Source organism: Drosophila hydei, unplaced genomic scaffold (genome assembly GCF_003285905.1).
Source record: "Drosophila hydei strain 15085-1641.00,03,60 unplaced genomic scaffold, DhydRS2 tig00008134-arrow-pilon, whole genome shotgun sequence".
In the NCBI taxonomy this organism is placed as follows: Eukaryota; Metazoa; Arthropoda; class Insecta; order Diptera; family Drosophilidae; genus Drosophila; species Drosophila hydei.
The window spans coordinates 809,083-1,052,875 of NW_022045843.1; the positions used below are offsets into that span (position 1 = coordinate 809,083).

The following is a 243,793-nucleotide window of genomic DNA, read 5'->3' on the forward strand; positions in this document are numbered from 1 at the left end:
GGTGGCTTTTGGATGCCTTTCGTTACTCGACGTAAGCGCAACGCAATTAACAAGGAATTCGTTTTTAGTTATCTTTTCATACTCGAACTTTTTGATATCAGTGAATATTCAGTAAAAAAAATAACCTTAGGACACGGAACCACTGCCCTGCCTACTACTTGAAAACGCTGACCATTTTGGCAGATTGAGAAGTGTCAGCGTTTTAGTTTTTAAGGCTAATTTTGGCTTAAAAAAGACTCTCTTCAATCAAATTCTTACAAAATATTTTGCTAATAATATGATAAATTAAAAAAAAAAACAACAAACGTACATAAGGAAAGCCTTAAAAAATTTTCCACATGCTCACAAAATTTAAAACGACAAAGCGATGCAGATTTGTTCGCAGCATGACGCCAATGTGTGTGCAACAATTAGTAGGCAGTGGTCTGAAGAGGTGGCTGTCCTTCCAAGCTGGTTTGGTCTGATCTGGGTCCAGAGACGGCGCCAGTGCGGATTCTAGTTACTCGTTACAGTTAAGATTAGTTTGTAGTTGCTGCAATCCAAACATGTTCATCCACACAGACACAACAAAGTGAAATATTGTTACATTCTGAATTGCAAATTCAAAGTGAGCATTTTACACAATGGACACAAATGACGCTCCAAAAAAGTTAGATATTCGCAGAGTATTATCAGGAGTACTCTTATCACACACAACCGATAAAACGTGAAATAATAATTTAACACAATAATTGGTGAAGGTCCCCAATCGTCTTACATGCAGACATTACACAGTTGATATTAATTTAAAAGGCTTTAATTTTTGGGATTCTTTTGTTCAAGCTATCCCCAAAGCTTGAGTCTTACGACAATCTCCGACACTCAAAATCACAAGCATGTATAACGAAATTAATCTATGTATCTAAATCGAATAAAAAAAAATGTATTTTTACCAAAGATGATCCGAGGAATTTCTGTTCGCATAAGGACATATTTGAGCTAGACGACGCAGCATTGGTCAAGGTTAAAGCTTTCATGTTAAACGAATTCATAAGATGAAAGCCATAACTTGCAAAGGTGTCCAGTGAGCCAACCCGCCGTCAGAGCGTCAAGTGGGAGGCTCGTAAATTTTCAACGAAATTGCTTTATGGCTTAAACACACCTGCGTTCTTGCCAGCAACCACGCCCTTAGGAACAAAATCTCGCAGCGCACATCATGACACTTAACCCACCGCAAGCGAGAGCTAAGAAATTTTATTCATGTTCATAGTGGGTGCAATTGCATGGGTAATTACAGGTGCTTCTGCAAAAAGCCCTAACAAGGCTAATTTAAAGATACTTGGAAGTCCGTATTCCTTATCTGTTTTCATGTATATATTGTGGTTACCTGTAGACATATCCAGAAGCATAAAGATATCGGATCGGCTGTCATATAGACTAATGCTTCCAAAATGCTTGGGGTTGAGGCCGAGTCGGGCTGCTGCTGCTGCTGCTGCTGTTGCTGTTGATAAAGATTATTGGATAACGCTTAGCCAGCAATTTTCGTTTCTGTCATAAGAAGAGAGTTTGAACCATGGTTAAAGAGATAGTACAGGCCAACAACAACAAGAAGCCGCTACCGTCGATTAGACGAGCAGAATTGTGTAGAATAGAGATATATGCGCAGAGGATACATAAAGCAGAAGCAGATGTTACAGGTGCAAATAGAGAGATACAGAGAGAGAGAGAGAGAGAGAGAGAGAGAGCAGCAACAACATCTACTTATAATCAAAAGTTTATTTAAGTGTGACTTGTTTGTGAAAGCTCTGATGACAATGTTCATGTGTGTGTGTGTGCGCGTGTGTGTGAGTGAGTGCTTTCTTAATAGACCGTCATGGGTAGTGAACCGAACTGCAGCTATGTATGGATGGCTTCCTGTGACATGGCATCCGAATCGTTTGCCTCGTCTCGTTAGGGTCCATAACTGTGGCATATTCAATGCTCACGGTTGCGTGCCTCTCGGCATACGCTGCGCATAGGATGCGAGGGGCGGAGTGCGCTCGTGCCCAACATCAAACGCTTTTCACACTTAATTGGGCATAAAATTAAATCAGAATTGATTAAAACACTTCAATGACAACGAAAAGCAACATCAGCAACAGAAACAGCCGCTCCAACTCTGAAACGGCAACGGCAACAGCAACAGCTTTGACATATCCCTGCCTCCTATTTTCTTATTCGCTCCAAGTACATAGAAAGTTTTCTGGTTTTGGGTTTCCCAGCTGACGCATCGCTATCGACCCGAGTCTATACTAACTTTAGCCTACTACCAGCCCGAAGCCTTTCGGCCCCGTCGACTAGGCGACCTGCAGTGGGTATTAATTGCTGCCCCCCGTGGCCTGGCCAAAGTTTAGAAAATTCAATTTCCGTTTTCAAGCACTCGGCACAAACAAATTACGCGACTGGGCCTGAAAACAACTTTATATATTACCATTTAATGTGCCGTCAATTAACTCGGCCCTGCTATGATTATCATCAGCGGACTCGAGACATGTTTTATTCCATTATAATTTATGCCAATAAATCTCAAAGCATGCCAATTTGCATGCGCAAGCAAGATGGGATGAGCTGGCGAAACTGGCTGAGAAATCAATTTAATGCCAGGCCATGAGGAACAGAGCAGCGGACTGAATATATTATGTAAAGCAAGCAAAGTCTTAATTGTGATGGCAAATATTGGTTAGTTTGTGTCGTTGTCTCAGCTGGTTATAAGTTTTCACCTTTCCAGACAAATCCTGGCTGAGTTCAGGTGGGGCTAGGGAGCTATCGTCAGCCTGTGCTGCAGCCGTCAATCAAATAAATCAAAGGAACTGCCAATTGGCAGTGACGCAGCCATTTGAAGCTGTTCCCGACGCACCGGAACAGGATCAAAGTTAACTGTCAACGCTTTGTGCGCGCAGTTCGTATTTACCCTTCGCAAAGGAGACAATTTAAGTTTTTTTCTCAGACAGGCACTGTATTACAGGTGCTAAATTCTTGATGTTATTTGATCAGTTTCCCTTTTGCCACAGCCGCTTTGATTAAGTGCGGGACGCGTCTAATGGTTATGGATGGCATATGAGCAGCAGAGGCATCCAGCTGACTGTGCGCCGCAAGCAAAGGTTATTGAAGTAAGCGCCGTAGCACTTATTGGCGCTTATTTAGGGCAGGTGTCAAAGGTGATTGTCGCTGTCTGTCGATTTATAAAATATGCATAATAAATTTGCCTGACAAGCGAATGGCGCTGGGGACAGATTTATGGCGCGGCGCTAAGCAATTGATGGTTTGCTGGCAGCTATTGAGGTGTTGTCGCATTGATTGTCGTTGCAATTAGCTTAATTAAAATTCAGGCTCATCAATTAAATCAATTTACCTCAGTTGCTAATCAGATTTTTCCATGCGGTGCCACAGAAATACGAAAAGAAAGAACGAACTCCAACCTTGAGCAGGCGCCTTCGCACAAGTAATTACAATCAGGTTGGGGCTTGCGCCGCCTCCAACAAGCGAATAGACCAAAATGCCAAATTCCAAACTCATTTGCCGCAAAAGGCTGTCTGTCATCTAAGCCAATTGCAGGGCGCACGTGACAGGAACCACAAGAGATTCGACTACAAATATTCATGCTTTACAGTTTTAGTCGGAATTCCATTCGGATAAATGAATATAAATACAAGTGCTGCGCATATACCAAATAAATAATTTGTCGGGCTTAATCTAATCAAGGCCTTAAGTCAATTTCAAGATGAAGGTGAGCATTTCCAATTTCGATTTTACTATGCGCTAAACTTGCTATAAAAAGAGGCGAAGCGAGGTCTAAGGACAGCTTAATATATAAATATTTCTAAAGATTACATTATAAGAAATTAGCGAATATACTGTCTCTCAGATACAATATCTTTTGGATTGGCATTACCTTGTAGTTACTTGAGTTTATTCAGCTGCTGTTTTTAGACCTTGCCAAATAAGCAATTTGCTTAAGCATTGAACTCGATTATCTCCGTTTGAAAGGCCAAAAGTTAGCTCATCAATTATTTATGTTCTTGATTAATGCGTTTACCCTTTTAGGTAACACTTAAGGGGCGTGTGCCACAGCAGCTTGAAGTATTTGAGCAGTCATTCAGTTATTTCCCCTTGTTTTTGCAATTGTCAATAAAATGTGTTTATCAACATGGGCCGCTCCAACAAGTCGACTTTAATTGGAGTATGAATGAAATGTTTGCATGAGCTGAACTTAAATGACAGCAGCTGGTGCAAAATGTGCCGCAGAAAGAACTTTAAACTGACATTTTTTGAGCACAGACTGCAAACTGTAGTAAAATGTTGCTCAAGCTAAACACGAGCTGAACTTTTAGTGCCACGACACAAACGGAAAAGAAAACATGAAGTCATTTTGATTTTTGCATACTTTGTGCGCTGCTCGGGACGTGACTTGAAACAGAGAATATATTGACAGTATATATACATTAACATACATACACACACGTACATATATACATATATTTAAATACACTCTGTATATGAGAATGTTTCAAACATGTATCGCATTTTTTCATTTCCTGTTCCTGCTGTGCCGGAATATTGTGTTTGCCCTGGGGCCAGGTGAAAAACTTTAATGGGAGCAACTTAACATATGCTCGCCAACTTGTGCTCATCTCTCAGTGACTCTCAGCCATTGTTAGTTGTGCGCAATAACCTCTATAATTGAGTCGCAAAAACCAAAACTGTCGCTGCAAAGTGCCCCCGCCCAGGCTGGCGCTTTCAAGTGGTTTGTCCTATTAGAATGCATGAGTTTTTGATGGCGTGGCAAGCAATTCTCATTACTTCTCATTAAAATTCATTAACATGTTATGTCTGACGTTTAATATTCACCTGTTCACCTGTTCGCCTGTTCACCTGCTCACCGTTTGCTCGACAGCTCAGCTGGAGTGCCTGCCCCAGTGCCCCCAGTGCCTCTTCACCTTATTATTTGGCTCGACGATTCAATTAAGTCTAATGGTAAAATGTTGTTAAGCAATTAAATTGCTTTTGTTTTTACCGTTGTTTCGCTCTTGATATAAAAACGCAGTATCCCCATCTTTCCCACTTAATAAAAGGCCGACTGGAATCAAATTACAGCAGGTATTAAAATCAGTAAAAACTTTTGCGCTACGAAGCGGCTGAACTAGTTTATCCCGAAATTAACTTTTATGTATTCCAATTACAACTTTTCATTTCAGATTATTTACATTTTTTTTATTTTCGAAATTTCTGCTTAACTTCAACCTGAAGCAAAGCAGCAATTGTTAATAGTCATTTATATGAATATATTAAATATAAATATAATAATTATTTATATATATATTACAGCTTCTGTTACTTGTAATATTAGCTTTTCTAACTTTCTCTACATATTTTTTTGGATTGACGCCTATCTGAAGCATCGATCTAGATATGAGCTCTAAATCTTAGCAGCTCGCAGGATAAGCTCCAATTAGTCGTGGCCAATCAGAAAAATATGTCCCCTAACATTCACAATCTTTGACTATTGTCACAAAGATCTTTCTCCACGGATCAACCTCTAAGTTATAGACCTCTTTAAAATACAAAGCCCCTTTAAATATCGTTTCAAGCGGCGCTTGACTTCTTCGCCTTGGCAGCACTTTAAAAAATCGATTCTTAAATGACTTAAACTACTTTTAAGTCTAGAAGGAGCATTAATATTAATCAATATATTAACAAATGTTATAATATTAACAGTCTTGTGCTTTCTGTGCTGCTTTGCTTAATTACAGCTTCGGATCTGGTGGATCTTGTGTGAGGCATTCCCAGCTTGGAGAATGTTATGAGATTATATATATGAAGCCGATTTAGTGTGTTATGCTTTAAGCGGAGCTACATGCCACAATACCTACTAAGTAAGCGAGATTAAAATTTTAGTACTCACATGATGAGTGAGGCCATTGATGTGGTTGCCATCAGCGACTGATTCTCTGAGTCTTGCTGCTGCTACTCCTCGTCCTTCGTCGGCCTGTGCAGTTGGCTTGGCGTGTGGATGCGGGTGCGGGTGCTGATGCTGAGGGCGTGGTCCAGTGAGCGGGCTAGTGGGCGGCAGCTGTTGGGCGCTGGTCGAATATCTGCCGCTGCCGCTGGAAGTGGAGGGCAATGGTGAGGCGGGCGGAGTGGGTTGCGGCTGTGAAATGGAGGGGCCCGTTCTGTTGCGTAAACGGGCCAAAGCACTCCGTAAACCCTCCGTATTGTCTTTGTCGGGCCCCTTTCCAAATGAAATGCATCCGCAGAGCACTGTGAGCCGCGCACCTTGCTGCGTTGCGGCGCTCAGCTGCAATTGCGGACGAGCTGATGTATTTCCCAAACTATGTAAACTTTCCTTATCCAATATCGACTGGCAATCAATCAATCAGTTCGTCTTGCCATGGAAAGTTAGTAAAACTTTTTCAATTTAAAACAATATTAGTTAATTACTTTCTACACTATCCTCACAACCCAAAATTGATGTGATACCACAAAGTTGTGCATCAATCAACGCACAAGCACACGCACAGCAGCCTGTATACGCTGTGTATAAATCTCTTTCGGTATTCAGCGCGACTGTGTAGCGAGTTGAGTGCAGTTTATGAGTATCAGTTGGATCGAGCTGTAATAAGGAAAAGAGTTCGATTAGCCTTAAAGCAAATATGTAAAAAAATCAATTAGGTAAAAGTCAAGGCGAAAATACAAATTACAAAGTTTGCGCTAATGAAATGAACAAATTGAACCGACGGCAGTTTCATAGCCATTCACTAACAATTACACAATTACACAATTGCACAATTTCAACAATATAGAACAGAGCTTAGCAAGTGACAGAGAACAATGAGAAAAGTTGCAATTAAATTTGCGGCTGCCCCAAATAATGCAGTCCAAACAAAGTTGCTGCTCCATTCCAAAGGTTGCATTGCGGCCCAATCTGTATGTATGTACGTAGTCTAGCATGAATGAAGTGCGCAGGCCACAGGACACAGGACACAGACAGAGGACGGGCAGAGAAGCATAATTTGCAAGCAGCAATTAAAAGCACGCCTGTCGTACGTCCTTTGGCTCGTGACTCGTACCCCTGGCAGCTGGCGTTGCTATTTTTGTTGAGACCCAAGGATTTGTGCAATGTAACAAACTGCTTTTGTAGAGACACGCAAAATGATGATGCCAACAACACGTTGAACACGAGATACCCTAGAAAACTGCAAATGCATATACATAGTTATGTCTGCTTGCCTTTGTGACATACTTGGGCGAACTAATCAAATTTGTATGGCTTAAAAATCTGCTGGGAATTGGCGTCGTCGGTATCCTCTTCTCGGCATGAAATATGTAAGGTGACAGCTGTTGCCTTCCATACAGCCGCAGGCAAACGCAAACAAGCTTGACAAATGCCTCATATGCATACAAGGCATACCTGAAACACATCCCACTCAGTACTTTCTCACACACACACATAGAGAGAGGGAAGCACAACTGTCGCACACACACACAGCGCTCTGGGTTTTACGACACTTTTTGTGTGCCTGGGGCTAGGCAAGCAATAAAAACAGTTGCATGTTTTGTCTGTCTGCCGTGGGATGCTCTTATTACCGGCTCTTTTAACTGAGCACCTGAACACATTGCCAGTTTGACTGTGGAAACAGTTACGAACTTAGATAAGTTACCCTATTTTACTTTCAATATATCAATTTAAGCTTTTGCCCAATTGTTTGATTACGATTTATTACTGGCTTATAGAATATTTGGCATTTCAATTGGCCACGGCCAACGGGCTTGGGTATTTGGCATTGACCTGAGCCACGTTGAATAAGGACAGGCTTTTGCAAATTTGTTTGAGCATTTGATGTGTCCAGGAGCAAGCAGAAGCAAAGTGAAATTAAATTATTTTGTGGCTATTTTCTAAAATCTTTTTTTTTTGCCAATTCATCACGGCTTCTTTCTGTGTGTGTGTGAGGGGTAAGGGCTGTTAATGTTTGGGGGCGTGCTTGCTCGTTTGAAAAGCAATTTAGTCGCATTGTTGTCGCCGCTTGCTACGCAGCAATTATTTTCTCATATTACGTATACGCCGTGCGTGCCCTATGCGCTGTTTACAGATTTACGAGTATCCACGCCCATTATACAACCATTTTCTATTACTGCGCGTGTTTTTTTCTTTTTTTTGTTGTTGTTTCGTTTGTTGTCCCATCTTCCCAAGTGACTTTCTGTTTTTAAGCCCAAGAAGCCAAAATGTTCGCTTGGCCAGCAGTATTAACATTATTCTTGGCGAAAAATCTACGAGTTTACTCACGCTCTCTGCGGCTGCAGCAAACTGCGCGTTAAAATTAACTTGGGGCAAACACTGAGGCCAGATTCTTAAGTGATATGGTGGCAAATTTGTAACGCCTCAATGGCCACCCCCAGCCACCCACAAAGTGCCGGCTCCTGCTTCCTTGGCTCTTGATTATGCGTAATTTTATATTTCTATTAGGACGCACAGCCAAACGCGCAGCCAGCCATGAAAATTTGCAAGCAATTTATGGTATTACAATTATTTGAAATATTCTTAACTTTTCATAAGATTCCCAAAAAAAAACAACTTCGTTCTTCCAATTGAATTAAGTTCACGTGTCAAATCAATCTAGATAACAAAATATGATAAAAGTCATTTCATGCAGAAATTGGCTTCGCCTTGACAAAGTTCTGAGGGTAAGAAATGTTTCCCAGAACTCAGTCAAAAGGGAAACCCGCAAGTTTCTGTATTCCTCCTTAAGTTATTACCTATTTTAATGAATATAAATTTAAATATTAATTTTATATTGCAATGGATAAACTTGTCTTGGTTTTGAAGCTAATTACAGGCTGAAAATAAAAATTTCCTTGTACAGAAAATTGAGTTAAATTGTTATAAAATTTACATAAATACACCTTAATTGAGTAGGTGGAGAGGTACATTTTATTTCACACGTGTGCTCCTTTTTAATCACTCAATCAGGCACACACACGCAGCCAGACCGCAGGCGGCTGCCTGATGGGAGTTACATATAATAACAATAATCATCATCGACGGTTTGTCATCGTCAAGGCTATGCATTGGCAGCAGCCAAGCGTCGATAATTTCGTATTCATTTCACACTCATTGGGACATCGATTATTATTATGATTTTGATTATTGTTACTTACAGCTGGTCACAATGCAGGTGATTGATGTTTGCCTCATTAGGGCAACCATTTGTTAAGAAACAAATCTATTCTCCCAGCTCAACTCATACGTAGAGTTTTAAGTTCTCATTGCCTTTACCTTAACATACGTGCAACATGCCTGAGGCGCAAGGTGCGCCCGGAAGCCACATCAAAGCTCATAAATCACAAATAGAGCTGCGACAGCATGAAAGCCCAGGAACATTCCTTCCTTTAATTTTGTTCTTTATCCTTGAAGTGAGGCAAAAAAGTTCGTTAGCTATGAAATAGGCTTACATGAAAGCATTTTTAAGTCAATTCTGAATGGAATTAAATTCACTTTTATGAATTTTATGGGATAAATCCAAACAGCCTAAGGCTGGCTTCAATTTGCAATGTTTTTTTAATTTTTGGAAAATAATTAAAAATATCTGTCTTTAATTAAAGGTAAATAGAATATGTGTTCAACAGCTCTAGGTATACGAAACAAATAAATCGTAGACCCAACTTCGCCTAGGGTATACTTAAATAAATGAATGCTTTTGTGACACACTTTTCAAGTAATCGAATGGAATTTAGTTGGTCGGGCACTCCCCGAAGTTACATATGCTACAAGTCGCACGCCCATTAAATTAATAGGCGTGGCACACACCACACTGTGTGTGTGTGTGTGTATTGAAAGCAAACCGCTCGGTCGCATTTTGTGCAAAATTGAGTTTGCACAATAATTCAATTTGGCAAGCACATAAATTTTAGATATGGCGTTAAAAGGATTTCAATACACTTTCACACACGCATACACGCACACACTCACACGCTAAGACTATTAGCTCGCACGCTTTTGAGGTCTGTGGGAAATGGTCTGCGAGTTGGCGAACTGATTTAGCCAAGCATAAAGTTCAATTGGTGGCAGGCATCAAATTTCCAAGCGGCCCCTCGAATCTATTGCCAAAATATGAACTATGATAAAAGCCATGCACACACGCACACGTACACATAAAATTGCCAACATGCCCCATGGGTGTTGAAGCTAGCTTCTAATAGGCACTTAATTAGCTGAATATTACGTATACGCCTCTATGCACATATCTGCTGACTTTAAGCTAAAACTTTAACTATAATTTAACGCAAGCTCTGGGATATGACAGGTGCTTCTGCCTAAGACTCTTAGGCACAGTCTGCACTTTGAAAAAGCAAAGTTTCAAGGACTAAGCCACAGTGCCATCTGCTGCTAGTCAGCACTTGTAATTCATGTTATTGTTGTTGGCTGTTCCAGTTCAATGAATAGGTCATATCAATATCTGAATTCGCAAAGTCATTCAGACTGCAAATGACAACTGAAATGCGATACAAAAGAAGTTTCTCTCAGACATGTGTGGACAGGGAGCGGCTGTGAGAGAGAGAGAGAGACACGGGGTAGACTAATGCTCATACAGAGTCCCATTCCGACACGTTGCATAAATACTTGGGCGTTCCTCTATTGTGAATGACTTGCCTTAGCGTCTTAGTTCTCGGTATAAAGGCAAAAACAGTGTAGCCTAACAATTCCAATAAGCTACTGTACCGATCTGGGGTTGGGGGCTGAAGGGCCAAATACCAACGACGCACAAATTGAATGTGGCTGTCAATCAAAAGTGCTTGTTGGCCTTTCATGGCTTAGATAAAAACGTTTTTACCTTGCGGCTTATGCTGAGTTTTTATATTCGATGAACCGAATGCCTATGGTTCCTTTTTTTTCGTTCCGAGAAAAGCCTATGACGACTCAATCTGAAACGATGGCTACGTTGGAGGTCAGTTTGTCAGTTAAGCAGGGCCATTAAGCAACATTGATGCGCAGTTTATGGTAGTCATATGACTCGATTGCGCTGCTCCTTTGATGTGGCACGGGCAAACGAGGACACTTTAGCTGCGTTTGTTGTGCGATAGTATAAATGCAACTGCAGTTAAGCGCCGCTGGGCCAGCTGAAGAGTTTAATGCATGTTCCATTATCATAAACCGAAATGCAGCTTTCCAAAAAGAAAGAAAAGAAACGAAGAGAAACTTGAATCCCCCTATCCAAACACATTCGAATGGCGTCTGAACAATGATGCCGCGACAGCACGCAAAATGAAATAAGCTCGCGGCGAGAACATTCATGGCGACTTGGCCAAAAATTATTATTCTTATTCCCCTCATACTGCGGGCTTATGCCAACTTATGCGTTTGCATTGCCAAGCCAAAATAGTGTCAGTCATTGCCCTCGCATGGCTCCATTCACTGCCAGCAGTCAGCAGTCAGCAGCCCGAAGTGCAATGGTCTAGCAACTGCAACTGCCTCACGCTCTGCTGCCCTTGTTGCCGGAGTCTTTGACTTCGCGGTTCGCTGTGCTGCTATGCAATATTTATATATTTCTTTTTGTATTTTTATTTATATATATGAAAAATTGCTCGCGTTTGCCAGAGGTTGACTAATATCTGCCGCTGGATGTCCTATTCTGTTTTATTTATATTACATTTATTTATGTTTCTGTTTATTGGCTGAAGAGCATAACAGATAAAAAAGCAAGCACAAAGGAATGAATTGTTAATAAAAGTAAAATTAAGTGGATACTTAGACTTAATAGCAAGTCTGTATAACAACATTTCATAGATACTTAACTACAATGTTAATATAACTTTTATATCAGCATCTCGGAGTCATGAGAAGCGCATAGGAAGGCCGTTGTCAAGTAGACATCTCCTTATACAACATTCACAGCCAGACTCCGGCTTAATCAGTAGATAAATATATATTTCCATCGATATTCATAATGGCAAATTGAACGCGCATGTAAGGAAAAATGAAACATAAATCGCTGCTAATTACAGTTTAAAAGAAAATCCCGGAGATTAAACATTAAAAATCGCTGCCTCCTTGCGTTGTTGGCCGTTTACCTGGTCCGTTGGACTGGTAATTAATTAAACGCCTCAGCTTAGTGGAAACGGCAAACAATGGCAGAGAGAAGGCAACCGAAAGAGAAAAGCGCAAACTGAATGCAGCGTTGCGTTTGTGTTTCATTTTGCCGCTTTTCTCTTTTTGTTTTTTGGTACTCAGCTGAGAAAATGAAATTTTCCTTAAATAGCAGCAATTGCAATAAAGATCCTTCTGGGCGTAACAATTAATTTGAAAACTGGACGCAATGCAATTAAATGTTGCCTCATTGCCCATTGCCGGAGAGTTTTAATTAAAGGGTCAAACCGATGCCACGCACAGCCATGGGATCCGTGGCATCCATGGCAATTGGAGAGTCTGTCAAAATTATTCTGGCAATCAGGCTAATCCTGTTGGCCTAGATTAGGGCAAATCCGTGCCAATTACCGGGGCAACTGATGCATAGCTGAAGCTCCCGATTGATGTGCCCTGATTGATGTGCACCTGCTAGGCGTCACATATCTACTCATAAATCAGTGCTAAATCTGCGATTGCTTCACATGAGTTCATTAAAAAGCAATGGCACCCGCTGCCACCCACAGTCTACAGTCCACATGAATGCTTCGGCGGGCCCATACCACGGTGCGTATACGTATTACTGATGGTTGATGCTCAAAACCGACAGCTGCGTTCGACTTTGAGTACACGCACAAGCTGCTTACTGACGCATTAAATACCCTCACATTCGCGATTGAATTTCGCATAACCCTTACGCAAACGCTTTTCATTTTTCTCGGAATCACTAATATGTAAAAATAACTCAGGCGTACGGAAAGCCTTTTTCAAAAATCATTTTCTGCTGTCTGGTGACAAAAGATGCGTGCGCCACATCTATCAGGATATTCAAATTTAATCAGGTTGCCTGCTAAGTTAGAACGCGACTAATGAATGCCAAAGTAAACAGGCGCCACAGTAATTAATTGTAGAGAGTTTTTGTTGAACTTGGCAGCCCGAACAAATATCAAAAATGTCCTCAAAGCAATAGGAAAGTCCACACAAATTAAAATGCCTGTCACAACAGTGGGAGAAAAATCTGTGGGTTTTTCCAAGCCTTGAATGAAAAATTTGTTGCGACTTTTTGTTCTATGTTCTTTTGCCAAAATCTTTCTTCGTATTTACTTTCGCTTCCCTATTTTGTTAGCCGCATTTGTGTCATTGTGTCCGGCCGTACACAGTGACCACAAAACTCCGATGTGGGACGTGTATTTGTGTGTTTGTGCTTTCGTTGTTATTTGTTATGGTTCTCGACAAAAGGCGCACTTGCCATGCCCAAGATTCTATGCCACGTATTTAGAATGACGCACATATGAGTAAGTATGCCATAGATAACATATGGTTATAATCACGTATAATACCATTATATTGTGATGATAATGCGCTTGGTCAACGACCTGCTTGATGCCGGCTTTAATTGGCAAACAGCGGGCTCATCGCAATGGAATGCTATCAATGATATCATCATACTCATCGAATGCACAGCATGTGAATGGTCTATAACAACAAATGTGCCAAGTATTCCATGATTAAGGACATTAGGCGCGCTCAAATGAAACCTTATTAAATACCCTTACGTTATCGCGTCACAAATCAAATCGCATTACCCCGCACAGCAATTTAATTTCACGTTCGTAACAAGTTTCCAAAAAAACACTTATTGTTGCATTACTATTATTGTACCTTGGATAAAAGGAAAAGTAATTCTCGAAACTGGTAAATAAAAGCGATAATTATGTGAGGCCATATCAAATTTATATGACTAGGAGCTAGCTACTCTCAAATACCCGCCGCCGTTACTAGGTATAAATGTCAGTAAGTAAGCCACCACAGAAAAAAGAAAAAACAATAAAGAAAAGGAAACGCCGACGGAAACGCATGAAATAGGAACAAAAAGAAAATACGAATATAATACAACAGGAAAACAATACGTGCGGGGGACCCTCGCCCTAGCCGTAGTGTTTAGTGTTTAGCAAAGACAACAACCGGGACTCACATGTTTTAGCGGGCGCATAAAAGTATGCTACACTGCGGAGATAGGAGCATGTCGGGCATTAATCGAGTTCGGGATTGATTAGTTATCTCGTATTTGCGGCTACTCTGGCAGCGGCTACAACACAACTCAATTGTGGATTTGGAGAATTTAGATGTGGTTTATAAAAATTATATAATTTCTTTTAGCTAGGCCGCCGCATCACTTTGCGGCCTATGCTACGGCAATAAACACAAACTAGCACAAGAGGACGCACTACTCTCGGAGACACACACGCACTCGTAGCTGCCTTACTTTGGTTGTATAGGGAATTGGCGTTTCAGTAGCACATTTTTCATACGTTGCGTTGCCAGAACTTGATGAGCTGCTCAGACGAGACGACCAAAAGCTACGACCGTTCAACTACGACTAACTGAACTGAATATCAAATGAAACTGCCGAGCCACGCATATCCAAGCATGAGTATAAGCGTATATGTATGTATGTGTGTGTGGGTGTGTGTGTGTGTGTGTGTTTGTGTGTGTGCTGGCAACGAGCAATGGCGAAGCATGCGACACAGCAGCAGGCAGCGGAAAAACAGCGCGAATTTGAGTGGAAAGCCCAGCAGGATAGAAAAGCACAAGCAAAGCAGCTGACACATATTTTTGGGCTTTGTTTTGGTTGTGCCCAGGCGTCGCATGGGATAGCTGGTGCTGGTGCTACTGCTGCTGCTACTGCGGCGGCTGCTTGCCGGCATTTTTCAACCTTTCTCTCTCTCACTCTCTATCAGGCAAATGGAGAGGCAGCGCCTGCGCGTATTGTGCCAAAGCATTTCGAATTCAAACAGAGGCCTGCATAAATAAAAAATATTTTAATAAAAAGTCTTGACTGAACAATCTGGGCTTTGCTTGATGACCCATCATCAGGCTGTCGACAGTTGGGCCGTGGCTTGGCGCTTTGCTCATCAGAGTTATTCACATATTTATTAACGCAGATATTCATTTTATCGATTTCATTTTGACCAATATTCGGATGAACGTTTTGTTTACGAATTTGTGGGCCACAAGACATGAATGAATGAATATATGAAGCACACACACACATACACACACGCGCACAAACATAAATAGAGAGTAAAATAGTACAGCTACAACTAACCAACACTGCAATTGTGTATGTATGTGTGTGTGTGTGTCTGTGTGTCTTCTTTTCACTGAGGTTGAATGACACTAGCAAGTGGATCGACACCCGCCCGCCCTCAATTTGCGAGTTGCTGGTTCGACGTTTTCTGTCCTCAATTCCAAGCGGGACGCCATACTTGTGTGTGTGTGTGTGTGCGTAGGCGCGTCCTAGGCCTCTGTCAAGTGCGTGTCCACCGACAGCATCAGTTCGTATTTGCACGGGGAGTCAGAAGGGCGTGACACAGTTCCGTGGAATGCAAGAAAATTAGTGCAATTCCTAGTAGAGGGCAGCAACGTGCGTGGGTATACGTAATATTTTTATATGCAAATGTTCTCGGTGTGCAATTAAGCAAGGTGACAATGAAAACAAACTTGTTATATTAATATAGTCATAAGTTTGCCAATTAGACTTATGTTTTTTGATAAGCAACAAGTTCTCAAAACTAGAGAAAGCATTTCTGTTTAATTATAAAGCCAAAAAGTATGCAAAAATATTTTGTGGCATTTTATTTATGTTTTTAATTGTGTTTAGTAATTTAAGAGAATTATTTTTAAATTAGGAGTTTGAAAGTATGCTGCATAAATTGCTGAGGTAAGAACAGCTAGAATATTACAAATTCTATTTATGTAGTAATTAAAGATTTTATTTCGGGTCATTGCAATCTATTTTTAAATCTATTTATTCAAATTCCAAAAATAAAACATATTTGAATTTAAATTGAGTATGAAGGAGGCCAGAGCATGGGACTGGCTGGAGTCTAACTGGAAGAAGTCGGCTTGAATGGGAAGCTTTTAGATTATGAATTTAATTTTGCATATATTTTATATTTTCATTTTTTATTTGATTTATTTATTTTTGTTTATATTATATACATTTATTTTTAAAGCGGTAAAGTCGACTGCAGTTTGTTGTAGCTCAAATGTGCTAGTCTTAAGTACCGTAGCATACTTTTATAAATTAAATTTCTTATTTATAAATTTAGCATCATATTTGCGTGTCTCTAATTTCGTGGCCAAACGTACTCAGAGCTCATCGATGTCTCATTGAATATTAAACAAATCGTATTATTTATTTAGGCATATGTACATTTGAGAAGTAAACACGTACAATATGGGCTGCCAGCCGCTAAGTGGATTGCACAGATATTCGAGTCAAGGGAGTAATTAAAGAAGTGTCGCCTTCTCATTTCATGCGTAGTCAAGTGATGGCTTGGCTTGACGCTTAAACAGAGACTTTGATATGCTGATGGGATTAGTCGAGGGCGCACTTTGGAGCCACAAGCAGCGGTGGCAGTCAATATACATTTTAAGCGTTCCAGTGGACGAGTTACAATGTGCAGTGAAGCACAGGATAAAGTTGCCAAGGTACAAATTATAAACAATCAAAACTTTTGCTGGTAATCCCAATGTTCGTGCAGGACGTGCCACAGCATAGGTCATGGCATTGTAGTTACACAACTTAGTCTCACTCTGACGTGCTGCATCGCAATATGCGATACGCACTTGTGTGCTCCAACTAATGACTGAACGGGCTGGACTTTTAATCTACTAAAGTCCGAAAACAAAACTCTGCCATGAGCAAACATATTACATTGTTTTTTCAAACAGTTTATCCCAAAAAGAGATGGAAAAAAGATAGCTTAAAGTATGAATACCAACTCAAAATGGCCCGGGTACATATCTGAATTGGAGTTTGCTATTGCAATAAATCACGTTTAATAAATATGCCAAGGCTTTCGATTCTCGAGCTTCATGGAGGCCCATATGCTGCACTGTGTAGCGCAGCACAGCTGTGTCTTTTAGGGAACCAAAGACCATTCAGATAAGATAAGCGTATATCGGTATCGACTGCAAAACTTGTCAAAGCAGTTCCCTAGGTTCAGTCGTTGCCCAAACGTTACGAGTGGTAGATCGTCAGTCCGTCAATCAGTGGCGAGCCTCTAAACAAGTCGAACGGTTCGTTCTGGTTCGCGCTTCGAGCAGTTCGCACTGCACACAAAGAGAGCGAGAGAACGGAATAGCAAGAGAGAGCGAGAGCATAGGTCGCTTGTGTATATAATATATTTACTTGTGTATAGAGAAACGCTCGTTGGGACCGGTTGAAGAAGCAAACAGCACAGATCAAATGAGCAGTGAAAAGAAATTGCGTCGACGCGTCATAACGCCGACAACAGACGCCAGCAATGCAGACCCATTGCTGACAGGGCGACAGTTGCATCTGGAAGACGACGAGGTGAGCTGGACTCAGGGGTGGCCCTTCAAATAGTACAAGTGTCGAAAGAATGTGCTCAAATGTACATTTAAGTGTTTTGTAGATACCTATTGATAAGATTAGCTAATTCGGGTGGTGCAATGTGAAAGAGTTCTGTGTCTCGATTACTTATCAGACAGTTGCCATTTTAGCCGTCGCATTTCTGTGGCAGGAGCAACTCCCATTGCCATTTCGGGGTTGAGAAACAGTCGTATACCCTTCATTTGGGCTTATCGCGGTAATAATTTCGGTGGCAACAGCTGCACAGAGGACCGGCGCAGCTATGTGGACCGGCGATAAGATAAAGTCATGATGGATTAAATCGAACTATTAACACATTATATGCGACCCAAAGAGTGTTCAATATGCTTTAATTAAAAACTGATTCACCTAGTCATATCTTGAACAAACATCACGAACCACCCAAAAAGCCCGCAACCACTTCAACCACTAACCCATTACTGCCGATTTTTTTACTCGCCAACAGCAGGCCAACTGCTGCGAACGAGCTTTTGTCAGCCGTGAGAAAATCAAATGGTATTGGGCGCCCGCGTTCATCGGCTTCTGGCTGCTTATCTATTGTGCCATATCAATACCGGCCTCCAATCATCTGCCCCGCCCGCTCAGCATAAAAGATGAGGCCAAGAACCCGGAACGCTTCATCGCCGAGCGCGCCGAGTTGAACCTGCAGCGTCTGGTGGCACTGGGACCACGCGTGGTGGGCAGCCGCGAAAATGAAATGGGATCCGTTCAGGTGATCACGTCCACCATGCAAAAGGTGCGCGCCGAGCTGGGCGCTGTCCATGACATCGAGGTGGATGTGCAAGTGGCCTCCGGCAGCTACATCCACTGGAATGCAGTTAACATGTACCAGAGCATACAGAACTTTGTGGTGAAGATCAGTCCCAAGGGCTCGAATAGCACCACCTACGTACTGATAAATAGCCACTACGACTCGGTGCCAGCGGGCCCGGGCGCTGGCGATGATGGCTCCATGGTGGCCATCATGTTGGAGACTCTGCGTGTCCTTGCCAAATCAAAGTATGCTCTCAAACATCCGGCTGTCTTCCTGTTCAATGGCGCCGAGGAGAACCCGCTGCAGGCGTCTCACGCCTTCATCACGCAGCACAAATGGGCCAAGAACTGCAAGTGGGTGATCAAGGCTTATTCCTCATCTGAAGTGGCTCTAAATCCTATTTCGTTTCATTGACAGAGCGCTGATCAACCTGGACTCGGCTGGCAATGGTGGTCGTGAGATTCTCTTCCAGTCCGGTCCCAATCATCCCTGGCTTATGAAGAGCTATCGCCGCGCCATCAAGCATCCCTATGCCTCGACCATGGCCGAGGAGATGTTCCAGCACAACTTCATACCCTCCGACACGGACTTTCGCATATTCCGCGATCATGGCGCAGTGCCCGGCCTGGACATGGCTTACCAGCACAACGGCTACGTCTATCACACCCGGTTCGATCGCGCTGAGATCATTCCACGTGGCAGCTTCCAAAACACCGGTGACAATCTCCTGGCTCTGATCCGTGAGATATCCAGTGCACCGGAGCTTGAGGATACTTCGGTAATATCTAAAGCATCTATTTTAAATGCAAGCTGGAATCATCTTGAGTCTCTACTCAGAAACACGCCGAGGGACACACCGTTTACTATGATGTGATGGGCTGGTTCTTGGTCTTTTATACCGAAACGGAGGGCATTATTCTCAATGTGGTTGTATCCATTGGCGCAATTGTGGCCTGTGCCGTTGCCATCAAGCTCATGGCCAACAACTCGGGCCTCAAGCTCAGCAAACTGCTCAAGCGCACCCTGCACACGTTTGCTGCGCTCATCCTGGGCGTGATAGCGGGCGCTATTCTGCCCATTATCATTGCTGTGTTCATGGACCTAGTGCATATACCGCTCTCCTGGTTCACACAGAACTGGCTGGTCCTGGGACTGTACTTCTGTCCCTTCTTCTTCGGCTTGGGCATTGTGCCTGCTCTCTACTTCCACTACACCTCGACCGTGAGTACAGTGGATGATTGATTGATTGTAAATTGTGACTCACACGCTGTTTTCTAGGATCGCCTACCGATCGGACAACGTGTCCAGCTGCTGATGCATTGTCATTGCCTCTTCGTGGCGCTGCTCACGCTGATACTGACCATCTGCAGCATACGCTCTGCATTCGTCCTAATGTTGACTTGTTTGTTCTACACAGTGGGCGTCGTCTTCAATCTGGCTACCAATCTGCACAGCCGCAGTAAGTTAAATCAGTTAGTGGCTCGATGGGCTTGGGCGTAATTCTTGCTCTCTTTTCATTTTTGCAGACGTTGCCTGGATCATTCCGCACATTGTGTGCTATGTGCCTCCCTTTTTGTTCTTTGTTTACTTCTCGCACAGCTTCTTGGCCACCTTTATTCCCATGTTCGGTCGCTTCGGCGACTCGCTGAACCCGGACCTGATTTTAGCTGTCTTCAGCGTTGCAGTGGGCCTGCTTGTAGCTGGTTTCATAGTGCCCATGCTTCACATGTTCCGCAAATCGAAGACCATTATCTGTAGCCTGCTGGGCATCACCTTGCTGTGCATTATCATTGCTGCTACTCCCTTGGGCTTCCCCTACAGGCCAGAGACAAGTGTGCAACGCTTCTCAGTATTGGTGAGTTGGATACAGCGATATCCTAGAAGGAACTTCGAAATCAATTTGTCATATCCCTACAGCACGCCAAGCGTACCTTCCACGATGAGCATAACAATGTTCGCCGCTCCGAAACTGGTTACTTCATCATGCCACAAGACAGACGCACCTACTCCGTGAAAAGTAGGTATTCTATTGATAGAAGAGCTCTTACAATATCTGAAGAATTTGACTCTTGCAGACAAGGTTATAAACATGACTATGGCCAGATCTGTGAAAGACGAGTGCAAAAAGGAAACCCTCTGCGGCTATCCAATGTACAACATGCGCTGGCACAAGACCAGGTAAGAGTCAAAGCCTTAAACTCAGCCAATTCCACATGAACTCATTTAATCATTAAAGAGAACATGGTTTGTGGATACCCGCATCGGAACCTGTACTGGGCCCACTGCCAGCTGCTAAGGTTGTTTCCAAGAAGCAGCTGACTGCTAATAAAATGCGTTTTGAAATGGAACTCACTGGCCCAGATCATATGGGCATCTACATACAGCCACAGAATGGCGCCCGAGTTGTTGGCTGGTCTTTCCACCAAGCACCCCTGCGTCTCAACTTTAAGCCACCATACTACATCTACTTTTCGTATGGCGTCAACAGTGACGCACTGAAATTCTGGGTGGAGCTTGAGGTCAGTTTATGCTCTGTGCTCTTCTCGCAACTCGCTCTCAAATTTATCATATTTATACTTTGCAGAAACCCAATGGCGATTGGAGGACACCTACATTCGAACTAGGCCTGCATGGCCATTGGAATCACCACAAGGAACTGCACACAGCAGACTTCAAGAAGTTCCTCGATAGCTTTCCCAGCTATGTGGACGCAACGCCCTGGCCGGCGTCCTATGAGACGTGGTTATACTAAACATATTTGAGCTGTTCTATACAATATCTATATATATATATATGTAATAGTATTAAACTTAATATGTATATTGTACGTAATGCAGGTAAAAAGCGAAACATGAAATATGCTTAAGCAATAAATGACAAAGCCAAACAGGAAATTAGATAAGGTGTCTGTCCGTTAGTCTGGCTAATTAATGTGACTATCACTGTCTAAGAATGGTATATTCTACAGTTCGGGGTATATGGATTCCTTGGATGTGATAGCCAACTAGAAATATGTATATGGCATGACTAACAAAATCAAGCGGCAACCGAATTTGAAGATATTCAGACGTATTGCTGCTACCTCATAGTGCCGTCATTTAGATATGGCCTGAGTTATAAATGTTTTTTGCTGCCGGGTTAAGCACTGATTAGACGCTTAGCTAGAACTACATTCTTGTGCACAGGTGTGAACGAGTATATTAGTTTATTAGTATGCAATCTGAGTGCAGTTTCTGATAAGAACAAATATTTTAATTTCAATTGCTTTTACTTAATAATTCACTTTGCTGATTCTGCACTTGATGCCTATTTTCACTTTTCACATTTCCTATTATATCGTCGATAGTATTAGTGAAATTATGAAATACTTCGTCAATTAGGTCCAGACGGTAATGTAGTCTGCAAAAAGTCAAGAAATATAATAAAAACTCAGTCAAATAAATACCTTTCAATACATATTTATCTCGAACTCAACTTCCGTATACTCTCTGATGAGCTGCCTATAATGGCCATCAAAAATATTAAATAATTAAAAAGTTAATTAAAATATGTCTCGATTAAAACTCACAATTGGCGTAATCCTTTTAAATTGAGCTTATTGCTTGAATCCTGTTTTTTACCCAACTGTGGATATTCGGCAGGCTTACAAATACCACAGCTAATCCGATAAAGTTGCTTTCTTAAATAGTATAATAAGAAAGAGGGCTTGAAGGCGACCATCTCTGTGGCTGTTTGGTAGGCCATGATAATAACGACCATGAACATATTCTACAAAAATCATTTAGCATTAGCTGGCAATGCGAGACTAAATTACTTACGAATACAATTAGGTATAGGAATATCACGTAAGTCACAAAGTATATGGGAGCCAGTACTGGAAACTCCTGCTCCAGTTCGAAGTAGTTGAAATCGTAAACCACAATGCGCACCATTGTTAAGAGGGAATTTCCGAGGTCTTTAAAGTTGCCATTATCAAGGCCAAACAGGAAGAAGCCAAGGAGTCCATAGCCCAAAAATGCCACGGAGAGCATGATGAAAAATGCACTCAAATCGGCTAAAGCCTAAAGCGGATTAAATGCTTAACATTCAATTAGCTGCAGATTATAATTTAGCCCTTACCATTTTCGTAGCGCTGGCAAGAGTTCTTAGGATGCGCAGACAGTCCATGTACACCAGCAGGCAATTCCAGGAGAAAAAGACCAAGAGTCCGATTAGGATCTGCTGAGCCGAAAATACATTGAACAGGTAATCCGTTGGAACATAAGAGACATTTTTCGAATTAACTGCAATGTGAAATATTACGGCATAATACATCGACAGTAAATGTAGATAAATCAACGCATAACAAATCTGTTTGAAAAAAATAGTTGCTATTGGTTAGCAGATACATAGATATATGTGCGGAAATTGGTCTGAAATGAACTTACGAAAATACTAGGTAAAAATAGATATGTTGAAAACTTGGTAAAATAACGCCTAAAGCCGATGCGAACAAATTTTTTGATCTCAATATAGGTATAGTATAAATTAATTATATAGATTGTAATGGCGCATTTTATTGCGATGCCATCGCTCATCATTAGATTTGTGTGGCATGACTGCGACTTGTACTTTTTATTTAGAAGGCCTGTCGGCATAATCTCGAACGTTAATCTGCAGTTTGTAGGTCGTTATCAACATTATGATTAGCTACTGGATAGCAAATGGAAATACTTAGTGGACAGTATTAGGTCCAAACTCAAATTGATCATATTCAGCTCAAGCAGGACAACACGCGAAGCACGATCTAGCCATTTAATTTTTCTCAAATGGCGAATGATCGCGAGACTCGTGTCCCCCCTGTATGATAATAATTTCACATAGCCTCCGGTTGGATAGGTCAGTAGAGTTCCTTTGATGGGATTGGTCTGCAGTTCCTTCATTGTATAAAACTTGGTGCTGTGCGTTAATGGGAAATTTATAATCTGGACTTCTGCAACTATCCGAAAGCTTTACCCCTTATAGACCGGCTCAGTGAACTCAGCTGCCATCGTGTAGGGCGCATAACATTCGTTGAAGTATCGCGTGAGTGAGCGGTGCACGTGGCAGGTGCCCTCTTTGACACGCACCTGTCGGAGCCTCGGCGATCCGAGCAGTAGATTTTCATTGAGTACTAAGCGATTACTCAAGATCGGCCATTTGTTAATTATGCCACGAGCATTAGGAGCAGATTGATTGTATACGTCGCCATGAAGCATGGGAATGACTACAAACTCCAAATATTCCCAGAAGTCTGAAATTGTAACGACGTCATGGAAAGCTATGTGGCCTCCATCCTCCATATGGCCCGGCGTTTCAAATAAATTCCGGATACCCCGGATAAAATAAAATTGTTGTTGCGCTACCAAAACGTTGCCTACCGTCGATAAGCATGCCAAGAAAATGACAAATAAAATCAGATGAATCAGTGTATATCGGGTGCTCTGCTCAGTCGAGTACTGAAAGTCGCCGTAGCTAGGTCGGTATCGTCCTGAATCTGTCATTTTCCCCTTAAACACTCGAAAAGTTTATCAATTTTGAGCTTGATATGACTTCGACAGTTCGTTCAATGCTATTTATATGGATGATGTTCAGCTGGTTCAGCTGAATTTTGTTTTACTAATTTGGACTAAGTATTTTCTGTTGTTTTTCTTTTCTTTCTCTAAATAATGTTTTTTCCTTTTTAAGCTAATGATTATCGAGCATTATAAATATTTATTTTCCTTTAGTTTAGTTCGGCAATAAGATATATGCCGACATAAAGCTTAATCTAGCCGCTGGTCATCAAACCATAAACCCCCCAAAATTGCCCTATGTTATCGCCAAATCGTAATCTACAAGACATTATCGGCGATAAGCCCCCAACTTACTGAAAGAGAGTCGAAATGTTTGCTTTGAATTCCATTAATTGTGTCAGTTTTCCAACTCATGTGTTACGCTGCGGTTCAAACTCTTCTGTTTAGTGCCAAAAATAATAATAAATCTCATCTAGTAAAAGGTAATTTTTTAACTTTCATTTCAATGGCCGAATAAAGTGGAAGTTTCAGTGGAAGAGACGGAACTAATAATTTCCGCGAATCTCAAGCCTTCCAAGGAAAGCTCTTAAGAAAAACCTAATTGAAAATAATTCTCAAGTCTAAGTCTTACTAATAATAATTCTTTTGAATAATAAGTCTTTTACGAAAGGCCAGTTTAATGGGAAAGCTATCAAAATGATTAGCAGTTAACAGAATAGTTTGAAGGGCTTTCGGACATTCGTATTATTATTATGGTCTAATTACAAGTCTTTCGTAGATGTCCTTTTCCAGCGTTGACTTAACATCTGGCAGCAAAAAAAGAAGCGATAAGTGGCCTTGGTATGGGGCGCCCATCTTTTGCGTTATCTGGTTCACACTGTTCTATGTGTCCGCCATTCCAAGCTTTTTCTCATATCCAAAGATGATTTATGTCCGGGATGCAGCCAATCATCCGAACGAGTTTATTGGCGAGCGTGCCAAGATTCAGCTGGCCGAGTACTCAGCGATTGGCAACAAGATGACTGGATCGATAAATAACGAGGTGCACGTCGTTAATTTTGTGAAGCGGGAGGTGGAAAAGATTGTGGAGCAGTCGCGCAGAGATCTATATGACATCGACTTGGAGGTGCAGTACTCTTCGGGCGCCTTCTATCTGTGGGATGCGGCCACCAGCTATGACAATGTGTCCAACGTAGTGGTACGGATCTCACGAAAGGATAGTCCCAGCGACAACTATTTGTTGGTTAACTCACACTACGACTCGGAGGTGAAGACGCCGGCTGCTGGTGACGACGGCATCATGGTGGTTATCATGCTGGAAACTCTGCGCGTCATCGCACAGTCTGAGCGTCCGCTGGCTCATCCCGTCGTCTTTCTCTTCAATGGCGCTGAGGAGGCCAACATGCTAGGTGCCCATGGCTTCATCACAAAGCACAAATGGGCCAAAAACTGCAAGTGCGTAGACTCCGTCTCTTCAATTAAATACTCCTGGATTAACTAAGTGATCTCTTTTAGGGCGCTTATCAACTTGGACTCGACGGGATCAGGCGGTCGTGAGGTTTTGTTTCAAACGGGTCCCAATCATCCCTGGCTGATGACCTACTACAAGAAGTATGCACCACATCCCTTCTCCATAACCCTCGCCGAAGAGCTCTTTCAAAATAACTTTATACCCTCCGACACGGACTTTCGTATATTTCGCGATTTTGGCAACGTGCCCGGTCTGGACATGGCGCATGCTCTCAATGGATATGTTTACCATACCAAATATGATAACTTCAAGAATCTGGCGCGCGGCACCTATCAGTCCACAGGCGACAATGTGTTGGCATTGACCTGGGCACTAGCCAATGCACCGGAGCTCGATGACACAGCTGCCCACGAAGAAGGACACGCTGTCTTCTTCGACTATCTCGGCTGGTTCATTGTCGTCTATACCGAATCGGCCAGTATTGCCATCAATATTGTTGTGTCCCTGGCTGCTCTGGGCTGCATTGGACTCTCCGTCTATTTCATGACCAAGGACAACGTAGTGGACACGCCCAAAGCTGTGGCCTTGCGCTTCGGCATCATTTGCCTCGTGCAGCTGGGAGCAGTGGTGATTGCTTGGGGACTGACCCTGCTCGTGGCCGTCTTCATACGTGCTGTTGGCCTGGGTGAGTCGTGGTACTATGGCATTTGGATGACTTTCGGCTTGTACTTCTGCCCCATGTTCCTGGGATTGGGCCTGCTGCCCGCCTACTACATAGGCTGGACCAAACGGAAGTCATACATGAAGCTCAATCAGACCATTGCCTGCTTCATGCATGCCCACTGCATTTTGATTGTCTTCATTTGCCTTCTCCTGACTGGGCTGAGCATACGTTCCGCCTTCTTTCCCATGATTGGCTTGTTCTTCTACACAGTCTCGATGATTGTGCAGTTTATCCTCAGACTGACCATCAAGAGTAAGTGATATATATATATATATATTTTGTAAGTTTACCCATTGATGAATTCTTCTCTTCAGAGAGCTTCTTTATGACTGTTCATATGTTGTGCCAGCTGTTGCCCTTCTTCTTCTACACCTATTTGATGTATGTGTTTCTGCTGGTATTTGTGCCTATGCAGGGACGCGATGGCCCCGACAGCAAGCCAGATATGCTGATCGCAGCCTTCATTGCCTTAATGACAATGCATTTTGCTGGATTCATAGTATGCTTAAAGGTGTTTTCTAGTTGAACCGATAGATTAATTTTACCCCTATCCTCTCTTCAGGTACCAATTTTACAAAAATTCCACAAATCGAAGACTTTCATCTCAATGTTTGGTGTCTTAATCATCATATTTATTATATTAGCCGCGACACCAGCGGGTTTTCCTTTCAAGAAGGATGTTGCCTCGCAGCGTTACTATGTCCTGGTAAGTTTCTTTAGCTCGACTCGCAAAGTTCTTAGTTTTAACTCCAAGTGTCTTTCAGCACACTCAGCGCACATTGCACAGTTTTGATGACACTATCACACAGGAGAATGGCTTCTATATACAGCCCGTGGATACTCGATACTCCGAGCTGTACGATACAACGCTTAAGAATGTGGAGCCCGAGATCTGGCTCAAGAATAACTGTGCCAATGAGCCCTACTGTGGTCTACCGCTTTATAGTGGACGTTGGCTCAACTGGAAGTAGGTCTCAATTCATTTATATTTGCAATATTCTTGTCTACATGAAATCCGTCTTCCAGGGATTCCGCACGCTGGATTTATAGTGCTGCTCCAGTGTTTCCCGTTACCACAGAGCTCGCCGAAATATCAAGGCAATCCATAAGCTTGAACAAAAAGCGATTCGAGTTCAGCCTCAAGGCTGGCGATCGCATTGTTATGTACGTTGATCCTATGGAAAAAGTGAAGATAACCAACTGGTCCTTTGACGAGACCCTCTTGGTGGATGGCCATACTGCTCCCTATTTCATATACCATGTCTCCTCCATGGTCACGGAGCCATTCAACTTCTGGCTGGAGTTGGAGCACGATGCAGCCAACACAGCTGGGCCATACTTCAAGCTGGCAGTGAGCGTTCATTTCCTCTATCATCCGGAACATTACACGCCCGAGTTCCGGGAGTTCCTTAGCACTTTTCCCGATTGGACATACACGACCGACTGGTTCGCTTCGTATGAGAGTTGGATCTTTTAAAGAAACGACTGGCGATTAGTTGAACTGAGCTCTGTGACTTAATTAATTATTTAAAATATATTTAAATACAATTTTAATCTTATTTCCGATAGATAGAGCACAAAAACGGGAGATAACTTTAATTAGGTTCTAAATTTATAATTTAAATACAACTTTTTGCTCGTTGGACGTTCGCTTGTGCCTAGAGTATGGATGAATGCGAAAACTTAACAACAGTTCAGAATTTCCGAACTATAAGTAGTGAGTGAATATCAGATATTTCTGCTGCTCTTAGAGTTGCCAGCTGTTGTAGGAGCCGATCCATGAGTTGACATGCGCCCAGGGCGGAAACCTGGCCAAAAACTCTCGAAAGTCCTTGTCTATAAACATATCGTCGTGTATTCTATGACCCATGATGGCGATTCTGAACGTAGCGCCAGACCAATCCACACTATCGTGCTGTTAACAAGTAGTAAAGTCAGATTTAACTCCTTTCAAAAGGCAATTCCACAAAAACTTACCTCAAATTCCAAATTGAAGCGCAGGGGTGTCGGATCCAATGCATAAGACCAATAGACGTAGTGGGGCGGCTGCAGGGACTTCTCCAACGGCTCCTTGGTGAAGGTCCAGTCCACTAGCTTCGCATCATCCATGGGGTCGATGAATATGCTCAAGTGATCCGGCCCAGCAACCTCTAGAGTGAATATTATGTTCGTTCTCGAGGTGCTCTCTTTGTTTATTATGCGCAATGTGGGCAGATAGTCTTTGTTTGGCTCGGGACCTGGCACCCAATAGCTATTATCTCTGTAAGCAGCGCAAGAGTAATTACTTATTATGATCTGGTTGGGCAATCTCTGATGCTTACACTGCCTTCACCCAACGTGAGCTGTAAATGGGAAAGCCACACATAATTTCCGTGTCGCATGTGCTACGATCTGCCTTTGTCAAGTTGGTTCCATCGAAGAGGAGGCTGTCCACCGATTTGGGATGCCGATCCACGGGCATCACATAGTAACCAGAATCGGTGTGGTTAACAGAAAGCGCGGCGTCTCCATTGTGGAAGGTGCGGGTCGTATGCTGTATGAGGAATAAATAAATTAGAATATATTAATTAAATAAATTACGACCAAGCCATGTTCAATGTGCATTACCACAGCGAAGAATCGCTGAGCGGCTGTCTTCTCCACATATGGGAAAGCTGCAGGCGTGGCAGCCAGAATAATGAAGAGCAGCGTACAGAAGCCAAAGAGTGAGATGATAGTCTTTGATTTACGGAACAGGCATAGTAGGGGTATTATAAAGGGAGACAGCAGCAAGCAGAACAGCGCCGTATAGCCCCCGATGAGTATTTCCGGATTCGAGCCGCTCTCGCGTCCCTGCATCGGCACAAACACAACGTAAAAGGCATAGCAGCAATAGGTGTAAAACATGAAGGGCAGCAGCTGACAGAGACAGTGAGGAATTAGCCACAGGAAATCTATAAAAGTAAACAATTTTAAGTATTTAAATATGATTTCTTAATAATTAATTAACTCACTTGTTTTATGTGCACACGTGGCCATATTGAGCAGAACTGAGAGCGTGTAGAAGCCGATGCAAATGAGCAGAATGAAGGCGGATCGTATATTAAAGGATATCATTATGATTGTGATGAGTGTCAAGATTAGGCAATGCGAGTGCATCAGCAGCTGAATGCCATATCCAAGTGGAAGACCGTGCTGTGAATTGAGTAAATAGTTAATAAGAAGAGCTTGAAACTGAATGGCCTAAGAAACTCACCTCCTTGGTGCGACTAAAGTAAATGGCAGGTAGTATGCCAAGACCAAAGAACATGGGGCAAAAGTACAAGCCGAAGATCATCCACGTCTGCGAGAACCAGGCCATAGAAAGACCCACGGCATCCAGAAAGAGGGCTATACAAATAACCAGGCCCACGCTCAAGAGAACACCACACAGCTGTAGCGCCGCCAGGATGCCAAACTTGGCAAAGATGCGCCGTCTGAACATGCCCGTATTGCTGGCCATACTCCAGATATAGACGACAATCGTAACGAGCACCAGGACACAGACGCAAATGTTGATAATGACGCCAACGTAGTCCGGATAGTAGATAAAGAACCAGCCCAACACATCGAAGAATATCATGTGACCCTCAGCATATTTCTGAGTAAAATATGTTTGATCATTAAACTAAAACTAGACAAGGTCCAAGACTCACCGCTGGATCTTCCAATTCGGGTGCACTGGCCAGGGCTTTGATCAGGCCCAATAAATTATCTCCGGTCAGCTGATAGGTGCGTCGGGGTATTAAATTAAAGCGATCGTACTTCGTATGATAAACATAGCCATTCAATATTTGTGCCATGTCGAGACCTGTAAGAAGACTTATGAGATTTCATCGAGAAATTATAAGTTGCAGTTTTACCTGGAATCTTTCCATAGTCACGGAATATGCGATAGTCCGTCTCTGAGGGTATGAAGCCGTTCTGAAACAGCTCCTCGCCTATGGTCGAGGCGAATGGATGTGCAATGTTTTTGCCATAATACTGAATGGGGTTGAAGTAGTTAAAGATGATCAGAGGCAAAGTTTATTGTTAAGAACCAACCTTCATTAGCCAGGGATGATCGGGTCCAGACTGGAAGAGTATCTCACGGCCGCCACTGCCAGCTGAATCCAGGTTGACCACAGCGCTGTAAGCGTTTTGATGATAATATAACTAAAGTAAGAAACTATTTGCCGCTGGCCAACTTACCGCACATTTTGTGCCCAGGGATGCTGCGTAATGAATGCGTGTGAGCCCTGGAGCGGATTCTCCTCGGCGCCATTGAACAGAAAGATGAGCGTGTTGGTGAGTGGCGTTTCGTACTTGGTTATAACGCGCAGCACCTCCAGCATGATGACGCACATCATGCCAGCGTCACCCGCACCAGAACTGCTTGGCACCGAGTCGAAGTGGCTGTTGATCAGCAGGGCCGCCTCAGTGGTTGGATTCTTGGGCGACAGCTTAACAACCACATTCTGCACGCTCTGATACACGTTCACCATGGACCAGAGCAAGTAGTTGCCGGATGCTATTTGCACGTCCTTCTCAATGTCATATAAATCGTTGCGGGCGCCTTCAATTATGTCGTTGATCTCGCTGAGCAGGAACTGGACGGCGACCTGCTCATTGGCCGCACTGCCAACAACCTTGGGTCCAATCTTCGATAGCCGGAGCAGAGTGCCCTCCGCACGCTCGCCAATAAACTGACCCGGCTCTTGCAGCTCGTCCTGCACCGTCTTCAGCGGCGGCATACTGTGGAAACTGGGCACCACCACCAAATAATACAGCAGGAACCAGAAGGCCACAAAGAGCGGTGCCCAGTACCAGCCAATTTTACTGCGATTGTAGATGATTTTCATGTTCTCATATTTGGAGTTCATCTTGCAGCTGAAATGAATAATGACTAATGAATAATGAATATCGAGTGAGTGTGCAAAATGGCGCTACCCCATCGCACCATCGGCTATGCAATTGACTTAATTGATTGTCCAGTGATGACGCCTAAATATGAACCCGTCACAGTCAGGCATCGGGAAGTCACTTTGGCCACAATCAGCGATTAAATAGTTGGGATTTGTCGGACCACCCACTTGAATACCCGAAAATCTATAGACACGGTAATCGGTTGACTTGAACAGGCGATGTCTGCGGCTCTCAAGTGGACTCCACTCGAAACAGGCCGAGTGACACCTTTGTGATAAATTGGGCGAATCAATCAAAAGTACTCAAAATCCATTGACTCATTGGAATGGAAACAACCGTCAGATAGCCAAATGAGTTCGTAACTAATATCATATTGGGAAATCGTTAACATGTGTTCGGAGTTGGCGAGAACCTCTTCCTATCTGAGCGAAAATTCATTGAAGTGATAAGGCAACACAATCAGGACTAGCGTCATTTTCTTTCTGCAAACCTAATCTTTTGGGAGATTTTGTCATCGATTGTTTTAGTTCTGTAACAAGCATCAAGCTGAGCATAGCGGCCACATGTGTTGCCCCAAAAATATTCTGCTTTTCCATGTGGCGTTTAGCTCGTAAACAGGAAAAAAGCTAATGAAAACAATAAATGTTGAGCAAATATTCGTTTCTGAAATGATTCTAGACATAAGAAGCAACCGTAAATTAACCGGGACATTTTGTAAATTTTGATTTCGTTTTTATTTATAGCGAACTGAGCGCATAATATTTAGCTTTAATGATCTGCTATATGTCGTTTCTTTGACTTATCTGTGTGTAGCTGAGCATTTGACGACGCTGCAGATAGATTGAATCTCGAATACCCTATAAAAGTAGGCCAAAATTGATGCCTTGGCACACAAATTCACGTGAATCTCAGTTAAGTTTAGGCGTCAAAAGCTCTAAGCTCTGCGCTAGGCAAGTTAACAAAAGCTTTCACCTCTAGCTTTTCCATAATACCTCTGTCTATGCAGAGTTCCCTCCTAGAAAGCCTCTGAAGTGCAGCCCGTGCTAAACCAAATTGAATGTGACGCATAGCTAAAAAAATACTACAAAATTTGTATACAAAGAATTCTGCCAAATGGCTGCAGTTCGCTTAGCCTATAAACAGAAAAGTGTTGGATGCTCTCATTTCTTTTCTTTTTTTATTGAGGGAGAGAGAGAGTGAAGAGGCAGTTTGTGCTTGTGGCTGACGATTAAAGTGCAGGCAAAATGCAATTGGGGTCCCTGCGACAGCGACCCATTTATAGAAATGCGCCTCATGACCCTCAGGGGCCAACTGCGCTGCGCCGATTAAGTGCGGCCGTCAGACCGAAACGCAGCAAAGGCAACAACAAATTCGCATCGCAGACGGAGACGGAGAGGGAACGGGAGCGGGATGAATGTGTAAGTGGAGCACACTCAATGCACAGTGCACGCAGCTCATCGTGATGCGGTGCTGGGACGTGTGGTTAATCAATTTAGCAAGCAAGTGGATTAATCAGCTACTGTTTCAGTTTCAGTTTCAGTTTCAATTTCAATTTGAGTTTCGGTCTTAGTGTCGGTTGTTTGTTGTTAATTCATATGCTTTACACACATCTTTGTGTGGTCACGCCCACAGAGTTGAATCGAAATAAACAAAGCATAACACGCATCGGAGCCAACGAGTCATGCAAATGACTTGTGTGGGGGAGGCTAAAGAAAATTCTATTTAAAGGCTATCTAAATGGGAAGAAAATCCAAACAATCGGCGAGGCGACGGCAATCAACTGTGACAACAACAGCCGCAGCAGCAACAGCAACAGCAACAACGTTTATTTGGGTTTTCTCGAAGATAGAGAAACGAAGCGGAAGAGGCAATCCCATCTATAGTAACTGACAGATACAGATACAGATACAGCTACATGCTGCAAGCTAAATGTGCGACATGTGCCGCAAGGGCCGCAACATAAGAAGTCAATAACCTGCCTCTTGACGCTCTGCAACAGCGTCTGCAACTTGCCACACAAACACCAGCGCGAGCAGACAGACGCAAAGGAAGTTGCGGTCGTGTTTATTGTTGTTGAAAGAAAGCAGCCAACTGCCAACACAAGAAGCCAAACAAAATGTTTGAATACACTCACACTCACACTCGCACTTGCACTCGCACTTAACTGTTGCCAATGAACGATCCTTTTCTTATTTCTTTCCTATTTAATGATTTACACTCACAATTATTTATGCTGATTAACACTTGATGAAAATTGACGCGAATATTTGTATTCGATTTTTGTATTGTTTTTTTTTTCTATATGCTTATATAAAATGCTGAAAGGCGGCCAACGTCAGAGGCAGCAACATGTGCCATCAGCTGACACGAGAACACACACAACAACCACAACTGTCGCCTTCGACGGTCGCCGCACGTCTGGCCGGGCACAGAGCCGCGCAGCAGGAGACGCAGAAGGAGAGAGCGCGTCAGAGAGACAGCCCAGTGGCAAAGAGCAAGAGATCACCGCGCATTCCACATATAAGAGCAAATGAGAACTTGTTGTGCTCATCGAACTCACTTGATGATGGTGTTGTCGTTGTCGTTGTCGTTGTCATCGTCGTTGTCGTTGTTCAGGTTGTTTTTGTCGTTGCTGCAGCTCGACATAATGTTCAATACAGAATACTAGGTGAACTGTTCGAAATCCCAATCCTATCCAGGCACTGGTTAATCAAACTTCTGTTATGCGTATCGCCCGTTCGCATACTAAATAGTTAGCTCACGATTAGCAGCAATTATATATACATGATTCCCCAATTTATGGATTTTTAGTGCCTGAACCTCAAGAGCTGCTCGTGGGCTTATGATAAGCTCACTGAATTAGACACATTATCGACTTAATCGTTGCGAGGGCAATTTCAATTGCTCTTTACAATATCTCAATTACCACTCATAAACCACAAATAAGTTTTCATTTTCTGGAAATCGAATGATTCCCTAAATAATACTTGATTTTTCATAGAATCAACTCAGGTTTATAACTCTTTGTTGAGTATTTAAATACATGATCGATAGCCTCTATCCAGCCTCATTATTGAATTTAGCATTTGCTTACATAGGATTCTATTAGCATTATACAACTCATTTATATTATTTTATTATTATTGAAGTTTTCTTTGAGAAGGCGCCTTCCACACCTCGCCTTTTTAGCAGCGGATCGAGCTCAAAGGTAGGAATTGTTTATCATTGTGTAGGAAGCGACGCGCGAATCCATATCGATACGAATACGATGGATATTGGCAGCAATTCGCAGAGCGATAAGGCTGTGACTTCACAAATAATTAGCTATAATTACGGCTATAATTGATAATTGCTTGGCGATAAGTTCTCAAAAGCTAGTGGATTAGGACTCAAGCTCTTAAGTTCTCAGTCTATTTGATTTCTATGCTTTGTGCAATTCAGGCAAAGCTGAGCACAGATTTTTCATGCGGTAGCCACACACTCACGCTTATAAGTATGCGCACAGGCTTCAGTGCAAAACAAATGAATAATAAATATTTTAATGAAATAAAATTTAAATGTATAAATAACGCAGTATTACTAGATGCGTCATCTGACTACAAATTTTGAAATTTGTTTTCATATGTTTACTGGAATCGCACATAATCGCAATTATCGTGTGCTATAAAAATATATATACAATGGCATATACCTCGGCTATGGGTTCGTATATAAGTATGTGTATATATTGTGCCAATCGGCAGTAATTCAGATTATGGCAATCTTATACTTGCGACCTTGAGAAACGTAAGATGAGAACTCGCCAACAAGCGAATTTTTGCAATAAGATTCGTGACATTGTGGGAATTGAAGAAATTTGAGTGTGCGCTGGGGAATATATTTTTTTTTTTTTTGAAATTCTAATTCTACAAAGTTTGTGGAAATATTTACACTGCCTTTGTGTATGCTTGCTTGTGCAACATTTGCTCATTTCTTTTCTCTAACTTTAGCCCATGCACATGCTCAGTGGATTCGGTATTTACATTTCAATCAAGGACTGTAGAAATTTGAGAAAATAAATCGATATTGAGACTATTCAAACTGCATAAAAGTAGATTTTTACTTTTGCTTTAGTTCTTATAGTATATATAGTATAAATTTGATTATGGCAGCTTAAAGCAGATGCCTAGTCATGCATTAAATCACTCTGACTTGCTACAATTAGAGATGGCATATATAGAGCCTAAAGAGCTTTTTCCATCTTGAGTTGTTAAGTCAATCTTTTTTTAGAAGATGTTCGATAAGCTGCCAAAGGCACTGCTACAATTTCTAACAAATTGGGATTTATTTGAATATTCTAAAAATGAAGCTGCGCTGCTGCCACTTGTCGCTGTTGTCGCGCAGTCGAGCGCGAAAATAGTATTTGACATAATTTCGGATAGTTCGGACGAGTCAATTTCCCAGCGTTGAATGCATTCAAGCATAACTTAGTCGACACACACACACACACAGTCACACATACATATATGGGCTGGCTGGCAAACAAAACGATTCGTATAATGAAAACAATTTGTTAATCAAGCGAAATCAAAGTAATTCGCTGCGCCGCCCAGTTCCAAAATCCGAGCCCAACGCGAGAATTTGCCAATGCGCCAAGCGGAGGGAAAACAAAAGAATGGAATGACACATAAACTCAAATGGAATCAACGGCAAAACAGCGCAAAAATTAATTAGTCAAGTCTATAGAGGAACATGCATTACAAAATCAGAGGCCAGAGACAAGTGCCATAGGCAGCCAGGCACAACCGCCTATTGACTATCTCTATGCCAGTGAATGTATCTGGGCTCGGGACTGGATCGATGCTGGTTAGTTAGTCAGTTAGTCAGTGAGTGGGTGAGGCATCGTAATGACGCTTACTGAGGGCCTGGAGCAGAGCTAGTGAAAAGTATTTATTGACTGTGACACTCTAACGATGCCATTCGGTTATTAGATAGATAAACTGGGTACAGTGCAAACACTTCTAAGGTGCCACGCCGCCAGCAACAGCGCGAAAAAGTATTTCGCACCCAAACAGAATATCATATTTCTTCGTCATAAAGATAAAACCCGTTAAGAAACAAAAACACACTGAAAAAAATAAAAACAGTGCAAAAACACAACAAGACGTAATCGTAACACACTATGGACTACTACACAGGTGCCTCTTTACTACCGTAACAACAGCAACAACAACAACGGCGATAATAACATCCATTAAGACAAAAATCATGCCGAATTCGCTGCTCGAGTCGAGGCAACAATAATTGCGCGTGTTTATCGTATCAGCATTAGATATTGAGTGCCTAACGATAACTTTGACGTTGGCCATTTCCAGGTGCTTCAGTAAACACCTTTGCGCTCATACATATTTTAAGAACGCCGTGCAATTCGCATTCGCTTCATTTGTGCAATTCCAGCGACGGCTGAAAGACGTCAACGATCCACCAAATCGTCTAGCCGATCCAGTGCTGTGCAGTGTTCAAGTACTCAAAGGATAAATACCAGTGATAATCGAGTATCTCTATATATTCCAGTTTCAAAACATTTTACAATGACTGTACGTATTGAAAGCTATTGAGAGCAGTTAAATCATATTTGATAATTACATTTTCTGGAACTTAAAATTTAATTGAAATCTCTAAAGAAACACGTCTTTAAGCTACTTAAATATTTATAAAATTAAGTGTGAATGTAAATGTTGTCTGATATTAAATTAAATAATTTGTGAAGATTTTTAGAAAGCTTTAAATATTTTTAGTAATTTTAAGATTTAGTTGAAGTGTTCTTAAACTTTTATTTATTATTGAATTGAAGAAAATCTAAATTTCCACCTTTTAATGAGAGTTTAAACGATTTGCCAATGGAGACAGCTATCCATGGACGATTTCAGTTCTTGGACAATTGAGCAAAAATGATTCAAGCCTCGATTATTGCTTAATCTAATGAATGCCATATTCTTAAATTCAGTTGAAACTGGGTAAGCTATATAGTATGTGTAGGAAGAGTTAGCTTATTATATTTCTACACAATGCCCTGCATTTGACGCTGCAGAACTGATGCTATGGAAAATTTTTAATTGAATAACAATAGTGTCAATTGTCCGAGCTTATTAGTGTTAAAAACATGAATATGATACAAACTTGTGTATATGAGTAAGAGTAAGCTTTCTAGGCTTATTAGAGTTCAATTGGTTTTCATACATCAGGGGAATTGTATTCCCATAATATGTTTATACCTAAGCAGAACTTAATTCCATGTTTGATGTCACTTATCTAAGATATGCTCTAATGACTTTAGAAATATTTTAAGAATTATAAACGAAATATTAAGTATTTTTAAATACATTTTAATTCTGAGACTACCGTCAGCAAACTGAAATATTCCAAGCTATGTTTAATGACTAAATCATATTTTAATGGTGATAAAAATTGATTGAATTGTCGGCTGACATTTTTTCGATAGTATAATTTTATAATAGATAAAGTTACTAAATTAAGAATTGCGATGCCTAATTATTTGTAATCTAAGGCAGGTTAAGCGATCAATTCTTAATCAGTTAACTCAAGTGATAGGCACGTTTCGGACGTGTGCTAGATCTTAACTTATCGCAATGGACAAAGTGAAGTCTACTGCTGCCATCAAGCACTGCGGCTAATCGGTTTTTTATTAGATAAGTCCAATTACTTTTGCTATAGGCGGAAGATCAAAGCAGCCGCTCGTTTTGCAAATTGTTGTTGCACTTTGTGGAGAATGTTTGGCGATTTTCGAAACCTAATCAATTTATTGCAGCAATTTAATTATAATCGCACAAGTGCGATGAAACGCTGTCCACACGCCCACATGAATCACAGATAGCAATTGGGACATATTCGATTTCAAAGTCAGGCATTCGTTTCATTTGTTTTCAGTTGAAATCCAACATTTGCACAACAGAACAGCTTATCAAGAAGCAAGCCAATAAAACAATAAGAGTTCAATTGGCTACCCAGGGGGCAAATAAATTGGCTTGTTGCCATAGCCAATTCACAAGGAATGCAATCCAAATGATAAACGTGCCAGGCAAACACTAAAGTTCGATCATTATTTCGATTAGCCCTGACATTGGTAGTGGGCGCGGCTGAACTCTCGTTCCCAGCACTTGTTCTACGATTAGATAGCGACTAGCTGTCCACTGGCTATAAATAGTATTTGAAGCTACTAATTAAGCACTTTCAGTTCAATAATAATCGGTCAAATAATTAAATCTCTTTCATTTTGGTGCAGTTCAACTCCAAGTACCACATCGATGTGGACTTTGAGGTGCCCAAGAAGCTGCAATGGTACTATGCGCCAGCCTTCTTCGGCTTCTGGTTTATCATCTATCTGTCGTTGGTCAACACCCAGATCAATCACATGCCCAAGCCGCTGGCCCGCACCGATGAGGCTGCCCATCCACGAGACTTCATTGCACAGCGCGCCGAGGATACCCTCATTGAGTTGACTCGCATCGGGCCACGCGTGGTGGGCAGTGTGGCCAACGAGGTAACCACCGTGCAGTTTATCAGGGATGAAGTGGACAAGGTGCAGGCGCAGGCGCTCGATCGCTTTGAGATCGAGATCGATGTACAGCAGGCAAGCGGTGCTTATATGCACTGGGTCATGGTTAACATGTACCAAGGCATACAGAACGTGGTCGTCAAGCTGAGCGAGAAGGGCAACACGAACGAGAACTATCTGCTGATCAATAGCCACTACGACTCAGTGCCCGGCAGTCCGGGTGCTGGCGATGATGGCTCCATGGTTGCGACCATGCTAGAAGTGATGCGCGTCATTGCCAAAACAGATGAGCCGCTGGCCCATCCCATTGTCTTTCTGTTCAATGGAGCCGAGGAGAATCCACTGCAGGCGTCACACGCCTTCATAACGCAGCACAAATGGGCCAAGAACTGCAAGTGAGTGAACATTAATTGTGCACTAATTTGAATATCTATTAATGTTTACGGTTTACGCAGAGCTCTGATTAATCTGGATTCGGCAGGCAGCGGTGGGCGAGAGATTCTGTTTCAGTCTGGGCCCAATCATCCCTGGCTCATGAAATACTATCGCAAGGTGCCGCATCCCTTTGCAAACACTCTGGCCGAGGAGATATTCCACGCTGGTTTGATACCATCAGACACAGATTTTCGCATCTTTCGCGATTATGGAGGTGTGCCCGGCCTGGACATGGCGTACATCTTCAATGGCTATGTTTATCACACCAAATTCGATCGAGTCAATGTTTTTCCGCGTGCCTCCTTTCAACACACCGGTGATAATTTGTTGGCCCTGGCCAGGGCTCTGGCAAATGCTCCAGAATTGGATGACACTGCGGTAAGTGGCCTTGAAAGGAAGCGGCTTTTTGCCTTTCTATTTTATGATCCAAACTTTCCAAATTTTCAGGCTCACGCCGAAGGTCACAATGTGTTCTATGATTTCCTGGGCTGGTTTATAATTTTCTACACGGCAACCACAAACATAATTATTAACATGATTGTCGGCGCGATTGCGCTCCTGGCGATCGGCATTTCCGTGTACTTTATGTCCGTGCGATCTGGCTGCAGCATTCAGGGCGTCTTGGTACGCTTCGGTATTGTCTTGGGCATACAGCTGGTCTCTCTAGGCCTGGCCTTAGGACTGGCTCTACTCGTGGCTGTTTTCATGGACGGTGTGAATCGATCACTCAGCTGGTTTACACAGATGTGGCTAATAATCGGTCTATACGTGTTTCCAATCATCTTTGGCATGAGCATTCTGCCCGCCTTCTATCTCGAGAAGACCAAAAAGGACCCGCTCAGTCTGGGCTTTCGCGTGCAGCTCTTCATGCACTCTCACTGCGTTTGCCTGGTTCTGCTGATAATCGTGCTGACAGCCCTCAGCATTCGATCGGCCTATTTTATTATGCTGTGCGTGCTCTTCGATATTGTGGCTCTGGTTGTGAACCTGGTTACCAAATGGCATCGCAAAGGTATTTAAGCCAGTTGACTCAACTATTCAAGTATTCTTACCATTCTTTATGTAGCCTATTGGTTTGCCATTGCTGTCATGGTCTGTCAGATACTACCCTTCACATACTTCACCTACATCTGCACAGTGGCCCTAAAGACACTGATACCAATGCGAGGACGCTCTGGCGGAACAGCTAATCCCGATATATCCATAGCTCTCATGATGTGGCTGTTTTCGGTTATGTTTGCCGGCTTTATTGTAAGTACTTAACATCTAACTGTCTTTACGATCTATATCGATCTTGGATATTGGACACAGGTGCCGCTGATTATGTTCTTCCGCAAGACGAGAACAATTGTCCTCTGCTTCTTGGCGGGCACAATTCTGTTCATCATCATTGCAGTAACTGATGCAGGCTTTCCATACAAGCCCAAGACGTCTGTGCAGCGTTACGCAATGATTGTAAGTTGAGCCATAAGGAGAGATTAGTACACAATTTGAAGGGTATACTAAGTTATTTCATTGTTGTAGCATGCACATCGCATTTTGCATAATGCTGATGGCTCCACACGCATTGATGAGAGCGGCCTTTATGTCTATCCCCAGGATCGACGCTTCAATATAGCTGAAGGTTTGTCTCTGAGCAGTTCGTGTAATATTCAAAATCGTTATATTCTCTCTTAATATTCAGATGAAATTAAGACGATTGGAAATCCACATAAGGTCAGCGAATTTTGCGATGAGGAAATGTTCTGCGGCATGCCCTTATACAATCACCGTTGGCACAGCGCACGCGAATATAGTCTTTGGGTACCGGTAAAGGAGCAGCCGGCGATACCGGCACCTTATCCTAGTCTGATTTTACAGGAAACAACAGAGCTGGACAACTCGATGCAAAGGCGGTTTAACTTTTCCTTGGCAGGTCCCGATCATATGACCATCTTTGTGAATGTCAAGAACAGTGCCAAGCTGCTGGACTGGTCCTTCAATGAGACGCTCATTAATAATAATGAGCCACCCCCATATTTTGTATATTTCTCTTATGGTCTAGATAATAGTGCGCTTGAGTTCACCATCGACGTTGAGGTTCGTCAGGCTTTAACTAACTGCTTCGAACAATAATTGAGCCTTCATATAATTTGCAGAAGAGTACGTCAACGTTTGACACGCCCACCTTGGAAATAGGCATCGGTGGGCATTGGGTGCACCATGAAATCCAAAGATCTCAAGGGCTGGGCGCACACCTCGACAGCTTTCCCTCGTACGCCTACATTCAGGCCTGGGTAGGCACCTACGAGAGTTGGTACTTCTAACTGCGCCATCAACAGAGATTTTAATAGATATCGATATTCATTTACTAATTATAGTCCTTAAGATGTTGAACTATTGTTGAACCAATACCCAATTAATTTAATGTACATTGATAGAATCTGATAAATATGTATATCTCGTAACATGATTTACGAATGTGTTGTAGCATAAGGCATCTGTGAAGGCAGCCCATAATTATTATTAGCTTTTAAGTAATTTAATAATACATAAATAAATCATTCCATTTCAGTTGCTATGAATAATTGTTATGTCTATGAACAATAGATGATATATTGGCTACATTTCTTATCTATTTCCAAATTCCGAAGTATTATAGCAGATCGTGTAATAAATATTGTGTATCAGAAATATATATATTTTATTATTATTATTTATATATGATATATAACTATAAATATATTTTGTTTTATTTTATTTTATTACTAGGAGGCGTCTTCGAGAATAATTATTGAGAATATATAATATAATATTTATATTAAAATATATGTAACAGACAGAAAGAAGCTTATCCTGTCTGTAAATTTGACAAACACTGTAGCTAATAAAGCAAGCAGAAGAGCTTCAAAAGAGTAGCAGAAGAGAGGTGCAAATGTATGCAGCAGCATTCGTTTCTTGCTTACATTTGAGAAGAGTAGGCTTGACAAAGCAGTAGACAGATTCTCCCATTGGTCGCTCAACGATCGAGTGAAAAAACTAGCTGAGCTCGATTTTGAGCGGGAGTCTCGGGCCTATATAAGGGCAAGCCGGCTGTTGCGCTTCTTCAGTCGCATCCCCGATCTGCTGGTGATCAGTCGTGCAGTGCAGTGCTCCTCTTCTTCGTCTGAGTGTGTGGTAAGTATTTAAATAGTTAATAATACGTTAAGCATATTTTAAGCAAATCTGTATTAGTTATAATAGTTTTAAGCGAAATTGTATTAATTATAATAATAATTTTAAGCAAAATTGTATTAGTTATAATAATAATGTTAACCAAAATTGTATTAGTTTTAATAATAATTTTAAGCATTTGTTTTAATGATAATTATAAAAAAATAATTAATGGTAATTTTGTTAATCATCATTAACTTATTAGTTATTAATAAATTGTCATGTGTTAATTATATATAAGTTAATGCTTTTAATATATATATATATATATATATATATATATATATATATATATATATATATATATATATATATATATATATATATATATATATATATATTGTTAATATAAGAGGTAATGTGTATGTTGTTAATGTTAATGCTCATGTTAATATTAATATTATTATTAATGTTGCTGTTAATGTTAATGTTACGGATTATTATGTAATTATGGTGCACTATATTTACCTACATGTAAAATTACCACTATATACTATAGTCTGCAGATATTAAATATCTCTTTAATATTATTCCAGACTGTTTTCGATAAGTAATTTGTATTTTGATAATAAAGAGTTCCACACGGAAAGACGTCAACGTAATATAGTAAGAAAAATATATTGATCGATCAATACGTACGAGTTTAATCAGTAAATAATGAAGCGTGTTCCATTATAATAAATTCATAAATCTATTGTAAATTGTTAATAAAGTATTTTTTTATAAACTCAAGCAGCTTTCATCGAAACAGGTGCATGAGGCACTTTTCGAAGACTGCTAATAAAACTGCTTTATAAACAAGGCGCTTTTCGAAACTAGAGATATCACAAAATAGTATAATGCTGATTCAGCGCTGATATCGGTAATTTATATCGTAGACGGTTCATTAAATTTGAGGCAAGTGCCGCAAATAATAAGAGAGCTCCTCTTAGCCAATAAAATAGACTGTTGACAGCAAGAGGGCTGACACAAAAGTTATGGAGACTTGCCAGAGGTATGCTCTACTGTTGTATTTATAAGTTAATTAAGATGTAGGTTCCACTTTAGATAAAGGCATAAATGTTTTACTTGTTGGGAAAGACAAGAGTAAAGTAATAAATAGACAAAAAAGCGTAGGTAAAAGCTGTGTATTCTATGTCTCTACATGGGGTAAAATGTAGTTAATATTAATAATATCTTCTGGTATCAAAACTGCCGTACTTTGTAACTACCCTCGCTAAATTTTTTATCAAACAATCAAATTATATGATTTTATTATTACTGAATTCTGTTATTCTTTCATATCAAAGTTATGTTGGACTTAATTGCTATAAAACAGCCGAACAGCCAAAGTTTGAAGTAGTTCACAATTGGCCACCATTGGACTCACCAGAAAAATTACACATTAAAAAAGGATGTGTGACAAGGAGAAACTCGTAAATACAATTGGATAAATAAATTAATTTTCAACTTTTATATTTGAAATATATCCAATAGATTTGCAATGAGTCTGGCAACAGATTTGAGCATAAGCCCAAGTGCGGAACTAAGAATGAGGACAGCGCAAAGTTACCCTGGTATTATGCAGGTGGATTTATACTGTTCTGGGGACTACTCTTTTTCGCCGTAGTTATACCCTATTTATATCGGTTGCCTACGGCGCTAACGATGGAGGACGTGAAAAGCCACGAGTTCATTGCGGAGCGGGCCTATAAAAATCTCTATTACCTGTCAAATATCGGTACGAAAATGGTAGGCTCAAAGAAAAATGAGATTGATACTGTACAGTACCTCCTTAAGGAGCTCAACCAAATCAAGCAAGACTCGCTTAAGGATTATTTTGACATTGAAATCGACTTATCGGAAGTGTCCGGCCAATTTAAATATGAGGATTTGATTATCGTGTATCAACAAGTGCAAAATATTGTTGTAAAAATTACTTCGAAGAACAGCACTAGCGATGCCTATCTACTGGTCAACAGCCACTTTGACTCGAAGCCAGAAACGCCGTCTGCCGGAGATGCCGGCTTCATGATAGTCACAATGCTGGAGGTTCTGCGAACCATGGCTGCTACTGAGCAGAGCTTTCAGCACCCGATCGTCTTCTTGTTCAATGGGGCTGAAGAAAGCTCTATGCTGGCCTCCCATGGTTTCATCAACCAACACAAATGGGCTCCCAACATTAAGTGAGTAATATCTTATATAATTTCTTTCTTACTTCATGCATAGCTTGACCAAAACATTTGCAGAGCTGTTGTAAATCTCGATGCGGCTGGAAGTGGTGGACGAGAACTTCTTGCACAGACTGGCCCAAATTATTCTTGGCTTGTGGACGTAAGTTGAGCGTTGAAAAGACTTTTATATATTTTTTTTAATTCCTCTTTCATATGCAGTATTATAATAAATATGCCAAGCATCCATTTGGCACAACATTGAACGAGGAAATCTATCAGACTGGAGCTCTGCCTTCTGATTCAGACTTCACTATTTTTAAAGATCACATACCAGGTATGTATACAGCTTTTGCATCGAAAATCCAACATAGAGGACTGTAACTGTGTGTGCTTATAGGTTTAGACCTTGCTCAGGCTATCAATGGCTTTATATACCACACTAAGTATGATTTGATCGATGTTATTCCTCAAGAGTCCTTGCAAAATACCGGCGACAATGTGCTCGGTATAGTTCGAGCATTATCGAATGCAACTGAATTGGAGGACATGGAGGTAAGTCCATCACACTGAAAATGTTATTCTATTTATTCTTAGCATCCAAATTGACAGGCCCACAGAACTGGACAAGCTGTCTACTACGACTTCCTGGGACTCTTTTTCATAACTTATACAGCGGACACGGGATCAGTTATAAACTTTACCGTCGCCGGCGCTACCCTTCTGTTTGTTTTCATCTCAATGTGGCGGATGGCAGCTGTATCCAACGTCTCGATATGCCACGTGATACGATGGTTTATATTGGTGCTTATCATCCAGTCGATTTGCTTTGTACTTGGACTGGTTCTTCCCATAGTAGTAGCATTTGTAATGGACAAAATGGGATTATCGCTGACGTTCTTTAGCACGCCGATTCTTATGATCGGGCTATATGTCTGTCCCTCACTTATTGGCCTTAGTTTGCCTCTTACTGTCTACTACAGTATCCAGTGCCACGTTAGTATCTCCTCTGTTAACTTGGTTGACAAACATTCTTTTACCGATTTTTCATTTTCAGAATAAAATTTCATGTGGTTACCATCTACAGCTAGCATTGCATGCTCAGGCCGTCATATTGGCCGTTCTAATCATTTGCCTCACATCATTTGGCTTGCGTTCCACATACATCCTAATGATACCCCTTCTTTTCTATGTGATACCGTTGGTATTGAACTTATTGATTACTCTGCACGATCGTGGCTATGCTTGGACTGGTCTGCTAAAGATCTGCCAGATAGTTCCATTCGTCTACAGCAGTTATATTTTTTATCTGTTCATTGTGGTGCTCGTGCCAATGACTGGGCGTTCTGGCAGCGCATCTAATAAGGATGCATTCGTTGCCGCTCTCTGCGCATTGGGAACGATTCTATCATTGGGTTTCCTGGTCAGTTTACTTTTCAATTCAACTTTTTATTTTAATCCTAATACTTTAATTATTCAGGTCCCACTAATCAATACATTGCGACGACCCAGTTTGGTCATCTTCACTCTGATTGCAATTACATTCATTTCCATTTACTTAGCGAGTAGCACGCAACTTGGATTCCCCTATCGAGCGAAAACTAACGGACAAAGAATTGCATATCTGGTAGGTTTCACATATAACCTACTTAATCTAATTTCATCCATAAAACAATGAATTGCAGCAAGTTCGAAACAAGTTCTACGAGTTTGATGGCACTCTTAGTAAGGATGAGTCGGGCTACTTGTTTAGTTTCCAGGATCGACGGAAAGAAAGTCTACTTCTGGGCACAAATGTTGACTTGACAGGATTAACTAGCATAAAGTCGAGGTGCGACAAGCACATGATGTGTGGCATGCCGCTGTACGATTTCCGATACGTTCAGAATCGGCTGCAGAGCAAATGGTTGCCACGCTCAGAGCCCATCGAGCCCCCGGGAACAGCTTCGTTGAAAATGTTAAACAAGACCTATCTGAATTCAACCACTGTGCGGTTCGACTTTTCTTTAACGGGCCCTCCTCAAATGAGCCTATTCTTTGAGCCCAACGAAGATGTGACAATTAGCAATTGGTCATTTCTGGAGAGCTATCTACAGAAGCCGCCACCATTTCCTTTGTCCTATCATATTTTCATCAACTATGGCATTGGCAACTCGCCATTAAAGTTTTTCGTGGATTTAACGGTAAGTTCAAATGCGAATCTGAAAAGTGAAGTATTCTATGAATTATATTTCACGTTGTTCTTTGTAGAAGCAAAATGGTAACTTAAAAGTATCGCTCCTTCAAGTGGGTGTATCGGCGCACTTCGTCGGAGCTAAGGGAGATGCCTCAAGTGAGAAGTTAGCAGCTTCATTCCCATCCTATTCAATTGTGGCTACCTGGCCATCCTTATACCAGAGATATATATTTTAAAGTTACCAAATTATGTTAGCCTAAGGTTAAGTTAATTTAAAAAAACGAACAACTATTTGATAATCGCTTTAGGGACTAATAAATTATTTTCTTAACAGACGCGAGATGCACTGAATGGGGAAGTTATACGTTATTTATAAAATATTTAATAAATATTTTTGTAAATTAAAGAAAATATATATACATTATATATACTGAATTATAAAAATTATAAAATTTTTTATAAAATATTTAATAAATATTTTTGTAAAGTCAAAGAAAATATATATATTATATATCGTATTCAGGGAGAATGTTGAGATTCATTCACTAAAATTATTATACATGTAAGTCAAAAAAGCATTCGAAGTGAATTTCACAAAGAAAACGAGTAAAAATATTTGAAGCTCTGAATAAAATTGTTTTTATACTATACTTCCTTGACTGATTTTGCCAAAAGAATTAAAAAAAAATGCTAGGAAATTTATTTATATTTGTTTTATGGTGCAATTTTTTTTATAGACTTACGTAGCTTGGCGTTATAACTGAGTTCTTGGAAACCAAATCCATAAATTCCATGATATCATGATAACACGACGATTTCCAATATTTTGTCATTATACTACATGGTAAGTGTACAGATATCTTTGACTTCTTTTCAATGTCCAATCCTTGAATTCTGGCTGTTGTATGGGATTTCGAAGCACTCTATCGTGGCGATCAATATTAGATATTGAACGGTTCATCATGTCGTTGGCTTAGGGAATGTCAGACACGTGTTAATTAGTTTTTGTTAAGTTACTGTTGACTTTCGGTGCGTGTCAAACTGACAAAAATGATACATCCATGGGAAAACAATGTTAAAAACGGTACTATTGAGTTAGTCTATTGATCTTCCAAAAATTTAAGGCATTTAACTATTTTTGCACCGCCAAGAAGATTTAACAAAAATTCATTATAAATTTAATGCTAATTTTTCACTGATTTCTATTTTTTTCTAGTTCACAAAGTTTTAATGCCTCCTTTCTCTTCGAGTGCCAGTCACAGAATACTAGCTCAGTAAGTAGCTCAGCAGTTCTTCTACAGTATTTATTCTTCTAAGAGTGGAGATTTTAACACTCTGTCACAAAAGATACGCATATTAAAGAACAGCCAATGCTCCCGTGTATCACCTTTCAGGGCACCATTACACTACATATTTTCGATATTAACTGTTATCGCATAATAAAATCGTTTCATATACATGAACAAGCTATTAACTCATAAATCTATTACCCTAATAAATATGAGTACGTCGATAAGCTTCAAGTTTCTAGTCGAGGTTTCAGGTTTTGTTTCCATATCCTCACATCAAAGCACACGAAAACATTCTTTATCTTGAAAACTTGTGATATCTAAATGCAAAATTACAAACTGAAATAAGCTAAGTTATAAAAATACCATATGAGAATACAATAGTATATGTGATGAGATATCACACGTACTTCAAGCGTGTATTGATTACTAAATGCATGGATGTATGAACATATGGTTCTCGTCATCTCTCTCACCCTGAACTCTAGTTATTAAAAAGGTTCATATCTATACTTTTCCTATATCTAACTCATTATCTTGAACATTTTCAAATTAAAGCAGTTTCAATTTATGATTTAATTGACCACATATAAGTCATTAGATTGGCATAATAGAATTTTTAGAGCGTAGTTTTACAATCCGCATGATTTCCGTTGCTTTTGAATATCAGTGCTCTAGCCGGGAGTGCCAAACTAGGAGATACCCTGCGTGCATATTATGCAGGAATATATAGCTAAATTTTAAAGTCTTTGGCTTTAGTAGTTGACGAGATCGGTGATCAAGGATAGATACTTTCTTTATAGGATATGCCACTCCTTGATCTGCCTGTAATATACATTATCACCAAGGTATAATACCCTGTATTGCCATTGTGGTTGGGTTCGGGGTATAAAAACGGTTTACAGTGCACTTTGCCTCGCAGTTTGATTTTAATTCGGCAGACGAGTAGTCATATTCCAAAATGGCAGACAAGGAGAGTCTTGTAAGATCCACAAAGACTTGTAATCAATTCTACTTGACTCAATTGCTTCATTATTCGCTCTGCGTAGCTCTCAAACGGTTCTATCGAAGCATCTGGTTATGTGGTCAAAAATAAGGGCAATTCTAAGCTGCCATGCACCTTTGGAGCCGGTTTTATACTGTTCTGGACGCTTCTCTTCTTTGCCGTTGTGATTCCATTTTTCTATCGCTTGCCCACGGCTCTGACAATGGAGGATGCCAAGAAAAATGAATTCATTGCTGAGCGTGCGTACAAGGATCTGTATGCTCTATCTGATATTGGCAATAAGTTGACTGGCAGCAAGGAAAATGAGGTGGATGCAGTTAATTTCATACTCAGCAAGTTGGCAGCAATTAAGGACGATATGCTAAGCGAATACTTCGATATGGAAATCGACTTATCGCAGGCTTCCGGCGCTTTCGGCTCTGGTACTACGCTTAATCTTTACCAAGGTGTTCAGAACATCGCTGTGAAGCTAACGCCCAAGCAGAGCACGAGCCAGTCATATCTGGTCGTCAACAGCCATTTCGACTCCAAGCCGGCTACTGCGTCTGCGGGTGATGCTGGCTTTATGGTTACTGTTATGTTGGAGGTCCTGCGTGTCATTGCAACAACAAAACAGCACTTCGAGCATCCAATTGTTTTTTTGTTCAACGGAGCTGAAGAAATTGGTCTGCTAGCCTCACATGGCTTTGTAACTCAGCACAAATGGGCCCCAAACTGCAAGTAAGATAAAAAGTTTAATAAGAATATATATGAGTAAGACATTGTGGCCTCTTCAGAGCTCTTATTAATCTTGACGCTGCGGGGAGTGGTGGTCGGGAAATTCTCTTTCAAACTGGGCCAAACCATCCGTGGCTTGTAAAGGTGAGAGCCCTCAAGAGTACCCGCTGTTAAAATTATTCAGAGTTTAATTATTTATTCTTAGTACTACAAAAAATATGCCAAACATCCTTTTGGTACCACGTTTGCAGAGGAAATTTTTCAAGCAGGCATCATCCCATCAGACACAGACTTTCGACAGTTCAGAACGTATGGCAAAATACCAGGTGAGCCTATTTGACCTTCTAATCACAAAGAAACTGTGCAGCATAAATTACTCAAAACAGGCCTGGATATGGGTCAATGTATCAATGGATTTATCTACCATACCAAATATGACCTTATCGATGTGATTCCTCGTGAATCCTTCCAGAACACAGGCGACAATGTGCTCAGCCTGGTTAGGGGATTGGCCAATGCAACTGAGCTCTATGACATTCAGGTGAATCTCAATTTAGAAGAGCTTTGAATATAGTTTTAATAATTTTCACACAGGCACATGAGGCTGGACACACTGTCTTCTTCGATTTCCTGGGACTTTATTTCATTTACTATTCAGAGTCGACGGGAATATTGATGAACTACGTCATTTCTGTAGCTGCATTGACTTTCATTTTCATTTCAATGCAGCGCATGACTGCCGGCTGCAAGGTCTCATTTTCACACGTCGTATGCTGGTTTATCTTGGTGCTCATCGTGCAGGTTGTGTGTTTTGTACTCGGACTGGCACTTCCTTTGATAGTTGCAAATGTATTTGATGATTGGGGACTATCGCTGGCATATTACAGCACTCCGCTGCTAGTAGTCGGTCTATACGTGATTCCCTCACTAATTGGCCTCAGTTTACCGCTTACCATCTACTATGCGGTGCAACGCAACGTGAGTCCATTATCTGTTAGTCTTGCAACTTTTCTAATCAGTTTTCCATCCACAGCATAAAATATCAACTGCCTACCATGTCCAATTAGCATTGCATGCGCAGGCCGTTCTCCTCACTCTTCTGACCGTAGGTCTTACAGCGTACGGCCTGCGTTCAACATATATTGTCGCGATTCCACTGGCCTTTTACGTGTTATCGTTGGGCTTTAACTTATTAACAACTCTGCACGATCGCGGCTATGCCTGGACGGGTGTCCTCAAAATAAGCCAAATAATTCCGTTCTTGTATAGCAGCTACGTCGTATACTTATTCATCGTCATACTGACACCAATGGGTGCACGTGCAGGCAGCGCCACTAATCGGGACTTGTACATTGCTGTCTTAGCAGGAATAGGAACTGTGCTTTCGTTTGGTTTCCTGGTATGTTGGCCAAATGAGTCGATTAATATTTACTGACACTCATTGTTTTAAGGTTCCACTAATCAATACCTTCCGACGGCCCAGCTTTGTCATATTCACACTGATCGGAATTACAGCTCTATCCATATTATTGGCTAGCAGCACACAACTGGGATTCCCGTATCGACCAAAGACTAACGGACAACGTGTTGCCTATCTGGTCGGTATCCTTACGGCTTGCTTGCTAATCTCTCTAATACAGTTAATTTCAGCAAGTGCGAAACATGTTTTACGAGTTCGATGGAACTCTTAGCAAGGACGAGTCGGGCTATCTGTTTAGTTTCCAGGATAGGCGAGAAGAAACCCCCTTCTTGGGACAAGTGAATCTGACTGGACTGGTCAGCCTGAAACCGAACTGCGAACGCCACATGCTGTGTGGCATGCCATTATATGAGTTTAGATACGTTGAAAATCGGCTGCAGAGCAAATGGTTACCTCGCTCCCAGCCAGTTGTACCACCCGAACCAACCACATTAAGTGTGCTAAACAAAACAATTGTGAACAGCACAACTGTCCGGTTTGAGTTCAGCTTGGCAGGACCGACGTTCATGAATTTGTTTATCCAACCTTATGAAGATGTGACCTTAACTGACTGGTCATTTCCGAGCAGCATCAATGTAGAACCAACTTCGACTCTGCCATATATTATATATATTGTGATGGGCGTTGATAGGTCTCCTTTGCTCTTCAACCTGGAGTTTTCGGTAAGACATATGCGAGTGAACCGATTTCCAAATTAAAAATGTAATCTTTCAGAAACCAAATGGCAACTTCAATGTACCCTTATTCCAACTGGGAGTCTCTGGACATTATATTCAGAATGAAGGCGATGCCGAAAGTGTTAAGTTCGCATCCTCATTTCCCTCATATTCCATTTTGGCTCAATGGCCAGCAGTGTACCTGAGATACATTTTTTAAAGACCCTGTTAAAATCGAAACTATTTGGATTTAAGATTTCTATTATTTTGTAAATCTAATTCGGAATAAATACAATTAATATTTATAACTTTTTAATTACTAATCTTAAGTAATGCGATGATCTAGGCTCAAATAAACATAAAAGAGCATGTCAATGTCCCAAATTTATATATATAAAAGCTAATGCACCCGCATAGCCCCACTTTCCAGCATAGCATCATTACACTACATATTTTCGATATCAATTGTTATCGCATAATAAAATCATTTCATATACATGATTAAGCTATTAACTCATAAATCTATTAGCCAAATATAAATGAGTGTTTCGATAAGCTTCAAGTTGCCAGTTGAGCTTTCAGGTATTGTTCGTATGAAAACACTTAACACTTAAACTCAATGCAGCTATCCAGTGTGATTGTTTTATATATATTTCAATTATCAATATATATATATTTGAGAAAACAAAGATATTTAATAGTTACTCAAATGTAAAATAAATATAAATTTCAAACATTTATTATAATTATCTTTGTTACCTTTGATTTTCCATTAATGTGTCAGCCACGCCCCCATTAGCTTGCTATATACATTTCCACTCACAATTTATACACCGAACTCTCATTTTGAAACTGTTTGGGGGCATAACAAGCGAATCTGCTTTAATAACTGTCACTCCCCTACCCAACTGCTTGTTGAATTATATTATTTGTTGAATTATATTATACACATTACATTTCAAGACTCCCTCATGCATTTGCTCTCGCTATTTCATATCGGCTTTGAGGTAGTTTAAAGAGGCCTTCTCTAACGTAGTGAGCTATTTAAATTCCATTTTCACTATTTATAATTCTGTAACGAATTATATTCGTTAATCATATCTTTACTTGTCGTTGTCTAAGTTGAGCTGCCTATCTTCAGCAATTCAATCATTTCTATTGTATTAGATTTACAATTACTTTTTGTCCACACATAGATTGACATAAAAGTAAATTTTTATATTGCATACTTTTTTCAGCTTTCTTAATAATAAACTCTTTTAGGTAATAAAGGCAACGAAACCAATCGAACTGTTGAGCAGTACATAAATCAACGGGAAAGCAGTTGAAATATATACAAATGCTGCAATCTATAGACTACTTATATTCAAAATTAATATATATCGTCGTAAACAATTTTCAATTTATATTTATAACAAGTGCTCAACAGCAAATATATTGATAAAAATAAAATGGGGTGCTTAAACAGTTGTTAGTTCCTATTTAAACTTGATCATGCTGAAACAAATTTTTAAATTCGGAACAGTAAAAATGTATATAAACAAATATATAAATATAAAAGTTATAAACAAAGATCTAATTGCCTTAAAAATATTTAAAGTAAAGTTATGCCCTCCTTACTATTCAACGTTTTTCTTTGAGCAACCCTCGCAGTACCAATCGACAGTCTACCTCATTGGTTTATAGGTATTATATTTCAGAAAATTGTTTTAAATGATAATGTTTTTGCACACTTAAAAAGTCAAGACATACTTTAGCTTAACAGTTAGCAATTGGCAGTCATCGGAGATGGGACACCATGGCTGACAGGGAGAAACTAGTAAGCAAAACAATATTAAGCTAAAAACTATACATAAAGTCACAATTATCTGTTACTATTTAGATATTGGATAAATCTGGCGAAGCCCCAGAAAATGTGCTCAAAAGAAAGGATGGCTCAGGGCTACCCTGGTACTTTGCAAGTGGATTTCTGCTATTTTGGGGACTTCTGTTCTTTGCCATAGTAATTCCATTTTTCTATCGCTTACCCACGGCTCTGACAATGGACGACGCTAACAACAATGAATTCATAGCTCAGCGTGCATACAAACAGTTGTACACATTGTCTAATATAGGTTTCAAAATGCTTGGAAGTAAGGGAAATGAAGTTGAGGCTGTGCAGTTCCTGCTGAAGGAACTAAGGCAAATTAAGGAAGATGCGCTGAAAGATTATTTCGATATTGAAATCGATCTATCACAGGCTTCTGGAACGTTCGCCTTAAAGCATTCACTCAGGGTCTACCAAGGAGTTCAAAATATTGCTGTCAAAATAACGCCCAAAAACAGCACGAGTGAGTCCTATCTGCTTGTCAATAGTCACTTCGACTCCAAGCCAGCATCTCCGTCTGCCGGCGATGCGGGATTCATGATAGTCACGATGTTGGAAGTTCTGCGTGTTATTGCCACAACAAAACAGACAATTCAACATCCAATCGTGTTTCTATTCAATGGAGCTGAGGAAGGTGCACTCGAAGGCTCCCATGGCTTTATAACTCAGCACAAGTGGGCTTCAAACTGCAAGTGAGACTTACAAATAATAAGAATAGCTTAGAAGTTATTTAGCCTAATCTTAGAGCCGTCGTTAATCTTGATGCTGGCGGTAGTGGAGGACGAGAAGTGCTATTTCAAAGTGGACCCAACCACCCATGGCTTGTAAACGTAAGTTGAAGTCATGAAAAATATCTTCAATTTTTTTTGGATAACAATTCGATTTCACAGTACTATAAAAAATATATCAAATATCCCTTCGCTACTACTATGGCTGAGGAAGGTTTCCAATCAGGCACGATTCCATCGGATACAGACTTTCGACAATTCAACAAATATGGTGATCTACCAGGTACGAGCAACGGCTGTATCTGATAGATTATTTTGCTATATCAATAAACTACTTATTAGGTTTGGATATGGCCCAATGTGTAAATGGATTCATATATCATACAAAGTACGATGTAATTGACATAATTCCGCCTGAGTCTCTGCAAAACACTGGCGACAATATTCTCAGTTTAGTGCGCGGATTGGCCAATGCAACAGAATTACATGACACAGAGGTAAAGCTAGAAGCAACATAGTTTCAAATAGTATTACTTTTATTGCACCTTTTTCATAGGCACACAAGACTGGCCATGCAGTCTTCTTCGATTTTCTGGGACTTTACTTCATCCATTATTCGGAGACTACGGGCATATTTGTGAACCTAGGAGTATCTGCAGCTGCCTTGATTTTTGTTTTCCTATCGATGTGGCGCATGGCTGCAGTTTCCCATCAATCAGTTTTGAACGTAGTGCACAGCTTCATTTTAGTTTTTGTCGTCCAGATTATATGCAGCTTTCTCGGACTGGCACTTCCATTAATTGTTGCACATGTGATGGATAATTTGGGTCTATCGCTTGCCTACTATAGCTGCCCATTGCTGCTGATCGGCTTATATGTGTGCCCCTCCCTTATCGGCCTCAGCCTACCCACTACCATCTACTTTACATTCCGACGCGACGTAAGGCTATGAATGTGAACTAAAAACATTTTGTAATGCCAGTTTTTTTATTAGGATAAAATATCAGCATCCTATCATCTGCTACTGGCATTACATGCTCAGGCTGTTATCCTATCAATTTTAGCTATTGTTCTTACAGCATACGGATTACGAACTGCATATATTCTGGTGATTCCAATAATGTTTTATGTGTTAGCCTTGGCCTTGAATTTGTTAACTACTCTGCACGATCGAGGCTTTGCATGGACAGGTCTGCTTAAGGCAAGCCAGATAATTCCATTCCTCTACAGCAGTTACGTCTTTTATTTTTTTATTGTGGTGCTAACTCCAATGGGTGGACGATCATTTAGTTCATCGAATCCGGATATAACTATTGCTCTTTTGTCAGCAGCCGGAACGATACTTTCATTTGGTTTTTTGGTAATGTGAATATGAGTTAATGAGTTACTGATGCCAAACTACAATTGGGTATTATTTCCAGGTTCCACTAATCAACACTTTTCGACGACCCAGCTTTGTGGTGCTCACTCTGATAACTATCTCTGCTCTCGCCATGTACTTGGCCAGTAGCACTCAGATTGGATTTCCCTATCGACCAAAAACCCATGGCCTGCGAGTGGCATATTTGGTGGGTAACCAACGGAATTTACTATCATATTATATTTTACTATAAAAACTCCCATTTCAGCAAGTACGCAATGTGTTCTACGAGTACGATGGAACTCTGATTAGAGATGAGTCTGGATATTTGTTTAACTTTCAGGATCGGCTCAAGGAAAAGCCACTCCTAGGTACAAACGTTAATTTGACTGGCTTGATTAGTCTTAAATCGAAATGCGAGCAGCATATGATGTGCGGCATGCCATTGTATGACTCGACGTATGTCCTGAATCGACTTCAAGCCAAATGGTTGCCGCGCCTCGAACCTGTCGAGCCACCCGCTCCAACAGAATTAAGATTACTAAACAAAACCCTTCTAAATACAACAACTGTCCGGTTTGAGTTTAGTTTAACGGGTCCTCCTCAAATGAAACTCTTTATTCAGCCGTACGAAGATGTTTTACTAAGCAACTGGTCCTTCTTGCAAGCCTATCTCGAGACACCATTGACACCGCCCTTGCCATACTTTATCTCTTTTAGCTATGGCATAGACAAATCCCCATTAAAATTCTTTTTGGAACTCACGGTAAGATACAATATGAATGGCCAAGCATTTAGTTAAGATCTTCTTTTTCATTTTGTAGAAGCCCAACGGAGACTTTGATGTCCCTTTATTCCAACTGGGGGTGTCTGGACATTATATCGGCCACGCAGGTGATGCCCACAGCGTAAAGTTCGCATCTTCATTCCCTTCGTTTGCAATCCTCGAACAATGGCCCGCACTTTATCAACGATTCATCTTTTAAATTTAAATCAATCTAGTTAAATGTGAAGACACCGAACTTTATAAATCAATTTAGCTTGAAATATATTCAAATGTAAAAGATTTTTATATTGATTTGGATTTTAAGTAAGATAACATCGGGAAATTTTTTCGTGTTACAAAATCAGAGAAATATATTATTAATTTAGAAAAGGGGTAAAATATGATTGTCTATTGCTTTTAATTTGTATAATTCTTGACGAATTGTTAGATCTTAGTGGTTTTAGAAAAGGAAACCGAAGGGCTTGTAGATATATATATATATATATATATATATATATATATATATATATATATATATATATATATATATATATATATATATATATATATATATATATAAATATACATTACGATGATTATAGTAAAAGCCAATTATAAAGTATAAATATTAATAGATCCATTAAGTATTCTTTTAATAAATTTTTCCAATTCTGTTAAATAGAAAAGTATACTTTTCGGAGTAATTTTATTTCACTCCAATCGGAAAGATAAAATTGCTATTAGCACATTTAGACTTAAGGTGTATATTTAAAGATAAAGTAATTTGCTTAATCGACTCAGCTCATGAAACTCAGTGTGTTAAGAGTCTACAAATACTTGGAGAAGAATGGGATGGGCGCCAAGAAACAGTTAAGAACTTAGCAAATTTAATGGATTATGTATGAGAAGCTTGTGCACAATATTCCCAACTACTTTTACTATTTCTACTACCTCTTTTTAATCGATATTCATTTACTTGAGCAGAATTAAGTATAATAAGTGATCGATAATTTATAAATAAGAAAAAATCATATTTAAATAAGTATATACATATATATATAGACTAGCAATCAAATCCGATATATAATATAAATTCTGTATTGGGCTATAAACGTGTTCTTCAGTCTGCGATCCACTTAGAGCAAAATTATAATACTCTGATAAGATGATAAGTATTGATAAGTGGAACGACAGGTGCAATGAACTGAATATTTAAGTCTGGGCACGCTTAGATACAGCGATATGATTGGCAATTAGCTGCATAATTAAAAATATATATTGACTTTATCTTCATATCAAGATAAAATTATTATATTACACTTTTACACTGCTCAACAAAATATACATTTTTTATGATCAGTAGTAACTGTGTAGTAATATAGTTCTAGACTGCTCTGAGTCTATAAAGGATATTTTAAATTTCTGGATTTTACTTAACCAAATTTCTTTATGGGAAATTCATGTTTTGATTTGAATCAAATGAATTCATTACTTCGAATCTAAACAACAACAACTTTAAGATAGCTATAATTTCACCCGAGTGTCTAAATCGTTGTTGTTCAGTGCAATGATATGCTGATATCAAATTATATCCAATAATAATTTGATATCAGCATATCATTAAAGAGGCGCGATTTGAACATAATAAACATATTATATATGGGCACAGATAAAAGCAGAGTAATCTATTGATGAATAAGTATATTGTAAAATATAAAATGGGCACTTCAACAAGTTTGCGAGACTTTGTTGAGTTTTATTCCAGGCTAAATTAAAATATATTAAGATTTTCATAATTTAACAAACTATTAATACTTGCTTTCAGTAAATCAGTTTTTGCAGAGATTCCAATTTATTTGTTACTCTTATGCACTTTATCTAAACCTGTATTACCAATTCTGATTGATTTGATTTGTTTTAAAATATATATAGTCTGTGACTAGCAGCCACCTTGAGGACTTCCCAATTCTTTGTCAAGACCTCATATCTTCGGCTTGTATGAAGTAAAAATAACCATACCTGAAAACAATTTTACATTTTATTCTTAATAGTATTAATTAAATTAATTAAAATTAAATTAATTAAAATTTTTCAAACTACCCTTAAGCAGGTGATAATTATTATTAACACATAATATTATATGATTTGATTGTCACTCTTTCGCACAATCTTAGAGACCCGAAAATTTGTCCCAAACAATTAAAGCAATCAATGAATTGGCACTATAAATTATATCTTTTTAAATTGCTCTTTTAAAATTATGAATTTGATTACTTTTCTGACAACTATAAAAGCAGCCACCATTTGCTTAAGCCGCATAGTTCTCTTTTGGAAGTTCTAGGAATCAGATCAACAGATAGGAACTTCGTAAAGGAGCATTATGAGTGACAAGGACAAGTTGGTAAGAGACTAATGACATACGCAGAGTTTCAATTTCTTCAAGCTAAATTATTAATATTAAATAGATATTGGCAGAATCTGCCGAAGCTCTAAAAAATGTGGACAAAACGGAGTCCAATTCAAAAGTACCATGGTATTTTGCAAGTGGCTTCCTGCTGTTCTGGGGACTCCTCTTCTTTGCTGTGGTTCTACCTTTTTTCAATAAGCTACCTACGCCCCTAACAATGGAGGATGCAAAGAAAAATGTATTCATATCTGAACGGGCCTACAACAACCTGTACACTCTATCCAATATCGGCAACAAATTGATTGGCAGCAAGGAAAATGAGGTGGATGCAGTCAATTTCATTCTAAGTGATCTTGCACAGATCAAGGAAGCTCTCCTCGAAGACTTTTTCGATATGGAAATTGATGTGTCACAAGTCTCTGGGGCATTCCCGTACAAAACTATGCTAAACATGTACCAAGGCGTTCAAAATATTGCTGTTAAGCTATCGCCCAAAGCAAGCAGCAGTGAGACCTATCTCCTCGTCAACAGTCACTTCGACTCGAAGCCATACACTGCATCTGCGGGTGATGCGGGCTTTATGATTGTCACGATGTTAGAAGTTCTGCGTGTGATTGCAACCACTCCACAGGCTCTAGAGCATCCGATTGTCTTCTTGTTTAACGGAGCTGAAGAATCCGCGATGCAAGCATCTCATGGTTTTATAATGCAGCACAAATGGGCGGCAAAATGCAGGTGAGAAATTTAAGTTACCCACTCAACAAGAAGAACATATCTAACAAAAGACCGTTTCATCATAGAGCCGTCGTTAATCTTGATGCTGCTGGTAGTGGAGGTCGGGAAGTCCTATTCCAAACTGGCCCCAGCCATCCATGGCTAGTCAATGTAAGTTTTTCTAATAAAATTATAGCTGAAAGTCATTCAAAGCTCTTATACCCTTCCACAGTACTATAAAAACTATGTCAAACATCCATTTGCAACGACCATGGCTGAGGAAATCTTCCAATCAGGAATCATTCCATCCGATACAGATTTCCGACAGTTTAATATATATGGAAATATCCCCGGTAAGGCACTTTATCTAATTTGTTATCCTCAAATAACAATTATGCGGAATATTTTAAAGGGTTGGACATGGCTCAAATTTCTAATGGGTTTGTCTACCACACCAAATACGACCTTATCGACGTGATTCCTCGTGGAGCCTTCCAGAACACCGGCGACAATGTCCTTAGCCTGGTCCGTGGACTGGCTAATGCTACTGAATTGCACGATACGGATGTAAGCGATTGAGCTACGGTTTCTTGGATCAAAAGTGTGCTTAAGTTCTTGCAAATTTCTTTATAGGCATATAAGACTGGCCATGCAGTCTTCTTCGATTTCTTGGGTCTCTACTTCGTCCATTATCCGGAAGCTACGGGAAAATCCATAAATATTGCTGTTGCCGCAGCTGTCCTAGTTTTCGTTTTCATTTCGATGTGGCGCATGTCTGCTGTGTCCAATGTCTCCATATGCCATGTGGTGCGCTGGTTTATATTGGTGCTTATCATCCAGATAATTTCCTTTGTACTTGGACTGGTACTTCCTGCTGTAGTTGCCTATGGAATGGATACCTTGGGACTATCGCTGACCTATTACAGCACTCCGTTGTTGGTGATCGGTCTTTACGTGTGCCCCTCACTAATCGGCCTCAGCTTGCCAATCACCTTGTACTATTCTTTGCAGCGCAACGTGAGTGCATTAACCCATCTTCTCTTAATTGTAAGCGTTTTATTATCAATTTTCCATCCGCAGGATAAGATATCAAATGCTTACCATCTCCAATTGGCATTGCACTGTCAAGCCCTGATCCTTGCCCTTTTAGCCGTTGGTCTTACACTCTATGGCTTGCGATCCGCCTACATCTTCGTAATTCCACTGGCTTTCTATATGCTGTCCTTAGGCATTAACTTATTGACTACTCTGCATGATCGCGGCTATGCCTGGGCGGGTGTTCTTAAAGTCAGCCAGGTGATTCCTTTCCTATATAGCAGCTACCTGATTTATACATTCGTGGTAGTACTGACACCAATGGGTGCACGTGCAGGCAGTGCCTCGAATCGGGACTTGTACATTGCCGTCTTAGCAGCCGTAGGAACAGTTCTCTCCTTTGGGTTCTTGGTAAGTGTGAAAAGACATATTTTCCCCAGTTAACGTTAATAACGTTGCTTATTCAAACAGGTCCCACTTATCAATGCTTTCCGCAAGCCCTGTTTCGTGGTACTCTCTCTGTGCGTAGTCACTGCCATTGCTTTGTATTTGGCCAGTAGCACACAAATCGGATTCCCGTATCGACCAAAGACCAATGGCCAGCGAGTTGCATATTTGGTGAGAGTCCTATATAGCTTACTGACTTCTAGTGTATAATCCAAGATATTATTTTGACCATTTCAGCAAGTGCGCAACAAGTTCTACGAGTACGATGGTACACTCAGTAAGGATCAGTCTGGATACTTGTTCAATTTCCAGGACAGGCGAGAAGAAAAACCACTTTTGGGCACGAAGGTCAATCTGACTGGATTGGAGAGTATCTTGACGAGTTGCGAGACCTACATGATGTGTGGCATGCCTTTGTATGATTACCGCTTTGTTCAGAATAGACTTCAGAGCAAATGGCTGCAACGAACTGAAGATGTTGAAATACCAGAGGAAACCACGTTGACGAAAATATCTAAAACAACGATTAACGAAACAACTGTTCGCCTTGAATTCAACCTAACGGGACCTACTCACATGAGCTTATTCATTAAAGCCTATGAAGACGTGACGATAAGTGCCTGGTCGTTCCTACCAAGCTATCTGGCGCAGCCACCTGCAGCTCCGCTACCCTATCATATATACTTCACTAACGGTATTGATAGATCTCCATTGAGTTTCTATGTGGAACTTACGGTAAGATGCAATGCACACAGAATCCCATTGTAATTGAACTAAATTCGTTTATTTCTATCATCTGCAGAAAACCGACGGCGATTTTGATGTACCAGTGCTGCAACTTGGAGTCTCCGGACATTACATACAAAGTCCCGGAGACGCTCAAGCAGTAAAGTTTGCTTCTTCATTCCCCTCCTTTGCTATATTGGCACAGTGGCCGGCACTATATAAACGTTACATATTTTAAATAGAACATTTCTGAAAAAGCTACATTCAAAATAATTATGTTGAATAAAAGAATGCAGGCAAATATGAACTGATGTTTGAGGTGCTTATTGGAATGGTCGGTGTTATTTGACTATTGTTTTTGGTAATGTAAACATTCTACTTGTTAAGCAAATTCCGCTAGGAATAGGCAAGGCAATTAAATATAAACGGTTCGAACATGCAATACCACAACTAGAGAAGAGTAAATAGTATAAACATTGGCCACAGCAGGCAGTCGAGCTACCCGAGCGAGCGAAGACCTTTGAATAATCAGTTCTCGTGTGTGCCCTTACGCAACGCGTCGAATCACATTCTGCGAATACTCAGATGAGCATAGCACAATTTAAATTATAGAGAGCATCTATGCTAAGCATTTGAGATAAGATGTGCTTCCGTGCTGCCTTGTCTATTCTATGCGAACTGAGAGATCAGTTAATTTGTGCGAGTCTTGATGAGATGTTGCGCGCTATTCGACGTCGCATTGACTCATGTCAAAACAAGGTGCGGTTATATGTATATAATTCAAGTGACTACGATTCATAGATAGTAAATATCCATCGAGATGACTGATTAATTGCTGGTTGCCTATCAACTCTTGTGATAAGAAATTCTAGTAAAGTCAATGAAATTATCATTGCGCTAATTTGTTTTATCGGTAATTAAATGTAAGGCGACGCTCCATTTTTAATCAGCGTTAACTTATTGCTGAGCCACAAAAACTATATATATATATACTTTGGCGTACGCGTGCTGGAATGTTTATTTATGTTCGCAAAGTTTTTCAAACACACTTTATAAATAAGCAAAGCTATTTATTTACTCTTTTTTTGGATATGGAAGAACGCCCTTGAACCATTGGAATAATAGCTGGAGGAACCATCTATGTAGATACCTAAAATAAAAGCAATTAACAATGGGAATCTATAGAATTTTATGGAATGCACAGTTCATAAATTATAAATTACGATGTGATATGATAATCAGAAATTATCTAGCACTATTGGTGTTGATCTCTTGAGGTTTTGGAAAAGGCATCTTGAAGTAGTTCTCAGAAAATAATTGCAAACATTTCAGTAGTAGCATTTCCTTTTCATATCCACTTCACATTCATAATAGATTGCAGATGAGCCTGATGAAGCCGCCGACACAGTAACGAAAAATGATGTTGGACCCAAAATACCTTGGTACTTTGCGAATGGGTTTCTACTGTTCTGGGCACTGCTCTTTTTCGCCATCGTAATTCCATTTTTCTATCGGTTACCAACGGCGCTAACAGACGAAGATGCCAGCAGGAATGAATTTATTGCGGAACGTGCCTACAAAAATCTCTACACTCTGTCTAATATTGGCACCAAATTGACTGGCAGCAAAGAAAACGAGATCGAAGCAGTAAATTTCATTCTTAATGAGTTGAAAAAAATTGAGGAAAATCTACAGGAAGACCTTTTCGAAATGGAAACTGATGTATCGCAAGCAGCCGGCTCTTTTCCATATAGTACCATGCTCAACGTGTACCAAGGCGTTCAAAACATTGCTGTGAAATTAACGCCAAAGAATAGCACTAGCCAAACCTACCTCCTCGTCAATAGTCACTTCGATTCCAAGCCATTCACTCCGTCTGCCGGCGACGCAGGATTTATGATTGTCACAATGTTGGAAGTTTTGCGTGTTATTGCCACAACAAAACAGCAATTTGAGCATCCGATCGTATTTCTATTTAATGGAGCCGAAGAAGGCATGATGCAGGCATCTCATGGCTTTGTGACTCAACACAAATGGGCTCCATTCTGCAAGTAAGTCTTTCCCTAAAGATTTTATAAACTTTATAATTTGAACGCAAGGACTTTGATCCAAGAGCCGTCGTTAATCTTGATGCTGGTGGCAGTGGAGGTCGGGAAATTCTCTTCCAAAGTGGTCCCAATAATCCATGGCTTGTAAATGTGAGATATTTGAAAAGCAACTGCTGTCGAATTTCTAACTAATTGTGTAAATTATTTTAAGTATTACAAAAAATACGTCAAGCATCCGTTCGCAACAACCATGGCTGAGGAAATTTTTCAATCAGGAATTATTCCATCCGATACCGATTTTCGGCAGTTCAATAAGTATGGTAACATCCCAGGTAAGTTTCAGGCAGTTTTATTTGAAATCAAGCTATTGATCGATTTGAAATAGGATTGGACTTGGCGCAATGCATTAATGGTTATGTCTACCATACCAAATACGATCTTATCGATGTGATTCCTCGTGGCTCCTTGCAAAATACCGGCGATAATGTGCTTAGTCTGGTTCGAGGACTGGCTAACGCAACTGAATTAAATAATAAGGTAAACTTATTGACAAGTGTTGTTCTATTTAATTTTATCTCTGCTCATCTCATAGGCCGACAACACTGGTCACGCAGTCTTCTTCGATTTCCTTGGCCTATACTTCATACATTATTCAGATACTACAGGAATATGGTTGAACTTATGTGTTGCCATAGCTACCCTTATATTGATTTTCGTTTCAATATGGCGCATGTCGAAGGTCTCTTACGAATCCATTTCCTCTGTGACGCGCTGGTTTTCACTGATCCTGCTCGTCCAGCTTTTATCCTTTGTTTTCGGACTAGCATTTCCTGCAATAGTGGCATGGTTTATGGACAGTGTGGGGCAATCGCTGACCTACTTTAGCTCCCCGATGCTGATCGTTGGGTTATATGTGTGTCCCTCACTGATTGGCCTAGCTTTGCCTATAACAATCCACTACAATATTCAACGCAATGTAAGTTTACAATCTCAAGTGGAAAGTTAATCAATGTTTCACAATCTATTTCAATTTTCTAGGATAAGATCTCACTCGCTTATCATCTTCAACTGGCATTGCACAGCCATGCCGCCATCCTGGCTCTTCTGGTTATTTTCTTGACAGCGTTCGGAATACGATCAACGTATATTTTTGTAATTCCACTGATCTTCTACTCACTATCCCTTGTGCTTAACCTATTGACTACGCTACACGATCGTGGCTACGCCTGGATGGGCATCCTTAAAGCGGGACAGCTCATTCCTTTCATATGTAGCAGCTACACCTTTTATATATTTATTGTTGTTCTGACACCAATGGGTGGCCGTTCAGGTAGTGCCTCTAATCGCGACGTATTAATTTCTCTGTTGACAGCAATTGGAACGATTTTATCGTTTGGCTTCTTGGTAAATACAGTCATTCACTTGTTATCTTTAAGGTATGAAATAACACATTTGATTGTAGCTCCCGCTCATCAATAACTTCCGTCGGCCCAGCTTTATAATACTCACCCTTCTGGGAGTCACAGTTCTGACTATGTTCTTAGCCAGCTTCACACAAATCGGCTTCCCTTATCGACCAAAGACCAACGGGCATCGAGTTGCATATCTGGTGAGTATTCTGAATAGATTGCATAGTATTTATTCCAATATGTTTCTTTTCCCATATCAGCAAGTGCGCAACATGTTCTATGAGTACGATGGCACACTCGGTAGGGACGAGTCGGGCTATTTGTTTAGTTTTCAGGATCGCCGTGAAGAGAAACCATTGTTGGGTACAAAGGTTAATCTAACTGGGTTGGTTAGCATTAAATCAAGATGCAAGGCCGAAATGATGTGTGGCATGCCGCTGTACGATTACCGATTCACCAAGAGTAGACTTCAAAGCAAGTGGCTACCGCGTTCTGAACCAATTGTTCCGCCAGGCATAAGTACATTGGACATGCTGAATAAAACCGTGCTCAATGCTACGAATGTTCGCTTTGAATTTAACTTGACTGGACCCTCTCACATGAGTTTGTTTATCCAACCCTATGAAAATGTGAAGATAAGCAACTGGTCTTTTCTACCCAGCTATCTTGATACGCCTTTGCCATATCATATCTATTTAACATATGGCATTGACAGCTCTCCGTACAATTTCTTTGTGGAAGCTGAGGTAAGAGAAATTATATGAAGATTTGCTTATGCTGATATATTATTTATATATTTGCAGAGTTTGCACGGCGATTTGGGATTTCCCTTATTTCAACTAGGAGTATCTGCGCACTTTATTGGAAATGAAGGAGACGCCCAAAGCGTGAAGTTCGCATCTTCTTTTCCGTCCTATTCTATTCTGGCCGAGTGGCCTGCAATATATAAGCATTATGTGTTCTAAATATATATGTGTGAATTGCCATAACAAAAAATCAATACAGTGAAAGTTGTATTAAAAAAAAAATAAGTTTTTATGTTAAAATAATAAAATTGCACTTGATGAACAACCCTTTCAGCAAATCTTTCCAATTTAAAGCGAAACTGACTGCAACAAGTTGGCATATTGTTTTGATTTTATATATTATATTTTAAGATCCCGAACAGCTAGATACAGCTAGTACAGATAAATCAATAGTTTTCGGCATGCCAAAGGTTATTATCCTGATCAAATACAACTACGCTTCATAGAGTCTAAGATGGCTACTTCCGCATGTTACATACTTTCGAATAAAAACAGTATACCCTATTAAATATTTTCAAATAGGTAAACAGAACGTCTAATTTTTATTACCCACGAATTGACATCATAAATATTATTATTTAAATGGTTTTATCAGACTTTTACCTTCAAGATAACGCAATGTCACATCTATAAATGGCTTCAACGACCGACTAAAGTGCTTAGTTCTCACTTGTGGAACGATCCGCAAAGATATACTTGCGAATCAGAATGGGGCACGCGGAAAATCTGGTAAGAGCCAAAAAGTGTTTCTTATTAGCTCATACAACTAAAATCTCCATTTAAAATAAAGCTACTTCAAGAACTCGATGAGCAATGTGGGGGCGGCAAAGTGTGGGTCAGCAGGAAATCTGCACCCAAGATACCTTGGTACTTTGCGACTGGTTTCTTAGTGTTTTGGGGTCTACTCTTTTTTGCCGTAGTGATTCCATTTTATAATCGGTTACCCACGGCTTTAACACTGGAGGACGCAAATGAAAATGTCTTCATTGCCGAACGAGCGTACAGAAATCTGTATACCCTATCGAATATTGGTTACAAATTGACGGGCAGCAAAGAAAACGAGATCGAAGCAGTACAATTTATTCTCAACGAGCTTGCACAAATCAAAGAAGCTTCCCTCAAGGACTTTTTTGATATGGAAATAGATTTATCACAGGCGTCAGGGTCTTACCCATATAAAACTGTGCTTAACGTGTATCAAGGCGTTCAAAACATTGCTGTTAAGCTCACTCCAAAGAATAGCACCAGCCAAACCTACCTCCTCGTCAACAGTCACTTTGACTCCAAGCCATTCACTCCGTCTGCAGGTGATGCAGGATTCATGATTGTCACAATGTTGGAAGTTCTGCGTGTTATTGCCACAACAAAACAGCAATTTGAGCATCCGATCGTATTTCTATTTAATGGAGCCGAAGAAGGTGATATGCAGGCATCTCACGGATTTATTACTCAACACAAATGGGCTCCATTGTGCAAGTAAGCTATGTCAAGTTAACAGTTTTGTAACAGAGTGTCAATTTTAAGATCTTAGGGCTGTTCTTAATCTGGAAGGTGTTGGTGGCGGAGCTCGAGAAATTCTATTTCAAAGTGGACCCAATCATTCATGGCTTTTAAAAGTAAGTTTCTGAAAACAAATTCACATCGAAGTTGCTGTAACCTCTTCTTACCTCTTAACAGTACTACAAAAAATACATTAAATATCCATTTGCTACGACTTTGGCTGAGGAAATCTTCCAATCAGGCATCATACCATCGGATTCAGACTTCACGCAGTTTAAAAAATATGCCAAAATTCCGGGTGAGTACCAATTGAGAAAGGCACTAGAGAAATAATATGCTAAATTCTATCATTAATCATAGGTTTGGATATGGCTCAAATTAATAATGGATACGTCTACCATACAAAATATGACGTCATTGATGTGATCCCTCGCGAAGCTTTGCAGAACTCGGGAGATAATATACTCAGCTTGGTACAAGGTTTGGCTAATGCTGAAGAATTACATGATACAGAGGTATTTTTCCGATAATCTTACGTTGACATGAATGTTGAATGTAAACTTCTGATTTTCCACTTTATAGGCACACACGAATGGACACGCTGTCTTCTTCGATTTCCTAGGTCTCTACTTCATCCATTACTCACAGACCACAGGGATATGGTTAAACTATGGCGTTGCTGCTGCTGCCTTTATTTTTATTTTCATTTCAATGTGGCGCATGGCAGCTGTTTCCCATGTCTCCTTTTGCCACGTTGCTTGCTGGTTCACATTGGTCCTTATCGTACAGGTTATTTCCTTTGTACTCGGACTCGCCTTTCCCTTTATTGTTTCAAATGTAATGGATAACTTGGGACTATCGTTACCATACTATAGTTCGCCGATATTAGTCATCGGCCTCTATGTTTGCCCCTCACTAATTGGCCTTAGTTTGCCAATCACAATCTATTATGCAGTACAAGGGAACGTAAGTTATTAACTCATTATTCTTTTCCGTAAACTAACTCAGTTTTCATTTCTCAGAAAAAAATCTCTACCGGCTTTCATGTTCAACTGGCATTACATGGTCAAGGCGTCATCCTGGCTTTTCTAGTCACTTGTCTCACAGTATTTGGAGTGCGTTCAACATATATTCTTTTAATTCCACTGATTTTCTACGTGCTATCCTTGGCCTTCAACTTATTGACTACTCTGCACGATCGAGGCTATGCCTGGACAGGTCTACTGAAGGCCAGCCAGATAATTCCTTTCCTTCACAGCAGCTATATCATTTATGTTCTGATTGTGATCCTTACTCCGATTTGTGCTCGTTCCGGTAGCGCTTCCAATAGGGACTTGTACATTGCTGGCTTGGCAGCGGCAGGCACGGTTCTTTCGTTTGGTTTCCTGGTAAATTATCCAACCGCCTTTTCATATGTAGAGTCCTTAAACTGAACTTAATTACAGGTGCCTCTTATCAATACCTTCCGACGTCCCAGCCTTGTGGTGCTCTCTCTGTTGGCAATCACAGCCCTCTCCATGTACCTAGCCAGTAGCACACAAATTGGATTCCCATTCCGACCAAAGACCAGCGGACAGCGTGTTGCCTATTTGGTAAGGACAATATATAGACTACAGATATTTGGTCCAGAATATCTTCACAAACGTTTACTTATTATATTCAGCAAGTACGCAATATGTTCTATGAGTATGATGGAACTCTCAGCAAGGACGAGTCTGGATACTTGTTTAATTTCCAAGATCGACGCGAAGAGACAACGTTCTTAGATGCGAAAGTCAATCTGACGGGGCTGGTCAGCATTAAGTTGAAGTGCGACAAGTATATGATGTGTGGCATGCCTTTGTATGACTATCGCTATGTTCAGAATCGACTTCAGAGCAAGTGGCTGCCCCGTTCAAAGTCAATCGAGCCACCAGCAGCAACAAAATTGGAGTTGATAAGCAAAACCACTCTGAGTGCTACGACTGTTCGTTTTGAGTTCAACTTGACAGGACCTTCCCATATGAGTTTGTTTATCCAAGCCTACGAAGACGTTGAGTTAAGCAACTGGTCGTTCCTACGTAGTTATCTGGACGATCCACCAGCATATCCACTATCATATCATATATATTTCACATACGGCATTGACAGCTCTCCTCTTAACTTCTTTTTGGAGTTCTCGGTAAGTTCGCCCTTTTTTATTTCAGTTTTCTTTAACTCAATTGAATTTTACACTTACAGAAGGCGGATGGAGATTTCGATGTGCCCATATTCCAGCTGGGAGTTTCGGGCCATTATATTGAACTAGAGGGTGACGCTGAAAGCTTGGATTTCGCATCCACTTTCCCATCCTTTGGAATTCTAGCCACGTGGCCTGTGCTATACCAACGATATATTTTTTAACAATGCTTAGTAAATAAATAAAAATACTTTTACAAAACGATACATTATTCTAAGGATGTTTTATTCCAACTCGCATCGAAAAACGTGATATTTGTAGTATGATTACAATTCATTATAAAAAAATAAAAACAAGCAAATAGTCGAAGTGGATTGGAATTGGTAACTCGCACACGTTATCTTCAGAGCACAACAGAATTATATCATTCGATATTTATTGATAGCGACACATCATTAAATAATAAATATAAATTCGAGTGCTCACAATAATCATTTCATAATCAAACGAACATAAACATAAAATTACGTAATAAATCGAATAATGTCAAGATATGAATATATTATATTTTCAATTACACAAAACTAGACATTGTCCTTACTAAAATTTGTGGGCAGAGACCTAAAAATAAAAAGAAATAAAAATAATTCAAATTTAATAATAATATAGTTTTATATAATAGTCAATAATATAGTTTCATAGTCTTTATAAAAAAAAATAAAAGAAATTTATTATCATTAAAAAATATTAATATATAATATTTATTTTTAGTCTTCCATTCTATTTGCTAGAAAGCAGAGTATCTCCAAGTCGATGTGGCTGTTAAACAAGCTCATATCTTCATATCTTCGATAAGATTTTTGCCAACTACATCATATAAAAGGTCTTTCCATATCCGACTTACTCTTTAGTTCTTATTTGGATAGCTTGAGTTCACTTCAGCAATGACTCCGAAGGTTTGTCAGAAATATTATGGTTCTCTTTGATTATTCCATTTTAAGATATCTAGCGAATCTGCTTTCGCAAATATAGTCAAAATGAAGACGAACTTTAAAGTGCCTTGGTACTTTGCATGTGGATTTGTGCTGTTTTGGAGTCTTCTCTTCTTCGCCGTTGTAATCCCTCTATTCTATCGGCTACCCACGGCTCTGACCAAGGAGGATGTAAGCAGAAATGTATTTATTGCGGAGCGTGCATACAAGGACCTCTTTACGTTGTCAAATATTGGTAACAAAATGGTTGGCAGTAAAGAAAATGAAGTTGAGGCTGTAGAGTTCCTACTGCAAGAACTCAACCAAGTAAAAGCAGAATCACTAAAGGAATTCTTCGACATAGAAATCGACTTATCACAGAGTTCAGGCATGTTTTCAAGGAATGGTGCGCTAACTGTATATCAAGGCCTTCAGAATATTGCCGTAAAGCTCTCGCCCAAGAGCAGTACGAGTAAGTCCTACCTTCTAGTCAATAGTCACTTCGATACTCAGCCAGGTGCTGGTGCGGGTGATGCCGGCTTTATGATAGTCACGATGTTGGAAGTCTTCCGGGTTATAGCAACCACAAAAGAGTCCTTTGAGCATCCCATTGTCTTTCTTTTCAATGGAGCTGAAGAAAGCGGCCTGCAAGCCTCACACGCATTCATAACTCAACACAAATGGGCCCCATTCTGCAAGTAAGCTTCGGACTAATGAAATAAAATGTGTTCAACCAAATCATTACATTCCTAGAGTTGTCGTGAACCTTGATGCTGCTGGTAGTGGAGGTCGCGAAATTCTATTCCAGACTGGTCCCAACCACCCATGGCTGGTGCAAGTAACGTATTTCAAGCTTAATCACTGTCAAAAATCTTTTAAAATACTCCCATTATTTTCAGTACTATAAAAAGTATATTAAACACCCACTCGCTACGACTTTGGCTGAGGAAATCTTTCAATTAGGAATCATTCCATCCGATACTGATTTTCGACAATTTACAACTTTTGGAAACATTCCAGGTGAGTAGAGTTATATAGGGGAACTTGTCAACTATAAAAAATATTCATGAGGATTATTAATACAGGTTTGGACATGGCTCAGTGTATTAATGGGTTTGTCTACCATACCAAATACGATCTTATCGATGTGATTCCCCGTGAGTCTCTGCAGAATACCGGAGATAATCTTCTTAGCCTGGTTCGAGGTTTGGCCAATGCAACCGAGCTACATAATACAGAAGTAAATTTGACCTGTGCAACAACGTTTTATGATCTCAAGTTATATTCATCTCATAGGCACACACGAATGGACACGCTGTCTTCTTCGATTTCCTAGGTCTCTACTTCATCCATTACTCACAGACCACAGGAATATGGTTAAACTATGGCGTGGCTGCTGCTGCCTTTATTTTTATTTTCATTTCAATGTGGCGCATGGCAGCTGTTTCCCATGTCTCCTTTTGCCACGTTGCTTGCTGGTTCACATTGGTCCTTATCGTACAGGTTATTTCCTTTGTACTCGGACTCGCCTTTCCCTTTATTGTTTCAAATGTAATGGATAACTTGGGACTATCGTTACCATACTATAGTTCGCCGATATTAGTCATCGGCCTCTATGTTTGCCCCTCACTAATTGGCCTTAGTTTGCCCATCATAATCTACTACAGTCTACAAGGCAATGTGAGTCAATTTTTACGTATCCTGTACTTTTCTAATACATTTCACATTTACAGAAAATTATCTCCACCAGCTATCATATGCAACTGGCATTACATGGTCAGGCATTCATTCTGGCACTTCTAATCTTCTGCCTTACAGTTTTTGGATTGCGTTCAACATATATTTTTATAATTCCACTAATTTTCTATGTGTTATCCTTGGCGATTAACTTATTGACTACTTTACATGATCGTGGCTATGCCTGGATTGGCCTTCATAAGTTGGGCCAAGCAATTCCTTTCCTATATAGCAGCTACCTCTTTTATATATTCGTTGTGGTATTGACACCAATGGGTGGTCGTGCGGGCAGTGGTTCCAATCGGGACTCGTATATTGCTGTGCTGGCAGCAGCAGGAACAATTCTTTCGTTTAGTTTCTTGGTAACTTTTCTCATTAATATCATTTTATTCTCAGTCTTGTAATCGATCTCATCTACAGATCCCGCTTATCAACACTTTCCGTCGACCCAGTTGTGTGGTGATCTGTCTAGTGGTAATCACAGCCTTTTCCATGTACTTGGCCAGTAGCATGCAAATTGGATTCCCGTATCGACCAAGGACCAACGTACAGCGTCTTGAATATCTTGTAAGTTTCCACAGAGTTAACTGTGTTTTAAAAGCTATAATCACGACTGACATTTCAGCAAGTTCGAAACAAGTTCTATGAATACGATGGAACTCTGAGTAAAGACGAGTCTGGATACCTGTTCAATTTTGAAGATCGACTTGTAGAAAAGCCACTCTTAAACACAAACGTCAATCTGACGGGCTTGGTCAGCCTCAAAACCAATTGCGACACCCACATGTATTGCGGAATGCCTTTGTATGACTTACGTTTCGTTCGGAATCAAATGTACAACAAATGGTTGGCGCGATCTGAGCCCATCGAGCCGCCAGCCCCAACGAAATTGGAAGTTCTCAGTAAAGTTGTGCTGAACTCAACCACGGTCCGCTTCGAGTTCAGCTTGACGGGACCTTCCAAAATGAGACTGTTCATTCAGACCTATGAAGATGTCACCATAAGTGATTGGTCATTCCTGCGCAGTCATCTTGAGGATGCAGAAACGAATTCTGGTCCACACTTCATATTCCTTGCCTACGGCATCGATAGCACGCCATACAGCTTATATTTGGAATGTTCGGTAAGATTAAATACGAATATCTACATATTTTGAAAGTCTTTTAAATACTTTATATCAAAATCCATAGAAACCGAATGGCAATTTCAATGTCCCATTGGTTCAGATCGGAGTGTCGGGTCATTACATTGGAGATACGAGCGATAAAATAAATGAGAAGTTTGCATCTACATTCCCATCCTTTACAGCGCTGGACACCTGGCCCGTGTTATACCAACGCTATATATTGTAGCTTTAACCAATCAATTCAATTGAGTTTATTAATCTAATTAAAGCATTATCAAAAAAATATTTATATGGAAAATAAATGAAAGCAGTCTGTTTCCATTCCAGAGTTTATTGATTTATTAACAAATTAAGCGCGACCATTTAATGATTTTATTAACCTATTTTTAAGCAAAGTAGTACCAGTAAAGAGCATGCTTCTTCGATAATGATTGAATTGACCTCATAAAAATTATTATTTAAATGGATTTTTTACAATATATTTCAGATAATACTATTTCACTCTTATAAATACCCACAGCTATTTCTTGACTAATTCAGTTCTCAACCCAAGGCCTAACGATTCACTTCAGCAGAGGAAACAAAATGGAGGACAAGGAGAAACTGGTAACGATTCCAAGCAGTTTCGTCCCTTAAAATTCTATTTAAAACGTCTTCCCCAAACTAAAGCTGCTTACCGAATCCAAAAAGGCTGGCGGCCAAGTGTTGATCGGCAGGAAGTCCACATCCAAAATACCTTGGTACTTAGCAACTGGATTTATACTGTTCTGGGGACTCCTTTTCTTTGGCGTAGTGATTCCATTTTATAAGCGGTTACCCACGGCTCTAACACTGGAAGACGCAAATGAAAATGTCTTCATTGCCGAACGAGCGTACAAAAATCTGTATACCCTATCGAATATTGGTTACAAATTGACGGGCAGCAAAGAAAATGAGATCGAAGCAGTACAATTTATTCTCAACGAGCTTGCACAAATCAAAGAAGCTTCCCTCAAGGACTTTTTTGATATGGAAATAGATTTATCACAGGCGTCAGGGTCTTACCCATATAAAACTGTGCTTAACGTGTATCAAGGCGTTCAAAACATTGCTGTCAAACTAATTCCTAAGAATTATACTACTGAGACGTACCTTCTCGTCAACAGTCACTTTGACTCCAAGCCATTCACTCCGTCTGCAGGTGATGCAGGATTTATGATTGTCACGATGTTAGAAGTTCTGCGTGTGATTGCAACGACAAAACAAACCTTTCAGCATCCGATTGTCTTCTTGTTTAACGGAGCTGAAGAGGGCATGATGCAAGCATCTCACGGATTTATTACTCAACACAAATGGGCTCCATTGTGCAAGTAAGCGTTGTCACTTAAACATTTTTGCAACCGAATGCCAATTTTAAAATTTAAATCTTAGAGCTGTTGTTAACCTTGATGCTGGTGGTAGTGGAGGTAGAGAAATTCTATTTCAAAGTGGACCCAATCATTCATGGCTTTTAAAAGTAAGTTTCTGAAAACAAATTCACATCGAAGTTGCTGTAACCTCTTCTTACCTCTTAACAGTACTACAAAAAATACATTAAATATCCATTTGCTACGACTTTTGCTGAGGAAATCTTCCAATCAGGCATCATACCATCGGATTCAGACTTTACTCAATTTAAGAAATACGGCAAGGTTCCTGGTGAGTATTATCTCTATATCCCTATAAATATGTTGTGATAAATAAAATCATTAATCATAGGCTTGGACATGGTTCAACTTAATAATGGATACATTTACCATACCAAGTATGACATGATCAATATAATTCCTCGCGAATCCTTGCAGAATACGGGGGACAATGTGCTTAGCATAGTTCGAGGTCTGGCTAACGCGACAGAATTGCACGATACAAAGGTATTCTTCCAATAAGTTTGCGGGTTGATAATATACATCTGATTTTCATTTCATTTACTAGGCGCACATGGACGAGACCTCTGTATTTTTCGATTTCCTGGGTCTCCGCTTCATCTATTACTCAGAGACCACTGGAATATGTTTAAACTTTGGCGTTTCAGCTGTTGCCTTTATTCTAATTTTCATTTCAATGTGGCGCATGACAGCTGTTTCCCATGTTTCCTTTTACCACGTTGCTTGCTGGTTCACATTAGTCCTTATCATCCAAATTATTGCCTTTGTTCTGGGACTTGTCCTTCCTCTAATTGTTGCATATGTGCTCGATAGTTTTGGACTATCGTTAACTCACTATAGTTCCCCGACTTTGTTAATAGGGCTCTATGTTTGCCCCTCACTAATTGGCCTTAGTTTACCAATCACAATCTACTATACTTTACAAGGCAACGTAAGTTATTAATTCAGCATTCTGTTCTGTTAATAATGTTATTTTCTTATAGAAGAAGATCCCAACTGCTTACCATCTCCAACTGGCGTTACATGGTCAAAGCATCATCCTTGCTCTTCTAGTTATTTGCCTTACAATATTTGGACTGCGTTCAACATATATTCTTTTAATTCCACTGATTTTCTACGTGCTATCCTTGGCCTTTAACTTATTGACTACTCTGCACGATCGAGGCTATGCCTGGACGGGTCTACTTAAAGCCAGCCAGATAATTCCTTTCCTTCACAGCAGCTATATCATTTATGTTTTGATTGTATTTGTTACTCCGATATCTGCTCGTTCAGGTAGCGCTTCCAATAGGGACTTGTACATTGCTGGCTTGGCAGCGGCAGGCACGGTTCTTTCGTTTGGTTTCCTGGTAAATTATCCAACCGCCTTTTCATATGTAGAGTCCTTAAACTGAACTTAATTACAGGTGCCTCTTATCAATACCTTCCGACGTCCCAGCCTTGTGGTGCTCTCTCTGTTGGCAATCACAGCCCTCTCCATGTACCTAGCCAGTAGCACACAAATTGGATTCCCATTCCGACCAAAGACCAGCGGACAGCGTGTTGCCTATTTGGTAAGGACAATATATAGACTACAGATATTTGGTCCAGAATATCTTCACAAACGTTTACTTATTATATTCAGCAAGTACGCAATATGTTCTATGAGTATGATGGAACTCTCAGCAAGGACGAGTCTGGATACTTGTTTAATTTCCAAGATCGACGCGAAGAGACAACGTTCTTAGATGCGAAAGTCAATCTGACGGGGCTGGTCAGCATTAAGTCGAAGTGCGACAAGTATATGATGTGTGGCATGCCTTTGTATGACTATCGCTATGTTCAGAATCGACTTCAGAGCAAGTGGCTGCCCCGTTCAAAGTCAATCGAGCCACCAGCAGCAACAAAATTGGAGTTGATAAGCAAAACCACTCTGAGTGCTACGACTGTTCGTTTTGAGTTCAACTTGACAGGACCTTCCCATATGAGTTTGTTTATCCAAGCCTACGAAGACGTTGAGTTAAGCAACTGGTCGTTCCTACGTAGATATCTGGACGATCCACCAGCATATCCACTATCATATCATATATATTTCACATACGGCATTGACAGCTCTCCTCTTAACTTCTTTTTGGAGTTTTCGGTAAGTTCGCCATTTTTTATTTCGGTTTTCTTTAATGCTATTTTTTCTTACACTTACAGAAGGCGGATGGAAATTTCAATGTGCCCATGTTCCAGATGGGAGTTTCGGGCCATTATATTGAACTAGAGGGTGACGCTGAAAGCTTGGAGTTCGCATCCACATTCCCATCCTTTGGAATTCTAGCCACGTGGCCTGTGCTATACCAACGATATATTTTTTAAAAATATTTTGTAAACATCTATCTACAAATAAATGTCTTGCAGTAAATAATTACAGAAATTCAAATGATTTACGCAGTTTCTTTTGTGAACAATTTGCTTAATGTCAAATAGAGATGATTGCCATAACATTGGTAAATTATAATAATTTGTTTTTGTATTTTTTATCATGAATCATATGGCGATATATGTGTAAAATATATACAGTTCGGGACATATTAAGATATCTACATATGTGTACATATGATCATACATACATATGATATGATATATGATCATGATATTATCGTCCATATAGTCTATACATTATCTTATACATAACATGCATGGCCTGATCGATTTTTGGGAATTGATTCTTATCGTTCACATCTTATCTTCGACATATAATAATTGATTTATATTATACAATAGACGCTTCCAATTGATATCGAGATATCATTAATTTACGCTGACAAAAAATCATTTCAAAAGACTATATTTAAAAATATGTTGCCAAGCTGTATATCTAGTAAATCCTTTCCTAAATAATAATTTGTATAGACTACAATTGCCCAAGGGATAAAGAAGTTCGATTTTCTTAGTTCACAAATTGCTGTACGACTAATTTCAAATTGTCAAAGGTTGTGATTTACCCTCATTAGCTCTTGCATCAATATATGTTTTATGATTCAATAAACGATTTCTTCTTCTACCCTACCAAAGTCAACCAGTCAAGAAAGGAATTATACATAGTCTTGGCTATAGTATATGTTCCCAAGCAATTGAAAATCAATCGACTTCAGAACAACTTTGTTAAGAAACCGATTCTGGCTCTTAGATTTTATAGTCTACATAATTTGATTTTATATTAAAAAAAAAAACTCTTCAGCTCTGAATGCAGAGTACTTCAAAGTCCACAAAGTTTGATTACTATATTCTACTTTATTGGTTTTAAAACAATAAGTTTACAATTTCGTGTTCATGATAAGATTTTGCTGAACTATAAAAGCCATCTGCGATTTCTACAAACTCTTTAGTACAAAACTTTGACTTCACATTAGCAGATAATCAAGGAACTCCATGGCTGACAAGGAGAAACTAGTAAGAAATCTCTAGTAAAAATCATTTGAATTTCTATTATATCAAGTCTACGCCTTATAAAGATATTGGCGGATTCTGTCGAAGATCCTAGCAAAGCAGTCAGAAGCAAAATCGAGTCAAACAAGTCAAAGCTACCATGGTATTTTGCAAGTGGCTTCCTGCTGTTCTGGGGACTGCTCTTTTTCGCTGTGGTAATACCTCGCTTCTATAAGCTGCCCACAGCTTTAACAATGGAGGACGCAAGTAGGAATGTATTCATAGCAGAACGTGCCTACAAAAATCTGTACACACTGTCCAATATTGGCACCAAGTTGGCAGGCAGTTGGGAAAACGAGGTTGAAGCAGTCAGCTTTATTGTAAAAGATCTGGAACAAATCAAAGCAGATCTCCTGGAGGACTATTTCGATATGGAAATCGATGTGTCACAGGTATCGGGAGCATTTCCATATAAAACTGTATTGAACATGTACCAAGGCGTTCAAAATATTGCTGTCAAATTATCGCCGAAAGGAAGTACCAGTGAGACGTATCTCCTTGTCAACAGCCACTTCGACTCGAAGCCATTTACTCCGTCAGCAGGTGATGCGGGCTTTATGGTTGTCACGATGTTGGAAGTCTTGCGTGTGCTCGCTACAACGAAGCAGACCTTTGAACATCCGATTGTCTTCTTGTTTAATGGAGCCGAAGAAGGTTCTATGCAAGCATCGCATGGCTTTATCACTCAACACAAATGGGCGCCGTACTGCAAGTAAGCTTGTTTTGCTCTGTTTTCAGAAGAGTTTCTAATGTATCAATCTTAGAGCTGTCGTCAACCTTGATGCTGGTGGGAGCGGAGGACGGGAGATTCTCTTTCAGAGTGGTCCCAACCACGCATGGATTGTGAATGTAAGTTATTTACAGACTAAACTAACCCGAACTCATTAAAACTTCCCATAGTATTACAAAAACTATGTGAAATATCCTTTTGCAACGACCATGGCTGAGGAAGTTTTCCAATTAGGCATTGTCCCGTCAGACACAGACTTCCGACAGTTTAACCTATATGGCAATATTCCTGGTATGTTGTTGATGAATGCTGATTATATGAGCGTTGGATATATTTATTGTTGTATATAGGATTGGACTTGGGGCAGTGTATTAATGGATATTTATATCATACAAAGTACGATACGATCGATGCGATTCCTCGGGAATCCTTGCAGAACACAGGCGATAACGTCCTCAGTGTGGTGCGAGGCTTGGCAAATGCAACAGAATTGGCTGATATAAGAGTAAGCGCAGAATATTATATCTGGCATGGCAATTGTATTCTCAATATCAATATTCACTTGACAGGCTCATAGGACCGGACATGCTGTCTTCTTCGACTTCCTTGGATTCTACTTCATCCATTACTCAGAGACAACGGGAGCATATTTGAACTTGAGCGTTGCTGGAGTTGCCTTAATTCTTATTTTCATTTCAATGTGGCGCATCACAGCTGTGTCCAACGTTTCCATATTCCATTTGACTTGCTGGTTCATATTGGTCTTCACCGTTCAGCTTATTTCCGTAGTTCTCGGACTTGTCCTTCCAGCTGTGGTGGCATCTGTGTTTGACTCTATGGGATTGTCGCTGACCTACTATAGCAGCCCAATGCTGATTATTGGCCTTTATGTGTGCCCCTCACTAATTGGCCTCAGTCTGCCCACGACAATTTATCATATATTACAACGAAACGTAAGTTGACTTATCGGAATTATGTTAATATCAAATATTTTCTAGTCCATTTTCTATACGCAGGATAAAATATCAAATGCGTTCCACCTTCAACTGTCCCTACATGCACAAGCCACTATCCTAGCTGTATTAACCATCGGTCTCACACTGTTTGGCCTGCGTTCAACATATATTTTCATGATTCCACTCATTTTCTACGCCGTGTCCTTGGCCTTTAACTTGTTGACAACTCTGCACGACCGCGGCTATGCCTGGACGGGCGTCCTTAAAGTTAGCCAGATAATTCCTTTCCTGTACAGCAGCTACATCGTTTATACATTCATTGTCATCCTGACACCTATGGGAGCACGTTCAGGTAGTGCCAGTAATCGGGACTTGTATATTGCTCTATTGGCAGCATTAGGAACGGTTCTATCATTCGGTTTTTTGGTAAGTTTCCCCATTAAGTCTTCTCATTCAGAGTTTCACTTGATATTTTTACAGGTTCCGCTCATTAATAGTTTCCGACGACCCAGCCTTGTGGTGCTCTCTCTGTTGGCAATCACAGCTGTCACCATATACTTGGCCAGTAGCACTCAGCTTGGATTCCCGTATCGCCCGAAGACAAGCGGCCAGCGAGTGGCTTATCTGGTGAGTTTTCTTGCTAGAACAAACGGTTTCAAAATGTTATCCAAGGGATTCCTTTAACTTTTCAGCAAGTGCGAAACAAGTTCTACGAGTACGATGGAACTCTGAGCAAGGACGAGTCTGGATACTTCTTTAATTTCCAGGATCGACGTAACGAAAAGCCGCTTTTGGGCACAAAGGTCAATCTGACTGGACTGGTTAGCATTAAACCGAACTGCGATGAGCACATGATGTGTGGCATGCCTCTGTATGACTATCGCTTTGTTCAGAACCGACTACAGAGCAAATGGCTGCCTCGAGCTAATCCCATCGAACTATCTGAATCAAATACAGAATTGGAATTGGTATCAAAAACCGAAGTAAATGCTACAACTGTGCGCTTTGTGTTCAAAGTTTCAGGTCCTTCCCATATGAGTTTGTTTATCCAGCCTTATGAAGACGTGAAGATTGTCAACTGGTCACTTTCACTTGATTATCTTAAGAATCCCCCAGCGCATCCGCTCTCGTTTCATATATATTTTACGCATGGCATTGATAGCTCTCCGTGGACCTTTTGCATGGAAATATCGGTAAGAGAAATTGTTTTTAGTTTCCATCAAAGACTAAAATACTCAATTTTTTAATTAGAAACTTGATGGGGATTTTAATGTACCTTTGTTTCAACTGGGCGTCTCTGCCCATTACATTGGAGATAAAGGAGATGCTGAGAGTGAGAAGTTCGCCTCATCATTCCCTTCCTACTCTATTCTAGCCACTTGGCCTGTACTCTACCAGCGATTTATTTTTTAATCCTGAGAAAACAATAAAATCTTTTCAAATTTGCAACGGAAATTTAGTTTCGAATAGTAAATCTTTTCATGAATTATAAATAGATACGTGTCATGTTTAATGCATTAGAAAGTAGCATATGAATATATGTATTATATTTTCTAATTGCCAATATTTAAATCTACATATATTTAAATCAAACGCGGTCTGCAACTAAACGATATTAATGTAAATGCGTAATCGATAGCCAGACACTCATCAACACAAGTTGTAACGATAGTCCACTGTTATTGACATTCATCTAGTAAAAATTACTCATTTGGCGTTGTTAGCAGCTCTATGTAAGCAGAACTACTACACTGTTAACTTAACATACTTATTTAATTGACAACGGCGCTACACATATAAAAGCTGGCTTCATTGCGCGCGTAATTTTTAAAACAGCGAAATGAAGGAAATCTTACAAAGAATGAATACGAAATCAATCTAAATGTATTTCACACAGAAAACACTTGTTATTACTTAATACATGTTCAATATATATTGAAAAGCTTTTGATTTTGAGTATATGCGCACAATCTTATCGCTTAAGTGCGCTATTAACTCAAGTTACGGTAAATACTTATGACTGTGGATAAGCAAACAAGCCGCAAGTACTACAGGCTTTAGATATATTCGATATTGTTTTGATTTGGCTGCAGTGCACCGATATAAGCAATTGGGTATTGCACAGAGCCTCTTAGTCATCGAAAACACATTGTTTTTGATTACTGATGGTTATTCCGCCAATTTGAATTAAAATTATATTTATCAAAGACATATATAATAAGTACATACCTTATGGGCCAGTTAGGTTTGTTTATCGTAATCATAAACAAATGGTGTGCCACATATAATTTAGATATAAAGGCTGCCTCTTGACCATTCTCTAATGCATTACAAAGGCTGAGCATTTTTGTTTTTGTTGGATATTATCTTTATTGACTTCAAAGTGCAAATCAGTGCTAATAAAATCCAGGCACTGCTCAACCAAGCCATTCAATATTTGTTCATTCAGTTGGAATTTTGTGGCGCGCCAGTTTAGAAGCGCTAAGAAAATGTCGCAAATGGAAGAGGACAAAGAAGTAAGTGAAAAAGGAGCAAGGATATAAGATAAGGAATAATATAGACTATTATGAATCAGAGCGCTGCTGCATTGGACATTGCACTCGTTGGCATTTTAAAAAGTTCAAAGAGTCTGAGAGCCAAGGTGCCCTGGTACTATGCACCCGCCTTTCTGCTGCTCTGGGTCGCGCTCTTCTTTGCAGTGGTTGTTCCGCTGTTCAATCGGCTGCCAGAGAGCGTCACGATTGCCCAGGAATCGCAGAAGCCTAACGAATTTGTGGCCGAACGCGCACAACTTCTACTACTGAGCTTTGATAGCATCGGGCCCAAGGTCGTGGGCAGCATTGCCAACGAGGAGCGCACGGTCCGCTTTCTGCTCGACGAGGTGGAAAATGTGCGCGCAGCTATGAGAGCGGATCTCTACGAACTGGAGGTGGATGTGCAGCAGTCATCCGGTGCGTATATGCATTGGAATATGGTGAACATGTACCAAGGCGTGCAGAATGTGGTTGTCAAACTGAGCACGCGTCGCTCGGCCAGCGAGTCCTATTTGCTGCTCAACAGTCACTTCGACTCGAAGCCCGGCAGTCCCGGCTCTGGCGACGATGGCACCATGGTCATTGTCATGCTGGAGGTGCTGCGGCAAATGGCCATCTCAGAGCATCCCTTCGAGCATCCCATTGTCTTCTTGTTCAATGGCGCCGAAGAGAATCCTTTGCAGGCCTCGCACGGCTTCATCACTCAGCACAAATGGGCCAAGAACTGCAAGTAAGAGAACTGAGTGTAATGTAGCTATAGCTATTGAAAGTTACTTAATGATATATATTTCTATGATATCAGAGCGCTTATTAATCTGGAGGTAGCTGGCAGCGGCGGTCGAGATCTTCTCTTCCAGGGTGGACCCAATCATCCCTGGCTAATGCGGGTATGTTGAATATCTGTTTGTTGTTGTTGTAACCTTATCTTCAGATTTAGTTTATTATTTATGGCACGTGTCGGCAAGCAGTTAGATGTTTATCACGGCGTATACTAATAAAACTAACTATCCACTTTTTGATTGCACGCTATAAATTAACTTTGGTTGTTGACAATCGATTTCCGCATTTCATGGCATTTGACGAACCTCGTTCCGCTCGGAGCAGTATTATAAAGACAATGCCAAACATCCTTTTGCCACCACCATGGCCGAGGAGATCTTTCAGGCTGGCATACTGCCCTCGGATACAGACTTTCGCATATTCCGTGATTACGGCCAGGTGCCAGGTGAGATAGGGGTGTCTTCCATTCATTTATATACTTATCCAATGTGCGCTTTTCAGGCCTCGATATGGCGCAGATCAGCAATGGCTATGTCTACCATACGGAGTTCGACAACTTTGCGGCTGTGCCACGCGCATCGTTGCAGAGCTCGGGCGAGAATGCTTTGGCTCTGGTGCGCGCCTTTGCCAATGCCAGTGAAATGTACGATACGGAGGTGAGCTAGAGTGGGAGTTGGTCTTGAGCAGCGCCATTAATACCCAACAATTTTCCATTGCAGGCACACAGTCAAGGAAAGTCGGTCTTCTTTGACTTTCTTGGCCTGTTCTTTGTCGTCTACTCGGCCACAACGGGCATCATTCTGAATTGTTGCATTGCGGCTGTGAGTCTGTTGCTCGTTTGCATCTCGCTGTGGCGCATGGCACGCGTCTCCGAGCTGTCCCTCTGCCAGATCTCGCTTTTGTTTGCCATCATTCTGGGTCTGCACGTGCTGGGTGTTCTGCTCAGTGTGGGGCTGCCTTTGCTGATAGCTGTTCTATTCGATGCCGGCGACGGGTCATTGACCTACTTCACGCACACCTGGCTGATGATAGGGCTCTACATTTGTCCGGCTATTATTGGACTGAGTCTGCCCACAACACTCTACTATAGTTGGAGGAAGAATGTAAACAAATCACTCAACTGAAGACTTGAGTCTCATGACTAAAGCTAGGCCTCTTTTGTTTGCAGCTTAAGATCAGCCACGCCTACCATTTGCATATGAGCCTGCACGCCCACTGTGTGGTGCTGGCCCTAATAGCCATCATACTGAGCGCAGTTAGTCTGCGTACACCCTACCTCTGTATGATATCTATACTCTTTTATTCCGCTGCGCTGCTCGTCAATCTGCTGAGCCGCTTGCACGATCGAGGTGAGCTGCGAGTATTTGAATAATATCGGATGATTTGCTAACTATTGAGCTCTTCCAATTTAAGGCTATTATTGGGTGCTCATCACTCAGGTGTTCCAGCTGATACCGTTCTTCTACTTCTGCTACCTGTTCCACATGTTTCTGGTCATATTCATACCCATGATGGGTCGCAATGGCAGCTCTATAAATCCCGATCTCTTAGTAGCTTTGCTGTGCACACTCGGCACATTCTTTGCAATGGGATTTGTGGTGAGTGGAGCTCAGTAGCTCATCCGAATGCAACTTCTAAACTCCTTTTACCCTAAACTAGTCGCCACTTATCAACATGTTTCGCTGGTCAAAATTCATCATGGTCGGACTGGGCATAGTCACCTTTATATTCAGCATGATAGCCATTTCGGATGCTGGCTTTCCCTACCGGCCCAAGACAAGTGTGATGCGTGTGAATTTTCTGGTAGGTCGGATGTGTATATATTCTATATAGATACATAAACATATTTATAAATTGACAGCATGTGCGACGCATCTTCTACGAATATGATGGCAGCGTTAGCCTCAACGATTCGGGCTATTATTTTGACTTCCAGGACAGGCGTCTCAACTATCCGCTCGAGTACACTTCGGTTGACTTGACGGGTCTGACCAGCATCAAAGAGCACTGTAATACGGAACTGATGTGTGGCGTGCCCTGCTTCAACCATCGCTGGTGCAAGGCGCGCGCCACAGGCAACTGGTTGGCGCGCGAGCAGGAGGTGATCATACCTGGCAACTCCTCCTTGTTGCTGCTGAGCAAAACCCTTTTGCCAACAGGCAACACGATGCGCTATGAATTCGAGCTGAGCGGACCACCACACATGGGCTTATTTATAGAGCCACAAGCAGGCGTAACTGTGGAGGACTGGTCCTTTATAAGAAATCCGCTAGACGAGCCCGAAAAGTACACGCGACCCTATCAGATATTCTTCTCCTATGGCAAGGACAATTCACCCTTAAGATTCCACATCGATTTCGCTGTGAGCTATGCAATTTCCTTTAATATTGACTTGAATGCAATTTACATTTTCCCTTTTAGTTTCCCGCTGGAAATGTCGATGTTCCCATCTTTCAATTGGGCGTTGCGTGGCATTACCTGAGCTACGACTATGAAAGAGATGTGGCGGGAATGCAGTTTATAGCCGACTTTCCAGACTTTGTGCATGTGATGGAGTGGCCAACGCTCTATAAGCGTTACATATACTAAGCTAACTTTATATAACTTTATATAACTAATAATAAGTCTTGTGCTAATAACAAACTAAAAAATCAAAATATGTCATAAGATTTGGTAGTCTATAAAAATTCAATTGGCATAGTCTCTATAATAGTCGACCTTTGATAAAGCTTCGAGGCGTATACCAAAACCTAATTACGTTTGGTATCAACCTCTGCTAGATGCCAAGTAGTTGCATCAATAAATCTACCTTATTAAGTACACAACTTAATGAGAACTCAAAAAAGCTGCAGAAGTCAGTCTGAACCTGAAACGTATCAAGCAATTGCATGTTTATTTGAACTAGATCATAAATATATATATCATATATCGAATATCAGCATTAACTGCCAAAGCGAAACAAATTTAGATACGAAACCACAGTTGAGATTTGATAAGAGCTCCACTCAGTGGGTCATGGAAAACGAATAAAAAACTCTCTGTCAGATAGGAAGCCTTGGAAAGCAGAATGATTATAAATTATACTATACATATATTAGAGCTCTTGATAGTAGGAATTGTTTTTTTTTTTTAAATACGGTAGAGGAAATTATCGTTGATGTTAAATTTTAAACGAAAGTTAACGATCATGGATAATATCAGCTTTGACCTAGCTGAGAAAGATAATCCCAGGAAAAAGATGCCCTGGTATCATGCATTCAGCTTCCTTTTTCTATGGGCCGCACTATTCTTTGCTGTGGTCTTTCCGCTCTACAACGTTTTGCCCATTTCGGTGAATATTGATGAAGAGATTTTCAAGCCAGGTCAGTTTGTCGCGGAGCGTGCCCAGCACCTCTTACTGGAACTGGATCGTCTGGGACCGAAAATCATCGGCGATGTGGTGAACGAGAAGACAATGATTGATTTCTTGCTCAGGGAAATGGACATCGTACATAGAGTAATGCGTCACGATCTCTACGACTTGGAGGTAGATGTCCAACAGGTGTCTGGCTCTTATCTGCATTTGGAGATAGTCCGAATGTATCAGGCAGTGCAAAATGTGGTCGTCAAGCTGAGCTCAAAGAAATCCAACAGCACATCCTATCTGCTCGTCAACAGTCACTACGATACCAAGCCAGGTAGTGTGGGTAAGTTGTCGAGCCACGCGGTTGCCTCTGAGCCAAATGTCTAAGCTTTCGTTTGATACAGGTGTGGGGGATGCTGGTTCCATGGTCGTTACTATGCTGGAGGTGCTGCGCCAACTGGCCACATCTAGCGATCCGTTCGAGCATCCAATTGTTTTTCTCTTCAATGGTGCTGAAGAGAGCTCACTGCAAGGAGCGCACGGGTTCATCACTCAGCACAGATGGTCCCCCAGCTGCAAGTGAGTGGAGCGCGCGATCTGTGCGAGCAATATTTAACTCTTATTTCTAGGGCATTCATTAATCTGGATTCTGTTGGTTCTGGTGGGCGTGAGATACTCTTTCGAGGTGGTCCGAACCATCGGTGGCTAATGAGCGTGAGTAGCGAATGTTAACAATGCTTCAACAGCTGGGCATATGTCGTACGAAGCTTACGTTGCACGCTTATCAGATCCGCGTTATAATTTTTATATCCAAATATCACTTTGGCATATCTTATCAGCTTCATAACTAATTTACGTGTTTGCAGCACTACAAAGCCGCCGCAAAGCATCCGTTTGCAACAACAATGGCTGAGGAAATATTCCAGACTGGCGTTATAAAGTCCAATACGGACTTTAAAATCTTTCGTGATTTTGGTCGTCTGCCTGGTGAGCGAACACGCACACACACACACACATACTCACACACCAATACAAGCATCTTTCATTCAACAGGTCTGGATATGGTGATTCAGTACAATGGCTATGTTTATCACACAAAATACGATCGTTTCGAGTTCATAACCCGAGAGTCACTGCAAAACACAGGCGACAATGTGCTCTCCCTGGTCAAAAGCCTAAGCAATTCAAAAGAGATGCAGTTCACCCAGGTAATAAAGCTAAAATATTGGTAAAGCCCTTACCTTGTCTTCCCGTAGCAGACACAGTCAAACGGGGAGTCGGTTTACTTTGATTTCTTGGGTCTGTTTTTCGTCACCTATCCGGAGTACGTAGCCATGGTGGTGAACACAATCGTTTGCGGCGGTGGCATTGTCCTATTGTATATTTCTTTATGGTACGTGTCGAAGAAACTTGATTATCAAGTTGCCGCCGTGGCCGTTGAGTTCGGCAGTCTGTTTCTATTGGAGTTGGTTTCGATTTTCCTGGCTGTGGGCTTGCCAATGCTAATGGCGATATTCTATGATGCGGGCAATCGCACGATGACCTACTTTACCAACAGTTGGCTGGTAGTCGGGCTCTTCATCATTCCATCGGTAATCGGTCTGGTATTGCCACTAACGCTCTACCTCGTCATCAATCGTAGCGTGAGTTATAAAAGCGTGAAGTTAAGCGATTCTCTGGCTAACCCTTGTCCCGCTTGCAGGATAAGATACCACACAGCTATCGTTTGCAAATGGCCAACCACGCCCATTGTCTATTCATTGCTCTGTTGTGCATTATTTTAACCATTTTCAGTGTTCGCAGCGCTTACATCTTGATGATCTCTGTGCTCTTCTATGTGGCAGCATTGAGCATCAATTTGATCACCAAGCTGCATGATCGCGGTACATGATTATCCCTAATTCGTCTAATGAACTGCTTAAGCTTATTCAGTTTTCTATAGGTTACTTTTGGTCGCTTGTGCTATGCACCTGTCAACTTATACCTTTCCTTTACTTCAGCTATTTGTTTTACGCATTTCTTATCATCGCCATTCCAATGACAGGCCGCAATGGTACCGAGACGAATCCGGATGTGGTAATTGCCTTCCTGTGTGCTTTGGGCACGATAATGGCACTGGCTTTCTTGGTAAGCGCCGAAATATGGATATGGATATGGATGGGAACAAGCTGCGATCTCAATACGCTTTATTTTTTTTAGGTGCCACTCATCAATGTGTTCCGTTATCCTATTATAATAATAGGGGGCTTGACGTGCATAACCTTTATATTTTGCATGATATCTGTTTCGGAGATGGGTTTCCCCTATCGCCCTAGAACGAATGTGATGCGCGTTAACTTTTTAGTAAACTAACTTCACATATAGCTATGAACATGGCATTTCAGAGATTTTTGTTTTTGCAGCAAGTGCATCGGAAGTTCTTTAAGTACAATGGCTCCGTCAGTGAAGAGGATTCCGGTTACTACATCGCCCTTCAGGACCGTCGTAGGGAACAGCCGCTGCGCGAGAAGCTAGACTTAACTGGCCTTTTGCACATAGAAAACATCTGCGACAATCTAATGAATTGCGGTGTCCCCAGCTTCGGTCAAGGCTGGAGCGGCGGCCGTTGGCTGCCACGCAAGGCACCCGTCACAGTGCCCGGAGTCACCACACTTGAACTACTAAGCAAGACAATACTGGAGAGCAACTATTCGATTCGATATTATTTCAAGCTAACAGGGCCCGCCCACATGACCATATTTGTGAATCCCTTGGATGGCGTCAGATTGGTAGACTGGTCATTTCTGCGAGGAGTCCCGGATTGCCCGGCCAAATGCAAGCCGCCGTATCAGATTTACTTCTCCTGGGGCGCCGACAGCTCGCCCATTAATTTTTATCTGGAATTCACGGTGCGTATTGCCAGGTCTAACATTAAGTGTGCTATGTTGGCTAACGTTTTCATTGCAGAAGACGAGTGGCAAATTCAAGGAACCTGTATTTGAGATTGGTATCTCGGGACATTATCGAAGCTACGTCCACAAGCGGGACTCGCAAAGCGCTCGATTTATAAAACAATTTCCAGATTTTGTACACACCATGGAATGGCCGGCCTCCTATGATAGTTATATCTTTTAAAGTTAGTGATTTTTAATTTAGGAATAATAGCAAAATATATGTAAATATGTAAACACCAAGGGAATGCAAGCCAAGTGTCTTTACTTCTGTACTCCTCCTGCTGGCCGACTGCATTCAGCTTCTGTTTGGCGCCAAACAAAAGGCCCCAATTTGGTCTATATAAAACAGTCGTTGTGCATTTCAAAACGTATTCGAAATAAATATTTAAGTTTGCATAGAATGCGTAGCTTCAGCGGGGGCAAACATTTGTGCAAACAGAAGCGAACAGACTGTTGTAATAGCTGCCGTTGATGTTCGACTCTTCCGTTTGACGATGCGTATAAAAGATGCGTATTGATGCAGTGGAAGGTACAGTTGAATTGTAGCAACAATTTGGTCAACAACGAAAGAAAGCTCATAGCACAAAACACAGAAAATGAAGTTCGCTTTGGTTCTATTCGTGGCCTGTGCGTTTATTGTAACGGTGAAAGCGCAAGTGTCCGCTGGATTGGGTACGGGAACGGGTACGGGAACGGGAACGGGAGCAGGAACAGGTTCTTACAGTCCTTCCACTTATGACTACTACGGGTATAGCTATCCATCAACATACGATTCCTATCCATCTTACTATTATTACTACGATGAAGTGACAACCACGAAGCCATTTAAGCAGCAGTTCCTATCTCTGCTCTTCAACAAGAAGAATGGGTAATCAATCAGTGAGAGTTCTGCTCGACAACGACGCCGCCCCAAGCCCGCAACAGCCAGAAAATATTGTTACATTAGAATGTGAAAATATAAAACATAATTAAACTTAAATTAAACAAAAAAACAAAAAACAAAAACAAAACAAAACTCAATATCAATTATTTCATTCAGCTCTAAAGTTGGTCTTGGGCCGTGTAAATGGCATTTTCACAAGTCTTGCCCAAGCATGATCCACACCAATGAGGGCTCATTAACGCCTTTGGTCAAAACTGAGCACGACTCGCACAGCTAGCACAGACTGCCGCCTCCAACAAAGGTCACGCGGACCGACAGCTAGACATGATCATGGTCAGGTGGTGTGGCAACAATGTGTAGTATAAGTATAATGATACTCGTCTAATGCTATTCGTATAATGATGATGTTGCCGCCTTCGCTGCATCTGCATCTGGTGAATGCGGGCGGATGGGAGGCTGCATTAACTGCCATTGCGCAATTTGATTTCTTGTGGCACATCAGAATATGTAGGCAAAGCCAAAGGCGAAATCTTTACAAATGTAGCTGACAAATTGATTTGAAATGCGAGACGTGTTCTTTGAATGCCACGATGCAAGTTTATTTCACGATAAACATACTCAATCAAAAACTGACCAGAATATTTTCATGCTCCACTCACCCTGTACAGTAAAACGTCGCACAAGACAGTTTCTAACAGAATCACAAATATATCAAATATTATGCAGTCTTTTTTGAATATTTTTATAAGCAATAAAATATTATTTTAAGCTATTTAAAAATATAAAAAGAAATTGTAACTATACCTCTTCTACAGTATAGTCTCGACAGAAGTTTTTATTGAGGCGCCTCGTCAAGTCAATGGGCTGCAAGCAATTAACCGACAAATTGCAGACTTAACAGCAACACGCGAACAATGCACTTGAAGAAGTCGGCAAAGATAAAATCAGATGCGGCCAGGCTGTGTGTGAGTTTGGCTTCTGATCTGTGCATCTGCCAAATGCTAAACACCCACCAATGGCCAGGCCGAAGCCGGAGCTAGACTCGCTCTGCTGCCAGCGTTGCAGCGTTGCAGCGTTGCAAGAGGCAGCTGTAAAGTTCAAGCACTCAGCATTCGGTTCGATTACTCAAACAATTCAAGATGCAAGATTTTGCTATAAATATTCAAGCCTTTGGCAAATCTGGCCACAGTTGCGCATCGCGACGCTGACAGTTGCCAGTTGCCAATCGCCAATTCAGAGCCCAGCATAGGATTAAAGCCCAACTAATGCAATACATTGTAAGTAGCAAAGCTCTGGTTCAGTTTCGTTCAGTGATCTCGACTTGTGCTCTGTTAGCTGCTGACTATTGCAGCTGTGCTGCTGTGCAAAACACATGCACGACCCCAAGGACCTGCCACGGAGCCAATCAAGATCATTCGCCAGGAACAGGAGGTGAACTTCGATGGCTCCTACAAATACGCCTATGAGACGGAGAACGGCATCAATGTGGAGGAGGAGGGCTATCTCAAGAATGCTGGCACCGACAATGCAGGACCGGTGAGTTGGTCGATTGAAGACCCCGCAGTCATTTGGCATTTGCATCTGTAGCTCCCTCACGAACTTGCACCGAGAGGCTGATAAATTGTTCAGGTCTTGTAATTGTTTTGTTTTCTGCTCTTTTCGCTTTCTGCTTCGCTTTGCTGCGCTGGACTAAAGGTCGCACAGGGCTTCTTTTCCTATACTGCGCCAGATGGCACACCCATACGGATCACCTATGTAGCGGATGAGAACGGCTTCCAGCCGCAGGGAGATCATCTGCCAACGGCACCGCCCATACCACCAGCCATACAGAGGGCCTTGGATTACATAGCCACAGCACCACCGCCACCGGCTGACCAGCAGAGCGCCTACACTGCACGCAGAGGCTAACTTCCCAGTACAAGAGAAGCATAGAGAGCAAGAGAGAGAGACAAAGCTTTTGTAAGGGACAGAGACAACGTGAAACTGTTTGCTAAACAAAATTGTTAAGCCATTCTATCAAAAAACCTTTTCGCACTTGTAAATAAATATGCAAAAATATAAAAAAAATTGTTCCATATAAATATTGAAGTTTCAGATCTAAGAAATATCTACCAAGTTGGCAAGTTCATAGCTGCTATTTCAGTTAGACGTCTCGTTTTGCTCGAAATTGTGACTCATCTATACAACATTTTAGTTAATCGATTTGGTTTATTATGAAAATAAATTTTCTTAGCAGCGTAACAGCTGTATTAAGTGCTGATCAATTAATATACATATTATATACAAAACAATTTATATCCAACTACAATTATCTTGAACAGCAGCTCTTATACTTTGCTATCATTTTGTTTAAGCATGAACGCCCACCTCCTGACGCCATTCAGCTCCAGACTGCGGTATACCTTTGAGGAATTTTCAACTATTTCCAATGTCAATTCGATTTGGTATAGAGTCTTACAAACTCTTGGAAAACATAGCAGCAGACAACAGTTGTCATAGAAGAATTTGAAATAAAGGGCGTCGCATAAAGTTTTATATCTCTATATATATAACTATATGAGTTAAAATATGAAGTGAAAAATTTAAATATTAAAAAAAAAACAACGCAATCAAAGCAACAAAATTTTGTTTGCGATGTATATAATATATTATAATATTTATTTATTTTTTATTTATTTTTTTACGACTCTAGCGAATGTTGTTTTAAAAAGCTGGCTATTGGGCCTGTGAACTAGTTAATCTTACAGTTTATATATATTATGTAAGATATTTGTCAAACGAACCAGCCGGCTTCAGTCAACTGTTAATACATAGTAAGGGCGACTATAGCCTTTAGAGCATTAACATTTCATTATTTTTTCAATATATTTACACTATACAAATGTAAAATGTATTGAGCGCATAAAAATTTGTTTATGCTGATGTCATCTGTTTGTGAATTCATTTAGATTTTCATCAACGCTCAGCATACTTTCAGGCATTCGAGTAAAGTTGCCAAGCAACTGGTTTTTCTGGTGCTCAACAAATTCAATTTTTAGTTCTTTTGTGCTGTTGGTCCACATGACAGCAATTAAGACCAATGTTCGACTAAATTAGATGAAGTCAAAAGAAATGTCAGCGTTTCCGTGACAACGAAGTCGATCGTAAAATTAATTCAAGAATCATCCATAAGAAAAATAGCTCATCCGCCTTGTCGATGCTTGTTGGCGCAGCTGCTTTCCAGAAAATATATAGTAAACGCCTCGTAAATCACAACTGTTAATGGATCTAGTTTTGAGCGCTTTGCAAATGTTGTCCGTTGAGATCCACGCTAGCTAGTTGGCCATAGCACACATCGAGCGAGTGGATCATCCGTGGGCCAGTGGGCGTTGCGAATTGCTCATATATAAAGCTCGGGCCGTGGCTAAAACAGCTCATTGTTGATTAAACATGCTGCGTCTAACGGTAAGTGGAGTCAAGTTGAGTTGAGCTGATGCTAGAAACGCATCCATCTCATGTCTGTCACAACTACAGATTTGGCTATTCATCTGCGCTGCTGTAGCGCTGGCCCAGAACGATGGCCGCTATCGTCCTGCCCCCAAGCCCGTATCCACTCTGAACACCCGAATTGTTGCCAATGCGGGTCGCTATCAGAGCAGCAACGATGGCCGCTATGTTCCCAGCAACGATGGCAGATATCGCGGTGGCAACGATGGACGCTACGGCGGCAACAGCGACGGACGTTATGTCCATGTGGACAACAAATACCAGCACGATAATCGTCCTGGTGGCGACTACTCCGGCAGCAACGATCCTTATCGAGGTGACAAGGACAAGTTTGGTGCTGGCGGTGGTGCTGGTCGTGGTGGTGGAGGCGGTGGTGGTGGAGGTGCTGCTGGCGCCAATGCAGCCAATGGAGCTGGTGCAACAACTGCTGCATACAAGCCCCGTCCAACTGTCTCCGTGCCACGGCCCGTGGCTGTTGTCGATCAGCGTCCCAATCTGCCACAAGGACGCGGCACTGGCATCGGCAAGAATGGCTGGTTGATTCTGCGTCAAGAAGGCACCGTGGAAACCGATGGCTACAACTATCTGTAAGTGTACGCATGTCCTTAGAGTGCTATGATATGAATATTTCCATTGGGCTTTGCGTTAGCTACGAGACAGAGAATGGCATTCTCGGCGAAGAGAGTGGACGTATTGAGAAGCAAACCGAAGGCGATGCCATACGCTCCAAGGGCTACTACGAGTACACCGGAGACGACGGCCTACTCTACCGCGTCGACTACGTGGCCGATGAGAATGGCTTTGTGCCCACCGGCGAACACATTCCCAAAGTACCAGAGCACATACCCAAGCTCTTGGCTTATCTGCAGGCTCAAGGCGCCTTGTAAGAATGCATATTCATTTTTTCGTGTTATTTCGGTTGTCAGGAAATAAAAGTTTCTCTAAAACTCCCAAAGAAATGTTTATTAAATCGCAAGAGCAAAGAAGTTGATGCGTCTCACATACAATCTTCAAATATATATATAAACAAATAAATATATATAAAATATATAAAATATAATTTGAGTTTAATAAGAATTCTTCAACATTATTTCAAGGCTTTATATTTCAAATATAATTCATATTTATTCTTCATATTTCATTTAGTTAAGATTCGGAAGAATCTGTCGTTGAATATACTCCAGCACTTCATTAATAGTTGATTGCACTTTTTGGGGCTGCAAATGAGACACAACACAAATATATATATTTCACAGACTTTTCTCAAACTATTCAAACTTACATCCTTTTCTGCATTAATCTTTGGCTGTGCGTACTCTTCTTGATAGCTCTGCTGCTGCTGCTGCTCACAGTTGTGTTCCACTGGCTGCGGCTGTTCATACTCATAGTTGCCTGCTGGCTGGGACTGAGATTGATCTGTATCCCAGAGCCTGTTCTCGTTCACATAGCTGAACTGTCGCTGATCCTCGGTTGTGCCATCGCCGTCTCGTACCCATTCAAATTGAATTATTTGCCAGCCGGTGCCATTGTAGTTGAAGTCGATCATGAAGCGTAGATGATCACGCGGTCCCAAAGCAAAGTTTTCCTCAGCCTCCTGTACGCTGGCGGCCAGCTGCTGCTCAGCCTGCCGAAAGATGCCACGCAGATCACTTGCATAGGGCTGACCGCTGTCTCCATAGCCGCCATCATATGGCCTGGGATCGTGTCGATACTTGCCGCTGTTATCCGGCTGATACCAACCAACGGCGCCGTGGCCATAGTGACCCCTGCCTGAAGCCGTGGGCAACGGCGGCGTCTCATCTGCAGATCCTGGTGCTGCCCCCAAGTGCAACAGCAGATAGGCAACAAGCAAAGCTGTGTACATCTCAAACAGTTGAATGCGTTTAAATCTAGATAATCCAATCACTGCCCAGGTTAGTTTCAGCTTCAGGTCGCAATTGCGCCGGGCGTCACCTGGCAGCTAATTAATTGTCAGGTTTTATGTAGAAGATGCAGGCGTATAATTATTTAATTGCCTAGTTTATTCGGTAGTCGCTGCACACGCCACTCGGCTAGGCTAATTGAAATTCTTTGCATACTAACAAGCCATAAAGTGGCTAACTAACCCAATCTAACTAACCCAACTCGTTTGCATTGCCAGCCCCCCAATTGCCCCCCAATTGCGTCTGACCTTTTGATCGTCAGCGAAAATATCTCAAAACGGAAACCAGTGGACAGATGTCACACAGTCATACGTGGTAGTCTGATGAGTCGTCATCATGTTTCTCCGTTAGAAATTGAAAATATCTCTGATGAGGTAAGAGTAAAGGAAAAAATGTTAAAAAGAATAATATAATTAAGCTATAAATCCTATTCTGATGCCCAAACTCAAATACCTCTAACTCACGCTTATCTATAAACAACTTTTTCTTCTATATATATATATGTATATATATATATATATATATCAACATCAATAAAACGCATTTTACACGAATACCACACCCAATAAGCATTTCTAATCGTCTTATCTTTGTAAATGTCGGAAGCTCTGTAGACGCCTGAGTTGAGTTTTTGTGCTTGGTGGCAATTTGCAAAATTATTTCAATGGATTTGATAGGATCAGAGTTAATTAGTGTCGTTTAAATCAAATTTAACGCTCATAATAAACAATAAAACGATCGTTTGCCTTAATGGGCGCTCATAACGATCAATCAAAATGGGCGCTTGGCACTCATCAATCATTCAGCCAGTCTTGAAATGGGCATTAAAAACATGTTGAAAGCAAATCGAAATGTGTTTGGGGTAGGTACAAAGAATAGTTAAGACGTGTATGTGTGTGCGTGAAATTGAAAGTGAAAACCGCCCACAACGAGCAGAACTGATCGGAAAGCGGAACTTTGCCAAGAAACTTTAACCTTTTGCCTTGCCGACGGTCATAGTTCAAATTTGGAGTTTGTTATCAAACTCTTAGCATTTAACCTCTTACCTTGCAAATACGAATAAGAATAAAAAACTTGCCTTAATATATAATCAATAAAAAAAAATTATAAAAAACAAAAACAAAACCTTGAAATATTTTTAATATGACGTCCAAAGCTGATAAACCCGCCCTATAAAAACAATCAAATGTAATCTGGGCTTTTATCGGCTCGTAAAACTGCGACAGTTTTTTAGCTATACGACTTTTTCCAATGCTGGTCTACAAAATTATTGATATATATTGCTTAATGTGCTAAGCTCAAAATGATTTTGTTTTAATTGCAGCAAGATTGAAACATGCTGCGAATATTATATACTCTTGAGGGGGTAGATAGAAGTGGCAATAAGCCAGGATTTCATAAGATATCAGGTAAGGAGAACTATATATAAATAAAATATATAAAAAATTATTAGGGAATACTTCATATATATATTGAACAATAATAGAATGTGATTACTGAGAAATGCAAAATGAGTATGAAACGCGACGATGTATCAAAGAATTATTTATAAAATAATTATTAATATATAATTAAATAAATATAATACCTCTATAACTACAGTAGAAACAACTAGAAGACTATATGAAATATTCGTTCTTTTAGGAGAGACAGACTTGAATGCAAGCAGACCAGCAAGCTTATTAACTACCCATATATATCAGGTCAGTTGCTTATACCAATCATATATATAAATACCTATAAACATATGTAGCATTTGGTATGACTTTATTATAATGCTTTCTAAGAGTAAGGGTAAAGCACGCCAGTTAGATTAACAACCTGTTGTTTAATTGTTGTTTATGCAAATTTTCGCGCGAAATCTTTTGTCAAATACTAAATTATTTTGTATCACGTATGCAGATATATCTAGATAGATATACTTATATATAAGATAAAAATATATATAACCACCGCATGTAAATCTGTTGGGTTTTGGCTGCGGCAAACCAGCAATGCGTAATTTGGGGTTTGTAGCTCGTAATTAATTCATTTCAAATTCTTCAGCTCCCAGTGCTGGTCACACCTGCTGCTGCAGCTCCCTCCCTGCAGCACACAGCAGTTAGGGTGACAAATTCTAACAAATGAATCGCTTGCCGAATTTAAGATCTGTGCGACAGGAGCAAGATTATTTAATTGCATTTTTGCGGTGGCGCCTATGGGCCTAGACGATACTATATATACTTTTATTTTTGGCGTCACGAAATTTTGCGTTGATCGTAAAAAAAGCTACAGCCTTGAACTTAGCTTTACATGCAATTGAAATTCCTTTAAGCTGAGTAAAACAACTCCAAGATAAAGCAGCAAAATTCATTTCTCTTTCACACGAGCCGCGAATTTATTTAGATGGTAATTTCAACGTTTATTCCTCTCATGAAACGAGCAGTTGAAATAAATCATTAATTAATATTCAATTTATTTAGCACCTGCTGATAAGACCAAAGCTGAAATCTCTACAAAATTTACGAGTCTAACTGCAGCGTATCGGATTGAATCAACTCTGCGATGCGGTGCTTTGAACTGTGCGTTATTGTCTATAGCCTCCACAGATATATACCTAATATACTATATAAATATATATATATATATATATATATATATATAGAGAGAGAGAGAGAGAGAATGAGGAGCCTTTTGTTAATTAAGTCTCACAGTTTGTCTGGCAATTTGTTATTTTGTTGCAAATGCAGTTCGTATAACGCCTCTGGCATTATTTGCAATGTGTTTTGTATTTTCCAAATTAATTTGTTAGCAAGAACAAATGTAAGCAACAAGCAGCCACAAATCATGTGTCTTAATTGATTCCATTAAACGTACACACACCGACTGCTACTCAAAAGTCATCCATCTATTGGGGCTCTCTGGGCTGCTGCTACCAATTCGCGCAGCGGTTGCCAAACCCGCTTTGAAGCTGGCAATATTTATAGGCATTGCCCGAGCCAGAATCTCTAAAAAAATTTTGGAATATATAGAGCGAGTGATAATTAAGCAAACTTAATTGAACTCCAAACCGGCTCGAACATACACACACAAATCCCAATGACACTCTTACTGGATGCAATGAATTCGAAAAAAACCCACGCCCAGAGTAATGGCAATTTATGGCCCAAAACTCAATGCTCAGCACTCACCTTATAAAGATTTCAATTGCTACACAAATGCCGTCTGACGGCCACAGAGCAGGTGAAAATACGTGTTTATCATAAGTGTTTGGCGAGGTGTCAAAAATGGGAATCAGAATTGTTCCATTCGTACATCAAACACAAAAAGGAACTTTAAATTTAAAAAATGATAACTAAATCAAAAATATTTTTTCATTTATTATAAATTTCAGATAACAAGTAATCAAGTTAAACTATTATATTTTTATTTTCTTTAATATATGAGGCAGCAAAGCACATCGAAATATTTATTCCCATAATTTGCTGGGAAGTATAATCTACTTTTCCATTTTAATAACAAATTTCCAAATTAATAATTTTCATTTTAATATTGTTTTGGTAAATGTTTCCAATTAGACTTTAAGCCACCAAAAAATATAAAATTTGTTTTGAACAAAAGTGTTTTTAATTTGCGTTTGATTTCACTGTTCTTTTTGCTGGTTTGGCAGCTTGAACAGCATGTATAAAACGTACCGACTCTAAGATACTCTGCAACTCTTTTAATTGCTGATAAACACACAAGAGTCTGCTGACCTACAAAAGAATTAATATTCACAATTTGACACTTTAATTTCTGTTGTTTTTTAAGTTGCTTTCTTTAAGATTAAAAGCACAACATTTTTGAATACAGTTGGTGACTTAACTGATTAAAAATATAAACATAAGTCAGAGCAAGAACAAAAATAAACGACAATGGAATAATACAAAATATATCCGACCGGACGTTTAGTGATTCAGTGTAAGAATCGTAATGCTAAACCTCGCATAGCCAACAGCTATATAGTTCGTGTTCGGCCCTCTTGCTGAATACTCGTAGTATTTATACCTAAACGAATACGAATCAAGTGCCGTCATATCAGCATAACAAACACAACATAATAATATGTTCACACTGATATCGGTTTTCACTGCACTTGCAGTTATGTGCAGCAGTTGCGCGGCCGACGTGATACTCTACTGCTACGAGTGCTACGAGAGCCCCGGGCTGAACTCGCTTAGCCCACTTCCGGTGTGCTCGAAGCTAAGAAATACGCCCGAGTACAAAACACCCTGTCCCAATTCAACAATGTGCCAAAAGACGGTGAACACGATATATCTACAGAATGGTACGAAATGGTCAATCGAGCATCGCGGCTGTGCTAACCAAGTTAACATAGAAACCAAACTGGTCAATAGACACTTTGAGGAGTTCGTTGTCATAGATGAACCCTACAAAGAGGGCTGCACCGAGTTTGAGTCCTACAATATGCTGACATCCACGATCGAGCATTGCTTTTGCCGCACAAAATTGTGTAATTCGGCGACTTATCGTGACCTTAGCGCGACGACTTTGATCACATATGCTATGTTCCTGTTAAGCAAGCTACGATAGCTGAGAGCAACTAAGCTTTGTCAGCTTAAATGCAAAAGATTATTAGTGTAACAGAAAAATGTAGTTAAGAATCTTTAAGAACTTCATTTTATAGATAATAAAATCAATTCCGTTTCCAAGCCAAATCTATTAATGCTAATATAACAGTAAATAGCTTTAAGAAGCTTAAAGCTTAAAACGAATACGAGACTGTAATATATGTGACATTTGTTTATAAGTTAGAAATTGTGAAATGCTTTTAGCCGAATAATGAATCAAGGTCAATGCCAAGTCTGAATCAGCGAGTTGGCATATAAAGTCAAAGCCTGCAAAGGCCGCATTCCCTATGCGCAGTCAGCCAATTGGACTTGCAATTGATTAAAAGCAGGCATATTAAAATATTTATCAAGTATTTGTGATTTTTATGAATGCCATAATTATACTCAGTATGATTCAAGTGTCAAAAAACCGCAACAACAGCAGCCGCAGCAGCAGCCACGCGACGTGATTCACAGTGCGCGGGATTTGGGGATTTGGCACTTGGTGTTCGGGTACGGAATGGAACGCATCGGAACATATCGGTTGGGATCGATTTGACTTGGCTTTCGGGTTCAGTGTACGACCTTTGCAGTGCAGTGACGCCTCTGACGCCGTCGCCCACCTTTTCAGGATTGGCGCTGTGGCTGTTTAATCACTGTTTATGTTTATTGTTGCAATTAATCCGCATAATAAAAGATATGCTTAGCAACAGTTTGGGATAGGTTGGCCGCTGAGACCCTATCAAAACACCGTTAAGCTAAGCTAAGGACACATACCACACCGTCCCGTCGGCCGGTCGATGTCAGTGTTTGCGTACGCAATTAAAATCACTTTTGTCAACATTTTTCTTCAACGTCTGTTGCTCATTTTGATTTCAATTCCGGTTATATATTCTCATATCCATATGCTGCGTTACCAAGCCCCATGCCCTATCCCCTCAAGCCCCAGCCCCAACCGTACTCGTCGCCAACTTGAGCGAAATTAATGCATTTCGCATTGCGGCAGGCGTGCGCAGTGCCTGAATGTTGTTTTTGTTGCTTTTATTGTTGTAATGTTTCCGTTGTTTTTTGTTAATTTATGATTTCATTACGGCACTTTTATGGCGCTTCCGAGTGCCTCAGGTAGTTGGTTTGGATACGATCAGCCAAGACGATGTTGTCATCAGCCCAAGTCCCAACTTTGGGACTGCATCAACTGCAATAATGTGATAAACAATATATGCAAGTCCCGCTTCGTTTAATCAAGAGCAGCGCATACTGATGAACTGCAAAATATCCTATGAAACCTATTTTAATTACATATCAATGATCATTACTATCATATGAATAACAATTATATAATAATAATGATGATTAATATAGATTATAATAATAATGAAATTGAATGATAAAAGTAATGTTAACGATAATAATAATGACAAAGATGAGACTTATAATAATAATAATGATAATGTGAATGATATAAATGAAAATGATAATAGTAATAGTAATGATAACAATAATTTTATGATTATAGTTATAATAATAGTTATGATAATAATGATTGTGAAAAAGAAAGATTTTGATAGTAATATTCATGGACTTCCACAGAGTCACTAATATAAAATAAAGTCAAGCAATGCGAAACAAATTTTAAATATCAAATTTGTATTTATTTTAAGAACTGGGATCTCTGACTTCAAAAACCTGTTTAATAAGTTGCTGTGATATATATAAGAGATTTAGATATTTCATTAGATTATTTATCCAAAAATGCATAATTCAAAACATAAATTTGCAGCTGTTAACAAGATATGGCAATATATTGTAATATAATTCACGCTGAATGAATGAGCATTCATTGTCTTCAACAATGTGTTAATGCATTTAATAAGACGCACAAAATAATGGCAAAGTTTTACAGAGTAAATAGCACACATATATATATATATAAAAACATATATATTTTCAATTTCTTCTTCTTTTGGTGAATCTGACCTTTGTTTATCAGCAATAAAATTAATTTTGATAATGATTCGCTGCTGGTGCTACTCACAGAATATTCGGAAGAAACCGAATGACGTTTCTGGTGCGGGGAAATTTAGGCGCAATAAAATGCGTCATTTTGCGGCTTGGAATCCTTGATTAATTCTTAGATGAACTGTAAAATGGCCGAGCGAGCCGTAAGCGGCTTATGCATAATTGATGAATGCCAAAGGTGCATTCGCATTGAGTGTAATAAATTGGGCGAATTATTTAATTGAATTAATTCGTAATTACAATTATTAGCAAATGAGTAGCAGTTTAATAAAGCGCACAGTTAATTTCAACAAATGCCAAAAATAACCGAAAAGCAACTTTAACAAAATAACAAAATTTAACAAAATTCATTTCGACAAAAACAGTAAAAACAATATACAAATTAATAACAACAGCAACAACAACAGCAACAAGAAGAACCCGTCATGTGTCTAAATTAAAAGGGAGAGCAGCTCAAGACGTCGCTGTTATTGAACTGAACTGAGATGAACTGCGTGAGCAAAAGCAAAGTTATCTGTAGCTCTGTCTTTATCTGTATCGGCGGCTGCGTCTGCTTCTGCGTCGGCGTCCGCTCTCAAATCGAGAGGAGCAAATGAGGCTAACTACCTCTCCCAGACAAGCGAGAATTTTAGGCGCGGCTGTGAGAATCAGATGGCGAGATGCGCTCGCACCGCACTTGGCACATTTCTATATAAATCCGTTGTAGCTCAGCGAAACACAAACATTCCTGTTGCAGCAGCAGTCGCGTCAAGCACACCAGGACTAACAGAGGATAATCGTCAAGGATCCAAACACTTCTGCCGAGAAAACTATAAATTTCAATTCGTAAAATGTTCGCGAAATCCGTGCTAAGCGTTTGTGTGATTGTGGTGAGTAGTTGTGCGAAGAGGACGATTCAAGTCAGTCCCAAATATTAGCATCAGTGAGTGATACATGAAATGGATACGAGCTGGATGATATAATGTAGCCGCAGATCAAGCATACGCCACTGGGGCGCCAAACTCAATTAGTATACCCAGCCTGTATACTATGTAGAGAGCTGGCTATAAATATTCTGAAGTTCGTGCCAAGTCAGTTAAAGCTCGAGCTCAGGGCTATGCAGGCGTTGCTTTGATTTGCAGCCGAGTCAAAGTCAAATCTTCCACGGCCTTATTAATGGCATTTGGAAATATCATAAAACACTTCATAAACAAAAATCACATAACGTTTTGTCAGTTTCTACGTGTGCTCGTTGGCATTTATTGTGTCAATTTGGTATCTTGTTGTTGTTTTCTTACCTTTTTCGCCTCCGGCCGGCTAATTGAACTGTGAATAAGAACTGGGAGTTGCCGCGTTCGTTTATTATGCCAAATTCCTTAGCTCATAAAAAATAAGAAACCAAATTGTTTATTTACAGGGCCTTGTTGCAGTCAGCAGCAGCAAACCCGCTGATAATAATGGCAAGTATACGGTTTCAACCGAAAAATCTAACGACGGCCAATATCGTGCTCAAGATGATGGGCGGTATCATCCGAGTTCGGCTGAAGAAGGTATTTCAAGGCACTTGATAATTTGATACCACAAACTGTTGCATGACGTCCAGCCACCGCAATGCATGCTGAAGCCACCTGCACTAACAACAACAACCCACACAGCAACAACAACAACAACTAACACTTAACAATAACACATACTTATCTATATATATATTGTCCTCACTGATAACCCAATTGCGTTAATGAATTCGAGATAATAACAAAGTTCAAGCTCAAGCCACAAATTCGTCTGGTTTCGGTAAACAATAAGCTTTCAAAATTTACAATCTTTGGCTGCAACAACTTGAGCTGACTTTAATCCATTATATTATATACTTCTAGCACAAACTTGTGTACATATAAATTAACATTTAATTTCTTATAGGAAAAGGTGGTGATCCAGGTTCTTTAGGTAAACATAAGAAGCATTTTTTGAAGAAAGCATTTTGTTTTCTTCTCTAATGAATGACACACTCATCAAAGACACAATTAATGTTACAGTATTTTATCAAAATTCTTCTTGAATTTGTCATAATCATAAGCAAGCGTGGAAGAAGCACTGTAAAGCACTTCCTTGCTAAGCTGCGTTCTTGCTTTATCAATTGTATAAACAACAAACACTAAATCATAAAAAATTTTTTAATTATTCTGACATTAATTTTATAGTTTAAGCAATATAAAAATATTGTATAAATATTTGTAGATTATATACTATCCATAGAATTCAATGATCTTCTAAACGAAGTACAAGTTCACAAGCAAACACACTCACAGACTCACACACAATCAGAAGCTTTAATTCGACACTAATTTCTAAGATTATCTGGTTTTTTGTTTCACCCTGATCAGGTCGTTATCATCACATGGTGCAGCCATATCAGCATGTGAGCGATAACCGTGAACTTGGTGTTTATCATCATATTCCTTACCCATACGATGGTGGCTATGGACCATATTCGGGTCTCAATCGCCCCTATGTGCACGATGCCAGACCTTACAAGTAAGTCGAATGCTCAAGTACATAAATCACACTTCTAATACTCTGTCTTTCCTTCTCTTTTCTCTAGCCACGATCTGTACACAGTAAGTAAAGCTGAGTTTAAAGTACCCGAAATTCGCTTGGAATACGGCTTTCCCGAACATGCACCACAAATCGAATACTAAAGCTAATATCCAATACCACAAACAAAGCAACAAACAAAAAGTCAAATTAAAAAAACAGTATTCATGATCAGTTTTACAAACGAGATACCCCCGCGCTCCTAAACAGTCCGTACCCCAACGCTTTCATAACTCAAACACAGCATAACACACCAAGAAGCCATTTACTCAAAAGTTACCCGTCAAACGACTCCCGTTTCCTGCAACTCCCACTGCGCTGCATGAACTCCACCAACTGCATGAACCCTACGCATACACACAATCCACACCACACCACACACCACACAACACAACACACACTTTGATGCGCTCGTTACTCTAACACGTACCATACAAAAACACAGTCGACAACAACAACCACGACGAAGAAGCCGACCACAACAACACCACGCACCACAACAACAACGACAACAACCACAACCACGCCTCGCCCCATACTCTTCAACTACGACGACGAGGGCGGCCATAAGATTCTGCATCAGGAAGAGATCCGCAAGAAGGACAAATACGATCATGCGTAAGTTCCAGCGGCTCGCCCAAGTAAACATCAACCGTTTACCCTGCTCCATTCTTCTGCTTCCAGTTTCCTGACCGAGAACGGAATCTATGGCGAGGAGCAAGCGAAGTTACATCATGGCGGCGGCACCCATGCCAAGGGCGTCTACGAATACACCGGTGATGATGGCAAGCTTTATCGTGTTAACTACGCATCAAATGATCGAGGATTCATGCCTGAGGGTGATCACATTCCGACTCCGCCACCAATTCCAGAGGCCATTGCCCGTGCCCTGAAGTATGTGGAGGAGCAGCACAAGGCTAACGGCAACCAGCCACTGTTCGATCATCGCGGCTTCCGTATCAACCACATGACCAAGGAGATCAAGGCTCAACTTAAGGCCATCCATCTGGATCAAATGCCCAAGGAGCTGAGCGATCAGATTCGCATGCTGGAGCACGAGGTCGAGTTGGCCGAGGAGGAGGAGGCGCGCGAGCTCGAAGAGCTGCGCAGGAAGCACTAACTCCGCTTCGAAGTGAGCTCCCCACATTGCTGTGTTCTCATCTAAAGCCATAGGGATTGTGTTGTGCCCAGCACTTTCTGAAATCCCCCCGCCCCAAAACCCCCTAAACCATATAAACGTCCCGCCCATTCCCATGCATTTGCCGCCAGCAGCTGGCAAAACTATAACAAGCCATCGAAAAACTGAAAAAAAAATCTAAGGAAAATCCATAAAAAAAACAGAATTGTACACAAAAGGATTTGGTACTCGTATAGCTACGCCTACATATGTTAATATTGTATTTATTTATCGATAAATTGTGTTATGAATTTAAAAACAATGATTTGTATATATTTGTAATAAACACAAAAAAATCATTATTTGTTACCCAAATGCAAGAGTTTAATATTTAATGAATAGTTTTTAACTTATAAAATAATGAATGAATGAATAATGAATGAAAAAATATTCATTATATATGACCTATATTTCGCATACGAAGGTCAAAAATTCAATTGATAATAAAACCCATCGGCACTTGAGGAATAAATGCGGGCTGACTAATGAGTTTATTGAACCCAAAACTAATTTTAATACTTTTTTTGGTAAGCGTCTGAAGTTGAGAACAAAATGATAATTACTATTAAATTATTATACCGTTAGGCGAACACACTTTTACCCAAAATTTGTATGTGCGAAAACAAAATGCGCACATTGAAAATAAATTGTTTAATTAAATATATATTTCAATAAGTGTCGTTGGCCAGACGAATTTTATTTTGCTTTCCATTTACATACATTTCATTAATGTGTTTTGTATAAATAAGTAGTAAGTAAAAATCTGAGTTAATAAACTCTCACTTATCTTTTCATATATTTGAAGCACACTTTTGAGCTTAGCTCTTAAATGCGTTTGTTGAGCTTTGATGTTCGATCGAAGAGCTTTTTGCAAATCAAACAAAAACAAATCTGAGTTTCAAAAAGTCAAACAATAAATACCCCAGTGAATGCATACTGATCACTGGTATAGGAGTTATTTAATGTATATAAAACTAGGCTTTAGCTTGTAGTAACTAAAGTATATAATAGTTTGGTTTGACATTTTATTATTTTAAAATAAAAATAGGAAATAATGAAACAATGCAGCTCATTTAATATTCAACTTGTAATATTTTAATAATACAACTTTTGACATAATCGTCATGCTCTCTGCTAGAGCATATAGCCAAATTAATTCAATTGCCTCAATTCAAAGCTGGCCAATAAAAAGTCGTCTATCAGCCGCCATTTTGTCTGAATTGTGTAGACACAGATAAGATTTATGCATAGTTTTTTATACAATCGGAATAAATTTGAATGTTAGGCAATTTGCTTGAAGTGAGTTTGTATATTGCGTAATATTGTAGATTGTAGATTGCGTAATTTTAAAATATTCTAAAAGTTCTGAAACTATATAGAATAAAACATTTTTGAGCATATGAATATTGTGTTCCGAAATGATTTTCCTACCCAAAATGAATAACATTCTTTAAAAATTTCTTGTTATTAAAGCGTTTTCCTTTTATTAGAACTACTTTATATATAAACTAGAATATTTTAGTGCCTTGTGTAGACAACGCCAGCCGGCGGCTGTTGGTTGGCATAAAGAGCAGCATTTGGACCATCATCTGCAAGCCAAACCATATTAATATTGATATTAATATACCTTGTCATATACAAATACTCACAGGTAATAATTGGGTGAAAGCCGTTGGCATCCGCCACATATTTGACTCCGACGCGCAGACCTTCGGGCGATATGTAGGAGTAGGCGCCCTCCACTTGCTCCTCCTGCAGGCCATTGCCAATGTAGACGGGCGTGGCTCGCTCTTCTCCGTGAATTCCGTTCTCGGTTTCATAGCTGTAGACATAGGAGCCAGCGCCAGTGTTGGGATCATTCGACTCCTCAATGGTGCGTGCCAGAGCGCTGGCAATATACGGATTGTATTTCTTATAGAAGTGGTCGTAGTAGCGTCGCTGATTATATAAATTGCGGTTCTTGTAGTACAACTCCCTATACTGGGGATTGTTCAGGTAAGGATTGTACTGACGTTGTGCATTGCAAGCGACCAAGGCGAGGGCTAGCACCAAAAGGCAACAGGTCTGTAAGAAAAATATATTTAATGAGATCACTTTGAAATCTTTTATTCTTGGTTCGAGTTGATTTAAGTTTCATTTACGAATTTCAAAGACATGTTAGATACACCAAAAGGCCTGCTACTTCAGCGTTGATCTATAAAATCAAACTGTAACGGAGAAGAGCTCGACAGCAACATTTATAACAATGTGTGCCCCCGTTTGGCAATATCATCAAATTTGCGACCATAAAATCATTAAATTCGGTCAACGCTCAGCGAATGAAATCCAATCTCAGCAGAAGCAAATATTTCTGTTTTGTCGGGCTTGCTAATTTCCGCTTAGAATTTTGATTGTTATTTAAATTGGGATGCTAAAACACAAAACGTATACCCTGTAGTTGGCATACAAGTTAATTAGTTAAGACTGCTGAGAGCAGATGCTTTGATAAGCCTCTTAAAGGAAATTAGAATCTTTAATTAAATATTGTATATCTCTTCAATACAGAGTATCTCAAAGTATATAAGTATTTAAAGTACAAAATTTAGAGCAGTTTGGCTGAATTTCGGCAGGAAATCGATTAAACCAGATGTCAGAGCCACGCGCGAAATTAAAATTTTTAGGCAGAAATCCAGGGGGGTAAGTTATTCCGCTGCTTAGTAAAGATAAATATGAATCTGAAATTTAGCATATAAATAAGTAAGCTACTGATTAGGCAGCTATCTTATTAAATTGCAAATTTAATAATTCGAAATTTGAGAAGATGCTTAATTAAAATTGTGAATTTGAATTGAGAATTTTTTGGATTGAAGTGTGAATACATAAATATGCCAGGATAACTAGTATCCAGTTAAAAAATATATAAAAATTGAATGAAATATTTTTATATGTTTAAATATAATGTAGAGCAGTTAACTTATAGTATATATTGATTTTCCGTTTTCAATGGGTTCCTTTGCCATAAGAGAAAAAGGTGAATAAGCAAATACAAAATACAAAATGTGTTTAAGTATAACAAATTAAATATCTCTACAACATCACACAGCTGTTTTCAATAAATTCATCTCTTTGAAAATAATCCAAACGAAGTGAATGAAGATGTTACCATCCGAACTGAATACCAAATTAACTACTGTAGCTGATATCATAAGAAAGATTAAAGCAAATTACATTGATAAATTACTAATGAATGCCTTTAAATTGCCATGAAAATAACACTCAATGAATGAGTTGGTTAGTGAATGAATGAATAGCTACAAAGTGGAGTGGCATGAAGGGGGCACGGAGCTCGTGTTGGCATCGTTGGCCTTCACATTTTACATGAGGCTGCAACAATAGGTGCCACAGCTATTGCAACAGCACTGAGCTCTGAGATGTTGATATGCTGATGCATCGCGACCCAGAAGCAAACTTATCAAAACTGTGACAAATATAGAATACGCACCCTCTTACACCTCAGAAAGTACTATAAAAGTACTATAAAATGAGCTAAGAAAAGATATCATCTAATATAGGCCGCATGGACCTTTGCTTATCTCAAATGTGAACACCATTTGTCAGGCTTTGGTAATTTTACGGTCTTTATTCGAAACTCGATTTGTGGGCAAGGCGGAATGTGTTAAACAGATTAGCCAATGCTTTGATAAAAACAAACAAAGAGTTTTATTAGCCCATTTACATAAACGAGTCGTTGAAATATATTTTTTAATTAATTGGCTTGAATTTATGTATGATTTTTAGAGGCATTTCTGAATATTCAGTCAATACTTATGCATTCTACCCATTCGATATAGCCGTCCGAATGAAAGAGATTCATTTTATCGTGACACAAGGCATATAGGTATATAAATTATCGAAATTGAATTAACTTATGCAAATTTGAACTAATTCAGACAACTGAATGAACATCGATTTTTACTTAAGAAATTGAACTATATTAAGGATGTTGTCTAAAGTAAAATTATATATACAATTAAGGAAACTTAGAATAAAATTTGGTATCTGATAATGTAAAGAAATATAAAAAAAATGTGTTTAAAGTTAATATTTATCTTTTGTTTATATAATAAAAAATAAGCCAGGACTATAGCGCTATAGTCGGTTCCTTTCTACAGACCATCGGATTATACCTCTATGACTGTTTTACCTCAAACAGCCAGATCAAATTTGCATATTAAAGTACGAACGTATAAAGTCAACTCCCCTCGACTATTATATTTTCACTCGCATTATAATGGGCAGTCGGAGCACAGACAATTTGATTAAGTATATCTCTGGCTAGCTGGGCCTCTGCTTGGGCAGACAAATAGAGAAGGCTAAGCGAGTTGAAGAATTGCCCGTCTTTGGTCATTTTACAGACAACATATTAAACCCTGTAATATATTTGACATGATGTTGGTCAGCGACCTCACTTTGCCGCACTGCCTTCTATACATTATTGCAGGGAGTAACTCGGTAGGAAAAATTATTGATATATAATAGTTATATACTATTTCAAACTAAATGCTGTATAATAGCTCTTTAAACAGCTGCCTTGACATTTCAATCAATTTGCATTAAAAACACATTATTTAAAGAAAAAAGTGGCATTCGCCTCTGGCGGAGCACCTCAAGAAGCATGAGACGGATTAGCATCAATTTGCCATCAGGGTCATCTTGATATAGAGTTGTTACACTTATATCCGCACGCTGAGCTCTGTGGAAGCTGTCCCTTGACCATGAAATCCCCACCGCATACACGGAGCTACGACTGGTTCTTGAAGCTGATCTAACTTTTTTAATCTACAGTAGCTTAAGATTCTTGATCTGACCTAAGCCACTGACATTTAAACAACTGGTTCGACAGCATCAACATTGATTTGCTTCAGTAGAGAAAAGGCTAAAGTATTATTCTATGAAATTATCATTTATATTGTTATTTTTTATATAAGAAAATTATATTTGTAATCAACTTTTTACTATAAGCAAATGTTCCATAATTCTTCATATCTTATTGAGTATGAATAAGACATGAAAATAAAATGAATATAATTTTTTAATCTTAAAGAATGCATGGGAAATCCATTATTGCAGGCGTCTTAATTATACATAATATAATTACTATAATTTAATCAATGAGTAAGTTTTTATTTTGTTTTAATATGTAAATTTTGTTATTTCGACTTTAAAAATTAAACAAATTTTATTGTGTATATTACGAATTGTTTCGTATGCCATAAAATTTCCATATATGTATGAGTTCTGAGCAATAAATAATTTGATGAGCATCCGGGGGAGGAGGAGCAGTGGGGGTGACACTAGCCGTTGCGCTTGTGGCCTTCACATTTCGCGTGCGGCTTGACAGAATTTCAACCAAGTCAAATTGTGTGCAACAATAGCTGAGATTGCAACACTACAGCACAACACAGCTCAACACAGCCCAGCACAGTAGCTAACTAAAATTCAAATAATATATACCCAACTCACAAGTAATTACAATAAAGTTTCCCATAGACTCAAATATTGAATATTTAATCAATAAGAGGAACTAAACACGTGCCAACCAATTTAAATATTTAAATATTTTGTTATATATTATTAGACCTAAAATCCACATAATTCCAATTACAGCCATACGAGTTAACACCTATATTTAATTGATATAAAGAATCGAATTGTGCATTAAAACACAATAAACGATTCAAATTATTCAACACAATAAAATTGTATTGTCCACAAATCGATATCCGAGCCAACTGATATTGATATATTAGATATTCTGCATAATTATCACTAATTGCCATTAAGTATTCCACCCACACTCTTATAGACACAGCCCACTCAAAGTGCTGAGTTCCACTGACATATAACATTTATGGGTTAATTTGCATAACGAAGACTCACCTTCGCCTTCAGCGTGGCATCTGTAGATGCACAGACGGATTAACATCAATACGAAGAATAAGAGGCGGGCTTTTTTTAATGCCAGCCCAAAGTGCACTGTGTGCATACTTTAGCATAATTAAGAGCCAATCTGTTCTAGAGTGGTTTCACTTGCAAGTTCAATATCTTTCATTGAGACCCAGTTCTGGTTCAAACTGACCAAAGTGTGAAGCTTGGACCAGCTCCTTGACAATGAAATATTCCCACTATTTACTACAGTTCGACTGCTCTGCTTAGCTGCACCGTATGAGCTGACCAGATCAGAGCACACTTTAACGTAACGAAGCTCAGCTCAACTGTGTGCAGTAGCTAGAGATTCTCGGCATGACCAAAACCACTGACATTTAAGCGCGGTAACTGGTTCGACTACTGGCGCGGCATCTGCTATTTGCAATTATTTATTTATGCCTGCATTGACATTAGCATTAGCATGGCTGCAGCCAAGTGGTCAGAGATGGGCGCCAAAAACTATGCCGGCCATGTCCAGCCGTTTAGGTCTAGACGAAGTCGAGCCACGCCAGTTTGGGACTCTTACGCAATGGATTATCAATAGTTGTAATATTTTTTCTGAACCACAGAGTGGTTAGGGGCAGAGGGGTGCTCTAAGAGCTATAACAAATTGCGTTTGACGCCATAAAAAAGACGACACGACCTTCAAGGCCAACCAGACGTAGCCATAAAACGCTGCACAGCGCGTGTCAAAGTCAGTGGATGAAGATGGAGCTGCAGTTGCAGCTGGAGATGAGGCATCTGTTCTATGCTTTATGGCCAGCCGGCCAACTGACATTTTGCGGCAAATGCTGCTTGGATAGCTAATTAGAGAAGTCATGCGTAATAATTCAAGGTTCATATTTGTCGAAAAATTTACATTTTATAGTATTAAACACATTTTTTTTTGTCAGTTCGCAATTTTAAAATCAAAAGACTTAAGCAACGAACTTGCTAGCTGAGAATGTTTTTACGATGCAAGCAGCAGCTAAATGGGAAGATGTTGTTATTGCGTAATTTAAAATAAACCCATTAAAAAAATACTATAATAAATATTAAAATTAATGCAGTTGAATGTCTTCATAATTATAAAGCGCTGCCTAACACTAGTCAGCGGGCAATAACAATAGACCAGACCCCAAAAACTAGAAGGCAGCAACTTTTTCAAAGCTTCCACTAACTGGCAATTGTTTTGCTGATTGCCACAGTCTGAACAGCAATAGCAACAAACACTACTTGGAATACAATATGGCAACAATCTTTGGGACAATCTTGTCACGAAATTCTGTCGCCGTCTGCGCTTGTGTCCCCATCTGCCTGCCCCAGCGCCAAGTCGACCCAAGCTATTCATTAGACGCGCCTACACTTTGGCAGCAGCGGCGGCGGCGGTGTCGGTGGCGGCGTCGGCCTCTTCGCGTTTAGCAATTTTTGGCATTTTGACCCCAGCACAATACACAGACGTGCACCAAGGCAGACAAACGACATGCCCTGAGCTCAAATTTGGGCGCACCGTGGAAAACATTTGCATTAATGTGTAAAAAGATATTTGACTTAAAGCTCAAGGAATATATTTAAAATACCATTTACCAAGCCTGGTAATTGACTTCCCTTTAACTGACTACTATAATAATAATTATATCTGCAGTAAACCGTTCTCATTAAAAGCCAGCTAAAATACTTTAAGACCTTCTTTAGTTGAGCCAAATATTTCTGCAAAACAACAAACCTGTTTTAGGCTAAAGCGATTAATATCCGGAAGACAATTTAACTTTAATTAAGTCAAACCATAACTAACTTGGGCACCAAACGTAGCCAACTTTATTCGAAAGTTGTATTTAATAACATTAACTAGCTCAACTCTAATTGAGAACCCTTCAACAAGCATCATATATGTAAAAAATCAGTGTCTATAATAAATTCCATAGGCGAAGTTTTAATCGCCAAAAACTCTTGTTTGTCCACTGTGCGCAGGCGCTGTCGCCACTGCCTGACTTTGATTGTATTCGCCGATTATTGGCCACGTATGCAATTTTTTCGCCTTCCCAAAAAACATAAAATAACCTAAATTTCATCTCTGCAACCAGCTCTAGGTGAGCTGGCAATGCCGCGAGGGCGATGTCGTCGATTAGTGGGCTATTTTATAGTTTCCGCCACTGTGTGACGCACCTGCCGCTGACAAACGAGCTCGAATATTTGCTGTTATCTCAGATATCTCTGGTGCAGCTATTTGCCTATTATGCCACTGACCAAAGGGCGCACTGCTGATGTAACTGTAACTGCGCTGACGAGTGGATATCAATGCAAAATTATTTATCCGCAGTTGCATAAAAATTGTTTTGCATTTGATTCTCAATTGCACAGAACAGCTGAGACGCGCAGGCCAGAGGCGTGTGCCCAAAGGGGGCGCCAGCGGGCACAGCATTTTTCATTCACCTGTGCTGCGCTTGCGATTTTCCACCGCAAATGTTGCCGTTGCCATTGCAGCTGCTGCGGCTGCTCTTTTCAAACAACGCCAGCTTCGACTGCGCCGCTAACGCTGGCAGCAACAACGACAACTACGACGAATCTTTACTTTAGTTTTTTATATATATTTTTTTCATTTTTTTTCTCTTTTTTTTTGCATCTTGCATGTGCGACGCTTTGCCCGCTGAATTTGCAGCTTCGTCGCAGTCGTCGTCGTCTTTGGGCTTTTCGTATAAATAGACTCAGCTGCCGGCACTTGGGCATCATTAAAAAATCTTTTGTTCAATTAACAACAAGTGTGAAGTGTGGTGTGCCGATCGCTGAAAAGGATAAGCCCAACTTTGGATTACATTACCGAATCACATAATTGCAATAAAACATGAAGAACGTAAGTCTGATTGGGTGCACTAGGCAAAGGAAACTAAAGGAACATTTAAGAACAACATAGTAACGTTAAAGTATCTGTGCAAAAAACTGTGACTTGAGCTTGATCATCATGAATTAAAGTCCTTCAAGTAGCTGAGGATCAAAGCAAAACCTACAAAGAATCCTTTTGTAAGGCTAAAAAATTTACAATATTAGTTTGACTACTTAAAATGTTATTCTTAAGCGTTAAACTTCTGAAACAACAAGTCAATCAAGACACATGTCTTATTTTAGCTAGCAAGAACTTAGCCCAGCCTGAATAATTAAAATAGCTCTAATATGTGCTCATTCAACTGAATCCATTTCTTCTAACGATTATCCACTTGAAAATCAAAAGACTTTGACAACAAACTGTCTAGCTGAGATATTTTTAATAATTCAATGAAAAAATAATATAAATATGAAAATCAATGCAATAAAGCGCAGTATATGTAAGTGAAAATGACATTCACTGTCAGAAAAATCTTTAGCTGAAACCAGCTTATATCAGCACATAAAGAAGCCAACAAATTTGCGATTGTTGAATTTCGAAATATGCCAAAATAAAAGAGACCCTTCAATGCGTAAAATTACCATTTACAACTTAGTCGTAAATCAATCAGCATAAAAATTTAAAGCCCAAAAAAGGTATAAAAATATCTGGAGGCAGAAGGTCGCAGCGCCACAGTTTAAAGTGTTGTTTCCGCGTTGGTTTATTTACCAATTGTTATAGCCATTTGGCTAGCAAATGGGCAAAAAGTCGATGCCAAGCCCGGCCGAAATGGCAACAGCAATTAATGAATGCTGGAGACGAAGCAACCACTTAAAAGGCTCGAGCACGATGCCAAACCAAGCCAAATAACATGCAGTCGGCATGCAATGCAAAGGTCAGACAACGGCAAAGCATCCACACCAACTGTGCAACTGGACAAGCAGAGGTTGAGACTGAAGCTGGCGCTGACGCTGGCGTTCAGGCATGGGCAGGGACTGAAGTTGTAGCTGAGAGACATTTGGTTAACAAAGTGCTGGCGACGAATGTTACGCTCAGTTGGCAGCTGTCTATCTGGCTAAAAGCCCAAACTAAACTGAAACATAAAACACGTAATCCACTCGTCCATTGGCAATTGCTTAAGCGCTCAGAGCCCAGACTGTACTTAACCCAAGACTGAGCCGGAGACGAGCGTCTAAGTCGCTGCCTTTAGGCTTTGTTGCAACACGAGCGCAAAACATATAAACACCCAACTAGCGACAGCATTAAAAATATTTAGAAGAAACAGGCATAGAGCAGCGGCAGAACAGCAGCTTTTTCAGCAGATTTCCAGCATTAACGGCTTTAAGATGAATTCACGCATACATTTATAATAGGTTACCCATATGTTTTCGGTCACGCACGATTCATTCAGTCGCAGCTCTCTAATCTCCACGCCCCACAATTTTCCATGCACTCGTGAGATAATTACTTTAAACACATACGAAAACAAGCTGAAAATGTTATGTGTAAAATATTTAATTGGCGTCTAGTTATTGGACGACCTTAAGAAATCTGTGGCAAATTGACATATGTCTATCCGCCCGACAGTCCGACCAACTATCTGTCTGTCTTTCAATAAACATTATTTATAAGTGAGAACAATGTAAACAAGAGTCATAAATCAAACAACTATGCGAAACGATGCGCCAAGTTTCAACACAAATAACAAAATAACACAAAAATTTACATAAGCAATAAAAAAATAAAACAAAACAGACGAAAAACTGGAGAAAAACAACAGCTCACGATTTCTTCAAATCGAGTCTAGTGTAATTGCGCTCGTTATGTATAAACAATTGCCAATTTACAATTAACGTAAATTGAATTAATTTCCGTTCTTAACCCATTTGCAGTTTGCCCTTTGCCTGTCCGCTGCTGCGCTGCTCTGCCTGGTACACGCTGCACCCAAGCCCCAGGGTGGCGAGCCAATTGCGATTATAAGCCAAGAATCTAATATCGAGCCGGATGGTGCCTACAATTATGCGTAAGTATAAGCCTGTTGAGTAAAAAAATGGAACTAGTTATGAACTGGTTAGGCTTAGCCAAGTTCACAAACGGAACTAACTAGCACTGCAAAAGTGTTGCATACCTTTAGGCTTTATGAAAGTTAACAGAAGCATTGCTTTGACTGTTGTTAAAATGGCTTTCGAGATTATTATAGCCGGGTCAGCAAACTTAAATGGATTATCAAGAGAAATCATTTAAGTATTACAGCTATAACTTATATTATCAACATATGATAGATTAGCATCATTACAAATCGCAATCAATTCCTACTATATAATTTTTTCTATAATTTTTCATTTAATTAATTTTAATTTAAAGATTATTTTTTAAACTAATTTCAATAGCAATTTCAATCTTTCATGTGCTCCACAAAACATCTAATATTTATATTATTAACACCAAAAGTATAGCAACATTTAGATCGTTGTAGACTTTGGTTCTCCAGCCTAATCCAATCATAAATACGTAAAAAATATGTAAATTTTATATGAATTTATTAACATTATAACAGCTATTAACAAGTTGAATGTTAATAACAACATAAATAAATAATTAAATGACTAGTCAGGCGCCTCAGATACAAATGAACAATGTCACAAAAGAAGACACAACAAATCAGAAAAAAGAACGCAGAATTAATACTCTTTCAATACAGAAATAAATTAGTCTTAGCTCTAAACAGATTAGGCTAAAAAAGTTGATCTCTTACCGGTCTGATTAATCAGTTGATCTGTGGCCAAAGACCAGTTTTCATAGGCAAATACTTTGTTGACCTACAAATTTGATTTTCTTGCTTTACTTATTTAGCAATAAAATTATAAAAATTCAAGCAAGAGTATTCATTGAAATTTTTCACAGCTTTCAAGGTGAATTTTGTTTATATTGCAATTGCTAAAAAATTAATAATACAAAGAGAATAAAACTAACGAATTTCTGAAAATTTTCAGCTACGAAACAGCTAATGGAATCAAGGCGGAGGAAACTGGAACCGTGAAGAAGGCCACATCTGCGGATTCTACGGATGTGATCATTGTCAAAGGTTCCGTGTCCTATACTTCACCTGAGGGAGAGGTGATTACGCTCAACTATGCGGCCGATGATGAGAATGGCTTCCAGCCACAGGGCTCGCATTTGCCCACTCCTCCACCAATCCCACCAGCGATCCAGAAGGCGCTCGACTATCTGCTCAGCCTGCCCCCATCGCAGCGTCGTCGTTAAGATGCATCTGGAGTTTATATAGAACAAATATTGACCACGCTAACGTTACTCTGATACTCTACACCCAATGAAGCAATTTGCTGCTAACCCGTATATCATCAATCAATCAATACCTTAATACGAACACCAACATCGAGCAGCTGACTGAAGAACACAACCTGCACACCTGCACACACACACACAAACACAAACACTCACACACATATATGTACTCAAACACCCAAATATGTTATATATTTTTTGTTTTGATTTCTGAACTTTTTCTTAATACCTTATCCGATTTCTTTTATTCTTTTTCGTCTTTAAACTTATACTGTGCTTAAGATCTTTTAGTCGCCGGAACTTTGCCATTTTCGGACTCATGTGATATCATCGATTTACTAATGAAATCAAGAAGAAAATGTAAAAAAAACGTGAACGATCAAGAAATAATGAATGCATTACGCTATAATAATCCAATTATTGTGCACAGCAATTCTTGTGTAAATAGTCTATATAACTATAATCTTTTGCATGTAATACGAGTATAAGCGATATGGATGACGAAGATGTACTTACTTATACAGATACTTATGCATACATTTATATGAATTGTTGGTTTTTTGTACATGTCGAATGATATGAGACAAACTCAAATATCTTTAGCCTTAGCTGCAAATAAAGAATTAAAGATTCTTAAAAAAAAACACATTAACAGGTTTTTCTTTTGATGGGAACCAAATTCATAAGCCGGAAACTGTTTAGCTGTGACATATCACCTAATTAATCTTGTCTTTATGAGACTTTCAATCATAATAAGTAAAGCACTTGCTTCAGAACATATTTTTAAAAATAGCATATGAAAACTATTCGATTTCAAGGCAATGCTGACAAATTTGTTGTATGCAAATTTACTGAATACTTGGTCGGGCTATATATATATATAAATGGATATTAATTCTGTCCAAAAATGTGGTCAAGTTAGTTCCAAAAAGAACCAGAATCCGATGCTGACGCTGATGACAGCTATTATATAGACAGATGTGCACATAATCTTGATCAAAACAGAAAAAAACGAACTGCACATACCCTTTCGTGGGGCCTTAGCTCAATTTCGAATACTAACTAAAACAATTATCACATCTCTTAAAATGGAGCAATAGTCTCGATGCCTTTTAAAAGGTACGCATGCCCATAGATGTCATGCCCATCGTCAGATTTGCTAGCGCCAAGCATCTGCACCAAATTTCACACTCATTCTGAAAAAGGCCAGATAGAAACCAAACAAGTTCAATATTATTTATAGCTGCAACTTTAATTATATGTTAAATAGTTGAGTACGGGTATTTTATGAATCTTGTCCCACTATAAAAGTCTGTTTGTTTAGCAGTGGAAATGTCAGTCGGCCCGAGACATTTGCACAGCGTGGATATTTTAATTCTGGAATAGGCGAAACAACAAATCGATAAAAAGAAACACAAAAATGAAACTAATCCTAATTTGCGCTCTATTTGTGGCTGTGGCGTATGCAGAAGATAAAGTTGATTTCATCTCAAACGAGTCGAATGTGGAATACAATGGCAAATTCTACTACCTGTAAGTCTAGCTTTGGATCTTGGCCTGCGATAAGTTTTAACGTGTTCCATTCAAAAGATATGAACTACTCAACGGTTCGAAAGCTACACAAAAGGGCGAACTGAAACAGATCGGAAAGGATCAGTACGGCGAGGCCGTCCAAGGATATTTCTCATACCCCAGCGATGATGGCAAGGTATACTCCATATCTTACACAGCCGATGAGAACGGCTATCGGCCAGTCGGCGATCATTTGCCCACACCGCCGCCCACGCCCGAGTCAGTGCTGAAAACCCTCAAATATATTGCCGAGCATCCCTATAAGCCCAGCGAGAAAAAGCACTAGCGCACAGACTGCTGCTCAAACATATATATGTGATCTTTAATGTAAAGTCAACAACAACTGTGAACCAAAAGAACTGAACAAGTCAAGTTAAAGTTATTTGTTTTATCAAAATATACACACAACTAGAAAATTGAAACAACAAAAAGTGTAACTAACAATTTCCTTGAAGAAGCCTAAGACCAACTCTCAAGATATACCTGAGTTATTGAGCAGAGAAAAAGAAAGAATTTTTTGTGGTTGTTTTCACGCACGTTGATTACTTTCTCGACAGTGCGAAATGGTATTCAAATACGCAAACGTGTTTTGAATAATTAAATTCTTCCGTTGCGTAACTTCTGCCTTAGGTGCCCCGCCCAAAAATGTTAAGCGAGATTCAGATCTGTAAACTTGGTCGAGCTGTGTATTTGTTAGGCGTGAACTGCCATATGCGAAATATATGTTAAATTTGCCTTGGTTAGCAGTTTTGCTCGATTGCAATTCTGCAGCTGCCAAAAGCCAAAGATTCGACTTGTTAAACTCATCGTAATTAAGTTCTAATTGGCAAATACGCGATACGCTAGGAGTGGGCCGAAGACAAGACCTATTAGTTAAAGCGTGTCTGGGGCAAATGTTTGTCTAAGCAATTTCTTATTTCCATGAAAGACTTCGAATGCTGCTAAGAATTTTGTATTTCAGCTGAATGTTGTGTAACACAAGCAGAAATCGAAAGTGTTAATTCGAAGTGAATTCATTGTATTAGAAAACAGCTGTTAAATTGAATGTTATAAAAAGAGAGAGACAGGGAAATATTGAGAGAGGGAGGAGAGTTACAATACTTTTCTAATGCCTTCCTTCGCTACATACCCTTTCAGAAGTTCTGGTCACAGTTCAAGTTCATTGACCCATTGTTAGTATTCATTGCGTATACGTAATAAGCAACTTTATCATTTCTCTTACAATACTCGTACTCTACATTTTTTATTGCCCCTTTGTTTGCGATCACCGTTAGCCCGTCCGCGTATTTATGAGTGCTCTAATGTTTTCGGCAAATTGTTTCCATAATTGAAACGTGTCTTGCATAATAGATAAGCCTAGCTTTTGGCATTTGTCCAAATGTGAATTTGATTAGATCAATAGTAATGTGAAGGAACGCAGTTAAACACTGATCCATTGATAACAGTCGTCGTTATACTAACTTAATTCCTTTGTGAGCAAGTTGCTTCCCAGCTCCGTTGGCACTTCCCCCACATCCTCAATGTTTCAACGGAACTTACAGCAGTTGAGTAAGAATTATATTCAGCGCAGGCAAATCACGTAGCTGCCAACTCGGCCTGGCAATGCCATCAACATCGTCTTGGAGACAGCGACCGGAGACATGTCACAGCTGAGCTGTCGTAGACCCAGCTTCGGGTATCACCCGCTGACATCGTCGTTTCATCTTCATCTCTTTGGCGGTGCGGCGATGTTTACTCATCGGCCAGACGCGCGAAATGGACAATATAAAAAACCTCAAACGATGGCCACACCAAAAACAAAACAAAACAAAACAAAGTACTTGAGCAGATAGTGATCGACTACAAAATACCCAGAAAGCAAAAAAATTTTATAAAATTTGACTGAATATTAACACATAGTGAAGTTGACCAAATTGCAGTTGATATTCAAATTGTTCAGCTAAACAAAAGTCTTTAGTAGCAAGACTTGATCTGACAAGCAAATTTAGCAGAAATAAGGCTTAAGACTTTTAGACTTCTTAGCAATGTACTCACGCCCTCTCTCTCTCTGTTAGATTATAGGGTATTCGGAATGAGACGAAGAAGCGCCCGCTCATAATTTGTTTTTTATGGTGAAGTACGAGTACGAGTACTTGACGCTCTCTGCTGCTTATCTAGTGCGCCCATCGTAATCGTTAGCTGTGGCAACCGAAGCTGGCGCGGTGCGTGCGAGTGCGAATCAGGTGCTCGCCCTCGTCAACGAGATGGTATATAAAGGCCAAGCGGCAGCTGGGTAGTCAACAGTTGTGCATTAACTCTCTGCAATTGGATAACCCCTTAGACAATTCTAAACGCAACAGAATGTACAAATTCGTGTTTGTCTTGTGCTCAGCTGTGCTGTTGACCTATGTCTTGGCCCGTCCGCAGGATGCGCGCGCTGCTAGCTCGATAACAACAACAACAACACCGGCCAGCATCATCCAGCAGGATACTGTAAACAATGCCGACGGCAGCTTCAACAGCAGGTGAGTTGGAAATATCCTAAACGCGCAAGGACTCGCAACTAAGTCACACTTTCCGTTCAGTTATGAGACATCGAATGGCATCCGAGTGGAGAACATTGGCTACCTGAAGAAGATCATCATACCCAAGACGGAGACCAGCGATGGTCAAGTGATCGATGAGCACGAAGAGCTCGTCCTGGTCCAAACCGGCTCCTACAGCTACAGCGATCCCGAGGGCAACATCATCACGCTGCGCTATGTGGCCGACGAGAATGGCTTCCAGCCAGAAGGCGATCATCTGCCAGTTGCGCCGCAATAGTTGCGAATGTGTAATTAAGTAGTTAGCATTAAGTATGTATGCATATCTTATATAAAGTATAAAGTATTACGTACTGGATATAGCACAGCACTGCCCTATGCCATACGATGGGTCTGCAATAATTCAGTTCTTATGTCACTTTGGCAATGACATTCACACTCACACACTCAGACACTCCCACACAGCTGAATACCCGAATAAAAGACCGCAACGAAGAAGTAATAAATAAATGAATAAATATTGAACAATTAAGTTTGTGTCTCATTGCCACTTATCCAAGTATTCATATGCTCACTGCACAGCACTCACTTATGAGTGTTCGAGTGTTGCTTCTCAGCCTCGTGGTGCTTACAAAATTACCAAACTGCCCTTCACGCCGACTTGCGGTGAGTCTGCTGCTGCTGATGCTGCCGCCTCTGCTGATGATGATCAGCTTCCATATTGTTTACACACACAAGCCAGTTGAAGCCGACGCCAAAAACCGAATCAATATGAAAACCAATTTAATCTAAATGCTCTAATCGCTGCGCAACCGCAGTTACTAGCATTGATATGATCGATCCCCTCAGATTTGTTTGCGCATCAGTTTCGTTTGGCTAATGTCCACAAGTCGCAATCGGTGCAAACAACTCAGCATTACGAGGTGTTTGCAGTTATATCATATTTTGGGACTGACATAACATAAGATTAAGTATATAAAATAGAGATGTTGGCCTATTTATACCTATGTCACACTTCTGTCATAGATAAATGTGGCTTATATAGACGTGTTAGATGTTTCGAATATTTATGCTTTTCTTAAGTTTACTAACCTCTTTCTGCTCAACATTTTGAACTATCAACACAACTGCATAAGCACACCTCGCAAAATATGTACACAAATAAGCATTTAAAAATGAATATCCATTTAATGACTCAATCGTTCCGATAATTAAACGTCCAAATCACTTTATTATCGGAAAAGTCCAATGCCAAACTGTTGATCAGTTTAGGTTCAGTTGGTGTTGAAGATGCAAACAGTCAACGGGATGTTGAGATTCAGCTTACTTATGGCCAGCATGCTGAGTCTTTCCCTCACATCACATATCTTACCGGTAAGCAACATGACAGTGATCGAAAAAGAGGCAGAGCGAAGTGTATAGACCGTCTTGTATTTGTTCAGCACATGGGCTACTTTGTTGTCATTCAGCAACTGGAGTGTGTGGGCAATCCAAAGTACATTAGGCAAGCGGAGTGTAGTGTGGTGCCACCACGGAATAGAAGCACCAACGCAGCTCTGACGCTGGTGCAGGAGATCACTAGCCTAACTGGCACTTTGAAGGTATCCATACCAAAGAGGAATAAAATGCACAAGATATTCGAGGTTTCATTTGAGTTGTGCAAGCTGCTGCGAGAGCAGAAGAGGAAGACTCTAATAGAGCTGCTCAGCACCATGACCTGCTTGGGCAATCGAACCATCCAATGTCCCATACACACGGTAAGTGGAAGAGCTCATATATATTATGGAGGACATCTACTTAACCGATTTCTATTCCTCCTCAAGGGCTATTACAGTGCGCGCAATGTGACAATCGTGGAGTCGCTGCCGCCCGTGCTTTCTGAATCCGATTTTCTAATACGCCTCAATTGGTTTTTGCCCAGAGTGGCATCGGTCATGAATATCACAGCCGTGGGTCGCTTATACGAAATTTCCAAAGAGCGCGCTCGAAAGAAGAAGTATTTATAAGCAAGTAAATCAAATATTTACAACATATTAAACTGCCCGAAAGTATGCTACGACTACATTTTGTGTTATGCCCATAAAAAATAGAAGCATACATAGTTATGCTGAACTAAAAAACGTACCAAAAAATAATATAAATACATAGATAAATCTGAGAGAAATCGAAAATAAATAAGCTATTATTGCGTATGATAAGTTGTTTTGTTTTATCGTTCTCGTTTCACACCATTGCATACTATTATAAGAGCAATTTGGCCAATAGAAGGTTAAACATGCCATGAGCTGCTGTTTTAGTTTAGGCCTTATCCATTTCGTAGCAGGCCAACAACATGTATCGAACGATAGGCTTAATTATTTTAGGCCTCGCATTAAATCCCAACTCAGCCAAGGTAGGCAGCCAAAATGTATGTATTTAATGCTATTCCCAACTGTTTTTGTCCTTTACAGGATCGAAATTTAAGGCTACGCTGGAGCACTTTCGAGTGTCAGGTGAACGTCGACTTCATATCCGAATACAAATGCCATGTAGTGCAACCGCGGCGTTCAGCGCTCAATGTGGAGCTCAATTTGCTGCAAGATCTGAAATCTGTAAAAGTCAATTCTATAATATCCACAAAGTATACGACATTTGCTATTTATCAAAAGTTATTTGAGAACACTGTGGATGCTTGTCGTGCCATGTCTCGAGCGTCGGAGAAGGGCATCATTTCAAATTTCTATCGCTCCATAATTAAGTCCACCAATCAGCCCAATAAATGTCCAGTGAAGAAGGTAATAATAATAATAATAATAATAATAATAATAATAATCTTACAAAATATGAATTTTTATATACATCTGTATTTCAGGGCTCACTTTACTATCATAATATAAGCGTGGAAGAGGTAATACCAAGCTTTGTGCCCGTCAGCCACCTAATGGCCCAGGTGAAATTCTTTAGTCAGAACGTGTGCTATTTGAATATCACGCTCATAGGAACTGTGTCCAAAAACTAAATATTATAAAGCAATAATCGATTATTGAGCTGCACATATTTAATGTCAAGTTAAGCTTTATCAAACAATATAAATCACTCCACCCTAACTGAGTTATTAGTCAGCTATATTTCTATACAATTATATATATTTATTCGTGGTTTCAATCGCGAGTGCGTTATTAACAATTAGCCAGGCCAGTAATTAGCATAGCATGGGAAAAGTATTTACTCTCGTACTGCTGCTTTCAACGGCTAGTCTAGCAGCCAAGGTATTCTCACTAATCACTCAAAGGAGGTTCAATAAAAAACAGTAGCCTCTTCTTCTTCAGCGTGTCGTTATCCAGTGGAGTAGTTTTGATTGCATTGGGAATCCGGACATTGTACCATTCCACAGATGCTTCATTGTGAATCCAGCGAAGACTATAATTACGGGCGAAATTGAATATAATCGGGCATTTCAACAGTACAGTGCCAACCTCGTACTATATTTGCCGCGCCCCCCATTCAAAGAGTTCTACAAGGCCGCCGAGCTGACCTTGGATATCTGTCAGTTCTTTGCGGGAGCCTATAAGAATAACCTGGTTAAAGTCGCCTACAATAGCATGCTGAAGCACAGCAATATGCCCAAGAAATGTCCACAGCCAAAGGTAAGTCATCGTAAGGACACCTTTGAAACCCTTTTATATCAAACAAAAATTTTCAGGGATTTTACTACTATCCCAACATGAGCATAGGAGACAATCTACAACCTTTCCTGCCAAAGTACGAATTTAAAGTGCAATTGGACTTTTTTCTACCCAATTTGCCGATCTTCAATATATCTCTAAGTGGACGTTTGACAGATTTTCCAGTGCACAGAGCTAAAAAATCGTGGAAGCAATAGACCATGATGTTTTTTCTTTTATATTGATATTTGTTAATATAAACCATTTTGAACATTTGAATTAGTTGTTCAGTCTCTAGATATCTCTATCTAGATATGGTTTGCGTTCGTGTGGACAGATGTAGACACAGACCGATATACTTTTCTCACATCGTGAAAGAGTATAAAAATAGAAGGAAAGACCACATACATTTTAATGGCATATGCATACAATTTTAAAGTTAATTGTTTAAAAATGTTAATTATAATTGAGAAATCGGGGCATGAAATAGATTCAAATTATATGTTGATACCGAAACCATTTTCAGATGCATTAAATTTATTTAGTCATTATAGAAGAGCCAGACGATTCGCTAGCCAAATGTATAAGTTATATATTTTGGCAATACTCTGGCCTATAGCCGATGCAGCCAACAAGGTGAGTGCTTATAATTGATATATAAAGCGTAAACCTATCTTTAATTACATATGTATCAAACTCTCCAACAGCCCAACCATCTGATTGTGACTTGGGAATCATTTAATTGTGACGTAAATCACGATTTAATTGGGTTCTACAGATGCTTCATTGTTGAACCGGCAAAAACCCTTTTAACGAGCGAAGTTCAATATAATCGAGATTTTGCTAAAATTAATGCTAGCCTTGCGGTATATTTTCGACAAGCTCAGTCGAAGGAATTTCGCAGAGTATTGAGCTTAACTTACGATATATGTCAACTCAACAACAAAACAACTATACACAAGCTCGCGAATATTGTCTACAATACCATGATAAAGAACAGCAATTATCCACGGAAGTGTCCTCAACTGAAGGTTTGTCTGACTCAGTCTCTATCTCTCTCTCTATTAATATATGTATCTATCCATTTACCTTTAATAATTTACAGGGCTTCTATTTCTATCGCAATATTAACTTGGGTGAAAATATTCCGCTTTTTTTTCCAACTGGTGATTTTAAGGCACAATTGAATTTTTTTATGTTTGACTTAACAATGATAAATATTTCAGTAAGCGGTACTGCGACACGCAAATAAGCTAATAAATGTATTCAGACAAGTATCTGATAGATCAATAATAATTATAATATATAATATACTAATATTATAAAAGCCTGAAAGAGTTAATGCCAAGCTCTGATCTGGGTCAGCTTCTGTAGTCAGAATCAATGTTATTTAAATGTTATATAATGGATAATTTAATGCCAAGCAATTTTAGTTTTTTCTTAAACAGCAAAGCGGACATTAGAAAAAGATCTACGTTTGCAATATATTGCGCTTATTACAAATTTAATTGCATACAAAATGTTTGAATATAATTGAGTAATCACAGCTTGGAATAGATTCAAATTAGGTGTGAATACCGAGACCATTTACAGATGCATTAAATATATTTAGTTGCTATAGAAGCGTCAGCCGACTCGCTGGCCAAATGGATAAATTATATATTTTAGCAATGCTATGGGCTATAGCTGCTAAAGCAGCCAACAAGGTGCGTACCTATAATCGGTATAAAAGTGTCTTTAATTATATATATATCGAACTATCCTACAGCCGGAGCATTTGACTGTGACTTGGGAGTCGTTTAATTGTGACGTAAATCGCAATATTATCGAGTCCTATAGATGCTTCATTGTTGATTCCGAGAAATCTCTATTAACTGCCGAATTTAATTATATTCAATCGTTCTCACGTCTTAATATTAGCTTTGCAGTGTACTTTCGACGAGCTCAGTCGACGGAGTTTCGCAGAATTTTAGGTTTGTCATTGGATGGTTGTCAACTGAACACTAATACATTGCTTCACAAAATCGCCAATATTGCCTATAAGAGTGTTATAAAGAACAGCAACTATCCACGAAAGTGTCCTTTGCCCAAAGTAAGTCGCTATCTTTTTCTGTATCTCTGTATATATTAATATATATATTGTATAATTTTCAGGGCTTCTATTTCTATCGCAACGTTAACTTGGGTGAAAATATTCCTCTTTTCTTCCCAACTGTAAGTTTTAAGGCCCAATTGAATTTTTTTACGCTCGACCTAAAAATTTTGAATATTTCGGTAAGCGGAAATATTACACGCAAATAACCCGATAAATACTAATGACCCAGGTGAACTTCTTTAATCAGCATCATTGCTATTCAAATATTACGCTCAACGCGACTGTATCAAAAACTAAATATTACAAAAACAATGGATTATTGAGCTGCGCACATTTAATGTCAATAAAGTTTAGGTTTATCTTAAAATGGAAATCATTGTACATTAACTTAATGCTTAAAAAACAATATAGTCGGCAATTAACCAGGCCAGTAATTAGTATAGTATGGATATAATATTTACTCTAGTTTTTTTGCTTCCAACTAAGAGCCGAGGTATTCTCTCATAAATCAGAAATCATAAATTTGACATGATATGTGTCTGAAATGCACAAGAAATGCCCACAACCAAAACTCAGTCATCCTAAAGAAACTTTTAAATCCTATATATATATATGGATGCATCAAAAAACTTAAGTCGAGTTAACCACTTAAATTATGTTTTTTTTCTTTAATTGCAAACAATTCTGAATTAGAAGCTATTAAAGCATAAAAAGCATAAATGCTTTATTTTATTAAAAGCATTTTAATTAAAGATAGAGTCCTGTATTAGGAAAAATCATCGCACGCAGCTAAAAATTTGCGATTTAATTGCTGCAATAAAGCTTTAAATATAATTAGGAAATTAAAATTTGGAATAGATAAAGTTAATTTATGTAGCAAGCCAATAGATATTTAAAAATAATTATTAAAAACAATTGGCTGAGTATTCAATTAGATATATTCAAATGGATATATTTTATTATATATTGGCAGTGATATGGCCTGTAGCTGCTCTAACCAGCAAGGTGCGTGCTTTTGATCGGCTTAGAGGTGTAAAAGTATCCTTCATTCAAATATATCCAACAGCAAAACCATTTGATTGTGACTTGGAAGTCATTCAATTGTGACGTAAATAGCAATATCGTTGTGTTCCATAGATGCTTCATTGTTGATTCGGACAAAACTCGTTTGACAGCCGAATTCAAATATAACCAAGATTTAGCTAATATCAATGCCAGCCTTGCAGTATATCATCCACGGGCGAGGTCGAAGGAACTTCGTAGAGTATTTGGTGCATCTTTTGATTTCTGTCTGCTCAGCAACAACACAATGTTTCACTCAATCGTGAATATTGCATACAAAAGTATAATAAGGGACAGTAATTTTTCAGGAAAGTGTCCTCAGCTCAAGGTAAGTCTCTCTTTCTCTTTATCATCTCTTCATTTAAGTATTTAAAAAATCTATTTCATAATTTTCAGGGCTTGTACTTCTTTCGCAATATTAACGTAGGTGAAAATATTCCACTCTTTTTTCCAACTGGTGATTTAAAGGTGCAATTGATTTTTTTTACGCGCGACTTAACATTCTTAAATATTTCGGTTAGCGGAGCTCTGACACGCAGATAAAAATAAAATAAATATATTATGTATTCATGTTAAAAGTGAAGTTAAAAGAGGAAGAACTGCTGAAGTCTGTTCAGATATGGACGGTCAATAAACTGAAGAGCTTCAAGTTGCGACATCTACAATTTATTCTGAATTTAGAATTCGCAATCGGAATCGGATCGAGAAGAATTTCTTTGAACAGGAATAATGGAATGCTTGTTAGAATTGGCAATTAGCAAGCGGGTATACGTGGCCTGTCTATCAAGTGGCGATGATTACGCTGATCAGCAGACATCTCCATCCATTACTAGAGCATTATTTACGATTCAAGCTCAAGATGCCAGCCACTGACAACAAATTTCACAACATCATGACACTTGAAATTGCCGCAAAATTTATTGCCTCGCCGCTTGCCTCCCTGCGAACTTTTTTGTAAACCAGTCTTCGGTCTTCAGTCTGCGGTCTTCGGTCTTCGGTCTGCAATCTTCAGTCTCTGCGCTCAGGCTTAAATGTCAAATGGCGCACGAGCTAAGAACACAATTCCCAACAAGAGATGCAACCTACACCAAATGCTAGCTGGAGAATGCAGCAGCCAAGCGTTTGACATTTTCAATGGTCAGCAAAAAAGCATAAGACCAGCTAAAGCGGTTAGTGGTGGCTGCTGGACGTGTAAGTGTAAGTGTAAGTGGGTCAGTGTGGATGTAGCTCTGGAGCTAACCTTGCCAGCTTTCGTTTTCATTGAGTGGGAAAAATTACACAATTGCCTCTGCTCGGTGACTCATCGGGCACTCCAACAACTGGTAACTGGTCCCAGACTACACCAGTTTAATCCAACGGAGCTGAGGCTTTTGGCTTGGGTGGGCAGTAAACAGTTGGCAGTAGAAGAGGTGCGGCTGCGCAGGCGGCCAAGCCAGGCCCAAAATGTTTGTTGTTTTGTTTTTTTTTTTTTTGTATGGCAAACGGCAACACTTGACCAGTTTTTACACATGCTCAGTCTTCCTCTAACTCTCGCTATTCACCTCTCACTCACTCTCTGTGTCTCTCGTCGACCGGCAACGCGGTTGTTCAACTCTTCGCATTGTGTTGCAAGTGATTCTTGCATCTTTGAAACCAAATTTATTTGCATTTTTTCTCCTTTTGTTCCATTCCAACAGAAATTGGCTAGTAATCGCGGTAATCGCTTTTGCATGATATTATCGTCAGAGATTGACCCATTTTCCACAACTAATTAACATTTGCCAAGATCCATTACCCATTGCCGTTTTGAACTCAATTATCGTCTTGCCTCATCAGCAGCTTCGCTAGCCAAACAAACGAAAAGACAAACAAAAACCAAACCCGATCCACAGCAACACAAGTATTACAACAATTTTCAGTTTCAGTCTATGCCACATATATTGTATGTCACTGTCCTCTATGCCAAGTTGCCTCCCTGCCCGGAATTCCCCCAACACCGGCCGACAGGCGCTGTCGCTATTACAAGAATTTAAAAGCTAACAGCAGTAACATCTTCTCCACTACTACAAAGCCAACATAAATATGGAGAGCAATAGAGCAAGAGACAGAGTGAGAGAGAGCGCGCGCGCTCGCGCAAGCAAAACTCTCAACCGTAAAACTGGCTGAGAGAGTGGGAGAGCATTTTTCAGGGTTCGGCTGCATTTTGGCGAAGACAACAACGTCGTTGTCGAAGCTTGCAGAAAAAACTCGTTCTGGCTTATTTCTAAATAACGGCATTACGAAGATGAACGACCGGACAGACGCAGACAATCCGCACACTTTTGCCGTGCCCATTACCATATCCAGTATGCATAAGTATTATGTGAAATCCAACGATAAACTCTCCATCGAGAGACTACTAAAATTTGTATATATTATGGATATGAGATGAGATCGTTAGCTCCAATTATCTGTAATAATATATTATTTATGTTTAACGATTGACACTAATATTTATAGTTCCTTAGCTTAAAAAGTAAAAGTATTCTACATCTCAAATCAAATATATTCGAGCTGTTCGTAAAAACTAACTAGCAACGAGACTGGCTGGCTGAAAGAGCAGCAACAGCAACTGCATCTGCAGCTATGGCAATTGCAACTATTGTCAATGTAGCTCTACCTGTAGCTGTGCTGTAACTGTATCTGTAACTCTATCGCTTTTTATGCGTCTCTCTGGGCTCCAGCTGCGAGCGCAGGAGACTCTGACAAAAGTCGCGGCTATATAAAGCACTTAAATAGGGCCGCCGCAGCACAGTTCGCATCGTTGCAGCTTTCACTTGCCAACCGCACGGTCGCCGCAGCAAAACGCGCATTTGCAACTGCAACTTAGTGTCAATGCACAGTATCTAACAGTCACCAACAAAATCCTTGCAAGTGAATCGTCAACTAAACAATCAAAATGAAAGTGTTTGTAAGTTCATCTCTTAGTGGATCAACAAATAGTTATTTTTGCATGGGTCTGTGGTATGCGGTTTGTGTTTTTGTGATGTTTAGTAGAAGCTAAAAACAATTAATAATAATAATTAAAAGCAAAAAAATAGTTATTGTTCTAAGAATACCCCCAGAGAGAAATTAACGAGCTGCTGAAAAAACGATAAAAGATAAAAAATAAATAAATTAATGTAACTATTAGTGTAACTATAAAATTTGTATACTTTATATAAATTTATAAAGATAAACAAAGAGATTGAATGGCAAAATTAAGTTTTAAATAATAAATAAAATTGTTTGAACTAATTTTTATACTTAGTGAAATTTTTAAGAATACAAAGAAAAACTTATGAAAAATTGTATTAATAATATATATAATAAAAAAAATATTCAAGATATTTTATTGCTTTTCTAAATGTATGAAAGCTTGCAAATAAGTTAGAATAAAATTAAAAAATTATTTGGTAATTTTCTTATCGAATTTTTTAGGTATTAATTATCCACCAAATAATAATAAAATATTAATAACATAAGTTGTTATTAATTAATTTATTTTTATATTTATTTATATATTTATTATTTCTTTTGATCATATATTTATTTATTTATCTAATTATTGCTACAGTGTCCTAGATTTAACAGAAATATTATTAAAAATAATAACCTAAATTTAATTAAAAAATTTAATGTAGTTTCAATCCTAATATATATTCTCTGAGACTCAAATTAATACCAGCTTCAATTTCTTTTCAATTGAAATTAGATCCTTATTACGCTGTTTGCCCTTACGTGCCATGCGCAGCATCAGCACCAGCACCAGCATCAACATCATGCACACCTCAATGCGAACAACATACCACGCGATGAGAAAGCGGACCATCGTCATGAGGATCCACGCGAGACAAGCACCTGGATACCCATACTGAAGTACAACAAGGAGCAGAGCGAGGATGGCAGCTACAAGACCGAATACGAAACCGGCAACAACATTGTGCACGAGGAGACGGGCTTCCTAAAGGACTTTGATACCAATCCCAATGGCGTTCTAGTGCAACACGGCCAATACTCCTACCAATCGCCTGAGGGCACCGTCGTCAATGTGCAGTACACGGCCGACGAGAACGGCTTCCGTGCCACTGGCGATCATATACCCACGCCGCCAGCCATACCAGAGGAGATACAAAAGGGTCTGGATCAGATCTACGCTGGCATTAAGCTGCAGCAGGAGCGCCTGGAGCAGCGTGCCAAGAGCGATCCCAGCTTTGCCAAGAAGCTAGAGGAGCGACGCTTGGCCAATCAGAATGGCCAGTACATTGGCTTGCTGGAAAATCAGTAGAGAGTCGGCGCAACACAACCCAAAACCTCTCAACCAGATAACGTGCTGCATTTTTGATATTTTTCAAAATTTTTACCACTCGCCTCCTTTAATGACCATAACCAACCGAAAGACTGTGATTTCTGCTACAAATTCTATAAAAAATTAATGAATAACACTTTGCTAACAGCCACAGCACAGATATTTATGTTAACGATCGTGAAAGTTTTGTTGAATAAAAGAAAATAATCACAATAAAAGCGGAAAAATAAAATTTCCATCATGCCAGCCAAACACACACGCGACCCCAAGCAAACATTATTCAACGATTTTCCATTTCCATATTATAGCCACACACACACAGTATGCACAGAGCTCCATAATGTTCACAAAACGTGACAATGCGCAATGGGTTTTTCTATTTATTTCGGTTTCTGTTGGCTGTTTTTATTATGATTATTTTATTTGTGTTTTCACAGCTTAAATTACCTCATAAGTCCGTTTGTTGATCCCATTCCATGGTGCATAATTTTTTGTATAAATATTCAATATTTTCCGTTTCCATCAGAGCCATTTTCCATATGCCTTACTTTGTGCATGAGGCACAGGCAAAGTCGCAGACTTTTGACAGTCCCGTCAGACCAGGTGTTGCATAATTTTGGCAGCTTTTCTTTTGACGCTTTGACTTGGTTTCGATTTTTGCAAGTGGTTTCGACTTGAAGTCACTCGAGTGCTGCTTCAGTGGGCTCCATTCCAAGAAAAAAATAAAAAAGAAACTGTGACTGGAAAATCTGAATCATGAGATTCACATGTGAAACTTATGAAACTTTGATGTGAACACGAAAGAAACTACGAAAAAAGTTTCAATTGGTAAGCAAATCTCAATAGTTGAGAGCTTTGCACGAGCAGATACTACTTAAGTCTGCGAAAAATGCGAAATGAGTTTGAATTCGTTTAATGGTATAATGAGTAAATTAAAAATAAATTGAAATTTAAAATTTGATAATCAAACACAAAAAAGTAAAATTCAGTCTATAGATTTTAGATATCGTATAGACAGAGAGATATTAATAATAAAAACTTTAAAATCCTTTAATATTTCGATGCCTCAACATTATAATGACACATGTATAAAATGAGTTTGAATTCGTTTAATAAAGTAATGAGAAAATTAAAGAAAAATTGAAATTTGATAATAAAATAAAGTAAATGAAAATATAGTTTTCATATCTATACACTATTGAGCTTAAATATTAATAATAAAAACTCTAAAACTATATGAGCTGGCGCGTTATGATGTCTTGATGCCATAACATTATAATGAGCTGATATACTTCGCTCACCTCCAACCAGAGTACTTCAACTAAAAGAAAGTCATTGAAATCGAAATATCTTATTCGACTTAAAGGCAAACTCCATTGAAATCTCTTCACACTTTTCGGCCTACAACTGTTTTACCGTTGAACCAATCAATTTGGTGAAAAGTTGGCCCCCAGCGTTAGACGTCAACTTTGGAGATATTTTACGAATAGTTCGCAGACGAACAAACGGTGCCAAAAATCAGCAAGAAAACTTTTTAGTAGCACAAACGACTTGTTGGCAAGTAATTTGCATAAATCTTAGCATATGCGAAGCTCTATATATATCTATATACCTATGCTTGTACGCTTGTTTGGGTGTCTATCTAGAACCCTCGTCATTGACTGCTGCGCGGCCCGCTGCATTTTCACCGACCACAACGAAAGAATGTTTATTCGCCATTAAATTTTAACGCTCTTGCGCATAATTAAGCGAAAACTGAACAAAAGAAAAAATTTCTATAGCTATGATTGAGAATGTTTCTCTGGCCGTGTTGGTGCTGGCAGCCCAAGCGGCCGCAAATTGATTTGGCCAACGTCAGTTGCCGTTTAGAAGCCGCCGTGTTTAGACCGCAAAACGTGCAAAAGAAGCAGCCAAACAAAACGCGCAGAGAACTAGGAAAATAGTAAAGTAAAAAATAAAAACAGAAATCTGAAATCTGAAATCAACATCAACAAAGTGCGAATATCGATGGGCAAGTGGAATTGAGAGACGATAACCAACTTCAACAATGAGTTGTTGCCGTTGTTTCGTGTGCCAGCAACAACAAAGCTTAACAATAAAACTAAGCTAACTGTGAATTGAAGATACAAATCAAAAACCAACAACAACAACAACAGCAACAATATCCACTTAAGAAGTGGCACATCATTTCAGTAAATAGAAAACGAAACCGAAACGAACTGAAACCGTTCGAACTGTTGGCTCTTAGTCCAGTTTAACTATGGCCAGCAAACAGTTGTCTCTTCGAATTCTGTGTCTTTTGCTCACGTTCTGCTGTCAGCAGATCCTCGGCCAGGACGACCCGGATGCCCAGCAATTGCAAGCACTTAGACCACGAGGTCGCATACGCATTGCGGATATGCAAATGCCGCAGGCACCACCACCACCAGCACCGCCCATGCTTGGCCACGGCCCAATCAACTGGCCTGGCTATGGTCCAGCTGTGCCCAATGCTATGCCAGCGCCTGGGGCAATGCCCATGCCGGCCAGCTCCACGGTGCACACGCATATTCCGCTTCTGCGTGAGCAGCTGGAAAGCAATACGCCAAGCGAGGGGCGTATACAAGATGCCGTGGTGTACGGCAACTGGAAGGCGGAGCATCCACAGATACCTGACGTCGGCGAGGAGCCACCTAAGCAACGCAAATATGGGCGACTCGAGGCCATGCTAATGGGCATGCCAGCTGAAGGTGAGCTTAAAACTTCAAGTTAATGTTGCTCAAGTGAGCTTAATGTCTAGATTAAGTCAAGCTAATTAAACTTCATTCAGACTAAATTACGTTCATCAAAACTTTAAGCCCACAAAGCTGTAATCCACTGTAAAAGTTACTCACTCAGCTGTTTATGCTTGTTGTAGCTAGCGAAAGGCGTGACTCATCCAGCGAGGAGCTGCCACCGGACACAGAGAGACGCACTGCAGCTGTTGGCTATCAGAATCCATATGCACGTCCTGATAGCTTCGAGCGTTCGCAGGAATCACGCGGTCGCTGGCGCATACCGTCGTCCAATATACCGTCTCAGCTGCAGCCACAGCCGCAGCCGCAGCCGCAGCCACAGCCATCACCGATTGAGGTGGTGCGCATGAATGCAACGGATCCTTTGATGCGAGCCATGGCCAAGCAAATCAACGAGTCCATTGAGACAACGACATCCATACACAAGCGACAGCATGTCCAAACCACCGAGGACAACTGGATGCCACTGCCCTATCCATATCCTACGCGAAGTTTTGAGAGCACGCAGCCAGTGCCCAGAGTGGGCCCAGCAGTAAGCAGCACAGCAGGGCCCACGCAGAGCTCTAGCCTTGCCACGGAGTCCACCACAGTGGCGCTCAATTGGCCCACAGACTTTCTAGATGCCACGCCCAGCAGCACAGAGCGCATTTACACGGATGCCAGCAGCAGCAGCAGCATCGATCGAATCGATCACGTTGACAACATCGATCGCTTTGACGATGACCTCGATGACTATAAATACTACGAGGAAAGTCTAAACTCTGCCCAGATGCACAGCGAGCTAAGCGTGCCAGAGACGCTGTTGCCACAGCTGCCACTCAACATAACGCGCGTGGGCATTCCCTACGAGGAACGCAACTCAGCCGAGGAGCCGACTATCTGTGTGCCACTCACCGTATCGGAGACAGCCACGGAGAGCACGACTGCCGTGCTAGTAGAAGTCGAGCGCGTCTACTGCTTCCCGCTGCCTAAAGTTGAGATAAAAACAGGTAAAGTTCGACAGCAACTCGTGCCACAGCCAGCGGAGCACGAGCATGCCAATGTCTCATCTATGGACATGGATCAGCCGCAGCCAGAGCTAACTGCAGCTGCCAGTCATCCGACCAGCTGTGCATTGCTCCTCATCATCTGGAGCTGCATCTTGGTTCATTTATAGTCTACTTAACGCGATGTCCAATCGCTGCATATACACTCAGGGCCTATTTGTAATTAGAAATTCGAAAAATATTTATTTACACCATTAAAGCTGAACCAAACCCATTTAATTTATCAATCTTTTTCTCGGAGCAACTTACCAATGGCGCTCTGGAGTAACTTAAGTGAGAAGCCAAGCAGCTGCTTCTAGTTGACAACCACCTGTCCAGCCGAAGGCTGTTTTGAGCTGATCTTCGCTTCATTAAGACAAATTATTTTGCTTAAGCTTTCAGATTATTGTGAATTATTTAAGCAATCGGAGTCATACTTTGACACCCTCCAAATGCGTACAACAGGTTCACAGATGCTTCCAAAAGCTGTGCCTTTTTTATATAAGCACTAAGCTCATATACTCTTTAATATCTATAAGATACGAATATCTATTAGATACTAACACTTAAAAAAATATAAAATATTGAAGCATACTTTTTGGAAACACATTTAGCGATTATTAATTCATATGTTTGGGCAAGCAACGAATCGAATATTATATTTTCAAGTTTCTCTCCAACCAAAGTCCAGGAACTTAAATTACAAATTAAAGAATAGTCAGATAGGGTCACATATTTTTAAATAATTTAATTGTTATCGTGGCTTTGCAGCCAGCAAGAGATGCGCTGATACCTTATATAGGGGTAGGTTGTACCTTATAACATTCATTTTGACACACATAAGATGAGTTTAGGATGCACGAACGCCTATTCTCATATCTACAATAGTGTTTAGAAATCTCTTACAATAATTTAAATAATTGCAACTAAACTAATAAAACATTTCTTATCGATCTACGCTTGACTGAGTGAGTTGCTCCTTCACCGCTCGTCGGAGCACTTTGCCGCTGGCTGTTTGGGGCAACTCGCTGGCAAAGTAGACGCCTCCATGCAGCTGCTTGTAGTTAGCCACCAAGCGCTTGGCCACATGCTGTTTGATCTGGTCTGCGCTCAAGGTGCTGCCAGGCCGTTTAATTACCATGGCAGCAGGTGCATCTCCGTACTTCTCGTCATAGATGCCCACTACACACACCTCATTGACATCGGGCAGCTCAGCAATAGCGGCTTCAATGTCGCTGGGCCCATATTGCATGCCTAAGCATTTGTACACCTCCTTCTTGCGGTCTACAATGTACAGATTGTTGTGCTCATCAAAGTATCCCAGATCGCCTGTATGGAACCAGCCCAGAGAGTCTTGCATGCGCTGCGTTTCCAGCGGATTGCCGTAGTATCCGTTCCATTTTCGGCCGTGGTTTACATAGACCTCTCCAACTTTCTCGTAGCCAAGATTCTTACCGTTCTCATCGACAATGCGCATCTTAATGCCCGAATTGAGCTTGCCAACTGTGTTGCCGAATTTCTCATTATAGGCGCCGGCACACACTCCTCCAAATTCTGTAGTGCCATATCCGAAATATATAACTCCTGTTTTAATTAGCTTTTGCAACTTGCCCAGTGTCACGGGAGGTATCCAACCGCCCCCGATTGCCACTATATACACGCTAGCTAGTCGTTCCGGTGTGGCCTGGGGGCAAGAGACTAGCTCGCTGGCATGACGCGGTGCACAGCTGATGAAATTGATCTTGTATTTGGCCACGAGCTCTAAAATATACTCCGCACTGTAAGGCTTGTCGGGTATGATGCGCGTACATCCATCGCCCACGCTATACAGAAAGTTGAGCAGACCTGAATACCAGTCCAAACTAGAGCCACAGTAGATTACCGTCTCGGTATTAACGAATCTGGAAGGAATATATCCCATGTAATCTGAACTAAATTGAGAATATATTAATATTTACGGAATGCCAACTAATAGCATGTAGTTGCCCAGGCACACAGCCTTGGGTTTGCCTGTCGTACCAGAGGAACATAAAATGGCCACAGTCTGTTCCCCGCCCAAGAGCAAAGGTTGAGGTCTGTAATAAATTCAGAGAGATGGTCAATGTCTATAGATAGATCTGTAGATAAAATCTGAACTTACTGATAAAATATTTCAGTGTTAGTTGGCGAAAGTAGTTCCTCAACATGTGTAACCCCCTCCACTTTGCCAATCACCGTTATAATCTCAGGTGACCATGCAGCGCTCGCAGTCTTCAGCTTCTCTACGTCAGCGGCATCGCAGAAGAATAGTTTTGGCTTTGTTATCGCCAGGACGTGTGTGAGAGTCTCCACATCCAAGATGGGATTAACGGCGTGAAAGGGCGTGGCATTGAAGAGACAGGCTACAGCCACTGGAGTAACGTATGTGCTGTTCTTGGCTGAAATGCAGATGACATCATCGTGGCGTAATCCGCGTTTCTTGAAATTCTGCGCAAGTCTCACGGACCAATTGAATATATCCCGATTTGTCGCAGTTATTCCATCCTGCAGGCTGATCTACATAAAGAAATAAATAGTTTATATAAGTTCTATATGTATTTGCTATTCCGCTTACCTGGCAGATATTAGTGGGATTATTTCTGAGTTGATTGTGAATTATTCGACCAACTGAACAATCAAAGTCGTACATGGGCGAAGGTTTCGCGCCACTCCAGATGTGTTCAACTGGATCGTAATGGGTTTTAAAGAAATCCTCCATTTTATTAGTTCTTTATTAGGTCCGATTGCTTTAAGTTTCAATCACAAAATAACTTATTCGCGGAAGAACCCTCAATTATATAGTAAAAATTGTCTTTTATCAGTAACTGCTGAGCTCACGGTGATTGGCTAGGAAAGCAGGACCATAAACGTCATCTGCCTTAATCAGTCTTAATCAATTGAAATCATATTGAAAATTTACGCAACACTTATCTGACTCGTAGTCCAACTCTTATCAGCTTTACCTGTATTTCTCTTTAACCATTATCATTAAAACGAGCTTCCAGAAATGCGTTAAAAAACTTTAATTGATGGCATATAACGCGAAATCAGATCTGATTTTAATAATCTGGTAATAAACTGTTGGTAGTTGAATGGAAAATTGTGATATTTGATTATTAATATTTATTTATTTCAATTTATGAAATATTTCCTGGCCTTGGCCAGCTATCAGAAAAGGTGAATATAAGCTATAGATGAAATTATCATTCAAGATTTTCAATTTCTTTTCAATGTTGAGTAATAAAATAATTATGTCATATAAAAAGTGATTTGTGGAGAGCTGAGTCAACCGAAGCTCGACAATATAATCAATATCAATGAAGACTTAAGTGCCGTAAGAAATGCTTCCTCATTGGCACGTGCTTCAACTTTATCAAATGAAGTTCATATTATTAACTTATATAAAAGCGTATCAAGATAAGAAAGGTTGAAAAAATCAACATTGTAGCTTTGCTTAATCGGAAACTTTTTGTTCTTTTTTTAGTTATTTTAGGAATCAATACTGTCGAAATCAACGAGAACAATTGGGTCTGACTTTATTTTAGTAACATGTGATCTGAGTCAGCTACCCCTTAGATTGGACTATCTCAAACCTCGAAATCCTGAAGTGCTTAAGTGTGTACGGCAAAAGCTTATAAAATCATATCTGTTTATTTTAGCATTAAACTTATGGCTAAATAGCACTTTAGCCAATAGAGTTAGGGTCTTCGTGTAAAATATGTAATTGAAAGTCTGTTTATTTTATTCTTGTGAAGCGCCTTATCAGCGATCTCAAGTAGTCCGTCTTATAAGGTAAAGTACATAATTCAAGTGGAATATTTGTTCTTTGGCTCAGTTGGGCTGGGCCAGAAACACCTCCTTAGCGGTCTTGCGCATCGTCTTGCCGTTCACATTGGCGGGCAGCTTATCGACGAAGCGCACGCCGGCACGCAGCTGCTTCTGCATGCCAGTCAGGCGCTTGGCCACATGGTCAACCACCTCCTTGGCGCTTATTTCGCAGCCTTTGCGCTTGACTACCAAGGCGCCAGCCGCGTCGCCTTCGCGCTCATCGTAGATGCCAACAACACAAACATCCTGCACCTGCTGCAGCTCTGCAATCGTACTCTCGATTTCGGTGGGCCAGTAGTGCAGTCCCTGGTACTTAAGGATCTCCTTTTTACGATCGACGATGTACAGGTAATTCTGTTCGTCAAAGTAGCCCAGGTCGCCGGTATGGAACCAGCCCTCAAAGTCCTGCATGCGTCGCGTTTCCACGGGATTGCCATAGTAACCGCTCCAGGCCTGTCCCGTGTGCACATAGATTTCTCCGACCTGATTGTAACCCAGGCTCTTGCCCTCTTCGTCGACAATTCGGATCTTAATGCCTGGCAAGAGTCTGCCCGCTGATGCAGTATTACTAATGCCAATGTTCACTGTGATGGCACCTATCTCGGTCATGCCGTAGCCCGAATTAAACATGGCTGACTTACATATCTCCTGAGCACGCTGCAGTGTGGCCAAGGACACCAAGCCACCCCCATAATTTAGCATACGCAATGGCACAAGCGCTTCTGCTGTGGCATTTGGACACGTGACCAGGGCAGACAAATGCCTCGGCGGCACCACGGCATAGTTGATCTTGTACTTCTTGACCAATTCGACAAAATAGGTGGGTTCAAAGGGTCGGTTAGTTATGATGCGCGTACTGCCAAACACAGTGCTGAACACGAAGGCCAACAGACCAGTTAGCCAATCCAGAGAGCTGGCCACAAAGATGACCGATTCACTAGTTACGAGCCTGCACATTTAAATTTAATTAGAATTCGAAATTCCAGATGCAAACAACTCTCAGCTTACAAGCTCTCCTGTATGAGTATACCATTCGAAATGCAAACGGCTTTGGGCAAGCCTGTGGTGCCAGAGGAGCATAAAATGGCCACCGTTTGATCTCCGCCGGTCTTAAGAGGCTCCGGTCTACACAGAAGTCGATAGATTTAATAAGCGAATCGATATTCAATATTCCCTCACTTACTGATAGAACATTTCAGTGGTAGTTGGATCCAGCAGGTTCTCTATCTTGGGCACACCCTCAATCGGATCGCTCAAGGTGTATATCTCAGGATGCCAGCTTAAGGTGGCCGCGCGAATTTTTTGATAATCCAAACCATCGCAGAATATGAGCATCGGCTTAGTTATTGCATACACATAGCTAATGGTGGCTAAATTAATTAAATTAAATTCGATTCGATTCGATTCGATTCGATTAAATGGGGCAGTCCAAATGACACTCGATCAAATGAGTAACCAACCTTCGTCGAGCAGTGGATTCACAGAGTGAAAGGGTGTTCCATTCATTAGGCAAGCCACACCCAAGGGCATCACATAGGTGGTATTTTTCGCAGCGATGCCAATTACATCCTTGTGGTTGAGGCCACGGTTTTTCAGATACTGTGCAATGCGTACGGCCCAGGTGATGCCCTGTGCATTGGTCACTGTTACGCCATCAATATCGTTAATCTGCACATTGTAATAACTGTGGTGAGCTCTCAACTCGTCGCACTAATTTCAATTAGACCCACCTGGCACACATTTTTTGGCCAATTCTTCATGGTATTGAATATGACTTTGCCCACAGATATATCATAGTTATAGATAGAGCTCCGCTTGGCTCCACACCACGTATTATCCTTCTCATTGTAGGTTGTAGGTATTGCTGCCATACTGATACCTCGCACTAGACCCACTTATATGTAAGTTACCGAGTCGTATGGCCCAACTATTTATATCGTCCACGGCGTTCACATGTTAAAGTAGTTTTCTATAAACATCCGTTAAGTGGATCTGTAATCTGTAAGTGAGCACCACCTGTTGTATCTAATCAGCGCCGAATGGCTTAACAAATGATAATGTATCTGAAAACGTTTAAAGTACATCAATCCAAATAGCCAATTGTCTACTTACCGCTATTCAAATAACTTCAAAACAGAAATGCATTCATTCATGCACACTTCTTGCTCATTAATCGCTTGGAAAGGGATCAAATCGCATATTCATATTTTTGGGAAACACCCATGGGACAATCAAAATTTAATATGGTAGCCATAAAAATCGAAGCTGACAATAAATTATGGCATTGTGCATTTATAGATGACCCATTGTATTGGCTAGATAAAGATAGTCAGGTGTATAAATGGATGAAGCTCCCGCTGATTTATAAACGAGGTACTTAATACTTTAGATTGGAATTTCCATTGATATTACTTGACTTTGAACTGCATAGATAAGATAGAGTGCTCTATAACTAACAGGAAACTTTCAAACATATGTATGTAGTCCCTGTCTATGTTGTCTATATCTCTGTAGTGGACAATTAATGTTCATGTTCCATTAAAAAAACAATAAATACATTTTCTAAACACATCTTTAAATTTAAACTAATGGCGGCTTTTTAAATTTCAAATTCATATAACAGCCCTGTCTTGTTACATTTGATCTTTAAAAATCAATATGGCAACGCTGACAACAGCTGATTTCTTATCTACGGCTAGTTTATGGGCGGGATCAGCGTGCTTATTGCCAAGTGTGTGTTATTCTTGTTAACTGCCCAAGAAGAGAGTATCCCCTTCAAAAAATCAATAGAATGGAAATGGAAGTAAATAAGATTATGCCCTATGGTAAGTATCCTTCTATACATAATTCACAGACTGTTATTAATCTGTTTACACGTTATCAGATGCATCCGTGCTCAAGGTAAACTTTTCACTGCCCGAAATCAATAAAAATGCATCAAACTTATCACAAAACTCCAGTGTGACGGGTTACTATGAAGTCGCTTGGGCTCTGAAGGCCTTAACGCTAACGGACTTGACCACCTTGGCTGGAGATGATACTGCCTCCAATGTGAGGCGGCTTTGTGTGCGGGCAAGTTTGCCCTTTGAACCTCAACTTCTTGAGAAATCTATTGAGGATAGTTTGCTGTCAGATATTCATTGTGCTGCTGTTTGCGTCTATCCCGCCCGTGTGGCAGATGCGTATCAGGCGCTAAAGCAGTATGGCAAATTGAATGACATATCAATAGCTGCAGTGGCCACTGGTTTCCCTACCGGCCAATATAGTTTGAAGTCGCGTCTGGAGGAAATAAGCTACGCTATTGAATCTGGTGCTACTGAGATTGATATCGTTATCAATCGACAGCTGGCACTGGTAGGCGACTGGGAAGGCGTGTACAATGAGGTAGTCCAGATGCGGAAGGCCTGTGGCAATCGTGCACATTTAAAGACCATCTTGGCCATTGGTGAACTAGGCTCCATGGAAAATGTATGTTTCTTCCATAGCATCCTTTAAACCCGATTTGATGTATCTACTTTTTTGCAGGTATACAAAGCATCGATGGTGTGCATGCTGGCGGGAGCGGATTTCATCAAGACATCCACTGGCAAAGAGGCGGTGAATGCTACACTGCCTGTTGGTCTAGTCATGATATATGCCATTCAGAAATTCAAGCGTCTCACTGGTCAAATTGTCGGCCTGAAGCCAGCGGGCGGTGTGAGAACTGTGCGAGACGCAATCGCCTGGATGACGCTAATCAAAAATACTCTTGGCATGAACTGGCTGAAGCCCGAACTATTCCGATTCGGCGCTTCAGGCCTGCTCGATGATATTGAAAAAGTTGTACGTGAAGGCATCGCTAAGCACGTATAAACTGATTTAGGAGACTCTGATTGCCACACAAAGCATTCCTACCTGTTGCTAGGATGTAATACAAACTGAAGCTTTACACGTAATTATAAATCAACTAAACACTTTGTTTGGTCTACTGAGCATTTATCCCCGCTGTTGAGCAATATGTAACATATATAAATATATTTTTGTATTTTTGTAACCGACTACAATTAAATAACAGTTGTCCTGGCCGCAGTGCATCGCTAAGGATGCTGATTCACAGTTCCAGCTGGCTTGTAGTTGTATGTGAGCTGGGCAGGCGCGGCCATAAGATCATCCTCGGCTAGCTGTTCGCCATGCTGCACCAACTCGGCGGGCACAGCGCTCGACTCCTGATGCGGTTGATTGCCAGGCGTCTTCACGTGCATATCAACAGCAAAGAAAGAGTCATCAAAGTTGATGCGATTGCGCTCATCCTGCTCCAAATAGAGAGCCTTGGGTGGAGCGCCGCCCATTGCCTTCTCGTATGAATTGAGCCACTTAAGGTTAATGTGCTTGGAGGCCGCATTGAACTTTTTCGGCGTCTTCTTTGGCTTGTCGGCGTAATAATTCCGCTCCTGTTGCAATCGTTGCGGTGGTGGTGCAATTTTCTCCATGTGTCGGCTCTTGGCGTCAAGCTTTGGATCCACGTAATCGTAGAGTGGCAAGTAGAAGTTGTACGGTTGATCTGTGGGCGGCAACATGTACTGCTGTGGCTGCACCTGCATCTCAATCTGGGGTTCCAACTGGCTACCAGCCGATGCAGAATCTTCGACCTGGGCTACCGGACCAAATATTTCCCCAGCGCGCCGGAGTAAGTTCTCCAACCGTTCAATTGTTATGATTTGCGGATGCAACAGCTGCACATCATCCTGCAGCTGTACACGACGCTGCGCTATTGATGTCGTGGGCGTGGCAGCCACACTTGAGCAAAATGCCCACAACAGCAACTAAAGGGGAGATATGAGTGTTTTAGGCAACAGATCTTACGGCTGCAACTCCAGACACACTCACAATCAATGACCCATTCGACATGGCGAGTTTTGTTGATCTTTTATAGCTTAGCTATTATTAGTCCATATACGTTGGTGGAGCTGCTGCCGTCACTTGTCGTTGCAAAGATCGCACAATGAGTAAGGCGGCCTGGACACAGCGAATTCATTTATACTCCACACACTGCAATCATTTTCCATTTTCCCAGTCTTAAAACGGAAGCTCTCGGAAGTCTCCACAATCAACAATAGCAACAACTTCACTCCAGGCACAGTTAGCTGGAAAACAAGTTTTCCCAGTGCAAAAGAAATAAATATATAACGAGACAACTGCACACACACACGCCCGGCTGCATAATAATGTTAATGTAACAACCCAAGCGGCGAACAGGCTGAAGTTGAACAAACTGGATGTGAGTTTGTCACTGGTAATGAGTTCGTTGCAACCAGCGGCAACGAGCGAAATTGCGTCAAATGGTCAAGTAATCGCTGCAAAATTGTCCAATCCCAAAGAAAAGTCGGCCGCTTGCACCAAGTGCATTGACACTAAAAGCGGCAAGCGTTATGACAAAAACAATGAAGCTACTTAGGTAGCCGAAATGACAATACTCTTGCAAGTGCAAGTTAATTAAAACTTGAAATAAGTTAAAAGTTAATCAAAATATCTTCCACATTCTTTACATAGCTAAATCTAATCAAAAACATACTTACATAGAATTTCGCATTGAAATTCAGCTTATTGAATATTATAAATTCTGGACAATTTCTGAATTGTTCAAGTTTGTACAAATTAGTAGTTTTTAAATATCATCAAAGCATAAACAAATGTATGATACCCTTTAATGTAAGTGTACAAAATTGTCGTTCACATAATTTCCGCAGCGTGAGATGTGAACTCGTTTCGATTGTTACAACGAGAGCCAACACACATTTGTTATATTTTCTATCTTGCCAGCCGTAAAAGTGCAAGTTCAAAGATACAGGAAATACTAGACCGGTGGCAATAGCAACAAAAAAGCATTAACAAATTGTAACGATTATATCTTGTTCATTGACTCTATATTAGAAAAACAACTATATAATTTCTGCACGGTTCGTATGAGGGATCATGTTTGCTGTAACTCGGGCAAACCTTTTATGATAATATCCAGTGCTTCCAGGTCTTTGTTTACAGTTTCCTTTAGCACCTCCATGGCGTGCTGCTGCATGGTCATTATGGTTCGCATCTCATCCTCAGCGCTTTTTTCTAGTGCATATTCGGGCAGGCCATTGCTAGCAAATTGGCTGCGCTGCATTCGAATCTGGGAGAGTAGCTCACTTAGGCGTCCCTTAAACTGAGTGGGTGCAGAAACGACAGCCTGCATATTCTGCAGCTTAGTGCGCAGTGCCTCCTCCTCAGGCGTTAACGTGGTGCCCACCTTGCGAGTACATTCTTGTTTCACAACGATCTGAGACATAAATATTTAAATAATATAGAAGAGACCGAAAGTGATTTCAGATTAATTCGTTTACCCTAAGTATGCGATGGCTCATTTCGGCCAACTTGCGTTTGTGCTCCATTATCCTAGCTGTTGCCGAGGCATGGCGTCGCCGTAGTTCCTGCAACTCACCTTCCACCTTCTTCATGTAGAGCGCATGGGTCTCGGTCTCCTGTTCCTGGCATTTGACACGCCATTTCAAATCGTTGAAACCAATCATGGGCACAGGTATAAATTGACTGTCATCTGGGTTGTCTAAATTGGCCTGGCGCCACATGCGTGGATCAACGCTGCGCGGAGGGTTCTCTAAATACTCTTTCAGCTGATCGTCATCAGGCAGTGTAAGTGCCAAAGCTTCTATCAAGCCCAGATTCGTCAACTGTGCTTTCACTGCTGCCTGGCCTAAATAACTGGCCAATTCAGTGGCAAGTATCCGCTTGCTATCATTAGGACCGTGCGTCATCTGCACTTTCTCCTCCACATAGATAACCATTTGACACTTCTTGTTTTCCAACTCTTTAAGAACGTCGATGTGTACCATTAGATTTGGCTTGCTTCCCATTAGACTGTGCAATGTTTGTACAATCTGTTGCTGTTGCGCCCTAGAAACGCGATAGTATTCAAATTAATAAAAGTCAAATAAAGATGGACAGTTAAACACTCACTTAATCGTTGCTAAATCCCGATCAAAGTTGAGTGCGACTAGTCCCAGCTTGTTGTCCTTGCCAGGCATGCGACTGTAGCCAATGGCTTTGAAACGACATAAGTAATTCTCCTGCGTAATGTCAACGGGTGCAGCACTTTGAGAATAAAATAGTTTTCCAGTACCCCACATAGCCTGTAGATAGTTCCACTTGGCTACAATATTATCACGCTCATCGCCAAAGATAGAGACATTTAAAATGGACTGAGCAAACGCTTCATCCGACGAAATTGGCACAGGCTGCTGCTGTGGCTGCCCCAACATAAAGTTTGTACCGCCAAAGCCTCCAAAGCCGGGAGTCACTGTCGGCGCAGCTGGCTTACCAAATGCTGCAAGAATAATTAATATAATTAATATTTTAAATCTATAGGCGGAACTTGGGCAGTTTACCTGATCCAAAAGTGCTACCACCAAATGCTGACGGCTGGCTGGCACCAAAGCCACCGAAAGCTGGTGCCGTTGTTGTTGTTGCTCCGAATCCCGCGAATCCACTAGCAGGCGCGTTGCTCGATGTTGGCAGCTGTCCGAAACCACTAAATGCAGGTGGTGCCGCACTTATCGCGGGTGTTGCAAATAAACTAGGCTGATTTGTCGGTGCTGCTGCGCCAAAACCACCAAATCCACCACCCAATGTACCAGTCGGTGCACTAGTCGGGGCACCGAAAGCTGTGGGTGCGGCACCAAACGCAGACGTTGACATATTGCTTCCAAAAGCCGGTGCCGCAGCTCCGGTTGTCGCACCAAATGATGAACCAAACATGCCGCCCGCTGTCCACAGAAGAGATAAGTATAACATAAAGGGGTCAGTGTTTGAAATGTTTTGTTGCTGGTCCAGCTCCCGCGTACATATCTTATCAGTTCGAGAGGCGTGTTTAGTGAGAGTTAGGTCTTAGTATACTGTAGAAGCTGGACAGCAGCGGATGTGTTTGATTTCCTACTATGCCATTCATTATCTTTATAGTAGTTTTTCTGCTGGCTTGCGCTGCCTATGTCGGCTATGTTATTCACAAAAAGGAGTAAGTTATCAAATAAAATATAAGTATTTTCACTGATGTCGGTATACCTAATTACTATTTAAATATTTCAGAATTAATCCAAAGGAAATACGTTTGAAAAATTTACAGGATGCAAAGAAGTTGCTTACCCTGCCTTCAACTGCTAACCCTCAACGCTATTTGGCGAAAAGGGCTTGACCGGCAATACATTCAAATACCGCATGCCCTTTTCGTGCCTTTCCCACCTGAAGAATGAAATGAGAAATCTACTTACGTTTAGCCGGCGTGCTTGTCGCACCCAGCGATGTGTTGCCACCAAAGAATGACATGAGGACTATAATTCAGCGCTTCCTAAATTGGTTGTATTCCTCGCTTAAGTTTAAACAGAAAATATTTGCTTTTTAATTAAAAACTTGGTAAAAACAAAACTAAAAACGAGTAATTTTGGCGCTATCAACACGCACAATAATGCTATGTTGGGAATGAGAATATTTCGATAACATATTCATCAAATAATCGATAGCTTTCACAAATAAAATAGTATAAACGATATGTTTATCAGGTAGAACAATGGTTACGATAGTCAAGAATCATGTCTAGAGCTTGTGACGTCATAAATAATGATTTTCATAAAAATATATATTATTTTCGGGTACCTTTTACTGTCAGTAACAAAAATTGATTTAATTTGCAGCTCTTTATTTCAAAAACTAACTTGACAGTTTTTTACAATACGTATTCAAGCCTTGTGTATACACCACTTTTTTGTTTGTGACGTATTAGATTCATAAACAAGCAATCTTCTCAATTCGATAATTTGCCGCTAATGACTGCATTAGTATTTATCTTCTTATTTGTAAAAGAAATAAATTTAAATAAAATCAAACAAAATGAGCAAGTATACCTCAAAGTATCTGGAAGATAAGCTAAAAGAAAAATTAGACGCTACGTATGTGCATGTTACAGACGAATCGGACGGATGTGGTGGAAAATTTAGTGCTGTCATCGTCTCTAAAGCATTTGAGGGAAAAGCACTCCTTCAAAAGCACAGATTGTAATTTGTTCTACATTTAAATATTAAAATATATAAAATAACTAATAATAACGTAACTTAATTTAATTTAAGAGTTAACACAACGCTCGCCGAAGAACTTAAGGAAATACACGCTTTCTCGCAAAAATCATACACACCAGCCGAGTGGGAGAAAGTGCAACAGCAATAGCAAGAGCAGCAGCAACCGTAACCTGTTGCTTCACTGTGGAGCCTAAAACCTGTACATGCATGTGTGTATGTGTCTACAGATGTATGTGATTTAACCAGCCAACGTCAGACGAAATCCAACCAGTCGAAACCAAAAACAGTTGAACAAAGAAAGTGAAAGGGAAACAGCCGATGAACGGAGTAACAATAAACACGCAAAATTTCGCGTAACATTACATAAAATCTGAAGCAAACATACATAATATAAATAAAGCGAGAACCTGATCTCCAGTGACCCTTGTTGCCGCCATCTTGCATGAACTCGAGGGCACCATTAGAAATTCAAATATCTAAAAGAGACCTATTTGCATTTCAACAGAAACAATGACGAAGTTCCAGGTTCACTCTCCTGGCAAAGTGATTCTACATGGAGAGCATGCTGTTGTTTATCAAAAGCCCGCATTGGCTGCAGTCGTGGGCCTGGGCACCAAGCTCCAACTGCGCACGCAGGCGGGCAGCCAGGTGGCAAGTTTTCAGCTGGAGGCTCTCAACTGCACAGTAGAAATAGAATTGAGTGAATTCAATGCCTTTCTGGGTAAATTTCGCACCAAATATCCTGGCGACAAGCTGGAGAACACCGCTAAGCTATTGGAAGAGGTGCGCGCTGAGGTGGCCAAGCAGCTGGAACGTAGCGTGGGCAGCACTCCCAAACAGCACACACAACGCGCTTTCGTTTCAATATACTACCTTCTGGCAGGCGCTGTGCTCACGTCACCCAATCAACCCACGCTAACACTTTCAACTGGTTTCCAGGTGCAAGTGGATTCAGAGCTTAACGTGGGTGCCGGTCTGGGTAGCTCTGCATCCTATGGCGCTGCCTTGGCAACTGCTTTTCTGATTTTGGCTGGTCATTTCGACGAAACAAGCTATTTGCAAGACAGGAATTTAGCCTTGATTTCGCACTGGGCATTCGAATCAGAGCGCGTTAATCACGGTTCGCCCTCCGGTGTGGATAACACAGTGTGCACCTATGGAGGAATTCTTCGCTTCGTCAAAGGCCAAGGCTTTCAATCGCTGCGCATACAGAAACCGCTTAACATTTTACTGGTGGATAGCCGGGTGAGCCGCAGCACCGCTGATATTGTCGCGAAGGTGCGTCACTTGGCCGAAGAGTTCCCGCTGTTAATCGAAGCCATTTGGCAGGCTTGTGACCAGCTTGTGAATTCCGCGGTGCCTCTGTACGAAAGCTTTGGAAATGCTCAGGACGACAGCCAAAAGTTCGAGAAACTGGAACGTCTCTTTCAAATAAACAACGATCTGTTAAAAGCAATTGGCGTCACACATCCGAAACTAGAGCAAATTTTTACGATTGCCTTCAAGCGTGGGTTCTTCTCCAAGTTGACGGGCGCCGGTGCTGGTGGCTATGCTATTATTTTGCTGCCCGAGAAATACGAAGCCAACGAAGTGTACTGGAAACTGAAGGAGGAGTTAGAAGCAGCTGGCTTTGGTGTTCATGTCACTACAGCTGGTGGCGATGGCTTGCGAGTGAGCTCCCTGGAAGATTGATAGCGCCTTCACTTAAAACTGTATTTTATTCTAGATGTATGTGTTTGAGGTTTTGTTATTACTTAAAATAAACTACATATTTTATACGCCAAATACGCAGCTGATTAGCGCTGACTTCTATCTCTTGTCTTGTAAGCAATTCCGCGGTTCTTCATGTCGCGAATGGTCGACTGTGGCAGAGTACCCGATACGGAAATTGCATAGATGCCACGCGTAAAACGTGCTGTGCAGGTAAGAAAAATATATATATTGATATCGTGGTTACACGTTCAATTGTGTTTGCTTACCAAGTCGTTGCCATTTTGCTACCCAGGAGTCTGTGGGCGTTGTCAGAGCGATGATGCCATCAAAATTGTTGCTTGTGTGATCGTACACATTGTCCTTGTTATTCTTCATACGCAGAAACTCTTCACAGTTTTCACAGCCATCAGTCTCGAATTGATCGAAAGTCTACAGAAAAAAGAGCGCCCAAACTAAAATCTGTACGCTTGTACGACTCGAATTTCTAATACCTACCTTTACAAGGGAGCATACTAGACAGGCGCGTAGCCCGCGCAGATCTTTAGGTATAGCATCAAAGGACATTTCAAAACTTAACAGCAAAAATGGAGCCGGTATTTAATTATTTTTTGTTAGCTCAGCAAGAAATTCAGCTATTCATAAACATACAACGAAAGACTAGTGATGGGCGATGATTTCGATCCATCGATAGGACTCGATCGAAAACTATCGTTTCATTAACAAGAGCTCTATAATTCAGTACCTGGTGAAAGCATACCCGGTAGCCAATTTATAGCATTACTTGGCGAAAATGATTTGAAATAGAGCAAATTATATAACATAGGATAAAAATCAGCTAAGAAAATGTTGTTTTGTTGTATGATGAAAATTGTATATTTCACATATCGGTTCATAAATAAATAATTTATTATTTTTGTTTTTTAAATATTTTCAATACTTTAAATTATGTACAAAATTCATCTCCCAAAGCTCTATATTATTTTTTGTTTCTTTTTTAGCTGTCCCATACAATATACTTAAAAAATTGCAGAATATGATATCAGTTGTTGTTAGACGTTATAGCATTACGTACAAAAATAAATCAATGGAACTCGTTCCTGTTTACCAAAAAATAAATATTATAAAAAACAAAATAATACTTTTATAGATGGGTAATTCGAAGTAGATTAAGTTTGTTTTGTTAATTGTTGAATTTTTATTGGGTCCAATAAAAAATAATCTTCGACAAGTTTCGAGGCATTTTCGTCAAGTGTGGAGCATTCACGTTAAAAGCTGATTTGCTGATTTTGTCGTCGTTTAACTGTGAATGTCATAATAAAACTTAAGAATTGCACGACAATTGGTATTTTGTTATTTTGCGTTGCCGGCAATAGAATTAAGTTATAAACTCTCTAAACCAATTTACCTGCACTACAAGTGTTCAAGTCTAAACAAGGATGTCGACATCGACGACTACTACATCGAGCCCAACGGACAGTTCTAATGGCTCTCTAGCAATTTCATATGGTGCTGTGCCCGTGGTACCAGGGGCAAATACGCAGAAACCCTTTACGCTCTCTGAACGTCTGAATTTCGAGATATACCGTTACTCAAGTTGTTCGCCAAACTATTTGCCTGAGTAAGTCATAGGCTTTGGCCCTTCAACTGTAAATGCAAACATTCAAATGTATTGATGTTGGCAAACGTGAGTGAATATATATACGTATACATATACACGTGCATGTGTATGTAGATGCATAAAAGAAGCGTCCCGCCCATATCATGTCAAAGTTGCATTTCGTAATTGTTGTCAACTGCGCAGCTGTCGCTGCTGTCAATTTTGTGGGTATTTTTACAGTTTGTTTTCATTTTCGGATTTCAGAAACGTTCTCGTCGACTGCCCAAACGACCAAACCTCTCGCTGGTCCGCGTACACAAACAGCCCACCACAGTTTCTCACATTGAAGCTCCGACGACCCGCCATTGTTCAAAAGATCAAATTTGGTAAATTTGAGAAATCGCACGTATGCAACATAAAGAAGTTTCGCGTGTTTGGTGGATTGGAAGATGAGCACATGGTGCTGTTGCTAGAAGCGTAAGTATCTATGAACACTATAAATATAAAATCTAAAGTAAAATCGTTTATTTGCAGGGGTCTTAAAAATGATAATATACCTGAAGTATTCAATTTGCGCTGCATGACTGAGGATGGCGCAGAGAATCTACCCATTCTCTATCTGAAAATAGTGCCATTGTTGTCTTGGGGACCATCATTCAATTTCAGTATCTGGTACATCGAACTTCATGGCCAGGATGATCCCATGTATACGTGCGCACGGATGAAGAGCTATAATACTTTGCGTGAAAATGAGATTATAAAACTGTGCCTCAAGCACTTCCGTCAGCAGGGTTATATGAAAGCTTTTGGGGCGTTGCAGGAACAAACAAACGTGCGCCTAGAGCATCCACTTATTAGTGAATTGCATAAATACCTGGTTATTATAATTAATTATTTTTCAATATGTATAACTTTATTAATACTCTCTTACCACAGGTGGTGCAAGGCGACTTTGAACAAGCGGAGCGCTTCATTGCAAAATGTATTGAAGACGGATTAATGGATGAGTATTTAAATAAGCAAGACTACAAGCACGACTGGCAAATGAAGTACACTCAAAGCGAGATAAAGCCTGGCAACCGTGGTGGCCATCAGCTTGTGGTCGATGCCAAAAAGCGTCTAATATATTTGTATGGTGGTTGGGATGGCTACCAGGATCTTAGCGACTTGTGGGTGTACAACATAGAACTCGACGAATGGACACTGCTTTGCGAGCGGTCGGAATTGTCCAATGGACCCACTCCGCGCTCCTGTCACAAATTGATTTTTGATCCCATCAGCGAAAATATATTTATGCTAGGCCGCTATTTGGATAACTCAATACGCACCAGTGATTACATCAAGAGTGATTTTTACTTGTACGACACCCGTGCCCGCAATTGGATGCAAATCTGTGATGACACCAGCCAAGTCGGTGGCCCCCAGCTTGTGTACGATCACCAAATGTGCATCGATGCCGATAAGCGTACAATTTATGTGTTTGGGGGCAAGATACTGACGCCGCGCAGCCCGACGTCTTCGACTGAGCCAGAATACTCTGGTCTATTTTCTTATCATATTGCGACAAACACTTGGACGCAGATACTCGTAGATTGTCATCATGCAAGTGCCTCTCAAGCGGATGTTATGTCAATTAAATCACGCATAACCCACTGCATGGTGTTTCATAATGTAACTAAACACAATAGGTATTTTATGTATATCTAAAATATTTGTGATTTGCAGAAACAACGAAAGCTTTACATTTACGGCGGTCAGCGTGGGAAAGAGGATCTCGATGAGCTGCTTACTTACGATGTGGATTCACAGTCGATTTCACTGATAAACAAGGAGCATTCGCATCTCGGCACTAACACCAGTACTGAGGCCAAATTTGAACCATCATCAGGTTACACATTGCGCGCGACCATTGATTGTGATCGCGATGAAATTTATGTATTCTCGGTATGATAAGGTATTTTGCCATTGTCAATTCCTATAATTTATATTGTTTATTCCTTAGAGCCTTAACAAGGTTAAGGACAGGCGCGATGTGCATCATGTAGATGCATCAAATTCATTTTGGGTTTATTCATTGCGCACTCATAAATGGTCACGTATCTATTACTGCCGACATAATGCTCAGGACGTAAACTCCATTAACAAGGCCAACTTTTTGGGTGCCAGCAAAGGTGACGATGTCCTGGAGCCATGCCCACGATATGCTCATCAGTTAGTCTACGATGAGCTAGCAAAGACACATTATCTCTTTGGTGGTAATCCAGGCATATTTCAGTACCAGCAACTGCGATTGGATGACTTCTGGTTACTGCAGTTAGAAAAGTAATCACCATATATTTGCTTTTATACTGCAAAAATACTAAATGATCTTCGTTTTACAGGCCAAAACGTGATGAGATATTGAAACATTGTCGCTATTTGGTGCGTAAGCTGCGTTATGAGGAAATGGCACGATCAGATCCAATAAAAGCAATGGAATATCTTAGACATCACATCTCTGACGTTATAGATCACACTGATACTGAGCAGTTGAACAATGTATTCACAGTTGAATAATCATTTAGACATTTTAACAATTTACATTATTGCAGTTTCACAAGCTGGCTTCCCTTCTCTTCAAGCCGCACGACAACAGCCAAGACTCTTTGAGTCCCAGAGCAACACCAGAGCCGTGTACTGAGACCGAAGGGTTTGATACAGAAGCAGCTAGCTCTAAAAGTAAGATATTAATTTATTTCTTGATAAACTTTAGTAACTCACACTAAAACTATTTCAGTTGAAATGACGGCAAATGTTGGATTAGGTGCCGCTGAAAATATATCATTAGAGTCAAATGAAAGCTTGGCGACCTCCGGCATATCTGAGACTGTATCCAGTCCCAGTGGTTCGTCGTGCACAAAACGTGCGCGCACCGAAGCCTCCTGTGAACTGCAAAACCGCCGCGCATACCTTTTCAATAAGTTGGTGCAGCTTATGCCGGCAAGCATGGTGCAGCCAGAGCGAAACCTTAGCGATTTTGTGATCATTTAAAGGATTCTTCAACTTGCAATCAGTGCCAAAATAACATACAGACGTTTCGATATTTTATTCTCTATTGAGTTTTTATGTTTATTATTATTTAAAATGTTATGCAATTGTCTCGAACTCTGGATGTGCATGTGATACTCAAAGCGTGTTAGCTATCGTTTTGTTTTTTCAAATGTTAAGTTTTTTTTGGCCACTGCTCAAAGCATTGCCACATATTTAATTCAATTTTTTATCATAGAACACAAAAACTATGTCATTGTGATAATTAATTTTTATAATACGAAAAGGAAACGGAAACGGTTTTATGTATTAGTCGAGCTACACGAATATGTGAAAACTGTTAAATTTAAACTTTAGCTTAGATATAAAAGATAAGTTTGAAATAAACAATTTTACACCTACTCTAAGGATAATTGGAATTTATTTAACATTAGATAAAGCAAAACAAACTCGAAATTATATAGTTGAGAAGACAAAGTGTTGTTTAAGATTGATGTCATTGACATCTAAGTAATCCCTCGTCATCCGTTCAACAAATCAAAAGCATTTAACCCAAATTGAATTCCTTAAGTGCATTTTGCATAATTGTATCTTTGACAGCGCAGAACACAAGTTTGATGTTTTCGGTATCTGTTTGTCAATATAAAATAGACAATAGTTAATAGTATAGGTCAATAAGATCTGCAATTCATATCAAATTAGATTATTAATAGAGTAGAGCTTAACCTGTGGCTGTTGTGAAATGCGAATAACATTGACGCTCTGGATCCGGATTGCAAGCCAAGTATTTTTTCAACACAAACTGCTTGGCCGCTGCGTGATCCTGCTTTGGACCTTCATACATAAATTTTAAAATTCATATCAAAATATAGATACAAATTTACACATTGACTCACCATCATACTCAGTGAAATAGTCCCCCATATGCGAGTACATAATTTTCTCCTCGAACAAATCCTTCTTGTTCATAAATAGAATAATAGATGAATTCTGGAACCACGGGTATGTGATTATGGTTCTAAACAAAGCTTTCGATTCTTCCATGCGATTCTGAATACAAAATATTGAGAAACATTGTACATTAAAATTATATTTTCATGACTTAAACGCACCTCATTATCAGATTCAAACAAGATCTGGTCATATTCAGAAAGCGCCACCAAAAATATGATTGAGGTCACATTCTCAAAGCAATGAATCCACTTTCTTCTCTCCGAACGCTGACCTCCAACATCCACCATTCTGTAATTGATTTCAAGAAGTACAATTTATATCATATGTTATTTGTGATCCACATCGCAGAGGGAAACCTGAAAACGATGCCATCCAAATCAAATGGATATTCCAGTATTCCAGTTGTGGGCACACGAGCACGCAGAATATCCTGTTCAGTAGGCAAATAATCAGCTTGTTCAATACGCTCCAAGTCGCTCAAATAGCTGTGTGGAAAAGATGGATAATATTTCATATGAATTAACGGATACAGCTGGACTCACTATTTAGCTGAATCTGTTAATTGATATTCTCTTCGGCGATCGTAGCACTCCTGTATGCCAGCATCTTCCCAAAGACCATGGAGAGCTTTCAAAAATGGATCCTCCAATCGTGTAACAGCTTCGTAGTCAATGCTCATCACCAGCTCACCATATTCCTATGCACAAGCAAATACTTAAAATATAAATATCTGAGTTATATTTTGTGCTTACGCGAATCTCCGCCCCTCCATATTCTATTTTGAGCAGATCCATGGCTTTGATCATCGACTGCATTGCCATGAATATATTTTGGAACACCAACTTAATGTAGCCGCGTTTGTCATCGTCAGAGTAGCCGCTGCCGTGAATAATTCGCATTTGCTTGATAAAAGTGGATTTCCCAGATTCACCAGTACCTGAAAAATATCAATAAAACAATGTTTAAAACAAAGGCATTTCTACCAATAGATAAGCAATATATAGTACCCTTTGCCAAAAAAAAAAAACACAAATTAAAGCATCTTGCCAAAGATGCCTAATGTTACCATTTTCATTGCATACTTCTAAGAGCACTCATTGACGGCAGCTGAAAATTTGCACTGCATACTTCGGGGGCCGAATTAGAAATTTCGATTTCGTCGAAAATCACATACTTTTATTGTACTGTGTTAGTTAAAGAATTTCTTATTTACATAAAAATCATCCACATAAGGCTTATAATAATTAAGTTTTTATGAAAATTTATCCATGGCTCAACAGACCTCTGTGAAAGAAATACGATAATAAAAGTTAGACCGGACAACGCCTAGTATTACCCACAAGTATTAACGTACATTTATATACAAGTATATTTTAAGCAACCCTCCCTTCAAGGCGCATCCGCATGGCTTCGTTGGGTAGACGAAGAATTTGAATGCATAATGGGCTCAACTTTTTTAAATGTTAATTTTTCTTGTATCTTCTGTGATGTCGTTCAACTATAAAACTCACCCAGTAGGAGCAGTTTAAGTTCACGGCGAGCATCTTTCTTGTCACGGCGCAGTTGTTTTTCAATTTCCTGATTGATACGTTTCTGTTCCTTGGCCTCTTCCGATAAGCAGCACTCCATTGTGAAGAATCTTTTCTACGTTTCGTGATGTGCGCAAATCCTTTTGTTTAGTTACTTTTACTTATTATCCAGTGTTGCTCAGTTAACCGAAATTTTTACTCTTGTTAAGTATGGTTGGACAGAGGAATAATTATTTTAAGATAAATTTTTCGAAAGTTGTTCGCTCGACAAGAGTCCGAAACGTTGTGTATTCTGTTTGCAGTGAACATATAATATTTGGCCGACAGTTGAATCGGCTGATGAAGGTGCTGGCCGTGGCTTTGACACTGGTGGCAAAGCGCATGCACTGCAACCACTACACAGGTTTATAGGCATCGACATTGAGCCGATCCACAGTTCGTGCAGCAGGTGAAAACAGATTCAGGAAACGCTGCCCATGCCCAAGTTCATAGCAAGAAAGCTGATTTTGGTAACTATACGGCTTCTTAGCTTGGTCTAGCGGAAGACCCCACACACTTCCGCCCTTAAACAGTATATTGAGAAATACAGCAGACATGAACTATATAGGAATAGACCAGTAGTTGTGATTAGTCTAGGCTTGATGCGTTTTCATATTGATTTGTTGCTATATATTTTCAATAAAAGTTTTATATAGTTAACAATAATGACTAGAGTTTTGTGATCTTAACTAGTTCAGGGAATAGTTAAGTTATTTTATTTATTTACCCACATTGACCCTCTACTATCTTCTTGGTCCACTCTAATGTGTCATACTCGAGTCTGTCTGTTTTGGTAATATGCTGCTGATTTTAGTCTACCACTGAGGGCTTGTTAATCCAATTGTAACTGTATACGAGTATATAGCAGCTAACACACACACATACGTCCAGTTGCAAACCTCAGCCAAGTTTAAATATATCTGCTGTAAATCGCGACAGAATTTATTTTTACAAGAAAAATCACATTTTATTTTTAATATATTTTTATTTATATTATATTGTTTTTTTTTTTTAATATATATATATATTTAGGTGTACATAGATACTTTTTCATTTGTTGGTTTTTCTTTGTTTTTTTTTGGTTTTTGTTTTTAATTATCTAAAAAATTTCTTAGTTACCATTGCCACCTCAATACAATCAATTCTTTGTCTAGTACTTGTATCTTTTTTTAATATGATTTCTATGACAAATGTGTAGAAACAACAAACATACACACACACACACTAGTACACACACACACTCGCGCAATTTTCATTGAGTGCAAATCCCACACTTTGTTGTTGTGTAAATTTCCATAAAAAAGTCAATCAATTCAAATGCTACAAGTTAAAAATCTTACACTCAATGAACAGGTTGAATATACATCTGACTGCGCGAATGCATGTGTGTGAATACAGGCGTGTATGCCTGTGTGTGTTTGTGTGTGTATGTTTGTACGTACTTAATTAAGGACGTGCGTTTGCCTCAAGACTTAAGCTAAGCATGCAGTTTTTATGTGGGTGGGGGAGAGAGGGAAAGGGGGGTTAGCTTCTCGATTTATATGTATGTATGTACTTATGTTTACATGTATGTAGAAATATGTACGTTAAAAATATTTCTCATTCATCAAAATCATCAGCGTCACAAGTAAACTGACCAACCAACCTCCAAATCCCATTTACATTATAAAGTTTTTGAAGTAGCCTAAAGACGTGGAATATTATAATCATATTTTCTTTTTCATTTTTTTTTTGTTTTTTTTTTACGTTTTTTTCTTTTTCAATATATTATGCATTTTGTTTTAGCCTAGTTTTACATAATTTCAACGTCAAAGGGAGAGACTTCATATTCTTGTTCTTGTTCTTGTTATTATTATGTATTGAATTAGTTTAGTAGCTTTTCAAGCATTTTATGAAATACGGTCTCTATATTCCATATGCATATATAAGTACGACTACCCAGCGAAAGTAACCAATATATATCGAGGTGCCCAACAACTCAAATTCCATACGTAAGTACGTTAGTTAGTAAATGTTTCTAAGCTAAACCCCATTTTAAATTAGATTCTTGTTGGTTTTTGCCTCTCGAATGCTCTTCGATTCGTTCGAAATTTCATTTTTTAGTGATTTTTCTGCTTTTTTTTTAGTTTACACAAGATTACAAACATATACCATTGAAATGTTTTCAAATGCTCGTATGTTCCGTTTGCCTGCAGTTCTTGAATTTTGTATATAAAAATACAAAATACTTGTACATACTTCAACATACATACGTATGTATATTAATCATATACTTAAGTATATTTTTCATTATTTATCAATTTATATCAAATTCTTGCTCATTTATTATATAGCTTCATTTTGAGCTTGAGTTAAGCTAAATATTTACATACAAACTGCAAAACCTTTCACTTAACTTAAAATTCACGTTTAAAAAATCAAAAAAAAAAAAAAAATACCCAAACATCAATCAATGGATCACATACAAATGTTTCATCTGAAAAGTTATAAACAAAAGACGAAAAATACACATGACAAATTATATAACCAATTCCCAAACATAAAAAACTTTTCTTAAATATATATATATGTATATATACATATATTGTATTTTTGTATATGTGTTTTTCCATATACATAAATTTAACTTTTATGTTTCTGCCAGGGTCTTCTTCATGGATTTAATGAGCACTAGAAGGCACAAAACGCTAACTAAACCAAATTGTTTTTATGTATGTTTATTTACTGTTTGTTTTCTTCTTCTTTCCTTTTCCTTTTCGTTAATTTAGTTTTTATTATAAATATATGTGCTATGTTCATATGTTAATGTAGACTACACATACATATGCAATGCGATAAAAATTACGAATTTGTTTTTTTTTTGTTTTTGCCAAAACTGAAAAGTTCTCGTTGAAACCGCCAAATGTTATTTTTTTTGTTTATGTTCTTCTAACCGAAATTTTATACAATATTATGTAACACAAAGGAGTAAGAGGAACTCAATATTATGGAGCTATAGTAATGCTATGGCATGGTATGTTCCTCAAAGAAGGATATACAGCTTGTTCTCTAAGGATTCGCCTGCGAAATGAATGTGTGGTCAATGTCAACCAAAATACTGGAGACTTTTCTCTGCTCACCGATGCAATTTATTGGACGGAAAACTATATAAGTATGTGAGTGTATGTATGTATGCGTGTTTGTGTGTGTATGTAATGCTAATACAAAAAGTACAGCTCCTCGGCTGGAACCGTTGTAAAACTTGTTGGCTGTCTACTCCTTTGAAGGAGTCGCATCATTTTATATAAGAACTAAACTGTTTGAATTTCCTTTTTCTTTCTTTCGTTTGGTTCTGTTGCGAGTCATCCTGACCTTGTACAGCACAAAGCATCTGTAGGATTCCTACTATAAATATTTCTCTGCCGTCTTTTCGTGACATTAATGACTTCGCTTTATTCATTCTCTTCTTCTTTCGGGCTTATAATTTCGGCTAGCCGAGCATTTTTCTTCCAATGTATTCTTCTTCTTGTAAACAACGAAAAATTCGGTACGCATGTTTTTTTGCTTTTTTTGTTGTTTTTTTGCCTTATATAAATACACATTTATTGACTTAATCAAGCTTTTTAAAAGCTAATCAATTCATCAATTTATTAATTGTAAAAATTTTGTTATTCATTTCATTTACTACATCTTCGGTTTACGTGGATTAAAGCTTTATACAACACACTGTTGAATCTTACTTAAAATCTAGATGCGTATTATAATTATAACGGCGGAGTTGTACGGTTTTTAATGTTAAATGGTTATTCTGATGCCGATTACACTAACGTGTGTATGTAAATGAGGTTACGAAAAATGTGTTATATGAATGTCTCTATAATCCTATGTATATAAGTATTTCAATTAGGAAAGTTGCTTCTTTTTTTTTGAGTGTTCATTATAGCAAATCTGTGAGTGTGCGTGTGTGTGAGTGTGTTGAGATACACAGAAAAGGAAGATTTGCACTGTCGAAAACAGCCGAAAGATATTAGACATAGTTATTGTAATCGAAAGAATCGAAATTATTTACCTTTCTCTGCGTTTCTCGTTTGCCCTCGCCCCAACGCTTGACCGATTAAAGTTCAAGTGGCAAACCAAAAAAAAAGCTTGCTCTCTATAAAACAATTCAAAATATATAAATCTATGAAAAGCATAGTTTGATTCATATTTATTTTACATATACATGTATGTAGGTGTGTGTGTGTATGTGTGTGTGCGTGATTTCATTTACTTTTCGACCACATATACATAGAGTAAAATTGTGTTTATTTGGATTTTTACATAAATAGTTTTGTTTTGTTGTTGGTGTTTGTTTATTCATCTTTTCATTTTCATTTTTACTTTCTTTTTCTTACTCTTTCTTCCCTTGCTGCTTTTCGGTAAATGTGCGCTTCGTTTTGTTACTTTACTAACATTCTATAGCTGTAGATTAAATTAAACTAAAATTTAAAAACAAAAACAAAACATTGTCTATAACATAAGCAAAACAGACTAACAAAATAATAATTAATATATATAAGTAGTTATATTAAGAATATTATGCGACATAAATCAAGCTACAATTCTTTCAAAACTTATTCTCCTCTCAAATGATACAATTTGTTAACAATTTAAATTATGATCATAATTTGTTGATTTCTTTTTAGTATATATATATATATATATATTTTTTTTTTGTTTTCTTTTTTCAGTTTATGGAAAATTTGTTGATGGCATCAAGATTAGCTGCATCTGATAGTAGGTTCTTACGTAGTTGTATGTATGTATAACATATAGGCATTAATTAGTTGTAATATTGGTGATTATGACTGTTGTTTCTCTTTTTGTTGTTACTGGTTAAGCTGCAGGTATGAAAACGTGTTAATTAATTAATTATAGTTAGCTGTAATCTGGTTGCTATTTGCACAATACAAATGCGTTCATCAATTTGTTGTTGTTTAGTATTTCATTATTACACTAGACGGTAGTACTTAAACATCACGTTGATAATCGTTTCCCTATTTTGTGTACATATATGTGTGTGCGTGTCTGTGTATTAGTTGTAGGATTTGTAATTTACATTTGAATGATTCTTTCTCGCAATACAAATTAATAAATTTATTAAACATTACATAGTTGTCTATGTTTCTTTGCGTGTATGTATGCATGTATGTATGTTTTTATGTATGTAATGTATATATACACATATTATGGGCTCGTATTTATGTATATAAATATTTCAGTAAACAATAGTTGCAATTTTACTCTTGTAGCTTAATAAAAATACAGTATTATATCTGCGACATCTTTGTTGTTCTTGTTGTTGTTGTTGTTTTTCTTCATTTTTGTTAAGTTAGTTTACAGGATTTGTTGTGATCTTTAAAGTTGTTATTATTATGAGAAACTTCTAACATTTATTGTTTATGAAAAATTACTATCTGTTTATAAGTTACAATTTGTTGTTGTTTGTTTGTTTTTCAGTAAAATGTTTATGCTTCAGTACGACAAAAATTGTTTCCATTTGTTGTTCCTTTTAAGCGTTTGATTAAATTAAAGTTAATTGTGTTATCATTTTTTCCCTCATTTTTCTATCAATTTTATTACAAAAGTTCTATAATAATGAATTTTAAATATTATTATTACATTACTCGTACTTTCTTCTTTTTGTTTTACTTTATAATTCCACACAAATTAAAATGTATACAGCGATCGCATTATCATCATGATCATCATCACCATCATCATCATAAATTATTATACTTTTTTTTTATCAGTTTTTGTATAATTTATGCTACAGTTTTTCCGCTGATTTTACAATTTAAGAAACTTGTGTTTTGGGTCTAATTTATGCTTAATCTTCGGCAAACATTATTAGTTATTTTTTTCTTTCTTTCTTTGTTTTATTTTGTTTTTTTTTTTTTGCTTTTTGTTGTTTTGTTTTTATTAATATGCGAAAAAGGAATTATGAATGTTTATATATTTTTATATATATGCATATATATAAGTATATATATATGTACATACATATACGTTTTGTATATATATGTATAATAAAAATCACAAAAATAGTTTTCTGATCCAAATCCAGTTTAGACCAAATTGTATTCCTTAAGATTGGATTGCAGAATCGTGTCCTTTACAGCTGCAAACACAAACCTTATATTTTCAGTATCTAAAGAAGAGAAGAGAAGTCATTATTAATTTTACAATTTTTAAGGTGAATGATCAAATCAAATATGTTATTATCCTTGTAACCGTTACCAGACTTTTGCATGCATTTCAGATTGGCCTTAAAACAGCTCGAAAAAATAATTAAAAATAAAATTAAAATAAAACAAAGACTTGCCATTTACTCTATATTTTAATTTAAAAACTAAAAATAAAGCATACAGATACTAAGCCATGAAATAGATTTATGTATTCGTAAATAGGTTAGCATCCCAAACGATATTCCATTACAATTAGGAGTAATAATTGCGTCGTTTAACTTAAGAGAACGCTCGAAAGTGTTGTGTGCATAATAAAATCTTTCACAGCGCTGAACACGACGTAGACGTTTTTCGTATCTAAAATATCTCAGTTATTTAGTAACTATTTTCAATTGCCATTAATATAGAAGCACTGACTAGCGACCAAGGCAGCAGAAGCAAGTATGTTCCAAGACTTAACCTGAGCTATTTACAATTGCTAAATTTCAGCAGAAAGCATTCAGGCTATTTACATGTGCACCAAAGAAGCATTACTTACCTGTAGCACAGGTGAAATGAGAATAGATAATCTTTTCGGAATCTGGATTTAAGTCTACAAACATGCGCAGTATGAATTCACGGGCTGCTATTGCATCTCGCTGTGGACCTGTTACCAATTTAAAGAAATTTAAAGGGTTAAGTTACCAGCTAGCACAACTACGAGTCTAGCGTTAGCTATACTTCTGAAGGGATTGGTTGTAAGAAGCAGCAGTAATCGATAACTCACCATCGTATTCAGGAAAATAGTCCACCAAATGCGAATACATAATTTTCTCCTCTAACAAATCCTTCTTGTTAAGGAATAGAATTACTGATGAATTTTGGAACCACGGGTATGTAATAATAGTTCTAAATAAAGCTTTTGATTCCTCCATGCGGTTCTGTAATTAACAAATAAACATTTATAATTTGCAAAAAATTTTTAATTTGTTTTTAAACTCACCTCATTATCAGATTCAAACAAAATTTGATCGTATTCAGATAATGCTACCAAAAATATTATTGAGGTAACATTCTCAAAGCAATGAATCCACTTCCTTCGCTCCGAACGCTGACCGCCGACATCAACCATTCTGTATATTAGAAATAATAAATTCATTAGACAATGTAGATTTTAAAGTTTCCGCAACGACTAACTAAATACAAAGCCAAATAAAGTGAGTAATTAAGTAAGCGAGAAGCTAAACCAATAAAGTAAGTGAAAGAAAATGATATGCACAGAGATATTGTTGGAATGTTGTATTTGTTGCTGTTGTTGTTGTTGTTACACATACACACACACACAAATTGTGTTACTACTTGCTTTAGTTCAGGCTGATTTGATCAATTTTAGCAGATTATGTATTTATATTGAGATATATGCGATAGACTGATATACCTATATACAAGTGGAGGCAACTCAAAACTATATTGTAGTATTCCAGATGTCGGAGATCGGCTTCGCAATATATCCTGCACAGAAGGTATATAATCACTCTGGCTTATGCGATCTAAATTGTCAAGATAGCTGATTGGAAGATTTATATTTTTGAAGGTTTTTAAAAACACAGTTTACATTCTTTTCTTTTTTGTTGTTTTTGAGTTTCAAACAGTCCGCTAAAATCTGTCAGCCTGAATGATTTGACGCTTATGTATGTGCCATTGAAAACCATTAATAGATCTAGTATCAAAGCTAATCGTACTTATATTTAATGATATGGTATATGTGTAGACAAATTCCACAAATAGTGCTGGTTAGAAAGGAAACAATTAAACGAATTAAACGAAACAATTAACCAATAACCAAAGAACATTATTAGAGACATGCAAATCGATAGATCATTGGAGTCGTTGTAGCTACCTAAATCTGATCTCTTCTAAGTCAAAGGGATACTCAATGATCCCCGTTGTCGGCACACGAACTCTTAAAATGTCTTGTTCAGTGGGTAAATAATCAGGTTGAGCCACACGATCGAGATCCATCAGATAACTATACATAATACATATATAAGAATGAAATCGTATTTAGTATATCAAAATATTCCTTAATTAGAAAAATATTGTCAATGTGATTGTTGTCAGTTTTATTTCTTTATCATTATCGAGCTACGGAAATGATCCATATCCAACAATCAACTCACTATTTAGCGGAATCGGTCAACTGATATTCTCTTCGGCGATCGTAGCACTCCTGTATGCCAGCATCGGACCACAGCGTTTTTATGGCATTTAAATAGGGATCCTCAAAGGTTGTAACTGTTTCATAGTCAATGCTCATCACCAGATCAGCAAGTCCCTGCGAAAGCATTGAAAAGTTTAAATAAAGTCTTTCAAGGTGACAAATAACAGTGCTTACATTATGCTCGCCGACGCCGTATGATATTTTGAGCATATCCATGGCTTTGATCATTGACTGCATGGCCATGAATATATTTTGGAACACCAGCTTAATGTAGCCGCGTTTGTCCTCGTCCGAGTACCCACTGCCATGGATAATACGCATCTGTTTGATGAACGTTGATTTGCCGGACTCGCCCGTGCCTGTGCATATGGAAAAAGCAAATGCGGCATTAGTTTGCTATAGAATCACTTGAACCTGCCACAACGCCGCAGCGCACCACACAATGCACTCTACTAATTAGCAAAAATGTTGCGATACCAAACAGCCGCAATAAATTGCAATTGCATTAAGCGCACAGGGTGCGGGCGAAATTCAATCACGTGACATACATAAACATGTATGTCTCTACATATGGATGCGTGCATGTATCGTATCACTAATACAATTTCGCATACTAATTGAAGCAAACACGCCTCCATCGGACATCGGCCAGCAGCCATCAGCCTTCAGCCTTCGGCCAGGAGTGCAACAAACAATGGCATCCACATTTACATATACGTTTATGGGTCAAGGCTGCTCCTGGCGACAGGTAGATTGATGGGCAGCTGAATACTCACCCAGTAGGAGCAGTTTAAGTTCACGTCGCGCATCTCGCTTGTCACGGCGCAGCTGTTTCTCGATTTCCTGATTGATCCGCTTTTGTTCCTTGGCCTCTTCCGATAAACAGCACTCCATGCTAACTGGATTAAAGGACGCTTACGCGTTCTGCAGTCCCTGCCTTACGCTCCGTGACGTGCGTAAATCTTTCAGTGGTGCGATGGTAGGGTTTATCCTGTTTATATAGTAGTAGTTGGGGGTTAACCCACTAATTCCAATTGAATTATTTTGTTTTTTGGTGTTGCTGTTCCTTAAGTTGCTGCTTCTTCTTCTTTTATCGTTATATATATTTATATTTAGCCGAAAAATTGCTTAGATCCCGTTAGTGTTTGTTGCTCTCTAAGGTTGTCCTATATAAATTGTTGAATGTTTTCTTTTGTTTATAATTTCGATTTACTTAGTTGCTCGTGAGCATTTGTACTTTGGCGTTGCTCGCTGTTTCATACGACACTCAGGCTCTCTTTGGCTATTGCTTACTTTCCTTTAAAGGATTCTTTTCTTTGCAGTCCGTATCTGTCTGTGTGTGTGTGTGTGTGTGTCGGTGTGTCTGTCTGTCGATGTGTGAGTCTGAGTGTGTGTGCGTATGTGTTATTGTGTTGTGCGGGGGTTAGCTCTGTTCCGTTATTGGTATTCAGTACTCAGTTTACTATCTTCCTAAACAGACTTTGGTGCATCTCTCTGACAATGACGAGTACAAATACGATGACCACATCGAACACGACGACTTCAACTGATTCACGTAGTAATTCGCCTGTTCATAAACACCTGAAATGGAATACGTAAACAATTTAATTGTTATTTCTTTTCAAATATTTAACCTATGTTCAGTTAGTTTAAATTTCTAAATCTTCATCATATTACAAAATATAGATTTACTTGCAACGATTTTCATTCGAGCCAAGCAAGAAAACTCAATTAACAGTACCTTAGCAATTTATCAAACCGTGCCAATTGGGCGCAAAAAAACAAAACTTTAACAAGAGCTTGCGAATTATCATGCCCATACACATTGGCCTTGCCTAAAACTAGGAAATTCTGGATTCAATTTGAATGCTTTTCCCACCAGAGTTCATAAGTAGAAAGCATGATCGGCGGAGTAATGCTAATTATCATTCCACAAGCTTGTTATGGTTTGTACCAAGCTTAAGGATTTCTAAATAAGGCTTATTCATAACCGTCATTTATAGTTCTAGAAGTATGCGTGGTTTCCAATAACTGAGTAGACTAATGCGGTTTTTGTATACATAAAAAAATAGCAGAGCATATGAGCAATATTCTTTTATGTATATACATGTATTACTGGACATATACATATACATATATATGTTTATACATACGATATATACACAAAAGGTTGATTACACGTTCTGTTTTGGGTGTCTGTGTTTGTGTGCAATGGGCAAAAATTATTAAATTACCAAAAAAAATGTTCCCTAACTATTTCGCTAGGCATTCCGAAAACGCCCACTGCACGTAATAAGCATGTAAACAATTTAAATTGTTTTCGGAAACTAGCAACATAAAGAACCAAATTAATTGCTAAGCTACATACCAAAAAACAAGAAGGAAAGAAATATGGTGTCTTTAGGCATTTTGTAGATAATAAACATTAAAGTTACTTTAAATTATTTAAAAAACAAAAACAGGGTATTTTACCGCATATACGCACTGCATGGTTTATAAATCAAAGTCAAGTCAGAGAGAATAAGTGGGTGAAACGATTATCAGGCACATTAGACAACAGTAGCACTAGTCCGATAAAGAAACTGAGATAAACTCTAAATTGCTAGATGATTTGGAAGCCGCTTGATAAGGCATTCAGCAGAAGCTCGGGTCGTTAAAAAGGTTCAACAGTTTCATATGCATATATATAGACTATACTATATAAGATCGCCACCTCATCATCCTCGCCCTATAAGCACGAACACGAACACGAACACGCAAAGGCAAATAAATAAAATTTTCAACAGGTTTGTCGCAAGTTCCCTGGTCAAACAAACTAGACCCCACCACCAACCCCTATACACGTCCACACCCACACCCATTTTTGAGGGCAACAGGGTATCATAACAAATGACTGACTGCATTCAGTTAATTCTCGGCATTAGTCATGAGCAATATACATGCATGAATATATATATATATAGAACCTAGATCCGCATTATTATTCATACCTCTTATCAGACCTAAGAAAGTAAAGCATAAAATGCAAAAAGCTTAGCAACAAGTGGCATAATTCTTAGCTCTCTTCTATCTATACCTCTACTCAACTGAACGAATATTCAAAGGTTTAAGTTGACTAAACTGAACGAAACTTTAAAGATTCAAGTTTCTTTGATACTCGAACAAAGTTTTGAAGAAGTGCACGACTTTTATATGATAAACTTTTTGATTTTCCAGAAACTTTCAAGTCTCTACATAAAAGCAATTTCTCATTTCTTTGAACAATTGCAAATTAAATTTTCACTACAAATTTCAGCTGCTATTTGAGACTTGAGTTAACTTGCGTTGGGTGGAAATTGAAGTTATTAAGCAGTTTTTAGTAGTGAATTAGTTTAAAGCAAATACTTGTCTCTATTGAAAAGTAATAGAAATTTAGTGACTATGAATAATAAATATATATACTAACTACACTATTGCTATTATATACTTACGCATTAAACTAACGGTTGTGTATGTTGATGAGCGACATATGAATGAACCCAAGCTGCAGGCTGTAGACGACGACGAATGCACTTTATGAGACGAGAATATCCAAATTGTTGCTGCTTCACTTGATGAGCTTCTTTTTGTTAATCAAATGAAAGTCTCTGGTCGTTTTATGTACTAGCACTAAATAATAATAATAATAAAAATTGTTTGCTGTTCTGGTTTATCGTATTGTTTCCCTGCAGTTAATTTAAATCGGTGTCGTTTTTGGATATATATATGTATGTAAGTTATGCATATAAGTAGTATGTATGAATGTATGTATGTAAGTATGTGCGTATGTATGTATAATTCCTATGTGGTTATGCTTTATGAGGTGATGTTTCCGTTGCTTCACGACGTGTCGTTTATTTTGTTTTTATATTTTGCTTTTGTTAATCGTTATCGTTTGATTTAGTTGCGTTTGGAAAACATTAGTTTTAAGGAACGTGTGTAGTTGTTTATATATGCATAATTATTTTAACTAATTTTTTACTGTTGCATTTGTCAGTTCAGTTTTTTGTTTTCATATTTTGTTCCACTGTCTGTTTGATATTTATTAGTTTTTAAATGCAACGAAGATTTGTTATTTGTAATTTGGTAATTTGGTAATTTAAAACAAAAACTTTTATGACGACGAGCACAACGGTTATTTTCTTCTTTTTATTTGCTTTCTTTCACACGCAACACTTAAATGCTCCTTTTGTATTTAATTTTCTGCATACTTTATGCTTCTTGTATTTGTTTATTTTCCGGTATGCAGTGGAACTGCAATAAAAAGAACATTTACATTTACATATGCATTAACATTTTCATTGGATGCTTGGAAAACACTTCGTTTATATGGAGCAACAGCAGCAGCACCCGCACCAGTGAAGTCCTCCCACGCACCCCACCCAATGGCGAAGAGTTCTGCTATGACCACCTAGTATGTGCTTCAATGAAGAAGAATTAACTCCATTCCTTTTAGTAATTTCAACGAACACTGACGTGGGCTTTGTGGTTTTCTATATTTACAATATGCGGGCATAATACCAGTAACTTTTCATACCCATTTAACTCCCACTGCATTTTGTAAAAAAAAAATTATATAGAATTTATAGCTCGGGTTCGCAAAATGTGCTAAATAATGCCAAAACATGCTGTTTGCTCGGGCAAGCAGTGCACTGCAGTGTTGTCACCGCTAAAATTGGCTGTGCAAATGTTAGCAATTGCATTGGCATATGCAATTGAAGCAAGTGTAAATAAGCTATACACCAAATGCAATTATTTAACAAATGAAATGTGGTCACATCAACATAAGCATAAGTGCAAAATGCAAATAAGACATACAGATATCACTGATAGGATAGATAGATAGTGCCCTGTAGCTGTATAGCTGTTTCGCTCGCACCTCTATACACACACGCGCACTGCTATACACACAGAGCGAGGGCGAGGCAAAAACGAACATGAAAAAATTTTGGCCAGAAAAATTGTCGATTCTAGCACGCCGAATTGTTTAACAATTATATGCTATTACTTTCGCCTATGTTCATGATTTCATTAGTTATATGCCCGCACAAAACTACGCCCAATTTTTAAATTAAACTAAACTCCAAGTAAGTTGGGGATGGTATTTTAGAATTGGCTGCAATTGCTGCTGCTGGATTTTGTCGGTGCGTCGATATTCGATTGAAACTCACAACATATTTGATTTTGCATTGTTCGGTTAACGTTAACACACGACCCGTAGTGACTTTTTTGCTTTGTCAACTCTTAAATTTTCTTAAGTATTTACACTTTTTTATTAACGCAACACCAACACACACGAAAGAGTCACCGACATAGCAGCATGATTGCATGAAATTTACAAGGTACCGCTTAGACGTGCGCAATTTCGATTGCGCAGAATTTTCGACGTCATACGTTCACATTTACCAGGGCTGCGACAAGAACTTAGCAATGCTTCAGCAGATAACGAATTATCGATTTAGTATCGAATAAGTATATAAATCGACTCTACGGTAATGTGGTAAAAAATATTATTCAACAAATGTGACCAGCGCAGATCAGTTGAATTAAAAAACTATCGATATTGACTTTAATGTTACTTATACTCCACCAATAAATATAACGAATACGTTACTTTAATTTGAAATGTAACAGAAAATGTAAAGAGTTATGATTTACATTCTCATGAGAATTGACTATGAGAGCAGTTCCTTATCATAACTTTTCCTTTTCATAATCAAACTCTGGTGACTTTTGTTTAATCTATGTTTTATTTGATTTGCTGTAAATTATTATCATTTGTTCAATGTATTCATGCGATAAATAAATGTTTAAATTAATTAAATAATATTAATATAATAACTTTACAGTACAGATTAAAAAAACAAAATTATGTATTTCGGTTCTCTGTGCTTCTCGATTGAATTGGCGCACACGATTTTCAAACTGGATGTCAATCTATTCGATTTGTTCAACAAAATTAAAATAGGGGGTTATGGTTCTGTTAGTGACTACTGATTCGCTTCTTCTCAATGTTATAAAGCTGCCTGCTCTTGTTCTGTATTTCGAGAGTTTTACTCGGGTGTTTTTTTCATTTAAATAACAGCTACAAATTATATATTTCATTTAATTGAATAAAAAACAGTTTTATGTCGTGTTCCAATATACCAAAGAAATGCCAAAACGCTCATTTCTGGTGTCTTCTCTCCAATAATAGAATAAAAAACAAAACATTCAATTGACTATAAAAAAACTCGTACTACATGTTTGTTTTCTCTTTTGAAAAATACATATACAAAAGGTCCTCTCGACTCGAAGATGTTTGAAACATGGTCCTCATCGAGTGATATGCGTTAAATGGTTCGTCTTTTCCTTTTGGATTATCTTTTTCTTTTTCATTTTGTTTTCTAACAAATTACAATTTAGATACATTTTGTTCGTATTAATTATGAGCACAATAATAGATTTAACAAATAATATTTTTATGTCTGTGTGTGTGTGTAAGTGTGTTTATATGTGTGTTTGTTTATCTCTCTTACAACTAGGAAAATAATATTTATGAAACATTTTCAAAATATTTTTTATGTGCAATCATTTCTCTCAACAATAAGAAGAGTAATAATAATTATAATAATTATAATAACGTTTGGAAGCACTGCTCTAACAAATACACGACTGTTTATTCAAATACGAATTATAAATTAATCCAAACAATTAATTTTACAAAATTCAAAGCCCAAGGGGCTTATGGACAGAAAAAAATATATTTATATATAAGGCGTCGCAGCGCTGTTTGAAAATTTGGCCGAAAGTATTTAAGTTCGTTCTTAAAAATTTGTATAATGTATGTAAAAAGTATTATCTCTTTGTATATAAATTGTATAACAAAATAGGGGGCTGAAATTGGTGTTCTTGTTGTTGTTGTAGATGTTGTTGATCTTGTAGTTGTTGCATGTTGTTTACTTAGGTGTTGCATTTATCCCGTCATCGTCGCTGCATCGGCTTTTCAAATGGGACGCGTAAAATTGGCCGGAAACAGGCCCTTCTCGTTTGTGCCCTCTTTTTGACCCATTAGCCAGCCCTCCTCCTGTAAATTGGCAATAAAAAACTGCATTCAATAAAAACAAGTAATGAAATTCCCAATCATAACACTCGGAGGGGCAACTAGCGCATGCTTTAACTTTCGAATGGGGGTTTAAGTCAATATGTATATATGAAACAACAATTTCAGCGTGTGGCAACGAAAATAGTTTTACCTGATCCTCGGGATCGTCGTACTCGATGACGCGTATGGTATCACCTATTTCAAAGCTCAGTTCGTCGACATCCTCCTTGACGTAGCCGTAGGTCGCCTTTACGCGATATAGCACACCAGGTGGCAAATCAGCTGTATTGGCATCTGTGAATAAAATTTCAGTTCAATTTATTTTTCTTAGTTCAGCAAAGATTTATCATTAAATAGCATCGAGTGCTGTACAATTACATTTAATTTAAAGATATATGCATAACTCTGTTTTTAGTGCACAAAACGTATAGGCAAGAACAGAACTCGCTGTTAATGTGTGTCATAAAAAAAGACCAACTCGCAGCTTATATGGGTTAGTTGGGTTTTAATAGGTATTATTACGTCGGCAATTAGCTCCATCGATAAAACAAAAGACTTAGGCAGCGAACGTGCAAGCGATGTTTGTTTGTTTGTTTGTTTGGTTGGTGATCAGATGAATGAGTACGACTTAAGACTAGAGAACCTACTTGCTGATAGACACCTGTAACCAGTTTTTGTTTGTTTACATTTTATTACCAAAAATTCCCACTTAATATTTAGAGCAGTCTTATGGTATTTATTTCTACATTTTGTATATCCAATTGTTTTGTGAATGACAACAATATATACAAGCATATAATAAAATAATAGTAAATAAATGAGACGCGTGAGACAGACAATTGTAGTAGATATGATCAAAGTGCATTTCAAAGTAAACAGTTTCCAGCTAGCGCCATCTATGGTTCAGCGATTGCACAAGAAATTGGCATGTTCTACGCTACTTTACAGAGCCGCAACAGTATTTCAAATTTTAACAGCTGTTTACTTTGCAATCCAAGTTGTTTGATAATGATGCGAAAAATTTATATACTTGTATGAAAAGGCACCGCTGAATATGTACTGATGACTGCCTAAGAATCGAATATTATATATATTTTATTGATTCACCCGAAACGCACATGCTTTGGCCCAGTTGTATACAATTTGCGGTTAAGTTTACGAAATACAGATACAGGACATCATAACAGAAACTGAAGCTTTTTAGATAGACAATATACAATAGACAAGCCGCTGTCAGACGCTCTCAGACTCTATCGGGCAACCAAGTGAATCCATTTTATAGAGTATACAGAGACTTTCATAAATAGTGAGTGTTTGTTGTTTGTTGTTGTTGAGTGGATGGGTGGGTTTGGTGGATTTTGGTGGTTGGTGCCCAACAAGAGACAGCAAAACGACAGACAGACACAAGTGTAGAGAAATAAATGCACAGACAGACCCAGTTTTGAAGTTTTCGTAGATTGTGGGAGCTTACTCACCCTTGGGCACTTCGTAGATGCGCTCGTCATCTTCGTCGAAGGGATTTTTATTAGAATGCTTATTAACAGTTTGGCTATTAACTAATTGGTTTTGGCTAACGCTAACTGTTTCTGTATCTGTAACTGAGTGCGTTGTATTTGTGTTTGTTGTTGTTTCATTACCTAATTTCTTTTGCTTGTGCTCCTCAAGCGAACTCGAATTGCCATTGGCATTCGACTGACCATCCGGCAGCTCTTTCGGCTGCTTGCCAGGCTCTTTTGGCGTGACTGTGGTAGCTGTAGTGGTCGAGCTGCTACTGGTGCTAGTAGTTGTGGGTGGTGTTACTGCTGCTGCTGCTGCTGCTGCCAGTTCATTGTTGTTGCCATTTAATGCGGCTGTCGCTGTTGCTGTTGTTGTTGTGGTTGTTGTCGTTGTCTCTTTAGCATCGGCTGCCACTTCACTGGTTGTTTCCTCTGTTGTGGTTGTTGTCGTTGTTGTTTTTGTTGTGTTCGCATTGGGGCTGCTCGGCTCAGCGTTCTCCACTGGCTTTGTTGTTGTGGTTATTGTGGTGCTGATGCCATTAGTTGCCGCTACTCCTGCTGCTGCCCTCTCTAGCTGCTGTACGGGGCTGTCTGAAAGCTGCGCCGACTCTGGCGTCGGCTCTGGCGTTGAAGAAAGTGAATCAAATCGTGGCTCAAGCATTGACGAGCTTGTGGATGTTGCTAGTTTTGTTTGTTTGTTTATTTTATATTTTGATGTGTGTTTTTTGTATTGTTTTATACGTTCATATTGATTTTGTTGTATGTTTTGTTTATTTATTAATGTGTGGTGTTTGTTGTTATTTTATTTTTTGGGTAGGGTTAGCATCATTCCAACAAAAACAATACATTTGTTTAATTCATAAAAGAAGAGAGAAAAAGTAAAAATATAACTCAACACATGCATTGTTAAGGGCACATTGGGTAAAATTGTTGTTCTGATTGCAAAAAGAAAAGCAACAACAGACAACATTCCATTTGTTTGCGGCCAGCCGTTCGACTCAATAGAATACTCAAAAATTGTCTTCAATTAAAGTGCATTATTTAACAACTAATTAATTAGACCAGACCGCTTAAAATCTGTTTTCTCATTTCCAAATATTTACACTCAAAGTTTTACAAAATACAATTAACATAAATTTAGCTCTTTAACAATTGGAATGTTGAAAGTTCTTCAAAATTAGTTGGCGACAACTAAAATAAATTTGATTTTATAAATTGCCAAAAACTAAAAAAAAAATCTAAAATATGCCTTAAAATTTTGCATAAAAAATAGAATATAAGTGCATAGAATAGATAATAATATATGAAATATATACAAATACTTTATATATTGTGTATAATATGGAGTTCTTTTGGGTTTTATACATATATTAATAATTGGGAATTTATTTTACACTTTTTTATATGTGTAATGGAATTTTTTTTACAGTTTTGAGCAATTTATAATTTATAATTTGTTTGATTTTTGTTTATTGAAACACAAAAGGGGGAAAAGCGAAAAGAATAAACGAAATAAAAAACGTAAATGCGTAAAATTTCATAAATATCAAAAATTAATATGGAAAATTAATTGAGTATAGATAGATATATATAGAGATCCAGAACACCGCAAGGGCATCTACTACTTACGACTGTTGGCCAGGCTGGAGCCGCCGTTTGTGGTTATTTGATTCTGATAGTTGCTATTGTTGGCATTGGCGTTATTCAATTTGTTCACTGGCGATTGCACTGGACTCGAAGTCTTGATGGCATTTACTGTGACAACAAAAAAAACATTATTGGCATACATAAATTATATCAAGTCAAATAACAAGTTGCTCACTTGCTTGCTTGCGCAACGTATTTGAGCCACGCTGCGATTCTGTAGCCAGTTTGTCAACAATTGCCTCAAGTTCCGCATAGATCTAAAGAATGACAAAGGAATTATTATTATTATTAGTATTGGTATTGGGTTTATCTGATTATCTCTCAACGTACCTTGGCCGTTTCATTGTGGAAGACTTGCTCCGTGGCGAACAGTGTCTGCAAATTGGTAACCAAAAATAATATTCTCGAGTCGTAGAGGGCGGGCAACTCATCGTGTAGTTCCGTATTCAAGATTTCGTAGGTGCGACGCGCCTCCTCCAGTTGTTCACGACCTTTGGTAAGCTATAGCACACAAAAGCCAATTAGTGAATGTAAGTCTGTATGATTGTTTCTATAACCTTTGATATACCCTACACATACATGTATATGTGTATCAATCTCAGCTACTATATCTGAGTAACCTTACCTTAACATCATCCTTCCGCTTGTTGGCATTGGCCTGCAGATTCTGGAACGAATGACGTTGGCCATCGTAGTCAATGAGCTTGCGGTTGCGCTTCTCCACTTTCTTCTTCATTTCGGGAAACTGTCCGGTGTATGTGTTAAGCGGTATCAGCACCTGATCACCCAATTTGTGTGCAAAGTCCAGCCACAAGCTCTCCGAGGCGGCAGTTTGTGCTAGCAGAGCATCGTAGCCGCTCCATTGTGGCTCATAGACTTCACAAACGGCATCCATCAGCGACTTTGAGGCGGTTTGTGCGGCTACAAATTAAATGTCAATAATATGAATTAATTCCAAGTAAGTGCGAAGATGACTAGAGCCCAAAGACTTACCGCGTATGCATCTTATGTAGTTATTGAACTCCTTTTGTAATTTGTTGGCATTTGTTTGTTGGCGATTGAAATTATTCAGATGATCATCAAAGATTTCATCTGCGGTGCGATCAACTTTGCCCAAGTTTTGTAGAATCTGCAATAGAGCAAAATCGAATTAAACAATCAATCCAAAGCAAGTGTATGTATGTGTATGTGAGTGTGTGGGTGGGTGTAGACCAAGGTCAGAATAAAAGTGGCTTGAAGTGTGGGCCGTTGCTGTTGCTCTTTTCAAGCCCGACCACGTACGTAATCAAAGCCCAATTACCACTGTAGTGGCAACATATTTCATTTGCACTTAACACTAAGAGCACAAAATTCACACACACACACATGCACACAGACAGACAATTTGTAGCCAGCAAATGGCGCATTTATAAATAAGAAAAATCATTTGGCAAGCATTGCCTGTGCCCCGGCTAAGTTTTTGTTCAGTTTTTTACATGTCTGAACTCGCAAAAAATAGCATAGAAAAGAAGAGCAGCAAATAACAACAGCAACAACAACAGCAGCAGCGTCAGAATAAAGAAGAATAAAACTTAGCAAAGCGCTAAATCTGTTGCCACATGGCTGTCCACGTCCGATTGGGGTTAAGAACGCAATTCGGACGGCAGCCTCCGGTCAATTTGAGGCTGCAGATACTTGAAAAAAAAAACGAATTGCTAAACACTTTGATACAAAAACCAAACTGGAATGTGGCAAACGGGGCAGAGTGGGAGGGCATTCGGCGTGTTGATTAGTTGTCAATTGCTGACACAACCTTGTAACAGTTTTCAGCAACGCCCACGTCTCAAATGTGACCCCACACAGAACAAACAAACAATAAAAGAGGCTGCAAAGCAAACAGTGAGAGAGAGAGAGAGCGAGTGAGAGCGAGTGTGTGCAATTAACTGTGTCACAGCTGCAAGCTGCACAACTGTGCGTATACGCAATGCGAATTTTAGCCTAGCATCTTTTTGCTATTAGCATATTCGCCACAAAGCTAAACAAGCACAAGCTGTGCAAATATTTGAAAACAGATAAAAGATAACGAATCAGCATTGTTCACTAATTTTACCTCTATATATACAGCAGTTAGATAAGCTGAAACAAACAAGTAAGAAAATTCGTCTAAATTGCCAGAGCTGAGATAAAATGCGCTTAAAGCGCGCAGAGCACAATTGTACTTCCTCTGTAGGAAATGATAACTTAAATGCTGAGTCTCAGCGGTCCGTTATGAATGATTAACACAAACGCACATATGCGATACGCATATCAAATAAGGTAACACAGGTAATTTGAGGTAAGCATAACTTGTAACAATAACAAACAAGACGAAACTCAAATGCCCTTGAAAAATAATGACAGGGAACATTTTTGCTGTGAATAACTTAGTTTAAGCAAATGAGAACTTTAATAAGGAATTGTGGGTATTAGAAATTGCAGGTAACTGTTCCTCTGTACAGCTAGTACTGTCAATCTGGGATGTGATAGAGATATATATATACTGAAATATATGGATCCTATGCATACCTTTTATACTAATAAAATTAATAGAAATTTATCTCTTGAAATGAATATATAATATGTATGTTAGCTTAAGATTCAATACTGCAAGAAATCATAAGTATATAGACTAGATATTCCTTACTTTTGTGAGATCTTCTAAAGTTTCATATAAAATGTATGAAAATTCATTTTCATTTTCTGCCTTTTCGTTCAGTGTATGTCACAGATATATAATATATAGCTATGGTCATATTCAACAAGTGTAGCTCACACACATAAAAACCTTTTATGGGCACACTGACCAGTAAACACACACACACACACATATGATGGCTTTATTGTGGGTTGTTTCTCAGCAACCTGTTGACGCATTTGCTGACCATTTTTGTAACTGAAAACCGGCAAAAGCTAAAAGAACCAGCCAGGTCTTAACTGTTCAAATGCTTTTTGATTTTGTTATTGTTATTGTTAACCTTAATTGGTAAATCGAAGACTGCAGTTACACACATACACACACACACACAGTCTGTATATATAACTGACTTAGGCCCACGTGTAGAAATCTTCAACCAAATGCAGCGAGCGATTGTTTGTGGGCGTTCCATGATTTTAAATGTTGTGTGTGTGTGCGTGTTGCCAGGGCGGAAAGCTTTATTAATTAGCACACACAAACGAATTTATTATCAATTTCAGTGTCAATTAGTTCCTCAGCTGCCTCAACTTCTATGCAAATAGATATGAATAGATATGATTGCGTTATTGGCGGATGATTGGACTTTGTGTGGTTATCGCGGCACAGACCTGGTCATAACCACAGCCTTTCCACTTCCGCTCTACAGGTCTAAGAACATTTGCCATTTGTCCTTCTTCACACATGTATGTGTATTTGTAATGTCTCGCAGCAAGTTTGCGTCATCGAACTGTCCCAGCTATAGACGGTAAATATAGAGTATATGCATACATATATACTTGATATATATATCTAGCGTGTGTCATTTATTTTAAAATTTTGTGCTATCTCTCGCACTGGCTGGCGCTATATGTACGAGTTCCTATATATAGTATAGTCATATATACAAGATGTGGACCAAAAGTTTATTTTCTTGCTGGCTAATTCCACGCATGCAACATGTGCGTAGAGTGAAAAACGTGGGCTAAGCTTTTGGCCTCAAGCCAGACACACAGCTCTCTGCTATAGGGGCGTGGGGCATGGGGCGTGGGCGTGCAGAGGAGTCACATAAAACACAAAACGATGACAACATCAACATCAGCAGCAGCAGCAGCAACAGCAGCCTACAAGATGCCAGATGCCAGATGCACAAGTTTCTTGTAGCTGCAAAAAATAATTCAACTTTCAAAAAGTGCAACACATAAAATATAAATCGAAGCAAGAGTAGACAACAGACACACACACACACACACACATACGCCCATCAAGATGGGCAAGCAAACAAAAGTAAAGTGCTTCAGCCGACATATTGTAAAGGCGGGTGGGGCGAGGCGAGGTTAGCTGGGATATATAAGCAAGCGTTGGCCCAGTTTTGAAGCAATCTACTGGCAACAGCTACAAGAAGACAATCAAACAAAAAACAAAAAGAGAAAGAAGCCAAACCAAAAGTGGGCAACGACCACCAGTTACCTACTACAAAGGCACACTTTATGTTAGGGCCATAAACTCAGGCAATTTGTGAAGCATTCACAGCGCTTGCATTCAATGTCCACACACTTAGACAACTCAATTTTAAAATAAAATCAATTTTTGCCAATACAACCCATTAGCTGCCGGTCTAGGGTATAGGAAATGGCAACGTCAGCTAAACTAGAAATGATTCTAGCTACAACAGGCAGCGAAAAAAGGGAATATTAAACATAAGCAGGCAACAAGACAGCAGCAGACAACAACAAAAACAATAAAAACAATTGTGAAGAGAAAAAAAGTTTTGTAGAAATTGCCGCCGCCGGCAAAAGTGCGAGACATGGCTAAGAAGAGCGGGAGCAGAGATAGATGGCAGGCAGCAAATGAGTAAGAGAAATGGGTATGGAAAATGTGCCACGACTAGATCGGTGTCAGAGCAGCGCGCCACGCCTTGTAAGTTGCTAGCCCATGGCACCGCCTAGCGGCAACAGTTGAGGCAGTTGCCGATGCTGACAAGTGCTGCTGCTGTTGCCTGGTTTAATGGCATGCAAACTATGCATGTAACACGGATAAGTGTGTGTGTGTGTGTGTTTGCCAGTTAAAGAGCTAACCTATTACCACAAAAGCACATTTTCAACTTGTTGCCTGCGGTTAGCGGTAAAAACCAAAAAATTCTCCATATAAAGTACAACGATTGACTCTAACGACGATGGCAGCAAAAAATAACGAAAACAAACACAAAAAAAATAAAATAAAAGCAAATATAAAAAAAAACAATGGTTGTGGGCAGTAACCGGTTTCCAATTGCGACCCCTTCTGACACACACACACCCTCCAGACAGTAAGTCATATGACTTACACTTATCTCAGATCGAGTTAGCAGCTCAGAAACGTGCTAACAGAAAAAAATCGACGAGGAGCTGAGCACAGATCGTATATCGTGCTAGCAATAGTTATTAATAATGATTTGCTACAAATAGCGTCGGGTTTACATAAACAATCATTTTTAGTTGCTAACAAAACTAATTGAAAAGAGCGCAAAACACTGGAAGCCTACTGGGGTTATACCCATCATTCAAGTTTTATTAATTAGAAATACCTCACAAATATCCAATTAGGTTTTCAAGAGGAAAATGTATAGCTTTAAGTTAGTCTTGAAATTAGTAAGGCATTTCAAACTGAAAAATAAAAAATAATAAGTGCCAGTTCAATTTTGATAAATCTGAAGCTAAAATTGAAAGCAAAGGAAACTAAATAAAACAATTTTCAGCAATAAAACCAATTCGAGGTTGTGCAGTGCCTGAAAGCGCAGACTTTGGACATCATTTCCTATTATCTACACATATATGTATGTAAATTGAAGCTGTTCATTGCGCAATCGAATACAAATTCGATTTATTTATGCGACGTTTTCAACTTTGGCTTCATTTGCATAATTTCTTTTAATACATATCAGTTCGCTGTCTTCTTCTCTCCCGTGGCATGAAAGGCGCACTCACTCTCTCCCTCTCTCTCTCTTTTAGTTGGCTCTGCGTTTGGGCTTTCTTTCGCATTCGATGCGACGTTATTGCTTTAAGCTTAAGCAAGTGGAAAGTGAAACTCGGTAGAAAGTTTGACTGAAATTCCCAATGAAAATAACTAATATTTATCTATGCTAGAGTCTCTCGCTCAGCACTGCCATGATTTATCTATTAGCATTAGTTAAAACTCGCAGAGAAACAACCAAATTGGGAACATAATGAGACAAACATGAGACAAATTGCTGTTACCAATGCCTCAGCAATATGTGCAAGGCATCTATCATTCGGAAGAAGAGAGCATTGAGTTGCGTAAGTTTCAAGAATTTCGCTACAAAGAACCTGTTGCTCGAAACTGTCGACACGAAATACAGTAAACAAAAACTGTCCCCAGCGGAAATAAACAGCGTCATATACCTACACACACACTCGCACACACACACGTGGGTCAAATGTTTATAATGACATAAAATAATGGAAAACCTGTCTAAGCTTCAGACATCGTTAATATCCGTTTGCTACGAGCATTTGAAAGGCAAAAACTAAACAACAAATGTGGCTGCGATTATTAACCATTTCTAGGCATTTCATTCAATAATTATTTGAATGTTTTCAATTTTTTTGTTCAGTTTTACATTGAATTTTTATAGTAGAGCTTTTCTCTTTATTTTTTTTTTATTATTTTTTATTTTAAACTCGTTCCGCTTGTTGTTTATCTAACCCGCTCCGCATTGGTCTTCGCAATTAGCTTTACAAGTTTTCTATTTATTCGAAAAACATTTCGCTACGCAACAAACAGCCAATGGTTGGAATGGATTGAATTGATTTTGTTTGGCTTCATCGCAAAGACTGTCAAATGTAATTAGCACAGTTAAAAGCGCAGCCGTAAATCAATTTACTATTCAAAATATGCAAATAGCTCTTATCTGTCTTCTAGAAACATACATATGTACGTGCATGTAGGTGCACAGACAGATAGATAGAGACCTGCATCTAGTATAGTATAGGCCCGCATTGTAGCTGGCTAATAGAAAATGCAAATATTTTTGCCAACTGCAAAGAATTTACTGGGCCCAGAACATGTATCTATATACTTAGCCACAAATCTATGTGTGTGTATGTGTGTGTGCGTGAATTCGCTTAAAGCTTTTGGTATGAGCGAAGAGAACAAGAGAAAGAGTGAGCGATAGAACTTGAGAGAGATTTGAGTGAACGAAGCATATGCATACACTTAGCGAAAAAGTTAATACCAAAGTATTTAAATTTACTTATATTGAGTTTCTTTCAGTTTTCTGTTCTTATAGTTATTAAAAACAATTTTTAGTATTGTATATCATTCTATATATATTTGTCTCATAATTGCAATGCTTTTTATTAGACTTCAGTTATCATAGGCAAAAACAAATGTGTATTCTCGATTCACTTGCCAAGACTGATAATTACCGCACATTAATTTATCGTTAATCTTTACACACACACTCAATCACATATCTTTTTTATTGTGTATTGAACTTTTGTTTGTTTTCTTTTTATTTTTGGCTGAAACGTGAAAAATGTGACGCTGCTGTGCTGCGATATATAAAAATTAGCTCAAAATACATAAGCCTTATATATTGAATAGAGTTTGCGACCGGACAATGGGTCGTATGCGTTATATAAGTGTTTGCGGTCGTGCCCAGGCATATGATAGAGCCATGCTAATCAATCACAAGTTATTCTCAGTATATGTGTACCCATAAGTATGCATTATATGGTATCTGTCAGGTACTTTGCATGTGTCGCCCTCTCTCTCTCCCTCTCTCTTTCTGCCTGTCTTTTGGCCGGCAATGCGGTCAAATCATGAGCTCACACTTAGCACATAACTCATTATGAGCCACAAAAAACTAATAGAGTGCCACTTATAGTTAGTTAGTGCGACTTAAGACACATTTTCAGGCCATTCGTAGATACGATTTGAATCTGTGTCGTTTAACAACGCTGTGCAAATCGAAGACACCGCCAACTGTTGACTGTTTGTCTGTGTGGCAACAGGTAGACACTACATCAACCATTGAGATCGGCTTTGTTTGGCTGCCAAAGGTACGTGATTTGCATAGATATCAAATCGAAAATCAAAGTACTTAACGGCACGTGACGCCGCATGACGCAGCTCCACAAAATATTGGGCAATCAAAAAGTACGCCCCATTAAGATCGAACATACGAGTAAACAAAATTTACAAATACTATTTTTTCTAGTTTTTTTCCGTTTTTCAGTTTTCATTTGAACTTTATGGCTTACAATTTCGTAGATTTGTTGTCTGTCGAACTGTGAAAAGCGGGTCAAGAGCAACAGAAATAAACTGCCCCACAGCGAACATTGGATTGAACTGAAGCAACTCTTGGAATAGTTTAAAGCGTTTGTGACTGATGTGGCAACTGAAAAACTCTATAATAATAGCCTATAATAATAGCCTGCATGAAATTGTGAGAATCGCATAGAAAGGTGTTATGGTAAAAAGTAAGTATTGAGGACAAATATCTACAAATCTCATGGTTTCTACACACATTCAACTCTCCAGGCAATACAGTAACAATTATCTATAGCAAATTATAGTACTGTAATTATTTAACTAATTATAATTGGTATTATTAAATAATAAACTTCTAGAAGGCTATGCTTAAGCGTGTGACGAGTCAAGCCACAAAGGCAATCAACACCAATTGCGGTCTTCAAAAATGCATAGTTTCGGCTAGGCCACAAGTTATCAAAGTCGGATATGGTGTACATATATATAAGTACGTATATATATGTATATATATATATATATATATATGAACTAACTACTGTTAGACGCACAACATTTCTTTATCATTTTAATTCAACAGCAACGCGCATTGTACACTAATAAATTCACATCTAATCGTAGTATTAAAACCGAAATCAGATGTAGAAACCAATTGCGTGAATTCAAAGCTATTTACGAGCCAAACATGGAATTGGCAACAGGCAAGCATTTGTTGAATTTAATTTAATGAGAAGAATATGTCAATAACCCGTAGAAACAAGGAAAATTGCGCAACGGGCAATGGCAGTCGTAAGTCTGAATCGCTCGTGCTGGACGCTTACTGTTGCTGATAACACAGAAAATTTCATTACAAACAATTATTTTGACTTATCAGCTAAAAAATGTCCAAAAAGTAAATCTCAAAGATAAGCGAATACGCTACGCTTTTTACTGGCTTTTCGCATGCCCATGACTAAAGCAACTCAAGAATTTGATTTTCATAAAGATGAGCTGCAAAAAAAAAAAAACAAAAAAAAACCTGGAAAAGTGTGCCAAAAAGATTTCGTGTCTGGTTTATAAATAGCCAGAGACGCTAGCTTAATTATGCTGTGTGGCAGTGAGTGTGTGTGAGTGTGTATTTAAGCTGTGTTTGGTTTTGCTGTCGTGTCGGGAAATTTCGCTGTCAGACCTGCGCTTTAGCAGACAAGTTGACGCTTCTCACGCATCGCTACCGATTGACAATCTTATTGCCAAGCCTTTACCTTTCTTTATATAATATTTCAATATATATATGAAAAGATAAAGTCAGTGAACTGCTCTTAATTATTAACAGCCAAGCGCAGCTCAGCTTAGCTCAGCTGTTAAAGAAAATGTATTTGAAGTAAACAACATTGGCGCACATATTTTCCACTCGATCGATGCCACCGAATGGCGAACACCTGATGATGCCGTCAAGTGTGTGTGTGTTTGTAGGAATGTACAACACACATACACACATATATACACATTCATTCATAGACACACATACAGTCCACCGAGCTGTTGCACTTTTGGGCCCAGTCAACTGCAAAACAGCCATTGGGGCCGGCCAATTGGCCAATTTCAATTTATTTACATTGAATTGTAAATTTCAAATTTCAAATTGCATTTGCAAGTTGCGTATCTGGAATTGCATTAGCCAAATGCATTGCAATTGTCGTTAACTGAAAACGACTTCGAGTGCAGCCATTTGTATCCTTTGAATAGCAATAGCATTTGCTTGCCGGCACTGAGATAAAAATGCCGAAAAGCCCAAAGCCGCATTAAACAAAATGTAAACGATAAAAAATTTAAATAAATTTTCAGCTGACATTGAACAAGTTAAATAGAGATAAGCCCAATAAATGATAATAAAAACTATTTAAAGAATAAATGCTTAACTTTTAACATCTTATGCAATGATTAAAAAGTTAAAGGTAGACAGAACTTTTACTTTCTTATTAATTCTCATATGTATTCAGCAAACTGTACGTTTTTTATATAGAAACAATTCAGTGGGTAATTATTACATTATGAATAACAAGAAAGCTCAGCTTGCCAAATGTTAAGAGTTCAGCATTATTAGACAGTTATTATCTAACTAACCGCAAGTGTATTAAACTGTCAAGTAAATCTCATTGAAATTAACGATACCTCGTCGCCTGCGTCTACATTTCCGTTCGCCCCTCACCGCAGTTACATAAAGCAATTCAGCGCTGTGCAAATTGAAAACGACGGCAACCTTCAGGGTAGCAGCAGCAGTCGCTGACAGTGGCCCGTGGTTTGAATTTAGTGCATTATGATTGCACTCCGGCAATTGTCCCTGATTGCTGGCGCGGCCAGCGGTTGTGCAACGCCAACACGAAGGTTACCCTGCCAGCCAGCCACCCACCCACACTGATGTGCCACTTCTGAGCCACTCAAATGGATTCCAGGTGCGGATCTCGTTAAGCCGCGATTTGTGAACTATGCTAATTTTTTCTAGTTTTTTGTTTGCTAAATTCCTCTGACGATGCATTCGAGCGTAACCAAATGGAAGAGAGCGAAAATTGAGCACGTTGCAATTAAGCGAAAATAGGCAAATGGCGCGTATACGTAATATTGTTGCAAGAATTCCATTTGCCATGGAAGATGGCTGATGGATGATGGGTGGGCTGGGGCAGACTCAGTCAAAGTTCGTAAGGGGTGCGAATTTGGCGAAAGCCGAAGAAAGTTGGCACTTGATTAGCAGCATTTAACGACTCAATTAAGTCGTGCGAGGGGAGCAGCTCTGGGTGGCTGGGGGGTTTGCTTATGATATTTGCATTTTATATTTATAAACGTTGATTGCATAAGCTGAAACGCAGTTCGTTGCTTGAAACCGGTTTGTGTTTTTGCCACCGCTATTGTGAATTTTTATTTGGTCGCCAACAATAACGGGCAAACTGGCAACTGGCAGCACTTTCGCGCAAAAAAAAACAAAAAAAAATATATATATATATATACATGAACATATTTATAATCATGTTTACAGGGTGCTTAAAACAAAGGGCATACAAATGATTCCCAGGCCAGCCAGCCAACCATCGCGCATCCAACGTGCGCAGTATCTGTGCCTGTATCTGTATCTGTGTTTGTATATCTATTTATCTGCCAGATGCATTATACTCTATGACATTCAACTAAAAAAGTAGCACAACATCCGAGCGAATCGCGTGCTTCCCCCTCGCATTGTAGGTTGAGTGACGCCTTTGTTCTAGGGCAGAGTTTTCTCTCTTTTCACATTTCCGCATACAAAAGCCAGCGAAAATGCAGCACAGAATTTCAATTTTAATTTTTATTTAACTAGGAATAGAGTTTCACATGCAGATCTGCCGCGAGAACTTCCACTGAATAAGCACAGCACAAAAAATCCCCTATCTACTAGATATACAAACAAATTTAAAGATAGCTTTGGATGCTGCTTGAGCTTTTTCAATTGGCAAAGTTGCAAACTTTCGAAATCACCTCCATAAACATATTCTACAAAATAAAACGAGTAAGTGATTCAGTAATATTTCGTGAAATACCTGGGAACGTAGCTAAAATCTTATGGTCTATAAAATTAGAATTGTTTTCATATTGTGTCCCGGAGACAGTGCTGTAGCCATATATTATATATATTGTATAGTATCTGTTTATTTTTATGTTAACTTGCTGCGAAGCTATTATCATTAAACTTGTTTTAGAGGGTGCTATCTATGACAATTATTACATATGAATGTATCGAACGAATAACTTATGGAAATTATGCACTAAAAATTAGTTACTCAATGAAACATTTTAATGTTTCTTAACTTATTTTCCCATACATCTAAAATTAATAAATAGTTCACATACGAAACAAAATTTATTTTTGAAATGAGTAAAATCGACCAGTATAACTTTTAGAATGATTTATTAGACTATAACAACTATTTTGAGTTATAATAAAAATTATCGATTGGGAAAACGCTTTATGTCCATTAAAGCACATCATCTTGAGTTTCGAAAGATAGCCACATTTATTTTTAATTCTTAGTCAACGGATTTCATCCAAACAATAACAAAAATCATTTGTTTCACTATACAAGCGAAATTAATTAATCATTATTTATATAAGCCATTCCATAAGCCAAAACAAAAGTATGTAATATACTTAGATATGCAGTACTCTTATATAGAACAATTGAATACTTATAGTATTTCTCGACTACCAATCAGTATACGTAATTAATGCATTTGTCCAAAATTTCATTTATAGAATTCTATTCAATAAACAATTTGACGCCAGTTCTTTCGCTTTGGCATATTGAAATATCTACTGTGGGAGCATTCCAAACATGCCAAATATATATAATATAACATGGACTGTTTCAAAATGCTGCCAAAAAATATATGCTGCAAAAAAGGCTGTTAAGACTGATCAAGGCTAAGGCTAATGGCAGCACATTTTGACGCATGAATAGAGTCGACATCGATTCAATCACACGATCGTATTAATTGCAGTACGCGGACGAGTACATTGTGCTAAGTTCTATGTCTGATGTATCATTGGCGGTGTGTGTTCGTGAGGCCGCAGCTAATAAAAAGTTAACAACACACAAAATTACGTATTCGACCCGTGAGCAATGCGAATACTAATTGACCTTGCCAACCACTTCAAATGTGGCGCTGCTCACTTGAAATGATTATTGTTTTTCTTATTGTTTTTGCTTTTGTTTTTTGTGTGGATATTTTGTTTTTGAATGAATGATATAAACTTGGGCGCTTAATAGCGGCCGCAAAGGTGTTGAAGCAAAGCACTTGTGATCTGTACGAAAATCAGCAGGGTTCATGCGCCGACACTTGACTTCTCGAAGAACATCCAGCAAGGGAACTCAATTTGTCTGACTAACCATTGTGTGTGGGAGGACGGAGCAGTTGGCAGAGCCGGGCAACTGTTGAGTTATTGAAACGTCCGTTGTAGTGGCTGCTGGACAATTGCATAAACTGAATCAAGTGAAGTGCCGATAAATGTCTAAACGTAATTCAATTGTTATGCAATCAGCCAAGTGACGAGACATATTCAATCAAAGAAAACATTAAAGAAAAGAAAAAATATATATATATAAAAAAGAAAAAACGCTTCCCACATTGCGCAGTCGTCACTTTGCGTTGATTATTGTTGGCAATTTCTATAATTGAATTTTTTAATAAGCTCGCCTCTCTATATATACCCCATAATCAAATGGCTTATAGCACACACACACAAAGACGCAACAGACCATTATCAGTGCACGTCAGCATGAATTGTATCCGTATTCAAAGCTATGTGTGTGTGCTTTTGCGACAATGCCTTGTATCTACATCTACTATACTATACTATACATCTACTTCATTCGAGCAGTTGTAATCGCTTGTCTGCGCGCTCGATTGAATCACTTAATTTGTGATCTGCAGCTGGAGTAGACACCCCCCATTTGCTTGACGGGGGGCGTATGCACTGCACCTGCTCATCAATATGGTCGTAAAAGCCAGCAAGGCGAATCGTCAAAATATTTATTAAATCTGAAACTCAAACGCTTTTCATTTTTCAGCTACAAACTGCTGGCGCTTCACTTATTTGCTGCCCAATCAATTCCAAGTATTTACTTAAATACTTGTTTATTCTAACCCATCGACTCGATTTCGCGAATTGAATTAGCTTTGGGTTTTGGATTACTGTAACAACAGAACTTCATGTTTGCGCCTGGGAAAACAGAAGTTTGCAATGGAACACCAGCAGAATATGCCCTTATGCATCGAGTGTTTAGCATGGAAAGTTTTAAACAACAAAATATTTACAGAAATAATATTTTGCTTAAAACTTACGAATATGATTCTTGCTGCAAGGCTTCCCTATAAAATGCAATATAAATATTTAAAACAGCGTTTGTATAGACTACCTGAAGCTATAGGTAAATATTATATATGAAATGAGTGATAACTGATCAAGCTGAATATGTGTTTTAATAGATTTGCAATTGATTATTGAGCTAGTCCGTGTAGTCACACACCTTTATCGACGTCTCTCAAGAGGTTTTCCGGCTGAAGTCAATAAACATGAAGCAATAAAAGACAGGCTAATCAAGGCCTATTTAAAAGTAAAGTTTACCTCTGAATAGTGCTTACACAAAACTAATTTAGATAGAATAAAACCATGGGAAATTTTGAATGAACAATGCTTATAACATTTAATCTGTATGAAATCGATTTGACTTCGCTTATCGCTTTGATTAGCACTTTTTTATTTTTACTACAGCACAACTGAAAATAAGTGACTTTTTACGCAATCTTGTCTCAAATAAAAACAATTGACATTTAAAGATCGAAGAAGGAGAAGAAGCAACAGCAGCAGCAGCAGAGACTGAATTACAGCGGCGACATACACGAAGTTCAATATGCAACAGGCAAGTTTGTGAGTTTCTAAAAATTGAGCTGCCAATAAAATGTCAATCGCTGCTGCAGTTCAGCAGAGGCAGAGAGGAGAAGAGAGAGAGATGCAGGGACTGAGAAGTTGGGTGTGGGAAATAGTTGATAGTCAACAGCAACAAAGAGAAAACCAAATTTTGGCAGCTGCTGCGGGACGCGCTTAAAAATAGCAACAAATATGCGAGACAGCAACGCGGGCGAAATTTCGCAAAAAAAAAAAACAGAAAACAAAAAAATAACACACACGAAACAAAATAAATTAAAATTAAATTACTTATGCGATAGAAAAGTGTTGTGTCGCTTATGCGAAAAACAAAACTTAAGATATCTATAAGAAAAAAAATCGAAGGCGACAAGTTATAAAACAAAAGATACATTTGTATCTACTAGAGCCAAATGGAAGAGTGAAGAGGCATCTATTTAAAGATTGACTGCCAGGCGACATTTTCACGTTGTTGGGCCAGTCACGCACCCAAAATGAAAATGTATCTAGGCGAGCGACTGTGTATCTTGTAGTTATGCCACGAATGTGTGTTTCGATTTGACAAGTTTTCTCTAAACCAAATGCTGTATGTCTTCTTTGCTAGGAGCGCGCGCTCAAAGCAGCTTGTTCCGCCTCTCACCCATAATCTTAATCTCTCTCTCTCTTTGACCATCTCACTACCTCACTATCTCTCATATATTACAAATTGTACATTTATTGAAATGAGCACACACTGCGCAAATACAAAGCGCCGGGCAGCAGCGCAGCACAGCACCCCGAAACGTGCTCAGTACAAACTAGTCTATAATTTTAAAAATAAACTCTACGCAAATTATGAAATATCCGAAATCTGCTTCTTTCCACACTCTGCACAGATTTTAAAAAGAAATTAGAACGTTTAGAAATTTTTCGGATATGGTGTAAAGACGAATTCGTGCTTCCACACACAAATTTACAGTGCTTGCTAATTAGAGCGAATCGGATCCAGAACTAATTCATTTGAACAAATATACAAACTTGGAATTTGCTAATAAAAAAAATGTTTAATGTTTGCAGAAATATTATAAATATTATTATATATTATAATATATATATAATATATAATAATATATATATATATATATATATATATATATATTAAAATTATTTTTTTACAAAAATAATAAAATATTAATTTACATATATAGACTTTCTACATGACAAAAAAAAATATATATATATATATTTCTTTATTTATATGTATATTTAGTTTATAAATAAATAAACAAAAATAACATTGAACCCTCGCAACGGAATACAAAATTAGTAGTATATATTTATTACTTTTCGGAAATTCAAGCTTTCGAGTGTTTACTGTAATGTAGTTAATGCGAATGGGTAATCTATTCCAATTGCATTCCAGGAAGTAGTGAGTAAATAGAATGCTGAGCTGTTAGGTTTAAAAATACACTCAAAACTTGCAATACGACATTTAGAAAAGGCCCCAAAGAATTTCGTTCAAGTTTAATGACCAACACGAGCGAAGCGCTGCTCATCCTCATCCCAAAGAGCAGACAGCATAGAAAATACCAACGAACTTTTAGAAATTCAACTGTAAATGCCAAGACACACACACATTAAGAGATAGATTGGTAGAGTGTAAGCGAGATGGCAACAAATCAATACAGCGAACTAGTAAGACTGCCGAAAGAAAGAAAAAGCATCATTCAGAGCTTAGATTACAGCATTTTCTAGCCGCTGTGGAATGCTGCTTTAGCAGTGGCCGAAAACTTGTTTACAAGACATCGCGACGTGCCAGCGAGTGGGTCAAAATGCAGCTCTTTTACACTCTCTCACAGGCATAGGTATAGGTTTAGGTGTGTGTGCCTGTGTGCGTTTATTGACATTCACATTAAAGCTGAGCAGCCGCTCCTGGACCAATGCTTGAGCGCCAAACTTTCACTTGTGCACGCAGCGGCGGCATAGATGAAACACGAGAAGCAGAAGACAAGAGGCAGAGGCGAAGAAGACAGACTTTGAGCGATGAAAATCATTGTAACCAGAAACTTGATCTCCCAACAAAAAAAAAAAAAAAAACAAAAACAAAAATACGAAGAGAAGTGCTTCCTATTGCAGAGCCCTTGCGACAGGTGGCGTTGGAATATCTTCTGTGACAGCTTTTACAACACTCATAAACATAGATGTGTATGAAGTTGTTTGCACTTTCTTTTGCTCAACCGTTTGTTTGAGTGTGTATGTTGTGTTAGCTGGAATCAATGAATTTTATAGAGCTTCTAATTGTACACAGTCAGTCGGCTGCTCCATTGGAAATAGGACAGGGACACGGCCCCCAAACACTGTTTTACAGTTGGGCGTTTCAGTGGGCGGTGCAATACACGCCCTAGAAAATGTCACCAATTGCTTGCCCCAATTACTGCACCCACACAAACGCATATTTCAGCACACATATTTTAGTAATCTTAACTTACCTTCTCCTTGGCACGTCCAGCGTGTTTTTGCATAGATTTAGCAAGCATGATGCCTTTATTTTCGGACATTCAAATCAGCAGCAACGGCAACAATAACAAATAGATTAAACTGAAGAAGCAGCACAGTGTGTGTGTGTGTGAGTGTGTATGTGTGTTTGATATTCGTATATGCACTGCTGGTGGCCAGAAATATTCAAAATTTCTGATTTGGCACAATACACTGTGTGAAACAGAAGAACACTCCGTTTTCGGTTATCCGTTTTCGGGGAAATTTTAAATGCACATTTAACACACGACAGCGGGCAACAATTTGTATTTATTGAACGTTGCTATTTTGATGCGATTTGGCCGCGTTAGTAGCACTCGAAAGTCACGAAATAATGGCACGTAAGCGCGCGGCTGCGACTTCAGGTGTGTCTTCGAACTTGACGCTGCTGCAGACGAAACGGGACTCATTTATTTATTTATAATTTATAATGTTTACACTCAAGCAACGTCGATATCTGGTCTATATCGATACATCTGACTGACTATCAACGCACCACCACACTAGACAAATGTTAAGCTTAACAGCGGTGGAGCGATATTGTTATCGATAGTTGGATTACTAGATTACTCACCACCCCTTTCAAGTGCTGCATAACAGATTTATATATTGAAATATGCGTGAGCGACTTTTGCCCAGGTAAACAGAGCTATATTTTGTTTTATTTATAAATTCGTTCAATTGTGTGTTTAGACCCTTGGCTTCGACAGGCGGCTGGCTAAGTTTGCTGTTGCCCGCAGCACTCGTCACCAGCTATTTGCATACACAGCCAGCATGTGGCCCATCGGACGAAGTGCATCGGCTTTTGATTGCGGCCGCAATTGGAATGTGCCTAAGAACGCTTTCGTTTCTTCTGACTTCATACATAGAGACGGGACCCTATATTAAGTTCGCACTGAGCCACCTGTTGCCAGGCATTGTGTGCAGTTTCTGTGTGGACAGAAGCTGGCCAATCGCTCTACCTGCTGGACTACTTGTTACCTTTGTCTATCAGCATGTTTATGTCAGACTGTTTCGTGGTCTGCCCAGGACATTTACTTTCGGAGAAGCTGCAATCATGGTGCAGGGCGTGCTGCTCTTCGGCCTGAATGCCATTTTCCGCATTTGGACGCTGCCGTCGACCGATTTCAATCAACTAAATGACATAATGATAAGTGCTCTGCTCTGTCTGCTGCTTGTCTGTTTGTCGCTGTACTTAGTGAGATTTATGCGCAAGACGCTGCTATTCTATATGCTGATGGCGTTGCTGCTGGTGGCTGTGACCTGTGCACCTGTGACCCGCCCACTTCCGCTGATCGCCTTACTGGAATTCCTATTCAAGGATCCGCTGCGAGTGAGTGAGACTTTTCTAGATGATATTCGATAGAAGTAATCTCTCCCTCTCGCCTAGCTGCTCATCATTCTGTGCGATCTGCTGTTCGTCGCCATCACCTGCGGCACCGTCAGCTGGCAGCTACGGAACTCCACGCAGGCGAGCACTCGCGTCCGCAAGGTCTTCCATCTGCTCATTGTATTAGTCTTTGTGCCCGGCCTAGTCTATCAGTGCGCCCTGCTCTACCTTGCCACGGGCGTTGCCTTGGCCATATTTGTGGTGCTGGAGCTGCTGCGTCTGCTGCAGATACCGCCATTTGCAGCGACTCTAGCGCAGGCCTTCGATTCATTCAAGGATGAGAAGGACGCAGGTGGCTTGGCACTCACGCCCTTCTGCTTGCTAATTGGCTGTGCGCTGCCCATCTGGCTGACGCCCTGTCCCTGTCTGCTAGCCCAGAAGGATAGTCCGCTACTGCTACTCTTGTCAGGCATCCTGACCGTGGGTGTGGGTGATACGGCAGCCAGCGTGCTGGGCTCCAAGTTCGGACGCAATAAGTGGACCAGTAAGTATACCAAATATATATTTAAATACAGCATGTAATCATATTTCTTTGCAGACTCTAATCGTTCCTTGGAGGGCACCGTTGCCTTTGTGCTGTCCATTCTGATGTCCGTTGGGCTGCTGCAGCTGAGCGGCATCGTCGTCATGACGCAGGCAAAGTGGTTTGCCACTGTCTTTGCTACGCTTAATTCGGCTCTAGTTGAGGCATTTACCGATCAGGTGGACAATCTGGTGCTGCCCTTGATCTTTTATATAATTGTTGGCCTAGCCTAAGTCTTAAAGTGATATTTTTATGTGAATGTGTACATTCCACGAAAGCCAAAGAAATTTGAACAATACTTTGTAGAAAATACATTTTTAAAGCTATGCAACCCTGGCTATGCCAATACATTGACAATTGTTAGTTAACAGCGCAGCAACTCTTATAATGATCTCACTTACGAGCAATGTTAAATAACATATCGTAAATAACAGTGCTGACTTGCAGCGCTTTACAGCACTGGAACTAACATTTCAGCTCTTATATTAAGAGTAAATGCCAGCTCTGTTAACATTAAAAGTACCACACGTATAAGACTGGATAAGTGCGCGCCTTATTTGAATGTGAATTTCAATTCTTTATTAAATGCATTATTTTCAATCGCTTACAGCAAATATTTAAAATTTACCAATAACGCTTTGTGTATGTATAAAAATATTGTAAATATAGTATATTTATAATTATATATTTATGCATGTATATATAGTGGTGTTGTACAGGTATTACGAACAGCGCAATTTTGAATATATTTATTTATGTATACGTGGTATATATATTGATCATATATATATAGGATATATGCCTGAGCACGTCTCTAGTCCTGAACTTGATGTATCACATTTTAGAAAGGATCTCGCAATCCTCGAGCTCCGTTTTACTGCAGTTGATTAACAAAAATCAAAAACCTTTACAATTAACAATATATGTATATATAAGGATTGATACAAATAAAAAAAAATAGATATATATATATCTGGGAAAGTTATATATAAAGAAAAGGAACATTGCAGCATATCGCTTGGATTTGTGGACTATAAAACAGCCCTTACAGTGGCTCCTGCTGGAAGTAATCGTGATTCAAGCACTCCAACGCAGTGAGACGCTGATGCAGATCATACGAAAGCATTTGCTAAGGCAGATATGAAAGAGATTAGTTAATGAATAAATACATGGAGTGAAGCGAGTGCTTACATTCAGCAAATCATCAGCGAACTCGCATAAGTCTGGACAGAAGTCGGAGGGTCGCTTGCGAGCGCGGGGTGGAAAATGTTCCCTCGTAATGCAAATGCTCTTTGGCCACTGCTGCTCCGTCGGACGCCCAGTAAGTCTGCAATAAGAACAGCTGAATAAATACACACACAAGCGCTCAGCTATGGGCAAACCCACTCGAAGATGCGATCGAGTTGATTCTTCTCAGAGTTGCCCGGGAAGAGGGGCTTGCGGTTGAACATCTCGAAGATGATGCAGGCAGCGCTCCAGATGTCGACGGCGCTATTATAGCCCTGGGCAAGCAGCACCTCGGGCGCCCTGTACCACAGGGTGACCACCACTGAGGTGAGTTTCATGTCCACGCCGTACGTCTTGGCCAAACCAAAGTCTGCGATTTTCAAATGACCCTGTGATGAGACGAGCAGATTTTGAGGCTTCAAGTCCCGATGAATAATGCGATTGGCATGCAGAAAGTCCACGCCAGTTAACAGCTCGCGAGCCAAGCGCTGCAATGCATATCAATTTTAATTAATTTTAAAACATATTGCAATTTATCTAATACTGTCTACCTGCACATTTAGGGGCGACATGCCGGATTGTGGTAAAGCTTCTATCAAGTCAGATAGATCCTGTTCTAAGTGCTCAAATATAAGCAGAATCAGCAATTTGCCATCTCGTTCCAAGAACTGGCATACTTCGAACAGTCTGTTGATTGGGGAAATTATAGCATATCAATGTGTGCTGTTGTAGTGTATGGTGGGGAAATTATAAGTGTTAAATGTGTATATGTGCATTTGGAGAATTTGTCGGTTGTGTAAGTGTGTGCGCTATGGAGAAACCGAGTCTATATATGGTGCGCCATGCTGCGGACATTTGGCGTACTACAAAAACACTCCACTCATACAATTTACTAAAACTCTACAGCTTTCGATCAAGAGCACGCACGCTGGGGAACGAAGAGTGAATAACAGCAGTGCCCCAAGTTCAATATGGAGAGTCTTTTTCTAACATTCTGTTAGCTAACAGTTTTGAATGACTGTTAATTTAAATGCCAAATTCCTATATATTTATTTATAAATTTAGAAATATAGAAAAAAAATTTTTTTTAGGCACTATATTATAGATTTATCATATTTATCACTAAAAATTGTTGTGCAGTCAAAAGAAATGTATACACATAGATTTATTTACTTTTAAACAATTCAGTAAGCATTTTACGCTCAGCACAAAAGAAATGAACAAAACGCTTAATCGAATTGAAGAGCAGCAGAGTTAAGTTTCTGCTGTGCGCTCTTTGACGATAAGAGTCATTTATGTCACTGTTAAATAAATCGTAGCATTTATCTGTACTCATTTACTCTTGATCGTAATACCGTAGCTGAGAGTCGAGCGGAATAACCAGATATTCATCTGGTTGAGTGAGTCGACCGACATTTTTAGTACTGAGCGAGTTTGAGAATGAGTAGTACCCAACGCCGCCGCTAGTGATGCATATAAAATTAGGTTCGTTGCAAAGTATTTTTCGCAAACGCAACATTTTAGTATAAGTTAATTTTACTTGTAAACAAAGCTGGCAATTTAGAGCTTCTTTGAATGGCTAAATTCCATGGCAATAGATTAGTTGTTTGTTGCTGCTGTCGTTGCTGCTGTCGTTGCTAATGTTGTTGCAAATAACATTTGCGACGCCGTTATCAGCAGCAGCAGGGCAAGCAGGCGCCACTTAGTTTGACGTTTGCTTTAATAACATGCACATGCCACTGTGCCAATGGGCGTGTGCATGTGTGTGAGTGAGAGTGCGCATACATTTGTATTGGGGGTGGAATGCAACTCTGTCGCTGTGTCCGTTGCATTTACGCTTGTTTTAGCGACTGTTGTAGGTCAGTTGACGAAAAGCAAGCAGTAAAGCAGAAAGATAAACACAAGAGAGTTGCTAATAACCGTAGAGTTCCATTTGAGTGTGCGAAAATAAACACCCACACACACACAAGCCATTGCCATTGCCATTGTCTGTAATCTGTTCGCAGCACGTAACGTGACGACTTTTTTAAGTTAGTGAACAAATAGTGGGGCGCCACCCAGATAACACAAATGTAGCAGTATGTGTATGCAGTTACTCACTTAACAATGTTCGCATGATCGTATGTGTTTAGCTGCTTCAGCAGGGAAATCTCTCGCAGCGTCGATGCACTCACTCCGTTTTCAGTGAGTGCAATGCGCACCTTCTTAATAGCCACGAATTGGCCTGTTAGATTGTCGCGTGCCCGATAAACGGTACCATAGGCGCCTGTAAAGACAATGTAAATGTTAATGTTAATGCAAATGTTGGCGAAACTCAGTTGTGTTAACAGTAAATAGGTCACACACAAACACGCAAACATGCATAAATAGATTACAGTTATAGCTCTGTCAAAGAAAAAAGACAATAAAAGTAAATTGCAAAACGCAAAGGAACCAAATGGACAGAGCAAGCAGCAGATAAGAGCAAGTGAATTTAGTTGTATGTATATATATACATTCATATGTATATAGCTTTGGATTTTTTTGCCAATGCTATGAACTAGAAATTTCGCACACAAATATGTACATTGCAAATGCCTGCCAGAACCCAGACCTAGAACCTAAAACAGAAAGCAAACGAAAGAAAAGAAAAGGAAAAAACAAAAACAAAATACACTGAAAACATGCCGTCAGCTGTGTTGATAAGCAAACCGGCTGATTTTTGGTGATATCTTTGTTGCCGAAAACGAATGAGAGCGTGGGAGAGTAGCAGTGAGAGAGACAGAGTATCGTAGACATAGAAAGAGGGAGAGCTCGCGCGATGAAGAAATGTCTGACAAGAATCGAATCAAATTCAGAAAGACTAAATTCTGTCACCAGAAATTTATGACCGAATGGGCCAAGCCATCCAGGCAAGCAGACAGAGCAAAAGAGAGCAAAGAACACGGCATTTAGTCAGTTGGCATGCGGCGTGGGAGTTTTTCTATTTTGGTTGACATTCGCATTCGATATGTTCCGCATGTCACCGATTTTGATTTGATGACTCGCACACATATTTCTATAGCTGGTGTTGCTACTACTGCTCGCTGCAAAAGTCAAGTACAAGGCCAGGTTCACATTCAGCACACAACAATGCAGTACAATAAAAATTATAATAACAAAAAACAAAACACGGGAACTCTGGGAAACGGAACAACAACAAAAAACACTCAGTCGACTATTTTTTGACGACTCGTTTTAGTCTTCTGCCCTCTCTTTCAATTGTCACATCTGTGCACAAAATCAAAACCAACAACAACACGCAGCAAAAGCCGAAAAACCAAAACGCGTAAAAGCAAGAGGCAATAATTGAATGAATGCGAAAAGGCAGCATGACAAAATAAAGCAACAAAAGCAGACACATTTTGTTTTCAATGTCTTTCAAAAATGGGTTTAACTTGTTTTTTGTCTGTAGCAAGAGGAGTGGCAGGGGGAGGGGGGGAGGAGAAGCACTTACTTAACTATCTTCCAGAAATCTCTTAAAATGTAACTCAATCTGCTTTCGCAACAGACAGTTAAGGTGAAAGTTAACCCATTGTTGCCATGCCTATCGACCAGTCGTTCTACACACGTTCGTACCCCTAACACATATATACACATATTTATTGATTATCATATATGTATGCACATATATATCATTTTCATGCTCTAAGCGAACATCTTTTAGCAGTCCTGTACTCAATCTCAGCTCTGTGACGTAATTGATTTATTTTGGAATTCTTAAAAGAAAGAAGATGCACAGTGCGATAAAATTTGGATTGTTTGCTTAGTTCTTATCTGGCCGTTGTACCTGACAAACCAATTTCAATATTTACTTTTTAGTTTCTTTTCCAATTCAGATGCACGTGGTTTTGTCGACCTGAAAGTATGCAACAATATTTGTAATCCCATATTTTTCCTGTCTTGGAAGGGGTTTCTGCAGTTGAAATTTGACTGAGAACCCAGTATTTCCCCTTATAAATGCATTTGCTATGGCTGCCAAAATGAATAACAACTGTTTGTTAGGCTTGCACGAAAGATCTGTTACCTGACATACGATTAATTAATCAACAGTATTTAACACTGACTCGTGTAATTGAAAATTTTAGAAAATTATTTAATAACAGCATGAACATACCTGTGCCAATAATATCCAGTTCCTTATAGTTTATTGGTACAATATCCTCCACACCTTGTGGTTCAGACATTTTTTGTCTTTTGCTTTGTGATACAGAGGCCATTATAGATATATCTTCTTCTTATTCTGTTATTAAACTGCAAGATGTATAAAAGAAATAATAGATGATTATTTTCAGGGGAGCCACCCAAGGGTTAATTTGTGTACAGGGTCAACAGTCAAGATCAGTTTACAGCAACTGTTAACAGTGCCCAACTGCAAGGTACAGGGCCAATGCAGGGTTAAAATGTTAACATAACATAACATAACATAACTGAGCCCTGTGCGCGTGTAACAGGTGTGAATTTCGCTTGTGCGGTCTCTATGTAGCCATGCCTATGCCTACTTACTTCTGGCTTGACACTATTCTCTTTTGTTTTTATAGTTTTTATTTTTATAACTTGCTGCTGCTGTTGCTGTTGTTGTTGTTGTCGTTGGTAGGTCGACGAACTCTGCGGAGGCTAAGATGATTGCTATTTGGTTCTGTTTGAACATTTATTTATAATATATTCGCTTATTCACCGCTTGCCAGTTACCAATGCCAACTGATATTGCCGTTCCTTTTTGGCGTGCTTTTGATTTTGCTTTTATTGCTTTTGCTGCATGAGCAAAGCACAAAAGCAACATTTGTTGCTCTCTTTTGTGTTTTTTTTTTGCCATTTGTCAATTAATTCTAATCGCAACCGAAAGCAACAGTAACAACACACACACACACACACAAATAATAATAATAACAATAACAACAGCAGAAGTAGCAGCACCAGCAGCAGCAGCGACGACAACAGTAACAAGAGAGCATCCACACAAAGAGCAACAAAATAAAAGTCAAAAAAAATATTATAGCAGCTAAAAATTTCGGTTCTTTTCATCACGATATGAACGACGCGCACATACCCTTTGCCATAAAACGTGTTGCAGAGCAGCAGCAAGCGAGTGTTTAGAGGGGAAATTATGAAATGATTGCGGCAGTGAAAAGCATATTCAAAGCAAGTCTATAAGTGAGTGTGTTTCTCTGTGTGCATGAGTGTGCGTGCTTTGCTCCTTTATGAAATTGCCAATTGCGAATTGCGAATCGAAATAAAATAGGCAATATACCCAGACGAGCTGGCATTGCGATTACGTGTGTGCGAATTATTAATATTAGTTAAATATTAAAATGTGTTTTGTGTTTGTCAAGACCGAATAATAATAGCAGCAGCAGCAGCGAAACTCACAGAATATGCGCTGTAATTCTACATCCATATGTATTCATGCATATGCATGTACATATGTATGTATGTATGTACACTCACGCACACCGTAAGCACAGACGCCGCGATCGGTAAATTTATTTTTCTACGAAAAAATGCTACCACTTTGGACGCAATAACGAGAAATGGCAGAAAAACCCCATGTTAAAAGCAAGCGATCACGATTAATCCACTATTGAGACATACCGGCTCATACACCTGTATTAAACACTGTATATTTTTTAAATAAAAATAAAGATTTTGACACTAACAATTTTTGTAACAAAGTGAATAAGCACGCAAACGAAAAACAGCACTCAAATAATACTAACAGGGACTTACGATATTCGTCGGGCATAAAAGAGATCTTCACTGTTATCGCTCTCTTAGCAATTTTAACATAACAGTGACCAATGGGAAGTGCATGAACGGCTTGGTACATTTGTACCAAAACATTGGTACTTTGTTTATTGTTACATTTTTGGGTGTTCAAATTATTAAATAAAATTAAATACAGCAAATACAAATATATGTTTGGGATTATTTGATGTATATTGTGTATATATGCGTGTTTCAATTATTTGGAATAATTTTGTGCATTTATAAAATGTATAAAATAATTAACAAATTACTCTTATACTTATTGGAAAATGTTACGCATTTGAAGAAAGTTGTACATTTCAAAAAATTTTATATATTTATAAAAATTGGCAATATAAAAAATAAACAAACGAATAAAAAATATACTACGTATACTTGCAAGTATTTAATAAATATTCAAATATTTTTTAAACTTTATCATGGAAATTTCCCTACTTTTGAAAGTGTGCGGGTAAAGCAAATTTGAGCTGTGCGCAGCCAACTTCAAACCAGTTTGAATGTAGCTGTGCAACTGCGGTGAAACCTGTTCGCATCTAACATCAAACATGCTCGACGCTGCCCGTAACCAACTTCCAGCTGATGCAAACTGTTTTGCTCCAACCTCAACTCTGTACAGCGTTGCCACTTAATTGATGGAAGTGCGCGTAATTCAAACCATAAAAATGATTCCACAACGTGATGCTAATAAAGTCCTTAATTGAATTTAGGCAACGAGTGATACGTGGTTTTATTAGCGAGCAGGCAGGCAGACCAGATGGAATGGCAACATGTTTTTAATTAAGCCAAAATCAGCACAGCAATATTAAATTTCCATCATTAAGCCACTGTGACGTGCTGCCAAGTGATAATTGAACGATCTGGAGTGACGTACACTGCAGAAAATAAACAGAGCTCGACATGTCAAGTGAAACAGTCAATAAATCTAACATACCTCAGCCAGTACTACTGCCATCTATTTGTGATTGGCTGAGCTGAGAGAACAAACAACGATTGGCTCTTGCCTTGCCCTAGCTCAACTTTAACCAATCTGACAGATGGGTTCAAATCCGATAGCTGTAATGAATCACTTATGAAATCGCATGAATCACGTCACCCAACGCATCCAGTGAAAATATTCAGCCCCATCGGGCGGTGCCAGTTACTGCCCCAACCACAGTCCCACTTCCACTCACACTCACATTGAACTCTGTTTAGCACCTCGGATGTTGTTTCTTTTCTTTTGGTATTTTTTTACGGAAGCAGCTCGGCTTCGGGCCCCAGGTCCAGCCCATATTTCGCTCAATTAGTTGCTGGAAATAAAGATGATTCAAGCGAAATGTCATCAAAAATGCAATTGCTCATCTAATTGTGCTAATTTTCTGAAGAAGTTCGCAGGAATCTTAATCATTTCCTAAGCAGGCTGACCAGCAGCAGCAGACGCCGCAGCATTTACAGGGTATTCATGGACAGAGCATGCTCTGGTAGTGTCGCCTACTCTTTGACATTTGTTTTGGATTTGTCTTGTGACGATTTCGTGAAACCGGCTCTCGGTCGAAATTAATTAAAAATCAATTAAATTAAATTAAATTTATTTAACAAAATAAAAATGCACAAAATACCATTTGGCTGCTGGCATTTGAGCAGCGGCGTTGACAAGTTTGTGCAGTTCGTTTGTTTTGATTTGAAGCGGAATAATAAATCACGTGTACTCCACGGACGGATGGCTTAAGCCAGCCGGAGAGCGCCCTCTGAAGCTGCATTCCAATTGGAGTTTGCTTGCTTCTGCATCGCTGGCCACTGTCAACTGTCCCAAATTGTCGTATCTTTGAGTTGCTTAACCTTCGTCGCGCCTGAGATAACATGTTCAAGAGCAGCAGCAGCAGCAGCAGCGCCAGCTCGTGTTGACAGTTTTCCGACTGTGCGTCATCAAGCGGATCAGCTTGGCTCAGATCATTTGCCTAATGAGCGAGACAAGTTTTTAAATTGGGTTTCCGTTTTACTAGCCGATAAGCTGCGACAGCTCAGAGCTCTGCTGCCTGTGCTTCCGTATTGTTTTGAGGCGCCACGCCCACGCCACGCCACGGCACGGCACGCCCTAATCCTGCACAGCTTTGCTTGTGCAATGCGACGCAGAGAGACATCATCAATTCGCTTTGATTCGCTTTGATTTGCCTTGATTAGTGTCTGCGTCATGGAAAGATTTAATTAAACGTAATGCGAAAAGCAAACATTTCAGCGCGACACAAACAATAATCGACTATAAACAGGAATTTCTACCTAAAGGCGACGTCTACATACGCTAGGGGAAGCAGTGCGATGCGGCAGACTGACAGGGATTGAGCAGAGAAGCTGAAATTTGATGCAGCAAAGACTGAGTATCTGTTGCAGATGGAAGCAGATAAGAGAGACAACTAACTATATAGAATTGCAATACTGAAACGAGCTTGTTGAGTTGAAGAGATCCTTCAGCTCTGCAGCTCTGCTCAAGTTCTATTAGCTTAGACAGAGCATAGAGCGCTGATCTCCTGCTATCAGCTCACTCAATCTCTATCCCTATCTTTCCCTCTCTCTATCTCTCTCTCTGTACCTTTCTCTACTAAACAGAGATATAGTCATTCTGTTCAGACTATATATGACTATTTATATATGATATATGAAACTTGACTCGAGCTAACTCCTATAACTAGCTATGCAAGAGTCTATCAAAGATATAGTTAGCTATATATATGCTATCTTTCGACTTCTCTTACTGATGCTTATCAGTAATTTCAGTAATTTATCTAAACAAATCTCGCCCACCCTCGCACACTGTTTGCCTTAGCTGAATGTCCCTCTTTGCGAGCGTATGGCAATAATAATAAATCTGTTTTTGTTTGCAGCTTCCTCTTCAGGTGCGCACAAGAGTTTAATAGCAGCGAGACGCGCCACGATAATAACTATGAAAGTGCGCGCAGCCTCCTCCTCCTCCGCCTCCGCCTCCGAGGCAACAAATTCGTGTCGTGACCCAGCCAAAAGCGCAAAATCGAATCGAGCTGCGCGGCGAGAGCTATGAAGAGCAACGCCTTCAAGTGGCGCACTGGACATGCACTTGCGAGTCCCTGTCTCCAGCTCGGCCAGCAGCGCCTTGGCTAATTCGTGACATCGACAACACTTAACACCAGCAACCAGTGCGACAGCAGCAGCGGCAGCCAAACGAAACCCGTTCGGCTGTATCTTAACGTGGCTGGCTGGCTGGCTGGCTGGCTGAGCGAGGGCGGCACGCGGAGGCTGTTGGCCATATATAAAAGTGAATTTGTGACAAATATTCTGAACAGTTAGTGCGCACGCTTAGCGGCGACAACATCAGCCAAATCATAATCGAACGTCGCGCTTAGCAGTTGTGATAAGCCGAGCAGACAGAGGCACTGAGTCAATAAATTATCATCAGCAGATTGTGAAACGAGCGAAATTTAACAGAAAATAAATAACGCGAGTGCGCAATTGGAACAGAAGAGAAACAGCATTTTCGAGTGTGTTCAGGATAAGCAACTGGCAATAAAAATAAGATATACATATATATTTAAATATAGTTGAAACACAACAAAACATGTGCTCGTTAAAGCAACAAGTGAGTATTGAAGCGAAGCGAACTGACGCTTATTTATTTTATTATATTCGCGATTTGAGTAACGGCAAACGTGTTTGGTTAGCATTTCGAAATTTTCGAATTTTCGCATCAAAAATGCATTTCAAATTTACAAAATTAATTGTCGAATATAAGTATATACAAATATCTGTGCGGCTATATATATATTTTTAACTTTGAGCTTAACCCAAATTTGTTTTGCATTTTTTCTGTTTTTATTTTTGAATTTTTTTGAAATATTTTTTTCGTGTCTTCTGAGCAAGGTCGAACAACAGTTTTAACTAACTTAAGTTATTCTCATTCTGAGCTAGTTTTTACCTTTGTCGCGGCTCAGATTTGTAACTCAATCGAGTTACTCTGAGACTATTCTATGCGCTTCATAAGGAAGTCCAAGCATAGCTCATAAAATTTGTTGAAGCAGCGATTCGCCTTGCTAAGAGCAGTCAGCTTGAAGCAGTTTCAATAACAAACTCTTAATTAACTAGACTTCTGCTTACTCTCATATGAGTCAATGAGTCTAGGTATTAGGCATTAGACTCGCTCTGCAGAGCAACAATTGCCATTGAAGCGGCCTCTGCATTTTAAGGGCTTTTTATTGATGCTCACATTTTACTGTATATAAGACTATACCCTTTACTTATTCAGTCTACATATGTATATATATATATACATATTTATATATTGATATCTTAAGTCATTTTAGTATTTCAACCTCGCTTATATCACAAGCAAATTTACTTAAGCCGGCTTTAAAGCCGCAGCTTCGATTTCATATTCATATATGAAACATTATTTATAATATAAAAGACTAATTAAAACACGCTGATTTTTTAGTTTGTAACTGTTATTTTCTTATTTTGCTAAAGACTTTATGCCTGTCAATCGTCATACAAATTCTTATAGAGATCTGCATAAGTTAGTTCAATTCTTTTGAAAAGCAGTTTCTTTTTTCTCTATCTGTTGCTTTCTCTCTTAATACATCTCTCTATGTACTTTTCCCTTCCTCTTCTTTGAATCTTTGTTATTTGTGTATAACTATATGTATCTGTCCTTACTCTCAATCAATATCTGTCTCTCTCTCTACCTTTCTCTGTTGTTTTCTCTATCTATCTCTCTCTCTCTCTCTCTCTCTTTCCCTCTTTGAATATCTCTATATTACTCTATCTCTTGATATCTCTGTTCCACTCTCTCTATCTTTCTCTGCATATCGTTCTTCCCTCTGAATATCTCAGTCTCTCTGTCTCTATCTGTCTCTCTCTGTCTATCTATCTCTTTATCTCACTCTTTCTCCCACTCATTCTCCCACTCTTTCTTAATATCTTTGTTCCACTCCATATCTATCTATCTCTCGCCGCCTGACTTCACTCTAAAGATCTGTATCTCTCTTTCATTTTCTCCCACTCTCTCTTTCTCTGTTCCTCTCTCAATGTCCCTCTTTTCCTCTCTCCCTATCACCTAATCAGAGCTCACCAGCCATACATATATTAGCATAGTTACTCTATAAATTGAGCTGTGACTGCCGCTGGCGAATCGCTTCCTTATTATACCCATTCTTGGCGCAGCTGGTGGACACAGGGTATTCACAAGCTATAGAAAGATGAAAAAACAAATCAAGTGTTATACATCTTATAGGTTAGCCCTGAGCCACAAAAGCGCAACCGGTTACAGAGACCAAGATACAGCTACAGATACAGATACAAAGATACAGATACGTTATTTATTTCTCGGTATTTTCAAGAGTTATTTTTTAATTTTATTTCGCTTTAACCGCTATCATATATCATGAAAAGTCAATTAATTAAAGTGGTTCAGCCTGTAAAATTTACATAATTAGCCGAAAAAACTGAACATTTGTCTATGTCCGCGGCTCGAACTTTGCTATTATCAATGAAGCAATTTATGCAGAACTCAGAGCGTGAATCATAAAATAATATATCTGTCTGTATGCATAAACATATGTTATATATTTATATAATTTTTTGTTGCGCCCAGCGTGGCAGAAAACCACAGAAAAACATGCGTAGAAAGGAGCTAATTGTGTTTCAGCAGCTGAATTTAGCAAGTGGGAGATAACTGTACAGATATATATGTATATATATATATAGGCGATATATATGCTGGCTGGATTAGCCTCCAGCTGAGCTGTCATTGAACGTCTGCCAGCGCATTCACCTACACCGAAAGCTGGTTTGAATTTAAGATAGATATCATCCGGTTTTGATTTTGTTTAGTCTTTAATTTGTCCTCTAAGAATAAGACTAATTTTATTAACACACACAAATCGAAATGTGATACATAAATTAAAGTCTCTCTATATACATATATATACGGTATATATATACTGTACTGTATGCTCGAAACATGCATCCGGCTTGGGCTGAGCCAAGGGCGCAGCATATTCAAATGTGGCTTTAAGGGTTGGGCCGGCCTGGTGGCATCTGTATTACCATCTGTAATTAGCATCCAGCGGGGTAATGATAGAGTTGTTCGGGTCTTACTCTCTCTCGTGATCATGAATATATTACGTGCAAACATAAATTAACTTTGATTGCGATTATATCACCAATATTTGTTAGTTTAAATTAAATTAATTATTGTATGCTAATTCAAAGCATATGCTTGACTGGTTCTAACAGTTTGCAGAACGTAACTCTCTAACTGGCTAACTGGCTAACAGCTAAGGGGCTAGAGGCTAGTGGCTAGTGGCTAGTGGCTAGTGGCTAGCCTCTGGTGACTGGCCTCCAAGCGCTATTCACACCTTCCATTTGGCTCATTTGCTTTGTTTTACTGATTTTCGTATTGTTTTGTTTTGTTTCCGCAGTTTTACACCCTGGCCGTGGCCCTGGGCGTTGTTTGCCTGGCGACAGCGATGCCCCAAGATCCGCAACAGCTGCAGGATGGGCCCCACACGCTGCTAGACATCGAGACGCCCAATCAGTTCAGCTACAACTCGCCGCTGGCCCAGCCAGACAGTCTGCGCTCCAAGCCGTACTTTGATTTCCTCAGCACGCTCTACGCACACGATTCGGCCAAGACGAATCTGTTTAAGAACCGGCCACAGCGCTCGGTGCCCTCCGAGTCAGTGGCAGAGCCACAGCCGGTGGCCGTGGCAGCTGCCGATCAGCCCAAGAGCCGTCGTCGGGATCGCAAGCGTCGCGCCATCGTCTTTCGCCCGCTGTTCGTCTATCAGCAGCGCGAGATCAAGAAGAAGGAGATCGCAGCCAGGAGACGCAGCGATGAGGCGCAACGTCGCAACTACCTGGAGTACTACAAGCGCTACTAGTCCAGCATCGAGCACTCTGAAAATCTATTCTAATCTAATCTAATCTAATCTAATCTAATCAACAACCATGCGCAATCCACATGCAACATGCAGCAATGGCTATGGCTGTCACTGGTCTTCTACAGGGTCCTCTCTAGCACTTAGCTTTTAATAATTGTGTTTTAGCTCTAAGTCAAGTCGAGTCTAGCACAACGCACTGCACTCAACACGAATCGACTACCTAAATCTATATCTATATATCTCTAATCCTTAATCTACATTATAATTATATAATCGCACACACCCACACCCACACCCACACACACACACACAAACACGCATTCGCACATCCCCTCCCAATCAATATGTTAAGTGATCGTATACCCTAAATTAAAATCCATCTATGTTATATTTGTTAACTGATTTTTACACAATTTGTTACTATTAAAGCTAACAAAAGTTAAATACGATATTCCGACTTTTACTATCTTTTACTATTTTACTTTAGTAGTAAAAAGAGTACTACTTGTATAGTAAATAGAGGAAGCAGAAAACATATTTGATAGCCAATTTTATATTTTATATTCAATAAATCTTGACTAGAACTCACAGAGAGTTATTGAACGTGGACATAGCAACTACTACTACTACTGGAACTAAAATTCTACTGCTACAAAGCTACTGCTATTCACATGAGTATTACATAGCTTTTACTATTTCTACTACTACTGCAACTACTATTTCTACTACTAATTTATAAAGCTACTACTATTTCTATGACTACTATATAGCTACAACTACTGAAACTACTATTTATACTCTAATTCAGCGTGGAAGTGCTAAAAGGTAGCAGGAGGCGTGGCAGACAGCATATACCGCTGTCCGCTTGTCTTTAAGCAGCAATCTAGGTAAGCACAGTATGGACTTTATGCTTATTCCTTGAATGCATATTCCTAAATACCATTCGCATCTCGAGTTCAGCGTTGTTCATAAAAATAGTAGTGCCACTGAGCACTAAATGTTGGAAAATAAAATGTTAGTAATAAACACAATATTTTGAAAACAATTCGAAATGAATATTGAGATTAGCATATTTTTAATTAACTTGCGAAAAATTAACAACATTTAGTTGTTCATAAAAATAGTAGTGGCATGTTCTGTGCGAGGTTCTGAAATGATTGTACAGAAATTCTATATTTCGGACTTTTTATAGCTCCCAAATATAATATATTATAAAGAGAATTTTTATTATTATTTGATTATCGTTAATTCCGAAAAAAATAAATTAAAATTTTTATTGCTGGCGAAAAAACAGCAATAACAAAGTTGACTGCGAGCTTTCAAGGTATAAATACATTTGAATATTTATGTGTATTCGATCAAAAAGCTTTCTATATAACAAAATCAGGTATAGATTTTATGTAAGCTATATGCAAAGAGTATAGGCTCAGGCTGAGAAATTTGTGCATTGTTTCATTTAACAGGCGTCGGCTTGAAATTTGATTTAAATTAAGAATTTCAAGATTTAATCATAGCTAAGAGGTTCGTTCTATCTCTTGACTCCGTGCTGATATAATTTTATAAGACACAATAACTTTTAAATGGGGTATTTTTAAAAATTTTATAATATTAAATGCATTACTTAATTTTAATCTAAATGATGAATATATCAAAATGATAATTTTAAATGAAGTTAATCTGTCGAATGCTTCTCAATAGAAAAAGTATTCGTTCGGGGCTCAGCCGAGAATGAATTGAATATGAATCACTCTCCCCAGATAATATTTTCGATCCAGTCCGTATAGAGATGCACTTTGGTATAGACGCTGGGAAATTTGTGATTGCCACAGATGACGCCGTAGGAGGTGACGCCAATTACCTGCTTCAGGCAATTGTAGACCGGATGCTGCACGAAGATGGGTCCGCCAGAGTCGCCGTTGCAGGTGTCTGCATGGCTGTCGATCGAACCGGAGCCAGCGCAGAACTGCGTGCGGGATACAATGCGACTTTCGAGTCGCTCGCTGCACACTTGATCGCTATAGCGTTTCAGGCCCACCCGCAGCAGCTGCGAGGATTTGTCGCCCGCATTTTTGGTATAGCCCCAGCCGGCGGCAGTCAGTTCGAGCTGCTCATCTCCGCTGTTGGACGGCAGGCAGGCGGGCGCCACATACTCATTCAGCGTGGCATTTCGGTCCAGCTCAAGCAGCGCAATGTCATTGTAGCGGCTGCCGTCGTCCTCGTCTGCATAGTCTGGATGCACCACATAGTTGACTAGCTGGAAGTCTTGTGGCTGGGCATCGTCTGTGGTGCTGTTGTAGTCCAATTCACCTAAGCGAACAACAAATTTCGGGGACTTGAAATTGGGATCTAAGCGCTGCTCCTTTGTCTCGGCAGTCTCCAGGCAATGGGCAGCCGTCAGCACATACTTGGGATGGATTAGAGTGCCACCACATTCCCAGCTAATGGCGGAGCTGCCCGGGTTTCGTGTGCCCAGCAGTGCCATGAAGGGAAATTCGCGACCCTTCACCTCGGTGCCACCCACAATGAGTGGCGTAAAGCGGCAGGTGGGTCGAACGTCATTGTAGCGACGGCACTCTTCGAATATCCAAAAGCAACTATTAATTAACATCAAAATTATTTGAAGCTAATCAATTTTCTTACCCTTTTCGTATAGCTTTATTGGTTTGGCCTGCGTTATCACTCGTTTTTGTGCATTTAGCGGCAGCGGACAGCAGACAATGTCGTTAAACTCATCGCAGTATTTAATCTTATTGGCACCGATAATGTATTCATTATAGAAGAGCACGGGACAGTCGGTGGCTGTTAGCTCCTTGCACTCGCCAGTGCCATTGTCACAGAACTCGCCGGGCACCGTTCGAGCCGACAAGGCTGAGAGTAGAAATATTGCCAAAAATTTACGGTTCGTGTTCATTGCCTTCAGCATCTGTTGAGAAACTGAACTCAATTTAGACGCTTGTTTCCCGTTAAACCAGATTAGTATATAGACAACAAAATCCAAAAGGCGAATACAAAAATAAAAGTGAATACTCAAAATAAACAGCAAAATCCGCTGGTATATGTACACACATGATTGCCATTCACTCGCCATTTTCTTATCGCATAGCAATCTGTATATACGCTTGATGGGTCAAGGTGAAATTCAATTTTGCTTGTCTTGCTTAACTTATGAGTTAATCATTTATTTAAAGATATCCTATTTATTTTGCTACAAAACAAATTAATCTCCAAAACATGTTTATATGTTCTTATTCAAAAGTTAAAATTTAAATAATATTTTATAATTACTTTATTAATAAGAAGGATAATATTCCAGACAGCGTAAATTATTTTCTCGAAAGGAAATTTAAATGAACCGCCACTCATAAGTAAATCGATAATAGTGTCGTAGCATAACAATACCGACACGCTCATTTATTTGTCGACTAGCGTTCCATTTTGGCGGTAAAATTATTCATACTGAAGCCAAGCTATCGGAAATGATTAGAGTTAAATTTAGCAGCAGGCACACGTATCGGTAGCAGCGTACTGAGCTCAATGCTACTTCAATTTGTACGATGGTATATTTATCGTTATCGAAAATGCTTTATATTGCGATGTTTTCGGTACATCACTAGTTCTTCTATGTACCTCGACGCTGAATGGTGTGTTTGCGCACACTTTTCTGCAAAAAAAATATTTAAAGTGCAGAAATAGGCGAAAATATTGAAGAATCATTGTATTCGCGATTACAGCACAATTTTTGCAACGCGTCAACACTGTTTTTACGTACGGATGCATATTTGTGATGTGGATATTTTGTGATTAAAAATTTTCCCCATCTGAGGTAGGAAAAAAAAATGGGTGGAAAAAATTTCTGTCCAACAAAGAACCGACGCCGACGTAGCGGCAGCGGACTTATAAATATAGTCGTCTCATTCTAACATCGGTCATTCGATTAGCATGCTTGAAAAGTGCCGCATCTAGCAACTTTTAGCCAGCTTAAAGTTAACGTGCTGCTTTATAAAAAATAATTGTATGAACTATGGCCAAGTGCAAAAAAAATATTTCTATACAACGCGTGTGTGTGTATAATAAAATAAAGGAAGCGCAGCCATTTGCAATGCACAGTTGCAAATCGATTGCATTTTGCAGGGATGCAAGTTGCCTATATGATAAGCCGTACGAAATATTATCAATGAAAAAGTCTTAAATATAATGATTACGCAGCAGAAATAGTGTAATGATACTAAATAGCTGTACCTTAATGGGCCCGATTACCGCTGACATACGTATGTTCATACATATATGCCAACCAGGGCTGCAAAATGTGCGATGTCAAACGCAACACGCGATAATTTGTGTGGTGACTATAATGTTTATTTCCCGCCTTTTTTCAGATGTCTCAAACATGAATGAAGGTAATTCAGCAGGAGGGGGGCATGAAGGGCTAAGCCCGGCCCCTCCTGCTGTGTCAGACCGTGTAACGTTACAATCAACGGAAAAATCAGTTACAACGCCAAAATCAACAGCAACTGCACACAATAACAATAAATCATCATCATCATCAGCCACATCAACAGCAGCAACAACGCAGCAAAAACCAAGCAAACCACAACAGCAGCAGCTGCTCAGTGCGCAGCTGCCTGTGCCGCTGTCGAACTTGTCGACAGAGGCAACGGCAGCCGCAACGCCCGCAGCAGCTTCCACATACTCCTCCAATACAGCAACAGCAGATACCTCCGTTTTAGAGTCAACAGCGCCACCCCAGGCAAAGCGTCAGCGTTTAGAAGACACGGAAGTGAGAGGCGAGGCCGCCAGTGATAATAACAACAGCAACATCGTTGGCTCATTGCTGCCAGCGTCTGTTGTGTCCAGTAGCGAAGTTGGTGGGCCCATTTCAACGGCGCTGCAGGACTTGAATGCGCTCAAGAAGCGCATTCTCCAACATAAATATCAAATTTTGCGTAATCTTAAGGAAAGGTAAAGCAGAATATAACAACTTTAACGTCTATTTGGAAAATTACTTAAATATTACTCTCATTTCGCAGGCATCTTGAAAATGTGTCGGAATACTTTTATTTACAAAACGGTGGCAGTATGATGGACTACCCCGCGTGGCGTAAAAAGACACCAACACCGCAGTTCATTAGCTACAGCAATGCGAATCGTATCGAGCAGCTGATACTCGAGGAAAAGCCAAGCACATCCGCCGCCGCAGCAGCAGCCGCTGTAGCCCAAGGACACAGGACAACGCAACAACCAACACAACAACAACAAACACAGCAATCTTCGGATTCGGTTGTTAGTAATAGTAGCAGCAGCAGCAGCAGCAGCCCCGCAACTGCAGCAACAACAACCAGTACAGGGACAACGGGGGGCATACAGTCAGAGACAGATAACAGCATACAAATAAAAACGGTAATCACACAAGTTTAATCAATCAATCAACCGTAGTCTTACGATGTTACGATTATCTACCTCTTAAGATTCCTGCGTACTCATGTCTCTAAACCTCTCATTTTGGGTTTCTTTAGAATACGCAATCTCTGTTGCCAACGAAATCTGGCAGCAATACAAGTGCACTAACACCAACGGCATCATCAAGTCCAAGTCGCAGTGGGCCACCGACATCAACAACTACCACAACAACAGCCACAACAGGAGCATTGCCTATAACCAGCAGCTTAGTGGAGACGAGCGGTAATGCATTGCCACCGGAGGCGGAAATAAAGATACCAGCAGTTGGTGCGACGCCAGTCGCCGTCTCCACGAAACTACCCGCCGCCGTAGTACAGTTGACGCAGCAAGGTAAGTCAAACTCGTTCAGGATCAGTTTAATCAGTATTGAAACTCTCTTGATATTTCGTATTTATCATTGTTATTATTTTGTGTTTGGTTGTTTATCTGTTTTTCTGTTCATTTTCAAAATTAATGTTTAACTCGAAATAAAATTACAAAAAATAGAAACATACCAAAATTCAACAATGTCATAAAAAAACATTTGAATACATATAAGAAGCAAGTAAAACTATAAAATGCTACCACTAATTCCCCAGCATACAAATGAAATGAATACTCGCGTCCTGAATAACTTTCCAGCAACTGTAAAAGTACAAAGCACGCCCTGCACAAAGTTATAAAAGTTGTCTCGCCCAAGCAAACGAAAAAAAGAAAAGAGAACTAGAAAGAAACCTATCAAATGCTATACTAATATTCACGAACTTAATTTATCTGACACACATACACGCAAATACACAAAATACTCAAAAAACTTAACAATATTTTGTATGCATATATATTATAACAACTACATAAACATTCTTTCAATATCAATTAATTTATTGTATTGCTGTACATCATTTGATTTACAATATCTTTCTGTTTTTTGTTTATATTTTTATGTTTCTGTCATTTCTGCCACATTTGTTACTCTTCCGCATCCTAACGCACACATCAACTCTCTTTCTCAACTCACCATCAAATTGTATCGTTATTATATAGGTCACATACCCGGTAGACCTCTAGGAGGTCGTCACGGTATGGTCTTCGGTCAAATACCCGCGCCTCCTGCCGTAGGAAATTCTTCTGTACCTTTGGTGCCAGGTGCTTATCGTTCGCTAAAAACTAAAAAACCAAATCACATTTTCATTTTCAAATCTTTTACTTGTTTTTTTGAATATTGAAGTACTTTCATAACTTTTCATTTCGTTGTTGCCGACAATTAAAAGCGTAGTGCATTTGAATTAACTATATACATTGCATTCGATGTGCCTCTATATTGTTTTCTGTCAAAGATTTATCCTTATTATTACACTAGAATTGGTGTTTATGTAACTCCTTTATATTTTTTACTGATAAAATGTTTAAAAATAATATAATTATTTATAAAATATAAATTTCCAATTCTAATTGATTGAATGTAAAAATACATTATTATTTGGTTTGCTAAATTATGCATAGTTTAGATATGATCTTTGCCTCTATAAAGTTGACCTATTCAGTATAAGTTTTATGAATCATTTATTAAGTATATTTCACATATAAAATGTTACATCAGCCCATGTTTTACCGATCAATTCATTTTAGACTAGTCTCAAGTTTTTTCATTTGCACCCAAAAGCGTTTTCTTGTACGCCAATTCAATGCGCTTGAAAATCGTTAGTGTGTGCTAGATCAAAGCACAGTTGCAAGTGACTTTTTGTAGTTTATTAAAAGAGTCCATAACGCTGAGCACATTTGAGAATTTACTTTTAGATGCGGTAGATATATGATATAGTAGCACCTAAAAGCGTTTTCTTGATAGCTTTTTAAATGCTCCTGAAAATCGTTGATGTGTGCCAGAGCAATTGCCGCGGTTGCAAGTGATTTGATGCCAATTAATGCGTTAACTCCAATAACACCACGCACATCGTAATTAAATTAATGATCAGAAGTATGTCATCCTTTGCAAGAGCAGTCTCGATCACATTGAATTTATAAATTGTATTCTCTGCTCTTATTGGCTAAATTAATAATCCTTTCATGCAGGCGCACTCTGTGTCACATTGAATTATATCCACATGTGATGACAATTTGTTAACCTTGCAAAAGTAAATTAAAATCTCGATTTATCCATGTGATCGTGTCCTTGAGACTGATCTCATTGAATTCGCGTCTTACACTCATTTAAGATTAAGCATAATGTTAATGATTATCAGACCTCATTTTAAAATTTAGAAGTTTTGCATGTTGTTGACTTAGTTTCTTTGCCTTCTTTCTTTTCTCATCGGTTTGTTTAGCAAACTTTAATAAATACATACTATATAAATACACTTACTAATTCGCAACAAATATGGTTCAATTAATTAATTGATTGATTGATTCTAACGTTTTCTTGTTTTATTACTTAACTATTATCGCTTTAATATGGTAGCGTGTGTTGATGATGCAATTTTTCAGCATGCAAGTTGACTAAGAGCTGTCTGCAATGTCTTGAACCAGTTCTAAACTTTTCTTATCGCTTTTCTCCTCAAGGTGGCACACCGTTGGTGCCCTGCAGTAGCTCGTCTGGTTCAACAGCGCTGCGTCGTCCAAACTCACAACAGAATGCAGCAGGAACACCAAGTGGGGCAAGTGGAGGAGCAACATCATCGCCACTGTACACGGGTGGGGGCAATGGTGCTTCTGCGACCGTTGGGAGTGGTAGTGGTGGGGTCCTGACACCGTGCACACCAGGTGGCAGCAGCGGAAGCCTGATGAGTCCACTTGCAAGCACGGGCACGCCCAACAGTGCGCAGGAGTTTTCGTTTAAGGCCAAACAGGAGGTGTACGTGATGCAGCGTATATCCGAATTACAACGAGAGGGATTATGGACTGAGCGGCGTTTGCCCAAGCTGCAGGAGCCCAGCCGACCCAAGGCGCACTGGGACTATCTGTTGGAGGAGATGGTGTGGTTGGCAGCTGATTTTGCGCAGGAGCGCAAGTGGAAGAAGAATGCTGCCAAGAAATGCGCCAAAATGGTACAAAAGTATTTCCAAGACAAGGCCAATGCGGCCCAACGTGCTGAAAAAGCCCAAGAGCTGCATCTAAAGCGCGTTGCCTCCTTCATAGCACGTGAGGTGAAGAGCTTCTGGTCAAACGTAGAGAAACTGGTCGAATATAAGCACCAAACAAAAATCGAGGAGAAACGCAAGCAGGCACTCGATCAACACCTCAGTTTTATAGTCGATCAAACGGAGAAGTTCTCACAGCAGCTGGCCGAAGGCATGAACAAAAATGTAGCCGAAACACCTAGTCTAACCTCCAGTCGCCTAACATCACCGAAGCGGGAATCAGATGGTAAGCCTTTTAATTTGCATTAAAAGCTACAAATAATAGTAACATATATAATAGAATAACTAAATAGGGAGTTTATCAGTAAATTTCAAAATTATTTAAGAAATTTATAAACCTTTATATGATTTGAGTTTGCACATGATGAGATACTTAAACTGAAACGTTGTTGTGGTCTATTTTTGAACACTCCGATGTTATTAAGGGATGGTCGCATTTGCGAGGCATTTGTCTGATGCATTAAGAACACAATTTATTTAGCTTATGTAAGATATATAAAAGTGAATTGGAACTGACTGAATAATTTGTTTTTCAGATGAATTTAGACCAGAGTCTGGCTCTGAGGATGATGAGGAGACAATAGCCAAGGCTGAGGAAGAAGCAGCCGATGTCAATGAAGAGGTCAAAGCGCTGGCTAAAGAATCTGAAATGGACTTTGATGATTTTCTTAACGATCTGCCGCCTGGCTATTTAGAGAATCGTGATAAGCTGTTATTAGAGGAACAGAGTACAGCTAAAGGCGCTTCCACTAGTGCGGCTGCAGCTGATGGTGACGATAGCGATGATAGCGAATTTCAAGCCAAGGAAGCGAGCGATGATGATGAGAACACCATCAGTAAACAAGAGGAAGCAGAGCAGGAAATTGATCATCAGAAAGAGATCGACGAGCTGGAGGCTGACAATGATTTGACTGTTGAACAACTGCTCGAGAAATACAAGTCCGGTAAAATTAATGAGCCACCCAGCGCCAAAAGACGCAAGATTGCTGTGGAGACCTCAGAGCAGGACTCTGATGATGATTCAACTGCGATTGAAGATTCAACAGATAGCAGCGAAGTAGATGCGAGTGATAACGAAGATGAAGATCTCTCGACCATCAAGAGCGATTCGGACCAGGAGGATGGAGACCAAGAGGATGGCCTTAAGAGTCTGCTTGATGATGCTGATGGCTCTAGTGTGGGTGGGGCGAGTGGTGCTGCTGGTGTTGGCAGCAAAGACAACAAAGATGATATGTTGAACGATGCTGCCGCACTGGCTGAAAGTCTACAGCCGAAGGGTAACACGCTGTCCTCCACGAATGTGGTGACGCCTGTTCCATTCCTTCTAAAGCACACGCTGCGCGAGTACCAGCACATTGGTCTTGACTGGCTAGTCACCATGAATGAGCGCAAGCTTAACGGAATTCTTGCCGACGAGATGGGATTGGGAAAGACAATACAAACAATTGCGTTGCTGGCGCATTTGGCCTGTGCGAAGGGCAACTGGGGACCCCATTTGATCGTGGTGCCCTCATCTGTGATGCTTAACTGGGAAATGGAGTTCAAGAAATGGTGTCCAGGCTTCAAAATACTCACCTACTACGGGACGCAAAAGGAACGAAAGCTCAAGCGTGTCGGCTGGACGAAACCAAATGCGTTTCATGTTTGCATCACCTCTTACAAGTTGGTCGTACAGGATCAGCAAAGTTTTCGTCGCAAAAAGTGGAAATATCTCATTCTTGATGAAGCACAAAATATTAAAAACTTCAAATCACAGCGTTGGCAATTGTTGCTTAACTTCTCCACCGAAAGGTCAGTAATTATTATACAAATTGTTTCTAATTGTTATTAGCAATAATTACACTTGCAATTGCTCGTGCTCGCCAGCACCAAAATCAGTAACCAAGCGAATGCTAAACTAGCTTGGCGACTACGCTTGGGTGCTAAAATTAATATACGCTATAATGCCGCATTTATTAAAAGAGCATACTAACCCATTAGAATGCTTATGGCGTTGTTTTGTAACAAGTTTTGATTTGTTTTGCAGTTTCTTGTTTGCATTGTATATTTGATTACTGACTTCTTAAAAAATAATGAGTTTGTATTGATTCTTTTAATTCCTTTAAGTTTTCAAATAGTAAAGTTAAATTTTTCTTAAAATTGCTGATTACTTATAAATAAAATTATATTTTCCATTTATAACAGACGCTTGCTCTTAACGGGCACGCCACTGCAAAACGATCTTATGGAGCTCTGGTCCCTGATGCACTTTCTCATGCCTTATGTGTTCTCCTCGCATCGCGAGTTCAAGGAATGGTTCTCCAACCCCATGACTGGCATGATCGAAGGCAACATGGAGTACAACGAAACATTAATTGCTCGACTACACAAGGTAAATAAAGTTGATTTTAGGTGTTAGGTTGTAAAGTTCATAATGGGTAGCACCCAAAAGCGTTTTCTTGTACGCCAATTCAATGCGCTTGAAAATCGTTAGTGTGTGCTAGATCAAAGCACAGTTGCAAGTGACTTTTTGTAGTTTATTAAAAGAGTCCATAACGCTGAGCACATTTGAGAATTTACTTTTAGATGCGGTAGATATATGATATAGTAGCACCTAAAAGCGTTTTCTTGATAGCTTTTTAAATGCTCCTGAAAATCGTTGATGTGTGCCAGAGCAATTGCTGCGGTTGCAAGTGATTTGATGCCAATTAATGCGTTAACTCCAATAACACCACGCACATCGTAATTAAATTAATGATCAGAAGTATGTCATCCTTTGCAAGAGCAGTCTCGATCACATTGAATTTATAAATTGTATTCTCTACTCTTATTGGCTAAATTAATAATCCTTTTATGCAGGCGCACTCTGTGTCACATTGAATTATATCCACATGTGATGACAATTTGTTAACCTTGCTATAGAAAATGAGAGCTGCGATTTATCCATGTGGTCCTGTACATCCAACGGATTACATTGAAAACGCGACTTACACTCGTTTAAATATGTTATTTATTTGTAAATGTAGTCTGTCTATTGAAAATTATTGATCTTGGAAGTTTTTATGCAGGCGCACTCTGTGTCACATTGAATTATGTCCACATGTGATGACAATTTGTTAACCTTGCTAAAGTAAATTGAAGTTGCGACTTATCCATGTGATCGTGATTTAAAGCTGATTACATTGAATGCGCACTTTACATTGCATTAGCTTAAATACCAACTCGATGAATTTGAATTTTTAGCCTGTATTAAATGTTCAATATATTTGTATTTTTATTTAGGTCATACGTCCATTTTTGCTGCGTCGGCTTAAAAAAGAAGTGGAGAAGCAAATGCCAAAAAAATACGAACATGTTGTTATGTGCCGTCTGTCGAATCGTCAACGTTATCTGTATGAAGATTTCATGAGCCGATCCAAGTGAGTTTATAAAATTAACTAACATCAATTGAAGTTTTATATTAGGCAATTTTATTTTGCAGAACTCGAGAAACATTACAAACTGGCAATTTGCTGAGTGTGATCAATGTGCTTATGCAGCTACGTAAGGTGTGCAATCACCCAAATATGTTTGAGGTGCGTCCAACGATATCGCCATTTCAAATGGAGGGCATTGCGTTCCATACACCACGTCTAGTCAGCGACATCATGGAGTATGATCCGTTCACGGTGAGTTTGTGTATGATAGAAGCACAAATATTTGAATGTTAAAATGATGATAAACTGTCACTGAACATTGCGACTCAATCTATTTTGGAGAGAGTTGCGATTCACTAGGATGTTCGCTGTTGCGAGGCATTTGCCTGATTTTAAATCAGATCAGATCTGATATTGATAACAAAAACTGTAAATCAACTAATAGTGCTGTATTCATTTTCACTTGTAGCAAATCAATTTGGAGACTGTTAACATGTTGTTACTGAATCTGGAACAAACGCTTACTGCCTACGTCTCACACAAGTCGCGTCTGTTGTCGCCTCCACGTAAATTGATTGAGGAAATCGACAGTGCGCCTCAACCTCCGCCGCGTTGCCCGAATGGCAAGTACCGCTTTCATATACGTGTGCGTAGCGCAGAGCTGGCACAGCGGATAAAGCTGCAAGCGGTGCGTGTGGGCGCGAGTCCCGCCATGAGACTTGAAGGCTCAAAAATCGTGCCCATGCGCACCTTGTTGCCCAGTGGACATGTGCTGAAACGTGTCAGCGGCACTATTAATCCTATCAATATGGCATTGAAGCCTGTGATAATAAATAGTCTCACGTCAACGCCGTCGAGCAATAGCAGCGGAAGCACAGCGCTCAATGTACTGGGTAATAGCTCCAAGCTTTTAAGTTCTCGTTCGCCCATAAGTGCTCCAACGCCAGCCAAGGTGGCCAAGACAATGCAGGATGGTAAACCCTTTTTCTATTTAGCACCTGCGACAAATACTGGTGGTGCTGGAGCGCGGCTTACTTTGACTAGCAAATCTACATCAACAACCGTAAGTGCAACAGCAGTCAGCGCAACGACAACGAGCAGCAACTCTGCAACACAAATGCAACAGTTGAGCAAGGATCCCATTGTCAAAGATCTGGCGACGCATGTTAAACTGACGGTACAAAGGCAAACCAATGGAAAGTCTCAGGAAGAGGACTCGAAATCAACGCCTGAAGAGGCTGAAGATCCCTACCGCGTTCAGCAACTAATACAAATGCGAAAAGAACAGCGTTTGGCTTCGCTTAAGCGCATGGCTCACATCAATCGCCGAAGAACTGATGCCACACCGATTTATGGAGCTGATTGCCGTCAGACAATAGAAAGTTGCATGCAGGCAACGCGCACATCGAAGCATTCCACATGGCAAACGCGAGGATATGCGAATTGTTCCGTTGCCATGCGGCATCACAATGACAACTGGTCATTAAATCACCTGCTGAAGAGTTTTGAGCAGCGTTGTTCCGAACTGTCGCCCATCTTTGCCAATTTCGTAATTTATGTGCCGTCGGTGTGTGCGCCACGAATACGTCGCTATGTACAGAATTTGTCGTCGTCGCACTGGCAAAACGAACGACAGATTGAGACGACAGTAGCTCAATCGTTATCGCCTAAGTTGGCGCTGCTGCATCCCATCATCTCGGCGATGACAACCCAGTTTCCCGATCCCCGTCTTATTCAATACGATTGTGGCAAGCTGCAAACATTGGATCGTCTGCTGCGTCAGTTAAAGGTTGATGGGCATCGTGTGCTGATCTTCACGCAAATGACCAAAATGCTGGACGTGTTAGAGGCATTCCTTAATTATCATGGTCACATTTACCTGCGCCTTGATGGCTCAACACGTGTGGAGCAGCGACAAATACTTATGGAGCGTTTCAATGGTGACAAGCGCATCTTTTGCTTCATTTTGTCTACACGCTCTGGAGGTGTGGGTGTAAACTTGACCGGCGCTGATACTGTGATCTTCTATGACTCTGACTGGAATCCTACAATGGATGCCCAGGCACAGGATCGCTGCCATCGGATTGGGCAAACTCGAGATGTCCATATATATCGGCTGGTCTCGGAGAAAACTATTGAAGTGAACATCCTGAAGAAAGCCAATCAGAAACGCATGCTTAGCGACATGGCCATAGAGGGTGGCAACTTTACGACTACCTTCTTCAAAAGCTCCACCATCAAAGATTTGTTTACCATCGATCAGAATCAGGAGACGGACGATGGTCAGGATAAGCCCGATGAAAAGGACAAAATAATTGCTGCTGAAATAGAACCTGCCGTCGAAACTGAGAAGCAATCGCTGCGCGCCTTTGAGCATGCCCTTGCCGCTGCTGAGGATGAGCAGGATGTGCAAGCCACTAAGACGGCTAAGGCTGAAGCGGCAGCCGATCTGGCTGAGTTCGATGAGAACATACCCATTGCGGATGAGGCTAATCCAGATGGTGGAAATGCGCCGGTTGAACTGAGCAAAGCCGATCTGGAAATGCAAAATCTTGTTAAGCAGGTAAGTTGTTAACTATTTAATTATGCGAGCATGGACAGCGTTAGCTTCTATTGAAGTAGCTTTTTAGTGGCTCTTTGAGCTAGCTAGCGCTGCCCAGAGAAACTTCAACATGAAGCAGACGTTCAGACATAGTCGAAGCGATTCAATTTCACGCCCGGTTATATCACTCAACGTCGGACATAATCACTGGATTCTGTTATTACAGAATATTCTCCTAATGCGATTTATTTACATCTATTTTTAGCTCTCGCCAATCGAACGTTATGCAATGCGTTTCGTGGAGGCTACCGGCGCAGCCTGGACAGCTGAGCAGCTGCGCGCCGCCGAGGCGGAGCTTGAGATGCAGAAACGTGAATGGGAGGCTAATCGATTGGCAGCTATGCAAAAAGAGGAGCAGCTGCTCAAGCAGGAAACGGAGTCCGAGGAGCTGCTGACATACAGTCGCAAGGATGCCAGTAATCAGGTTAATACCAAACAAGATTCCAATCTAAGTAAACGAACATCGATTGTAGGAGTAGGAGGTATTAGACTAACCAAGCAGAATAAGCGTGATAAACGGTTTAAGCATCAGGGTTCATCCAGGGGTGGTCTGGGTTTGAGTAGAAGTGTAAGCAACCAGAAGTCAAGATCAAATGTGCAGCAGGCTAGTCCAGTACGCACGCGTCGGAATAGCCTCAATGTGAGTGCTCCGGCCAGGAGCAGCTGCAACAGTAACAATAGCAGTAAAAAGCCGGTGACTGGGACAGCGCTAGCCAGGCGACAGACACGTCTGCATTCGCTAGGCGAAGATAATGTTACTGTCAGGCCAACAGTCACGACCACAGCGACACCGCCCACTAGAAAGACAACGCGCACAGCAATGGCAGCAGCAGGTGGTACTTCAACGCCCATTTCGGAGGAGCGACCCAAGCGTCTGTCGGCCAATATAGCCATGACTAAGCTAATGAAGACGATCTTAAAACCTCCAGCAACTACAGCAACCACACCTGCCAAGAATTCCACGCAAGTGGCCAAACCGAAACGCAGAGAAAGCGCTTCACTAACAATAAGTGCAGCCAATCGGCGGAAGCTGCTCGAGCGACGTGCAACGATATCATCTCCGTTGGCCCTGAAAGGCAACGATAGTGAAGATGAGGAAGATAATAATGAAAAAGATGATGGCGATGATGCTGAGGACGCCGAAGCTGATAGCGAAGAGGAGAATGCATCCGTTCAGGTGGACGACGATGAAGATAAAGATGAAGAAGATGAAGCAGAAACTGCAGTCTCTGGCTCAGCGTCTGTCTCGGCACAGGAGGATACAACACAAACTGAAGATGAAGAATTGCATGTGGAAGTTATAAGTGAAGAAGAAGAGGAGGAGGATGAAGGGCTTAATGTGGAAACACAGTCCAGTTCAAGCTATGCTACAGCCGGTGAGGGCGGTGATAGCTTGGATGGCTGGAATGCACACAATCAGGTCCAAGATACCACTATGACCAGTTCTACATATTACAACGTTTCCGAAGAGTCGGACACAGACGAGCCCAATGATCCGCTATCGATGTCCAAGGCAGAAAACCAAACGGAAACCAAGGAATCGACACCAGCACTGCAGAGGCAGCGCAGCAACAGTAGCCGTGGCGGCAGCGATGAGCCGATTGGACACACACCACGAACACGTTCGCGTGGTTCGGTAAAGATAAATCTCTGGACTTTGGATGTGAGTCCGGTGGCGAATGTGCAGAAAGGCAGCGGAGGCGCAGCTGGCAAAAGCATGAAGCGAACGACGCCACTAGTAGAGACAAAGCTAAAGGGGCGCCAGCGCCAGCAAGCTGGTGCTAAAAGGCGACTCGTTAAGAAAGTAAATGAGGGGCAAACGACAACACTCAATCGTTGGATAACACAGACGCCGCGTGTGCGTTTACGCTCCAGCAATGCAGGGACTGCCATGCCCACCAATAGCAGCAGCAATGCAGGTGCAGCCAGCAGCTCAACGGGAGCAGCAGTGGCATCCAAGGCGGGCGCCAATGGTGCCAGCAGTAATAGGTGATAATTGAGTAAGAGAAACGAAGTCACAGTATTAACTATATATAACGAAATCACTAGAATCCTGCTGCAAATCCTCGTTCAATCTGTGAAGCTCTAAAGTTGTGTGCGCGGTGTGGTTTTTAGTGAGCATTCAAATTGGCCACGTGACTGTGAAGCTGCTATTGAACTATGTACGAGTATTTAATAGACTGTAACAAGTTTCCTTCTAAGCTAGTTAGGTGGCAAAACCAATTAAAGGCAGTGAGAAACAGAAAGTAGTTTGGGGAAGAACGAAAGTTTAGGATAACAAATTGTGTTTAGTTTAGGTAGTGCGATGTAGGGGGCAGCCACTCGACTAGTTCTAACTGTTTTTAATTGCCAAAATGCAATCGAATTCAACCTAAATTAAATAAGCTTGTAAAGCTATTTGCCGCATAATACTGATATTTTGTTAAAAGGAAAACATAAAATTACTTAAGATTTTAATTTTAATTTAAGTGACACAGGTTACAAACAATTGATAGGTGCTGCCCCCTGCCCCGAATGCAAGATAAATTAAGTTAAGAAACACAAACCCAGATTGTATATAAAAATACACGCATCAACAAACGGATATATCATCAGAATATAGTTTTTAGATTAAATATATATATATTATTTAAGCAGTGTGCGGTTAACTTTTTAAAAAGAAGTAACTAAAAACAACTCCAATTGTATTATTATTAATTTCGTTGTTAAATTTCTGTTCTCTATCTAAGTCTTCAAAGAACTCTCCTCAGCTAATGCGCCTTAGTTTATAAGTATCACTCCTTAGGTAACTCTTTTTAACTCTATGGTAAATGTTAATATTTTTGCATTCAATAATTTATTTTGTATTCTAAAGAAAAAACTAGTTTAGCATTAACAAAATCAATCTAAAGACTATAAGCATACAGATTGACTAACAAATAAAACACAAAAATCGATTCGACATGCTTTCAAAAAAAAAAAAAATATGATAAAGAAACTTTAAGACGTTGTGGTTTTTATTTCTACGGATAAATTTCGTGCGTATTTTTATTAAAAAACAAAAAGAAAAACATTTCGAAGACAATTGCACAAAGTTGGAAAAGAATAAGCGGAAATCATACGAAAGAATAAGATTGAATCATATTATTTTCTGTGTTAACGAATGTAGAATTCTGTTTTGGTGTCGCTAAAGATAATGAAAAAAAAAATAACTACAAGTATTTCATTCAAAAATAATAATATATATTTTAATACAATTAATTGTATGTTCGTTGGTTTATATGTTGGCCCATTTACCTTTACCTTACCCATTCAATCCATACTCCCAGCCTCCATCGATTTCCGCGTATAGAAAGTTCCATATACTTTGCCAATTGTTCTTCAGTGCCGTACGAAATGGTTCCGGAAATAAAACAAAAAGAGAAAGCTACAACGCTAATTCATACTTTAAAGTTGATATGATCGATACGATGATACCATAGTTAGCTAGTTACTAAGCCAATAAACACCACCACCAAAACAGAGTTGCTTCATACGATACGAAAATAATATAATGAAACGTTTATTCTTTTCTTTAACTTTGCTCGGCCCGCATTAACGCACGCGCTCGCACGTCTTCAGGTCTGGATATCGCGCAATAGCATGGAGCAGATGCCGGTAAGTGGATCAGTTGTACTGACGAAGTGTTTCCCATTGTTATAATCGATTGGTATTTGTTTTTGATTAGATGTGGTGCCCGCCCACGCCACCGCAAGACAATAATGACATCTATATTGATCATTCTCTGTCGTTTATGTACGACCTGGAGCCGATACCCGAAACGGAGCTACCGCCCGTTTATGTGCGCCGCGAGCTTAAGCGTTCGCGCACCGATGCCGGCTTCGATGGCAGTCGGCGTCCCAATAAAATGCGACGCGAGGATAACTATGTGCCGCCACGTTCGTTATTTGATCGACCCACAGCGCAGCTGGCTCGTCTGCGGCGTGAGCTAAAGAATCAACGGTTCCGAGGCAGTTTTAAGCCCAATTCGATGATACCTGGTCTGAAGCCACAGTTGCCGGCGAAGCCGCTGACTGAGCCAGAGGCCATGAGTGAGTGGTGCGTGTTCGAGGACATGGCCATACTTCATGTGCTGATCAATTTGCAGGGTCTGCCATGCAGCCTGATGCTGCTCTCGCCGGGACAGACGCCGAATTGGGATCTGGTCTCGGAACTAGTGAACTTTTGCTCGAAAACGTATCGCTCGGCCAGGCAGTGCCGTTGGCGTTACGAGACTCACATTCAACCACGTGAGGAGGGCAAAGTGGTCGAGAGTCCCAAGAAGCAAAAGAAACTAAAGCCCACGCTGCGCATGGAGTACATGAAGAGTCCGTTGCGCTATTTGCGCACCACACAGCTCTATGCCAGTGATAACAATGCCTCCTTCTATAAGGTGATGCGGCAGCGATTTGATACCATCAAGACCACCTATTTGAAGAAGGCGCCGGCACCGAAGCGTCAGTATAATGCACCCAACCTGATGAATCCTAAGCATATGGAGGTGCTGCAGAAGTTTGGTATTAATAACTATGATCAACCCGTATCGCCCAGTAATATAGCCGTGATGAAAGCTAACAAAATACGTGATAAGCAGCGTAGCCAAATGCCAATGCAACAGCAACAGCCACAACAGCAGCAGCAGCAGGTGCAGCAGCAACAACCACAGCCCGTTCAGCAGCAACAACAGACGGTGCAGCAGCACCAGCAACAAATGCAGCACCAGCAGGTGCAGCAGCAGCAGCAACAACAGCAGCAACAACAACAGCAACAACAACAATTGCAGCAACTGCCAACAGTTGGCAATGTGCAGCAATCAGTTGAGTTGGGACCTAGCACAACAACAACTGTTGCTGTGCCTGCGGGCAACACTGGCCAATTGCAGCAACTGCAGATACAGCATCTGACCAGTGCCAATGTCGCACCTACGCAACAGACGGCTATACTGCTGCATCAGCCGCAGCAGCAGCAGCAACTGCGAACACAGACAACAACGCAGCAGCTGGTGAAGACCATTGTAGGCACCACTGCCAACCTCACAGCTGGTCAACTGCAGCAGCTGGCGCAGCAAACGTCGGGCAATGCAGGTGGCAGTGTGCAGCTTCAAGCGGCTCCGCCAGGCAGCCAGTCGAGCGTCAGTGTGGTGCTAACCACGCCGGTGCAATCTCTGCCCATCGCAACGCACAATAATGGCTCCACAGCTCAGATAGTGTCCATCTCATCGCAGACAACGCTGCCCGTGAATACGGCGCCACAAGTGGGCAGCATTGTTCAGACCCAGACATTGCCACAAGTTGTATCGGTTGGTCCACTGACCACCACAGCCACCGGGCAGCACCAGCAACAACAGCAACATTCGACGGGTACAGTGACGATGTTGCGAGGCCAGCGAATTGTGTCAGCTGCTACAGGTGGCGGCAATACTCTGCAGGATGTGGTTCTCCAACAACGGACCACGGCTGGTGGACAGTCCATTGTATCTATGCCCAGCCTTGGGCAAGGTGTGACGCCCGCTCAATTCCAAACGCAGCTACGTCTGGCAGCAGTATCAGGATCACCCGCTACCCAGACAACCCAATTGGTCACCACCAAGGGTATACCTGTCAGCGCATTGCAGCAGGGCGGCAAGGCGGTGCTGCCTGGCACCCAGCAGCAGGCGGCGCATATTCAACTCTATCGGCAGCGCAATCTGAAGGTGTTGCAAGCCTCACAGGGAGCGCCTGCAGGCGGCGGCGCCACAGCTGGTCTTAATCCGACTGTCGTACAAACAGCAGGTGGCGCCTTAGCCACTGGCACAATCATTCAAGCGAGCAATCTGATGCAAACGTCCACACATGTCACCAGCCAGAAAGTCGCAGTTTCCGGGATGCCGGGCGCAACCACTGTGCAGGCAGGCAATGTGGTTAGCTCGGTGCAGATGCACGGACAGGCGAGAACGCAGCTCATCAAGCAAATGACAGCCGGTAAGCAGGGCCTGCAGCGTCAGGTGTTGACTACGGATGGCAGTGGCGCTACCGTCGCACCAGGTACGAGTGATGTGCTGCTTGTCAAGCGGCACAACATACTGGCGGCTCAAAAGGCGCAACAGGCCACCGGGCCGCTATTCACGACCAGCAGCAGCAGCACTGCCGTGCAGCAGCAACAACAACAGCAGCAACAACAGTTGCCTGTTGCTGGTGTCGTGCAACAACAGCAGCAGCAAACGCAGCAAATTGCCACACTAGTTAAGGCATCGACAGCAGCAGCAGCAAGTGGCAACAGTGTCAGTGCTGGCGGCGTCACAGTCTCAGCCACGGGTCCACCCACAGTGCAGGCAGGCAGTGTAAACATGACACTGCCACAGCTGAAGCCGGGCAGCCATATAAAGGTGACGATGCCAAATCAAATGCGCCACTTGCATGTGCCACAGCAGTTGGGCATGTCGCGTAAGATTAACCGTATGACACAATTGGTAAGCGCGTCTGGTCAACCCACGGCCACCAACATTGTGGCCACAACGAGTGGCCCTCAACAGCAGCAACAAACGCCAGGCGGTGTCACCGTCTCGCCTGCAGGACAACAGCAACAGCAGCAACAACAACAGAAGGCGGCACAAGGTGGTGGCAGTTTGCAGGCCCAATTGTTGCACATACAAAATACTAAAGCCGTGACCGTGCAACAAATACAGCAGGTCGTGCGCAGCGGACAACAAACGGGCATCGTTCTAAGCAAGACAAGTGTAGGGCGCGTCATACCCGTTTCTGTAGCGTCACAAGCCACGCAGCGGCAAACCATACAGGTAAGAAAATTGAATAATATTTGATCAAGTTAAACTTGTATTGATATCTTTAATTATTATAGGTGGTTTCCGCTGCGCAGACTTTAGCTGCTGGTAACCTGCGCAACGCCTTGAAGGTTGCCTCCGGCGTTGGTCAGGCAACTCAGCAGACGCTGATTGCGGCACTGCAGCATAATCAAAGGCAGAATGCTAGCCCTGTGCGCCTGCAAACCACAGCAGCGGGCAATTTGCTAGCTGTGGTACAGCAACAGCAGCAGCAGCAACAGCAACAACAACAGCAACAGCAACAACTTGCAACTCTTGCTGGACCCTCATCTGGTCCGGCAGAGGTTATGACCATAACACAAACTACAGCGCCGTTGCCAACAGTTGCCAGTCTGCAACAGCAGCAGCAACAGCAGCAACAGCAACAACAACAGCAACAACAGCAGCAGCAGCAGGTTGGGGTTGTTCAACAACAGCAGCAACAGCTGCCAACAACGCAACAGGTACGAACGCTGGTGAAGAAAAAGATCATGATCAGAAGCGAGAAAGAATAACATTTAGCGAATCATCGCACAAGAGTTGGCGCACGTCCACGCAATCGGCGCAGCATCATAACGAACACCCACACAACCACTTCAACTACAACAAGCACCACCACCACTGTAGCAAATTCAATTACAATTACAAGCACCACAACAACCACAACCACAAAAAAATGCATCGTCGCTACAATTACAACGGGTCAATTTTAGACGCCGACAATTTCGATATCAGCTGTGACCCAACAAAATTATTGAATGTTCGCTCATTATTTCATTACTTGTTCAACCTGTCCGTCAATCAATCAAATTAAACCCACCAACCAATTAATCGATCAATCAGTCAGTCAACGAATCAATCATTGCTTAAATCGTACTTAAAAACCTTTTGTTTCGATTGGTTTTACAGCCATGAGCCGGCGTCTCCTTGCCTGCTGCAGGATCCTGATCAGGATTTTTGGTGATGATGTTGTGTGAAGGGCGTGGCACACACTCAAACACACTACACACACAAACACACACACAGATACACAGACATCTTAAGTCTGTTGTTAATTGTAATTATATATAAATAATTTTTAGTTGTATTATTATTATGTAGCCAAACTCAATTGAAACCGCAATTCTGTAAATCTTATTCCTTAAGCTTCTCATAGCTTATAGATATAATAATAATATATAGATTTTAACTATAATGTTTTTAATATGCATAAATATCTAAATAATCTATGATATAGTATAAATTTAAAAACAAGAAAAAAGTATTATAATTGTAAATACCAATTGCATTTTTAATTGTAATCACAGCAAAGGCTGTTTATGCTGAGGAATATGGAACCGTCTGTTTCAGGCCATAAAACAAGGAATACTTGCGCTCCATTTGCCATATCTGTTGGGCATTTGGGACATGCGGCAGGATGAAACATAATTTGAATAACTTGAAACATCATTCTTGGATATTGGGCTAATAACAAAAGGGTATAGCCTTTACATAACTTCCGGGATTTCCATATTCCTGAATATCTTGATTAGCTACTAGATGAACTATATAATAATTGGAATTTCGATGCAAAATTAATTTTCTGCTTCGTCGGGGAAGTAAAAAAGAATTTAAGGAAAAAAAAACTTACCCAATTGTGCAACCCTTGTGGCAAGTTGCTTAGTTTATTGTGACCTGCTACATTTCCATGACAACAGTCAGGTGGCACAACAAGAGCCCACATCGCATAGCTATATTGAAAACGCTTCGCAGTCGGTTTGGAGCATGTCTCTGTTCAACGTGTGCAGCTGGTGGTCAGCGCAATGTGGCGACACATTTGGCGACTATGATGTGGCCAGTTTGTTGTGTGCGCGTTTCGGACTGGAAGCGCAGGAGAAGGACTACATCATTGTGGGCTCACAGTCCGGCAATCTGAGCATCTACTATCCGCATAGCAATGTATTTGAGGCCACGGACTTGCTGCTGGAGACGCAGCTGGTGGCGCCCATACTAGGCTTGTATGCAGGCAAATTTAGCGGGTAGTCGAGCTGCAGCAGTGCAAGGCCTTTAGAGGAATAATACCTTATTTATTCGCAGTAATGTGCGCAATGAGAACGTTAATCAGCTGGGCGTGCTGCTGCCCAATGCCTTTGTCATCTATAATGTGCAGTCGCTGAGTGGCTTGGCCGAGTATGGCACGCAGCTGAAGCTGCAGCAGCTGGCGGAGCACAAGTTTCAGCGGGTTGCCTTCTCGATGTGTCAGGGTCACTTTGGGCAGGTGAAGGGACGTGAGTTCTTCTGTGTGGTGCATCTGGATGGCACGCTCACTTTCTATGAGCAGGATGGCATCTCGTACGAGTGCCGCTTTCCCGGACAACGCAGTCTGCCCGCTCCGGTGGTCTACTGCGAGCGCACCGATAGCTTCTTTCGCTTGAGCGCCACCTGGCATCTGCAGTGCTACAGCTATCAGGATCTGTCGCATTCGCTGGTCACCAAGAGCAGCTATCAGCCCATCTGGTCGCAGTGCATCGGCGAGGGCATACTAGACATGCACATAGTTCAGCTAAAGGAGTGAGTGAGCTTGGCTAAAAACTGCATTCGATTCACAGTTGACAATCCGCAGAAGCTGCTCCTATATCATGATACTGGGTGAACGCAATTTCATCTGCTTGGACGACAATGGGAAATTTAATTTTATATTGAAGCTGGACTATGCACCCAAGTGCTTCTACAGCTTTGTCGTCGGCTACTATTGGGGTAAGAGCTGAAGTATGTAGCATATAGCTAGGATTAGCTTTCATAGAGATTTATTTTCTATAGAGCCCGGCGCACGTCTGATAACGGCCATTGTCTCGGATGCTGCCAAGCTGCACATCTATGAGGAGGCCAACATCATTTGGGCCGCCCAGTGGCAGCAGCCGGCTCCAGTGGCCATTCAGCGTTCCAATGTCCAGAGCCTGGCGGGCAGCATTGTTACTCTGACTGCCACGGGGCAGCTGACTGTGGGCTATTTGGGCGCTCAGCCGTATCAGTTTCAGGTGCTGCCGCTCAACATTGAGGAGTTGAGTTTTGCCGAGGCACACAAGCAGCTGCAGCAGTTGGAGGATGAGATCAAGGAGTCAGTGGATATACGTGACATGGATGCGCTCAATCAGCAGGCCGCCGATCAGGTGCGTCTCAGCTTCAGCATACAGCGCGAAGTGTTTGACGATCTGGACACGCTGCTGCTGGATGTGCCGGCCGATGTGGCCGTCAAGGAGCTGCCTTCAGCCAAGGGCTTGCTTAAGGTGAAAGTCAAGGCCGAATTGGCGGAACTCCAAGTGGTTATCAAAGCGCCCAGTGGCGTGCGCTGCAGCCAGGAGACGCTCAGCCTGGTGGATGTGCCAGCGGGCACCACCCGAGAGCTGCCTCTAGACTTCTACATGGCTGAACTGTTGCACATACACAGTACACGGGTCGAGGTCTTTGCATCATTCGTTAGTCCAAGGGTAAGTATTTCTATTAGAGTAAGTGCTGCTTCACCAATCTCCGCCTGCTCCCCCACAGGGCATACCACGTGTGCTGCAGCAGAGCGCTTGTCTACCCCTGTCCATGTTCTATCGCAGCTGCCAGCCACAGAAGGCGGCGGGCATTAAGCTGACCTACACCATCACCAGCAAACATGTGCCGCCCAAGCTGGTGACCTTCTTCAGCGAGTTTCTGGAGGTGGATAGCGAGGCGCAGGCACTGGGCTTGCAGCTGCTCTGCCCTGGCTTGGACAAAATAACAGAGGTTATCACCGTGGTGGCAGCCAAGAACTCCAACCGCGTTAGGTACGCTTAACAACTCACTTAGCTTTGCCTCACTGTAGTTCGTTTTGCCATAGAATACAATCGGATTGTGTGGAAACATTTGCCATGATCCTGGAGCGCATTGTGGACACCACTATGCAACTGGATAATGATGCCAGCCTGCTTAAGATGCACAAGAAGAAGCCCAAGCGCGGCGTACTCAATCGCTGTGTGGAACGCATCATGGCCGCCCCCTTTATACCCACCCAACCCATTCTACATCGCGCCGACGTGCACCACGAGACACAGCAGAACATACGCAAGCAAACGGTGGGTGAGATGGGGCGAGAGCGAGAGAGGAGAAGGGTAATTGGAGGTGCTTATTGTTATGGCTTTGCAGGAACAATTGGACGAGCTATGGCAACAGTTCAAAACACTACAACGCCAGCTACAAGAACAAACGGAGAGCGAACCCAAAGAGGCTCTCACCATGCAAATCGAGGCGAACTACGACCACCTGATACTGGAGGGGGACAAATTGGTTGAAATACGGCGGGATGAGCACAGGTAAATATCTATGCGGCCAACTGTAATTAGTCACCCACTCACTGGCTACAGTGGGTGAGATATATTTACTCAATATTGATTGAACTAACTTGGAGCTAGTAAAGCTTGGCTTATGAAACTTTATACAGAGATATTTAAGCTTTTAGAGATCTGAAGCCAACTTGATTTGATATAAATTGATCTGATTTTTTGATATAGTAGGAATATCTATTTTGTACAATTAAATTGTTATAGGAGATTTTTCCAATAAGTTTTTCATTTTTTTAGCCACTGTATCTAAGCGTATGTGTACTTATTGACCAATTTCTTGTTTATTGTTGTTTGTTCGGCTCGTGTCCAGGCAGCGCAGCGACCTCAACTGCGCCGTAGCTTTAGCCAAATGGATAATTCATGCATTGAACCTGGAGGAGCGTGTGGTGAATGTTGTCAACTCAGTGCTGAGCGTGCCTGTTGAGGATTGGACCGAACTGGTGGGTAGTGAGCATGACGCATGTCTAAAAATAAAAATACAATTACATATGGGTGTTCGCACATAGAGCTGGGAGGAATCAATGGCGCCTGGTATTGATATGCTGCATCATTTTGGACCGCTGATGCGCTCCAAGTCGACATCAACCCATGGCCTGCTGGATGGCAACACTAGCAACAGGGACAGCTTTGACTACAGCCGCTTTAGACGTCATTTTGCGACGCTGTTCGACCGCATCGTGCGCCTAGCCTCGTCCTCAACGGATGAGCAGGCGGCGAAGCAGACGCCAGCTACGGAGCAAACAGTTGAGCAGGTGCAGCCCGTGCCGCAGCTGAATGAGATTGGGAACATGCAGCGTATGTTGGGTGACAAAAAGGCGCCTGTGCCGCGTGCTGGCAAGCCCAATTTGAGCAGCTCCTTGGAAGCTGTGGAGGATGAGGAGGAATACGATGAGGAGGATTTGCGGGACATGGGCTATCGCAAGGACTATGGCCCAGCAGCCGGCGCCGAAGGTGACGAAAAGGAGCAAAAGAAAGGCAAACGCTCCGAGTGGGTCAACGAGGATTTTGAGCTGCCAACCACCGAGGAGCTGTTCAGTGATTTGGGCATTTGGTGGTAACACCCAGCAAGCTTAACTCGTGGAGGCGTTGTAAAATATGTGTGAAGAAATGTTAATTTCTGTGAACTGAAAAACAGTTGAAGTTGTACAAGCTTTCAGCGTGCTTAAAGTGCATTTTGAAGAGTTCTTAAAGAGTTCAGTTTATAAGACAGCATAAAGAAGCTTAGGATTTGGGATGAAGCGTTAATTCATGGCAGTTTATAAGAATTGTACCTATACATGTAAAGTAAAACTATATACAAAACACCGAAGCAGCTCAGAAGTCGAGTGCTTCAGAGTAATTCCCAAGTCTCGGCTGGAGATTTCGCATGGTGTATTACTTAAAGGAAACTTGCGACTAGGTTGACACCAGTCCCAGTCTCAGTAAATATCGTATCTCATATATATGCATATATATGCATATATTTGTAGATATATATATTGTGAAATAAGATAACAAAAGCATAAATTAAGAGCAATTAAATTCATGTTAATTAAAACACTTTGACGCAAAAACATTTATGTTTTGTTAATGAAATATATTTTATATTAATTCTTTAATATGAATATATATATATTATATTCTACAATATTTATGTGTGAGCCATCGATGGTTGACTGTGGATTAATTGTGTTTTGCATTCTGAGCTGTGGCTTTGATGCCAATAGAACTGGAATTGCTTTGGCCTGCCACCGAAGTTCTAGTCATGTGGGCGAGTGTATGCATGTGTGTCTTTGTTTGTGTGTGTGTGTGTGGACTCGTTTATGATGCATCGTTGCAGATAAAACACGATAAAAGTCAGAGATATAGCTACACGTTTACACACGCATTGTTCCAGACCCAGCTGCAGCCCGCCTAGCTGCCTGGCTGCCTAGCCAGACGCTGCGTCTGGCATGCAACGTGTGGGCTGTGATCCCCTGTCAGCTGTGTGGCCTGCGCCTCACAATCCAAATCCCACACATGTGGCCGCAAGTTTTATGGACGCTGATCCAGTTGTGTTTAGTTTAACCAGCCACAGGCTCAACAATGCCTCGTAAATTGGCCAGAATTGAGTGAGAAATGTCGACATCTACGAGCCCAGCTCAAGTAACTCCTTACCCTTTCCTCAGCTGCCCGGCGCTGCTCCCTGAGTGCCTTATGTTTATGTGCATAGGCATTTCATCAAGTAGATAATGCATTCAAAGTGGATGGGTGGCAGGACGTATTGTCGTTTTGGCGGAATTTGTATACGTTGAAGGTTGATTTGACTGGAAATGTATCAATCAGAGCAGAACGATTCTCTCATTGGCATTTACCAGATTCTGAAATACTGTGTAGCATCTTCTGCCTTCTACCTCAACTTAAACGGAGATTGAACCTGACTTGCGGTTCAACTAGCTGCCAGCTGACCCCACTTGCTTTTGGCTGAGTGAGAAACTCGACAGTAAACGGGTATGAGTCATTTTTCCACTTTCTAACTGTTGCTTGGGTAGTCTGTACTAATTAATAAGGGACACCTGAGACAATATTTACAAATTATAATTTGTTTTTTTTTGCGGTTTTGTTATGAGCTCCACGCGTTTGGGTCAATCACATGTATATCAGTATTCAATTAGAGCAATATTAAGATTAACACTGCGATTTAATATCGTATATATTAGAAATCATATAATTATATATGATCAGATGAAAACCAATGTATTGTTCTTCATTCAAGGTAGAAATACTGGATATTAAAAACCCCTCTATATATTATATTTTATTATATAATCTCCAATGAGTTGTTTATATAAGCTTAATTAATAAATCAATGAAACGACTGTCAACATTTAATTTGGGGCAGTGAATAAACATCATAAAAATCGATTTCAAGCCCTATAAATTACACCTCGTTGACTTTAGATTCAAAGCGAGCCTTTCTCGATCGATTTTAACACCGTTTTGCCCCACTGTGCAACTGTGAACTTTTCACAACTTTTGTCGCGTGCGGTCTTAATGATGTTTTCAAAAATAATACTTATTAGCGTTAAGCCGAATCAACAGCTTTATTTTGGACGGAAACATGAACAAGCAAATAAAAAGCTGGACGAATGAGCTAACAAAAAAGCTTGAAGTGAACGCAGCCGGAAGAAAGTGCAACAAATCAACGTTTTGTTTGTCATATCTTTGGTAATCAGTTTAATCAATAATCATTATAATTGGGATTATATTGTTCCTTCAGGGAGCACAGAGCGGGATACTTGGGATTCGCACCCGTTAAGCATTCGGAGGCAGGTTCGCCCACCTTATACACGTGCACACCAACCGCATAGGTGCTGGCATAGTTGCAGGCCATGTTGTAGATATAGAGGAAGGGATATTGAGGATTGGTAAACCTCATCATAGCACAGCCAACGTGCGTATTGCGATCCACCACTGTTTCCGCAAAGTGTCCATATTTATCACTGCAAAAGGATGACTTTAGCCATTTGAACTATTTTAGAAGTGTCACAGTTTAACTTACAGATGCCTGGCCACACGGAACTGGGTTATGTAGCTGCTGTCGATAAGTGGATACTCGCCGAACCAAAGGCCCATCGAGTTCTCCACAATGCCACGGACATTCAATGGTCTGTTGCGCGGTCGATCCACGCCACACAGATTCTGGCCGACATTGCGGAAGCGATACGAGTTATTGCACTCGTCGTGCTCCAGATCGCATGTCTTCAAGTTCAAGGTGGCCAAGTATTCCAGTTCCTCGTCCCAGATCATTGTGGCCATGCGCGCGGCGGGATAATAACCAGGTAAATGCCCTGCGGCTATAAAGTTACGACGTTTGTTGTGCTCGGCCAGAATAAAGTCACGATGTGGCTGCAAGTTGATCATAACTGCATCCTCAGCGCAATTCTCGTTGAATTCCTGCACAGAATAAACACAATCAATGCTGATTCCTCAGCTGAGCCAGGTTAACAACTTACGCCTGTATTGTTGCAGGCCACGTGAGTGCTGCCCGTATTACACAATTGAGGATCGCACCATGAATGCTCGCTGGCCACAAGCTCAGCTTTAAAGTTAAGCAGCAGCACCAGCAGCAGCGGCGGCAGGCAGCTGCATGCAAAATGAATCCTGCGAGTCATGTTCTGTCTGTTGCAGTAAGCGTATTGAAAATGCAAATTTTGTCAGCCGCCTGCGATATATTTATATGAAAACGATCCGAAATCGAATTTTATTTTTGGAGATTTTGAGTATCCATATCACATAATCCGATATGTCGCTTAAGGCAGGTCGCGCACTCTTTGTTTCAATTGATTGAAAACGCATTAACGGTTTAAGTGTATGAAGTGACGTCACAAGTGATTAAGCTAACCACAGCCTGAACTTGCAATCAACTTGACAATTGATTTATTTATGGTTGTTCGTGATTTTGTAGCCATATCCTTTATATTTATTAATATACAATTAATAACTCAGTTGAATAATTTGTTTTTCAATGCACTACATTGAACAAGGAGTTAATTGTTCGACTCTTAGGAGTGTTGGCAGCGCCGTTAACGAAAGATACACATATACATATGCGTTTCCTTAGAGCTCAGACTTATCGCACAAATAGGATGTCGATAGTCCAATTGGCAAATCAATCAGCATTAAACTTAACGAAGGATTTCTAGCGCTTTACATAGTTATCGATAGCTAGAAAATGGATCGACAAATGCAAGCGACAAGTGTTTTTTGTGTTTGATTTAATTAAAACTGATAAAGTTCAATTAAAATTTGTTTAATTGTGTATTGTAATAGTGCTAAATCGTTTTGCTATGCTAAGTAATTAGTAAAGAAAGCGTCCGAACAGCGCGTTGGCCAAATACAAACTGATGGACATTTGGGGTAAGTCTGGATTAAAAGCCCCTTGACTATTGCTACATAAAACTAAGATCAGATTCAAGTTCAACATTACGTTTAAAGCATGTAACTGAGGTTAAAACTTTAGTATAGTACGAGTACATTCAACTCATATTTGTCTTCCGAGAAAATTAACCCATTAATTTGATTCAAACAAAGTTGAATGAAGTTCATTTAGGATCGGACATCTACGAGAGTTGCGCCAATGTGGGTGTTGCCTGTCACTTGGTTCAGTGACATTTAACGCCGTCTGTAGGTAGAGTGTGGTGTCGGCATCCAACAGGCTGGAATCGCTTGACTTGCCCAATACAGGTTTGCTGTTTTGCTGCCTTCTTCGTCGAACATCACAGATCAGCAGCTGTTTTGCTGGCCGGATAAAATCATAAAAGCGAATAAGAATGATATTTGCATATTCAAACAAAAGCTTTATGTGCTTTCGGCACATTGTTGGTCTGGGAACAACAAACGAAAGTGCTGTGTTGCTATCAAATGTTAACCTGTCTAACCTGGACCGAATCTTTTGTTGAATGCCCGCTACTTCCAAATGACAGGGGTATATCTGGCTACTTGTTAAATACATATATAGGCAAACAAATGCATAAACATGCAAATATCTGTGCTTGGCTACTAAAACTATAAAAAGCAAGCTGCCGTCAATGAAGAGAGCGATAATGATCTTTCCAAATATCTAAACTACTAAAACAGAACCTTAAGATCTTATAACATATTTTATTCGCTTATTCTGTTACTTTTATACGTCTATTATAGAGCATATTACCATATATATTTCTTTTACTTAAGCATTTTGTAGTCAGGCTATCTTGCTTTTGTGTTACCTTAGGGTCAGACTATTTTTAATATTTTTTCAGCAAGCACGATTAAAATATATTAACATTCGGTATTATTGACCCTAGATCTGGTGAGGACATATTATAGTCGGCTATGATTGATTTATGATTTGTCATGTCCTAAACCTGGATTTTTTCTCATCGGATTTAGGCAGATTTTGCCTGGTTAGGGCATATTGTTGTCGGTCACGTCTTGATGAGCTTGTTTCTCGCAGCTGTCATTCATTAATTTTGGCATTATTTGGCTAAGTTCGTTAAAACAAAATTTAAATACTCACCGACAGTTTTGTCTGTTTAACTAGCTAGCTCGCTGTTTTACAACAAATCATTAACTAATTAAAAGTATTATTATTATACAATGACAGACGCTGATGTTGGTCCGTCTAAAAGCTGTCGAGTGGGTGTTATTATGTCAATAAATAGTGGCTTAATATTTGTGTATGTGTTATTTATTGGTAAACAAAGACTACAACTATCATTAACTACAATCTTATGTAAAAATACAATACAGACGATGTTTACTAAGATCTTGGCAGTTCTATACCTGAGCATTATATATCTAAGGTACTACACCGATCGCTCAGTAGTTAGGATCATATTGTTCCCTTACTGAGCAGAGACCCGGATAGAATGGATTACTGCCCGTTTGGCAGCGGGACGTGGATCGCCCAACTACATAGACGGGCGCATCCAAAGCGTAGATGGACGCATAATTACAAACGACATTATAGATGTACACATAGGGATAATCGGGTCGTGTGAAACGCAATATTGAGCAGCCAACACGCGAGTTACGATCCACCATCATTTCCGCAAAGTGGCCATAGTCCTCACTGTAGGAGGGTTATAGAGGGTTATATAATATATAATATTCAGAGAGTTCGATATACTTACAAATATTGTGTGACACGAAATTTGTCGATGTAGCTGCTGTCGATCAAATCGTATTCGTTGAACCACAGTCCCATCGACTCCTCAATTAGGCTGGTCACATTCACATTTGGGTTGCGATCCCGCCAAATGGCACATAGATTCTGTCCTGAATTGGCAAATCTGTACGTGTTGTGGCAATCATCGTGATCCAATACACAGGTGCGCACATTCAACGAAGACAAATACTGCAGCTCATCATCCCAGACCTAAGTTGACCACGCAGAAGTCATCAATATGGAACTAAAATCTGCTCAAAGATCTCTCAGCTAATCTCACCATGGTGGTCATGCGCGCTGCAGGATAATAGCCCGGCAGCTTTCCCAGTGCCACGAAGTTGCGACGCTTGTTATGGCTGTGTACAAAGTACTGCTTATGCCGAGAGATGTCCACTTCGAAGGCGTCCGGCTGGCAGCGTCTGTGGAAGTGCTGCAAGCAAACAAAACACAGTTGAAGAATTCGTATTTCTATCAAATGATTCAATTGCTCTTACGCCATTGTTGCGACAGGCTATATGTTTGACGCCCGGACCACACAGATCTCGATCACACCAGGTAAACTGTTTGCCTGCCACCAAATGTAGCAGGAACAACTGAATTAGAGCCACGCAGGCAGCTGACGTTACAAATGCTGACATTTTGCACAAGATCAAACAAAAACGCGCCTAAATTAAAATTCTAATTCTAATTTTATGTATATATATTAATAAAAAGAACTGAAATCGCGAGACCGACAAATTGAAAATGAATATTAAGGCAGGTGCCGATGCTAAATCACATTGATTTGTGGACCGTTGATAATAGCTATCGCCTGAACCTAACGCTTTCCAATGAGAGTCTGGCCAATTCGCGTGGCCGTCTTTATTGAACGTTTCTGTCCGAATGAATAGCCCCAACCAGAC

At 39.9% G+C, this 243,793-nt stretch overlaps 50 protein-coding genes and 9 non-coding genes across 74 annotated transcripts in view; 43 read left to right on the forward strand and 16 right to left on the reverse strand.

Moving 5' to 3' along the window:
- The window catches only part of LOC115483460, a 7,211-nt gene extending 6,455 nt beyond the window's left edge, over positions 1-756 (forward strand). The window contains exon 8 of the mRNA XM_030225535.1: positions 1-756. This exon is cut by the window's left edge and continues 245 nt beyond it. The gene's annotated coding sequence lies outside the window, so the exon portion shown is untranslated.
- Positions 757-16,582: 15,826 nt separating this feature from the next.
- Positions 16,583-21,199, forward strand: LOC111603802 (endoplasmic reticulum metallopeptidase 1). 3 transcript variants are annotated; one of them, XM_023321554.2, is made up of 10 exons: positions 16,583-16,630; positions 18,007-18,665; positions 18,730-19,090; positions 19,150-19,533; positions 19,591-19,771; positions 19,839-20,167; positions 20,230-20,329; positions 20,388-20,490; positions 20,549-20,831; positions 20,897-21,064. In XM_023321554.2, exons 1-10 carry the CDS (start codon positions 16,598-16,600, stop codon positions 21,062-21,064), a joined length of 2,601 nt encoding a protein of 866 aa, XP_023177322.1. In that variant the 5' UTR covers positions 16,583-16,597. The 3 variants fall into 3 exon arrangements, with proteins under 3 accessions (XP_023177322.1, XP_023177320.1, XP_023177321.1); XM_023321552.2 differs by lacking the exon at positions 16,583-16,630 and adding an exon at positions 17,162-17,498 and having other exon boundaries at positions 18,004-18,665; positions 20,897-21,199; XM_023321553.2 differs by lacking the exon at positions 16,583-16,630 and adding an exon at positions 17,162-17,498.
- Positions 21,200-21,530: 331 nt separating this feature from the next.
- LOC111603819 (polycystin-2-like) lies at positions 21,531-23,892 on the reverse strand. The gene is made up of 8 exons (XM_023321580.2): positions 23,308-23,892; positions 23,026-23,250; positions 22,740-22,965; positions 22,432-22,662; positions 22,131-22,373; positions 21,881-22,080; positions 21,768-21,812; positions 21,531-21,711 (listed from the first exon to the last, which is right to left on the reverse strand). The coding sequence occupies exons 1-8, from the start codon at positions 23,832-23,834 to the stop codon at positions 21,570-21,572; spliced, it is 1,839 nt and encodes a 612-aa protein (XP_023177348.1). The 5' UTR covers positions 23,835-23,892; the 3' UTR covers positions 21,531-21,569.
- Positions 23,893-24,270: 378 nt separating this feature from the next.
- On the forward strand, positions 24,271-27,532 carry LOC111603850 (endoplasmic reticulum metallopeptidase 1). The gene is made up of 7 exons (XM_023321641.2): positions 24,271-24,328; positions 24,625-25,301; positions 25,362-26,293; positions 26,356-26,540; positions 26,604-26,747; positions 26,806-27,008; positions 27,068-27,532. The coding sequence occupies exons 2-7, from the start codon at positions 24,625-24,627 to the stop codon at positions 27,516-27,518; spliced, it is 2,592 nt and encodes an 863-aa protein (XP_023177409.2). The 5' UTR covers positions 24,271-24,328; the 3' UTR covers positions 27,519-27,532.
- A 75-nt stretch (positions 27,533-27,607) lies between these two features.
- On the reverse strand, positions 27,608-33,717 carry LOC111603849 (endoplasmic reticulum metallopeptidase 1). Of its 3 annotated transcripts, none has more exons than XM_023321638.2 (11): positions 33,525-33,717; positions 30,251-30,928; positions 30,104-30,188; positions 29,923-30,043; positions 29,716-29,870; positions 29,277-29,660; positions 29,035-29,215; positions 28,649-28,974; positions 28,363-28,574; positions 28,019-28,301; positions 27,608-27,956 (listed from the first exon to the last, which is right to left on the reverse strand). In XM_023321638.2, the coding sequence occupies exons 1-11, from the start codon at positions 33,608-33,610 to the stop codon at positions 27,789-27,791; spliced, it is 2,679 nt and encodes an 892-aa protein (XP_023177406.2). In that variant the 5' UTR covers positions 33,611-33,717; the 3' UTR covers positions 27,608-27,788. The 3 variants fall into 3 exon arrangements, with proteins under 3 accessions (XP_023177406.2, XP_023177407.2, XP_023177408.2); XM_023321639.2 differs by lacking the exon at positions 33,525-33,717 and adding an exon at positions 33,187-33,392; XM_023321640.2 differs by lacking the exon at positions 33,525-33,717 and adding an exon at positions 33,130-33,392.
- Positions 32,079-41,592, forward strand: LOC111603848 (endoplasmic reticulum metallopeptidase 1). Of its 2 annotated transcripts, none has more exons than XM_023321636.2 (9): positions 32,079-32,382; positions 38,247-38,914; positions 38,975-39,332; positions 39,402-39,966; positions 40,021-40,205; positions 40,266-40,409; positions 40,479-40,578; positions 40,639-41,033; positions 41,093-41,592. In XM_023321636.2, the coding sequence occupies exons 1-9, from the start codon at positions 32,209-32,211 to the stop codon at positions 41,258-41,260; spliced, it is 2,757 nt and encodes a 918-aa protein (XP_023177404.2). In that variant the 5' UTR covers positions 32,079-32,208; the 3' UTR covers positions 41,261-41,592. The 2 variants fall into 2 exon arrangements, with proteins under 2 accessions (XP_023177404.2, XP_023177405.2); XM_023321637.2 differs by lacking the exon at positions 32,079-32,382 and adding an exon at positions 35,834-36,540 and having other exon boundaries at positions 41,093-41,260.
- A 1,895-nt stretch (positions 41,593-43,487) lies between these two features.
- LOC111603807 (endoplasmic reticulum metallopeptidase 1-like) lies at positions 43,488-46,849 on the forward strand. The gene is made up of 10 exons (XM_023321559.2): positions 43,488-43,561; positions 43,623-44,311; positions 44,375-44,459; positions 44,519-44,633; positions 44,697-44,851; positions 44,909-45,292; positions 45,354-45,719; positions 45,777-45,923; positions 45,982-46,479; positions 46,547-46,849. The coding sequence occupies exons 1-10, from the start codon at positions 43,541-43,543 to the stop codon at positions 46,706-46,708; spliced, it is 2,622 nt and encodes an 873-aa protein (XP_023177327.2). The 5' UTR covers positions 43,488-43,540; the 3' UTR covers positions 46,709-46,849.
- Positions 46,850-48,688: 1,839 nt separating this feature from the next.
- On the forward strand, positions 48,689-52,055 carry LOC111604825 (endoplasmic reticulum metallopeptidase 1-like). Its single transcript, XM_023323048.2, has 10 exons — positions 48,689-48,743; positions 48,811-49,487; positions 49,544-49,628; positions 49,690-49,810; positions 49,871-50,025; positions 50,079-50,462; positions 50,518-50,883; positions 50,936-51,082; positions 51,135-51,626; positions 51,679-52,055. The coding sequence occupies exons 1-10, from the start codon at positions 48,723-48,725 to the stop codon at positions 51,838-51,840; spliced, it is 2,610 nt and encodes an 869-aa protein (XP_023178816.2). The 5' UTR covers positions 48,689-48,722; the 3' UTR covers positions 51,841-52,055.
- Positions 52,056-53,395: 1,340 nt separating this feature from the next.
- Positions 53,396-56,592, forward strand: LOC111604855 (endoplasmic reticulum metallopeptidase 1-like). Its single transcript, XM_030225457.1, has 10 exons — positions 53,396-53,439; positions 53,503-54,179; positions 54,233-54,317; positions 54,378-54,498; positions 54,558-54,712; positions 54,772-55,155; positions 55,210-55,575; positions 55,637-55,783; positions 55,844-56,341; positions 56,400-56,592. Exons 1-10 carry the CDS (start codon positions 53,419-53,421, stop codon positions 56,559-56,561), a joined length of 2,616 nt encoding a protein of 871 aa, XP_030081317.1. The 5' UTR covers positions 53,396-53,418; the 3' UTR covers positions 56,562-56,592.
- Positions 56,593-58,721: 2,129 nt separating this feature from the next.
- LOC115483455 (endoplasmic reticulum metallopeptidase 1-like) lies at positions 58,722-61,908 on the forward strand. Its single transcript, XM_030225511.1, has 10 exons — positions 58,722-58,742; positions 58,807-59,483; positions 59,549-59,633; positions 59,695-59,815; positions 59,875-60,029; positions 60,096-60,479; positions 60,543-60,908; positions 60,969-61,115; positions 61,182-61,679; positions 61,747-61,908. Exons 1-10 carry the CDS (start codon positions 58,722-58,724, stop codon positions 61,906-61,908), a joined length of 2,616 nt encoding a protein of 871 aa, XP_030081371.1.
- A 467-nt stretch (positions 61,909-62,375) lies between these two features.
- On the forward strand, positions 62,376-66,107 carry LOC111597905 (endoplasmic reticulum metallopeptidase 1-like). The gene is made up of 10 exons (XM_030225446.1): positions 62,376-62,429; positions 63,045-63,721; positions 63,784-63,868; positions 63,930-64,050; positions 64,104-64,255; positions 64,311-64,694; positions 64,757-65,122; positions 65,181-65,327; positions 65,388-65,873; positions 65,931-66,107. Exons 1-10 carry the CDS (start codon positions 62,385-62,387, stop codon positions 66,090-66,092), a joined length of 2,625 nt encoding a protein of 874 aa, XP_030081306.1. The 5' UTR covers positions 62,376-62,384; the 3' UTR covers positions 66,093-66,107.
- Positions 66,108-66,606: 499 nt separating this feature from the next.
- Positions 66,607-69,815, forward strand: LOC115483456 (endoplasmic reticulum metallopeptidase 1-like). Its single transcript, XM_030225512.1, has 10 exons — positions 66,607-66,662; positions 66,724-67,409; positions 67,465-67,549; positions 67,611-67,731; positions 67,794-67,948; positions 68,016-68,399; positions 68,456-68,821; positions 68,879-69,025; positions 69,097-69,594; positions 69,654-69,815. Exons 1-10 carry the CDS (start codon positions 66,642-66,644, stop codon positions 69,813-69,815), a joined length of 2,625 nt encoding a protein of 874 aa, XP_030081372.1. The 5' UTR covers positions 66,607-66,641.
- Positions 69,816-74,010: 4,195 nt separating this feature from the next.
- Positions 74,011-77,220, forward strand: LOC111597897 (endoplasmic reticulum metallopeptidase 1-like). The gene is made up of 11 exons (XM_030225513.1): positions 74,011-74,031; positions 74,095-74,774; positions 74,836-74,920; positions 74,982-75,102; positions 75,163-75,317; positions 75,379-75,457; positions 75,692-75,762; positions 75,815-76,180; positions 76,238-76,384; positions 76,456-76,953; positions 77,013-77,220. Exons 1-11 carry the CDS (start codon positions 74,011-74,013, stop codon positions 77,172-77,174), a joined length of 2,385 nt encoding a protein of 794 aa, XP_030081373.1. The 3' UTR covers positions 77,175-77,220.
- Positions 77,221-78,230: 1,010 nt separating this feature from the next.
- On the forward strand, positions 78,231-81,386 carry LOC111597894 (endoplasmic reticulum metallopeptidase 1-like). Its single transcript, XM_023312829.2, has 10 exons — positions 78,231-78,251; positions 78,314-78,999; positions 79,052-79,136; positions 79,188-79,308; positions 79,368-79,522; positions 79,587-79,970; positions 80,034-80,399; positions 80,454-80,600; positions 80,666-81,166; positions 81,225-81,386. The coding sequence occupies exons 1-10, from the start codon at positions 78,231-78,233 to the stop codon at positions 81,384-81,386; spliced, it is 2,628 nt and encodes an 875-aa protein (XP_023168597.2).
- Positions 81,387-82,439: 1,053 nt separating this feature from the next.
- Positions 82,440-85,934, forward strand: LOC111597898 (endoplasmic reticulum metallopeptidase 1-like). The gene is made up of 11 exons (XM_023312832.2): positions 82,440-82,489; positions 82,549-83,237; positions 83,310-83,394; positions 83,612-83,732; positions 83,789-83,943; positions 84,007-84,390; positions 84,456-84,636; positions 84,701-84,885; positions 84,947-85,090; positions 85,149-85,649; positions 85,709-85,934. The coding sequence occupies exons 1-11, from the start codon at positions 82,463-82,465 to the stop codon at positions 85,874-85,876; spliced, it is 2,640 nt and encodes an 879-aa protein (XP_023168600.2). The 5' UTR covers positions 82,440-82,462; the 3' UTR covers positions 85,877-85,934.
- A 429-nt stretch (positions 85,935-86,363) lies between these two features.
- Positions 86,364-89,830, forward strand: LOC111597903 (endoplasmic reticulum metallopeptidase 1-like). 3 transcript variants are annotated; one of them, XM_023312839.2, is made up of 11 exons: positions 86,364-86,973; positions 87,035-87,209; positions 87,260-87,344; positions 87,497-87,617; positions 87,684-87,838; positions 87,887-88,273; positions 88,333-88,513; positions 88,573-88,757; positions 88,830-88,973; positions 89,033-89,518; positions 89,577-89,830. In XM_023312839.2, exons 1-11 carry the CDS (start codon positions 86,445-86,447, stop codon positions 89,742-89,744), a joined length of 2,616 nt encoding a protein of 871 aa, XP_023168607.2. In that variant the 5' UTR covers positions 86,364-86,444; the 3' UTR covers positions 89,745-89,830. The 3 variants fall into 3 exon arrangements, with proteins under 3 accessions (XP_023168607.2, XP_023168608.2, XP_023168609.2); XM_023312840.2 differs by having other exon boundaries at positions 87,890-88,273; XM_023312841.2 differs by lacking the exons at positions 87,887-88,273; positions 88,333-88,513; positions 89,577-89,830 and having other exon boundaries at positions 88,631-88,757; positions 89,033-89,114.
- Positions 89,831-89,943: 113 nt separating this feature from the next.
- On the forward strand, positions 89,944-90,485 carry LOC111597904. The gene has a single exon (XM_023312842.2). The coding sequence runs from the start codon at positions 90,160-90,162 to the stop codon at positions 90,433-90,435; it is 276 nt and encodes a 91-aa protein (XP_023168610.1). The 5' UTR covers positions 89,944-90,159; the 3' UTR covers positions 90,436-90,485.
- A 1,158-nt stretch (positions 90,486-91,643) lies between these two features.
- Positions 91,644-92,390, forward strand: LOC111597901 (endocuticle structural glycoprotein ABD-4). The gene is made up of 3 exons (XM_023312837.1): positions 91,644-91,723; positions 91,782-91,982; positions 92,142-92,390. The coding sequence occupies exons 1-3, from the start codon at positions 91,712-91,714 to the stop codon at positions 92,352-92,354; spliced, it is 426 nt and encodes a 141-aa protein (XP_023168605.1). The 5' UTR covers positions 91,644-91,711; the 3' UTR covers positions 92,355-92,390.
- A 1,405-nt stretch (positions 92,391-93,795) lies between these two features.
- Positions 93,796-94,887, forward strand: LOC111597899 (larval cuticle protein LCP-30). Its single transcript, XM_023312835.2, has 3 exons — positions 93,796-93,890; positions 93,960-94,519; positions 94,582-94,887. Exons 1-3 carry the CDS (start codon positions 93,876-93,878, stop codon positions 94,817-94,819), a joined length of 813 nt encoding a protein of 270 aa, XP_023168603.1. The 5' UTR covers positions 93,796-93,875; the 3' UTR covers positions 94,820-94,887.
- Positions 94,888-95,017: 130 nt separating this feature from the next.
- LOC111597902 lies at positions 95,018-95,828 on the reverse strand. Its single transcript, XM_023312838.2, has 2 exons — positions 95,215-95,828; positions 95,018-95,149 (listed from the first exon to the last, which is right to left on the reverse strand). Exons 1-2 carry the CDS (start codon positions 95,794-95,796, stop codon positions 95,075-95,077), a joined length of 657 nt encoding a protein of 218 aa, XP_023168606.1. The 5' UTR covers positions 95,797-95,828; the 3' UTR covers positions 95,018-95,074.
- Positions 95,829-96,165: 337 nt separating this feature from the next.
- Positions 96,166-106,353, forward strand: LOC111597900 (larval cuticle protein LCP-30). The gene is made up of 8 exons (XM_023312836.2): positions 96,166-96,228; positions 97,179-97,263; positions 97,499-97,557; positions 103,859-103,991; positions 104,826-104,976; positions 105,044-105,059; positions 105,482-105,654; positions 105,721-106,353. Exons 2-8 carry the CDS (start codon positions 97,191-97,193, stop codon positions 106,154-106,156), a joined length of 1,041 nt encoding a protein of 346 aa, XP_023168604.2. The 5' UTR covers positions 96,166-96,228; positions 97,179-97,190; the 3' UTR covers positions 106,157-106,353.
- Positions 106,354-107,731: 1,378 nt separating this feature from the next.
- LOC111597896 lies at positions 107,732-113,594 on the reverse strand. The gene is made up of 3 exons (XM_030225514.1): positions 113,526-113,594; positions 107,863-108,277; positions 107,732-107,802 (listed from the first exon to the last, which is right to left on the reverse strand). Exons 1-3 carry the CDS (start codon positions 113,592-113,594, stop codon positions 107,732-107,734), a joined length of 555 nt encoding a protein of 184 aa, XP_030081374.1.
- A 1,284-nt stretch (positions 113,595-114,878) lies between these two features.
- Positions 114,879-118,695, forward strand: LOC111593548 (endocuticle structural glycoprotein ABD-4). Its single transcript, XM_023306401.2, has 3 exons — positions 114,879-115,010; positions 116,912-117,042; positions 118,013-118,695. Exons 1-3 carry the CDS (start codon positions 115,002-115,004, stop codon positions 118,281-118,283), a joined length of 411 nt encoding a protein of 136 aa, XP_023162169.2. The 5' UTR covers positions 114,879-115,001; the 3' UTR covers positions 118,284-118,695.
- Positions 118,696-119,745: 1,050 nt separating this feature from the next.
- On the forward strand, positions 119,746-120,212 carry LOC111593571 (endocuticle structural glycoprotein SgAbd-3). Its single transcript, XM_023306433.2, has 2 exons — positions 119,746-119,858; positions 119,916-120,212. The coding sequence occupies exons 1-2, from the start codon at positions 119,746-119,748 to the stop codon at positions 120,181-120,183; spliced, it is 381 nt and encodes a 126-aa protein (XP_023162201.1). The 3' UTR covers positions 120,184-120,212.
- Positions 120,213-122,078: 1,866 nt separating this feature from the next.
- Positions 122,079-122,912, forward strand: LOC111593570 (endocuticle structural glycoprotein SgAbd-4). The gene is made up of 2 exons (XM_023306432.2): positions 122,079-122,401; positions 122,462-122,912. The coding sequence occupies exons 1-2, from the start codon at positions 122,238-122,240 to the stop codon at positions 122,697-122,699; spliced, it is 402 nt and encodes a 133-aa protein (XP_023162200.1). The 5' UTR covers positions 122,079-122,237; the 3' UTR covers positions 122,700-122,912.
- Positions 122,913-123,709: 797 nt separating this feature from the next.
- On the forward strand, positions 123,710-124,425 carry LOC111593582. Its single transcript, XM_023306446.2, has 3 exons — positions 123,710-123,793; positions 123,862-124,176; positions 124,243-124,425. Exons 1-3 carry the CDS (start codon positions 123,710-123,712, stop codon positions 124,423-124,425), a joined length of 582 nt encoding a protein of 193 aa, XP_023162214.2.
- A 2,217-nt stretch (positions 124,426-126,642) lies between these two features.
- On the forward strand, positions 126,643-127,315 carry LOC115483457. Its single transcript, XM_030225515.1, has 4 exons — positions 126,643-126,699; positions 126,771-126,929; positions 127,026-127,094; positions 127,169-127,315. The coding sequence occupies exons 1-4, from the start codon at positions 126,643-126,645 to the stop codon at positions 127,313-127,315; spliced, it is 432 nt and encodes a 143-aa protein (XP_030081375.1).
- A 4,680-nt stretch (positions 127,316-131,995) lies between these two features.
- Positions 131,996-133,794, forward strand: LOC111593564 (pupal cuticle protein 27). The gene is made up of 2 exons (XM_023306425.2): positions 131,996-132,149; positions 132,933-133,794. The coding sequence occupies exons 1-2, from the start codon at positions 132,138-132,140 to the stop codon at positions 133,503-133,505; spliced, it is 585 nt and encodes a 194-aa protein (XP_023162193.1). The 5' UTR covers positions 131,996-132,137; the 3' UTR covers positions 133,506-133,794.
- A 1,486-nt stretch (positions 133,795-135,280) lies between these two features.
- LOC111593563 lies at positions 135,281-137,551 on the forward strand. The gene is made up of 2 exons (XM_023306424.2): positions 135,281-136,255; positions 136,423-137,551. The coding sequence occupies exons 1-2, from the start codon at positions 135,787-135,789 to the stop codon at positions 137,454-137,456; spliced, it is 1,503 nt and encodes a 500-aa protein (XP_023162192.2). The 5' UTR covers positions 135,281-135,786; the 3' UTR covers positions 137,457-137,551.
- Positions 137,552-137,970: 419 nt separating this feature from the next.
- On the reverse strand, positions 137,971-140,107 carry LOC111593562 (probable 4-coumarate--CoA ligase 3). The gene is made up of 4 exons (XM_023306423.2): positions 139,919-140,107; positions 139,466-139,860; positions 139,284-139,400; positions 137,971-139,226 (listed from the first exon to the last, which is right to left on the reverse strand). Exons 1-4 carry the CDS (start codon positions 140,060-140,062, stop codon positions 138,272-138,274), a joined length of 1,611 nt encoding a protein of 536 aa, XP_023162191.2. The 5' UTR covers positions 140,063-140,107; the 3' UTR covers positions 137,971-138,271.
- Positions 140,108-141,087: 980 nt separating this feature from the next.
- LOC111593549 (4-coumarate--CoA ligase 2-like) lies at positions 141,088-143,084 on the reverse strand. The gene is made up of 5 exons (XM_023306403.2): positions 142,902-143,084; positions 142,632-142,839; positions 142,355-142,541; positions 142,180-142,296; positions 141,088-142,120 (listed from the first exon to the last, which is right to left on the reverse strand). The coding sequence occupies exons 1-5, from the start codon at positions 143,040-143,042 to the stop codon at positions 141,175-141,177; spliced, it is 1,599 nt and encodes a 532-aa protein (XP_023162171.2). The 5' UTR covers positions 143,043-143,084; the 3' UTR covers positions 141,088-141,174.
- Positions 143,085-143,908: 824 nt separating this feature from the next.
- LOC111593565 (deoxyribose-phosphate aldolase) lies at positions 143,909-145,046 on the forward strand. The gene is made up of 3 exons (XM_023306427.2): positions 143,909-143,996; positions 144,056-144,639; positions 144,697-145,046. The coding sequence occupies exons 1-3, from the start codon at positions 143,963-143,965 to the stop codon at positions 145,021-145,023; spliced, it is 945 nt and encodes a 314-aa protein (XP_023162195.1). The 5' UTR covers positions 143,909-143,962; the 3' UTR covers positions 145,024-145,046.
- Positions 145,047-145,235: 189 nt separating this feature from the next.
- LOC111593579 lies at positions 145,236-146,058 on the reverse strand. Its single transcript, XM_023306444.2, has 2 exons — positions 146,038-146,058; positions 145,236-145,973 (listed from the first exon to the last, which is right to left on the reverse strand). The coding sequence occupies exons 1-2, from the start codon at positions 146,056-146,058 to the stop codon at positions 145,248-145,250; spliced, it is 747 nt and encodes a 248-aa protein (XP_023162212.2). The 3' UTR covers positions 145,236-145,247.
- A 999-nt stretch (positions 146,059-147,057) lies between these two features.
- Positions 147,058-149,716, reverse strand: LOC111593553 (probable nucleoporin Nup54). The gene is made up of 5 exons (XM_023306408.2): positions 149,466-149,716; positions 148,587-148,964; positions 148,159-148,525; positions 147,528-148,095; positions 147,058-147,463 (listed from the first exon to the last, which is right to left on the reverse strand). Exons 1-5 carry the CDS (start codon positions 149,518-149,520, stop codon positions 147,122-147,124), a joined length of 1,710 nt encoding a protein of 569 aa, XP_023162176.1. The 5' UTR covers positions 149,521-149,716; the 3' UTR covers positions 147,058-147,121.
- On the forward strand, positions 148,982-149,459 carry LOC111593557. Its single transcript, XM_023306413.2, has 2 exons — positions 148,982-149,212; positions 149,284-149,459. The coding sequence occupies exons 1-2, from the start codon at positions 149,136-149,138 to the stop codon at positions 149,387-149,389; spliced, it is 183 nt and encodes a 60-aa protein (XP_023162181.2). The 5' UTR covers positions 148,982-149,135; the 3' UTR covers positions 149,390-149,459.
- A 232-nt stretch (positions 149,717-149,948) lies between the features above and the next one.
- On the forward strand, positions 149,949-150,743 carry LOC111593556 (uncharacterized bolA-like protein C8C9.11). The gene is made up of 2 exons (XM_023306412.2): positions 149,949-150,245; positions 150,318-150,743. The coding sequence occupies exons 1-2, from the start codon at positions 150,082-150,084 to the stop codon at positions 150,412-150,414; spliced, it is 261 nt and encodes an 86-aa protein (XP_023162180.2). The 5' UTR covers positions 149,949-150,081; the 3' UTR covers positions 150,415-150,743.
- A 12-nt stretch (positions 150,744-150,755) lies between these two features.
- On the forward strand, positions 150,756-152,051 carry LOC111593554 (mevalonate kinase). The gene has a single exon (XM_023306409.2). It carries the CDS (start codon positions 150,777-150,779, stop codon positions 151,956-151,958), a length of 1,182 nt encoding a protein of 393 aa, XP_023162177.1. The 5' UTR covers positions 150,756-150,776; the 3' UTR covers positions 151,959-152,051.
- Positions 151,969-152,641, reverse strand: LOC111593555 (transcription elongation factor SPT4). Its single transcript, XM_023306411.2, has 3 exons — positions 152,475-152,641; positions 152,246-152,408; positions 151,969-152,181 (listed from the first exon to the last, which is right to left on the reverse strand). The coding sequence occupies exons 1-3, from the start codon at positions 152,541-152,543 to the stop codon at positions 152,063-152,065; spliced, it is 351 nt and encodes a 116-aa protein (XP_023162179.1). The 5' UTR covers positions 152,544-152,641; the 3' UTR covers positions 151,969-152,062.
- A 547-nt stretch (positions 152,642-153,188) lies between these two features.
- On the forward strand, positions 153,189-156,953 carry LOC111593546 (muskelin). Its single transcript, XM_023306399.2, has 9 exons — positions 153,189-153,597; positions 153,841-154,053; positions 154,111-154,453; positions 154,513-155,247; positions 155,302-155,520; positions 155,579-155,898; positions 155,958-156,114; positions 156,168-156,294; positions 156,353-156,953. The coding sequence occupies exons 1-9, from the start codon at positions 153,416-153,418 to the stop codon at positions 156,604-156,606; spliced, it is 2,550 nt and encodes an 849-aa protein (XP_023162167.1). The 5' UTR covers positions 153,189-153,415; the 3' UTR covers positions 156,607-156,953.
- Positions 156,954-157,150: 197 nt separating this feature from the next.
- Positions 157,151-159,186, reverse strand: LOC111593547 (G protein alpha q subunit). Its single transcript, XM_023306400.2, has 8 exons — positions 159,069-159,186; positions 158,310-158,494; positions 158,100-158,254; positions 157,914-158,042; positions 157,716-157,845; positions 157,500-157,653; positions 157,330-157,437; positions 157,151-157,233 (listed from the first exon to the last, which is right to left on the reverse strand). Exons 1-8 carry the CDS (start codon positions 159,184-159,186, stop codon positions 157,151-157,153), a joined length of 1,062 nt encoding a protein of 353 aa, XP_023162168.2.
- Positions 159,187-165,160: 5,974 nt separating this feature from the next.
- LOC111593569 (G protein alpha q subunit) lies at positions 165,161-171,559 on the reverse strand. 3 transcript variants are annotated; one of them, XM_030225491.1, is made up of 10 exons: positions 171,002-171,559; positions 168,308-169,112; positions 167,706-167,890; positions 167,491-167,645; positions 167,211-167,339; positions 166,749-166,877; positions 166,314-166,443; positions 166,098-166,251; positions 165,870-165,977; positions 165,161-165,294 (listed from the first exon to the last, which is right to left on the reverse strand). In XM_030225491.1, exons 2-10 carry the CDS (start codon positions 168,423-168,425, stop codon positions 165,212-165,214), a joined length of 1,191 nt encoding a protein of 396 aa, XP_030081351.1. In that variant the 5' UTR covers positions 168,426-169,112; positions 171,002-171,559; the 3' UTR covers positions 165,161-165,211. The 3 variants fall into 3 exon arrangements, with proteins under 3 accessions (XP_030081351.1, XP_023162199.1, XP_030081350.1); XM_023306431.2 differs by lacking the exon at positions 166,749-166,877; XM_030225490.1 differs by lacking the exons at positions 165,161-165,294; positions 166,749-166,877 and adding an exon at positions 165,604-165,688.
- Positions 171,560-174,290: 2,731 nt separating this feature from the next.
- Positions 174,291-195,146, reverse strand: LOC111593561 (myc box-dependent-interacting protein 1). 5 transcript variants are annotated; one of them, XM_023306419.2, is made up of 9 exons: positions 194,635-195,145; positions 178,770-178,905; positions 178,402-178,697; positions 178,107-178,277; positions 177,952-178,033; positions 177,759-177,884; positions 176,109-176,750; positions 174,785-174,927; positions 174,291-174,615 (listed from the first exon to the last, which is right to left on the reverse strand). In XM_023306419.2, exons 1-9 carry the CDS (start codon positions 194,701-194,703, stop codon positions 174,535-174,537), a joined length of 1,746 nt encoding a protein of 581 aa, XP_023162187.2. In that variant the 5' UTR covers positions 194,704-195,145; the 3' UTR covers positions 174,291-174,534. The 5 variants fall into 5 exon arrangements, with proteins under 5 accessions (XP_023162187.2, XP_023162186.2, XP_023162188.2 ...); XM_023306418.2 differs by having other exon boundaries at positions 174,292-174,615; positions 176,109-176,810; positions 194,635-195,144; XM_023306420.2 differs by having other exon boundaries at positions 174,293-174,615; positions 176,271-176,810; positions 194,635-195,142.
- A 111-nt stretch (positions 195,147-195,257) lies between these two features.
- On the forward strand, positions 195,258-196,913 carry LOC111593566 (dolichol kinase). The gene is made up of 4 exons (XM_023306428.2): positions 195,258-195,319; positions 195,374-196,013; positions 196,071-196,554; positions 196,609-196,913. The coding sequence occupies exons 1-4, from the start codon at positions 195,297-195,299 to the stop codon at positions 196,824-196,826; spliced, it is 1,365 nt and encodes a 454-aa protein (XP_023162196.2). The 5' UTR covers positions 195,258-195,296; the 3' UTR covers positions 196,827-196,913.
- Positions 196,914-197,263: 350 nt separating this feature from the next.
- LOC111593550 (cyclin-dependent kinase 4) lies at positions 197,264-203,735 on the reverse strand. The gene is made up of 7 exons (XM_023306404.2): positions 203,431-203,735; positions 201,956-202,092; positions 199,921-200,086; positions 198,372-198,507; positions 197,980-198,308; positions 197,785-197,920; positions 197,264-197,722 (listed from the first exon to the last, which is right to left on the reverse strand). Exons 2-7 carry the CDS (start codon positions 202,056-202,058, stop codon positions 197,639-197,641), a joined length of 954 nt encoding a protein of 317 aa, XP_023162172.1. The 5' UTR covers positions 202,059-202,092; positions 203,431-203,735; the 3' UTR covers positions 197,264-197,638.
- A 3,147-nt stretch (positions 203,736-206,882) lies between these two features.
- On the forward strand, positions 206,883-210,851 carry LOC111593567. Its single transcript, XM_023306429.2, has 2 exons — positions 206,883-207,190; positions 210,030-210,851. The coding sequence occupies exons 1-2, from the start codon at positions 207,170-207,172 to the stop codon at positions 210,489-210,491; spliced, it is 483 nt and encodes a 160-aa protein (XP_023162197.1). The 5' UTR covers positions 206,883-207,169; the 3' UTR covers positions 210,492-210,851.
- Positions 210,852-212,014: 1,163 nt separating this feature from the next.
- LOC111593552 (venom protease) lies at positions 212,015-213,940 on the reverse strand. Of its 2 annotated transcripts, XM_023306406.2 has the most exons (3): positions 213,777-213,940; positions 213,132-213,414; positions 212,015-213,065 (listed from the first exon to the last, which is right to left on the reverse strand). In XM_023306406.2, the coding sequence occupies exons 1-3, from the start codon at positions 213,900-213,902 to the stop codon at positions 212,236-212,238; spliced, it is 1,239 nt and encodes a 412-aa protein (XP_023162174.2). In that variant the 5' UTR covers positions 213,903-213,940; the 3' UTR covers positions 212,015-212,235. The 2 variants fall into 2 exon arrangements, with proteins under 2 accessions (XP_023162174.2, XP_023162175.2); XM_023306407.2 differs by lacking the exon at positions 213,777-213,940 and having other exon boundaries at positions 213,132-213,479.
- A 165-nt stretch (positions 213,941-214,105) lies between these two features.
- Positions 214,106-232,992, forward strand: LOC111593551 (helicase domino). 2 transcript variants are annotated; one of them, XM_030225428.1, is made up of 14 exons: positions 214,106-214,314; positions 214,868-215,450; positions 215,519-215,888; positions 216,005-216,278; positions 218,484-219,287; positions 219,598-220,852; positions 221,246-221,432; positions 222,323-222,459; positions 222,522-222,708; positions 222,926-225,019; positions 225,264-225,482; positions 228,659-228,694; positions 228,765-231,851; positions 231,914-232,992. In XM_030225428.1, the coding sequence occupies exons 2-14, from the start codon at positions 214,879-214,881 to the stop codon at positions 232,388-232,390; spliced, it is 9,699 nt and encodes a 3,232-aa protein (XP_030081288.1). In that variant the 5' UTR covers positions 214,106-214,314; positions 214,868-214,878; the 3' UTR covers positions 232,391-232,992. The 2 variants fall into 2 exon arrangements, with proteins under 2 accessions (XP_030081288.1, XP_023162173.2); XM_023306405.2 differs by lacking the exon at positions 214,106-214,314 and adding an exon at positions 214,698-214,797.
- LOC111593587 lies at positions 217,579-217,708 on the forward strand. The gene has a single exon (XR_002751050.1). It is a non-coding gene; the product is annotated as a small nucleolar RNA psi28S-3316 (small nucleolar RNA).
- Positions 217,748-217,881, forward strand: LOC111593586. The gene has a single exon (XR_002751049.2). It is a non-coding gene; the product is annotated as a small nucleolar RNA psi28S-3316 (small nucleolar RNA).
- Positions 217,993-218,134, forward strand: LOC111593592. The gene has a single exon (XR_002751055.2). It is a non-coding gene; the product is annotated as a small nucleolar RNA psi18S-841/snoR66 (small nucleolar RNA).
- Positions 219,417-219,524, forward strand: LOC111593584. Its single transcript, XR_002751047.1, has one exon. It is a non-coding gene; the product is annotated as a small nucleolar RNA Me28S-Am2589 (small nucleolar RNA).
- On the forward strand, positions 221,481-221,610 carry LOC111593588. Its single transcript, XR_002751051.2, has one exon. It is a non-coding gene; the product is annotated as a small nucleolar RNA psi28S-3316 (small nucleolar RNA).
- Positions 221,650-221,783, forward strand: LOC111593585. Its single transcript, XR_002751048.1, has one exon. It is a non-coding gene; the product is annotated as a small nucleolar RNA psi28S-3316 (small nucleolar RNA).
- On the forward strand, positions 221,895-222,036 carry LOC111593591. The gene has a single exon (XR_002751054.2). It is a non-coding gene; the product is annotated as a small nucleolar RNA psi18S-841/snoR66 (small nucleolar RNA).
- On the forward strand, positions 222,104-222,244 carry LOC111593590. The gene has a single exon (XR_002751053.2). It is a non-coding gene; the product is annotated as a small nucleolar RNA psi18S-841/snoR66 (small nucleolar RNA).
- LOC111593589 lies at positions 222,746-222,853 on the forward strand. Its single transcript, XR_002751052.1, has one exon. It is a non-coding gene; the product is annotated as a small nucleolar RNA Me28S-Am2589 (small nucleolar RNA).
- Positions 232,993-233,639: 647 nt separating the features above from the next.
- LOC111593568 (protein PTHB1) lies at positions 233,640-237,726 on the forward strand. Its single transcript, XM_023306430.2, has 9 exons — positions 233,640-233,893; positions 233,952-234,425; positions 234,478-234,611; positions 234,675-235,342; positions 235,401-235,666; positions 235,720-235,954; positions 236,025-236,191; positions 236,532-236,661; positions 236,728-237,726. The coding sequence occupies exons 1-9, from the start codon at positions 233,640-233,642 to the stop codon at positions 237,277-237,279; spliced, it is 2,880 nt and encodes a 959-aa protein (XP_023162198.2). The 3' UTR covers positions 237,280-237,726.
- A 1,671-nt stretch (positions 237,727-239,397) lies between these two features.
- LOC111593558 (venom allergen 5) lies at positions 239,398-240,421 on the reverse strand. Its single transcript, XM_023306414.1, has 3 exons — positions 240,196-240,421; positions 239,742-240,136; positions 239,398-239,682 (listed from the first exon to the last, which is right to left on the reverse strand). The coding sequence occupies exons 1-3, from the start codon at positions 240,352-240,354 to the stop codon at positions 239,421-239,423; spliced, it is 816 nt and encodes a 271-aa protein (XP_023162182.1). The 5' UTR covers positions 240,355-240,421; the 3' UTR covers positions 239,398-239,420.
- A 1,467-nt stretch (positions 240,422-241,888) lies between these two features.
- Positions 241,889-243,556, reverse strand: LOC111593559 (venom allergen 5). The gene is made up of 5 exons (XM_023306415.2): positions 243,386-243,556; positions 243,172-243,321; positions 242,857-243,101; positions 242,241-242,795; positions 241,889-242,177 (listed from the first exon to the last, which is right to left on the reverse strand). The coding sequence occupies exons 1-4, from the start codon at positions 243,527-243,529 to the stop codon at positions 242,543-242,545; spliced, it is 792 nt and encodes a 263-aa protein (XP_023162183.2). The 5' UTR covers positions 243,530-243,556; the 3' UTR covers positions 241,889-242,177; positions 242,241-242,542.
- Between the last annotated feature and the right edge of the window lie 237 nt (positions 243,557-243,793).

What these genes read in the sequence shown, in the direction of transcription:
- LOC111593571 (XM_023306433.2), top strand. Translation starts at nt 119,746, where the DNA reads ATGAAACTAATCCTAATTTGCGCTCTATTTGTGGCTGTGGCGTATGCA. An exon ending in AATGGCAAATTCTACTACCT is followed by an intron (nt 119,859 to 119,915) that starts GTAAGTCTAGCT and finishes TCCATTCAAAAG; the next exon opens with ATATGAACTACTCAACGGTT.
- LOC111603819 (XM_023321580.2), bottom strand. Translation starts at nt 23,834, where the DNA reads ATGACAGATTCAGGACGATACCGACCTAGCTACGGCGACTTTCAGTAC. An exon ending in TATTTTTACCTAGTATTTTC is followed by an intron (nt 22,663 to 22,739) that starts GTAAGTTCATTT and finishes TTTTTCAAACAG; the next exon opens with ATTTGTTATGCGTTGATTTA. An exon ending in TCCTATACCTAATTGTATTC is followed by an intron (nt 22,081 to 22,130) that starts GTAAGTAATTTA and finishes TGATTTTTGTAG; the next exon opens with AATATGTTCATGGTCGTTAT.
- LOC111593546 (XM_023306399.2), top strand. Translation starts at nt 153,416, where the DNA reads ATGTCGACATCGACGACTACTACATCGAGCCCAACGGACAGTTCTAAT. An exon ending in TCGCCAAACTATTTGCCTGA is followed by an intron (nt 153,598 to 153,840) that starts GTAAGTCATAGG and finishes TTCGGATTTCAG; the next exon opens with AAACGTTCTCGTCGACTGCC. An exon ending in ATGGTGCTGTTGCTAGAAGC is followed by an intron (nt 154,054 to 154,110) that starts GTAAGTATCTAT and finishes GTTTATTTGCAG; the next exon opens with GGGTCTTAAAAATGATAATA.
- LOC111593556 (XM_023306412.2), top strand. Translation starts at nt 150,082, where the DNA reads ATGAGCAAGTATACCTCAAAGTATCTGGAAGATAAGCTAAAAGAAAAA. An exon ending in CTCCTTCAAAAGCACAGATT is followed by an intron (nt 150,246 to 150,317) that starts GTAATTTGTTCT and finishes ATTTAATTTAAG; the next exon opens with AGTTAACACAACGCTCGCCG.
- LOC111593550 (XM_023306404.2), bottom strand. Translation starts at nt 202,058, where the DNA reads ATGGCCTCTGTATCACAAAGCAAAAGACAAAAAATGTCTGAACCACAA. An exon ending in TGTCGCCCCTAAATGTGCAG is followed by an intron (nt 198,309 to 198,371) that starts GTAGACAGTATT and finishes TATGCATTGCAG; the next exon opens with CGCTTGGCTCGCGAGCTGTT. An exon ending in CAACTCGATCGCATCTTCGA is followed by an intron (nt 197,921 to 197,979) that starts GTGGGTTTGCCC and finishes TTCTTATTGCAG; the next exon opens with ACTTACTGGGCGTCCGACGG.
- LOC115483457 (XM_030225515.1), top strand. Translation starts at nt 126,643, where the DNA reads ATGTATAAGTTATATATTTTGGCAATACTCTGGCCTATAGCCGATGCA. An exon ending in AAATTAATGCTAGCCTTGCG is followed by an intron (nt 126,930 to 127,025) that starts GTATATTTTCGA and finishes ACTATACACAAG; the next exon opens with CTCGCGAATATTGTCTACAA. An exon ending in GGAAGTGTCCTCAACTGAAG is followed by an intron (nt 127,095 to 127,168) that starts GTTTGTCTGACT and finishes AATAATTTACAG; the next exon opens with GGCTTCTATTTCTATCGCAA.
- LOC111593565 (XM_023306427.2), top strand. Translation starts at nt 143,963, where the DNA reads ATGGAAATGGAAGTAAATAAGATTATGCCCTATG. An exon ending in AAATAAGATTATGCCCTATG is followed by an intron (nt 143,997 to 144,055) that starts GTAAGTATCCTT and finishes ACACGTTATCAG; the next exon opens with ATGCATCCGTGCTCAAGGTA. An exon ending in AACTAGGCTCCATGGAAAAT is followed by an intron (nt 144,640 to 144,696) that starts GTATGTTTCTTC and finishes ACTTTTTTGCAG; the next exon opens with GTATACAAAGCATCGATGGT.
- LOC111593558 (XM_023306414.1), bottom strand. Translation starts at nt 240,354, where the DNA reads ATGACTCGCAGGATTCATTTTGCATGCAGCTGCCTGCCGCCGCTGCTG. An exon ending in TGGCCTGCAACAATACAGGC is followed by an intron (nt 240,137 to 240,195) that starts GTAAGTTGTTAA and finishes TATTCTGTGCAG; the next exon opens with GAATTCAACGAGAATTGCGC. An exon ending in TTCCGTGTGGCCAGGCATCT is followed by an intron (nt 239,683 to 239,741) that starts GTAAGTTAAACT and finishes ATCCTTTTGCAG; the next exon opens with TGATAAATATGGACACTTTG.
- LOC111597902 (XM_023312838.2), bottom strand. Translation starts at nt 95,796, where the DNA reads ATGTACACAGCTTTGCTTGTTGCCTATCTGCTGTTGCACTTGGGGGCA. An exon ending in AGATTAATGCAGAAAAGGAT is followed by an intron (nt 95,150 to 95,214) that starts GTAAGTTTGAAT and finishes TCTCATTTGCAG; the next exon opens with CCCCAAAAAGTGCAATCAAC.
- LOC111593549 (XM_023306403.2), bottom strand. Translation starts at nt 143,042, where the DNA reads ATGGCAGCAATACCTACAACCTACAATGAGAAGGATAATACGTGGTGT. An exon ending in GAATCCACTGCTCGACGAAG is followed by an intron (nt 142,542 to 142,631) that starts GTTGGTTACTCA and finishes TAATTAATTTAG; the next exon opens with CCACCATTAGCTATGTGTAT. An exon ending in ATACTCATACAGGAGAGCTT is followed by an intron (nt 142,121 to 142,179) that starts GTAAGCTGAGAG and finishes TTAAATGTGCAG; the next exon opens with GCTCGTAACTAGTGAATCGG.
- LOC111593554 (XM_023306409.2), top strand. Translation starts at nt 150,777, where the DNA reads ATGACGAAGTTCCAGGTTCACTCTCCTGGCAAAGTGATTCTACATGGA.
- LOC111593557 (XM_023306413.2), top strand. Translation starts at nt 149,136, where the DNA reads ATGCCATTCATTATCTTTATAGTAGTTTTTCTGCTGGCTTGCGCTGCC. An exon ending in TATGTTATTCACAAAAAGGA is followed by an intron (nt 149,213 to 149,283) that starts GTAAGTTATCAA and finishes TAAATATTTCAG; the next exon opens with AATTAATCCAAAGGAAATAC.
- LOC111593559 (XM_023306415.2), bottom strand. Translation starts at nt 243,529, where the DNA reads ATGTCAGCATTTGTAACGTCAGCTGCCTGCGTGGCTCTAATTCAGTTG. An exon ending in TAGCCTGTCGCAACAATGGC is followed by an intron (nt 243,322 to 243,385) that starts GTAAGAGCAATT and finishes GTTTGCTTGCAG; the next exon opens with CACTTCCACAGACGCTGCCA. An exon ending in TTTCGTGTCACACAATATTT is followed by an intron (nt 242,796 to 242,856) that starts GTAAGTATATCG and finishes ACCCTCCTACAG; the next exon opens with TGAGGACTATGGCCACTTTG.
- LOC111593555 (XM_023306411.2), bottom strand. Translation starts at nt 152,543, where the DNA reads ATGTCCTTTGATGCTATACCTAAAGATCTGCGCGGGCTACGCGCCTGT. An exon ending in TAGTATGCTCCCTTGTAAAG is followed by an intron (nt 152,409 to 152,474) that starts GTAGGTATTAGA and finishes TTTTTTCTGTAG; the next exon opens with ACTTTCGATCAATTCGAGAC. An exon ending in AGCAAAATGGCAACGACTTG is followed by an intron (nt 152,182 to 152,245) that starts GTAAGCAAACAC and finishes TTACCTGCACAG; the next exon opens with CACGTTTTACGCGTGGCATC.
- LOC111593570 (XM_023306432.2), top strand. Translation starts at nt 122,238, where the DNA reads ATGTACAAATTCGTGTTTGTCTTGTGCTCAGCTGTGCTGTTGACCTAT. An exon ending in GACGGCAGCTTCAACAGCAG is followed by an intron (nt 122,402 to 122,461) that starts GTGAGTTGGAAA and finishes CTTTCCGTTCAG; the next exon opens with TTATGAGACATCGAATGGCA.
- LOC111593553 (XM_023306408.2), bottom strand. Translation starts at nt 149,520, where the DNA reads ATGTCATTCTTTGGTGGCAACACATCGCTGGGTGCGACAAGCACGCCG. An exon ending in GACAAGCACGCCGGCTAAAC is followed by an intron (nt 148,965 to 149,465) that starts GTAAGTAGATTT and finishes TTCTGTGGACAG; the next exon opens with CGGGCGGCATGTTTGGTTCA. An exon ending in CGGGATTTAGCAACGATTAA is followed by an intron (nt 148,096 to 148,158) that starts GTGAGTGTTTAA and finishes TCGCGTTTCTAG; the next exon opens with GGCGCAACAGCAACAGATTG.
- LOC111597903 (XM_023312839.2), top strand. Translation starts at nt 86,445, where the DNA reads ATGTTAAATTTTAAACGAAAGTTAACGATCATGGATAATATCAGCTTT. An exon ending in AGATGGTCCCCCAGCTGCAA is followed by an intron (nt 87,210 to 87,259) that starts GTGAGTGGAGCG and finishes TCTTATTTCTAG; the next exon opens with GGCATTCATTAATCTGGATT. An exon ending in ATTTTTATCTGGAATTCACG is followed by an intron (nt 89,519 to 89,576) that starts GTGCGTATTGCC and finishes TTTTCATTGCAG; the next exon opens with AAGACGAGTGGCAAATTCAA.
- LOC111603850 (XM_023321641.2), top strand. Translation starts at nt 24,625, where the DNA reads ATGTCCTTTTCCAGCGTTGACTTAACATCTGGCAGCAAAAAAAGAAGC. An exon ending in AAATGGGCCAAAAACTGCAA is followed by an intron (nt 25,302 to 25,361) that starts GTGCGTAGACTC and finishes GATCTCTTTTAG; the next exon opens with GGCGCTTATCAACTTGGACT. An exon ending in CCTCAGACTGACCATCAAGA is followed by an intron (nt 26,294 to 26,355) that starts GTAAGTGATATA and finishes TCTTCTCTTCAG; the next exon opens with AGAGCTTCTTTATGACTGTT.
- LOC111593547 (XM_023306400.2), bottom strand. Translation starts at nt 159,186, where the DNA reads ATGGAGTGCTGCTTATCGGAAGAGGCCAAGGAACAGAAACGTATCAAT. An exon ending in TTGGATGGCATCGTTTTCAG is followed by an intron (nt 157,846 to 157,913) that starts GTTTCCCTCTGC and finishes AATCAATTACAG; the next exon opens with AATGGTGGATGTTGGAGGTC. An exon ending in TGTTTGAATCTGATAATGAG is followed by an intron (nt 157,654 to 157,715) that starts GTGCGTTTAAGT and finishes TTTTGTATTCAG; the next exon opens with AATCGCATGGAAGAATCGAA.
- LOC111593563 (XM_023306424.2), top strand. Translation starts at nt 135,787, where the DNA reads ATGGCCAGCAAACAGTTGTCTCTTCGAATTCTGTGTCTTTTGCTCACG. An exon ending in AATGGGCATGCCAGCTGAAG is followed by an intron (nt 136,256 to 136,422) that starts GTGAGCTTAAAA and finishes TGCTTGTTGTAG; the next exon opens with CTAGCGAAAGGCGTGACTCA.
- LOC111604825 (XM_023323048.2), top strand. Translation starts at nt 48,723, where the DNA reads ATGGCAGACAAGGAGAGTCTT. An exon ending in TGGCAGACAAGGAGAGTCTT is followed by an intron (nt 48,744 to 48,810) that starts GTAAGATCCACA and finishes CGCTCTGCGTAG; the next exon opens with CTCTCAAACGGTTCTATCGA. An exon ending in CTGAGCTCTATGACATTCAG is followed by an intron (nt 50,026 to 50,078) that starts GTGAATCTCAAT and finishes ATTTTCACACAG; the next exon opens with GCACATGAGGCTGGACACAC.
- LOC111597897 (XM_030225513.1), top strand. Translation starts at nt 74,011, where the DNA reads ATGGAGGACAAGGAGAAACTG. An exon ending in AAATGGGCTCCATTGTGCAA is followed by an intron (nt 74,775 to 74,835) that starts GTAAGCGTTGTC and finishes TTTAAATCTTAG; the next exon opens with AGCTGTTGTTAACCTTGATG. An exon ending in GAAATACGGCAAGGTTCCTG is followed by an intron (nt 75,103 to 75,162) that starts GTGAGTATTATC and finishes CATTAATCATAG; the next exon opens with GCTTGGACATGGTTCAACTT.
- LOC111597894 (XM_023312829.2), top strand. Translation starts at nt 78,231, where the DNA reads ATGGCTGACAAGGAGAAACTA. An exon ending in AAATGGGCGCCGTACTGCAA is followed by an intron (nt 79,000 to 79,051) that starts GTAAGCTTGTTT and finishes TATCAATCTTAG; the next exon opens with AGCTGTCGTCAACCTTGATG. An exon ending in ACCACGCATGGATTGTGAAT is followed by an intron (nt 79,137 to 79,187) that starts GTAAGTTATTTA and finishes AACTTCCCATAG; the next exon opens with TATTACAAAAACTATGTGAA.
- LOC111603807 (XM_023321559.2), top strand. Translation starts at nt 43,541, where the DNA reads ATGTGTGACAAGGAGAAACTC. An exon ending in TTCTATCATTGGGTTTCCTG is followed by an intron (nt 45,720 to 45,776) that starts GTCAGTTTACTT and finishes TTAATTATTCAG; the next exon opens with GTCCCACTAATCAATACATT. An exon ending in GACAAAGAATTGCATATCTG is followed by an intron (nt 45,924 to 45,981) that starts GTAGGTTTCACA and finishes AATGAATTGCAG; the next exon opens with CAAGTTCGAAACAAGTTCTA.
- LOC115483456 (XM_030225512.1), top strand. Translation starts at nt 66,642, where the DNA reads ATGGGGCACGCGGAAAATCTG. An exon ending in AAATGGGCTCCATTGTGCAA is followed by an intron (nt 67,410 to 67,464) that starts GTAAGCTATGTC and finishes TTAAGATCTTAG; the next exon opens with GGCTGTTCTTAATCTGGAAG. An exon ending in ACTTCTTTTTGGAGTTCTCG is followed by an intron (nt 69,595 to 69,653) that starts GTAAGTTCGCCC and finishes TTACACTTACAG; the next exon opens with AAGGCGGATGGAGATTTCGA.
- LOC111597900 (XM_023312836.2), top strand. Translation starts at nt 97,191, where the DNA reads ATGCTGCGAATATTATATACTCTTGAGGGGGTAGATAGAAGTGGCAAT. An exon ending in AGGATTTCATAAGATATCAG is followed by an intron (nt 97,264 to 97,498) that starts GTAAGGAGAACT and finishes TCGTTCTTTTAG; the next exon opens with GAGAGACAGACTTGAATGCA. An exon ending in TCCGAGTTCGGCTGAAGAAG is followed by an intron (nt 103,992 to 104,825) that starts GTATTTCAAGGC and finishes CACCCTGATCAG; the next exon opens with GTCGTTATCATCACATGGTG.
- LOC111597901 (XM_023312837.1), top strand. An exon ending in GCACCGACAATGCAGGACCG is followed by an intron (nt 91,983 to 92,141) that starts GTGAGTTGGTCG and finishes GCTGGACTAAAG; the next exon opens with GTCGCACAGGGCTTCTTTTC.
- LOC111603802 (XM_023321552.2), top strand. Translation starts at nt 17,391, where the DNA reads ATGAGCAGTGAAAAGAAATTGCGTCGACGCGTCATAACGCCGACAACA. An exon ending in AAATGGGCCAAGAACTGCAA is followed by an intron (nt 18,666 to 18,729) that starts GTGGGTGATCAA and finishes TTTCATTGACAG; the next exon opens with AGCGCTGATCAACCTGGACT. An exon ending in AATTCTGGGTGGAGCTTGAG is followed by an intron (nt 20,832 to 20,896) that starts GTCAGTTTATGC and finishes TATACTTTGCAG; the next exon opens with AAACCCAATGGCGATTGGAG.
- LOC111593582 (XM_023306446.2), top strand. Translation starts at nt 123,710, where the DNA reads ATGCAAACAGTCAACGGGATGTTGAGATTCAGCTTACTTATGGCCAGC. An exon ending in TCACATCACATATCTTACCG is followed by an intron (nt 123,794 to 123,861) that starts GTAAGCAACATG and finishes GTATTTGTTCAG; the next exon opens with CACATGGGCTACTTTGTTGT. An exon ending in TCCAATGTCCCATACACACG is followed by an intron (nt 124,177 to 124,242) that starts GTAAGTGGAAGA and finishes TTCCTCCTCAAG; the next exon opens with GGCTATTACAGTGCGCGCAA.
- LOC111593548 (XM_023306401.2), top strand. An exon ending in GATGGTGCCTACAATTATGC is followed by an intron (nt 117,043 to 118,012) that starts GTAAGTATAAGC and finishes GAAAATTTTCAG; the next exon opens with CTACGAAACAGCTAATGGAA.
- LOC111597905 (XM_030225446.1), top strand. Translation starts at nt 62,385, where the DNA reads ATGTTGCGCGCTATTCGACGTCGCATTGACTCATGTCAAAACAAG. An exon ending in AAATGGGCTCCATTCTGCAA is followed by an intron (nt 63,722 to 63,783) that starts GTAAGTCTTTCC and finishes CTTTGATCCAAG; the next exon opens with AGCCGTCGTTAATCTTGATG. An exon ending in ACTACAATATTCAACGCAAT is followed by an intron (nt 64,695 to 64,756) that starts GTAAGTTTACAA and finishes TCAATTTTCTAG; the next exon opens with GATAAGATCTCACTCGCTTA.
- LOC111593552 (XM_023306406.2), bottom strand. Translation starts at nt 213,902, where the DNA reads ATGAGCGTGTCGGTATTGTTATGCTACGACACTATTATCGATTTACTT. An exon ending in TTATCCTTCTTATTAATAAA is followed by an intron (nt 213,415 to 213,776) that starts GTAATTATAAAA and finishes GTTTCTCAACAG; the next exon opens with ATGCTGAAGGCAATGAACAC. An exon ending in AATAAAGCTATACGAAAAGG is followed by an intron (nt 213,066 to 213,131) that starts GTAAGAAAATTG and finishes GGATATTCGAAG; the next exon opens with AGTGCCGTCGCTACAATGAC.
- LOC111593568 (XM_023306430.2), top strand. Translation starts at nt 233,640, where the DNA reads ATGTCTCTGTTCAACGTGTGCAGCTGGTGGTCAGCGCAATGTGGCGAC. An exon ending in TATGCAGGCAAATTTAGCGG is followed by an intron (nt 233,894 to 233,951) that starts GTAGTCGAGCTG and finishes ATTTATTCGCAG; the next exon opens with TAATGTGCGCAATGAGAACG. An exon ending in CATCATTCGTTAGTCCAAGG is followed by an intron (nt 235,343 to 235,400) that starts GTAAGTATTTCT and finishes GCTCCCCCACAG; the next exon opens with GGCATACCACGTGTGCTGCA.
- LOC111597896 (XM_030225514.1), bottom strand. Translation starts at nt 113,594, where the DNA reads ATGCCAAAAATTGCTAAACGCGAAGAGGCCGACGCCGCCACCGACACC. An exon ending in CCGCCGCCGCTGCTGCCAAA is followed by an intron (nt 108,278 to 113,525) that starts GTGTAGGCGCGT and finishes TTTTTCTTACAG; the next exon opens with ACCTGTTGCCTTTTGGTGCT. An exon ending in CTTTCACCCAATTATTACCT is followed by an intron (nt 107,803 to 107,862) that starts GTGAGTATTTGT and finishes TTTGGCTTGCAG; the next exon opens with ATGATGGTCCAAATGCTGCT.
- LOC115483455 (XM_030225511.1), top strand. Translation starts at nt 58,722, where the DNA reads ATGAGTGACAAGGACAAGTTG. An exon ending in TATATATGGAAATATCCCCG is followed by an intron (nt 59,816 to 59,874) that starts GTAAGGCACTTT and finishes AATATTTTAAAG; the next exon opens with GGTTGGACATGGCTCAAATT. An exon ending in CTGAATTGCACGATACGGAT is followed by an intron (nt 60,030 to 60,095) that starts GTAAGCGATTGA and finishes ATTTCTTTATAG; the next exon opens with GCATATAAGACTGGCCATGC.
- LOC111593562 (XM_023306423.2), bottom strand. Translation starts at nt 140,062, where the DNA reads ATGGAGGATTTCTTTAAAACCCATTACGATCCAGTTGAACACATCTGG. An exon ending in AACACTGAAATATTTTATCA is followed by an intron (nt 139,401 to 139,465) that starts GTAAGTTCAGAT and finishes AATTTATTACAG; the next exon opens with ACCTCAACCTTTGCTCTTGG. An exon ending in ATGCTATTAGTTGGCATTCC is followed by an intron (nt 139,227 to 139,283) that starts GTAAATATTAAT and finishes TATTCCTTCCAG; the next exon opens with ATTCGTTAATACCGAGACGG.
- LOC111603849 (XM_023321638.2), bottom strand. Translation starts at nt 33,610, where the DNA reads ATGTCGAGCTGCAGCAACGACAAAAACAACCTGAACAACGACAACGAC. An exon ending in CCCTGGGCACAAAATGTGCG is followed by an intron (nt 30,189 to 30,250) that starts GTAAGTTGGCCA and finishes AAACGCTTACAG; the next exon opens with CGCTGTGGTCAACCTGGATT. An exon ending in TGACTATGGAAAGATTCCAG is followed by an intron (nt 29,871 to 29,922) that starts GTAAAACTGCAA and finishes GTCTTCTTACAG; the next exon opens with GTCTCGACATGGCACAAATA.
- LOC111597904 (XM_023312842.2), top strand. Translation starts at nt 90,160, where the DNA reads ATGAAGTTCGCTTTGGTTCTATTCGTGGCCTGTGCGTTTATTGTAACG.
- LOC111597899 (XM_023312835.2), top strand. An exon ending in ACCGATGGCTACAACTATCT is followed by an intron (nt 94,520 to 94,581) that starts GTAAGTGTACGC and finishes GCTTTGCGTTAG; the next exon opens with CTACGAGACAGAGAATGGCA.
- LOC111593561 (XM_023306418.2), bottom strand. Translation starts at nt 194,703, where the DNA reads ATGTCCGAAAATAAAGGCATCATGCTTGCTAAATCTATGCAAAAACAC. An exon ending in CTGGACGTGCCAAGGAGAAG is followed by an intron (nt 178,906 to 194,634) that starts GTAAGTTAAGAT and finishes GCTCTATTGCAG; the next exon opens with ATTCTACAAAACTTGGGCAA. An exon ending in ACGACGATCCCGAGGATCAG is followed by an intron (nt 174,616 to 174,784) that starts GTAAAACTATTT and finishes GCCAATTTACAG; the next exon opens with GAGGAGGGCTGGCTAATGGG.
- LOC111604855 (XM_030225457.1), top strand. Translation starts at nt 53,419, where the DNA reads ATGGCTGACAGGGAGAAACTA. An exon ending in CAAATATGGTGATCTACCAG is followed by an intron (nt 54,499 to 54,557) that starts GTACGAGCAACG and finishes ACTACTTATTAG; the next exon opens with GTTTGGATATGGCCCAATGT. An exon ending in CAGAATTACATGACACAGAG is followed by an intron (nt 54,713 to 54,771) that starts GTAAAGCTAGAA and finishes CCTTTTTCATAG; the next exon opens with GCACACAAGACTGGCCATGC.
- LOC111597898 (XM_023312832.2), top strand. Translation starts at nt 82,463, where the DNA reads ATGTCGCAAATGGAAGAGGACAAAGAA. An exon ending in AAATGGAAGAGGACAAAGAA is followed by an intron (nt 82,490 to 82,548) that starts GTAAGTGAAAAA and finishes ATTATGAATCAG; the next exon opens with AGCGCTGCTGCATTGGACAT. An exon ending in GATTCCACATCGATTTCGCT is followed by an intron (nt 85,650 to 85,708) that starts GTGAGCTATGCA and finishes TTTCCCTTTTAG; the next exon opens with TTTCCCGCTGGAAATGTCGA.
- LOC111593551 (XM_023306405.2), top strand. Translation starts at nt 214,776, where the DNA reads ATGCCAACCAGGGCTGCAAAAT. An exon ending in ACAGCATACAAATAAAAACG is followed by an intron (nt 215,889 to 216,004) that starts GTAATCACACAA and finishes GGGTTTCTTTAG; the next exon opens with AATACGCAATCTCTGTTGCC. An exon ending in TAATTGCTCGACTACACAAG is followed by an intron (nt 221,433 to 222,322) that starts GTAAATAAAGTT and finishes ATTTTTATTTAG; the next exon opens with GTCATACGTCCATTTTTGCT.
- LOC111593566 (XM_023306428.2), top strand. Translation starts at nt 195,297, where the DNA reads ATGCGTGAGCGACTTTTGCCCAG. An exon ending in CGTGAGCGACTTTTGCCCAG is followed by an intron (nt 195,320 to 195,373) that starts GTAAACAGAGCT and finishes TTGTGTGTTTAG; the next exon opens with ACCCTTGGCTTCGACAGGCG. An exon ending in CGGACGCAATAAGTGGACCA is followed by an intron (nt 196,555 to 196,608) that starts GTAAGTATACCA and finishes ATTTCTTTGCAG; the next exon opens with ACTCTAATCGTTCCTTGGAG.
- LOC111593579 (XM_023306444.2), bottom strand. Translation starts at nt 146,058, where the DNA reads ATGTCGAATGGGTCATTGATT. An exon ending in TGTCGAATGGGTCATTGATT is followed by an intron (nt 145,974 to 146,037) that starts GTGAGTGTGTCT and finishes TCTCCCCTTTAG; the next exon opens with TTGCTGTTGTGGGCATTTTG.
- LOC111593567 (XM_023306429.2), top strand. Translation starts at nt 207,170, where the DNA reads ATGTGCTCGTTAAAGCAACAA. An exon ending in TGTGCTCGTTAAAGCAACAA is followed by an intron (nt 207,191 to 210,029) that starts GTGAGTATTGAA and finishes TTGTTTCCGCAG; the next exon opens with TTTTACACCCTGGCCGTGGC.
- LOC111603848 (XM_023321636.2), top strand. Translation starts at nt 32,209, where the DNA reads ATGCAATTGGGGTCCCTGCGACAGCGACCCATTTATAGAAATGCGCCT. An exon ending in TACCAAATGGCATCGCAAAG is followed by an intron (nt 39,967 to 40,020) that starts GTATTTAAGCCA and finishes TTCTTTATGTAG; the next exon opens with CCTATTGGTTTGCCATTGCT. An exon ending in TGCAGCGTTACGCAATGATT is followed by an intron (nt 40,410 to 40,478) that starts GTAAGTTGAGCC and finishes TCATTGTTGTAG; the next exon opens with CATGCACATCGCATTTTGCA.
- LOC111593569 (XM_030225491.1), bottom strand. Translation starts at nt 168,425, where the DNA reads ATGGAGTGCTGTTTATCGGAAGAGGCCAAGGAACAAAAGCGGATCAAT. An exon ending in ACGGCGTCGGCGAGCATAAT is followed by an intron (nt 167,646 to 167,705) that starts GTAAGCACTGTT and finishes ATGCTTTCGCAG; the next exon opens with GGACTTGCTGATCTGGTGAT. An exon ending in TGTTTGAATCTGATAATGAG is followed by an intron (nt 166,252 to 166,313) that starts GTGAGTTTAAAA and finishes TGTTAATTACAG; the next exon opens with AACCGCATGGAGGAATCAAA.